The following is a 288,358-nucleotide window of genomic DNA, read 5'->3' as shown; positions in this document are numbered from 1 at the left end:
TCAGTGGATTCTTTCAATATTTATTTTGCCCTCTGGTTCTAGAATATCAGGGCAGTTTTCCTTGAAATATTTCTTAAAACATGATGTCTAGGCTCTCTTTTTGATCATGGCTTTCAGATAGTCCAATAATTTTAAAATTGTCTCTCCTGGATCTATTTTCCAGGTCCATTATTGTTCCAATGAGATATTTCACATTATCTTCTATTTTTCTATTCTTTTTGTTTTGTTTTGTAATTTCTTGGTTTCTCATAAAATCATTAGCTTCCATCTACTTCATTATAATTTTTAAAGAACTATTTTATTCAGTGAGCTTTTGGACCTCCTTTTCCATTTGGCCAATTTTGCTTTTTAAAGCCTTCTTCTCCTCATTGACTTTTTGGACCTCTTTTTCCAACTGAGTTAGCCTATTTTTAAAGGTATTATTTTCTTCAGTATTTTGAGTTTCCGTTAGCAAGCTATTGACTCGCTATTCATGATTTTCTTGCATTACTCTCAGTTCTCTTCCCAATTTTTCCTCCACCTCTCTTACTTGATTTTCAAAACCTTTCTGAGTTTTTTCATGGCCAGAGACCATTGTATATTTATTTTAGAGGTTTCAGATGCAGAAGCCTTGACTTCCTCTGGTGTTATGCATTGTTCTTCTTCATATGAAAGGATGGAATAAAATACCTGTTCACCAAGAAAGTAACCTTCTATAGTCTTATTTCTTTCACCTTTTGGGGGCATTTTCCCAGTCAGTTACTTGGCTTTTTAGTCCTTCATCAAGAGGAGGGTATACTCTGGGGAACTGTAAGTTCTTAGTTCCTCCAAGGTGGCACAATCAAGGGAGATGAGTTTACTCCTCTCCTGACCTGTACACTGGTCTGGGAGCAACCAAAATCTTTTCTGCCAAGAATCTGCGAGTATAATTACCTCTCCACAGTCACCTCCAGCTCCACCCCTCCAGTACTCCTCCTCACCTTAGGGCCACATGCAGGGCTGAGATTCAGTTCAGTTGCTCAATTCCACCAGGGACTTGAGACAGAGGCTCCAAAAATAGATGCTGGTACTGCAGTGGCTCCTCCTGGTGGTCCAGATTGTGTTCCCTTCTCCTGGGTGAAGGAGCTTTCTCACTGACCTTTGAAGTTGCCTTTGCATTTGTGGGTTGAGGAATCTGAGAACTCCTATTGCTGGTGGCACCTCAAAGCCTGTTCCAGGTCCTGTCCCTGCTATGTTGTGCGGCCGATGCTGTGCTCTGCTCCATGCCCTGTGTGATAGACCTTTCCTGCCAGCCTTCCAGGCTGTCTTGGGCTGGAAATCTCTTTCATTCTGTTGTTTTGTGGCTTCTGTTGCTTTAAAATTTCTTTGGAGTCGTTTTTTACAGGTATTTTATGGGCTATGTGGGGGGAACTTCTACAGGTTCATCTTTCTACTCTGCCATCTTCACTTTGCCCCCCAGTGTTTCCACCTTTTCTTTTTTAAGGAGCTGTTCTCTCCAGTGAATTCTTTTTCCATATTTTTTAAATCATTGGCCAATTTTTCTTCTACCTTTATAATTTGCCTTTTTAAATCCTTCTTGAGCTCTTCCAAGAATGCTCTTTGGGCTTGAGACCAGTTCATATTCCCTTCTGAGGTTTCATATGGGAGTACAGTCTCAGTAGTGACCTCTTCAGTATTCATGTTTTGGTCCTTGTCCCCATAGTAAGATTCTATGGTCTTCTCTTTTCTGATTTGCTTTGTGCTCATGATGATTGCCTTTTTCCTCACTTTTAAAGTGGATCTCTGTTTCTTGGGCACAAAGGGCTCTGTCCCACGCTTCTTGTGCTTAGAACTTGAGGCTTTGTGTATGGTAGCCTCTGGTTCTTTCAACTAGAAGCTAGAATGCTGCAGCTTACCTGGTGCTGAGCTGGCTGGTCTGCCAAAGCAGAGGTCAGGTGAAGTTTTTCTGAGTTTCCCCAGAGTTATCCTGGAAATCATTGTGTGAGGTGTCACAGAGGGGGTGGTCTGGCCATAGGGAGTCTCTTCTATTGAGCTAGAACACATGAAGTCTCAGAGTTGGTGAATTACCATCAACATGAGTGTCTCCCCAATTGCCCTGGCTGGGCTCAGGCACGCCTGGGGTCCTGGTGTTGATGCTTATGGGCTCCACCCCCCAGGGCTCAGGACCTCCTCTTGGTTCATTGAGGTGGGGCTGTCTGGGACAGCCCTCATCCTGAACTGGCCTCCTTAAATACCAGCAAGAGAGTTTCTCCTTAACAATTTTCCTGGCCTCTTGAGCTAAGAGACTGTTTACCCCTTTGGCTGATCCCACTATTCCAGGATTTTTCCTGGGGAAATATTCTCTGTTTTTTTCAAGGTCTACAAGGGAAGAGAGAGAGCACTTGCAGATCACTCTGCCATCTTGGCTCTTACAGACATTGAGTCTGCAGACTGATAGCCTCAGGGCTGGCTGCTGCTGTTACCTGGGGTTCTGTGCTTCTCTCTCACTCAGTTCCACTGACTTCCATCCTGGGCTGATATGTTTGAGAATCCACACTGCTGTTGCTGCTTCAGTCTGCCTGGCAGTTCCTGCTCAGCTGTGCTATGGCAGAGTCCACACTGGTACAGACTATGCACTCTGTGTTTCTTCAGCCCCATGAACAGATCCTTCCCATTGAACTTCTGGGCTGTCCTCAGCTGGAAATATGCCACATTCTGTCTCCTAGTGGATTCTGCCACTCTAAAATTTGTTCAGATTCTCTTTTTAGAGGTATCTGAAGGAGCTTGTCATAGAGCTTAGGTGAGTATATGCTCTCCCTTTGCCATCTTGGCTCTACCCCAACTAGTTTCCTAAAAATATCTTTCAAGAAATTATCAAGGAAAGTTGCCCTGATATTCTAGAACCAGAAGGTAAAGTAGAAATTGAAAGAATCCACCAATCAAGAATCTCCTGAAAGAGATCCCAAAATGAAAACTCCCAGGAATATTATAGCCAAATTCCAGAGTTCCCAGGTCAAGGAGAAAACATTGCAAGCATCCAGAAAGAAACAAGTCAAGTACTGTGGAAATACAATCAGGATAACACAAGATTTATCATCTTGTACATTAAGGAATCAGAGGGCTTGAAATATGATATTCTAGAGATTATAGGAGCTAGGATTAAAACCAAGAATCACTTGCCCAGCAAAACTGATTGTAATTAGTTATTGGGGGAAATCAATATTCAATGACATAGAGGAATATCATGTATTCTTGAGGAAAAAACAACCAAAAAGAAAAATTGACATTCAAATATAAGACTAATGAGAAACAGGAAGGAGAAATCATGAGACTTACTAAAGTTCAACTGTTTGCATTCCTACATGGAAAGACAGTATTTGTAACTTTTGAGACTTTTCTCAGTATTTGGGTAGTTGTCGGGATTACACGCACACACACACACTCACACACACACACAGTATAAGTTGAGTTGAATCAGAAGAAATGATATCCATAAAAAAATAAAATTAAATTAAGGGGTGAGAGAGGAAAATATTGGGAGGAGAAAGGGAAAAATGGAATGGGGCAGACTATCACTCATAAAAGAGATAAGAAAAATCTTTTTCAAGGGAGGAGAAAAGGGAGCAGGTGAGAGGAGAAAAGACGCTTACTCTCTTCACATTTGGCTTAAGGAGGAAATAACATGCTCACTCAATTTGGCATGAAAATCTGTCTTACACTACAGGGAAGTATGGAAGAAGGGAACAAATGGGGTAAGGGGGATGATAGAAGGGAGGGCAAATGGCAGAAGGGAGTTACTAGAAGTAAACAGTTTTGAGAAGGGACAAGGTCAAATGAGAGAATAGAAAAAAGGGGGGACAGGATAGGATGGAAGGCAATATAGTTAGTCATACACAACATGACTATTATGGAAGTCTTTTGTAAAACAACACATATATAGTTTCTCAACTAATAGGTACCCACTTTTTTTTCAGTCCTCTGGTACAACAAGAAATGCTTTTACAAATATTTTTTAACATACAGGTATTTTCCCTTTGTCTTTGACTTTTTTCTCCCAATCAAGATATATTCAACTTAGTGATTCGGCATTTACAGTTCCAAAGTCTTTTCTAAAATGGTTAGACTAATATTTAACTTCAGTAACAGTGCATGATTATGATTGTCATAACACAGGTCCTCCAACATTGACCATTTTTGTCTTTGTCATCTTTATCACTCTAATAGATGTGAGGTATAACCTCAGAGTTGTTCTAATTTGCATTTTCCCTCTTATTAGTGATATGAAGCGTTTCATCACATATATTTATTGACAAGTTTGCATTTTTTAAAATTTAATTTAATTTTTTGTTATACTTTAAGTTCTGAACCATTACCCTCCCTCCCTCCCACTCCACACTAGAGAAGGCTACCATTCAACACAGATTTATAAATATACATAAAATCGTACTGAGCATACTTTTATTTAACAGTTCTTTCCCTGGAAGTAGATAACATCTTCCTTCATAGGTCTTTTATAGTTGATTTAAGTATTTCTAGTATTCAAAATAAATTGGTAGTTCACAATTACTCTTCAAACAATATTGCTGTTACTGTATACAACATTCTCTTGGTTCTGGTTATTTCTAGTATTCAAAATAAATTGGTAGTTCACAATTACTCTTCAAACAATATTGCTGTTACTGTATACAACATTCTCTTGGTTCTGGTTATTTCACTTTTCAATATTTCATGAAAGTATTCATTTCTTCTTTTGAAAAGTGCAAGTTCAAATTCTTCACCATTATCTATTCTCTCTCTCTCTCTCTCTCTCCCCCACTCTGCCCAAGTACTTCTCTAAATAATTTTCTTGGCAATGAAAGACATTTCCAATCTGGGGTTTAATACATTAATTATATACCTAAGTTGAATCTTCCTCCTGAAAAAAAAATAATTAAAATTATTTCCGATAATATATACATCAAGTTGTTTAGTCATTTCCAACTCTTCATGATCCCATTTAGGATTTTCTTAGCAAAGATCCTGGAGTAGTTTGCTATTTCCTTCTCTGGATCATTTTACAGATGAGGAAACTGAGGCAAACAAGGTTAAATGACTTGCCCAAGGTCACACAGCTAGTATGTTTTTGAGGCCAAATTTGAACTCAAGTCCTCCTGACTCCAGGCCCAGCACTTGATCAACTATACTCCTTAGTTACTATACATTAACTATACCAATGTACATGAAGAAGCAGTAGGATTTAGGTCAGATATAATGGACAATGATATTCTTTCTAAGCACAATCTAAACTGCAAAAGTTAAAAAGTAACCTGTACTATCCATCACAACCTCCCCAGTCATTCCCTTCTGCTGAACTACTAGGCAAGAATACACTTTGTGCAGGCTTTGTTCGGATGTTTGCTTAGAAGTAGTGTTTGCTATGCCAAAAAAATGTCGGTAACAAATAACAAAATTGTGGTTATATTTAAAGATGATATAAGGAAAGATGGAGTCAGAAACTTCAAAGATACAGATTCAACAAAAAGCAGCCTCTGTCTCACAAATGTAGACATCTTGAAAATGATTCTTCAAAAGCTCCTGATGCTAAAATGACAAACATGCCTTGGTAAGTATTTGTACTTATGTTAAGGCACACAGCCTGGGTGCAGATTGAATCCAGCTCAGACTCTGTCTAGCTGAGATTCAATCTGTCCGGCTTGTCAATATAAGTGTCACACTGCTTAGGCTCCTTGAGAGTCAACTCAATATGGTGAACCCTTAGTAAACTTTGTTTTACTTCGACAGGAGGAAGTCTTGCATTGAATTCATTCAGCAGGACCCAGCATGTTGATATTTTGGGGTCCAGAGCTCTCTAAACCTCATATGGTTCCCCAGACCTCACAATTCCTTGATTGAGAATCACTGCTAATCTCAAGTTCTTCTCCAGCCAAGACTGGAATGTATGTAAGTCTCCCCCTTCTCCCTTTCCAAATACCTTGGAAGCATCTTTTTTGGGTCTAACCTCTCAGGTCCAAGTAGGTTAGACAGCTAAGAAGTTGTCTGTAGTAGAGGTTCTTGGTCCAGTGGCTATGTTGGAAGCCATGGACCTGGGCACAGGGACAGAAATACTGTTTGGAAGTGTATGCCAGATTCTTTCAATTCTCTTGGCACAAGAAAATTGGGAAAACTTCAGGTATCTTTTTGTGGTTGTTTTGCCTTGGTTTTTTCTGTTTGTTTTTCAAGGCTTACTCCTAGATCTTCCTTGATGGAGGAAGGAACTTCTAGCCCCCATGCCTATTATGGGTCACTCCTTTGCAATTCCCAAAAAGTTCACGTTTGGGTTGTCTTTTATAAAATTGGGAAAAATTTAGTTTCTCTAAAGAACTTAAAAAGAAAAAGCTCGTGTTCTTTTGGAACACTGTTTGGCCTCAGTATCACCTAGAGGGCCATGAAGCATTGCCCATTTTTGGGACTTTAAAAGTAAGTACTCTCTTGAAATTAGAATTATACTGCTGCCAAAAAGGGAAATGGATAGAAGTTTCCTACATAATGGCCTTTATTGAGCTCTCTCAGAACCCTATTCTCAGGAAAGATTGTAAGATACCCTTAGCTAGAGTCACCCCTCAAAGGGGCAATAGGGGTCAACCAGACATTTTTGATGCCCTCCTTCTAATGACCTTCAGGGCTTCAGTCCTTTCTACTCCCCTGGCCCCAGGCACAGATCTTGCTGAGGCATCTCCCTCTGTAGCACCTCCCCCTGAGGCCGGTCAGGTCTCAGGCTCCACTCCCATGGCAGTCTCTGTAGCATCTCTCCCTCTGACCCCTTCCCCTCCTCAAGTGCCAACTGACCTTTTCCCTTGCCAGTCAGATCCCTTGGCCTTGCAGCCTAATCCAGTTCAGCCAGCATTCCCCAGTCCCTCCCTCACAAGAAGTGGGACTTCTTATCTTTCTTCCCAAGCCCCTTCAGGGCTTTTTCCCCTGAGGGAAGTGGCTGCCTCTAGTGGGACAATTAGAGAGCAAGTCCCATTCTCCATCTCAGACCCCATTCAGGTCAAAGAGAAACTGAGGAGATACTCAGAAAACTCCACTAAGTTTCCTAAGGGTTTTAGGGACATATCCCTACAATTTGAGCTTTCTTGGGGTGATCTGCATGTCCTCTTCTCTACCTGTTGTACCACTGAGGAGAAAAGCAGAGTCTGGGAATGAGCCCAAAAATTTGGGAATCGTTTGGCTAGCGATGGCCCCATAAAATATCCCCCAGGAGCAGCTGCTGTTCCACTAGTGACTCAGGATGGGATTATCAGAAAAGTGAGGTTAGGGGAAAGCAAGACCACATGGTAACTGGCCTGTTAAAAGGCCTGAGAACTACATTTCAAAAGCAAGTAAATTTTCAAAAAATTAGGGAAATTACTCAGGGAGAAAAGGAAAACTTTGCCCTTCTTCAAGACCAGCTAGTAGAAGCTATTAAAAAGTATACAAATTTGGATCCTGACTCTGTAGAAGGGACAGCAATTCTTAGCATGTATTTTATTAAACAGTATACTCCAGACATTAGAAGGAAACTGCAGAAATTGGCAATAGGACCCCAAACACCTCAGGCCTAATTACTGGAGATGGCCTTGGAGTCTTTAACAACAGAGACATAGTTGCAGCAAAGGAAAGAGAACTTGCTCAATTCTTGTCTGTTGCCATAGCCAGGAGAATACCCCTCCAGGGCGCCCCCTTGGAGGAAGCCCAAGCACTTGGGTAGTGGGGACATCTGCATTCAATGCCACAAGGAGGGTCACTGGTCCAAGGAGTGCCCCTCCAGGGCACTCCCCAGAGGGAGCCCCAGGAACTGTTGCCTGTGGAGCAGTGCCCATATGACCAGGAGGGACATTGGAGGAAGGATTGTCCCCAAGGTTGGAAAAGTGGTAGAGCCGCCCTTCAGTACACTGTCCTCCAGTCTTCTCAAGACTTGGAACAACAAGAAAGCCTGGGTGCTGGCAGCTCTCCCACTTTCTCCACCTCTTTCACTAAGCCCTGGGCAAAAACTGAGGCTAAACGTACAGTTACCCACTTTAACATGGCTAAGTTCTCTACTTTAACCAGTTACTCTGGCCCTACTCGCCCACTGACCCATCAGGTCATAGGCATGGAGAGGATATTAAGGGATATCTCCAGACATACCCCCTTCCCAGCCTAGTTGAGAATCTGTTGTTTAAACGTTCCTTCCTTATGATCTCCTCTTGCCCTATCCCATTGTCAGGAAGGGACCTGATGGTGAAACTGGGGAGTCAATTTTCTCTAGTTAAACCTCCCACCTCCCTTTTCCCTCTATTCACCAGATCTCCTCATGTTCTCTTGAAAGTGTGGGAGACAGTCAGGTCAATTGTTTGGGATCCAGGAATTCCTAGGCTAGCTACTTCTGCCACCCCAGCCATTGTTTGCCTCCCAGAGCCTTCCGTGTTCTCTCATGGCAGTCAATATTTAATTAAGCTCAAGGCCTGGGAGGGACTGCAGCCATTAATTGCTACACAAGGCACTGACTCACCCCCTGTAGAGTGGGACCCCAAGCAGAATAAAGCTTTTGAGACTTTGAAAACTAAATTGACCACCACTTTAGCATTAGCTCTACCCAGTTTAGAAAAATTTTTCATTCGGTATGTTGATGGAAAGAGAGAACAGACTTTGGGAATCTTAACCCATTCCTTAGCACCTGACCCCAGGCCAGCTGATGTTTTTATTTACTCAAAGTATGCTTTCCACATTCTACATGCCCATGGAAAGAAAGGAGATCTCTGACAGCAAAAAACTTCTCTATCAAACATGCCCTTCTATGTTTTGACCTTGTCATAGCCATCTTTAATTTTCTCCAGGGAAGTTGTGTTTTATGCCAGGGAAATTATCTTTAGTTATACTTCTTTTGTGCCTGTTTGGCCTGTGTTTACCTAACCTCCTTGCCAGGTTTGTCTTTTCCAGAGTGCAAGCCATCAACATCCAGATAACTGCTCAGGCTATGTACCCCATTAAGTGAAATAAGGACATTGTGAAGACTTTTCATAATGATATATTGAGAATATTGTGTTTTCTAAATAAAATTTCTTTTCCATAAGGTCTCTCTGGATGCCTGATTTCCAGGAATCCAGGGCTTGTGGGTAGTTAGAGCCCCTCCCCTCTCTTCTCTCTGTAATAGTGCTATGGATTGTAGCTGAAACTTGGCAGTTAATCAAATCTCCCTTTGTTTGATACTCTAAGCTCCCTCTTCTCCCCCTCCCCTTCTTTTTACTTTAGCTATAGAATAGCCACATCTGCAGTTAGTTAGGTATTAAATAAGGAAGTGTATTTGGATAGGTGGATCCTGGGCCCCTGGTTTCTCAGTCTCGTCTAGTTTTTTGCCCTTAGACTGTAAGCCCACCTCCCAGTCAACAGAGAGGTGGGATAGTGGGGGGGAGGGGTGGGATTCTCTGAGTTAGGATATATGGTGGTGCTTTATCCTCTGTAAGCTGTCTCCTTCCATTAGCCCCGTCCTGGTGGAGGAATGCCCCTTTCTCGCGAGAATTGAATAAAACACTTTCTGTTCTTACCTTGAGAAACCTCTTAATTATTTTAAAATTTTGGGCAAGGGTCTTGTAATCCACACACCTTGAACAGGACCCATTGAGGAAGGGACAGCTCTACTCCCCTTGCCAGCAGGAAAGTTTCATAAGCTAAGACCTTCACCCTTTACCCCACAAGAATCTGGGTCCCATCTGTTTGAGGAGGAAAGATGGGGTTCAGACTCTGGGAACCTCCTCAAACTCCCCTTGAATATTCCCACTTAATCTGGTTTTTCATACTCAAATCTGCTACCCTTAACCTAGCCTGGCCCTCGATTGTCTGGTACCTCCCAATGGCCTCCAGCTGTTTCCCACCCTTGATTATATCCCTAGCTACCTCAGTCTCATCAAGATCCTCCTTAGACCCTCCTCCCAGACTACCTCTAGATCATCTTTCCCAAGGTCTTTCTGTATATTAGTTCCATCTCACCTCCATGAAGGTGCTCAGATTGAATCCAGCTCACTGTGCCTAGCTGAGATTCTATCTGGCACACTTGTCAATACAAGCATCACAAATGCTGAGGCTCCTTAACAGTCAACACAACATGGTGAACCTTTAATAAACTTTGTTTAACTTTCGCTGGAAAAAAAAAAAGATGCACAGCCTGGGTCTGTGGTACTCCCACTGACGCTGCTACCTCTGGACTCATGGACCAACTTCAGACCTGGAGGAGTCTAAGTCCAAAGCAAGAGGGTCAGGCTTTCTGGCTCCAACTTTTCTGGTTCATTAAACTCCCATCATTCCTTCCCAATCTTCTTCCTTTTTGACTTCTCTGTAGCCTTTAACATTGTCAATCACCTTCTTCTCCTTGACATTCTCTTCTCCCTAGATTTTCATAACACTCATGGTTCTCTTTCTACCTCTCTAACCAATCCTTCTCAGTTGCTTTTTCTGGATTTTCATCCAGGCCATTCATGGATGTCCCACAGAGCTCAATCCTGGGCCCTCTTCTTCCTCAATACTATTTCACATGGTGATCACATCAGCTCCCAGGGATTCAATTATCATCTCTTTGCTGATATCTATTTATCTATCTAATCTATTTATCTAATTTATTATCTAATCTATTTATCCAGCCCTATCTTATCTGCTGATTTCCAGTCTTGATCTCCAACTATCTACCACACATCTTGAACTGGATGTCTTATAGACATCTTAAATATATATCCAAAACTGAACTCATTATCTTTCCCAAAAAAAACCCTTCCCCTTTTTCTAACTTCCCTGTAACTATTGAGAGTACTAATATCCTTCTAGTTACCCATGCTCCAAATCTAGGTGTCATCCTCAACTCCTCATTTACCAGCCCCCATTCAATGTATTGCTAAGATCTATCCATTTTACCTTCGTAATATCTCTTGCACATACTTCCTCTCTCTTCTGACACTGCTACCACCCTTATCATCTAACACCTGGACTACTGCAGTAGCCTGCTGATTGGTTTCCCTCCCACAATCCTCTTCCCACTCTAAATCTGGCCTCTACTTAGCTATGAAAGTAATCTTCCTAAAGCTCAGGTCTCACTATATCACCCCTCCAGTGGCTCACTATCACCTCCAGGATCAACTATAAAATTCTCTGTCATTCAGAACCTTTTATTACCTGCCCCACTTTTTAGTATTCTTATACCTTACCCACCTGCACCTACATACTTTGTGATTCAGTGATGCTGGTTTCATTGCTTGAGCAAGACTCCATCTCCCCACTTGATGAATTTTCATTGGCTATCCTTCATGCCTGGATCTCTCCCTCTTCATCTCTTACTAGTGGCTTCCCTGACTACCTTCAAATCCTAGAAAAAAATCCCATCTTCTACAAAAGACTTTCCTGATCTCCTTTAATTCAAGTGCCTGCCTTCAGTTGATAAAATTTGCTGTTTATCTTATGTAGCTTATTAGTACACAGGTATTTGCATGTCTCCCCCAATCAACTGTGTACTCCTTAAGAACAAGGACTGCTTTTTTGCCTTCCTTTGAATCCCCAGCACTGAGCATAGTGCCTAACACATTGTAGGTACTTAATAATTGTTTACTATTATTAATTTATTGATTGACCATCTAAAGGAAGTCTCTTAAACAAAGTTTAGTAATAACTCATGTTTGAGGTTTCCCCAAAAGGAGTAACAGGATTCCTTCTAGAAACATACTTAATGTACAAAGTCAATCAGGTATAGGACAGCTATTTATTTCCTCCACTTCAAAAGAAATTTCTAAAACACAAAAGATTCATAATCACAGACTGACAAATACTCAAAACATGAGGCAATTAATCTATCACTCCTATTATACTTTCCTGGAAGATGTTATTCAGTCATTTTTCAATAGTATCCAACTCCTCCTGGTCCCATTTGGGCTTTTCTTGCAAAGATATTGGAATGATTTGCCATTTCCTACTCCAGCTAATTTTACAGATGAAGAAACCAAGGCGAACAGGATTAAGTGGTTCACTCAGGGTCACACAGTTAGTAAATGGCCAGATTTGAACTCAAGAAAATGAGTCTTCCTGATTCCAGGTCTGGTACTCCACCCATTGTACGCTGACAATGACTTTGGCTTCTAAAGATCCACAGGCATTCTACGTATTACAGTGAAAAAACTAGGGTTGAGTTTCCTTCCACAGGACCCTTTAAATAGAATATCTGCACCAGTTTTTTAAACATATCATGACAATTCATTACCAAGGTAACAATTCCAAGTGACATTGAAAAAGATCATTTTCTTCATTTTTCTGACAAAAATACGAAGTTTGTTCATCTATCCCAGCAATTATCCCACCCACAAGAGTTGGCAACTGAGGAGTTCTATATAATATGATATGGAGTGGTGGATTTGGAATCAGGAAATTCTGGGTTCAAATCCTCCTCCAGATGTTTACTAGCTGTGTGACCTAGGTAATCAGAGACTCAGTTTCCTTTTCTCATCGATGAAGGGATTGGACGATGAAGGGACATCTCTTCCAGCTCTGAAGTCTTATGATCTACCCAAAACAAAACTAGGAAGAACCTAAGGGACGCTGTATTATGATGAATTAACTCCCAGTCTGGGTGGACTTGAGCACAAACACTTATAGAAATAGGACTGTCCTTTCTTTCCTCCTTGGTCTCTGTGCCATTGGAAACTGTGGACCACCCCCTTCTCCTCAATACCCTTTTCTCCCTTGTCTTCTGAGACATTTTTATTCTCATAGTTCTCTTGCTACCTCTCTGACAAATCCCACTTTGCTGATACCAGGAGTAGCACAGGGCAGCAACTCTGAAGTTGGAACCACAGAAACTGAGTTCAAACCCCAAATCTGATCACTTCCTACCTGACCTAAGGCAAGTTATTTAACTCCTTTGGGCCTCAGTTTCCTCATTTGTAAAAGGAATGGTCCTAGATGACCACTAAGATTCAGCTCTAGAGCTAATATCCTATGACCCTCTTGTCCATGAACTCTGGATATGCCCCTAAAGTGCTGTCTTACTGCCTTCTCTTCTTTCTACATTCTCTCCAGAGGGGAATGGGCTGCTTCAATAGGTAGAAAATTAATTTCCCATTTTGGGCAGTGCTCAAGGCTGTCATGAGGCTGGATGATGGTTACTCAGGTAAGTGGTGGGGAGAATGGCTGCTTGGGAACAGGTTAACTCAGACAACATCTAAGATCCCTTCCTTCTTTGAGTTTCTAATAGCATCTGTGTAACTTATGGATAATCCAGGTAGAACAAGGTCCAATCTAAAAGTGTTCAGGGGAACAGCTTCAGATCCCAATTCAATTTAGACTCTTTTCCACCTAGAGCCTGCTATAATCCCCTTCCTCTAGATAGCTACTATCCAAGATGAACCTGGGGGTACATAATAATCTTTCATAGGCAGATGGAATCTAACTATAGAATGTTAAGTAGATCCAGTGAAGAATAGATATGATCTAAGGATTCAAACACTTGATATTCAGTCCTATGACTCATCTAATATAAAATACTCTGACAATTTGTCAGGAAAGATACCCTCCAGAGGGCCGTGGTTCTATCTGATCATTCCAAGAGATACTTTAAGGAAAACTTGGTTGGCACTGAAGAATGTTCTTCAGAGTTCAGGGCTGACCTTTAATTAGAGCAACATTCAGCTTATACGTTTTCAGATTTGTTCTACACTGAATGTCCTTAACATGAGTCAGGACAAAGGTTGAAAATTCACTCTTAAAGTAAAGGAAAAAAGAAAAGAAAAAGTGTACCTAGCTTCTCTTTGCTGGAAGAGAAGAGATACAGAATTAGGAACCAAAAGATGAGTGTCATTTCATTTAACACATTTAGGTCAAACAGTGATAGAATAATTCAATGGGTCCAAGAAGAGCACTGAGGAAATTAATATCACCATTTTAACTTCTTTGTGTGTCAGGTCCCTTTCCTCTGCTTCCCTGGTACAGCCTCAGCAGCCACCTCCCAAAACACTTCCCTGGTCGTAGTGAAAATAGACTGTTTATATCAATCCACTCAAGGCATAATATCATGATGTTAGGATGTATAAGTATCATTTTCTTATGTTACTTGCAGGTCAGTAGAGTCACAAAATGTAACAGCTCTAGGTTCAAGTGAACCTAAGCTTACTCCTAGGAGAATCTTGATCTCTAAAATATAGAATCAATTTTTTTCTCATACTTGCTGGCTCATTATACCCACTATAGTCCCAAGGATAATTCCTTAAATAAAGCTTAAATATGACTCATATCTAGGACTTACTCCAAAGGATTAACATGGTCCTTTCTAGAAAAGTAGATATCAACTTTAGGATAGCTATTTCATTTCCTCCACTACAAGAAAAATACAAAAAATGACTCATAAACATTTTAGCAAATACTTAAAACATGAAACACTTTGTGGGACTGGCCAAATAGTTGTTTTGCCTGTACAACCCACATGTTCAGATTTTCTGGCTATCCGAAGCATGGTTCTTTAGTTCCTTCCCCTGCAGAAAATGTGAGAATCATTGTGAGAATCACCTCTGGCTGCTGGTCAGCACCCATAAACTCCCAGACTCTCAAATTCTAGCTGCCAGGCCTGGAAAGGTCTATCTCTCAGTATTGTGGTTCAGTCATCTGTACTCAGCAAAAGAAACACAAAGCAGAAGAGGTAGCCAGGGATTTAAGTTCCCATCTCAGACTTGCCTAGGTAAGCAAATGCACTCATTTCCATGTGCACGTAGCCACACAATTGCTGCTAGGAAAAGGACGAAAGAATAAATTCCCTTACCCCCATCAGGAAATCCAAGGAGGAGCTGAGAGAGTCCTAAGTAACTTGTCAAAAAGAGAGAAACAAAGAGACAGGTGGAGACCTTATCTTCTCCTTAGCTTATTAAGTGGGAAGCAATTCTTGACTAAATTGATAATCATTTTAGCACAGCACCTCCCACCCCCTTCTTCTAGGGGATGATGGGCCAACCATACACCAGAGCCTATGTGATGCAACAGAAGGGGATAGGGTCACACACACACACACACACACACACACACACACACACACACACACACACACACACACACACACACACACACACACAAAAATCCTGGAGGAAAAGTGGGCACCATTAATTAGGGAATGGCTGAATAAATTGTGGTGTACAGATATAATGCAATATTATTGTAAAAAATGATAAACATGAAGGATTCAGTGACACTTAAGAAGACTTTTATTATTGATGCAAAGTAGGAAGAATTTATACAAAAATCTACTCAATAACCACAACAGTATAAAAGAAAGCCACATAGAGAGGCTAGACTATGCAGGGACCAACTCGGATTCCAGATGTTGAAACAAGTCTCCTCTTTCTTGACAGAGAGATAACAGAATGAGGTGTACATTTTCAGACCTGATCCATACAACATTTATTTTGAGGTATGGTGCTATTGGGGAGAAGGGAATATTTAGGGGTGATTTTTTTTTTTTTTAGGATAGCAGAAATAAAACTTTTTTTTTTTTAGGATAGCATACTAGTAAGGGAAAATAAGCATAGAAAATTTTTTTAATCTAAAAATTAGAAAAGACCTTAGAAGTTATCTTCTTCAACCTCTCACACAACAGAGGAATTCCTAACTACCTCCATTTGAACCATTCCAGTAACAGGAAACTCACTAATTTCAGAGTCTACAGGTATCATTTCTGGTTTTTTTGGAGGCAATCATGGTTAAGTTACTTGTCTAGGGTCAATAGTAAGTGTCTAAGGCTGGATTTGTACTCAGGTCCTCCTTACTCCAGAGCCAGTGTTCTATCTACTATGCCACCTAGTTGCCTTTGCCCAAAGCATTTTTAGATATCTCCAATTGTTACAAAATTCTTTCTTTGGAAGGATGTTATAAAAACCTATCATTCCCCACCATCGTTTACTCCTTAGTTTTCATTCTGCTTTCTTGAATTACTCAGAATAAATCTAATCAAATCTTATAGACTATATATTAACTGCTTACTATATTTACAGTTTATATCTGAGACCAGATTTGAACTCTATATACTGTGCTACCTGGTTGCTGAGGTCCTTGCTCACACTAAACTGCCAAGCATTCAAACTATGCTTCAGAGAGCACAGCTCTGATGGGCTAGCCACGTTGTTCGAATGCAAAATGTAAGCTTGCCAAAAAGACTATTTTATGGTGAACTCGCATGGGGCAGGCAATCACCCGGTGGTCAGAAGAAGTGACACAAGGACACTCTCAAGGTCTCTCTAAGACCTTTGGATTTAATTGTGCAACATGGGAGACACTGGCACAGGACTGCTCAGCGTGGTGCGGTCACAGCACCTTCTCTGCTGTGCTCTATGAACAAAGCAGAATTGAAACAGCACAAAGGAAATGTAGTATGCACAAATTTGGAGTAACCACCCCAAATGTTCACATGGATTATCTGTGTTCAATCTGTGGTAGGGCATTCCAAGCTCATATTGGTCTGATCAGCCACAGTTGGACACACTGAAACTTAACTTTATCATGGTGATGTCATTTTGGTCTCTTAGAGAAGAAAGGACAACAACCAACCAACTATATTTAAAACATTATACTTGGGGTAAGTCAAAATTACAAACAATCTCTACCCTCAAGAAATCTTATATTCTTACATTCTCCTGGAAAAGATACAACGTGTAAACAAATAGGTATATACGTTGTAATTTGAGGAAACAGTAGAGCACTAACAATTGGGGAGATCAGAAAGGCTCCCAAGAGGAGGTGAGCTATATCTGACTCCTCTTCTACTTGATAGACCTTCAAATATTGGAAAGTAACTATCATATTTCCCTAAAATGGTCCCTTCTCCAAGCCAAACACCCCTACTTATTGTAACCATTTTTAATATAGTGTGATTTTAAGACTTACCTATCTTAGCGGTTCTTCAGAGACATTTCCTTTTGTCACTGTACCTCTTAAAATATTGTCTCCATCAAATAATCTTCCTTTAGTTTGGAATTATCCTTTAAAACTAAGAATACAAGTATTTGTTTATATACTATCAGTGTACCTCTATTCTGTCCTTTTGGAGAATGGTGTTAGCATGTCTAGTACTCTGTGGGCTGGAGATTAGCTTTTGGATTTAGCAGAAGGCCAAATCTCTGTTCCTTGGAAGTTACTCAGATTATTCATTCCTCCTAATCAATGACCACACCAAATTCAAGATTGATAAGTGTGTTGTGGTCTTTGCCTTAAACCCATTCTTTAGCAGTGATTACAGTTAAAGTGGTGGGGGATTTTCCTTTCTAAGAATCAAGCTCTTTAACTGCCTAAATTATGTTGAAGTATGGGTGGATTTAACAAGGTGGTTAGGGAGCTTATGTAAGCTATTTTATTATATGCGCTTATATCGCTAGGACATTGATCATTATGTTTAAGGTTTATAAGAAATGAAATGAAGAAAAGTTGTGAAGTATGGTTATCTGTATGTCTGATTTTCAGCAGCTCACATTTTCTCTTTTTTGCTTATCTTTCAAAGAAACTCCAGACATTGGAATTTTGTGTCTAGAAAATTAAAAAAAAAACAACAAAAAATGAGTCCATTTGGTCAAATGATTGGTCTTTCCAGAGAGAAAAAGAAGATCAATCCAGCTGATTGTTCCTCTGAATTGAGTCGGTCAACTGGATCAAATCAAGAATGCCATGATTCTAGGCATTGACCTGGGTTTTTGTTGTGCCTCCATTTATCAAGACTTTGTTCAGGCAATGGTGGTATCTTCTTGATTAGCTATGAGCTCTTTTATCTGGTCCTAGGTTGCCCCATTGACATGAAGTCCAAGATTAAATGTGACCAGTATATACACTTGGACTACAAAGGAGAGCAGAGACATAAGGAACACACAAAGAAAAAGAAGTTGAACATAGAGAAGTCAGACATTCATGGACTCAGTTTCAAGGAGAAAAGCCTGCAAAGCTTTATGGCCCCTCCAGAGAAGTCATATGCTCCCAGAAACCACATGGCTCCTTCCAAAGAAATTTTGTGTTCTAGGGAAACCATATATAACCAAGGAATTCCTAGACTGAGAAGAAGATAAAACCAAGTGATAGGGCACAGAATCTGGGAACCCCCTTGAACTCTCTATGAATCTTACCACTTGATCTGGTATTTGCCTGAGGTCATAAGCCTTTCATTATTGCTTTGTTCAATTGCCTTTGGCTATTTCCCATCCTTGATTCTATAGCCCTCCATTGTCTGTTACGTCTGGATTGCCTTGGCTGCTTCTCACCCTAGCCCTTCATTGTCTGTCACCTCCAACTGTATCCCATGTTCCCATCAAAATCCCATTCTCTTGATTCTGACCTCTAGTCATCCCAGTCCCATCAAGATCCTCCTTAGACTCCTCCTCAAAACCCTCCCTAAACCCTTCCACACATCACCCTAGACTACTAGATCATCCCCAGATCCCTTCCACAGTCTTTTTGTATATAAATTCCATCTTGCCTCCATGAAGGCACTCAGATTCAATTTAACTCAGATTTTAACTGCTCTGCTTGTTAATATAAGCATCATAAATGGTGAAGCTTCTTAAGAGTCAACCCAATATGGTGAATCTTTAATAAACTTTGTTTTACTTTGGCTGAAAGAAAGCTTGGGTCTAATTCATTCTAGCAGGACCTGGGGTTTTGGTATTTTGGAGACCTAAGCACCCCAAACCTCAACATTATGGTTCCCTGACCTCAACACAACAACTAGCAAGAGAGCAATGCTTTTGAGAAGCAAACCCAAATGTTGCTCTTCACTGTCACTATGAGTTATGTGGACTGTGAAGGTCTAAGGAAAGAGCTCAACTCTCTAGTGACTCTGACCTTGCTCTCCTTTTGGGAGGGTTTTATCTCAGGGTAATATCATAGAGCCTATGTAAACCAAGAGCTTTCATTCTAGGCCAAAGGTTGCACAACTATGCCTCTATTTGCAGAGAATATTTTAGCAATAATAAGAATAGGCAGCACATATATAGTGCTTTAAGATTTGCAAACTGCTGCAAATATCATTTCATTTTGTCCTCAGCACAATGCTGAAGGTAAGTACCATTATCATCAATTTTACAGATAAAGAAACTGAGAAGATAGCAGAGTAGGACTGACCTGCTCCAGCTTTCCTCCCATAGTCCATAAAATATCTGTAAAAAATGACTCTAAAAAATTCTAGAGCAGCAGAAGCCAAAAAATGACAGAGTAAAACAAATTTCCAGCCCAAGATATCCTGGAAGGCCAACAAGAAGAGTCTATCACACCAGGCTCAGAACAGAGTGCAGCCCAGCCTGGGTCACATGGCAGGGGCATGACTGGAGCAGACTTCAGGGCACAGAATCATGGGTAACAGCTGCAGTTCCCAGATTTCTCAACCACAAATGCCAAAGACAGCTTCAAAGCCACTGTAGCAGCAGCATCCACTTTTGGAGCCCTTTACCTAACGATGCTGGGGGAATTGAGCAGCTGATCTGAATCTCAGTCCTGAGTGGCAGTCCTGGGGTGGGAGGAGCATTGGTGCTGGTGTGGTGGAGCTAGTGGTGGCTGTGGAGAAGGAACCCTACTTCCAGTTCCAGGGCAGAAGAGAGTGCTTGTGGTTGCTCACAGACCAGAGCACAGGCCAGGAAAAGAGTAAACTCCTCTCCCTCAACTGTGCCAACTGGGAGGAACTGAGAACTTACAGGTTCCTAGAGATATCTCAGAGAACAGCAGCACAAAACTTCTGAAGCCTAAGGTAGTATACCCTACCCTTGACAAAGGACTCATGAAAAATGATGCAAGTGCTTACTAAAGGAGACCCAAGGAAATACTGAAGAAAATAACACCTTTGAAAATAGACTAACTTAAATGGCAAAAGAGGTGCAAAAAGCCAATGAGGAGAAGAATGCTTTAAAAAGCAGAATTGGCCAGATGGAACAGGAGGTTCAAAATCTCACTGAAGAAAATAGTTCTTTAAAAATTAGAATGGAGCAGATAGAAGCTAATGACTTTATGAGAAACCAAGAAGGTATAAAACAAAACTAAAAGAATGAAAAAATAGAAGACAATGTGAAATATCTCACTGGAAAAACAACTGATCTGGGAAATAGATCCAGGAAAGATAATTTAAAAATTATTGATCTACCTGAAAACCATGATCAACAAAACAGCCTAGACATCATCTTCCAAGAAATTATCAAGGAAAACTGCCCTGACATTCTAGAACCAGAGGGTAAAACAGAAATGGAAGGAATTCACCGATCACCTCCAGAAAGACATCCCAAAAGGAAAACTCCTAGAAACACTGTAGCCAAATTCCAGAGTTCCTAGGTCAAAGAGAAAATATTACAAGCAGCCAGAAAGAAACAATTCAAGTATTGTGGAAATACAATCAGGATAACACAGGATTTGGCAGCTTCTACACTAAGGGATCGAAGGGCTTGGAATATGATATTCCAGGGGTCAAAGGGGTAGAATTACAACCAAGAATCACCTACCCAGCAAAGTTGAGTGTAATACTTTTGGGGAAAAAATGAAATTTCAATGAAATAGAGGACTTCTAAGCATTCTTGTTGAAAAGAGCAGACCTGAATAGAATATTTGACTTTGAAATACAAGAATCAAGAGAAATATGAAAAGGTAAACAGGAAACAGAAGCCTTAAGGAACTCATTAAAGTTGAACTGTTTACATCTCTACATGGAAAGATGTTATTTGTAAGTCATGAGATCTTTTTCAGTATTAGGGTAGTTAGAGGGAACATATATGTAGGTGTGTATGGATAGGTATGTATGTATGTGTATATTATATATGTGTAGGTATGTATATGTACATGTATGTATGTGTGTGTGCATACACATACACAGAGGGCACAGGGTGAGCTGAATATGAAGGGAGAATAGCTAAAAAAATAAAATTTACTATTGAATGGAATGTACTAGGAGTAAGAAAAAGAAAGAGGTAGAATGTAACAAATCATATCACATAAAGGAGAGAAGAAAGAGCTTTTACAATAGAGGAGGGAGATGAAAGGAAATAAGTGAACCTTACTCTTGTGGAATTTGGCTTAAGGAGGAAATAACACACTCAATTGGATATGGAAATCTATTTTACCCTTCAGGAAGGCAAGGGGGAAGGGAATAGGAGAGGGAAGATAATAGAAGGGACAGCAAATTGGGGAAAGGGATCATCAGAAGCAAACGCTGTTGTGGGAGGATAGGTCAAGGGAGAGAATGGAATAAATGAAGGGCAGGATAGGACAGAGGGAAATGTGTTTAGTCTTTTACAACATAACTATTATGGAAGTGCTTTGCATTGTTGCACGTGTATGACCTATATTGAATTGTTTGTTTTCTCAGTGAGGGTGGTTGGGGAGGAAGGGAAAGAATATGGAACTCAAAACTTTGATAATGAATGTTAAAAACTGTTTTAGCATGCAACTGGAAATTAAGATATACGGGCAGTGGAGAAATCTATGTTGCCTTACAGGAAAATAGAGGGGGAAGGGGGATGGAAGAAGGGTGGGTAATAGAAGGGAGGACAGATTGGAGGAAGGGGTGGATGGGGTGCATGCTGTCCTGGGGTGGGGGATGGGGAGAGATAGGGAGAAAATTTTGAGTTCAAATTCTTGTGGAAGTGAATGTTTAGAACTGAAAAATAAATTATATATTTTTTAAAAAATAAACTGAGGAAGACAGAAGTTAAGTGACTTGCCAGAGACACACGGTTAGCAAGTGCTAAAGTCAGATTGGAGCTCATGGCTTCCTAATTTCAGATTCAGTCTATTCCAAGTCCAAGTCTATTCACTGAGTCACCTAGCTACCAAATCTCTTCTCTCTTGTAAAGTTTTGTTATTGTTCAGTTGTTTCAGTCATGTCCAACTTTTCATGACCCCATTTGGGATTTTCTTGGCAAAGACACTGGAGTGATTTGCCATTTCCTTCTCCAGTTCATTTTAAAGATGAAGAACTGAGGCAAACAAGGTTAAGTGACTTGCCCAGGGTCACAAAGCTTCTAAGTGTCAGTCCAGATTTGAACTCAAAAAGATGAGTCTTCCTGACTCTACGTCTGCCACTCTATCCAGCGCATAAACTAGCTGCCCTCTCTTGTAAAGTACTAACCTTTAAAAATGGGTTTTATTAAGAGACTACTATCTACCAGATCCTTCACCTGGAAGATGAGCATCTACCTGAGAGTCAGTGTGGCTTCAGAAAGGGCCGAGGAACAGTCCATATGGTGCTTGCTGCCTGACAACTCCAGAAGAAATGCGAGGAGCAGAACAGAGGTCTATACACATTTATAGATCTGGCCAAGGCATTTGACACTGTTAGTCCTGAGCGCTTAGGGAAAATTATGTCAAAATTTGGTTGCCTGGAGAAGTTCATCAGTATTGTACATCAGTTTCATGATGGCATGTTTGCCCAGGTTCTGGATAGTGGACAATGCTCTTGTGCCTTCCCAGTCACCAATGGAGTGAAACAGGGCTGTGTGCTTGCTCCCATGCTTTTTATCATGATGTTTTCAGTCATGTTATCAAATGCTTTCAATGAGGATGTGTTGGGGGTGTAAGCTCAGTTCCATGTGGACAGTCTCGGGCGGGTAAAGGTGAGAACTTCTAAACCTTAGAGTTCTCATGAGGCCCCCCAGGGAACAGCAGGGAATTGAGGTGTGAGACTGAGCTATCTCGTGCATTTCCGCCTCTTCCCATGAGAAAAGTGCTGGGAGAGAGCATCCCCGCCCTCGAGATTGGCCCAGATCTGAGCACACCTATTGTTATCTAACAGGCATGGTATTCAGGTGCAAACTATGCGGCTGCAGAGCTTAAGTAGGGTCAGGAAAGCCTGAAGGCGCTCTTAGCGCTGAGGGGCCCTTAGAGGACAGAAGGCCCCTCTTCCTTCTCTCTTCCCTCTCCCCTCTCTCCCCCTCTTCCATTCTCCCATTCTCCCATTTCCATTCTCTTACTGTAAGATCTTTGCCTCCTTGGGAGATTTCCCTCGCTCCCTAAGGAAGAGTTCCCCCTGCACATGTAACCAAGACCCTGAATAAAGCCTAACCCTTGTTCGACTCTGGAAAGTCTCTTCTCTCATACGTTTATCCGGTTTGGCCAGCCGAAGACCTGCGATAGGTAAGGTAAGACTCGGGTAGCCCTCAGGCCTCTAGGCCTGGCAAGGATGAACACAGCATCAAGGTCATCTACCATACTGATGGTAAGTTCTTCAATTTGAAAAGGCTACAAGTCAAGACCAAAGTGGAGGGAGTGTTGGTGCATGATTTTCTGTTTGCAGATGATTGTGCACTCAATGCAGCCTCTGAAGCTGAGATGCAGCAAAATATGGATCAATTAATTCCCTGCTGCCTGTGCTAATTTTGGCCTAATAACTAAAACCAAGAAAACATAGGTACTCCATCAGCCATCACCACACCATACATACTGGGAACCATCAGTTACAACAAATGAAGAAGTTTTGAAAGCTGTGGATAAGTTTAATTACCTTAGTAGTGTACTTTCCAGGGATGTACACATTGACCTTGAGGTTGATGCACGCATTGCCAGAACTAGCTCAGTGTTTGGGAGTCTCTGAAGAAAAGTTTGGAAGAGAAGAGGTATTAGACTAACTACCAGACTGAAGGTCTATAGAGTCATTGTGCTGACCTCATTCTTGTATCCTTGTGAAACATGGACAGTCTACCAGCACCATGCCAGGAAATTGAATTGTTTCCATTTGAACTGTTGTGGGAAGATTCTGAGGATCCCCTGGCAGGATAAGATAGCAGACACTGAAGTCCTTGCTTGAGCTGAACTGCCAAGCATTCAAACTATGCTTCAGAGAGCGCAACTCCAATGGGCTGGCCACGTTGTTCAAATGCAAAATGTATGCTTGACAAAAAGACTATTTTATGGAGAACTTGCATAGGGCAGGTGATCACATGGTGGTCAGAAGAAGTGATACAAGGATACTCTCAAGGTCTCTCTCAAGAACTTTGGATTTGACTGTGCAACATGGGAGACACTGGCACAGGACCACTCAGCATGGCATGCCCACATAAGAAAAGGTGCTGTGCTCTTTGAGCAAAGCAGAATTGAGACAGCACAAAATAAATGCAAGATGTGCAAATTTGGGATATCCATCCCAAATATTCATAAGCACTATCTGTGCCCAACCTGTGGTAGAGCATTCCAAGCTTGTACTAGTCTGATCAGCCACAGTTGGACACACTGAAATTTCACTTTATCATGGTGATGTCATTTTGGTCCTCTTCGAAGATGAAGGACAACAACCATACCTTTCTTGCTCTGCAGTTGGAGTCATTCTTTAAGCACCTCACAAGTTAGGTTGTTGTCCTGCATTCCCAAGAGGACCATGACATCAAGATGATGACATGACTTGCAGTTGACTTTAATTTGAGTGAGGGAGGGCTGTGCAAGGTCACCAACCTCACTTTCTTCTCCTGAGCCACCTGGGTCCAGTAGCCTGATATTCATCAGGACAACTAGAGATGGCCCAGGATGCAATGTGAGACCCTGGCCCTTTTAGGCTGAGGTCTTATCACATTTTCACTTTGAGTGAGATACACCCATTCAATGAACAGGCTTCTTTAAGTAGTTACTCAAGGGATGACCCCTCTAATAAAAAAAAAAAATCAAACTGGGACGGAAAGACCCTCAGATTCCTGGGTGAAAGAGAAACAATTACTATTTAGTAATTACATTCACTCTGTGCTATGTAGTTGGGGACTTGTTGTCCAGTCTATTATAACCTTGCAAGCACCTAAGGACCAAGGAAGGCTTGGAGGTGCTTTTTTAAGCCTGACACTCTCAGGCTTCATTCAGGTCAGACAGTTATGAGTCTGTCTTAGACCCAGACACTTACCTTCCGAAGCATAGGGATGCCTAGAGAATTGAGAAAAGTGCAGGTGCTGGTTTTTTTTTTCAGTTTCCTGAGGCTTACTTCAGGATCCTCCTTCACAGCCTCCATGTCCATGATGGGTCAATGCTTTTCAATTCCCAAAAACGTGCCCTTGAGTTATCTTTTTAAAAATTGTGAAAAGTTCTGTTTCTCTGAAGACCTTAAAAGGAAATGGCTTATGTTCTTTGGGAACACAGCTTGGTCTCAGTATCACCTGGAGGACCAAGAAACATGGTCCGTTTTTGGGTCTTTGCAATACAGTACTCTCATACAGCTGGATTTATAGTGTCACTGAGAAGAGAAATGAATGGAAATACCCTACACAATGGTTTTCATTGAGCTCTCATGGAATTCCATTCTCAGAAAAAGATTGTAAGATGCTCATAGCTAGAGCTATCCCACAAAAGGGGAATGGGAAACAACTCGATATCTTAGATGATCCCCTTCTTGTGGCCCCCATGGCTTCCGCCCCCCTCTTTTCCCCTCCTCTGCCCCCATTTCCTCCTCTGATCCTTTCCCCACCTGCTTCAAAGACCTCTCCCCTGTCCTCTCCTGCTTTCCCTGATCCTTCCCCTGTTTCCCCCCTTTCTCCCTTCCCTCATTTCCCTCGTTCCCCTTCTCTTCTCCTCTAGCCCCTCCCTGCTCATTTCCTGCCTCATTCCCCTTTCTTTCTCCTCTAATACCCCTTGTCCCTTCCTCCCTCCTACCCTCTGTCTCCTCCTCTGACCCCTCCCCTTTGTAAGGACTCACAGTTTATTTTAGACTTTGAATGGACACCCCCTGGGAAATCAAATCCATGTCAACTAACTTGGACAGTGTTGCCCCAAGTTTTTCAGGATAGCCCCCATTTATTTGGCCAAGCCTTGGGAAAAGATTTAAGGGACCTGGAACTAGAAGATAGTAGCTTAATTCTGTATGTGGATGATATTCCCATGTGTAGCCCCACCTAGGAGACGTCTTTGGCTGCTGCCACAGGAGCTCTTAATTTCTTGGGCACCAAGGCTACAGGTTCACTTTGAACAAAGTCCATCTAACAGGTTAAATTGTAAAGTATCTGGCCCATGAACTAACACCAACCTCTCTATCCTTAACCTCAGAGAAGAAAAGGACAATCCTGTCTATCCCCGTTTCAGCTTCTAAAAAACAACTCTGCATTTTTCTAGGCATGGCTGGATTTTGTAGACTCTCCAACCTTAAGTTTGGTCTTATTGCTAAGCCCCTTTATAACTCTACTCAAGGGCCTGACTCACTCCCTCTAGAGTAGGGACCTGACCAGGCTAAAGCTTCTGAGACTGAAAATTAGATTGACCAGCACTCCAGCTTTAGCTCTATCCAACCTGGACAATCCTTTCACTCTACGTCGATGAAAGGAGAGGACAGGCTCTGGGAGTCCTACCCCAGTCCTTAGGACCTGACCCCAGGACAGTCCTCTATTTCTCAAAACAATTAGACTCTAGCTGCTGGATAGGCTTTTATGCCTCCAGGCAGTGGCTACGGCTGCTATTCTAATTGAAGCTTCTAAACTCACACTTGTCCAGGCCCTGGAAGTTCTGACTCCCCACTGAATTCAGAGCATCCTGGAAGCAAAGGGTGGCTGGCTAGTAGCAGACTTATCAAATATCAAACTTTGCTCTTAGATACCCCTGACCTAATTCTTCAGGCATGCCACACACTCAACCCAGCAATGCTCCACCCTGACAGTGATCCACTCAGATGCCCTCTTTCATGATTGTGAGGAGACCTTGGACTGTGTCTATGCCAGTTGATCTGATCTAAAAGATTCGTTTCTCCCTAATCCCAAAGCAGAGAGGTCAAAGCAGAAGGGTCAAGCTTTATTGAACAAGGGGTTAGGAGAGCTGCCTATGCAGTAGTTAGCCTCCACATCACCACCCCAGTACCCTGGGACCTCTGCCCAGAAGACAGAATTAATAGCACTCATCAGGGCCCTAGAGCCAGGGGAAAATAAAAGAGTAAATGTTTATACTGACTCAAAATATGCTTTCCATGTTCTACATGCAATCTAGAAAGAAAGGGGATATCTGACAGCAAACTTCCCCTATCCAACATGCCCAGGAGATTTCATATCTTCTCCAGGTTGTACAAAAGCTAACCAAAATAGCTGTTATATTTTGCTAAGGCCACCAGAAAGGGGAAATGAATCAGGCCATGGGAAATCACCTGGCAGATACTGCAGCAAAGAATGCTGCCCACCAGCTAACTATACTGGCACCTTCACTCCCGTGGCTCCTTGGTTCCTTAGCCTCCAAGAACAGACCCTTGCTAAAGAAAGGGGTTACTCTCTCTCCTTCTCTGGGTGGTTTCAGACACCCTCAGGCCAACTTCTTATCCCAGAGGAAAGCCAGGGGAAGCTCCCTTTTGGTTTACATCAGGCCACACACCTGGGGAAGAATGCCCTTCAGTCTCTGATAAAGCCTATTTTTACTGGCAGTAAGCTGGTAGAAACCATCAGACAAGTCAGTTGGGCTTGCCCAACTTGGGCCCAGGTAAATTCTGAAGGAGCAGTCAGACCTTCCTCTCTTTTAAAATCTGTTCAGAGGAGAGGTGCTTACCCAGGTGAAGACTGGCAGGTAGACTTTACACACATGCCCCCATCAAGGGTTTCAAATTGCTTTTGGTTTTGTGGATGCCTTTATTGACTGAATAGAAGCTTCTCCTTGCAGAACTGAAAAGGCTCAGGAGATATCAAAGTTTCTGTTAAAGAAAATTTTACTTTGCTTTGGCTTACCTAGCTCCTTAAAGAGAGACAATGGCCAGCTTTTATTTCACTGACAAACCAGGCTGTGGCAAAGACACTTAATCATTTACCACCTCCACTCAGCCTGGAATCCAAAATCCTCTGGTAAAGTAGAGGAAATGAATCATACCCTTAAGTGGGTCCTTACTAAACTGTGCATAGAAACAAGACAAGACTGGATTAAAAATCTTCCAATTGGGTGGCTCAGAGTCTGTATCACATCTTGGGAAAATATCAAGCTTAGCTCCTTTGAACTCCTTTATGAGGGAGGCCCTTCCTAACCTCTGATATCCTTATAGACCCAGAACAGCATCTGATCACTCAATTCGCAACTCAGATAGGAGCAGTCAGAAATGCCCTAACAGAATATGCCAATATGCATCTTCCAAAACTTCTTGGCAGTGAAAGAGAGTGTCTTGCTCCAGTACAACCTGGAGATTGGGTCTATTAAAGTCATGGAAAACCCAAAAGGGAAAACAACTAGATGTCAACTGGAATGGACCCTACTGAGTCAAACTGAGTAAAATTCAAGGGTCTCCCCATCTGGGCTCATAATTCTTGAATTAAACCAGTGTCACCTCTTGCTTCCCCCTTACCCCCAGAGATTCCAGAATATGCCAGTGAACCCTTGGAGGACCTCAAGCTACTACGTAGAAAGGTCCTGGCCATTCCCGCGTTCCCCCCCACCCCGAGCAGATAGGTGGATAAAAAGAAGTGAAATTATACACGTCCTTCTTTTATGTTTTGGCCTTGCCATAGTCATCTTTAATTCCCTCCAGAGAAAGTGCCTTTTCTCTCCCTCTTGGAATCATTTACCTCGGAGACAATGAAAACATTAATCCTTTCTGTCCTCTTCCCTGATACCTCAAGCACACCTGACCTCCACAATCGGAAGGATAACTCCTTGGTTAAACTGGAAAATTCATTGGGCCGAGGGGAAGTCCAAGATTGTTGGGTTTGCCACTCACACTCACAGGCCAACTGTCATCTCCCACCATGAGCCATCTTTACAAAAACCCTTCTCCTCAACATGACTTCCTCAGAGATTTTTGCCATCTTATTTATGCTGGTCACTGCTCTATGGGTTACTCTCCATCTCTATACCTTGCTTCTCCAAAGGGGAATATTCCCTTACTTGGGAGACAAGCTCCACAGTCATTGGACAGGTTAGTACCCCTCTTGAAGGAGGGCTTGTAAAGGTTTCTGTTGGTCTTTGACTTGTAGTACTTGTATGGATACAACCAGTGATAAGTGTCTTGGTAACGTTATTTCAACCAGCTGTACCAATTGTACTGAGGGAACACTTCCCACTTGCACCTATGACCACATCCCTCCCCCTACTCTCCCTTCTTAAGCTTTACTTCTAACTTAATTCATAAGGCCACAGCCACTTCTAGTTACAACATTCTTATTAATTTCTTAAAGACATTCCTCTCACCTGAGAGTTTAATGTGCAACCATTCTGATACTTTGGGCATTCATATTCAGAAACTCTTACAAAATGACCCCATTTGTGCCCCCAAAGGCTATACCTTCCTTTGTGGGATCAGTGAACCAAGTGACAAAAATTCTGGGAAAGAGGTGAAATGAAATGTCATATGTCAAGATCCCAGTACTACTGCTTGACACCTTAAAAGAACTTTGGGGTACGCACCTCAGATTTTTAGCTTTTCCATTCTCAGTGCCACACAGCCCAGGGCCTTCACCTTGAAAAGGACAAAGCATGGATTCTGGGGAGACATCTTCTTGTGAGGAATGTTTAAAACTTTTGTTTCCACAGAAATTACGTAATATATGCCTTATGAAATCTACGGGATCCATACATACCAGAGAGTCTTTTGACTTGCAGCAAATGGAGGAAAAGAAATTGATTATAGAAGACACTGTCAACATAGATTAGTGCTAGATTATCTTCTAGCAGAAGAAGAGGGAAAATGGGGAGATAAAAAGGAGAAATTTGTTTTCATAAATTCAGAATGACAATCAGCAGAATGGGAGACATAGCGAAGGGAAGTCAGCTAAGCAGAGTAGAAGTCAAGTCTTGCTTAGAATGCTTATATGTAATAAGTTTATGAATTTTAACTTCTCCTCTGGGAGGGCTAAAGCTTCCTTTCAACAGTCATATGATACGTGTAGCAGGAGGGAAAACATGTTAGAGTGACCTATGTAGCAGGCATATTGGAAAGTTTTACACCCTGTATTATCCAGCCAATGGGAACACAGGGAGGGATTTTGTGGCCCCGACATAGGTTTTTAAGTTTTACTTTTGTTTCTGGAAGATGTCTGTTTTATGAGGCATCTGCCCCTACAGTTGCATTAATAAACTTTTCTTTTATCTTCACCCCTCTCAAGGCTGAATGAGTTATTTCTCACACCCTGGTTCTCTAAAAAGGGAGCAGAGTATGTCATGCTCTAGTGTGGTCACCCACAGTATGAACTCATTCTCTCTAGTCTAAATGAGACAGCTTATAGTCTCTGGGAACCCTAGCAATCTTTGGATTCCCTAGCAAAGGTGGTCCTAGATAACAGAATAACCCTAGACTACCTGCTTGCCTCTAGTGGGGATGTATGTGCTCTAGCAAACACCTCTTGTCGTATGTACAACAACAACTCTGAGCAGGGAGATATGTACTGAAAGTGCGTTGGAAAAGGCTGGTTGGATGCCAGAAATCCATGATCATCTCAGTGCTCTCAAATCATCACTTCCATAGAAATCCTGGCTCCTTTCTCTAATAGCCCCCATCCTTATTCCCTCCTGCTTATACTCTTTCTATGACTGTTTGGTCCTTGTTTGTTTAACTCCTTGCCGTTTTTCTGTCCTGGTTCCAGGCCATCATCTTCCAGATGACTTCTCAGGATATATACCAACCTTCAACTGAGTCCAAAATCTCTAGCCCACTCAAAGTCTGACCCCTTGACTGGGACCCAGCAAGGCAGGGACAGCTCTATGGCCCTTGTCAGCAGGAAGCAATTTCAGAAACCAAGACCTTTGCCCCTTGCCCCCAAAAGATTTTGGATCCCATTTGTTTGAGGGGGGAAATGATGGGGATATAGGACCTGAACCCCCTAAGAGGGGAAGACCCTCAGTCCTTGAACTTTCTCACACATTTCAGCGACCCAGTCTCTTGTATTCCCTGAGGCATCTGGCCCAATCCTTTTAATTGTCCTTTCACTGTGGCCCTACTACTTAACTCCTTTCACTATCTGCACCTGGCTCACCCCAGCTACATGCCACTCCTTGATCCCATCCAGATTTTCCCACAGTCTTTTCTTGTATATAAGTATCAGTCTTGTCTCTATCAAAATCACAAATTTACTAGAAATCTTGCCTGACCAGTTGGTGCATAATAAAACCTCACTACTCTGACTGAAAGAGGGCTTGAGTGGTCAAATTCTTTCAAGGCAGACCCACCCTGTACCTTGCATTTCAGGGTTCCAAGCACCCCAAAACACATCAGAGACACAATTGAGAATCAGGTAAAAATTGGACAGGTAGATGAGCAGCACTGAAAAGGGCTCAGCAAGCCCTCACATCAGAGGTGCTCGTCCTCCCTGAGCACTCCATAGAAAGACACTAGAAAGAGATCAAAGGTAGATGAAAAGAGAAGTAATGAATTCCAGAATTAATGTGGGGCAACTAGGCATTTACCCTGGGTATCAAATTTAGAGGGAGCTCATAACCCTGAGAGTTCTTCAGTTCCTTAGATTGAGCTTTTCCTACAATGCACCTTTCCAGCAACAGAATGTCAATCTCATATGTATCTCCCTATTGCCATAGACAAACTAAGGGCACCTTTTGGATTGCTTGACTTCAAGAGAAGTTTGTGGTACCCCAAGGACAAAAAAACCCCAAACCCCCAGTTTTCCCACTGAGGAGAAAACAGAACAGAAGAGAAAGGGATACAGTGATCTGAGTGACCACAAGCACTCTATTGCCCTGGAACTATGAGGAATGTCTCCTCTTCACTGCTGCAGCAAGCTCTGCTATGTTGTGCTTCTCCTTGCCCCAGGACTGCCACCCAGGGCTGCAACCCAGATCCAAGAATGGGCAATGCAACAAAGTTCTACCTCAGTTCTAGCAAAAAGACCCCTGCAATCTCCTTCTGACCAATTGTACTATCTGTGGGCTGAGAGCTCCAGTGACAAACTTCCTCCGTTCCATTATTTTGCACCACTAGCCCTACGGATCCCTATGCAGCTTACTTACATCAACTAGATGCAGGTAAAACTTTGCAAAAAGACTTCTAATAGGTCAGAGGCTCTCAATATCTACTCAGGAAAATTGATGACCGTAAAAGACTTCTACAGTCCAATTTCTGAAAATTAGAGGGAAGATCAATCGCTTTGACTATAGCTAAATTAGTTTTAAAAAACCAAATTTCCTAATGCAGAGTGAAGAGGAGTAAATCCCTACTGGGGTACTACTCCCTGGATGCCAAGAAGATTGGTTGCCAATAATCATTAGCAGTCATCACAATAGTGATACCTTTCCAAAGGGTGGATTGAGAGGAAGAAGCAGGGAAGGGGAGGGATTGACATTTCCTTCTTTTTCAGGAAAAGCTGAACTAGGGAGTACTAAAGAGCTCTGGGGCCTGGCATGGTTTCAGCTGTTAAAAGGAACTGCTTAGTCAAAGAATAACTGTTGAGAGACTGGTATTTTGTTTTTGGTTTTGTTTGTAATGACAGCCTACTAACAGAAAAACTCAAATAATTAAACTTGCTGCTTAGGAGAAATTATTATGACAAATGTTTACAATTTGCTATACCAACAGATTTTTTTCCAGATCAGTTTCCTCATGTTAGGTTCTCATGTCAGCTTTGGAAATAAGTCTGTACTCCATGGCTAGCTCTCTAATTGAGCGGAACCCATTTCCTCCTGTCTTTGATGGGGACCCTGGAGTAGAGTTGCTACCAGAGAGAAGTCCACCATAGCTAGTGAGTGTTTGGTTATTTAAATTTTAAAACCAGAGGATTCTTGTCCCCATAGGCCTGAAGAGCAGGAATGGAAAAGCTTGGTAGAAAGAACTAGCTAAGACTCTATACTCTTCGAGTGGCTTTGAAATAAAGGCAGGTTAATATAACTCTCAGCAATCAAAGGAAGAAGAGAAAATTCAGTGTGTCAAGAGTAATTTCCAAACTGTATACTAGAACCTAAATCAAGAATGTAGAAGTGATCTTTGCATTCAGAATCTTTTCATTGATTGTGGAGTTAACACCACCCCTAGGCTCACTCCCTGGGTCCCCACTATCAGATTAAGTCCTAGAAGGATGGCTGAGAATCTCAGGAATATAGAAATAACCCTAGGGGAGGCTATCCTCCTAACACTAGAGCTCATTTGCCTCCACTCTTCTGCTTTCCCCTAACAACCATTCAGTATACTCTGTTAATTCTTTATCAATGGCATTTATTCAAAAGGAATAGCAAAAAGTAGTTACAGAGCATTTTCCCCCAAACTGGGGTACATTCTCCCACAAATACATACAGAGACTGTGAGTGGGAAGAGGGGATACCAAGTTGAAATATGGTAGTAGTCAAAGAGGGTGTTCAGTGCAACTTCAAGACCTGAGTGTTCTTTCTTTCTCCATAGTAGAGAGGAAGGGGAAGCAAGAGAAGGAATAAGCATTTATACAGCACCTACTATGTGCCAGGCACTGTACTAAGTGCTTTAATAAATATTATTTAATTTGATGCAACCCTGAGAAGTAGGTGCTATTATTTTAGTCATTCTGTAGTTGAGGGAAACAGGCAAACAGGTTAAGTGACTTAACCAGATAGCTAGTCTGAGACTGAACTCAGGTCTTCCTGACTCCAGGCCCAGAGCTCTACCCCCTGGGCTACATAGCTGCCCAAGTCACTTTAACATTTCTGATTTCTTCATCTTAAATGTGCGGGGTGAGATCAAGTCATCTCTGATGTCCTTTTCAGAACTATGATTCTATATACTTCTATCATTCCAGATGCCTTCTCCCTGTCTTTCTGGGACTACACCAGGGTCTGGGAAGTCTACTGATAAAACAGAGACAGAACCACTTAAATTCCTTGAGAGAAACTTTTACTTTCTCTTACTTACTTCATCTACACAATTTGGGGTTTTCTTGACAAGTATAGTGTAGTGATTTGCCATTTCCTTCTTCAACTCATTTTACAGAAGAGGAAACCAAGGCAAACAGGGTAAAGTGACTTGCTTAGGGTCACACAGATAGTAAGCGTCTGAGGCTGGGTTTAAACTCTGGTGTTCAGATTCCAGGCCTGGCCCTCTATTCACTGTACCACCTAACTGTCCAAGTGACTTACCTTTGGTCACACCATTAACAACAGCTGGGATTTGAATGCAGTTCTAACTTCAAAACCAAAGCCCTTTCCGTTGCACCATGCTCTTCTTTCAAATATGTTCTGACATTGTTGCATCCTGACTAGATTCTGAAGACTTCTTAAGGCTTCTTCTAAAGACTAAAGGTCTGGACTCGAATCCCACTGTAACCTTTACTAGCTATATGGCCTTGGGTAAGTTATTTCAGTTTTCTAATCCTCTAGTTCACCTAGAGAATCAGGGTGCCACAATGGATAGAATACTGAGTTAAAATCTAGCCTCAGACACTGACTATTTGGGCAAGTCACTTAACCTCTGTTTGCCTCAGTTACCTTATCTATAAAATGGAATGATAATGGCCTCCCAGGTTTTTTGTGAGGATCAAATCAGATAATATTTGTAAAGTCCTTAGCACTGTGCTAGGCACATAGTAGGCATCACTTCCCTTATAGGTAAAATGAGGGATTTGGACTTGATATTTGGGGCACTAAGAGTTCATCCTAACTCTAAAAATCCTATATCTCCAACAAGTGGTTGCCCGGCTACCATCCTCCACACAGCTGCCAAGATGATTTTCCTTTAATACAGATGTGGTCACATCATTCTCCCACTCAGTATAACTCCAGTGTCTCACTATTGTCTCTAGGATCAAGTATAAACTCATCTGTTTAGGTTTTAAAGCCTTTACCACCTGCAGCAACTTAGCTCAATAATATTTGTCAGGCACTATGCTCAGCACTTTACAATTATTGTCTAATTTTAAACTTGCAACAACCCTGGTGAGTAGGTGCTATTATCATCCTTGTTTTATAACTGAGGAAACTGAGGCAAACAGAGGTTAAGTAACTTTCATGTATGAAAAGAGAGAAGCCAGTTCAACTGGATGCAAAAAAGCATGGGGGGGAGGGGCAAGGGAGAAGGGACGAACATATAATATACATATGTATGTGCATCTGTCTATGTCTCTGTGTGTGCACACACACAAATGCACACACACAGGTAAATGTTTACAGTCAGTTCTCTCTTTACATTAAGTATACCATTCTGGACATAGACAGGAGAACACAGGCAACAAGCAGGGGCTGAGAACAGACATGTAGTACACAAGAAGACAGATATGCAGAGGCCAGACACACAGGTGGGTAGACCAAGTAGGCAAAAGTCTCCTCTCCCAGCACCCAAGGTCTCAAGTCAAGCCCCTAATCCATAGCCCAACCATTTTTCTGCTTTCACTTGGAAGGTTTGGGGGAGAGTTCTTTTAGGGTTGGGATTTTGGGGTTATTTTTGACTGGGGGGGTTGGGAGACCTTGGAGCACTAAACCCAGGGATAGGAACTGAGAGAAAGAAAGCATGGTAGTACACAATAAAATTAACATACATTTATTTTTTAGAACACAGATTGCCTTTAGGACTCTTTACATAAAGTTGAATTTGCATAATGTGAATTTACATAAAACAAGAACTGTCTGTACATATTTAAATGCATATACACATATATTCACACAAACATACTAGTAATTCTGAAGCTGCTAGGTAGCACAGTGGATAGAGGTCTGGGTCTGGAAGAATTGAGTTTAAATCAGTCAAGTCAGGATGAACTAAGTTCAAATCTGGCCTCAGACACTTACTAGCTGTGTGACCCTGGGCAAGTTATTTAACCTCAGTTTGCCTCAGTTTACTCACCTGTAAAATGGAGATAATAATATGATCTACCTCCCAGGGTTGTTGTGAGGATCAAATGAGATAATTTTTGTAAAACACTTAGCAGTGCCTGGAACATAGTAGATGTTATATAAATGCTTATTGTCTTTCAGAGAGAGAGGAATGGATATACATATATATATATGTACATACATATAGTGACAGAGATAGAGAGAATATGAAGTAAGAGTCAGCCATGTAGCTGGTAAGGCCTGGGGTCTAGTCCCATCTCTCAAACACACTGCCTGTATGACCCTAAGCAAGTCACTGCTCAGTGTTGCAGACAACCGTCTAAGGTTGCATTGGCAGAGGTCGTTCTCACACCTGAGAGTTCCCTAAGCCAGTGAAATCGCAGCTCTAAACCCTACCCTGTACAGGGAGACAGCAAGATTGTCAAATGAGCTCCTGTATGTAAAGTGCTTTGCAAATCTTCTACCACCATGTAAATCTGAGATATTTAAATTGTTTTTCAATGGACATAAAAGTGCAAAAGGAAGAGTTTTTTGTTGCTATTGCTGGCAAATATATAGAATAAAGACAGGAATGTGGACCAGATGAGTGGAGGGCAATAGCCTTGTACGATTCACTCAGCTTTTGTTCTTCCACCCCTTTATTCACACGACGATCTGATTGGATCTCTGAAATTGGGCTTGATAACCTCAGCTTGAAGTCGCTGGGTTTGGAAAGCAAAGTTCACAAAGTGTATTTTGGAGATACAGAATCCCTAAGGCGCTAAATTTAAGTTATAAAGAATTTTCTAACCCTTAGTAAAATGGTTGTCCAGGACTATAGACTCCAAAAGAAGCAGCTGGATAGCCAGAGAGACAGACATTTGTTTTGAACAAATATTTCTCCTTCTGACTAATAAAAATAAACCCATTGTTGAGTACTTATGGACTATCTCTTTGAATGAATGCTAACCCATACAGTCATGCAGAATACGTGTGTAGAGTAGTTTTTCTGAGTGTCCACATGTGAGAAGGGTACACCAGGGGCTACAGACTGATATTACACATAGCTATAGATGGATATAGAGAGAAAAATAGACAGAGATACAAATAGAGAGAGAGAAAGAGAGAGAAAGACAGAGAAATGATGGTGCTGAGATTTGTCCTTGCTGTCATTAACAGGTTTGAATCTAGTCCTTCATGACTTGCTGCAAAGGTCACCCTGTCTTCGGCTGGGTACAGAATGTAGGGGGCCATTCACCCACCCCACCTTGTCCAGTTCATTCCCTGTTTCTCCCCTGCAGTCAGCTCCAGACTGTCACTTCCCATTGATTAACAGCCTGCAAGGGAGTTTTTCTTCTCATAGGAACTGAGATCTTCCATGGCTGCTTATGACAGGTAATTTTCCTCTGTCTCTGGTGTCTTAAATGGTCCTTATTACCCATTCTTTCCCAATTGCCTGTTTGTTGCTCACTGCTTTTTCAGCCTGTGTTTCCACATAATCGTGGAATTGAAGAATCATGAGATGGAAAGGACTTCATGTCATCGCATCTAAACACCTGCTTCTAATACCTGGCTTCTGCATTCTTCCCTTGGGGATTTCCAGGCAAAGTGATTGATGTTTGTCTGGGGTAGAGTTTGGGGAGGAAGCCCGTAGCATAACAAGGTATGCTGGGGCTATGGGGAATTAGGGTGTTAGTGTTAGTAGTAGGAGTGGTGATAGTTGCAGTAACAGTAATTCCCTTGCAACATAACAGTCCTCTTTACTTGGTCATCACAACAGCCCTTTTTCTCATCTATAATCTCATTTTATCCTCCCCAAAGGTCCAAGAGGTAAGACTGGTATGAGTATACCCATTTTAAAATTAATGAAAGTGTTCAATGGCATTTGCATAGCTATTTGTAATTAAAAAAACACTTTGCGTCTTTCACATCTCACAGGAATGAAAAGAATGCTAGGTTTAGCAAAGACCCTGGGTTTGAATTCTGGTTGCCACTAGCTATGTAATCTTTTTTATTTTTAATTTTAATTTTCAGTTCCCAATTCTCTTCCTCCCTTGAGTCCCTCCCCCACTGTTGGGAAGATAAGAAATGCAACACCCATTATACATGGAGAGGTAAGAAAAATTAAGTAAAAGAAATTATGCATTTAGAGTTCACCAGCTCTCTCTCTACATGTGGATAGCAGTTTCTCATCATGAGTCCCTTAGAACTATCTTGATCAGGGTAGCTGTCTTTCACAGCTGGTAAATTGTAAGAGGTAAATTGAACTTGTTTCCATAGAAAATATGTAACATCTGTAATACCAGTGATAATCATTTAATATCATTTTTGAACCCTCAATAAGGGCCAGAGCCTGAATTAATCATCCAGAAGAAGAGCCTGGACTAAACAGCTTCTTTGTTCTCTGAGTTATACCTCTTCCTACAAAGCCAGATGAGGCTGACTTAAGAGTATTCTTTATGAGACTCTTAACCCAAGACACTATCTTGAATAATGGGACTTTTTCTTTAATATTTTATGGACACATACTATGTTATGGCATGTTAATGATAAAGAAACACAAATATCCTGGGTTGTCATTTCAACTGACACTTTGTGAACTCTTTTATCTTATTGTATTTGCCATCTATTAAATTAAAATATCATTTAGCCTGTATGCCTCTTTAGCCAAACTTTCAGGTTAACATCAGAAAGATTGTGCATCAATTAAGGGAATTCCTTTAAAAGAATTTATAGTGCTATAAGAAATGATGAACAGGAAGACTTCAGAGAACACTGGAAGGATTTATATGAACTAATGCCAAGTGAAAGGAGCAGAACCAGATCATTGTGCACAGTAACCACAGTGTATAAGGCATTTTTCTGGTAGACTTAGCCCTTCACAGCAATGCAAAGACCTAAAACATTCCTAAAGGACTTGAGGCAAAATGCCATCCACATTCAGAGAAAGAACTATGGAATTAGGAAGCAGAATGAAGCAGAAAATTTTCTCTTATGTTATATTTTATTTTGTTTCAGTTTTTCTCATGGTTTTTCCCAATCGTTTTATTTCTTCCATGTAACATGACTAATGCGAAAATGAGTTTAATAAGAATGTATGTGTAGAACCCAAATAAGATTGCATGACATCTTGGGGAAGGAGGGAAGGGAGAGAGAAAGGAGAAAAAATCTAAGTGATTATAGAAGTGATTGCACAAAATTGAAAACAAATTTTAAAAATAAAATTTTATAAAAAAAAATTCATATCATGTCATTCTATAAAGAAAATGAGGAATATGACTCACATGAGTTGAGGGGAACCCTGGAGTGTTGGCCAGTGGGAGGCAGGCAGGAAATTCGAATTGGAAACAGCATAAAAAGGTTTGCATTGGTCTAAACAAATGTAGGAACTACCAGATTTCACAACTAAAGTGAGCATGTTTCTCATGGTCATCGTTACAATATTGCTGGTACTGTGTACAATGTCATCCTGGTTCTGTTCACTTTATTTTGTATCAGTTCATATAATTCTTCTCAGGTTTTTCTGAAACCGTCCTGCTTCTCAGTATTTGTATTTCATCACAAATCACATACCACAACTTATTCAACCATCCCCTCAATTTCCAATTTTTTGGCACTACAAAGAGCTACTATAAATATTTTTGCATATACATGTGTCCTTTTCATTTTCTTTGATCTCTGGGTACAGACCTAGTAGTATCAAAGAGTATGCACAGTTTTATAGCCCTTTGGGCATAATCCCAAATTGTTCTCCAGAATGGTTCATGAGATGAGTAGTCTTGAGCAAAATCCTTTAATATCTCTAGGCCTCGATGTCCTTATTTATAAAATGAAAAGTCAGATGATCTCTAAGGTCCCTTCCACCTTTAAATCTACAACCCTATGACTTCATTTCATCCTCACAACAGCTCTGTGAAATAGATAACCTCTCTGGGCCTTAGTTTCCTGCTGGGGATGGAAGCTCAATTCCATGTGGACAGTCTCGGGCGGGTAAAGGTGGGAACTTCTAAATCTTAGAGTTCTCATGAGGCCCCCCACGAAACACCAGGGGATCGAGGAGTGAGACCGAGCAATCTCGTGTATTTCCGCCTCTTCCCGTGAGAAACGTGATGGGAGGAGCATCCCCCTCGAGACTGTCCTGGATCTAGGCACATCTATTGTTATCTAACAGGCACGGTATTCAGGTGCAAACTATGTGGCCGGAGAGCTTAATTAGGATCAGGAAAGCCTGAAAGCTCTCTTAGCTCGGGAGGGGCCCTTACAGGACAGAGGGCTCCGTTTTCCCTCTCTCCCCTCTCCCCTCCCCCTCTCTCCCCACTTACACTTCTGCTTCCAATCTCTTATCGTAAGATCTTTGCCTCCTTGGGAGATTTTCTCTCTCCCTCCTAAGGAAGAATTCTCCCTGCACTTGTAACCAGGACCCTGAATAAAGCTTAACCCTTGTTCGACTCTGGAAAGTCTCTTCTCTCATACGTTTATCCGGTTTGGCCAGCCGAAGACCTGCGATAGAGGTAAGGTAAGACTCGGGTAGCCCTCAGGCCTCTAGGCCTGGCAGTTTCCTCATCTGTAAAATGGGGGCAATACTGCTTGCCTGTCTCCACAGCTTTGCCTAGACTGTCTTCTAAGTCTGGAATGCACCCTCTCCTCAACTGAGTTTGCTAGAATCGAGAACTTCCTATCAATTCTATGCAAAGCCTTTCCAGATCTGCCCAGTAGTTGCCCTCCTTGAATTGTCTTGCATTTATTTTATCGGTAAGCACTTTGCATCCCCCAAGGAAAGGTAAACTCATCAATGTCATTTTTGTCTTTGTATCTTGGCTAATGTAGAACGTCAAAGCTAATGGGCACTTGATAAATGCTTGTTAAATTCAATGTAGTCCAACCTCTTCATTTTTCCAATAAAGAAACTGAGACACAGAACAAAATTTATACTTTTCAGAAGTGGGATTGGAGTTTGATCCCTTCCACTCCAAAGGTCCACCCACAGCTTCTTGCATAGGCCAATGGTCATCTTAATGAGTGTCCCTTAGCCCACTTGGGTCTTGTTTCTGGTGTTCAGTTGTTTTCAGTGGTGTCTGACTCTTCATGACCTGATTTGGGGTTTTCTTGGCAAAGATACTGGTTTGCCATTTCCTTCTCCAGCTTATCTTATAGATGAGGAAACTGAGATAAACAGGGTTAAGTGACTTACCCAAGGTCACACAGCTAGGAAGTGTCTAAGGATAGATTTGAATTATGCATAACATATGGCTAAAGACTGTGGAATAGGTTCAGTAGAGTTGAGGATGTTTGAGGGGTTATCAACATACATGCTGAAATCCCCAAGCATGCTTTTGGGGGTTGAGAAAGAGAAGACTGTGAGTTAGATACTGAACTTCTGTAAAAAGGAAGGGGAAATGACCTTTTGTACACAGAGGTTGGCGGATAAACCTAGCCAAGATCCAGATAGGGCAACGAGGATGAGAACATTTACACAGCACTTTAAGGTCTGCAAAGTTCTGTACGTATGTTATTTCATTCGAACCTGGTACTTTCGTTATTCCCATTTTACAGACAAGAAACTGAGGCTGAGAAAAGTTAAATGACTTGCTCAGGTTCACCCAGCTGAGGCAGAATTTGAATTCAGGTCTTCTTCACTCCAAGTCCAGCACACTCACTACTGTGTCACCTAGCTGACTGCTACAGCTGGATGGCAGGGAATTTCAAAGGGGATTCTGCATTTGTAAATGGGTGTTAACTTTGCAAAAATACTTTTACAGAGATTATGTCACTATGAATTCGACAAATATGTCAAGTAGGGACAGCAGGCAGTGGTGGTACTGTGCCCATATGACAAATGAGGAAAACGAGGTTTATTTAACTCAGTGAGGTTCAATAACTTGCTTGAGATGACACAGGTAGGAAATAAAGTTGGGACCAGAAGTTAAGATCCCTAACTCCCAGCCTGGGGATCCTCCTGAGATCACATTGTGCTTTTGAAATAGATAGTCCAAAGCTAATGATGAAAACTTAAAGCCTTTGAGTTCCTGACCATTCCTCTGGATTCGTCTCCCACTGTTTCCCTTAAGTCCTAACCAAAATCCCACTTTCTATAGGAAGCCTTACTGAACTTTATTGATTGACTAATTGATTGATAGATATTTAGGTTTAAAAAAGTGGGTAAGAAGAGTTTGATGGTAGAATTCACTTTGAGATCATCATTGTATTTCTTTGGCAAAGAAGGAAGGTACAGTAGAAAAATCACCAGACTTGGAATCCTAAGACAGGGTTAGTGCCATCTCTGACATGTACTAGTTGTGTGACCTTAGGCAAATTACTTTACCTCTCTAGGCCTCAGTCTCCTTTTCTTTAAAATAAAGGTATTGGACCAGATGACTTCTAAGGACCCTTCCATCTCTAGCACTATGTGATTCTGAAAGCAGGGGACTTGTCCATCTACCAGCAGGGCCAAGGGCAAGCTGTTGAACCAGATTTTCTAGAAGGTTGGCTTGATTATTCTCTGCAGCTCCATGGAAATTCTCAAGGTAGAGGATTCCTGTCAGAGCCTGGACTAGGAATAAGGAAAATATGAGTTCACATCCTACTTTAGACACTTACTCAGGCAGGAAATTCGAATTGGAAACAGCATAAAAAGGTTTGCATTGGTCTAAACAAACGTAGGAACTACCTGATTTCACACCTGAAGTGAGCATGTTTCTCATGGTCATCGTTACAATATTGCTGGTACTGTGTACAATGTCATCCTGGTTCTGTTCACTTTATCTCTGGTTCACTTCAGAAAAACATTTGCAAGAAATTCCAGCCCTACTGTTTTACGCTTAATGAAGCTTCCTTGGAACACTGGAACCCTATCTACTGCTCACAAAAGCCTCATCTTTCTCTTCTGCCAAAGCTACCCTAGTTGCCATGTGTTCAGCCCGCTTGGAGGCCCCAGTGCCAGGTTTTGCTAAAGTGGTTTTCAGGAGACCCAAGGCCTAAACATATTACAGGACTTTGTCAACTGTTCAAGCAATTCTGCAACCCCAGAAAATCATCAGGAGCCCTTGAGGCATATCATTAGCATTCACTTGTGCATATTCCAATCAGGTATTACAGAATATTGATTTGGTTCTTGAGCAGAACAGAATTTCAATGGAATGTTATTACTGACATTGATCTGAGCTTTCCATTTCAGCTGCTCCAGTCTCCCCAGAAAAGTCCTAAGGCAGGTGGGCCAGTTCACACAGAAGTCTGATCTTTATGTCAGAGGGATATCTTTCAATGCGAGTAGGTTCATCCAATTAGCCTAAGAGATACAAAACAGAGACATGCTCCCCATATTCCTCCTCCTTCCAATTCTCCCTCATCAGCCTCACTTTCCAAGAAAAGAGTATTTTCCTTCTCTCTTCAGACATCCAGACTTAACTAAGAGTAGCCTAAGACCTACCTCCTCTAAGAAACCTTCTCCCTAATTAACTTCAGCCCACAGTGATATTCCGTCTCTGAAGTGCCCTGTATAAGGCACTTTGGACAGTATCAGAATGAATGTAATTCAGTTGTACCAACACAAATTTGAAATAGATACAGGTTAGAACTTCATGCCTACAATCCCAGACGTGATGGTGATTACTCCAGCACACACAGTGCCATTTCTGAATGCTCAGGGATTTAGAGTGAGAAAGGCCTCAGGGGGCTTTTAATCCAACCCCCTTATTTTTCAGATAAGGAACTGAGACCCCGAGAAGTTAAGTAATTAAGTGGCAAAACTGGGATCTGAACCTAGGTCCTTTTTTGCCAAATCCAGACCTCTTTCTAGTTTGTAGCACATCATACTCAGCTCAAATGCCACCTTCTGTGAAAAACCATTCAAAATCTTCCCTATCCAGACCTGGGAGCAAGTCAAGTCACTTCATCTTTGTCTGCCTCAGTTTCCTCAACTGTAAAATGGAGATAATAAATAATAGCACCTTCCTGGCAGAGTTGTTGTAAGGATCAAATATGATAATAATTATAAGGTGTTTAGCACATGGTAGGAGCTTAACAATTGCTTATTTCCCCTTCCCTGTTGCATTCCCAGTGAGTTTATAAGAGCCTATAGAAGTGGTCTATACCATCTTTCACAACACTACCTTGTGTTATAGGAAGGATCAAATGAGATAATATTTGTAAAGTGCTTAGCACAGTGCCTAGCACATAGTAGGCTTAACAAATCTTTATTTCCCCCTTTTCTTCCCAATTAATTTGTAAGTGTCTATAGAAGAGGTCCTTATAATCTCACACTATCTACTTTATACCTTAATACCTTAGTATTTAAGTAAGTAATAATAACACCTTAATACCTTAGTATGTGCTTGGATTGTTGCATGAGTATCAGTCAATAAGCATTTATTATATGCCAACCGCTAGGGATTCAAAAACAAAACTGAAAAGCCCTGGTCTCAAGGAGTTTATTATATAAACTCCTGATGGAGCTGGTCCTATGCCTATTTATATAATGATAGATGGCCAGAATTGGAATGGACTTGAGAGATTATCCAATTCCATACCCTCCATGAACAAATAAGAAAATTGAAGCCCCCCAAAAACTGTGACCTACTCAGGGTCACAAATAGTTTTCAGCAGAGTCATAGGAAAGCCTAGATATCTGGATTCATTGATTTTTCCAGGACACCACCCCACTCTCAAAATTCCATTCTCAAAAATTTGACCAACCAGCAATTGAAACCTTTTCCTTATAGATGTCATGATTGTTAAGTCATTTCTGTTGTGTCCAGCTCTTTGTGACCCCATTTGGAAATTTCTTGGCAAACAAAAATTCTGTATTAGGTTTTCTATTTCTTCTCTAGATCATTTTACAGATGAGGAAATTGAGGTAAATAAGGTTAAATGATTTGTCTTGGGTCACACAGCCAGCAAGTGTCTGTGGTCCCATGAATTCAAGTCCTGACTCCAAGTTCAGCATTCCATCACCTAACTGCCAACTGAATCTTCAAAACATAAACTTAGAGAGGCAAAGAATGAAAAGAACGTTGGCTTTGTAGTCAGGGAACTTGGGTTAACGTCCCTGCTCTGCTTCTTAGTCTATCTGATCTCTTTTAGCTTTAATTTCCTCATTTGTAAAAATGAGGGATTTGGTCTAGATGCTCTCTATGAGCTCTTCAAGCTCTATCTAAATCTATGCTCTTAGGAATGGACAGGACTGAAAATCCAGCCTCTCAGATTTACCACACTTCATCTGCCTGCACTGGCAACGGGAGTTCTCTATACAAATGGTTCTAAACTTTTCTACAGGGAAGAAGCCTTATAGTAAGATCCTCTAAAATTAGTATTTTTAATGCCTAACAAACAATTTGTTTGGCAAAAACAAACAAAAACCTGGGGTGCTTTCAGGTTCCTTGCAATGTAGTGCTCTCCACCATTGAAATCACAGGTTTAGTCCTTAAATCTCTATCCTAGATCTGAAAAGGAAGGAAAATATAAAGGGAGATGCTCCAAAGCCCTTTGCCTCTGAGAAACTGAGACATGGGAAAGACTGTAATTTAGAAAGGCCAAGGTCACCCACTACATCCTGGGCCATTGCCAGTTGTCTTGACGCTGGACTCCGTTTACTGTGGAGGACAGAGTGAGACTGATGACTTTGGCAGCTCTGCCTCACTTAAATCAGACTCAAGTCAAGTCAAAACATTACCCTTGTGATGTCATTGTAATATGATTGGCCCTCTTCAAGGACAAAGGACAGACAACAACAGGGCAAGGCACCAAAATCCACTTTCTATGTATCCCCAACAATGCTTACCTAGAACTGTGCTAGGCCCAACAGGCTCTCAAATAATTCTTGTAGAATTGTGTTGGACTAAGTTGACATGAAATGGAAAATATTTGAGCCTGATTCCTCTGAACTTGCTTCTCTCAGCTGTTCAATGGCCATTAGCACAAGAAGGAAAGCAAAGATGATACAGGTGTCCGTAACCTGCACCATGACCTTACTTACTTCACTTCTCCCCTCCTTGGTGTCCTCATTTATAAAATAAGGGAGAAGGACTAGACTGTTCCTAAGTGTCCTTCTACCTCAGACTCTGTGTGATCTATAAGTAAACATGACCAGGTTTATCAATCAGTAAAAAAACATTTTCACTCCCCCTGGGAACAGAAGTGTGCCAGGAAGACTGTGAACCATCATTGAAGTTGTCAGATGCCTGAGAAAGCAGAATCCCAAGAACTCAGTATCATAGAACTGGAAGGTAGAGTTTCGACCTCTACCTCAACAGAAATTCCTATAAAGTATCCCAGAGAAATAGTCATCCAGCAATTGCACCATGGGGCATATAATTTCTCTTTATACGGGATGTCCCAAAAAATCTTAGTGCAGTTTTAAGCTATTAAAGCTAAAAGCCCTAAGACTTCTCAGATACCTTCTAATGAACAGAACTGCCTTTCTACAATTTCCACCAACTAATTGCCTTGGAGTTGAGCCAAATAAGTCTGGCCTTTTTCCCTCATGATAGCCTGCCAAGCCCTATTGAGGTTGCATTATTTGCAGGATAAGTATCTCTTAGTTCCAACAACTAAGATTCTTAAGGCAAGATCCTCTCTCCATTCTGGTTCCTTTTCTCTGGCTGTGCTCCAGTTTGTACACCAAGGAGGTGACCAGAACTGAATGTCATACTCTAGATGTGGTCTGACCAAGCCAGAGAGGCATTGCCTCATTTACATTACTGCCTCTATTAATTAAGCCTTGGATCCCATTAGCTTTTTTGGACTGCCACATCAAATTTATTGACTCAAATGAGTTTGCAAGTCCCCTTAATTAAAAACTTTTTTAAAAGGATAAAAAGAATTATCCTTTTACCAACGCAGGTTGATAGCTTCCCTCAACTTACAGTCTTGTACATCAAAGTTATCAAAATGAACAATTTGGAAGACTTTTATAAATTGATGATGAATGAAATGAGCAAAATCAGTGAAACAATTTATTCAACAACAACAACATTGTAAAAACAAACAACTTTGAAAGCTTTAAGAACTATGATTAATACAATGACCATTCACGATTCCAGAGGGACAATGATGACACATGCTGGTGCAGAATGAGACATATATACATTTTTGTGTATAACCACTGAGGGAATTTATTTTGCTTAAGTACATATATTTGTTACAAGAAATTTATTTTTTTCTCAATGGGTTGGGTAGTAGGAGAGAGGAAATACAATTGTTAATTTTTTTTAAATGGAGAAAGTAGGGAAGTGCTACAGATAATGAGGTCATTATAATATTAGTTTTACTTAACTTTTTGAAAATTTTATTCCAAGATACTTCTTACAAAGGGAGTAGTGGGGAGAGGAATCCATAAATGTTTGTTGTAATGTGAAAACATAACACATCAAGAAAACTTTTAAAAAAAATTATTCATGGATTGTCAGGTATCTAATCTCCCAGGAAAGCAGTCCATACCAATCAAAGAGGCACTCTGTGGCTTAGGAGGTAAAGCACACCTAGCTGGAAGTGGAATTTCTCTGCAGTTACAAACTGGTCTGAAAATGGCAGATAAGCAGCACAAAATTCACCTCCACATCTGAAACTGGCACTCAATCAACAGACCTGCATACAGTTGGAGGGCACAAGGTGAAGCAGCCCTGTATTGGCCAAGGGTATATAGCTAGCCTTGGTTACAGGCTAGAGTGGTGGAGGAGAGAGAAGTCAATAGGCCCAGAGATGATAAAAGAGGTGAATGCACAGAAAGACTCTTAGATGCCTTCATGTTTCACTGAAAAAGCATTTAGCATGCTCTCCAGAAGGAACTGAAGAAAAAGATGAACTAAAGAGCATGAGAAGACAAATTTACCACCATTGCTCTACACTGAAAGCATCAAAAAAGGGAAATTTTAAACAGCAGAGAAACACTGGATTGTGACATTGAGCACTAGGCATTTTAAAATAATTTGAAATTTTAAAAATTTCTAAGTAGGGAGTTGGACAATATCAAGTATAATAAATTTTCATTCATTTAAAATTCCAACTCGAAAACTCAACTTTTTTTCCAAAACACTAAAATATAATTTGATTTACAAAAATATTTACATACAACTTTTCAGAAAACTGATTTCCTGGTAACCAGAAAATACTTATATACCTAGGGTAGAAGTTCCCAACATTTTTTTTTTTTTGGGTCCCTATTCCTTTTGGCTATAAGTAAAATTTCCTTGAGAAAGGAAATAAATTCTAGATATTACCATGTATATACATGTAGGAAATAAAACAGAAATATACGTTGCACCTGTGATTTCATTGACATTGGGAACTTCCAGATGAAGAAATACCCTCTTACCAGTGCAGGTGGATAGCTTCCCTCAACTTACAGTCTTGGAATGTTGCCTAAAAGGATAGTGCTAGTCTGCATCTGAGGCTGAACTTGAACTCAGGTTCTTCCTGGTTCTGAGGCTCACTCTCTATTATCTACATCACACTTGCCTCTCAAGAAATAAAATAAGGAATTTCAGTAGAATAATATAATAACTTACTAAATATTCACCACATCCTTCAACAAGCTTCTCATGCCACCTGGAGGTTTGCTCCCCTCTCTGCCCAGTTGGGAACCTCTCACCTACAGGAAGGTAGCTGGTGCCTTTCTGTTTATGGAGGATTTATGGAAAGAGATAAATAAGGACCATACGGGATAAGAAGGTATGGACAGGTTGCAACTTGTACAAATGGAAGGAAGGCCTATATCAATAAAATCACAGATCTATCAAGGCAAGAATATATCCCACTTAGATAAATTTAGGACATAGAGAAAAATACTACTCTACACAGTGTCTTGGTTTCCCTCAAGAGGGAATACAGACTGAAAATAAATTCAAAGGAAGTTTTAAAATATATTCACCAACAAAAGATGCCTAAAAGATTATTAAAGACTATCTAAGGACATTCCTACCCTTTGGAATTTGGCATCATAAAGGACATGCCCATCTCTCATCCAAATGCCTGGGACTGTACTTTGTTTCCTCTCTGAGGGGTAAGGGCTGGAGCAGTTGGTGGAGGGATGTTAGGGTGGGGAAGAGAAGGAAGCAGGATAGGGGAAAAAAAAGGTTAGGGGTTCATTTTTACCCATCTCCAAGGCTAATAAACATCTGTGACATCTCTGTGGACTACCACATGCTCAACCTTGGCTGAATATTTGGTCTGTGTCTAAGACATTCACATAGTCTATGTTCAAAGAGAACACGTTTGCATGTAGACCTTTGGGAATCTACATGGGCCCACTGCTTCCTGCATTCAGTGGTCTACTTATTCACGCGACAAATATTTGATGGGCATTTATTATGTGCACAGGGCTTTTGTTTTGTTTTTTGTCAGCATGGAAAGAGTACTGGACAAGGAGTCAGAAGACCCATCTCAGCTCTGCCCTATTCATTGTGTGACCATGGACAAGTCACTGGACCTCAGTATTGTTATCATTAGTAACATGTTGAGCTAGATAATCTGATTTTTAATGCTAAAAATGCCATTTCCAGTTGTGTGATTAATTTCTATCTTAATTGAATCTAGGGGAAACTCGGGACACTAACCTATTTGCCCATCCAACTTGGAGGAAAAATGCATTAAATTAATACCACGTGCTGGGTACTGTGCTAAGCACTTTACAAATATTATCACATCTGATCCTCACAACAACCCTGAAAGGTAGGTGCTGGGTAGGAAAAATGAGACATAGTAGTGAAAAGCCCCTCCCTTCTCAGGCTCAGTTGTTATGCTAAAGAGAGAAAAATATGCCAAGCAGTAGCTAATAAGTGCCATTCATTTCAGTATTTACTCCAAATATTTTTAGAGGAATTCCGTGTCTATTTAGCTCCTCTCCACAGCATCAAACACATTATTTTTAGTGAAGTAAGGAGACAAGAGAAAGGTAGTTAGCAGTTAAAGCATATTTTTGTTCTCTTTGGTGTGTGTTCTCCATTCAACTCCATCCCACTCCCAAACCGAAAAGGAAAACAAAACAGCAATAGAAAAAAGAAATTTGAGTTGTTGGAAGGTTGTTAGATACTGCAGCAGTGACTGGGCCTGGGACTCACTAAATTCCTCCACTTTTTCCCTAATGTGCAGGCATCATTTGAGAAGAAAAAAAAAGGATGCTGTCAGGGGGATGTCAGGCCTGGTACCTGAAGTTTTGTTCAATGTTTAGGGCTTCAGTTCCCCAGTCTGCTTTCATGAGGAAGCTTCCCCAACTTTTCTAAGCACCCATTAGCCACAGTGGATTTCTCAGAGAGAGGTCTTTTGTCTGCATTTGCCCTGATGCCTGAGGATTTAAAATTTACAGTTAAGTGCCAGAGAACGGAGTAGCTTAGGCTTGGGAAATCTACATAGTTGAGTGATCTGGATTCTCATCTTTGATCAGCCCATTCCCTGCCTGTTTGATGAACTAGAAAGGGACATCCCTCAATTTTAAGTGTACTTTCCAATAATTATGCCATGCATTTCCACAGTACTTTATATTTGACAAAGCCCTTTTACTTTTACTATAATCTCATTTGACTTTCATAACAACCCATGTAGGAAATAGGGCTAATGTCATTTACACCTGGCAGAGAAAACTCCACAGAGAACTTGCCTAAACATCACATGCATAGCTAGTAAATTGAAAAAAACCCACTATTTCCATTTAGTTTTTTCTCCTATCCCCTGAATCACTTTATTCTGCTCTATTTTATCAGTGCTTGGGGAATTCTAAAAAACTTCATCTTAAAAATGGAAAATAAGCTCCTTTGTACAGAGGACTTCAATCACAAAGAAGGGTACTTTACTAGATGTGGTTCAGGCTCTGGGTAATTTCTAGTCTCTTTCCCTTCCCCTTCACTGGTATCCAGGTCCACAGAAATTTAGAGGTTCCAAAGAGGCCCCATTCAGGCTACAGTCCTTGCTATAGAAACTAGATTTGAAAACTTACACTTACAGACAGCACTGAGATCCAGGACATCCCAATGTTACGTCTGTGATGTATCAATAGCACATCGAGCAAGATGGAGGGGAATCTACCCTCACGCTCCCCCCCTCCCCCCCAGAAGACCCTGGACACCCAACCAAGCTGAAGATTTATAAGCAATTTAAACATCTGTCCACGGCTATGAACCCTATGTGAATATTGAATTTTTGTGGGACAAGTGACAAAAAAACCTCAAATTATAACTCTCTAAAAACAATCAACACTTATTTGGTAGGTGATAGGTAGGCACTTATCAAGTGATCTTAAGACCACTTTTTGGACTCTTAGCAAGTGACTCTCCACTGTTGTTAGGTCCCTCAGCATATATAAATGGCCACACCCCTGACCTTAAGAATCATTCCATCACTTGGGGAGAGGACCAGTGCTTTCTTTCTATATAAGCAAGGCTGGCATCTTCTACCACAGCTAAAACAAAAGCATCTTTTTCTAGGGGAAAAGCAGCAGACGGCACAGTATTTACTGAATCATATCTTGAATTCTAGCCTTCCCAATTAAATTTATCAGTGATAAACTTTTTTTTTGTTTTACACAAAAGATTTCTTTCCCACATGTGATGTAAATTTAGGATTGAGGGAATGCCAGTTTTGCAATGAGCCCAGAGTGGATTGGCAGGGAGGAAGGGAAGAGCATTTATTAAATACCACCCACGTTGCTGGACATTGTACTAAGCACTTGACAAATATTATCTCATTTGATCTTCATGACTAACCTGGAAAATAGATGCTATTTTACCATTAAGCAAACTGAGGTATATGGAAGTTGTGACTTGTCTGGTCACAGAGCTACTGTCAAAGTCTAGATTTGAACTCAGGTCTTCCCAACACCAGGGTCATGCTGTATACACATTGCCATGTATACCCAAGGGACAGAACAAGCTGATGCCAGACAAGGCAACAGCAGGAAGCCTTAGGGAAAGAAAGAAAGCTTAGATGCTAGTGGTGAAGGGAGGATGAATTCAAATAGAAGCTAGAAAAAGATAATTGTAAATTGACCCACAATGGGATCTTGGCAGAAATGATGGAATGAAGTAGTAGTCCTGGATTTGGAGACAGGTTAAATGGGCTCAAGTCCTGCCAAGTTCTAGCCCCACGGACCTTGCCCAAGTCATCCATCCTATCCTACCTGCCAGGGGAGGAATAATGAAGAGAAAAGGAGATAAAATATGTAAATTGCTTTGCAGATTTAAGTGGCACGTAAATGTCAGCTCAGTTATGGGGTTAATCAGCTCAGAAAGAACAGTTCTGAACTGGACCATGAGCTGGGCTTCATAATGGCTAAGGACTAACCACGGAGTGGTCAACAGGGAAACAGAATGAGGCTGAAGAAAGAAGTCAAATTTACACTAATAACTGGTCAAAATGGAATCTTAACTGCTCTAACAGCAATAATTTGCCCATATATGAATTATTTATGCTCAAGATTCCTTATTCACTGAGGTTCTGGCCAGCAAGACATTTATTTGGAACAAATTTCTAAGTATGAGAACTGGATTTGAAGTTTAAATTCAAATCCAATCTCTGCCACTTAGTATCTTTGTGATCTTGGGGAAAACCTTTGAGGAAATTTACTTGCTCGATTTCAGAAAAACATGAAGACTTACATGAACTGATGCAAAGTGAAATGAACAGAACCAGAACTTTGTGCAGTTAACAGCAACATTGTGAGAAGATCACCTGAGTAACTTAGCTCCTCGCAGCAATCCAAAGATCCAAGACAATTCCAAAGGACTCATGATGGAAAATAATATCCACATCCAGAAAACTGGAGTCTGAATGCAGATCGAAGCTTACTAATTTCACTTTTATCTTTTTTGTCGTTTTATCCTTTTGATCTGTTTCTTCTTTTACGTAAGACTAATATGGAAATGCTTTACAGGATTACATATATACATACACACACATATACATAAACATACACATATATACACATACATACATAAACATACACATATATATACACACATACATATATGTACATAAAACCTATTTAAAATTCTTACCTTTTTAGGGAGAAAATATGGAACTAAAATTTTTTTAAATATCAAAAATTGTCTTTACATGTAACTGAAAAAAAAAAACTTAAAAAAATTAACTTGCCTGAGCCTAAAATTGCTCATCTGTCAAATAAGGGAGTTGAATTTGATGCCACCTAAGGTCCCTTTTAGCTCTCAATCCATGCTAAGGGGCATTATGAGCACACCCCATTCTAAAGAGAAGCAATCTTCAAACAACTCTCTGAAATCTGTCCCACTAAGCAAGGTTTTCTGAGTCATCCCCCAGTAACAGAAATACTACTGACTGATCAGGCATCCATCCTGCCTGCTGTTCAGGTATTTGGAGAAAATATTAAATTCAAGCATTAAGCATTGACTACGTGCACAGTCCATAAAAAAGGCAGCATGGAAGAAGACAGAGGCAGCTTTGCAATCAAGAAGACAGGAAGTCAAGTTGTCTCTCATACATATTGGGTTCACAAACAGGAACAAGCCTTAACCACCTCAGGGCTTCAGATATCTTAGCCAAGTTAAGCTGCTGTGTTGGGTTACATTCTGATTACTGTTCCAGATAATCTTCTGCCCCTACATGCTAGTCACTGGAGATAAAGAACCCTAGCTCAAGTTTACATTTCACTGGAGAATACAACAGATAAAACCATATTGGGTGGAGGGGCGCCCACCCTGGGGAAACCATGGAAGACTTTGGCAGAATCAGCACCTAAGCTGAGCTTTCACATAGACAAGGATTCCAAGCCCGAGGAAGTAAATTCTAGGTATGAGGTACTGCCTCCGAGAAACACACACAGGCAGATGGGTATGTGGTTCCAAATTAGATCCTGGTGGGTCCTAGGGCTTGAGAAAGGTGCAGTATGAAATTCTTTCCTGAAGCAAGTTTCTTCACCTGTGTTGAGACCCTAGGCTCTTCTTTGCATGATTCCATGACATTCAAACATTGCGAATCACTCATCACCAAATTCATTAAGATAAAAATCCTCAGAGGGCCCTAGGGAACATGTTTCTTAGGGATGCAAACTTTCCAGTTTCAGTTTCCTCATCTATAAATGAGTCTAACTTATGCCCTCTAACATCCTGTCTAGCTTGAAATACATGATCCTAAACCAGTAGTAAACCATGTATACCTGTCAAAATTGATCCCTTAGTATCCCAGTTATGTGCCAAGTTATAGAAAATGAATGACAAAGCAAGATCATATCTTCATAAGTTATTTTTGATATTAGAAATCTGCTCATCCTTTCTTTCCACAAAGTCCAATTTTGGTAAGGAACAGATTATTCTTTTTTTTAACCCTGTTAATACCAGCTCATGTAACTTGGAAAGACAAATTTTCAGGCAGAATACTCGGTATAGGGAAAATCATTTTTGTCAAGTCTCTGGTTTCAGATCTTTGAAGATTTCCCCGACCTTCCCTCCACCCCTACTCCCCAGTTCCAGTTCTTACCCAGTGAGGAGCCAATAGCGGGACAATAGGAGAGAAGTGAAGCCAAGTATCCAAATGGGTAAGATGAGGAATGAGTTGTTAGGAAACCTGGGTTCTAGGCCTACCACAGCTAGTTATGTGACCTTAGCCAAGTCTCTGTAGCTCAGTTTGCCAAAAGGGATGTAAGTTAAGGCGACTAGGAATACCAGGTCTGGAGTCAGGAAGACCCAAATTCTAATCTAACCCCAGATAAATCACTTAACCCACTTCCTCGTCTGTAAAATAGCAATGTCATCTACTTCAGTTATTGTGAGGACCAAAGAAGATAAATGCTTAGCACATGATAAGCATTATCTATATAAATATTAGCTGTTAATGCTAACTTAAAAGCACAACACACAGTTGCCACACTTGTAAGATATCATGTCAGTCTGGGCTTCCATAATTACCCTCAACTATTGTCTCGCTTTTGTAAACCTCATAAAAACTGCTTGTCCTCATTTTCAGCTCTCCCCACCTTCTCCTTCAGCATCCAGTGTGGTCTTTCCCCTACACCAAATTTTATCTTCCCATGTACCACGTATCTCAGGTGTCATAATTCTGGTGATGAGAATTTTATTATTCGTCCCTCCCAAGTACAAATTTAAAACATCTAGCATAGCACCCTCTCCAAAGTACTCACTTAATAAATCTGAAGGCCCTTAGGGAAGCCAGCTGGGATTGGACATTTCATCTTTCTAAAGAGAATCTGCAAGAGGCCCTTAACAGTATTCTACCCAAACCTACAACCCTGCCCAAGGAAATTACCAATGAGTCCATTCCTTCCCAATCCATGAAGTGCATTCTTTTCTTGTACAACATCCAGTGTTGTTACAATCCACATGAGTGATCATTTCCCGAGGTCTATTCATATCAGAAATCCTTCAGAAAAAGAAAACTCTAAGTAAAGAACACACTTATCTCTATGTTATGAATTTTGTGCAAAGAGGGCCCACATCCCTTAATTGCTTAAGTACCAAAAATGGTTTTTTAAACCCTATTAAATTACACAATTCTCTACCACAAACCAGCCCTGATTTACAACTGCTTCATAGCAGCTATGGCCTAAGGCACAAGGAGCCAGGCTCAGCTTCTACACCAGTGGTCCTTTCAGCCCATGTGGGGAAGGGTTGGGAGAAGGGAATGGATGGATGACAATCTTCATTAATAGAGATGCTGACACCCACTTATTGATGGGCCATCAATAAGGCTAAGCTCCACAGCCTTAGAAGCAATCTTTCAGCTGCTTGATTAGAATTCCCATTTGCCTGGCCAGTGCTTCTTAAGGACAACTAGACTCATCTCATATACTCCATTCCTCTCCCTCCAGGGAAAGCCTTCTATATGTTCTCTCTCCTATTTGTATGTGAGTTATTTCAGGGTAGATACTGTCTCACTTGGTACCCCCTGGTGCTTAAACCTAGCATGCACTTAAATGCTTTTTCAAAGTTAAATAGTTCATAAAAACGCCAACTTAACAAAGGTAGTTATATTCAGTTAAAACAAGGGTCAAAAATAAAATGTGGAACTGAAAGTGACCTTAGTCATTACAACCTAAGTTCCTTAGTAGTACCTGGGCACAGAAAAAGCAATGTAAAAAAATGCTTTTATCTATTTTACAGGGGAGGAAATGAAGGATTAGAGAGTTAAAGTGACTTGCAGTCAATAAATCTGGGTTTAGAGCACTCATTTTCCAACACCAATGTTATGTCAACAAGTTTTTTTCCCCTGAAAATTCAAATCATTGAGGTTTGAGACACAATTGCCCTCTTCTAATGCCTCTAAATGAAGTACCGAAATCACACAAGCAAACTCTAATCATCCCACCTGATTCATCTGGCAGGGAAGGGAGGGAAATCTCTAATCCTCCGATTATTCCTTGCCATAAATACACTTAACAAAGAAATACTATTCCACTACAACCAAGGCTGCTTTTCCTGGTCACACATACCACTTCATCCCCAACAGGTGAAGGCTTAGATGCTTCACTGGAGCACTGTTACCACCATGTGAAGTAAACAGGACAGAATACTTTATAACAAGGCATGTCCCAGGAAGGTAACTTTGATAAGTTTCTAAGCCTATTTTTCTGAAAAATCCAAAGCAAATGAACCCCAAAATTATCAAATTTCAGGAACAGCCCCCTAAGACGATAGATACTTTGGAATCTTCCAAAGTGAGAAGGGAGGGAGGATCAGGCACAGAAGTATGAAATGCCTTCTATTGTCAAACGCTAAATGTTTTTTCCAGAAACTACTTCTTTCTACAATGCTCCACTCTTAAAGAGATTCATCCTACTATCCCCAACTAGAGGTTATTATGACCAAGAGAATAGTCGAAGTTTTTCATAAGTTTCACCAAACATCTAACAAGAAACACTGTATATTAAGTCTGTATCCCAGACAGTAAAAATAAGGAAAAGGACGAATACGTACAAAAATATAGCATCTGGTTTATGGGGGTAAAGAACCAGAAATTGGGGAATGGCTAAACAAGCTGTGGAGTGTGATTACAATAGGATACTATTCCTCTATAAGAAATGATGAGCAAGATGCTCTCAGAAAAACCTGGAAAGACTTGAATGGGTTGATGCAAAGTGAAATGTACTAGGTACAAAGTAACAGCAATATTTCTAATAATTCAATATTTCTAAGATGTTCTGGCTGTGAATGACTTAGCCATTCTGAGCAACACACAATCCAAGACAACTTTAGGATTTATGAAAAATGCTATCCATCCTCAATGAAAAGAACTGATGGTATTTGAATACAGATTGAAGCATACTTTTTAGCTTTATTTTAAGGTGGTTGTTTTTCTGTTTTCTTTTACAACATAACTATTGTATAACCTTAAAAATACTGTAACTGAAAAAAGCAAACAGATACAAATAGCACTCAGATCAGAGCGGCTCTGCCCAAGGACACTTCCACAAAGAATAGTCAGCTTTTAACTACTTCCCTGCAAATACAATGAGTAGCTGGGCCCTTTGCTACTACTTCTGGACCATGCTATTATTGGTTCCCTTTCACTCTCAACTTTTATTCAGTGAGGATTTATTAAATGTCTAACCCTATGCCTTGACACCATCACATTCTCCATCATTTATAATATAAATCCTAGCTTCCAATAGTTTACTGATCTCTTCCATTTCTCAAATTTTTCTCAATTTTCATTCCTTCTGATTACAGAAGAAGTAACTTCCTCACAAGTAAATTCAACTACTAGCACCTCTGGATGCTATGCTCTCCTATCACCTCTAGGACTATGCCCCAGTATCGCCTCTCATTTGTCTGTAATCTCTACTATTTCAATAATTTTTCCCATATACCTAAAAAACATGCTCAGATCTTCCTAATCCCAAAGAAATCTTCACTTAAAGAATTTTAGCTAACATTTCATCTCTCTCCTCTCCATTTCTAAAATGTTCTCTTAAGTTGATGGATGCCTCCTCTTCAATAACCCATCTCACTCCCACTCCTTACAATCAATTTGCCTTCTCTTCTGCCCGATCAACCCTGTTGCCAAATCCTATGGCCTTCAGCTTTAACTCTACCTCAACATCTCTGAGCACTAGATGACCACATCCCACACTGGCTTCAGAGATCATTCTTAGTTCTCAACATCCCAGCAAACTGGTTTCCTTCACTAGTTCCTGAGAATTTTAAGGACATTTCCCAAATCTGTCTATAGCACGGTGGGGAACCTGCGGCCTTGAAGCCACAGCAGATTGTGAAACTAGATACAAAGGGCTGCACTTGAGGACCTCAAGGCCACAGGTTCTCCACCCCTGGTATGGAAACAGCATTTGCTCCAATGGCTTCAACCAAGAGACCTCTTCAGATAAATCTTCTATCTTTTATCTCCATGTATTTTCAGAGCTTCACTTGGATATTCCACTAGTGACACAAATTCAGGAGATATAAAACTAAACTTATCTTTGTCCAAATTTGCTCATCCAACCTCTTGAGAAGAAGCCTGGTACAATGTTGGCCTTATATTCAAATTCTACTTACCAGCTATAACTACGGGCCAGTCATTTCCATTCATATAAAACAGGGGCAATGTCTACAGTATGTCTTCTGAGGTTCAAATAAAATAAAGTGTTTTACAAACTTGTAGAACACTATCACTTTTCTCGTCTGACACCAATTTGCAACTACAGGTAATCCTGTTCTTTTCCTTCTCATGCCTTATGTCAAAGTTCCTAAGATCTCTACTCCACCATTACCTATCTGCAACCTATTTTCATGACCACTGTGACAATACAAGCCCTCATTACCACTTTCCTAAATTAACAGTTAAGTCTTTCATACTAGGACCTTCCTTATACATCTGGTCATATCAATTTACATTTTCTCCCCTGCCAAATTACTTATTTTACTTGGACAACTTGTATCATCCTAGTCCAACTTAAGCTTCTTGAGAGTATGAACAATTTTTGTTAAAGCACCTAAATAATGCCTTGCATTTCCCAGGAATTTAATGACTTCAGTAACTACCAAGGTAATAATAAAAAAAATAGGTCCAAAGTAGCTATTACTCCCAAACAACTGGGACACAGCAAAACTCATTCCCACCCAAACCCATTCTAAAACAGTTCAGAAAACTAGCCTCTCAGCAATGCATACTCCTATACTGATTCACCTTACTTGTCTCACTCTCCCTTCCTACGTACAAAATCACTGACAAGTCGTACCTTTATGTTACCTCTTCTTTTTCAACTCCCAATCTTCCCTTACAGACCTCAGCACCTCTTGAATAATCAATTTTCTAGGCATAGGTCTGACCACATCATTGTCCTCTTTGCTCAAAAATCTTCAGTGGTTCCTCCTGACTCTAAAATGTCAACTCAACGTAGCATAGCATGCATACAAAGACTGGCAATCTGACCTCAAGCTTCCTTTCCATTACTCCCTTTAACATAACTTGCATTCTAACCAAACTAAACCAATTGTTTACACACTTGCTCTGATTAACCTTCTCCAAGAAGTATCCTTAATTACTTTTAAGGTTTGGTTTTGGTGTACAAATCTCCCTGAATTCTACTTGTGCTCCCTCCTACTTCAACTACTTCTAGGGCATATTACAGTGCCGTGTACAACAGGTTCTGAACGCCCATTTAAATTGAAGCCCTTTTGCTTGGTATTCAAAGTTCCACTATTTGGCACTACTCTCACACCTCTCCAAGTATTCCTCCAATAATTCCACAACTAAACTGTCTTTGTGTCCCTCTCCCAAAGTCCCTTCCTTCATGCAGTTTCCAAAATCCAGACTCTCCACCATTTCAGATAAAGGGAAACAAAATGCCTCTTCTCCATACCCAATACCACAAGAACACAGCATATCCAACCTGTAAAATATCTTTCACTGGCAGTTTAACTCTAGTTAAGTCTGTTATACAACGCTAAACCCAACCAAGAAATATTTTATTCGTTTTCTTTTCTCAGGCAGAGAGCCCCTTGATGAAAATATTTCAGACCCTCTGAAGCCCCCTCCATCTGCCAATTTACCTATACCACCCTTCTGTCTAGATGGTTAGCTACTCCTAAAACCCTCACCTCTTTTCCCTTAAATCCCAAAGCATTTTAAGTCATTACAAACTACAAGTTATGTAGTGCCTTACCCTCATCTATCATCTTTCAATATTTTGAACCTTCATTTTCAATCAGGTGAATGCAAAGCAGCTTAAGGAATTGTCCAATGTAATTTCTATTGGGATCCTGGGATTCAGAATCATCAAATTCTCAGGGGAAGACATTCCAGGAACACTTAAAATTTAATCATATCTTAAAGGTCGGCTAAGATCAGACTCCACCCCCTACACATCCTGAACCAGAAGCAAATTCTACATGGAATTATATGATAAACAAAAATGCCATGAACCAGAGTCAGCAAGGACAGTAGTTCCTTGCTTCTCTGGTCTTTCAGTATAACTTTAATGGCTTCAGAGTTAAACATAGGTGAGCTGGATAAGGGAAGAATTCTATATTACCTGAGACACATTGAAAAATAAGTGTCCTATTCAGCTCTTATATACCCAAATATATTCAATGGGCATATTAAAATAACACACAAGATTGAGGGCCTTCTTTCCATGCCTCAGAGGAGAAGTCTGTTGTACAAGCAGACTTTTATTCATTACAGGTTCTAACACTGGTTGGACCAATGCTCAAGCATCTCAACACAAATGCTATTTTATAACCCAACAGTGAGGCAACACTTGACCCAAAAGATCAATGGATTTGGTAAACATTCAGCACTTAGCACCATATAAGTATGAGAATCAAATATATAAGCACCTGTATGATGCTATTAGAACTTTTTTCAAGGTTTAAAACCACTGACTGGAAGCACCACAGTCCATTGGAGCATTTTATTTGTATGTATGTTTTACACCCCTTAGAAAAAGAATCCCAGGATTTTTCCTCCTGTGTGTTTTCGTCTTGCTTCCTCATGGTCCATGATGCCAGCTGAGGTTGTAAGCACAATAAACCTATTAAAGAGTTAAAACAAAAAGAAACGATTTTTCTAGGTAGAAAAAGGTTTAGCAATATGATTAAACACAAAAATTTATTACACAAATTTCCACCTTAAGCATGGAATTAAACTTGCCTATACTTAGTGTTCAGACGCTCAGTTGTCTGGTATTAGATATTTTGAATTCATAAAATTCCCCCTGAGCTAATGGCCTCAGATGACTGTTTCAAAACCAATTGTGTAATAGCTTGGGGCAGGTAAGGTCCAACCTCAGGTATGAAGACCTCAAGGATAAAAAAAAAATCCCCTCATTCCCACCCCAATAGTTACAACTATTTCTCTGTTGACTGAGAAAATATGATAGTTTTTACATAATAAACACAAGAAATAAGTCATTCATACATCTGGTTATTCAATTCACAAAAAGGTTTATTAGACAGCTTATTTATTAAGATGGCTAGTGTGACACAGATTGAAAAACATCACTCCAGGATTTAAACATTCCCTGTCTATGTGACAATGTTCACGATATCCTTAAAATAAATGCAAATTACCCTGTAGTTTCCATGATTTAGCAATGTTTTTCTAAATTGTTTCACAGAACACTGATGGCTATTAAGCAAAGGTGGGGGAGGTCCAATGAATAAAATTTAATAGCTAATTAATTCTCCCTGGGATTAATATTTAAGTCAAAAATCAATTATGTATAGCTTTTCAATGAAGATATAGGTCTAATTTCCTCTAAAACTTCTGATTTCTCACTTTATCTTGGTAGTAATACAGATAATTCCAATTTCCCCTAAAATGTAATCTATGAGGTCTTAGTACAGATTTAATTTAAAAGGACTTCTTGGCCAAATTAGTTACGGAAAAAAAGCCAAGATGTCAACTTACTACTTTTTGTTCTCAGGGCAGAAAAATGACTGACTAGAACTGAATGATACCTTCTATGAATATAATTCTAAGGTCATTTTCTTTCATATCCAATACCTTTTAAAGATTCAAAAAGATAGTTTTGACACTATATTAGAATCATCACCCAGTCTAACCAATCCAAAGTGAATGTGAATAAGATAGCTTTGAGGCTAAAGTCATTACCTACAACCTAAAGAATGAAAATAAATCCAAAGTAAATGTTTATGAATGTACACAATATAATCAGATCACTTCACAGAAATTCTCAGATTTATAAACTTTATATTGCATAAATAGATCCTTACCCAAACTGACGGGACGGTAGCAGATTATTCTGCCACTTTTCCAGATCTTTCAACTGAACATCAAATCTGGGGCTGATTACACCACACTGTAAAGAATTTTTCAAACAAACAAAAAAATTTTTTTAACAGAAGAACTGCATTCTAAGTATTTACAACCACTTTTAAATAATGCCTGTCAGTTATCAAAACAACAGACTCAAGTGACTGCTTAATATGCTTAAAATATTCATTGCGTTAGGTATGCTGACTCTGTAGGCACCTGGTCCTCCAAAAGCTTATAATATACCCAGAGGAACACAAAAACATTAATTAATAAGATAAAAGTAGTAGACGTTATAAAATCAGATGCCAAATAAGTGGCATAAAAAGTTTTTCATTATGGGCTAGAATGGTATGAGAAGGCCCTATGAAAAAGGAGGAGAATCTAAATGGTCAGGAAGGAAAAGGAATGGAATGAGGGTTGGGGAGGAGAAAAGAGTTAAGTAAAAGACAGATTTGAGGGAGTTTGATTTGTGAGAAGATGGAGAATGGAAATAATGAGGAAAAAGCAGCATCAGGTTAGGCAGAGTTAAGGACCTCAAACAGACATAAAGTTTCTACAAGAAAAGCATTTGGGAAAACTAAACTATGCAGATCTCGCAGCAGCTCCAACATACTAAAAAGAGAACACAAATAACTTTCCTTTATGCTTATTTTAGTTATATATATAAAATTATTTTAGTTATACACCCCTGCAACAAAAATAGCTGAGTTTCTATAAAGATTCAGAGAAGACGTAAAGATTCAGAGAAGACGTAAATCTTTCAATGTATGTAACTGCTAAACTATCAAGATCCAGCCACCACATAAAGTCGGCCAGTTTGCAAAGAACATCTTGTGAATGTATATTAAGAACCTCCTTTGCAGATTCTCTGGAAATAAAAACTTTCCAGACTTCCTCTCTCTTTGATGGTGGGTTAGGCTGAATACAAAATCCCTTCCTTTAAGGAAATGGATCATGGTAATAATAAAACTTAAGTCTAGTCTAGGTATAATTAAATGTGACCAATGACCTCTCCAAGGAAATTCCTTCCTATGTGACCCAATGATACCAATCACTGGGAAGAGAACATATCCCCCCCCCAAGTCCTTGAGGGGTGTGGACAAAGGGGTTTAGCAGTGACTTGTTCTAGAAAATTATATCAATAAACTATTCCTGACAGATGTGTTTAAAGTGTAGAGTACAATATTAATATTTTAACAGATTTTTTCTTCTACAATTTCCACATGTCCATATATAAACCTTGAACTACAACTTAAGTTTCAACCTCCCTGAGCCCCAGTTTCCTAATCTATTAAATGAAGGTCTGTCTAGATGGCCTCTGAGTCCCCTATTACCTCTGGCTCTAGGATCTTATGACAGCTAATAACAGCTAAGCTTGTTTACTTGGCTATTAAATTGCTTTAAGATCCTCATTTATTTTAGTCACTATGTAGACATTTACATCTAATATTGTTTAGCTGGCCAATAAATTCATATTAAGCGACAACTTTGGTTAACTGATCTTTTCCAGAATCACATCTTGTCCAAGATCACTAAATAAATGTTTCTTAACACAGGACACACTGGTCTATTTTTCACCTTTTTTTTTTTTTAAATCTCAAGTTCTGATTACAGATTAGAGAAGGTATGCAAAAAGTTCACATACATCTTATCAGTATATAGCAGTCCATAAATTCTTACCTTGTTTAATCTGCCTGTGAGGTTCACAACAATTTTTCCTGCTCTGTGATCATCAATGATCTCAAATTCGCCAATGTAACCTAGATGGTACAAATCAGTGTACGTTATGCAATGAACAGAAAGTTTACAACTTTTGAGTATTAGGCATATCGATTCAGTGTTCATCAAGCAAAAATATTCTCTCTTTTGTTCTAAAATTTCTATTTCTAATGTACCCTTAACAAAATTTATTCCTAGAACTTAGAATACTTAACAAAATACTCAATTCACTAGTACACCAACCTCCAAAAGAAGGACATCATGATGAATTAGCTTAATTTCTATGGTGTCTGCGGATAGAGCAACCTACCAACCACTACTGTCATTTTACACTGGAAGAAACTTGAGGCCACAGCACTCCTAGCATCATGTCAATGAAAGTTACTCACTCTTATTATATTTATAACTCTATACAAGTTAAAGAAACCGACTTCACAGTATAAATGCTGCCGTTACAAAAGCTCAATATTCCTCAAAATCCAAAGTCTACTCCCAAGGATCACAAAGCACTTCAGCTCTTCTACCTCGCCTCGTGAACCTCCTCTTTTAGCACAGGACACAGGACAGCATCACTCACCATGCTTCATCATCACAGTTAAGAACCGGACGATTACTTTGGAGCACGGCCTAATGAGAACCTGGCGCTTTCCTCGCTTTTCTGCGTTGTTGATGCTTTTGAGCGCATCTGCCAGGACGTTCATGCGCACCATGGTGGCTGTTAGGAAAAGAAAACACAGCTGTATTAGCACTGCCACCATAGCCGAGGAGACGATTTTAACTGTTGTTCCCGCCGACAAAGCCACAGATCAGCCTCCAGCGAGACAAGAGCACGAGAACGATTCAGGTTCAACATCAGGACCAGGGACCGGACCTGGGACTTATCTAGTCTAACTGATGCAGGTTCTCGGCCACTTAATGATCTTAAGTCACCGAGAACAAGGAGGCTGAGTTACCTGCCCAGGGTCATACAGCCCATGCCAGACACAGGCCTTGCTCCACTCCTTCCCAGAGGCAAGCTCTCTGACCTATCATAAGCAATTGCTTAAAAGAGCCTCTTCTTAGACCAGATCTAAACCCAAAGTCAGAAACAATTCCTTCATTCTCACAGTCCAGACCCTGGGATAAGCACCGGGCCACAGACAAAAATTAAGGTCTCCGCCAACAAGAAGCTCACGTTCTACAACAGGAAATAAACCCTAAATAAATACCAAGGAACAGGCCTGACAGTTACAGAGAATCAGGCCCCAAGCGGCACTAGCTCAACCCTGTTAGTGAAGCAGGGCTCTGAGAGACCCGAGCACAAGGGCCCAGTTTGCCGGGACAAGGACGGGCGGGGCGCGCTAAGCCCAAGTCCGCTACAAGGGTCTTCAGCGCCCCTGGCCTTTGTATTTAGGGTATCTCCTGGGAGAGTCCGGGTCGCCACTGAGGTTCGTTATGCAGGGTAAAGAAATGGCCAGACCCAAGCTGGGAGCGGCGAGGGGAGAGGCTACCACACCCCGAGGAATGACTTTCTGGAAGCGGGGGCAGCCTGGCCGAGGCTCAGCACCGCCGACTCCCCCTTCTGCGGCCCCTCGCACCCCGCACCCCCGCTGCTTCCTCCGAGCCCTCACGCACGCACTCCTCCCCCTTCAAACTTGAGCTCCCAGGACAGCAAGCTTTTGCTGGAGTCCCCCTCCCCTGAGCCGTTAACGCCTTCCCGGCTACAACTACCTTGCCCCCATCAGGGTGAGCCTCCTCAGGACGGCCTGCCCCGGGCATGTGTGGCCCCCCAGCTTCCGCTTTTCCTTGAACCCCAGCACTCAGTACGAGGCCCGCCTGGGATGCCCACGAAGAGGTGGCTGGCTATCAGACTCAAGGCACCAGGTGGGAGAGTTTACTGACAGCGAGAAGCGGGCCACACTCACCCCCTTACGCCCCTACAACATCACGCCGAAGGACTCGTGCTCGGCACGGAGAGAGCGACGAAACCGCCCCCAGCACGACTGCAGCGGGGCTCCCACGTGCGCTGACCGCCGGCCGCGGCCCGCGGCAGGGGGCTCCCCTCGTCCAGGCCCGCCCGCTGCCCCGGAGGCCGTGGCCCCAGCTTCGCTCGCCGGCCCGCCGGCTCCGTCCCCACGCCCGAGGAGCGGAGAAGCGGGCGGACCCGCCCGGGCGGAGAGAGGAGGCTCCAGCGGAGGCGGTGGCACCCCCCCAGTCCTCCCGCATCCCTGGGATCCACAGCCGTGATCCAAACCACAGCCAGACTGGGAGCCTCTGAAAGAGCAGGGTCTGGGGCGCCGGCGGAGCCCAGGAGCGCGCGTCCTGGCCGCTGGATGTAGTCGATGTCCCGCGGATGCAGACGGAGAGCGAAAAGAAGGATACTCACCAGCGCTGCAAGATGGCGGAAAGAGGACGGGATGGGTGAGCGCGGAGAGATATGGGAAGCGCGGGAAATCTCGCGACGCTGGGAAGGAGCGCCGAACAGGATGGGGCGTGCCTGCCCGCCCAGAGACTAGAGCAAAACAGAGCCGATGACATCGAACGGAGACTCGGGGAGGCGGGGCCGAAGGGGCGGCCTGGGGGCGGGGCGTTGCTGGCCAGGGGCGGGGCGTTGCTGGCCAGGGGCGGGGCGTTGCTGGCCAGGCGCGGTTCAGTGCCTGCTTTCACTACCCTCCGCATGCTGGCTGAGGCTTTCAAACTCTTCTCCTAAGAACGGAAAGATGTAAAAGTCGTCTGCTTGTTTTTCACGATTTATGGATCGCAACGAAATCTAGACACGTGGATAAACAACCCGTGCCAGCTGAATGTGCAGGAAAACCCCCGATGCCACCCAAAGAATGGTTCTGATGAAACCCGCCCTGGAGGGAGGACGAGGAGCGCCGGGCACTTCCCGCACTGCCCAGCCTTAGCCCGCGCCCGCGGCTCCGGGCGGGCCCAGCCCAGGGCCACTCGCAAGTGTGCTTGGTCTGACGAAGACTTGAAAATGAGGACATTCCGGTTAAATCAGAGAGAACACGTGTATACACAGGTGTTAAACTGCCCTTTCCTAGGGGCCCCACCCCCCGAGTCCAGCGTCCGAGACTGTGGCTGGATCACCCAGGACAGCGGGAGACTTAGGACCGGGCTGCGAAGGGCTTTGCAGGACGGAGGGGTTTAATAATTAATAATAAATAATAAACACAGAAAAATGCACCTGTGTGTATGTATGTGTACATAGACATATAAATACATATGTGTATACCTACATGTGTACATGCATGTGCGTGCAGATGTACACACACACACACACACATATAGGATGATTCATTTTTGGTAGGATATAAACTCCTAAAGATTGGGGGTTGTTATCTGTATCCTCAGTGACTGGTATACAGTAGGTGTTCAACAAATATTTTATGTGATTGATTTACAAAGGATTGGTTGATTTAAAATATAGTAATATGATTCACAAAAAATACTGATTCACATTCAGATTTTCAGAAACACATCCATAACATCAATTTAAGGATAATCATAAAACAAAAACTAAAGAATAGGATTTAAACTGTGCCTTTAAGGTTTGCAAAACTCTTCACATTGGATCCTAAGTCCAGTTTCTCAAAATATTTTTGGTCTTAACCTTTCACAAAAGCATATAGTTATCCCTTCCCCATGTCCAGGGTTAGGGGCATGGCACCCCCAAGAACTGGAAAATCTGAAAAAAAAATTTTTAAGAAGTCTGAATTTTTTCTTTTCCTTTAATGGTGTGTTTACAGTACCTTATTGTAAAATTTGGGTTAAGTATTTGGTCATGGACTTTGTGTCATCTGTAGCTTCCATAAAACTCCCTCAAAATTCCCATTTAATTTCTTTTGCCAGTCCCAGATATATCGAAACCTTGATGGGGAAAGTCACAATGTAGAAGGAATAACTGTATCTGTTTATATTACCCTATATATGTATGTATACATTTCCTGAAATGTATTTGGTGGAACTAATTAGGCTTTAGAAAATTTTTTAAAGAGCATTAAAATTAGACAAAGAAAAAAAAGCCAGAAATACCTGGGCCGTCACAAATAACAGCAATTGGTGAGTAAATCCATTTATTCAAGTGTAACCCAAGTCCCCAAACCCATTGGTGTGGGATTTTGTCCTCATTGGTGGACAGCAAGTTGTTGAGAGTAAGAAAAAGGAAGGATCCAGCCTCTTGTTCCAGCTGAAGAGTTTCTTTAAGTTCTGCAGTTGTTTCTGGTGCTTCAGTGTTCCAGCTTCAGGAGAAGATGGAAGAGGCCAATTTTTAGGTGGCTGAGGGAAAAGACTCTGGTAATGATGTGGTGTGGGGTTGCTGGGAACCTTGAAATGTCAAGGTACAGGGTGGCTTTCACCTAGAATGAATTCATGAACTCAAACCTTCTTCCACTCAAATGACAAGGTTTATTGTAACACCAATAGAAGAAACAGGCAGGGTTCCTAGTGAAATTGAAATTTAGTGGGGGTGAGACTAATGCTGTGAAAGGACAGTGAAAGGATCTGAATGGGATTAAGGAGTGGTAAGTAGTCTGGGGAGGGTCAGGTGCAGCAGAGAAGGAACTGTCAAGTAAGCTGATTAAGTGATCTAGGTGGGCTGGGGTGGGCCAGGTGCCTTGCACGGAGGTAACAGTGATCTGAACTGCTGAAATGTATGGGAAAATTCAGGGACTGGGTCTTTTCCTTTAGGGATCCAGGCTGCATCACCCCATCACACGATATGATTGTTGGTGGTAGTTTCCATCGTGTCCCTGTCCCTAGCTTGCTATAAAAACCTCCTTTTGGGTGAAAATTAGAACTCCCTCTTGGTTGAGCAGATTTAACTCCCTCACAGTGGGAGAGCTCCTTCACTCTGTATTATCTGGTATCTAGTCTCCAAGATATACTTGCTCTAAATTCTATTTTGGTTTGACATGGATAAATGGGTTTCTTGGCTACGTACTAGGTGTGTTCATTGTGGAACTGGTATTCGGTGGGAAAGGAGTCAAGCCTTGGATATAAAGGTTGGGATCCTCCTTCCCTCCAAAATGAAACAGTGATCAAAAGTTAGATTGAACCTGAAAACCATATCCCTTAGATTAATAATATTTAAAGGAGTAGATAATCCTAGCCTGGTACCTCCTCTTTCTCTAAGGAGAAAAGAGTGGCCCTAACTGGCTCTAACCTCCTGTTTTCCCTCCTGGCAGGAAATAAAGACTCCCTTGGAGAAGGGTAAGGGAAGAAGAGGCTAGAGATGTCTATTTTGCCTCCTTTTGAGTCACACAATGAAACCTCCATGTTATATCTGTGTGTGTGTGTGTGTGTGTGTGTGTGTGTAGAACACAGCCCTTACTAAACAAACAAAATAGCAACTAGAAATTAGAGAAGTTATACAGATTAGAATAAATAAAAAAAGATACCCTAGTGAATGAACTCTTCTGATGGGAGCAAGATAAGATCTCAGCTCAAACCAGAAAGAAACACTTATCTCACCCAAAGAGAAATTCTCTCTTCAAAATCTCTAGCTAGGAATCAAGAATCAAGCGTTGAGTAGCACATCTGCAACATTCCAAGTATTTCTTGCTCTCCTTTTCTGTGTCTTCCCTTGAAGAGTCTAGAACCACTGCTATTCCTCAAATAGTGTTGTTTCTGTCAAACAGGTCAGCAGTCTCTCCACTGTCATGTCACATAGACAGCAGTACACAAAACAAACTCTGGGTAGTCTGGAAACCCGGGTTGCTGCTGCGGATTGTTCTTCATTCTCAAAGAGGATCATGACATCAGGAAGGTGATGCCATGACATGCAAGTGAATTAGATTTAAGTGAAGGTGGGCTGTGCAGTCACCAGCCTCACTTTCACCTCCTAGTGGCACTTGAGTTGACAAAAGAAACCAGGGATGTTAAGAGGTGGAGGGTTGGAGGAAGAGCATTCTAGATATGAGGAACATTGGGTATAAAGACACGGGAGACAGCAGAAGGAGTAGGCTGGTATTGCCTGATCTTAAGAGCATATGGAGGGGAACAAAACGTGAATTCTGTATCTGGGTCACTGCTTAAAAACAAAAACTTCAAAACCTTATTCCCAAATGCCCATAAGTTACCATCATATGTCCTTGCCCCTTGGGCAGTTAATTGGGCAGACCCACTTGGGTCAGTTAATTTCTTTAGTTCAAGGTCTTGCCCTGTGACAATTGCCCCTGTAGGCTAGAAGGTAAATCAAACTTTCCCTCAACTCCAAGATAAGTTTCCTCTAATCCAGCAGGACACCATTAGCATCTTGCCACCCTTGTCTCTCCTTTTTCTACTTTGAGAATACCACTAGTAAGTCAATTAATTCAGAGAATACTAATTAAATCAGCTTTCTTTGTAAATGCTAATCAAATTAACTTTGCCAGTTTTGTATCATGAAAATGTACTGAGTTTTAGGATATCTAGTCCCAAAGTTCCCTTTCCTGACTACCACTCACAAACCTCCACAATCCTTAACTTTGAAGTATCTCTATCTGACCATAAGTTCCTGTCTTTCTAGCTCTCCCCTGCACCTCATGCTTCCTTGACTTATTCTTAGTGTTTGTCACAACCTCCAGTCATTCTGCTGACTTTCCCTGCTAACTCCTAACTCACTGAGCCTTCTAAACTTCCCCATTTTTGTGAAGGGCACCACCATTCTTCCAGTTACTCAAGTTCACAACCTAGACATCATCCTTGACTCTTCACTCTCATTGATATTCCTGAAAGTCCCCATGCCAGCCCTCATCCAATCAGTTACCAAGTTCCTTTATGTCCTAGGTCATCACCTCTGCTTTTGCCTCATTCTCCTCCCTTCAAATCTTTCTGTTCTTCAGTGATTCAGTTGTTTGACTCTTCATGATCAAAGATACTGGAGTGGTTTGCCATTTCTTTCTCTAGCTCATTTTACTGATAAAGAACTGAGGCAAACAGAGGTTAAGTGACTTGCCAGGGTCACAAAGCTAGTAAGTGTTTAAGTCCAGATTTGAACTCTGGAAGATGAGACTTCCTGATTTCAGGCCTGGCACTCTATCCACTCTACCTCAATCTACACTGTTCTCAGTCCTTCAAGGTCTTGCCTTATTATCTTCTTGCCCTTCCCTTTCAAATCCCAACCCTGGATTACTCCTATCATCTGCTGCTTCCGCTCTTCTATGTGTGAAAGCCACTGAAGAAAGTCAAACAGTTGCACTGACAGTGTGCACTACAGAAGTTCATTATTCAAGCAGTGCCTCACTACTGACCACCTTTGCTTTTACTCTTTCCATTGAACATTCCCTCCCCTTCTCACTCCATGTTCCCCTTCCCTCACTGAAAAAATTAAGGCCTTCATGCCTCCACTAAGTGTATTTTAGTGTGCCTGTCTTTCCACAACCCCTCTAATACTGACTATTTTTATCTTTTGTAATCTTTTCTGATTTGTTGGATATGAGGTGAAATCTTAGTCATTCTGAGTTGCATTTCTTTTTTTATTAAAATATATTTTGATATCTAGTGTTTTGATAGCACCAACATTTTTTCTAAGGAGCTATATCTCTCTTCTCTCCCAGAGATACACCTTGTATACCAAAGAATGCTTTTTTAAAAATAAAAAGATTAAGAAAAAAATGAACAATATATAAGAGCTTGAAAATATATGCAATGTAAACCAGGAAGAGCAAAAACCGAGAAAGAAAACTACAGACCAATTTCCCTAATGGATGCAAAGATTTTAAATAAAATACTAGCAAGGAGATTATAGCAATAAATCACCATGATCATACACTATGACCAAGTGGGATTTATACCAGAAATGCAGGGCTGATTCAATATTAAGAAGATTACCAGGATAATTGAGCCTATCAATAACAAAAGCAACAAACATTATCTGATTATATATTGATATAATGTAGATGCAGAAAAGGCTTTTGACACGAGTAAGCATAGGACTAAATGGAGCTTTCCTTAAAATAAGTAGTATCTATCTAAAATCATCAGCAAGCATTATCTTAAAAGAAACCAAGAGCATTCCCAGTAAGATCAGGGCTGAAGCATGGATACCCATTATCACCACTCTTATTCAATATTGTATTAGAAATGCTAAGTATAGCAAGCAATGAGAAAAGAAAAAGAAATAGAAAGAATCAACAACAAGGAAACAAAACTATCACTCCTTGCGGACAATATGATGGTATACTGAGAGAATCCTAGAGAATTGGAAAGCGGTTTGCCAGAAATACCAAGATAAAGTGAAAATGGGTACATGTTTAGACATAAAGGGCAATATCATAAGCAAATTAAGGGCACATGGAAAATGTTTACCTCTCAGATTCATGGATAAGGAAAGAATTCATGACCAAACAAGACAGAGAGAAAGAGAGACAGACAAACAGAATTAAGGGATATACAATGGATAATTTTAATTATATTAAGTTAAAAAGATTTTGTACAAAAAAACCAATGCAGCCAAGAGTAGAAGAGGAAAAATTTTTTACAGCAGATTTCTCCCATAAAGGCCTCCTTTCTCATATTATGTATATATATATATATATATATATATATATATATATATATATATATATATATATATAGAGAGAGAGAGAGAGAGAGAGAGAGAGAGAGAGAGAGAGAGAGAGAGAGAGAGAACTGAGTCAAATTTATAAAAATAAGCACCATTTCCCACAGGCAGCTTGCAGAAGAAGAAATCAAAGCTTTCCATAGTCATGTTAAAAAATGCTCTAAATCATTATAGAGAAATGCAAACTAAAACAACTCTGAGGTACCACCACACACCTATCAGATTGGCTAATAGACAGAAAGGAAAATGATAAATGCTGAAAGGGATGTGGAAAAATAGGGACATTCATGCATTGTTGGTGGAGTTGTGAACTGATCCAACCATTCTGGAGAGCTATTTGGAACTATGCCTAAAGGGCTTTGACCAAACAATGCTGTTTCTGTTGTTTGTCCTTTGTTCTCAAAGAGGACCACAACATTAGGAAGGTGATGCCATGACTTGCAAGTGAATTCGATTTAAATGAGGCCAGACTGTGCAAAGTGACCAGGTTCACTTTCTCTATGGAAGCCATGAGAGAAAGTTAGCACTTCTCTTGATAAAGATGGAAGAGGTCCTAGTGGCCTTTACAACACATTCAACCAACTCTGTGGCAGTGGGCAGAACCAGATCATTGTACACAGTACACACATTGTACATAGTAAGAACAGTATTGTAACGATCATCAGCTATGAAAGACTTGGCTACTCTGATCAATATAATGACCCAAGCCAATTCTGAAAGATTTATGATGAAAAATTCTATCTGCCTCCAGAGAAATATCTGACCAAGTCTGAATGCAGATTGAAGCATAATTTTTTCACTTTATTTTTCTTGGTTTTTTTTTTGCAACATGGTGAATATGAAAATGTTTTGCATGATTTCATATGTAAAATTGACATCACATTTCTTGCCTTCACAATGGATGAGGGAGAAAATTTGGAACTGAAAATTTAAAAAGCTGAATTAATAAATAATTCAGAAAATGTTTTGGAACAAAAAAAATACATGCAATGTTTCAAAATCCATGACCACCCACTTCTTTTTTGAAAAAAATTTTTATTTTATTTTCAGTGCTCCACAATTACTTCCATATAACCTAGAATTCTTTTTCCCTTCCTCTTCCTCCTTCGCCCTCATGTTCCCCCTCCCTCCCTGAGACAGCATACAATTCTATATAGGTTCTACACATACATTTCCACTAAATACACCCTCATCTTAGTCGTGTTGCACAGGAGAATTAAAATGAATAGGAGAAATCATAAAACAAAACAAAATGTAACACAAAAGAAAATGATCTGCTACAATCTATGATTGAATTCCATAGTTCTTTCTTTGGATGTGGAAGGCATTTTCCCTTAAAAGACCATTGGGAATTTTTTAAGTCCTTGCATGGCAATGAAGTTCTAAGTCTACCAGAAAAAATCCTCGCACACTGTGGTTGTTGCTGTGTACAAAGTTCTCCTGGTTCTGCTCCTTTCACTCAGCATCAGTTCATATAAGTCTTTCCAGGCCTCTCTGAAATCTTCCTGTTCATCATTTCTTGTAGCACAATAATATTCCCTTACATTCATATACCACAATTTATTCAGCCATTCCCTAATTGATGGGCACCCCCTTGATTTCCAGTTCTTGACCACCACAAAGAGAGCTGCAAACCAGTCCAGTATCTTTACCAAGAAAACCCCAAATGAAGTCACAAAGAGTTGGATGTGACAATAATATTCCTCAATCAATGGATATCTATTGTTTTACTTCTTTACTATTACAAAAAGTGCTGCTTCATTTTAATATATATTATAGTGTGTGTATGTATATATGTATGTATATGTAAAATATGGTAATCTTCTTATCAATGACCTCTTTGGGCTAGTAGTGGAATCTTTGGTTTAAAAAGGATATGATGAACATTTTAGTCATTTTATTTGCATAATTCCAAATTGCTTTCCAAAAATGGGTACACTAATTCACAGTTCTACCAAAAATTCAGGAGCAAGCCTCTCTTCCTATAACCCCTCCAATATTGTCTCCTCTCACCTTCTGCCATCTTGGTCGTTGCTGGCTGTGAAGTGAAACCTCAGGTTTGGTTTCTCATTTCTTATATTACTAGCGATTTGGAGCATTTTTTCATATGGTAATTCACAGTTTGCCATTCTTTTGAGAAGTTTATTCATATCCTTTGAAAGTCAAATTTTCTTTTTAGCTCTGGTCTTTTCATCAAGAATGCTTGAAAGTCCTCTATTTCATTGAAAGACCAATTTTTCCCCTGAAGTATTATACTCAGTTTTGCTGGGTAGGTGATTCTTGGTTTTAGTCCTAGTTCCTTTGACTTCTGGAATATCCTATTCCATGCCCTTTGATCCCTTAATGTAGAAGCTGCTAGATCTTGTGTTATCCTGATTGTATTTCCACAATACTTGAATTGTTTCTTTCTAGCTGCTTGCAATATTTTCTCCTTGACCTGGGAATTCTGGAATTTGGCCACAATATTCCTAGGAGTTTCTCTTTTTGGATCTTTTTCAGGTGGTGATCGGTGGATTCTTTCAATATTTATTTTGCCCTCTGGTTCTAGAATATCAGGGCAGATTTCCTTGATAATTTCATGAAAGATGATGTCTAGGCTCTTTTTTTGATCATGGCTTTCAGGTAGGCCCATAATTTTAAAATTGTCTCTCCTGGATCTATTTTCCAGGTCAGTTGTTTTTCCAATGAGATATTTCACATTATCTTCCATTTTTTCATTCTTTTGGTTTTGTTTTGTGATTTCTTGGTTTCTCATAAAGTCATTGGCCTCCATCTGTTCCATTCTAATTCTGAAATAACTATTTTCTTCAGGGAGCTTTTGAATCTCCTTTTCCATTTGGCTAATTCTGCTTTTGAAAGCATTCTTCTCCTCACTGGCTTCTTGAACCTCCTTTGCCAATTGAGTTAGCCTATTTTTCAGGGTGTTATTTTCTTCCGTATTTTTTTGGGTCTCCTTTAGCAGGGAGCTGATCTGTTGTTCATACTTTGCTTGCAAGTCTTTTATTGCTCTTCCCAGTTTTTCCTCCACCTCTCTAACATAATTTTGAAAATTTTTTGAGCTCTTTATGACCTTTTCCCAGAACTGATCCCATTGAGTGGGCTGGGATGTAGAAGCACTGACTTCCGTGTCTTCCCCTGATGGTGAGCACCGCTCTTCCTCATCAGAAGGGAGGGGAGGAGAAACATACTCACCAAGAAAGTAACCCTCTATAGTCTTGGTTTTTTTCCCTTTTCTGGGCATTTTCTCAGCCAGTGACTTGAGCTCTGAATATTCTCCTCACACCCACCTTGCCTCCTGATCCTCCCAGCCAGGGTTTGGGGTCTGAGACTCAAATGCTGCTTCCCAGCCTCAGGGCTTTTGGCGGGGGCAGGGCTGCTATTCAGTGTGAGATTATGTTCAGGTGCTCAGGTGGAGGCAGGGCCGCCTCACGGGCTCAGTTCCCTCAGGGGGTTTATGCAGAGACCTTCAACAATGGATCTGGGCTCCTGCCTGCTTGGGGAGCCCCGGTCTGCTCCCGCCTCCGCTGTTGCCTCCCGAGGGGGCCTGAGTATGGGGGCACCCCACTCCCCTCTCGATCCACCAAAGAGACCTTCTCACCGACCCCCGTCACCTGTGGGTGGAGGGACCCGCGCGGCCGCTGGAGATCCCGTCCCTGAAGCCTGCTCAGATCTTCTCCTCTCAGTGCCGGGGCTGGGGCAGGGCTGGGCTGGGCTCTGTGTCCGCAGCGCGACGGACCTTTTGCAAGAGGTTTGCAGGTCCCTCTGGAACAGAAATCTTATCCGCTCCGCTATTATGTGGCTTCTCCTGCTCCCGAGTTTATTGGCAGCTCTTTACTACAGATATTTCATGGGCTGTGGGTTCGGAGCTAGCATATTTGTGTGTTTCTACTCTGCCACCTTGGCTCCGCCCCCTAATAAACATTTATTAAGTGACAACTCTGTGCCAGTACTGTTCACTGCCCTAAAGGAGCTTACAATCTAATGGGGGAAGTAGGGTGATGAGAGGAGAAGGAACTTGATGTAGGGTCTCAGAAATAAGACCTGAATCAGAGAAACTGGCTGTAAATATTTTCCTTCAATTGTTTCCTTTCTAATTTTAGTTGCATTGGTTTGGTTGTACAAAAATTTAAGTTAATAGGTAATCAAAATGGTTTTATCTTTTGTCATCCTTTCCATTCCTTGTTTGGTCAGAAAGCCTTCCCCTGTCCAGATATCTGAAAGGTAATTTGTGCCTTGCTCCTTTATGAAAAGACTATGTGTCTGTTTGGAGCTCACCTGGGTGTGTTGTGGGAATTGTTGGCTTGTGTCGATTCCATGTCATTCAGCTTGACCAGTCCTTTTCTCCTTAACTTCATCTTCTCTTTATCCATTGGCTCCTTTTCTGCCTTCATTACAAACCCAGATCTCCCCTATTTTTAATTAACGGCAGTCACGGCTCAAGCTAACTTTTTCACAAACTCAGAAAAAAACTTGGATCCTTTTTTGCTTTCACCTGATATTTCACTCAGTTTTCAACTCCCTGCAAACTACTTTTCTGTTTCCACCAGTTGAATGAAACTGCTCCCTCTAAGATCACTAAAGATAAATCTTCACTCAGATATCCTTTCTAACCTCTGCAACTTCTCGCTGCTCACTGTTCTCTCTTGAATATTCTCCCCTTCTTGGCCCAGGACTTTATACTTGGCCCTCTCTTTTTCTCTCTATATTGTGATCTCATCAGCTCCCATGGTTTCACTCATCTTTCTATGAAGCTGAATAGATCTCATCTCTTCCTGAGCTCCAGGCTTGTCATCACCAGTCTGTTAGATATCTTCACCTGGATGTTCCATACGTGTTTACAATCAACTTGTCCAAATTGAATTGAACCCATTCCCCCTTAATGTTCCCTTTTCTGTGCAGGGCCCTGTTCTTCTAGTTCATTGGTTTCCAAATCTATTTGGCCAACTACCCTTTAAAAAAAAAAAATTACTCAACACCCTCTTGGAAATCTACTTTTAATGTTTTTTTTTAAAAAATTGCTTTTGAAAAAAAAATATTTTTTAAAAAACAAGCATCTTAAATTCACTAATTTATTGAAAATTTGTGGGTTTCTTCTTGCATTGACATTGAAGACCCAGTATTGCATCATGTCATCTTATGTCATACTGGAAACAAGTGATCACACAAACATATGCCAATGCATGCTGGATTTTCCAACAACGCATGACATGCTTGCCTGCCAACATTTGCCTTAAGATCTGTCAGCAGACTATCACTGATTGGTTATAACTTGTGTGTTTATTTGGAAAATAATGTAATCACCTCAACTTTTAACTGTTACACAACAGATAAAACATGTAAGGAATGGTTTTTCTAAATTTTCTTATCCTTTCTTTCCATATGCTTCCACAGCCCCCTTATTTTTATTCAATGACCCCCAACTGCACCTGAGGCTACTAATAGCCCCCCGGATCATTCCAGTGCCCAGCAAGGGAAGGTATTGCCCACTTTGGGAACCTACAACTCAAGCTTACAACCTAGAAGTCATCTTTGACTCTACTCTGACATTTCCCAACCTTCTCTCCCATTCATTCATCAATTACCAAATTTCTTTTCTTTCTTCAAAATCTCTCTTAAAAACATTGGTATCCCTCAATCACCTCAACTACTGCAGTATTCTCCCAATTGGTCTCTTCGCCTCCTCTCTCTGTTCCATTCTCAACAATTGTCAAGGGGCATTCTCGACACTCGACACTCAAATTAACCATGTCACCCTATTATTTAGAAACCTTTTCTGGCTCCTTCCTTATTGAGCTTGAAAAGGCCAATGTCCCCCACTGTATCCTGGTCATTTCCAGTTCTCCTGATTCAAATCTGGCCAATAAACTCAGATGGCTCAAGAGGAGAAAGTGAGGCTGGTGACTTTGTGCAGCCCTCCCTCACTTAAATCCAATTCACTTGCATGTCATGGTATGACCTCCATGATGTCATTCATGGTCCTCTTTGAAAATGAAGGACAAACAGCAACCTCTGTGAGTAGAAAAGGAGCTGCCCACTAGGGGCCAAACTTCCAGTTGGGGGAGACTTCTTTTCTTTCTTCTCTGCCCAAAGCGAATATAAATTTTAATCTCTGAAACTTTATTTTCTTGTTTTCATTTTTTTTTTTTTAAAGACCAGCCTTAATCCTATTTCACTTTAGTCTGGGATCAAGCCCTACTCTATCACTGTTTGGGTCCTGATTGGCTCAGAATGAATGTAAATGACAGTTGTTTATATTTTACCCAGAAACCTTGAGGGTCTTCCCCTCCCAGATCTAATTAAAGAGGCCATTCTTTGCCTCATTTTTATCACTGAATGGGTGTTAAGACCTTAGCTTGAAAAAGCCAAGGTCCCCCACTGTATCCAGGGCCATTTCCAGTTGTCCTGATCCATATCTGACCACTGGATCCAGATGGCTCCAGAGGAGAAAGTGAGGCTGGTGCCTTTGTACAGCCCTCCCTCACTTAAATCCAATTCATTTGCATGACATGGCATCACCTCCCTGATGCCATGGTCCTCTTCAAAAACAAAAGACAAAACCCAGCAAACTCCTTAGTTTGGCATTTACAGCCTAGTGCCAGAAATAAGTACTTACCTCCCCAGACTTCTTTCACATTACTCCCCTTTCACACTTGTGTTCCAAATAAATCAGCCCACCTGGCTCAAACTATCACTGTCCCTCTCAAGGACCATGTCATGGGGACCACCGCAAAACCCAGAACCTCTTTGCTATACAAGTTGGCTTGTATAAGGTCTCAGACATACCCTTTACAGTAAGCACCTGTAATGTTATAGCAAACTCAAGGTAACTCATTAACACAATGATTTAAGTTTGATTATATAATGTCGTGGTGGAGTTTTAAAAAGATGCTAGAATATAAGTGAAGAGTTTAACTTCTTTATTCTTTCCCCGTCTCTTCCTACATAAAACACAGTAGAAGGAATAATACAGAATTAAAACAGCAGAGGTCATCAGTACAACACACAAAACCAGCTATGAAGACAGGCTTATTTACAAGAGGAAATAAATGCAGTATTTTCTAGGTGGTTTGCATACCAGACAACATTCATAAAACTAATCATGCTATATGGGCTCCTTGGCTACAGTAGAATTCTGAAAATAAGTTTACTGTTAGAACATAAGTTATCACAGCCCAGTTTTTATAATTTCAGTGCAATTAAATTCACAAAACTACATTATAGTTAATAAGATTTTAAATATTGTTTCTAAACATTCCATGACATTTCTCACAGTGGGGCAGGGTGTTGGTGGAGAAGAAGTGCTGCAAGCTTAGGAGGTTTCTTCATTCAAATTCAAAGTTACCTCAATTTCTGGCTATGAAGCTGGATATAATTTGAGTATCTGGTCAATTCAAAACATACCAACAGGGAGAGACTTTCTAGCATACTTTTACCAATAGCCCTTGTGTTCTCTATGAAGTGGTCAAAGAAAAGGACACAGGGAATCACTTGTTTTTATACTAAACTTATGGTGACAGCAGTGTCAACTACTAACCTGAGTCATGTAAGTGTGAGAATTTAAAACAGTGTCTCATGAGATCTATTATCTACTAGAGTAGGGCTTGACTAATTTAAAGTTAAGTTTTACTGTTTGGCTTTAGAGCTAAGAGTGAATGCTATTGGCCATAATTCTGTTTCTACGCTAGTTCGTCCTTTGCCCTCTCCCCCAGGCCAGGGATTTAGATAATTCTAACAGTGGGACTCTGTCTAGGAGTTACTATAAGGAAGCTTCTCAACAAGTGTGAGGGCACAAGAGTGACTGACAACAGTGGGCTAGATTGCTATTTGGCAGAAATGATCCAATTTCTGCACATTGTAAAGGTGTTCCATAGGGGAAAACATTAAGCAAACCATCTTTTCAGTAATTCTGTGGGCATCTCCATGATAATGAATAGGAATGGAAAGTTAATGCAAATTGGTCTCTTGTCTGAAGTGATAAAATTGGTCGCTATATCCATGGAGCCAACTTTTCAAAGCAGGGTATAAAACCTACTTTCTACACCCACAGACCACCACTATTTCTCTAGGAGGAAAAGTTTAACCTGAGATTTTCCACTCTAAGATGAACTATTACTCAAGTTACTGTCAGCATTCTAAAGGATTAAAGTGAATTATACTTGTAAATTACTAAGCTACCATATTAGAGGGTTGTTTTAGTTCCCTAAAAATGCCAGTTCAGTTAACCTTGGGTAATGAAATAAGAACAAGTCCAGAGGTGACCATTTCACAGGCAGCTATTTTCCATGTTATCAATATTAATCAGTGAAGATATATTCTGTTGAACTTTATACAAAGACACTATGCATAGGGTCTTTCAACTGGCTAGTCTCAAATTCTTATTAAGAGCCAATCAGAAGTTAAATGAGAAAGCAAAAATGTGCTTCTGAAACATTTTAGGACACATACTTTGTAGAAACTGTTCCCAAGGACACTGTCACATTTATCATACTGAATGAAAGACAGGCGTCATTCATTTTTCTTCTCCTTTTGTTTGAGGAGCTTGTTTATCTCCCTTTTGGCCATTCCAATGTACTTTGAAATGATTCCATGCTGGTTTAGTCCAGGAAGGAGCAGTAAGAAGGTTACTAAAAGCAAAAAGAAATTAAGTTAAGGAACATGTATCAAATAATTTGCTTCATATTATGGTTATATATACTTGTTTTATCTCTCTCCTAGTATTTACAGAGTTCCTGAAGGAAAAGAACTAGTTCATATTTTTCTCTATATCTTAAAGAACCTTGCACATAGCAGGCATTATTTATTTTTATTATTTTGTTTACTTTCAGCGTTCTACAATCACTACCATATAACTTCAGATTTTTTCCCCTCCTTCCCTGAGACAGCAAACAATTCTACATAGATTCTACGTGTACATTCCCACTAAATACACGCTCACCTTAGTCATGTTGTATAGAATTAAAATGAATGGGAGAAACCAAAAACAAAACAAAATGTAATACAAAAGAAAATGATCTGCTACATTCTGCGACTGAATTCCACAGTTCTATATCTCGATGTGGAAGGCATTTTGTCTTAAAAGACCATTGGGAATTTTTTAAGTCCTTGCACTGCAATGAAGTTCTAAGTCTACCAGAAAAAATTCTCACACACTGCGATTGCTGCTGTGTACAGACTTCTCCTGGTTCTGCTCCTTTCCCTCAGCATCAGGTCACATAAGTCTTTCCAGGCCTGTCTGAAGTCTTCCTGTTCATCATTTCTTCCAGCACAAGAGTTCTCCATTACATTCATACACCACAATTTATTCAGCCATTCCCCAACTGATGGCCATGCCCTTGACGTCCACTTTTGGCCACCACAAAGAGAGCTGCATAGCAGGCATTATACAAACATCTTTTTCTTTTAAACTTCTTCTGTTTAAAAAGTTGATTTTCCTTGAGTATAACAAATAACCTTTTTAACAATACATGGTCAGTTAAGCCAAACAAATTCCTATACTGGTCGTATCCAAAAAGTATATGTCTCATTTTGCATGCATCCCTGAGTCCATTCATTACCTCTATCAAAAGAACATATACATATATATATATATTCTTTATATATATTTTTAAAACTAACAATTGAGTTGGACTCTACTGGTCTCACTTTCCATTTATAGTTAACCAATTCAACTCTTCACTGTCCTTTACTCGTGAATTCCATTTCTCTGTCCTATCAATGTTAACAATTTAACCAAACCCCAGACCTAGAACAACTCCCATCATTTACCTCCTGAACTACTTCTACTCATGCTGCTGAACTGGAAGAAATCACACAACTAATTTGATTAGATTCACTATGAATTTGCTGCCCTCAAAGCAACATGACAATCCTTATCATTTCTTCCTAAATGAATTCTTTAAGCCACTCCCCACAAAGTCTGTTTAAAGCTATTTTCTTCTTTTAAATTTTCCACCCACCATCGCCTCTCAGTCAAGGATTTTGCCTCACTCTCCTGGAAAAATAAAAAAATGACATCATTTCAAGCATGTCTTTTCTGCATCTCAAAACCCCTTAACATCATTCCTCATTCACTTCTCTGTTACATCTATCTCTGAATAGGGGATCTATCTTCTTACAGTCACTGTCATCTACATGTACCTTGACTTCACCATTCTTCAGCAGTTTGTGCCCATAATCATCCTCCTTTACAATCTTCAATTTCTTTATTCCTTCTCTGATGCCTACCAGATACCCAAGCCTCCTCCATCCTAAAAAACCCTCAACAGACCCTACCCCCTCAAGCTACTGTCCTCTTGTGTTTCACAAACTCATTAAAAAAGCTGTTTACACTTACTGCTTCCATTTCCTCTCCTTGTTTACTTCTCTTCTCTTGGCAATCTGACTTCACAGGTCAACAGAAACTATTCCCCCAAAGTCACCAGCATTTGACACTGTTGATCATCACTTAGACACATTTTCCTCTTGGAGTTTTTATGAGATTGTTCTCACTTCTTTCTTTTCCTACCTGTCTGACCATACCCTTTCTGGTTTATCGTACATATCACAACTTCTAAATAAGAATCTACTAGGCTCTGTTTGGGGCCCCTTTTCTCTTTCTGCTACACTCTATCAATTAAGTAAATTCACAAATTCCCATGGGTTTAATGCAGCTTACTCTCAATCTGGGTCTGTCTCCTGAGCTCCAAAAGTAAATCTCCAGCTGACTATAGGATATTCAGATGGGATATCCAGTCAGCACTTCACAATTGACATACTCAAAACAAAATTCATTCTTGATGCACACCTCTCTCTCAAACTTCCCTATTTCAGTCAATTAGTATACCCTCTTTCATATCACTCAGGATCCTATCCTTGGCATTATCTTTGATTCCTCATAGTCATTGATCCTCCATAGCCATTTAGTTGCTAATTCTTGTTTCTATTTCCACACACTCTCTCTCTCTCAAACAATCCATTACCTATGCTCACACTACCCCACTACTTTGATACAGGCTCCCAGCACCTCTTACCTGAATTTCTGTAACTCATTCCTAATTGGTCTCCCTGCTCCAAGTTTCTCTTCTGTCCAACCTAACTCCCACAGAGGTACCAAAGTGAATTTCCTAAAGTGTAGGTCTGACCATTTACCCCTCTACTTAAATTCCAGTCACCTCTAGGATCAAATATTATGAAATCCTCTGTTTGGCATTTAAAGCTCTTTACAACCTGATCCCTTTCTACCTTTCTAGTTTTCGTGTGACATGACTCCCTTGTATACTCTCTGTACTTCAGACATTTTGGCATCTTGCTGCTCTGCATACATAATATTCTACCTCCCACTTTTATGCCTTGGAACTGGCTGTCGTCTATGCCTAGAATGATATTCCTCTTCACCTCCATGTCTTAAGAATTCTGTTTTCTTAAGAGGATTCTGGGAAGATGGTGGAGTAGGTGAGAGATTTCTAAGCTCTCAAGATTTTCTCCCACAAAAGAGATAAAATAGCACCTTAGGGCAAATGAAGTGCCGACAAAAATAAATAAGAACAGCAAAAGGTTCTTCCTGGCATAATTGGAGAAGATTCAAAGAAAAATTCCAGGAAGAGGTTTGGTTCCCGAGTGAAGCATAAACACCTCCAGGCCAGGGTCCTGTTAAAACAATCACATTAACAAGTGACAAGCTGCTTAAATAATAAGCAGGAAGCCCTGGGGATAGCTGGGTTGGAAGGCTGCCTCAGTCCCAGCCCCAGGAACCCCTGGCTAGTGATGGGAGTTGGAGGTTTGAGCCCAGGAAGATAAGGGAACCTCTGCTGACAAAACACCAGACCCAGTGGTGCTGTGGACAGTGGCTGAAACAAGAAGAAACCAGCACATGCCCAGTGAGTGCAGAAGCAGTGGGGCAGGAATGCACTTACAGGAGGTTGGATGTTTGGCTTTAATTCCAGGTTAGAATAGATTATAAAAATTAAGTTATTACTACAAAAAATGCATAGGCAAAGGAGAAAGAATCAAACCACAAAAAGTTATTATGGGAAAATAGAAGACCAGGGTTCATCTTCAGAGGAGGATATTCAAGCAAAGAAACCCTCTTTTACCCCAAAGAGTAACATCAAATGGTCACCTGCCCAAGAAGAAATCATAGAACTTAAAAAAGCTTTTAAAAATCAAATGAGAGAGATGGAGGAAAAACTAAAAAAAAATCAAGAAAAACAAGATTATGAAAAGAAAGTCAACCAATAAGAAAAGGAGATCCAGAATCTTAAGGAAGAAAATGACACCTTAAAAATTAAAGTGAGCAAGGTGAAGCCAGCGAAGTTATAAGAGATCAAGAAGTAATTTAACAGGAGGCGGAGCCAAGATGGTAGCACAGAAAGACGTACATACTCTAGCTCTTCCCCCACAGCCCACAAAATACCTGTAAAGAAAGACTCTCAACAAATTCCAGAGCAGCAGAAGCCACAGAATGACAGAGGGGAGGAGATTTTCAGCCCAGGGTGACCTGGAAGGCTGGACACGGATGTGAGCACAGCCCAACCTGGGCCGGACAGTGTGGGAGGAGGAGGCCTCTGGAGCAGAATTCCCAGCAAGAGCAGCAGAGGTTCACAGATCCCTCAACCCACAGGCAACAAAGACACTTCAAAGGTCAGTGAGAGGGCTTTTTCACCTCTGTGACAAGGGAGCAAGGTCCTCCCCTAGCCCTGATCTTAGGTGGTTGTGGCAGCAGCAGTGGGTGGTGGTGGCCAGGGGAAGGCAGCAGCCAGCTTCCACTGTTTGAAGCCTCAGCTTAAAACCCCTGGGGGAACTGAGCAGCTGATCTGACTCTCAGACAGAAGCCTGGTCAGGGAGTAAACTCCTCTCCCCTGACTGTGCCACCTTGGAGGAACTGAGATCTTACAGGTCCCCAAGAGTATATCCTACTCTTGACAAGGACCCAAAAGTCAAGTAACTGGTTGTGAAGATGCCCCAAAAAGGGAAACAAAAATAAGACTACAGAAGTGTACTTTCTTGGTGAACAAGTATTCTCTCCCATCTTTTTGGATGAGGAAGAACAATGTTAACTATTAGGGGAAGACATATAAGTCAAGGCTTCTGCATCCAAAACTTTCAAAATAAATATGCGATAGTCTCAGGCCATGGAGAAGCTCAAAAAGGATTTTGAAAATCAAGGAAGAGAGGTGGAGGAAAAACTGGGAAGAGAAATGAGAGAGATTCAAGAAAATCATGAAAAACGAGTCAACAGCTTGCTAAAGAAGACCCCCAAAAATGCTGAAGGAAACAACACCTTGAAAAATAGGCTAACTCAATTGGCAAAAGAGGTCCAAAAAGCCAATAAGGAAAAGAATGCTTTAAAAAGCAGATTTAGTCAAATGGAAAAGAAGGTTCAAAAGCTCACTGAAGAAAACAGTTCTTTAAAAATTAGGGTGGAATAGATGGAAACTAATGAGAAACCAAGAAATTACAAGACAAAATCAAAAGAATGAAAAAATAGAAGATAATGTGAAATATCTCACTGGAAAAACAACTGACCTGGAAAATAGATCCAGGAGAGGCAACTTAAAAATTATGGGCCTACCTGAAAGTCATGATCAAAAAAAAGAGCCTAGACATCATCTTTCATGAAATTATCAAGGAAAACTGCCCTGACATTCTAGAACCAGAGGGCAAAATAAGTATTCAAGGAATCCACTGATCACCTCCTGAAAGAGATCCAAAAAGAGAAACTCCTAGGAATATTGTAGCCAAATTCCAGAGTTGCCAGGCCAAGGAGAAAATATTGCAAAAGCAGCTAGAAAGAAACAATTTGAGCATTGTGGAAATACAATCAGGACAACACAAGATCTAGCAGCTTCCACATTAAAGGATTGAAGGGCTTGGAATATGATATTCCAGAAGTCAAAGGAACTAGGATTAAAACCAAGAATTACCCACCCAGCAAAACTGAGTATAATACTTCAGGGGAAAAATTGGTCTTTCAATGAGATAGAGGACTTTCAAGCATTCTTGATGAAAAGACCAGAGCTGAAAAGAAAATTTGACTTTCAAACACAAGAATCAAGAGAAGTATGAAAAGGTAAACAGGAAATAGAAATCACAAGGGACTTACTAAAGTTGAACTGTTTATATTCCTACATGGAAAGATAATGTTTGTAACTTCTGAAACTTTTCTCAGTACTGGGTAGTTGCAGGGATCACACACACACACACACACACACACACACACACACACACACGGGGAGAGGGGGAGGGAGAGAGGGAGAGAGAGAGAGAGAGAGAGAGAGAGAGAGAGAGAGAGAGAGAGAGAGAGAGAGCGAGCGAGCACAGGGTGAGTTGAATAGGAAGGGATCATATTTAAAAGAATAAAATTAAAGGGTGAGAGAGGAATACTTTGGGAGTTGAAAGGGAGAAATGGAATGGTGCAAATTATCTCTCACAGAAGAAGCAAGAAAAAGCTTTTCCAATGGAGGGGAAAAGGCTCGAGATGAGAGTGAAAAAGTGAAGCTTACTCTCATCACATTTGGCTCAAGGAAGGAATAACATGCACATTCAAGTTGGTATGAAAATCTATCTTACGCTACAGGAAATTAGGGGAGAAGGGGATAAGGGGGGGGGATGATGGAAGGGAGGGCAAATGGGAAGAGGGAGCAATTAGAAGTAAACACTCTTGGGGAGGGACAAGGTCAAAAGAGAGAATAGGAGAAATGGGGGGCAGGATACGATGGAGGGAAATATAGTCAGTCTTACACAACATGACTACTGTGGAAGTCATTTGTAAAACTACACATATATAGCCTATACTGAATTGCTTGTCTTCTCAGTGGGGATGGGTGGGGAGGAAGGAAGAGAAGTTGGAACTCAAAATTTTAGGAACAAATGTTGAGAATTGTTTTTGCATACAACTGGGAAATAAGAAATATAGGTAATGGGGTACAGAAATTTATCTTGCCCTACAGGACAGGAGAGAAGATGGGGACAAGGGAAGGGAGGGTTGTTAGAAAGGAGGGCACATTGGTGGAAGGAGCAATCAGAATGCTTTGGGAGGGGAGGTGAGAGATGGGGAGAAAATTTGGAACTCAGAATTTGGTGGAAATGAATGTTGAAAACTTAAATAAATAAATTTAAAATAAAATTCCCACCCCCTCCCTAAAAAAAATTAAAAGGTGATTGCACATGAAACTGCAAAATCTTTGATGTACAACTTGCTATTACCTTTAAATACATAATAAAATTATCATGTAAATTTTTTTCCCTTTTCTTCCCTTCTCTTCCTCCTCCCTTCCCCATCCCTAAAAAAAAAAAAAAAATTAAACAAAATGTAAAGAATGAAAACATAAATGAGAAAGTGAAACATCTTATAAGAAAAACAACTGATCTGGGGGATAAATCAAGAAGAGAAAACATAAGAATAATCGAACTACCTCAAAATTACGATCAAAAAAATAATTTTGATATAATAATATCAGAAACAATTAAAGAAAATTGTCCTGAAGCATTAGAATGGGGGAGGGTGTGGGGGGGCCAAGAGGAGAAAGGTGAAATAGAAAAAATGCACCAAAAAGCACTTGAAAGAAATCCTATGAGGAAAACTCATAGGAATATTATAGTTAAATTCTGAAACCCCCAGGCTTAAGGATAAAATATTAAAAGCAACAAGAAAAAATCAATTTAAATATGATGGTGCCACAATTTGAATCACGTAAGACCTAGTAGTGGTGATCCCAGGTCTTGGAACACTATATATTGAAGAGCAAAACAACCGGGGCTCTGGCCAAAGATATCATACCCAGCAAAGTTAAGCATAATTCTGAATGAAGAAAAAAAGGACAATTTGATCAACTGTCAGACTTTTAAGACTTTGTTAAAAACCAAACCAAACCAAACCTGAACTTAATAGAAGATCTGACATATCAAGAGCCAAGAGAAACTAAAGACTGATCACAAGGGATTCAATAAGGACAGACCATTTACTTTTCATAGATGTAAAATGTATATATGTCTAAGAATATCATTAGTAACTGAACAGTTCATAAGAAATACTGGGGTAGACTTGAGTATGATAGGACTTTAAAAAGCAAACCCATTTAGGAATAGCTAAAAAGAGTAATTATACTATACAAATGAGGTGCAAGAGGAAGAATAGATACAAAGGAATTAGATGGGGGAGGAGGGCTGGTAGTGCTGGTAACCAACTTTCATTGTCTAGAAGAGTATAAAAGTCTTCTAAATTTAGAAAAAATAAAATGGTAAGGGGATAGGGAGGGGGGACAGGACAAAGGAGGGATCTCTAGAGGGGAGAGTAAGGAAATAGGCTTACAGGGTGCTACAGGAGGGCATTTAAATTTATGAGAATGTGAGGAAAGGGAAGGGATCCTTGGAGGGGGAGTAGGCTAAGTAACAGAAGGGCAAGGAAATAGGTAGAAATAAAGTAGAGGAGTCAGGAGGGACAGGAAAAGAGATATGCACAAACATAAAAACAAAGATTAATTTGTTAGGGCAAGTATATATCTATCTATACATGTATAAATATAACATATTTATATAGTGATCTATCTGTACTTAACTGGAGCCCTGGGGTGGGGAGGAGGGTGAAAAAAGAACAAAATGAAAAGTGCACAGCAGAGAACAAAAGAAAACTTACAAGGTAGCAAAGAAAAGGAGGACAGCTATCAACAACAACGTATTTACCATCTTACCAAAAAAAAAAAAAATCCCAATGGTGGATCTCAAGGCAAAATGCCTTCCACACTCAGAGAGAGAAATATGGAAGTCATTTACATAATGTAGCAGATCATGTTTGCGTATGTGTATGTGTTTGTGTATCATGTTCTGATTTGTTATACGATTTCTTTCATTTATCTTAGTCTGACTACATAGCATGACTATAGTGAAAATATACTCAATAGGAAAGTATATGTAGAATCTATACAGAATTGTATGCAGTCGTGGGGAGGGAGGGGGGTAGTGGGGGGGATAAAATTGCAATTGTATGGCAGTGATTGTTAAACATTAAAAAAAAAAAAAAACAAAACCCAATGTATTTACCATACAGACTTTCTTGAAATGAAAATTTATCATTAAATAATTTGAATCCTCTCTTATGCTCTGCTACATACAACATGCTTTTTTTCCTTTTGTTTTTAAGTTCCAATGTTGAAGTTCTTTAAACAATAAAAGCACTTAATACTTCAAAAAAAAGAAAAAAAGGGGGTGGGCAGGTAGGTGGCACAGTGAATAGAGCACCAGCCCTGGAGATCAGAGGACCTGAGTTCAAATCCGACCTCAGACACTTGACACTTACTAGCTGTGTGACCTTGGCTAAGTCACTCAACCCCAAATGCCTCGCCTTTCCTGCTCCAAAAAAAAAAAAAAAAAAAAAAAAAATTCATTTCCTTCCTTCAGAATTCTCTCTGCATGAAACATTTCAATCCCCCTGTTAGTGTCTGTGACAAAAAAAATTTACCCTTGTATTTATTTATATGCAATTATATATGTGCACATTTTTTCCCCTCCTTGTAGAATATTAGCTCTTTGGGGCCAAGGACTTTTTGGTTCATTTTCTAAAAAGGCTTACCAATAAGGTAGGTGAGGAAAAGATTGTGGACTTGCTGTCCAATCCAAGCAACGGCAGCAAGGGAAACAATCATGGTCATGAAGTACTAAAAAATAAAAATGAAAAAGAATTCCTTGTTTATAGAGGTAGGATACCTAAAAACTAAGCTTTTTAGAATTTTGTTATTACCACAAAGCAAATACAAATTATCTATGTTTAAATGTTCTCTTCTTACTCTTTATTCAGACCTTCCAATGTAAACCAAATCACAAGATATCCCTTCCACATTGAGACTTACCCCCTTACAATTTTGATTTATTGCAGGTTAGCCTAAGAAATTAAATGGGAATTTCTGGGGAATTTTGTGGAAGTCACAGACGACACAGGAAGGTCAGCACATGATACAGAAAGTTTCAAAAATCAGAAATGCATAAAATATATATATAGTATTGTACAATATCAACCCAAATTTTATAATAAGGTACTGTAAACATCCCATAAGAGAAAAGGAAAAGAATTCAGACCTCTCTTGTACAAAGGAAAAGCCAAAAAACTTTACATGGATTTTCTAGATCTTGGGGATGTCAGTGCCCCTAATCCTGTGAAAAGGACAACTGTGTTAGTCTGGAAGTTAACCACTGCTACCCAAAAGACTCTCCCTATAATTATATTATGTAAAAGTGAAGCAATACAAGGGGGATACTTTTTCTAAATACAGTACAGATATTTTACTTGTGTTAGCAAAAAAAAAATTAGGAACAAAAACATTCTTATCTAAAAGAGGAAACATTACCCAAAAACAAACAAGTACAGATAATGTAACTTCCTGACTTGCATGGCGCAACTATTACTAACAAAAACCCCCCATATTTCTTAGCCTACAAATATCATGCTACTTTGAAGACAGATTAGAAGACATACTAGACAAATGTGTCAAAAACAAGTACCATTTTAGGTTTTTCTTCCTTCAGTGTGAAGAGGCGTCTCCACCAGCCAACAGTTCTGCGCCGTGTCTTCACTAGATTGCTGCAAATTTCATGGAATCTTTGCTGCTGCTCAGTTGTCCTAGTGAAATAACCACCTCACTTTTAATGTGAGCAAACTTCTATTTTATATAGAACAAGAAGTCATACGTACACTTTTGTCATCTTACATTTTAAGATTATTTCTACTAAAGTAAAATTTGACAAAGAACCACATCAAAGCAAAATATTTTATCCTATACATGTAGAAGGTCTCATACAATTATGTAGCTCCAGAACCATATTTTGTAAACCTCATTAATTCAAAGAGCCACCTAACTACTCTACAGTCTATAGGGTTTAATAAAATTCATTACTATATAAGAAGATCTTGAAGAGTCACAGGCTGCCCATGTAAAGAGAGATATGTGGCTTACCAGCCTCAGTCTAAGTTCCTATGGAAGGAAGAAAGGGTTAGAAAGTTCTAATCAATGGGAAAAAGGTCTATATTCAATGTAATGTCACCTTTAAAATAAACTAACTCTTGGATATCCTATTTAAACTGAACCATCTTTATTTCTGCATTTTAAACTTTCATGGAACCCTACATTAAAGACTAAAATTTATTAACATTCCTAAAGCCTAGACCAGACTATGTTACAAATCTATTCAAAATCTTCAGTGATTTCCCTATTGCCTCTAGGATAAAATACAAAAACTTCAGTCTATTTTTTCCTTCCAACATCCTATTATTCCCCTTTTCAAGCAGTCTATTTTAAGCTGCTTCCTATAAATGGCAAACCATTACTCTGGAATGTACTCCTGCCTCACTTATGCCTTGCAGAACCCTAACTGCCTTGAAAGCATGGCTACATGACACCTATGTCTAGTCTTTTAAGGAATCAAGAGCCTTTTGCTTTAATTCTGAGTAGGCATTCAGTTAAAATCACCAAGTATACAGCTATTGATGTTTCTGGTCTGGAGAGGCACGGTACTGTTTTACATATGCCATTCAAATAAACACTAATTTTGATAACAGTTGATTTTAATACAAAAATTATTTTTCAGCATCAGTATCATAATGACATATTTACCCACCCAAATCACATTTATCTTCTAATGATTTTTTATTTAAAAATATTATACTTTTGTTAAACATCAGAAAACTGAACTTTATGGATAGAATGTTCCACTTGTAGTATGGAAGTCTTGGGTTCAAATCTAATTTCAGGAACTTACTATCTATATGATCCTGGGTAAATCACCTACTCTCCCTAAGCCTGTTTCTTGATTTATAAAATGAGAGGGTCTCTTTTAACTCTAAATCTATGATATTTATTATCATAATTATCAACACTCTAACTGAATGACCTAAGGTAAATTATTGGTATAAGCAGTTTCTACTCTATGAAAATCAGACCATACTGTGTACATCCTTAGTTGCCGAAGACCACGCCACCAGAGAAATGATGACATGACTTGCAGTTGACTTTGATTTGAGTGAGGGAGGACTGTGCAGGTCACCAGCCTTACTTCTCCTCCAGAGCCACCTGAATCCAGTGACCAGATATTCATCAGGATACAATTCCCCACTAAAAGCTATATATATCCAAAATACTATTTATATATTATGCTTTATATGTCAGATTCTGAGTCAACAGTGATTAAGCTCCCAAGCCATGAAGCTATTCCCTTTATTAGGTATGTTTGAAAATGAAATTTAATCAAATTGCATTTACTTAACTTCTTATTGGTTCTGTTAACTGAGAAAATTTGCTTTTTTTTTTTATCATTGTCCTTGGCAGATAAGAAAAATGTTACTAATAATTAAGTAGATCATGGTCCTTTTCTCTCCTGCCTCAACCACCCAATGGGTGGTGATTCCTCTGCAGAAATATTATTAAGCCTAGGGGTCCTTTATGATCAGTGCTGTGCATTTTTAAAAGTGTGATAGTAAGGGAAAATTTCATGAATCAGTTGCTTTTATTTTTTTTTTAGCATTCTCTCTATCCTCAACCTAAAGATGACAAGTCTACATATTCAGTTAAAAAAAATTTCTTTAATCACTTACCAGGTTTAATAAAATTAAAATTTAACAAAACCCAATTTAATTAATACAACAACAACAACAACAGTGCTTTGTGGTTTTTTTTTTTGGGGGGTGTCAATCTATTCATTAATCACCAAGCATTTATTAAGTGTCTACTATGTGCTAGGAAATGGGGATACAATGACAAACATGAAACAGTCCCTGCCCTCTTCAGGAGTTTCACACATAGAAGTATACGTAAAATAGATAAAAGATCATTTTGAGAAGGGCATAGATGTGGGTATGAAGTTCATGAAAAGGGGGAAAGATGAACCCAGAACTAGGAAACAGCAAATGCCCAAACTGAATCAAATCTTACACTTAGGTTTGTTAACCAGAAATCACAACTTCAGATATAAGAGGTTAAAACAATCAAATTGAGAAATAGAAAATGGAGGAAGTGTAAAAAAGATCTGGGAGTTTTAGTGAACTGAAAGCTTAAAGTAAGTCAAACAATATGGCATCCAAATAATCTGATTTTAGGCTGCCTTAAGAGACACAGGACCCAGAATGAGGAAGGAGGCAGTCCAACTATACTCTTGTCATAGTCAGATCACTAGACTACTCAGGTCAATTCTGAGCATCACATTTTAAGAAGGATATAATGCTTTAAGAAGGCACATTCAAAGGAGAGAGGATAAAATGGCTAAGTAAGGAGCTGTAAGCTCACGCTATATTAGAAGGAAAAGAAAATGGACATATTTAGCCAAGAGATTTGAGAGTAGATATAACAGCTATTTTCTAGTATTTGGAAAGCTGCCTTATAGAATGTTTCAAGGAAGAGATCTAAGAAAAATGATTAAATTTACAAAACTGCAGATTTTAACCCAAGATAATGAAATTTCCCAACAATAAGAGCCATTTAAAAGTCTTAAGGGCTGGGCAGTATTATGAGACAGTGAGACCCCCTTATTAGAGGTCCTTAATCAAAGTAAGGATGACCATGGGTTGGATATTTTTATACTTAGCTGATGTCTCAAAGTCTTTTCTAACTTTGAGATGAAATGAGTTTTATATTTGGAGTTTTGTATTTCAAGAGGTTTTTTTCCCAGGGTTTTCTCTTATTTAGAGAAAAATCTGTATAGATTTAGAAATCAAATTTTAGGAATGATAGCTATAAAATTTGTCCACCCTAATTCTATTTCACCACTTCTCACAAAATGTAAGTGTATTTCAATGTAGTAAAAAGAAATGCCAAAAGGATATAAAATGTCTTGTTTTTTGGGTTATATAAAATAGCATTGTTTCTCTAGTTTACATAATAAAAAGTGTATATGTAGTGCATAGACATGGACATTTATATGAAACTGCTATGCCAGCCATTCTGGAAAACAATTTGGAAGTATGCCCAAAAAGTTGAACTGTGCATACCCCTAGGCCCACAGACACCACTGTTAGGTCTTTACTCCCAAAGAGACCAAAGAAAGAAGAAAAGGACCCATAAATACAAAAATATTTATAGGAATTCTTTTTGTGGTGGCAAAGAACTACAAACAATATCCATAACTGCAGGTGGAAACCAGTTGGGGAATGGTTTATTATAATATATAAACGTAATGGAATGATGAAGGGGACAATTCCAAAGGATGACTTGTACGAGCTGATGCTGAGTGAAGTAAGTAGAACCAAGAGAATTATTTGTACAGAAAACAACAGTGTAAAGACAAACAACCTTAAAAGACTACAATGTAACAACCATGAGGCAAAAGCACTAAGGATGAAACATGCTACCACCTCCTGACAAAGAGGTGATGGATTCAAGTATATAATGAGATGTGCTGTTTTAGACATGGAATAGGTTTTACTTGTTTACGTATATTTGTTACAAGGATTTTTCTTGAGGAAAAGAGAGGGAAGAAAAAGAGTAGGTAGAAGAAAAAAAAGATTTGTTCACTGAAAATGAGAAACAAAAATGAAAAAATGCTAAGAAAGAAAATCTGAAACAAACTGAACCATTATGTTGAAAACTTTATCTCATATTTGACATGTTTACTAATTTGTTAGGGATTTGGTTAGAAGTTTACATGAAGATTAAAAAAAAAATCTTTTATATGAAATGAAAGAAAAAGACCCATAGACTTTCAATGAGTATAGTCACAACTTCATATTATATTCATGTCAAGGACAGAAACACAGATTTGGAAAATAGCTGCCATCTAGTCCAAAGGACAAATAGAAACCCTGAGAAGTGACTGGAGTCACATGGCTATAGTTAGTAACAAAGGTGGTTTTTTTTTTTTTTACATTATTTTTCAAAATTGTTTTCAGTTTTCTACAATCACTTCCATAAGTCTTAGATTTTCTGTCCCTCCCTCCCCAAGACACAAAAATTAGTTCTTGAATCCAAGTTCTTTGACTCCCAATTTAGAGCTCATTTTACTTACTACAGTAACCTGCTTTTATTAACAGCATTTATTTGTAAATTTTTATAGTTCAAATTTTAGGGTGAAAAATCAGATTGTTTTTCAGGATTTATTTTCAAATATACTACAGGAATTACATAGTAACTTCAATTCTCACCAGGTTAAAAAAAAAGAACACATTCACAACAAACAATATATTTTCAGTGGAGATAACACTTCTTTTAAGGACTAATTCAGTCAGTTTCGACTAATTCCTTAATATCTTTAATTTACTTGTATTTCTCAAAAGCAATTCTCTCCACCAGCCAGAAGTCTTTCCTGCTATAAGATACTAAACTATTTTCCCTCTATTTTCCTGATGCATATTAAACTGTGAATCCTGGACATATAAGCTGGCAATTAAATTAGGCATCCTAATATACCAACAAACTTCTCTTAGAGTTACTAAAGTATTACTTAACTTACCATTTATTGGAGCCAAATATTCGAGGAGCAAGGATGGGTACAAGGTAGTCAGCCAGACACAGAAACATAACGAAACAGGAAACACCAGAAAGAACAGATGGATCTAGGTAGTAGATCAAACTATTAAAGAAAAAAGAAAACAAGATTTAAGTGTCAGATTACTACTCAGTTTATCCCATAATATCAATAAAAACAACAAAAATATAAAAACCATTCACTGCAAGCAAAGCACTGAGCTAGGTGAAGGAGCAGATATACAGTTGTAACAAGGTAATTAAGCATGATTCCAATACCTCACAGTCCTTAAAAGTCTAGTAGATGAGTTTAGCACCAATAAAGTTATAAAACACATTACACGTTAAATGCAATAGAGCATTATAAAGCAAAGTTGACGTAAGTAATGAAATGTGAGGAAGCTGACCTAAGAAAACACATTCTTTACAGATTACGCATTACCAAGGATTTAGGGCACGGCATCAAATGAAAGGCTTAAATAAAAGAGTGCAAGTAAACACTTATGGCAAATATCAAAGTAGCAGCTTCAAAGCTCACTTACAGGAATACCAAAGAAACAACACCAACCACTGCAGGCGGAAACCAGGCCCTTTCCCACCGAAGGAGTTTATCAGTTATTAGCGTCACTTCTCCCCATCCTTGTAACTGTTCTTCCAGGCTGGCAGTTTCTGCAGCCTGCATAAAGAAATACTTTAAACAGTTATTACAATATTTTTAACAGTAGTCCTGGCTATCTGAAAGCTAAATTCTTTTATGGTGCTACAATGTTCATAACACATTCTCAGCTGAAACTAGCCAATAATTCTAATTTTTAAAAAAGTTACAGGGGTCACCTAAAAGTCAGTGATAGACCCCCTCCCCCAACATGCCAAAATATTTATAGCAGAACTTTTTTGTACAAGCACAGAGTGGAAAATAAATTCTATTTCCATCAACTGGAACTGACTAAACAAGTTGTGGCACATCAATGTGAGGAAATAATACTGTGCCAAAAGAAATAATGAAAATGCTATCAATAAATAAAAGCATGAGAAGACTTACAAACTCTAAGTAAAGGAAATAATAAGCAGAATGGTATAAAGTAAACAATGACTGCAACCAATGTTCATGAGAAAAACAAGAAAACAAGCAAACCTAACTACTGTAAAATGATAACGACCAAGCTTAGACCCAAAGACAGAAGACACCTAGGTGTGGTACACTGCATATGATGTCAGACATTTCTGATGTATTGATTAGTTTTGTTGAACTGCTTTTTCTTCTTTGTTATAAGAGGTCACTCTCTAGGGGGAAGATGGTAAAAGGATGGACTGGGAAATATAGGTGATATAAAGAAAAAAGACATCAAAACATTAATAAAGTCATTAGGTTGAAAGGTTAAATTTTTATTTAGTGTAACCTTATCAAAGGATTATTAATTCTAGGTTCAGGCCCCAGTAGTTTTCAAAACAAAAATCACCATTTTAGTAAACGCATAAAATAAGGTTAATAAAAGGGATTTACATCTTTCTTGGACTAAGAGGGTCTCTTAAGATGTCTTTCAATTTTTTAAGATTTTCCAGACAACCTTCAATTTTCAAAATAACTTTCTTGTAACAAGAGACCACTAGATTTTAACATCACTTGAAACAGAGATATATTGCATTAACATATAAAAGAGATGAAGCCTGATTTCATCAAATTGGGATGTTCCATCTTAAACTCAATACAACTCTCCTTGTAGCTTGTGGGAGAATTTGAGGAACTCAAATTGTCTCAAAGTGAAGCTCTTGAATAAGCAAAAAACAGAAGAAGTAGCAGGGTCAACATAAGAAAAATGAATAATACAGCTAAAAAATTGTTTGCAGTCTAAAAACTAATGTGAAATCCAGTTGTTTCTAAAAATCCCTTAGAATTAATCATATGAGAAATACTCTAGTATTTCTTTATCTTAAAACATGCAAGTCATTGTACTTTATAGAGATTCATTTTCCTCACCTGCAAAATGAAGGGGCCAATGCGATGCTCTCTAAGAAGCTCCCTTCTACCTCTAGATCTTAAAACTGCTACCTTCCTAACATTCTACCAGGCCTTATCTATTTCATGACCTCCATGAGATGACTATGCCAAACTCCAAACTTTTCATTTAAATGAACCGAGCTTCCAGGGCACACGGAGGAAAGAACACCCAGGTTTTCTAAGCCATCAGCGCCAGATCTGAGCATTTCTCATTTCTAAAGAGGTGTTGGCCCGGATAATCTCGAAGACCCTTTTCCAGCTCCGAGAGCCCGGGAATGTCTGACACCCAAATCCCAGTCAAATGACAAGCATTCCGCCGCTCTTCCAAAAATCACGCGTTAAGTAATCTGCTGTCACCGGTCCATTCCAGCTTTCCCCACCCATTCTGGGCAGCAAGAAGCCTTCACCTTCAGATGAACTCATTCGAAAACAAGGAAAATTCTACTTCTGCCCAGCACCTCGATGTTTTCGCCGGAAGGGAGCGGAAGCGGGGGAGGAGAACACTGAGGATTAGGGTAAAGGGCCTGACCAAGCTCCAGCACAGCAGGGTCAAGTTGGATTCGCTTCTTCGTCTTGCTCACATCCATCTATCCATCCACCTCTTCTTCCGACGACTAGACCAAGGCCTTCGGCCCGTCCTGCCCCCCCCTGCCCCCCTCCCTCCTCCCCCGCGCAGGCTCCACTCAGGAAGGATCGTTAGGCAGCCAAACCCCTCGAGGCCCAAACAACGGTACTTAAGCATTAGCAGCGGAGCCGGGAGGACAGGGATGAAGACCCTACTTCGGCTCGCGAGCCTCGACCTGGGGCGGCCAGGCTACCAGATTGGCCGCGGCACCTAAGTAACCCAGGGGAAGCAGGTCTGAGACCTGTGTTGGCTACGGGCTTCCGGGCTACTCACCAGCAGGTTGGTGCTGCGATTGTCCCCCTCGGCCATGGTCGCTGTAGCACCTCTCAGGATAACCGGCCACCGCCTCGGGATCTGTACATACAAAATAACAACGCTACGCCAACAACCTTGCGCAGGATCCTTAACAGAGAAGGCCTTTCTCCTCAAGTCCTTTTATAGGCCGGTTCCCTTTCCCGACAGGTCTTGCGAGCCTGTCTTCTCATTGGTAGAATTCAGGCGAAGCTGAAGTTCATACCAACCAACCACGAATCGGTGCATGTTTTCAAAACGAGGCTGAGAAAGATATAAAGAAAGGCCTGGGTTGAGGGGCGGGGAGATGTGTGGGTTGGCCAATCAACCCTTGGATCCCTTCTAAGCCCTCCCTCTCCTCCCCTCCCCATTACAGGTTCGGAAGCGGTTCAACTGTCACAGGTACGGAAGAGATTCGAGCGCGTCTGCGCGTGCGCGTGGAGCGCGACGCAGGCGCAGAATTTTCTCTTCCTAGGACCATCTTCTCGGTAAAATGACGAGGCGCTCCAGCTGGCAGCAGCTCTTAGCAGACGGGAGCTTTCCCATTATATTTCATCCCCATTTTGTAGAAGTCCACGAATGAAAACAGAATGGCCATACGTTTAGGGAGGGGAGGGCCTGGTGTTTGAGTTTTATGCGGCTGGGGCAGCTGAGTAGTCCCAATCGGGAGGACCCGAGATCACCAGCGGTGTGGTCCTGGGCAAACCACGTTACCGTGCTGACCCCCGCCCGCCGCCCACTGTGATGCGCACAAGCGAGCTTGTGCCAGCGTTTCCTGGGCTTGGTCCGGAGCCACCCCTCCCCCCGCCGCGTTCTGGGGTCACTCGGCCCGCACAGCCGTCTCCAGCGGCGCCAAAGGCCTGACTGGACAGAGATCTAAAAGCAGCGGGGTCACTTAGGCAGCGGCCTTGGAGTTGGAAAGGGCTTTGTAAACGTTGCATCCTCGTTACCACAGGCTAGGTGCAAAGCCGGTGTGTGAACCCGTCTCCCCGATTGCACGCCCAGTGCTGCATCCGCTGGGCCACATGGCTGCCCCTTCCATTTTTATTTTAGAAACTGCCTAGCAACAGTCGGCATGCCCTTTAAAACTGGACAGCTAAAGCGTGAACTTCTTGTGGCTTTACATCAGAATCTCCCAAAGACTCAACTGTTGCTTTACTTCTGAAGGCAAGATGAGTCATATACGGTATGGTGGTTACAGATCACTCCAAGCAGGACTGGTATTCAATGTTAAAGAAACGCTGAAGAGCTCTTTTGTTTTTTGAAGGGTAAGGAGTGAAAGGAAAAGTTTAGATGATAAAATATCTTTGAGGGATGGGAAGAACTCAAGACTGACTGAAGTATTGAAGTTGAATAGGTAAGGTGGAATACCCTCAACTAGTTAAATTCCTCAAAAAAGGTCTTGAGGATAAAGGGGAATAATTTATGTGAAAAATACTGTCTCCCACAGAATTGCAGGAACATATTTTTATTTTGAAAATCCAGCCCTAAGGAAAAAAAAATGCTTTAGGTCAGGTGGTAAAGTACCTATGGTAAGATAATAGAATTTTTAGGTACTATATGGAATATGATCTGTATTGTAGAACTTTCCTGTGCACTTGTTCCATATTCACAGCCTAACAGTTATATAGGTAAGGTTGTCTGAGTTTTCCACTAAGTTTTCCCCACCTTTACCACTGAAGTTTCCCATGAGCAGTTTTGGAATTTTTTTAAGGAAAGGGGAAAAAAAACCCTACAGAGTTAACAGTGTTAATAATGTTCCAATTATAAACAGAAAAAAATGGATTAGATCTTCAGTTCTCTAAATGTTTCACTTATAAACATTCATACTTATAGATTCTTTCCCCACTCCTTTTTTCAGCTTTTGTAATATAAACAGATGAGAGGTTGTATTCATTTTTTACTTTGAAAAGTACCAAATCATAACAGGATAAACACACCTACCAGCAGACTTTACAAATTAAACTGATAAGCTCATCCAACTTTTGAGCAAATTTATAATTATCTTTATTTTGACACTAGTATGGTTGGATTTAAAAAAAAAACATTCTCCAAATGAAGCAATTGGAACCATGGCTCCAAACCACAACGTCCCTGTATTTGATTTAAAGGTTTTTCAATTTTGCAACCATACTGAAATTTTTTTGAAGTGATAATTCTTTTATCCAGTTTGGATACAACATGTACTTTGAAACATTTTAAGAATTAAGAAAACTTTGTTGGGGGTAATAAACAAATTGTACACATCATAGAGCTGTAGGAAGTTCGATGAAGACTTTAATATTTAGGTTAGGGCTAGAAGTATTTTTAGTAGTCTGCTTTGATCAATAAATTCAGAATTTAACATTAGCCCAGTTGAGTTTAAACCTTTATTTCTTGAAAAAGGTATTTTATACAATCTTTGCCATGTTGATGCAATGTATGCACAAAGTTTGCTTGTAAATTTTTTTTTCAAAAGATGCATTATAAACATTTTTAGGAAGCTGGTGTGTGTGATACACTCACAAAATTACATCCATTGGGGAGGCAATACAATCTTTGTACAGAGCAGCCACTTCCTTTTATACATTTCTGTTAGGAAAAAGGAAGATTCATTTTAAATTATTTGCCCTCACAATAATGGTAAATGGAGAAATTATTCATGTCACATACTGTGATTACCACTAAAAGTGGTAGAGAAAAGAAAAGTGTTTCACACCAGAAAATAGTAATGGACAAGGGGTATAACTTCTTGAGCTGAACAAAACATCTGAGGTTTGAATGTTGTAAAAATATGCTTATATTTAAATCAGCTTGTTTTTTTAAAAAATAAAAACAAAGCATCTTTCCACAACTCTGAATTTCTGAGCAACATGCAATTCTTTACTATTTACCACTTTTGAAAATACATCTAACAACTGCATTACATTTTTACATTATTAGTACAACAGTTTTTCCTTAATAAACCCACACAATTGAGTATGGAAAACCAATTGATCTACAGTCTGCTTGTTTTACAATCTACCCTTTTAAATGAGAGATTCTCTTGGCCAGGGCCAAGTGTCCTGCACTTTTTGTTAATGAAGTTGAAATGTTGCTATTCCCAATACAGGTTATAAGGAGCAGGAAAAGTGCAACAAAACCCACACAACTTCATAGTATGGTAAATTTCTTTTCCATCATATCAAAAAAAATTTTTTTTTTTTTACCATATCTAGATAAGCTACCCTATTTTGTTCTAACTAGAAACATCAAAGCATAAGCCAGTCTTTCACTGAATGTTATATTAGCAATATCCTAACTCTAAAGTCTAAGGAAAATAAAATATCCTAATTCACTTTTATTGATATGTAAGCCAAGTGAGAAATGGAAGGTCACTGATTTTGACATTCATCTAATTTCACATAAAAAAAAATTCAAGGGTGATAATAGTAAATAATTTGCCATTTTCTTTTGAATGAGCAGTTCAGTTAGGCTTAAAGAAATTGGCTGAATCATAGTTTATGTGTCCTAAAAGGAGGGAAGAACTGCCAAGAGCACAGAAAAGGAACCAGCTCCTTTTGTTTGGGTGCTACTCAAATAAGCAACCTTCAAAAGTAATTGCTGAGAACAGAAGAGGGAAGATTTTTCAGGATTAAAGTATTGCCTGTAACTTAAGAGGGGACTTAAGATTGCACTTAATACTCTAATATTTGGCTGTACTCACACTGCCCTGATCAGAAATTTTAAATGGCTCTTTCCTTAACATTTTACAGATTAGACCAACCAAACACTGGAGAAAACTCCTACAATGCAGGTCACAACACTGGAAAACCATTTAGAGTATAACAAGAAGGTGAAGAGAGAGGGTTAATTGGAGTGCTAGATGACTTTATCTTAAATTTCAGCCTTAAACTTTGGCATCTGGAACCTAATAAAGAATTTAAGACGGATTGTGATAGTAGATTCAAAGTTCTACCTAAACTCTCAGTCTCACACAGAAAGGAAAACTATGAGACTCTTGATACTGTCATCCAAATAACCTAACCATCAAGAAAGCTGCATAAGAACTAATCATGAACACAATGGGACAAATATATTAAATAGACCAGTGAAACTGCTATAGGTACTTCACAAACTAGTACACCTCCAGAGCTTTTTCAGGCAAACATTTCTCAAACCAAAACAAAACAAAAAAACAAAGATGGCCAGGCAATTCCAATGACTTGAACAACATTCATAACAGAGAATAGCTAAGCTTTGAGAGAAAAGAAAAATAACTACTTGGAGGTTGTCATCAACCTGAATCATTAAAAAGAAACCCAAACCACCTTGTTTTCCATAGCTATTTTGTCTATTACTAAGTATAATAATGACTTCATAGCTGCTTAATCTTTGTCTTATTATGAACATGAAACCTACAGCTCTAGTTGATCTGCTACAATGCCACTATCTCTTTAAACTGTGCATGTCTTGAAGATACTGGTGAATATTCTTATAGCAATCTAAAGCTGCAAAGCCATTTATAAATTCCATGAAGAAATCAAACCAAATGCAGTAAATGTCAATATATATTTGAAGTCACAGTTTAATGTTTCTGAAAACAAAACATTTCTTGTTTTTATGGTGTTACCTCAAATGTTGAAGGGACCATTTTGTTAGAGGTCATACATGGATAATTTACTAGAATGTGTATGGATGCCAGCTCTCATAGTAAAGTTGTTTCACTGTGTTAGCTGGGATAAAGCGCCAAGGCACCTGTGAAGTCTGATACTTCTTGGAATTTTCTGTTAACCTTCCTTAATAAAGAGGAAACCATTTCCAAATACTACACGTGGGGGCCGATTTGGACTTGTATGCTTTAAAAAAAGCAGGGATGCTTTTTCATTCTGATAATATAAAGAAAAAGCAGCTTCATTTTTGGATACTAGGAGGTACATGTGAGATGAAATACTCACAGCTTCTAGAAAACAGCAGCATGCAAAATGCATTATGGCATTACTATTCCAGCGTGTTGTTTTATTAAAATAAAGTTCACTATAAACAAAGTAAAAAATTGTGATAGGATCTTTTGTTAGGCACATGGATATTGAAATGCCATCTTTCTTGCAATACATGGCAAAGTGTTAAGAAGGCATCTATAATGAAATGCATTATCTCATGGGAATCAAATCAGAGTAATGAAACAATCAAAATACAAAAAGCTAATAAGTATGTTGAATTTTCCTTAACACTTCAAGTTTGTGAAAACTGGAAAGTGAACTCTGTCCAGAAATTTACCAAGAGTTTGAAAAGTCAGATTTTAATCTTGTTTTGCTTTTTGTAATCACTTGATTCGAAAATTCCTATTCTGGCCAGGATTCTCATTTACTGATCAAGACAAGTGTTAAAATGCAGTGCTAAATTTAAGGAAACCTTGATCATGAGTTTACTCATGTGTTACTGAATAGTAAACTATCAAAGTCATGCTATAAAGTAAAATACTTCACACACAACTTTAATAATTTAACAAAATATTGGTTGTTCCTGTTACTAATGTTACATGGAAAAAGTCCTAATATATCACATGAACTTTTAATTTTGCCAATTAAAAATATCAAATGAAGAAACTGAATTAAAAAAACATATCACTCTACCTCCACCAGAACATCACTTTATTGTTTATCTGTCATCAACAATGTAAAACTCTACTGGATATTCTATCCTGGTTTTTGAAAAAGGTAAAAGATTACATTGGATTGGCTACTCTTTTATGAAAGAAACTACAGCAATCAAGGTAGAATGAGCTTTGTGGGAAAATTTTGAATGACTTACCCCTCCCACCCCCCCATATTTACTCTGCAAGAGCAGAGAGAAGTGTACATTAACTACAGCAATTAAGGTAGAAGGAGCTTTGTGGGAAAATTTTGAATGACTTACCCCTCCCACCCCTGTATGCTTATTCTGCAATAGCAGAGAGAAGTGTACATTAAATCAATCGCCTGTTAGATTAATTACTTTTAAATGCACAGTGACAATTTGGGAAACTGTACATGATAGAATCACAGAAATGACTTAAATAACCAGAATTACATTTTGTATGTGATCATTCAACCTTTAAGTAATCCTTGAATTTTCAATGTTTTCAGTGCTTTTGGAGAAATTTCCATTCATCAAAAAGAATCTAGGTTAACAGTATTGAGACTGAAGTACGTGAAATACAAGGATTGAAATAAAAGTTTATTTGAAATATGGCTAATCTACTAGACTAGGCAAAAGGGGAAAGAAGAGGATGGTAGGGGAGAAGGGGGGGTGGGTCGGTAAAGGAGGAGCAAGGAAAAGGCAGGGAAAGGGGGAAACCCAGACTTTTTCTTCATTTCAGAAGTTCTTCCATTGCAGTGTATCTGTTATACAGCTCTCTGCTTTCAGTCCATTTCTGAAGTTCATATTGCGTAGCCTTTTTTTTTCTTTTTTTGAACTTACTGGTAACCCAACCAGTACTCTGCCACACAACAAGTGTAACACAAGAATCTGAATGCATCAAATCTTCCTTTGCTGTGATTTCTTCATGGCCCAGTTTTCTGTTTCTCTTTGAACGGGCTTTGGTATTTCCTGGATTGTACACACAGGGTCAGGTGGAATGGAGTTCCATATCACTCTGTACTCTGTAGCATTCGGATTTCTTTCTGCAGCTAACCTCCTGACACGTTTGCAGCTACTCCGTAGCAGAAAGACAATCGTGGTGTTCAGGCGGTGAACTTTCACCCTTGACCCTGGGGTTGCAGACCATTGTGTTTAGTGTATCCCTGAGTGCAGCTATCTTGCAGGATTCACTTCCTAGTGCACCGAGATTTCCTAGGTTTCCTCAGATTAAGCCCCAGTATGCATCACCACCGACTGTGGTGTGGCTATGGATGCCTGAGGCCGAGTTGATTCTGGTAGATGTCTGACCTCGCTTAACCAGACTGATCTGCAGTCTTCCCATTCATACCCAGGCTGTCCAACCTTCATACAGCTGAGCCAAGTTATCTAGATTAGTTGCTTCCTTAATCACATAGTCAACCTGTAAAAAAAGCAAAGCAAAAAGTTTAAAATGATAACAATTTTTAAATTATGTAAACTGGTTTGGGAATAGAGATGAAAAGTTGATTGTGATTCCCAAGTGAAGCAGCAGTTTAGAGGACTTAGCTAAAACTTGCAAGAGCAACTGGTATATTTAAAACTCCTCAGGGAAAGTGAATTTTAAGAGGAATCCTCACACTAAGCAACAGGTTGAAAATCTTGAATATTTGTTGTTAAAGGTATGCTTCTGGTACATTACATTTAGAGTCAGAACCTAGGTCTAATCCACAAGCCTGCAATCTACTACCTATATAATATTGGATAAGTCCCTTAACTTTTCTGGGTCTCAGGTTCCTTATCTATAGAATGAGAGGGTTGGACTAATGATCTTTAAGGGCCTTCTAATTTTAAACTTAAGAACTTATGAATGTAAAGTAAATAGGGCAAGGTCCACATATAAACCATGTGGAAAAAGTATAAAGAGTTTTCTTATTTATAATGTAAAATTCCTTAAGTTATAAATCACTGATATTATGGGATGCTGCTATAGCATTACTCCTCTCATAGTCAAAGATATCTCTAAAAAGCTAAGTACACACACAATATCCTCTCCAAGTTACTTAATTTTTTTCAACTGTAAAAATGACACATTAACTATTCCAAGAGAAAACTTAAAAGAAACCCACTTGTTCACATTACAACTAGTAGACAATCTCAAGGTATGGAAGAGGAAACATCCTTTTGCCATTTGACAAGTTGCAGAAAAGCAGTCACCTGTACAAGAGGTGAGATAGATAGATATTCCCCAATGTCTTAGGCAATGTGTAAAGCACAATCTGTTAAGACAATGGAAGGCTTTTAATAATAGGTAGAAATCCCTTGATCCTGAAAACTATTCATTACCCTTTAAACATTTTAAGAATTCTGCCTTTCTGAATCAAGGAACACCCCCCCAATTTCTAATTTTTAAGTCTAGACCTTTAAGTATGAGTATATAAGTAATAAGGGTCTTTGGTCAGTATGACTCCCATTACATTTTCGACAAGCATTCATCCATCATTTACTATCTATCAGGCACTGCGTTAAATACCTGTGGATTAAAGACACTGTGGATCCAAAGACAGAATGGGAGTGGGGGTGGGTAGAAGAAGAGAGGGAAGATGATGGACCAGGAAAGGACTTCATAGAAGATGGGCTTTTAGTTGAGACCTCAGGGAAGCCAGGAGGTGGACGTGAGGAAAGAGGCACATTTTAGGCATGAGGGGACAGCCAGTGAATTGGTACGTAGTCAGAAAATGGAGAAGGAGGTTAGCGCTACTGGTTCAGAGTATGTGGAGAGAAGTAAATTATAAGACAAATAGAAAGGTGGGAAGAAATTATATATTGTGATGAGCTTTAAAAGCTAAATTAAGGATTTTGATTTTATATTTGATACTGGAGGTAACAGGGAGGTTAGCAGAATTTGCTGAGTAGCAGAGTGACATAGTCAGTTCTGTTTGAGGAAGACTACTTTGGCAGCTGAGTGAAAGATGGACTACAAGGGGAAAGACTTCAGGCAGGAAGATCAACAAGAATGCTAGTGGAAAAGTTGAGGTATGAAGCATTGAGACCTCGATTTCAGGGTAAAGACTGCTAAAATGAATAATGTAAAAATTATCTTTGAAATAATGAATTTTGTCAACAGTTCCTCCCTTATTCTCTATTTTTATTAAAAATGGAATCCTAACATGCTGTATTTAAAATTTTAATAAGCATAATCCTATAATGCTTTGTGACATGTGTTTCAAGATAACCATTCTTGGACATGGGTCCTGCAAGCAATAAGATGATGGACCAGACATTTTCTCTGATCCCCAAATCTCAAAAACCAAAGTTATGCCTCAAAAATAAAGCAATTTCAGCTGTCTCTATGATCTAGGACAATTAGAATCCAAACGAATGGTTTAAAAAAAAAAAAAGACGAAACCCAGGAATTGATAATCACTGACCTTGAGGTCACTCAACACCCTTCCCCCACTTCCCATTCTAGTGGCACTGAGGTTGCTATAGGAGATACATGGGCTTACATCAAAACCCACTCTTCTATCCCATAGCTCCCAGACCCCAACCCCCTTTTCAGTGCTATACTGATCCTGGCCTAGAAGTCTATTTGGGATTGATGACAACCAACCTGGCCACAAACCACAAACAAAAAACCACACAGGCGCTACAATCCAGAAGCAACAGTGCTGCAAAGCTCTGAACTGCCTGTAGCAGGGAAAGCTGGCTTTGAACTGATAGTGCCAGGCCAAAAAAGTGAGACAAAGTGGGACAGAGTACTACTATGCTTGGAGGTGAAGGTGGAGGTTCTGTGCAGCACTCCATCAAGCCTGAAGGCAAGAGCACAGTACTCAGCTGGGGGCTAGTTCTGACCATGCAAAAGTCAAGAGTAGAGACCTAGTTGGAGAACCCTGAATTGCCCAATGTGGGAAGAGACTTTGAGGCCCACCCCTTAAGGAAACCACAATGTGGGAGAGTCAGGAAGTGAGTCCTAAGGAAAATAAGGGGGGAAGATGGAAAGTACCAAAGATATTCAGGAAGAAGAAAACTTATAAGACCTGAACATAACATATAAATCAACAGGAAAAAAGGTAACAAAAGAAGGAAGTATGACCTCCAGATTTAGTAAACAAGTTCAAAGGTACTTCAGAGATCATCTCCAATCCCCTCATTTTATAAATGAGGAAACTGAGTCCCCAAAAATTGTGCTTCATTAAATGACTTCATTTAGGAACAGAAATAGTAGCAGAGCCAGCATTCAACCCTAAGTCTTCCCTCCAAATTCAGCCCTCTTTCCATTACACCATACTGCTGTCTTCCTACAACCCTGCCAAGGACTTTCACTAAATAATAACTAATCCCTTAAGAATACTGTTCTAGGATCCTAGATATAGAGCTGGAAGTAAATCTTAGAATATCTAGTTTTATAGATACAGAACCTGAGGCCCCAAGGAGGGTAGATGACTTGCCCAAAGTCACATTACATAGTAAGATCAGAGGTAGAATTAGAATCCAGGTCTGCTGACTGAAAAATCACTGTTCTCTCTTTAGTACCATGCTGCCTCTATGTTTGAACTACTGGTTTTAGAATAGAAACAAATCTGAGAAAAATAAGTATACAGAATATCACAAGTTTGTGGCAAGTTGATAAAGTACAACATATGATAATCCTATTCAGCAACCTACTGTGCAACATATAATCACAGTGCCACTGGTCTCAGCTTCTAAATCCACATACTGCTACTTTTAAAAGACCAACAAAGAAAGGTTGAAACACTTCATAGGCATAACAAGTGATCTGCTAGCAATATGAATTTCTGTCTAGTGGAATTAGGTAGCAAATGGATACGATTGCTTCAAAGTATCAAAACCATTCTAGGTATTCAAGAAAGTCTTTTCTGAAATGCTAAAAAAATAAGAGGGGGGGAAGAGAGCGACATAAAGTGTCATAACATATATAGTTACAGATGAGAAGGTGGGAAGATATTCAGAAGAGATTTACAATGAAACATTTTTGCCTTTTTCATCATTGTGAGGCAAACAATTAAAAATCATGTTAATTTAGAACATTAACTTTACGTGTCAACTGCTTTTAGACCTTTGATACTAAGTTCTGTGACTTAAACAGGTGCTCAATAAATACTTCTTGGACTGGAGACAAAAAATTGTCAATATAACAATTTTTAGTTCCACATTTTTGCTTATTTTTAAGTATCACCTGTTCAGCAACAGACATCCTTCTGTTAGGATCAACATCTCGGCCTTCTAACTTGGCTTTGACCCTCTTCCAAACACTCACTGCATATGAGTTTCTTTCTTGCACAGCTAAAAAAAGAAATGAAAATGCAAATATTCAAACCACCATTTTTAAAATATAGAGAATTAAAGTACAACAAAAGGCAACATTATTGTAACTAATTACCTTTTCCAGTTTTAGGATCTCTGACTGCTTTTTTAGGACTACAAGCAACACTCTTGCCTGTTCCTGGGACTGTGCTTGGTGGAGTATCTGCTGATGTAGCAAGATTTTTCTGAATCGCCTTTCTTGCATTCTGTGACATAACTTCAGGCTGAGTCTTCTGGCCAGTGTTGCTTCGTACTGCTGTAAAAATAAGAGTTAATACTATTATTTAAAAGGAGGGAACAAAATCTTCAGCTGACTAAGAAACTAAGAAATTTGGCCTTAATGTCTTTCCACTCCCTATCATTAATACAATTTTATCCTAAACTTTAAAAAGTTTATTTGGCGTGAATTATTTTCATACTTAATTTCACACTATTTTGAAAACTGGTTTGGTTGCCTATTTTGGAAGAATCCTTTTCCTAAGAGTTGCTAACTAGGAGTATCACACATTATACCATGCAAACTTGCCACATTACTTAATATTTAGAAAACATATTCACACAAGTTCTTAATTTGAAATATCTGATTTCAGCCTTACCTGCAGCGAAGGTTGGCTGATAGGTAGCAGATGATGTTGGACTTGAACATTCATTTGCTGCATCTGTGACTAGGGGTGATGCAAAACTCACTAGATTATTGTAGATGCTGAAAAATAAAAATAAAAATGCATTCAGAAAAGCTATTTTTAGAGTATGAATTAAATGTGGAAAATTCAAAAATTATTTAGAAGATATTTTGATGCAGGTAAAATGCTTTACTTTGAATTTAAAGAGGACCAGATAAATTATTTGAGGTTTGCTTACAGTTTTATTTTGATCAGTGACTGAGAAACCACTCTTACCTCTGACTTTGTGTTTTCAGATCTTTCAAGGTGGGAGTTATTTCTTGAAGCATTTCAACATGCTCCTGACTTCGAACTTGACCCATAGCCTGCACTAATGTAAACAACACTGTCTGAATGTTGTCTTGCCATGACTTGTACTCCCCTAAGAACTGCCTGACACTGTTTTCATAAGGAATATCATCACCATCTGCCAGTGCAGCTTCTTCATCCTGGAATGAAAAAATTAAGAAATATTCCTATCTTGCTATTGAAGAATCTTTTTCTTATACATCTTAATAAAAAGTAATGGATCTTTTAAAGTTTTATTTTTAGCAAAAGAAAAAAAGGTCAATCTAGGAAGTTAACCTTTAACAACCTAGGAGATGGCTTAAAAGTTATTTCTATCAGAGAATAAAAAAAATTTGCTTAAAATGCAGTAATTTAGTGATATAAACTCAATTCAAGTGCAGCGAGGTAGCACAGAGGATAAAGTGCTAGGACTAGAGTCAGGAAGACTCATCTTCCTGAATTCAAATTTAGCCTCAAACACTTACTAGGTGTGGAACCCTGGGCAAGTCACTTAAACCTTGTTCACCTCAGTTTCCTCATCTGTAGAAGGAGTTGGATAAAGAAATGGCAAACCACCACAGTACTTTTGCCAAGAAAACCTCAAATTGCATCATGATCAATCACAGATAACTGAAAATGACTGAAAAACAACAAACACTATTCAATTTCCACTGGCAATCTAACAGATACCTTTTTTAATATCCTAAATGACATTTATTTAAAAAAAAATTTTAAGTTCCAAATTCTCTTCAGCCCCTCCTTCACCACTGAGAAGGCAAGCAATATGATACCCATTATACATATGAAATCATGCAAAACATATTTCCATATGGGCATGCTGCCCTCCCCGCAGAGGGCAAGAAAAAAACAAAGTCAAAAAAACCCTTTCAATTTGCACTCAGAATTCATCAGTTTTCTTTTTGAATGTGGATAATATCCTAAATGAGAAAATAAAAATTTCTAAATAAATTTCTCCCAAATATTTTCAGTTCTATCTCTGTCATTAGCTGTGTAACCCAGATTAATAAGTGGGGGAGTCATAACTTCTCTGGGATTTAATTTCCTCATTTTACTAGTGCAGGGGTCAACAAATCATGGCCCCTAGGCCCAAATCCAAAAAAGCTATATTAAAAAAATGCAAAACCATCCTGGCTATTCAAAAACAGGCTAGGTTTAACCCACTGCGGCACCCTTAAGGGTAGGTGTTTATTACACCTAGCAGGCACTCAATAATTAGCTGATGAATGGAAGAGTTAAACTAGATCATCTCTGAGCTTTCTGACCCCATTAGTCTTCTAGAATCTGTGTTATAGTACTTACTTTCTTAGTATTATAGTATTCTTCCATGCCACAAAAGGAGAAAAAAAATTAAGCCTTAAAGTCTTCAAAAAAAATGAATTTAACACTTCATACAAAAAGAAACATCTCTGCAATGAGGTTTATTTGAAATTATTTAAAATATGGAATGGGTTTTGTTTTAAAACACAAAAGCTCCAATATCATGTCTTCAGTCTTACCTTGGCCATTGCTTTTAGTAGATGCTTGACATCTCCAAGTTGCCTGTTGTGACCAGTGAGAACTGTCTTAATGTTATCAACCAAGTTCTGAATTGTTTCACAGACAGTTTCTATCTGTTGCTCTTTCTCTGTCTGAACTACCCTTTGAGTAGACATGTCCTGACTCAGTTGTTTGTGTGCTGACAAAAGCCACTCAGAGCTGCCAATAGTATGTTCAAGATTAGTACCCTAAAAAAAAAAAAATTCTTTTAAGAATTAATTGAAATAAAAAATGCCATTGATCATCATAATTAAAACACAATTTTAACTAATTGCACTATGTTGGTTACATTCTCCAAATGCTACCACAGATTATGATTATCTAACTACACATTAGGTAGCCCACTAAAAGAGTGCCTAAATTTCACCACTGTATACCTCTTACTGTCAGACTTTGTCATATTCAAATTTTCCACTTGGTGTATGAAAAAAACAAATCTATGTAAAGGAATACATAATTTACAACAGACCTATCTGGAAATAGCAAAACTTGTGGCTCCAACAATTAGTCAATTAACTTGGGAATATAGTTTTTATAAAGTCCATTGTTTCTTTCCTTTCTTAAACTCCAAGACTTACCACTCTTTGTAGCAAACGAAGCTCTAACTCAGAAACCGAACTGTTAAACTGTGATGCAAATGAACACATTTGCTGACATCGTTTGATAAGTTCAAATAATGAAGCATCCAGGTTTAAGGCTTCTGCAGTTCTAGTTCGTAAACTTTCAAAATGAATAATATTGCTGCAGAGGAAAGTTACCTACGAAGAAAAAATAAAGTGAATATAAATAAACAAGATTTAAAACAAAAGTCTGAATTACTTTGCAAAAAGTTACTCTCAATTTCACCTTTTAAAAGAATCTCACTTCCAAAGGAGAAATACTACAGAAATATTTAGCTGTGTAAGTAGAAGCTATTGAGAGAAGTATGGGCAACTAGGTGACACAGTAGATAGACAGAGCACCAGGCCTGGAGCCAGGATGACCTGAATTAAAATCTGACTCTGCACACTTACTACCTGTGTGACTTAGTGGGCAAGTCACTTAACCTAGATCGTCTCAGTTTCTTCATCTGAAAAAGAGCTGGAAAAGGAAATGGCAAACCACTTTAGTATCTCTGCCAAGAAAACACCAAATGGGGTCACCAAAAATTGGACGCCACTGAAACCAATTGAACAGAACTGAGAAAAGTATTCTAGTCAATAACCATCAGCTCACTACAATTTCTTTAACATTCTCATTAAACAGGAAAACTTAGAATTGGTGATCATTCCAAATAATCTTTAGGTTATAAATAATCTTTTGAAATAAAAGGTCATTTCTTACAGCAAAAATTCACAAAATCACAGATTTATGGGTAGAAAGGGTCCCTAAAAGTCATCTAGTTCATACCCCTTGCTTTATAAATGAGCATATTGAGGCCAGAGAGAAAGCACCCTTCTTCAAGGTGGTCTGAATTCTGATCTTCCATTAATTGTAAAATCTTCTATTTCTATTTTTAACGCTCTAATACTTTTGCCTTGTCTTGTCTTCAATCCACAGTCTACTACTATAACCTTACTGGTCCAAATGCTAGCTGGTGCAGTTTGATTCATGATAAATCCTGGTCAGACAAGACTAGATTTTATAACCAATTAGGGAAGAGAGAAAGTCTACTTCTCCAAATGCCCACAGAAGCTCAAGTGTAGCAGGAGGAAGGTCCCCTTGCTTGAAGTGCAGATATCTTCTATGCAGGCTGCTATTTATACAGATAAAATTCACCATCAAACAAAATTTCTGCCTTTGTATTCAATTAGACTATAGTTTTGCCTGCTGTTGAATATACTCCGTAAAGACTATCAAGAGGAACATTGAGATAAGAGGTGGAGCTGACCTTCCTGACTTAAAAAAAAATTGTGTATATATAGCCATAACCATCAAAATTACCTGGTACTATATAAAATAGGAGAAAAAAAAAGAAAGCACGCATGAGAGCAAAAATATGCACACAATGGAAGAGAATACAAATTCCAGAAACTGAATCAAAAAAATCCCTATATGGAATAGAGCACAATTTCATGCACCATCTTTTTTCTTTTCTACTTTGTATATGGAAATGCTCATTGTATTTGGTGTTTTAAGTTCAAAATTTCTTTAAAAAAATAAAGCATTTAAAAATAAATTTTAAAAAAGAAGAAACCTATGAAGACAAGCATTTGATAATCCTACAGTAAATAAAAACAGGGGAAAAGGATTTATTTCATAGAGGTATGGTAGGTCAAAACTGAAAACGAATCAAATGCCAAAAAAAGGAACTGGAAAGAAAATTAGAAGAAAATGGAATCTATCTCACTCATTGAAGGGAAATATTTTCATTTGCTGAACAAATTCAAATAAATTATAGTAGAAAAACAAAGTAGACAACTTTAATTACATAAAATAAAACATTCTGTACAATCAAGCAGTTTATTCAAGGTAAGAGGAGCGAGAAATTTAGGGAAAATCCAGACCAGAAATATAAAAGAAAAACACATGGGTGAGGTTAGTACTTCAGAGTTTTTGTTCATTATCTTTTGCTTACTTATCTTTTAGAAACTAAATGCCCCATCTAAACTCTGAAGTACTAACCTCATCCACATAACGCTGACAAAGACCAACAAGAAAACGTCAAATCAAAGATGGTAGGCATTTCAGACAAAAACGAACACTCATGTTAGAGGTTAATTCTGGCTGAACAATTTGGCAAGATACTGCAAGAGTTATTTTTAAAAATCATTCCCTTTAATTCAGTAATTCTGCAACCTGAAATAGACCCTTCCACTTATAAAGAAAAAAAAAAAGTTCTCTGATCAAAGTTGCTTAATATCAACTTAAATATCTAACAGTTGGAGAACAGGCAAATTGTGGCATATTAATGTCAGCCTACCTACAAATGAAATTAAGACTATCAAATATGAGAAATATAAAGAAATATAGAATGATCTGTGAAATACAGCAAAGCAAAGAAAGCAGATGGTAAACACTTTAGCATATTCGCGTGCGCGCGTGCGTGTGTGTGTTTTTCTTCCACTAAAGTCTCTTGAGAGCACAGAATGGGAGCTTGGTTACTTTTTTTTTTTTTGGCCTTTCTTTGTATCCCACTGCTTAGTATGGTGCTTAATCGGTGATTGGGGTGTTGTCATTCTAGTATTAAATAAAATGGCTCTATTAAAGAAAAAGAATACTCCCAATATCGCAAAAGTTTGCGTTTATTTACTAAATATGCAATATATTTGTGATTACTGGTTGTAACCTGATAAAGAATTAATTAAAATTGTACCTACCTCTAATAAGAACCTTAGGAAGGGAATGGCTCGAATCTACTGACTTTTTAGCAGAGTGGGGCACATACTACGTTGTTAAGTTTTGATGGTGTATTACTACAACCTAAATGTTTACTAGCTTCACTTTCTGATGACTGGGGCAGATGGGCACATAACAGAGACAGGGGCAGGACAGGACAATAACCCAAAAAGATTTTTGTGTTATGTGTCAAATATGAAGCTTCTCAAATATCACAGTGGAATACAGACAAAATGCAATTCAATATACCTGACTTGCTCTTTGGCTTTCTTTAAGGACAAGATTCCTTCTTTCAGCAATTGTTGCTTCAAAATCTTGTAAGACTGGGGCCAATGCAGGATTGGCCCCACCTGCCCATTTCAAACGCTGTTCAATACTTGCTTCAAGTGCTGCTAGTTTCTCCTGGAAATTTAAAAAAAAAAAAAAGCCGATTCTCTTTAAATGACCAGTATAATTATGCAATTCCAATAGTGCCAATATTGTGCACCCTACAGAACATATAAAAAAAGATTTATTTATCAACCAACATTTATTATATACATCTGTGTGGACTATTGTACTAGGTGCTTAGGATGATAAAAAGTTTAGATTGGGAGTCCTAACCAGTCGATGAACTCTGAAATATACTCTCCAAAATATTTCTGATAATAGTTTCAACTGGGTTTTTTTAATTCATATGCATTTTATTTTATGCATTTAAAAATACTATTCTGAGAAGGGGTCTACAGATTTTGCAAAATTGCCAAAGGCATATGTCATTTTTTAAAAAAAATTTCTTTTTGGCTTTTTTGTTTTTTGGAGAGGAGAGGCAATTGAGGTTAAGTGACTTGCCCAAAGTCACACAGCTAGTAAGTGTCAAGTGTCTGAGGCTCGATTTGAACTCAGGTCCTCCTGATTCATTACACCACCTAGTGTCCCCCAAACTCCCCCTTTTTTTGGTGTCATGGCACAAAAGAGGTTAAGAATCCCTAATCCAAATAAAGTGTCCCTGGCCTCACAGGAAGGTAGTATGAGGAACTGACAGGCAAAGACTACTGTAATACATATGTAACATAGCTAGATGTATACATAATAATTGTGATTCTGATAGAACGAATGGTAGATTAGAGAAGGAAAGAAAAGAACATAATCAAGAAGACTTGATAAGAGACTACTGACAATGGTCTAAGAAGGTGGTAATAAGGACCCACAGTAGAACAGTAGTGGCAATGGGAAAAAATGCAAGAGATATTGCAAAAGAAAAATAAAAACTCTAATATTAATTAGATAAGGAATAAAAGATAAATCTCATATGGCTGGCAAACTTGCAAAAACTGAGGAAAGATGGTATCACTAAAAGAAACAGTGAAGGAAGGTCAATATAGTTACTACATTGGCTCACAAGACAGTATTTATTTGCTCTTAAATCACTGCATTAAAATTCTTATTTAAAAATAGTTGAGTTAACCACTCTCAATTTCCTTATCTATAAAACTTGGGAAATAAGTGTCCAAACCTCATGTACAATTTAAAAATAAACCATACAAAACAAATGCTTGGAATTCAAAGAAAATTTCATTAAAAACAATTTTGTTCTAGCAATTTCAATAGTTCAACAATACAGTGGAAAAATATAATTATCTGTTATATTTACTTGGTAAATAAGATATACTTACTGATATGCTTCACCATGGAGCATCTACTCATTTAACCATGGATGATATTACTATTTTTAGATGACCGGAAGAAAACATATGAAGGTTGGCACAACATACCTGCACTGCTGCAATTGAAGTTTCAATCTGACTCAGTGTATGGAGTTTCTTTTTCATGCTGGTTAAAATAGCGGAACGAGGTGGAGGTGTAACTGACATGGCTTGTGGTCGACTAATAAGGAGATCTTCATGCTGCCACTATTTCCGGGAAGGAAAAAAGGGAATTTAAAATTAACTGGCAATCCTTGTAAAAACTGTTTTAAACAATGTTCACGGTAGCATTAAGTATGTATGCGATACAATGATTCAAAATGATTCAATGATTCATGCATCTATGATTCAATATATCTTAGATGCATGAATACCGAGACGCAAATTGAGGAAAAGGCAGAATCCGTGACAGGTTTTGAATCCATGAGGCTCAAAATATAGCACTGACAATGCCCGAATGGCTAAACTAAAACTTCTAAACAAGTGAGCCATCTTATGAGAAAAAAAATGAATACTGATAATGTACAATAATAGGACCTAAGGAAACAAATTATGACAAGATTCATAACATTTTCTTTTGAACTGTTCGCTTAAACTTTGTACCATTTATTTTGGGAAAGATTAGTCCAAATTACTAATGGCAGAAGGAAATGATAAATTTTTCTGAAGTATTGTTTATGTGAATCTTTAAAATTTAATGTGATTTACCTGAAACATGGCAATATGAAGTTGTACTCTCTGGAGGCTTGTCTTACAAGATGAAATACTGGTTTCTAGTCTTCGAACTAAGTCATGTTTCTTCCAAGCAGTGTCATATGAACTGGCTAGTACTGTTGCCCTGTTCATGACCAGCTGAGAAAACTTTCCAACTTGGATGTTATGTTCCACTGCTTTCTTACACAAATCATCAACTGAAACTTTACTTTCAGCACCGAAGTCTTTTGCTTCTACTTGAGCAATTATATCTACACCTAAAGCACTGATGAAACTGCAAAGGGTAAGACCCAAGGCCTGATTTGGGAGTCCAATTAATAACTGTCTCACAAAGTCTGCTGTAAATGCCTTTATTGGCTTTGCCATTTGGTCTTCACTAAAACAAGAGTTTCTAAAAAGTGTTTTTACATTGACAATCTGTACAGGTCCATTTACTGTATTCTGGTCTTCAAGTGAACTTGACCCTAAAAAAGAAAAATATTCCACTGAATTTAAGAAAGTTGGATGTCAGGGATAATACAGTGGCCAAAAAAAAAAAAAAATCAACAACAAATAAAATAGGATGGCTGGTCATATAAAATACTAAATGAAACTTTATTAGGACACAACCATGTTTAACAATATTTTACAAATATGAAATATTTACCTGACAACGTTTTTGAAAAAGTACCACAGAGTCTGAAGAATTCTTTAATTGTCTGCAATCGTTTTAAAAAGAAAATTTCTTCTAGCACTTGACGGTGATTATCGTCATCAAAAAAATTAACTTGTGTACTCCTGGCTTCCCTTATAATGTCAATCTTACGCCAAGCTATGGGTATTTCCATCTTATTTAACTGTCAATTAAAAAACATATACATATATTTCATTCCATTTTCCCTGCATATTCATTCACTCAAATGTTTGCTACATATATAGATATGTATTTCTAAAATAATAAAACACTTACCTTTTCAATTAATAAGCCAAAAGCAGTTTCAACTTGGGCAAACATTCCATCAAAAGCAACTAAAAGCATCTGACCAGCTGACATTTTGGGGGTTTCATCAACTGAACCATTTCTTGGTTGAATCAATTCACCATACTGAGCATGCAGTATCCTGATTAAAAGACAGGGAAATTAAAAACAGCTCAAGGACCTTTACTGTAATATTCACTTGATCCAAAGCAGAGACTGATAAAATTTCATCAAAGGACTTATTTCACCTATACCTCAACAATTAGAGAAGAAACCATTCTATAAGTACACACAGGATAGAAGGTAGGCTCCTTGAGAATAGAGATTATTTCATCTTTGTGTTTATATCTTCAATCCCTAGAACAGCTCCTGACATATATTAGATGCTCACTAAATGCGTGTTTGATAATGACTTTTTTTAGGCTAAAAAAAGACAGACTGGATTCTGCTATCTCACTAACTGACTTCACTGATAAAATAGGAGTGGAGCATGCTAACTGCATTGAGTTTTACAGACGCAAAGTCTGAAGAGACCTTAGAGAATAGCTAGTTCAGCTTGTACCTAAACAGCCTAATTATTAGTCATCTTGCCTTCGTGGGGAAACTGTTAGTGAGAAGGAATCTACTTCCTCCAGACTACCTTTTATGTAGTATAGCTATTTGTTTCTCATGTGATTGCTAACTACTGATTTGATACACCATTTGTACAAAAAGCAAAGCCAATGAAGTAAATGATATCATTTTAAAAGAACCTATAACAAGCCTATTGTTAACTAATTAAATATTCAAAGTTAACATTTCAAAGTAAAATGTCTTTTATACATGCTATTTGGTTGGGGGGAACATCTGTTAGAGATCTAGAAGTTCAATTTTACTCTAAATTTACCAGTTTATCTTCGTCCAAGAGACAAATACCAGATTTAATAAGCATAAATTTGAGGGCACACTCTGACCTCAAATCCTTTCTTCCTCCGGCTAAAACTAGTGGGAAAAGACACAATTTATTTTGTTTTTTGGTATTAAGTTGTTAGGGTAGGGAGGCCTAAAGTCTCCTTTAAGATGAGTAGAAAAGAAATAATATTCTTTTGCTCTGGTAATTCAAGCAAGATACAAAGCAATCAATGCTGGTATTAGAAGATTGTTCTGAAACCTAGAACAGCAGATGTACACAAAAGACCTGGAATCTCAAAAGTAATAATGTAAAAAGCAATATGAATTAAGAAATGATACTACAAAGCAGCAAACTATTTGGTACTGGTTTAAAAAACTGAAAATTAGATCAGTGGAACTGACTGGACAGGAAAAGAATCAGAAACAAACCAATAATCAAATGTTCAATAAATTCAAAACATAAAATACTTTGTGAAAGAAATACCTATGTCATAAGAATTGGACAACAATTTGGCACAAATATAGCTAATATCTTACACCATATGTGACAGTAAGATAAAAATGGATGTGTGACTTGAGTATTAAAGGTCAAAACATTAAAAAAAAAATGGTATCCAGTACCTTTTAGGGTTTTTTTTCTTTCTCCTCACCCTCCATTCTTTCATCCACACACATATGACCTATGTCTGGCCAAGACAACTGCCTGAATAGGGAGGGAAATTACCCATATCACATACATCTATTCCAATAAAACCTTGCAAATTGCATCTGACTGAATAATGATCAAGCAGTCTAGCCCAGAACTGCAAAAGAAGGAAGGCGGAAGCCTGAGCACAATAGGAAAGGCAGCCTGCTAGAGCAGGACAGAGTCCTAGAATTCCCAAGAACATGAACAGCCTTCAAGGTTCTGTGTCTGGAGGCAACAAGGGAAAACTCCCTTCAAAAAAGCCCCAAAGGGAGAAGAAGAAAGCTCCAGAGTGGGAACTTGGAAGTGCCAGGGACTAGCAGTGGTGATGTTCAGACCAAGATCCCCCAGTCAGGGATTTCAAGGTCCTATATACTGAGATAGTAGGAGAAGGACTAAAAGATTCAGCACTGTGAAACTTCAAGATCTGGGTGGCTGAACTCTGTACCCAAAAAAATATAGCAAGGGCCAAAACTTGGCCCTGGCACAAAGCCCTAATTTAGGAATTAAAAATGGAGACATAGGTAAGTCAAAGAAAATACTGACCAGTATAAAAAAACATGGCAAATTCAGAGGTCCATAAAATTCAGCTTAGGAAAAGAAAGGATCTCTATAACAATTCTAAGCAGAGGCTCAAAGGGAAAAAAAAAGTTTCTACAAGGATTACCTGAATACCTGGAAGAAATGAAGCAAGATCAAGAAATCATAAATGAAAGCTGTCTAGACCAATTAGAACCAGAGAGCAAAGTAGTGTGGAAAAAAAAAAGGTCTATTTATCATCACCAGAAAGAAATCTTCAAAAGGAAAAGTTGCAAGAATAAATATCATAGCCCAAATCCAGAATTCTCACATCAAAAGAAAAAATAAAATCCAAAAAACATCACAAACATGAAGTATCACAAATACTAAGGGACTAAAATCAGAATGATATGAGACATGAAAGTTTCTACTACAATAAGAGGAGATACTGGTATGATATTCCAAAAGGTGATAGGCATTTACAATAAAAAATAATTCAACTTATCAAGCTGAGTGTAATTCTACAAGGAAAAAAGGGGGATGGGAAGAAGAGGGACTTTTAATGGAATATATAACTTTTAAGTATTTCAGATGAAAAGATCAGAGCTAAGTAAGAATTCTGAAATACAAACATAAGAGCAATTTGGAAGAGGATGTATGGTGATGTAGTACTAATAATTCAATAGAGGGAGAAGAAATGTGTTCCTTTCAGAACTTCAATGTCTTCAAAGGTATAGAGGAAAATAAATAAGAACTGATTTTGTTCTGAGGATTTTAAGACTGCTGTTCAATTATTATGACAGATTGACCTCAGAGATGAGAAAGCTCACCCTCCTCTTCTTTTTTTGCAGAGATGGCAGAATACGGGTATGAAACATTAGCTATGTTGTCAACTTGAGTGCTGTATTAGGCTTTACATTTGAGAGCACTTAATCCCTGTTCCCACCTTTATTTTTTACTCTTTGTTATTATCACAATGAGTGGCTCTTTAAACAGGGAAATGAGAATGGACATATTTGGAAATGAAAGGGATATATAAAAGAAAGAAAAAGACTTAATTGGCTAGATGGTACTTAATACTTGTTGAATGAGAGTGTGCTTTTCTTCCTTTCTTCCAGTTTTCAACTCTTTAACAAAGCCCAGTTTCATTGGTCACCTGATGGCAGACATCCAAATTGTAGTCACCATGCCCAGGGATGAATGAATTAGCCTCAACAGAGCTAGTCTTGAAAACCCCAACGTAAAAAAACACCACATCATTCATATGTGTGCACACATAATTTTTATGTTATGTGCATGTGTAATACAAACATGCTAATAGATACATATGTAAAAATCTAAATAGTCCTCTCGAAAGATACAGAAACATTAAAGGTCATTAAAAAATTATCAAGACTACTATATCTGAATTGAGATGAGAAAAAAATGAATTAATATGAGAGCAAGTGATCTCATCTTAGTCAAAGTTCTGTTACAGCAAATCTCTCATATATTTTTTAATGTTAATTATTTTACTTATTCTGACCAATCATACAACAGCTGATCTTGTATTTAGTTTTGAATGTTCTTAAATCTCTATATGAAGGAATACACAATACATTTATTATAAATAGTAGGACCTATACATAATATAAAATTGAAATTTTCCAGGTAGCTTTTATACTTCTAAATCAATAATGAAAGATAAAAGAAACATTCTTTTTTTTATCTACATTTTCTCTCAAGCACAAGAGAAGGAATTACTGGAGAGTCACATTTACCTTGCAACATCTATATAATGAGCATGTGTTTCTTCTTCTAACCCCATGGCTGCATTTCTTAAATAGGCTTGAAGAGATTCAACTAAAGTCTGTAAAGGAACTCCATCAGTTGTTTGTTCAATAAGAGTGTCCAGTTCATGAAGCATACTTTCTAATGTATATTCTCCTTTCATTAAACACCGAAGTGCTTCTGGAAATATTATTTGCCGAAAGTTGGAGTTCAGTTCCTACAAATATACAACAAATGTCATTTAGTAACACTTTTGCATTATTTCAAGTTACATCCCACTTAATCAGTGTTTTCCAAAATGGGGGCTATGACATACATATCAAGGAATACATAATCAACCAAACAGAGGACAGGAAAATGGGTCATGGCCCACCCTCTTCAGAATTGACTATTTCCAACTCAACAATACTAAAACTCTCCCTTCACTCATTCTAGCTCAACATTCCCCAACTCTATACTCTGACTGTTGGCTTCCCATGGCTGCTATGTGGGCAAAATTCCATCTCCTCCTCGGAGCATCCCCAAACTCAGACCTTCAGATCATGTGACAGCTCACTGGGGAGACAGTAGCTGAGGAATCTTCCTCTCAACCCCTTTTCATTTTTTTAGGGGGAAAGAGTGAAGAGCTCAGGCTGAGCAGGCACAAATGGGTTAGGATCAACAATGAAGATATAATTACCTTATGTCTCCTTTCAAATTCACCCCTCTTATAAATTCCCCTATTTCAAAGTTCCACCAATTTCCCACTTCCTCAACTTCCTTGTTATCCTGACTCTATGCACAAATGAAACTGTCTTCTTAAAGTTACCAATGATCTCTTAACTGCCAAGTTTGAAGACCTTTTCTCAACCCTCATCCTTCTGATATTTCTGCAGAACATGACATTGATCAACACCCTCTACTAGATACTCTCTAAAACATTGTTAAGTATGTCACCTATTAAAAACTCTCATTTACACACTTTAAAAAAAAAAACTTGGAAAAAGAATTTTTTTAACTTGTTAAAAATCTTCCCAGCTAAGAGTTTCAGTGAGTTTTGAACTTATTTGTTAAAAACGCAAAAATACAGTTATATTCTGATTAGTTTGAAAAAACTGACTAGACATCAGGGAAGACAGAACTATAATAGCTGAATTTCAACAAAAATCTTTGCATAATGAGTAGGTGGGAATGAAAAATGAATATAGTTTAATAAGCCCAGTAAATGATATACTTCTTTCATTTGGAGCTATGTATCTTTGTGAGGTGTCTATTTTCGCACTGACAACCAATAAAATCCAAATACAGAAATAAAGTGAACTTAAAATTAGATGTTTCAATCACTGGACCCCAAAATGTTAAACTAAGGTTTTTAAAAATAAAGAAGCATAATTCAATTACAATCCTCATTAAAAAATTAATATTTTCAAAATTTATATCATCTTTATCTCACATTTTAAAAATATCTTTGTGTGTAAAATTTGTGAATAAGTAGATATGCACATATGGGGGGGGTACATTAAAAAACTTTTTATTGACAAGGGCAGCGTGATCAAATAGATTCAGGGACTACTACACTAGCTAACCAGAGAATAAAGGAGAAACTAGTTTTCTACAATAATGCAGCAGTAATTACTAATAGGGCAGAAACTCATAGTGCTTGGTTTCAAATTCAAGATAAAAGTTTTAAAACAGTATCTTTCTAAATCTTACTGTCAAAATGCAATCATTACTAAATGTTTACTTGAATTTTTACTATAAACAGATGTCCAAATAGGGATTCTTACGTTGCTTTCCCAGATGATTTTAATAGATGAAAGGAGACAATACAGATAAATGGCTTTATAAACTTTAAAGTGGCTATGTAAATCTGAGCTAAGAAATATGCTCAGTCTTTAAAGTTTAAGTTTATATGACTTAAGGTAAATAAAGATGTCTCTTCACTAGACACACATACAGACTATAACATGGAATTAAAATTTACATGAAGATGAAATTTTAACTGATTTATGAAAATCCTCACCCTCACTGTAGTTCAGATAGCCACAGTTGTATTATACTGGAAAAAAACAGTAGGTTGAGAGTCAGAAAGCTGGATTTTAGGCCCAGCTCTCACACCTTCTATTATAAAATAAGGATAATACTTGTACTGTTTTCCCACAGGTAGTGTGTGGTGTGAGTGTGTGAGATGAAAGGAGAAACCATATGTAAACTATGTTTTCTTTTCTAAGGCACTACTATAAATATAAATTATTGCTATATTAATGATAATATTACATTAACGATTGTAATAAACAATTATCCTTTTCTAAAAGGTTCATTTGACAGCATAGTTAAACAAAACAAAACAAAACATGGAAGAGAAAGCAGTGGAAATTGATGTAAAATAAAGACATTTTTTACCTGAAGTGAAGTATATACTCCATTAGCTAAGTGAACCGCCTCAGATGCTTCCATTGGATTAGGAATATCTAAGTCCTGTGGGACCAGATGGCACTGCTTCAATAATTGAACAAGACATGTAACATTTCCACTCATACTACATAGCTCCTCTAAGAACCAGGCTCCATCCCGTGAAGTGAGATCAACAAGCTGTTCTCCAGCACTAGATGCAGCACCTTCCATCATTAGATTACGCCTAAAAGATATTCATATAATGAGAAAAAATGTACATTGACTTTACAAATTAATTATCAACATTAGATAACTAAAGTCAGTTATGTGAAGCATTATGTGAAGAAGTCACATTTAGAGTAGACAATCTAATCATTCAAATTCAGTTTGGGGCAGCTTATAAAGATACAAAATTTCTACCATCAGTTTTTTGATAAATTATTACACATCTAAAAATCCTAAAAAATTTTCAACTTTCAGGAAATGGAAAGGAAAAAGAAACCATTAAAAAGGCAACACACGGGCGTATGTCTTCCTTTAGGCTCCCAATTTAGGATCAACGAGTCTATAAAAGGATTTCAGAACTTGTGGAAAGGTTCAGAGAGCACATATGTCCAGGTTATCTCCTGCACCACTGAAGAGAGGAAAGCTATGGGGTTCACCGGCCCCACCCTTGTAAATTTCCTCTCGGTGAGCTAGAATGATTAGCAGAGCCCCTATCCACAGCAGCACAGGTGAAATGGTAGGTAGGAACCTGTAGGAGTGCTCCCAAGACATATTCTGATTGCTGCCCACATTAAAATGTGACACAGAGTGTTTCAGACCTTTTTCTGGTAATATTACCGAAAATGTCAGGAACTACAATTGAAATTAGTAGGCACAAAACCCAACCTGGTGCCAATGTGTCAAGCACAGACATGAGAATCAGTTAATTTCTGTTCATAAAGCATAAAAAATTATTAAATACCTATACTGTGCAAAACACTGAATAAAAAGATGAATAAAATAGTTCTTGCCCCTTTGGAGTTTACAATCTAATAGTCTCTTAACATAGAGCATGGTTCCATAAACAAATCTAACTAACCTTGTAAGGGTGCAAAGGGCAGAAATAATAACACTAGCTAGGCTCAAAGACCCTTCTTCTCCATTTTCATGTAGAAAAACTTTAATACAACGTTCAATTTCTTTCAATTGTTCTTCACAAACTGGCACAGTAACCGCTTCTTGCTTCAATCTTTCTACTTGTCTGATAAGTCGGTTATTTATATCTGCAGCATAACGCTGGAGAGTCATTTCTGTGGCAGTTATGAATTGGCATACTGTTGGAGGTGGTTGGGGAGCATACTGCATTTCATACCTGTAAAAAAAAAATCACAAGACAGATAATATTTGAGTCTGTGGCATAACTGTATTACTCAGGAAAAGCAGTATTATTTTTTATAAAAAAATTAAAAATACAAGAACAATAAAAGCATGACAAAGTGACTTAAAATTTTCCATGTCAACATTCTATAGTTTTTTGATTAAATGATTTTTTTTTTTTTTTTTTACTAAGAATATGTGCAAAAACACCCAAGAATTTTTCCTCATCACAACTTTGGGAAGTTGCCTGTAACTTACTTTCTGTATAATTCCTGACAGCGTTCAATTGTTGTATTACAGATAAGTTCTTCCATCCAAGTCTTCCACTGTTCAATTCGATGTTTCTGAAATATTGCTTTTGGGTACTGAAGAGCTACAGTTGCATAGTGATGCAGCTGCTCAAGACATCCTCTCAATACTGAGCGCCTCTGCTGCAGAAGTGCACCAACCTCTCCCTCCAGCTGTTCACACTGGCTGATCAAATGAGCCTGACCAGCATTCTGGAGAAAAGCTGTTGCTGGGACATAGCTTGGAGGACCTGTCAAACAAAATGGAAAACATAATACAATGGTAGCAATAACTTTGGAAATAGTACAATGCAGACCATCAAGGAAAATGTATGATTATCATACAACATCTATATGTTACACTGATAGCATACCAAGGTCCATTTGTGTGCTAATCTCTTGAAGAAGACTTGCAAGTTGTGTTGCTTCTAAATTATTAAACGCAGCCTGATAATGTGTTATCCACTGTTCAAATTCATTCAGTTTCACCTGGATTGCTTCCTGAACAGCTCTCTGCTGAGTCTGCAGTTGTGTATGTTCAGAATACCTGAAATAAAGAAATCAAAGAAAAAATATTTCTCTAAGTTAATATATTAGATGAACAATAGTAAATTGCTGAAAAGATGACATTTAAAAAGTTTTGTGATTTGTGCCTAAGTTGCTTTAATCATTTAAAATGAGATCTGTGTTAAAACACAGGATCAAAAACTTAAGAGCTGGAAGGGACCTGAGATTTTCTAGTTAGACGTTTCGTCGATTCCAGTGGTTTTCAACTTTTTGGTCTGAAGACCTTTTTTAAAAATCAAAGACTCCAAAGAGCTTTTGCATATATGGGTTATATCTATTCATATTTATCAAATTAAATATAAAAACTGATGAATTATTAGAATATTTATCAATTCAACGGTATTGTTTTTACAAATTTTTGCAAATCTCTTCAATATCTAGCTTATGACAAATCAGCTGGATCCTTAAATCTGCTTCTGTATTCTATCTGTTGCAATGTGTTGTTTCAGTAGAAGCAAAGATGAAAATACAGCCTCACATACATATGTAGTTGAAAAAGGGAGGAGTATTTTAATAGGCAAATAATGTTTTAGTATTGTTAAAGTAGTTTTGACTTCATGGACCCCATGAAAGGGTTGCATCTCAGGGACTCCCAGTTATCTAGACCAACTTCCTCATTTTATAATTAAGAAAAATATGGACTACAGAAGTTAAGTCATTTGAGGTACTAAGTAGCAGAGTAGGGATTTGGACCCAAGTTCTCTGGCAGTGATTCTAGTACTCTTTTGTCTATACCAAATATGAAAAATAATCATTGGTTCATAGATGACAAATTTAGAGCTGAACGGAACACTTGAGGTTATGTAGTCCAATTCTTTCATTTTAAAGATGTGAAAATTGAGAGCTAGAAAGATTTCCCAGTCCAAGGTCACATGGGTATTAAAAAGTACACACATAAACCAATATTCAACAATTCTTTTATACCTGTGCTGCAGAGTGTGAGAAGGATGATCAGGTCCTTCAGCTCCTTCCAGGAATTCAATCTCCTCAAGGAGTTTGCCTTGTAATTTTTCAACATCTGTCAGTTGTTCTTGCAAGTTCAGATATTCTTCTAAACTGCTATCTAGCTTGGGAAGCACAACCAGCATTTCATCCCTATTCTTAAACCAGTTTACCTATAAAAAATTATAGTTATTAGGAAGCCTTGCAGTTAGTTCTCTCAGACAGTTTAGCACCATTAACTCAATAATTAAACAAATGAAGGTAAATACAATGCATGGCCCTTGACAAAATACTGGGAGTTTTTTTTTTTTTTAAGGGACGTGATGAAAATTAAAAGACCTGATTCACTAGCATAGTGCTTTTAGAAGGAAAACCAGTATTTCCTAAAAAAGAACCCAACTGGACAAAATTCTGTGTAATATCAATGATTTCAACATTGAATCTGTAGGTGAACAGTTACATCTAAGTGGCAGTGGTGGTTCAAGTCATTGACATACTTTTAACTATATATTCAAACAGAATACACTATTTCACCTTGATTTCAGCTACTCTGGAAGAGAAAAGACTTCGTGTAATGTCTCTCTCCATCTCTCTTTTACTTTGTTTGTTTTCAGCTTGTTGGCCACCACCACCATAGACAGCTCCAGCAAATCCTGCTTCTCCCCCAGCTGTCCAGTCCACCAGGGGATCATATACAAATGCTTCCAGTAACGTAAGCAAAGTCTCTCTTCCACGTCGCATGATGTGCAGAACCTGTTTAATAAATAACTTTATATCAGATTTGTGGTTACTTTCCTTACAAAAAGAAAATCTTGTTTTGCAGGCAAGAACAACAGATACACTTGCTTACTTTGTTAAAGTGTACCCAAAAAAGGGGGAAAGCATACCTGCTCACAAGAAAGCCTGAAAACTCCTTCTACTCCAGTGACACCCAGGGCTGTTTCGATGTTGTGTGTCATGCGGAAAGGTACCTTTTCAGGAACTCTAAGGCTTTTACCTAAACAAGATATTTTTGTTCTTATTTTAGACCTTCTACTCATTTCAGGTGAAGCCATCTTATAAATATACAAAAATCAATTCTATTTTACCTTTTTCAAAGCAAACATTATAATCTATGTGAACAACTTCTCCTGTAGTCATGTCTATAAGAACATTATCCAGATGTCTATCTCCAAGGCCGATTATGTATCCAACCATAGACATGACTGCGGTAGATCTTGCATAGGACTTAAAAATAAAAAGATTTTATACATCACTAGCAATTTTTCAAACATGAAAATAATGCTTTGAAACCAATATCAAAACCACACCCCACTCTCTCATAGATGGTCCATCTGTCTAACTGGTTTACTTTCCTTTCTAATTTTTTTTGGTGTGCTTCCCCCCACCCCACCCAAGTCTCACTTAAAACTACTTTATGTTTATTCCTTATATCCCTAATTAAGTTCTACAATTAGGGCTATAAACATGCATTTAAATTTAGGTCTTTATTGTGCTACCCTCAACCATCAAACCCCTAAGCTTGAATTTAAACAAACCATACCTGTGTAACTCTCCACCATTCATCAGGGGTAGTACAAGATGACCATAGCTCCTTAGCCAGAAGATTTGGTGGCGTTGCCTCCATTAGCTCTTCTAACACAGCTTTCATCACGTTAAGAGGCCAATCACGACGAGAGACATCAAGACTAAGCCCAACTGCTTTTAAGGCAGGTCCAATTTTACTGTAATAAAGTTCACTTGGCCGGGGCACTATTCCAGGATTTTGAGGAGTTTGGTAAGAATCTTGAGCCTATTAAAAAAAAAAACCCAACAAAAACTGCAATTTTATTTCCAACAAAAGCCTGAATTGCTAGTACTGTCAGACAGCTGATAGGTCCATTAGCTTCACTGAAATGCCTTTTTTCTCCTTTCATTTAAGTCTTTGTTACAAGCAAGTGTCCTCTGGGTATGAAAGGGATAGAAACATGATGTAAGACAAAAAAGCATTAATTATTTTTAAAAAAAAAAGAACTCCAAAAATTTTTTAAAACTTACTTAAAATAGTTAATCATTATACTTTTGCAAATAAAAGCCACTAATAAGGAAATGATAAATGAGAGGCAGCAAGGGATAGTCAGAAGAATGCTGGATTCAGTGACCTTAGAAGAGGCCTGAGTTTGAACTGTATCTCACAACTCCAGCTACGTGACTTCAGGCAAATCACTTTAAACTCTCCAAATTTTGATTTCCTTCATCTACAAAATGGAGATAATGCCTAGAGAGACTATTCACATTATTACAGTGATAGTCAAATAAGAAAAATCTATAAAATATTATAGAACTTTTAAAATGTCAGCTAGTACTATTACTGAGTTTTAACTGATGATGATTTACAACACTTTTTAAAACTAAGAACTTAGAGAAGAAACCACAAGTTTAAACTAAACAATTGTTAAAAACAAAAGAAAGCCCCAATTTTTTCTATATTAATGAAACTGTTTGCCTGTCCAACTCCTCTTGGATTAGTTTTTGATGTACCAAATAACTTTTGTCTTCCTTATGGCCCTATATCCTCTTTAATTCTGGCATTACTTCTTCAGTAGAGATATCATTTGTGTACCATTACTTTTTCTTTCAGTTTTAATTTGTGTCAGGATTCTATTTGCCTCTCTTTTATTTAAAAAAAAAAAATGATTAACTTGACCACAATTTCATATTCAAAAGAAGGTTTTCCCAACAAATCAAACTTGTGAATTTAATTTAATAGAAAACATGGATAGGGACTGGGAACTTGCAAGTGAGGAAGCTCCTTCTACCAATGTAGACTGGGACATTCACTGTGATTTATAGTCCTACAGCATTTTCCAGAGTAGGGGTGTCAAACACTTGGCCCACCACATTCCCAAGTGCAGCTGAACTGGATTAAAATATAATTAAGAAATATTTAACAAACCAAATAACAATTTAATACATAATATCACATCTGAAAAGTAAGTCAATATACATTCTCTGCAGGGATTCCTACGTACAGATTAGTGGTCCCCTTTCCTATTTGAGACAGAGCATTGAGAGAAAAGTGATTTGCCTAGGTTCACACAGCTAACTGTGTCAGAAGTGGGTTTGAACTGAGAGCTTCCTGGCAGCATGAAGTAGTGAATACAAAACGTACAATATTCAAAACATTCAACATTTAAAACACTGATACACAAACATCTTTGTATTCCTTTTTATATTTTTAACATCATATCATCAATGACTCAATATACAGTAGGTGGTCTCAATTTTTTTTTTACGTTTTAAGGGAAGTTTAACCAAAAATCACATTTCCATTAAACTACACCTTCACTTTTTCAAATGTATTCTCACATCCTACTAACTGGTATGTGCCCAGCACCTCATAGGAGGCATCTCAATAGGAACTTAAACGTTTGTTAAGTTATTGGACAAGAAAAAAGTATCTTCTGAAAAAATGTCACTAGCCCTTATATACACCTGTGTGTATGTCAAAAGACAGAGATATATAAATATGCATTTTGAGCTCACAAAACAACAAAAGCACCTACCTTTTGTGCTTGTAAGGCAGCTTCTCGCTGTTGCCATCGTTTGTAAAGACCAAACAGAGGTGTCGCTCCATCCACCCACTGGATTAGGCCTGACCTGGTTCCTAGTGGTGTCACAGAATAATGTCTAGCGTGGAAACGAGGTGTCTCTTGACGATTAATTGTAGCAAACATAGTATTCACAATAGACAAGAACTGCATAATTCTCTCATCTAGGTGCAAGTCTTCCAGTCCTACAATTAAAAATAAAATATAGCATATTCAGAATATCAGGCTAAATAAAAAGGGAGATACTGGGGTGCTTGGGGAAGCAAAAATTTTCAAGAGACAACTCTATGTATCTTTATTAATTCTTAACACCAGAGACAGAGCCACAGTTATAATAATTTGTTGGATAATTCTACTTGCAGTGCCAGGAATGAAGTGATTGAAAATAACCAAACTATTAACCATGCTCTAAATTTTCTACTTCTACAACCTTCTGGGGAAAAGAACCCAAGTAATGACAGTATCTGAATTTCCTGGGGTCATAGGCTACAACCCTTACCATTTCCTTCTGAAATTAGTCAGTCCTAGCTAATAATGGATGCCCTAAATTTTTAAGGATGAATTATAAGTCGTTACAAATTATATAAAAAGAAACTAATAGTAAGGCAACACATCTGATGTTTATTTTAAAAGATATGTGCACTTCTTAGCCAACATGTTTGAAGCACTAGTTTTAAATGTGAAAGGATTTGAGGATTTAGAATCTTACCTTTGAAAAGATAAGGGTAGTTCTTCCCATCTGAACCTAGAAAGAGAAGTTTCTTTGGTTTCGTTTTAGTAGGCAAGATTGTGATGGTACCACCAACACTGTGAATTGTAACTGTATCTCTGGCGGACACTTCTCCAGGAAGGGCAATTTCAGTGTTAGTCATGGCAGCCAACCAAGGACTAATTTCTTCAAGACGTAAGATGTAACTAGCACGTTTCTGCGCTCTTTGCTGTAAACTTAGCATCACCTATATTCAAAATTAAAAATCAACAACAAAAATTTCTAAAGTTCAATGTATTAGTATGCTTACTTATTCCAATTTACTTTGGCATAAAAGCTTCAATTCTAAGAGGCATTTTAAAAAATCCCTTATTCTAAGGGAAAATGAAGTAGCAGATGCTAGGCTTCTATTTCACAAGTTTCATTTGTAACGCTATTTCTTTTAAAAACATCTTACAAATACATAGGGGAAATGGCAGATAAATATGAATACATTTTATTTTAATATACCATCTTTCCTAACTTAATCATTCTGATTTCCACAATTTATAAAAGGAATCTAAAAGTCCAATATTAGTTTTATTTTCTATGCTAATAAAGTGCTATCAGGTTGTTTGCCTTTTGGTTATCATAAACATTAAATAAATTAACTAAAGAAAGTAAGTTAATTATATTGACAAAGGATCAAACACTCTCCTTTTATTTTGGCAAAAGGCAAAAAATATTGAGCTTGGGCATTTTATATTTAACAATCTATTTAGAGTGTTACTAGCTCACCATCTTTTGGGTTATCTGCCAAAATAGACCAGTAAGTAGCACAGGGTAAACACTTAATAATTTATGTTGCAGGTGCTAACATCAACAAAGGAAACCTCAGTTTTGTCAAAACAAAACAAAAAAAACCCAAATCTACAACAACCTATAATGGACAGTCTTACACAGCTTTTGCCAAAGCTGATCACATCTCCACAGGAGGGTGAGTCAAGGAACTTTGAAAAACAAAACAAAACATACATCAACTTTAAAGAAAAGTTTCTTTTTTTTTTCTTTTTGTTTTTGTATTTCTTTGCAGGTAGTCTTATGGCAGTACCTCTTTAAAAGGGATCCAGCTGCTTCCTGGCTTTGCAGGATTCGATGGATTCTTTAATTTTTCTAGGGCATTTTCAATTGCATCACCATAGTTGTCCTGAAACCATTTTTCATGGGGGGTTTCTGCAGGAGCTGCTGTGATGCTCCGTACGTGCTCCAAAGCAAATACAATGGGTTTCATCAAAGCAGTGTGCTTCTCACGCATGATAGCAATTTTTTCCTCTCTAACAAAAAGTAAATTTTATTTTTGGCACTTTGAAGTATATGATGTAATTATTTACACACACACACAATTTCTAGATTTATGAATCACAAATAGGAGACAACTAAAAATAATGAGCAATGAAACTTGTTTAGAAATAAAACACTAAACACTAGAAATATATATATCTATAAACTCATGACCTTCTGGTAAATTCTTCTAGAGTAGGAGAAAAAAAAATTCTACTGCATAAAGATTACACAATGGCTTGGCTGCTAGTATTTTCTAAGTATTTCACCTACATTGGTGCTGTATGGTTTTATAATTAATGTAAACTGATGATACTACTGCCTTTCAATTAGTTTATCTTTTTTTCCAAACCCACCTCCCAGATCTGTCTGACTCTTCATTCATAACTGTCTCCCTGCCCATGGCAACTGCCTTCAAATTTATTTTTTGGACTAAAGTGTCTTGAAAAAAAATCACATTTTAAATAAGATACTATATATTATTGCGGAAAGATTACATACAAAAATATTTTGTGTATTTCTTTAAATAATTTTTTATACAAAGAATTTACTATTAAGTAACACCTGATGCTACAGAACCACTGAAAAACGAAACCAATATTGTCAAGTGAGAAGGGCTCTACTTAAATATTACCAGATAACAAAATAAGCTAAATTGCAATATAGAAAGCAGATTTTAAAGCAAAAATAGAGGAATATCCATTCCTTCTGAAATTTTTCCTGATTAATCATACTTGCGTAAGGTGTTGTTGTTTTGGACTCTCTTCACTTCATCCTCTAGTTGCTGAATCCTTCTTAGGACATACATGTGTTGCTGCAGCAGAACTCCTAACCAAAGCTCATCCCAAAGAACGGTAACTCTGCGAAGCTCTGCTACCAGCATTTGGACCTATATGAACACCACAATGTGCTTATTTTTAGAATACGTATGGCATAATTCTTAAAGTCTTAAAGTTTTATTCCTCAAGCATGATTTCCAGAACACTATTAAAGGTATATTTTAGTCCTGAGAAAAATATACTTCAATTTGAAAACAAAATCCTTTACCTGCAATACCATTGTTGGGTTTGCTGAAGATAGTTTATCTACAATTTTGCTGTAACAATCTTGCATCATAGCTTGGTCTTCATTTAAGCCATTTTTAGGCTCATCCTTATTACTCTCTTGAGAAGCTGGGGGACTTCCTCCCTCACATTCAGCACCCAATAATTCTTCACCTTGAATATTGCCCAGCAAGGTAGGTATTGCGGAGGGAAGTTTGTTCCCTACAATGAAGACAACATATAAATTATCAAATCATTAAAAACAAGAGTCAAGGTAACTCATTTCAAGTCAATTTCTTTTCTTTGTATTACCTAGGATCTAAAAACTAATGTGCTACAAACATTAGAAAAATCTGTATTAAAAGCCAAGTAAAGAAAAATAATAAAATGGCACTATAGATAACTCTAATAAATACACAGACTACATAATGGAATGTTCACACAACACAAAATACTAGTAAATAAAAATTATTATCAATAGGACATTGTGGATTTAAGTAGCTTTGCTTAAGGGGAAAGCATTCTAATATTTCATACCTGAAGACTGGGATTCGGTACTAAGTGAAATAGTACCCACTATTGCAGGATACAATATAAGGTGAGGGGAATCTTGAGCCACTCGACACAGTAAGTTACAAATACTTTGGCGAACATATACTTCAGGGTGGTTTAAACGGGAGAAAAGCTGTGGAATAATACCTTTGGAAAAAGAGGAAGAAGCAAGCTTGAATAAACTGCTTACACTGCATTAAGTCCACACTTTTTTCTGGGGGGGTGGGGGTGGGGGGAAAGAAAAGAACCTGAAACATCCAACCCACCAGAACTATCAGCAAAACAGTCAGTTTTCTGGGAGGCAGCATAGGACAACAAAGAGAAAGCTGAATTTAGAATCACAGTTCAAATCCCAGCACTGCCACCTGATGTGGGGCAAGTCACTACACCTTCAAAACTTCATTCCTAAAATGAAGGCTTCTGACTTAGCAGATACCATGTACTAAGCCTCCAAGCTCCCGCTCTGTGATCTTTTTACAGGGAAACATCCTCAGTAACTGTGAGGAGTTTTTTGTTTTTAAATCTTACTCCTCAACCCTCCTCCCCTCAACTCTAGATGTAAGGATCCTTCAAATTCCTCAAAGGCAGGAAAAAACAGCAGATGAACTTTAATTATTCTCAACTTTACAGAAATTACTACACATAACCATTGCTGAACCCTCTCGGTGAATTTACATATTAAATAAACCAAGAAAAATAACCATTTCATATTATTTAAATACTTTAATCCAGGAGATGCTCATCAGTTTGGGAACAGCTCAACAAGTTGTGGCATATGAGTGTGATGGAGTACTACTGTGCTGTAAGATATTATGAGGGGGTGACTTCAGAAAAAAAACAACATGGTAAGACCTGGATGAACTGATGCAAAGTGAAGTGGGAGGAATCAGAAGATCATTGTACACAGTAACTGTAATATTGTAATGATGACTAACTGTGAGAGACTTGGCTGCTCTGATCAATACAATGATTCAAGACAATTCCAAAGAACTCATGATTAAAAAATGCTATCCACCCCCAGGGAAAGAACTGACAACCTCTGAGTGCAAACTGAAGTATAATTTTCTTTTTCTCTTTTGGCAGTATGGCTAATATGGAAATATGTTTTGCATAATTTCACATGTATAATTGATGAACTGTTTGCCTTTTCAGTGGGTGGGAGAGAATATGGAACTCAAAAATGTAAAGAGAAAAGAATGCTAAAAATAAATAAAATTTGAAAATGAAAATTTTTTAAAAGGCAAAAAAGGGGAGGAAAGCAACTTGAAAGTAAACTCCCTCCCTCCAAGATTTTAATGAAATCATTATATAAATTAGTCAGTCACTGAAGTATACAGAAAATTTCACATTACTGAATACAATGATTGAACGGTGAGCCAGTAGGAGACAAATACAATTTTTAAAAGTTTTTGTTAACTTCTGAGTAATACTTCTACGATAATTTCTTATTGGACACTTTAAGAACTGTGTTAGGAAAGAGGATAGAGATGCCCTTGGAATTAGGAAGCTTAAGTTTTATGTTCTCCCTGAGACATAAACTTGCTGTGTAACTGAGGACAAGTCACTTAAACTCTCAGGGACCCTTAAGTGCCAAGACTTATAACTGCTTGAAGTTATTGACCTGCACTGGTAAAGTGGGTTGCTTATAAGAAAACAGGCAATTTCCTATACTGGTGAAATCACAAGATTCCATAAAAAAAAGAAAATAAAAAAACTAAATTGTCAGGGAAAAACTTAATATAACCTATTTTTTTTAAAAGGCCTATTTTTTATCAAAATTTAAGCCAGGAGATATTATCACTGTGGTAAAAGTATCTAATTTATTGCCAAACTAAGTCAACATCCCTACATGGAAAAGTTCAAACCAATGTTTGACAAACTTCAACAAAAACATTCTGATCATGTATGTGCTCATACATGTATGCGCTCATATAGCTATTGTACTAATAATTGTAAACATTCTAAAACTGACCAAAAAAAGTAGGAATAAAAAAATCAAGATTAAAAACAAAATTATTTGGTTCTAGAATCAATAGTGAGCTACTGGAGTTTGCTGAGTAGGTGAATGACATGGTCACATAAGCACTTTAGGAAAATCACTTTGTTAGCTGCATAGTAAATAGATTAAAAAGGAAGAGACCTGGGGCAGAGAGAATAATTAGAAAGCTATTCTAATAATCCAGGCAACAGATAATAAAGTTCTAATAGTGGTGGTTGTGAGAGTGAAGTGAGAAAGGCACTTATTTGAGAGAAGCTGTAGAGGTAGAAATGTAACATTGAGCAACTGACTGAATATGTGAGGTTCGGGAGAATAAAGGGTCAAAGATGACAGCCTTTAAATGTGACCAAAGGTGAGCCTGAAAGGCTCTATGTCCAGAAGCAGCAAAAGAACTTCCAAGAAAGTCCCAAGCTGGCTCAAATCCCAAAGCGGTATACTGACTTAGGAATGCAACAGGAACAACAGTGACAGGTGCTGCACTTTAAGACCAGGACAGCCTAACTATGCAGAGATTCCTAACACTAAAAAGAGCCCTGAAGATCCAGTTCTTTGAACTTGGGGGAGATGGACAACAGGGCAAGAACCAAGTTGACCGATGGTAAAAACAAGCAGAGCTCAATACCACACCCCTAAAACAACAGGGGCAGAGTCTGGTCCCTGCACGAAGTCTGAATTCAGAATCAAAACTGGAGAGATGAGTAAATTGAAGAAGACACAAAATATGATAAAAATCACTGTAAATTTAGAGATGATTCAAATTCCAGACTAGAAAGAAAAAGTAACTCTGTAATAAGGATTAAATGAAAACAAATAAATTAATAAATCTGGGGAAAAAATAAGGACTAAATACCTAGAAAAAAGTAAAACTAGAGAAAAAATTAAATACAAGCTCTTAAGGAAAAAACTGGAAGAAGATTAAGTAGCTCAGAAGAGAACGTGATGAAATTTTATCCAATAGTGGTCTCACTAAAATCTAAAATAGATCAAACAGAAATCAATGACTACACGACAGCAAGAAATATTAGAACATAATCAAAAGACTGGATAGGAGAAAATGTAAGATATTGCTTATCAAAAAAAAGGCAATTTAAAAATCATTGGACTCCTTGAAAACCATGATAAAATCAAAAATGAAAACTCCCCAATTTGTTCGAACCAGAGGGCAGAATAAAGATAAAAGGAATCCATCTATCACCACCAGAAAGAAACCCTTAACAGGAAAAATTCCAGGAATGTCACAGCATAAATCCAGAGCTCTTATAGCAAAGAAAAATACAGCAAGCATCTAGAAAGAAGCAGTTCAAGTACCAAGGGACCACAGAAGACTTGACAATTTTAATGATAAACAAGAGACCTTGGAATACAATATTCCAAAAGGCAAGACAGATCTATAACCAAGCATAATTTGCTTGGTAAGTATAATCCAACAGGGGAAAATATGGCTCTTTAGAGGAAGTTGAAGCACTTCTGATGAAAAAACCAGAGCTGAGCCAGAACTCTGAAATGCAAACACAAGAGCAGTTGAAAGGAGTTATATAATAATGTAGTATAGAGGGCAGAGGAAGTTTAGCAATAATAATGTGCCTCCTTTTCCAAAAATCAAGAAGGCCACTCAAACATTTTTTTGAAATATATAGAAAAAGACAAAGAAGCACAGAAAAGCACAACAGTTTTGAAAGTAAAAGGTGGAATTTATTCTTTCATAAAGCAAGCAGAATGAAATGAAGATTCATTGTCTCCCATACAATCCTCTGCCTATGTTCTGCTTGTGTGTGTGGAAATGTTCATTTTTTGGTGCTTACATACAGAATTTCAAAAGTTATATTAAAAAAAGGTCTGATACACATGGCAAGCTACCAACACCTGCCCCTATCCTATAATATGGCAAAATACTGTCCAATCCAAATGAAAAGGGGAAAGGTAGAATCTATACCTTCCTGAGGTGCCGCCTCTAGTCATGAAGTATTCTGGGGAGGTTAAAGGAGCTGTGATCCTGTTGGGGGAACACAGCAGAGAATTTTCCCAATGGCATGTGTACAGGTTCTATTGTGGGTGTCCTGATAGTAGTTTGGTTGTAATTTCCCCAAGGGACAGAGAAGGTAGGATTTTTCTGTCCTTCAATATAGTTCACCATATATATATACACACTCAGGCCATGGGAAACCGCTGGTTTAGACAGTGTAATCTCTGTTCACAGAGAGCCTATAATTACTGGGAGCTTCATTTTAAGTCACTCAAGTTTCACTGTACTGACTGTGATTCTGATCAGATAAACATAAATCAATAGCACTTTTTCTTAAACAAGTCATCTATATATTTGACTGAAGAATCCGAGTCTGGGGAAGGAGGGAGGTGTTAGTGATTTTGTTCATGGCAGCATAGCTGGCACCTGTGAAGCAGGATTATTACACGAGCCTCTCCTGTCTCTATTCAGTACTTTTTTCATTATATCATGTAGCCTGTTAGTAAACAGACATTATTTATAGTATGAAAGATGACACAGGATGAGGCATAATGCAGACTCCAATGTTTAAATACAATTAGGCTTTCATTGTTTTTCAGTCATTTTTCAGATGTGTCCATCTCTTCATGACCCCATTCAGGATTTCCTAGGCAAAAATAATGGAGCAGTTTGCCACTTCCATTTCCAGCTCATTTTACAGATGAGGAAACTGAAGCAAGCACAGTGACTTGCCCAGGGTCACACAGCTACTAAGTGTCTGAAGCCAGATTTGAACCCATGAAGATGAGTCTTCCTGACTCCAGGCCAGACTCTATCTACTGTACCACATAGCTGCTTAGTTTCCTATATATTCCACTCAAAGTATTGTTTTAAACAAAGCTTCACTTCAAATGTTACCTCTCCATGGAGCAGTGGGTGTTGTTTCCAAGCCATGTTCCAGATACTGTCTAAGTTCTCCAGCATGTTTAACAAGCAATCTCAATAACCTTAATGTTGCCATTACGATAACATCATCAGTACTCTGTTCAGATCTATTACTTAAATGTAATCTGGGATCATCTTCATCTAGAGGAATCTAAAAATCAACAAAATGGGAGGGGAAAAAGGAACAGGGAGAGAGCTAGTTAAAAAACAAACAAACAAACAAAAAACTTATAGTTATCCCTTCCATATAGGGGAGGTTAGAGGCATGGTAACCCAGTAATCTAGAAAATCCACATAAAAATTATTAGCCCTTCCTTAGTACCAGAGAAGTCTGAATTATTGTGGTATTAAAAGATAAAATATATTGATATCATATACTATTTACGCATGTCTGAGTTTCTAAACTTTTTCTGTGTTGTCTGCTGCCCTTTGTGTGCCTGTGGCCTCTGTAAAACTCACTCAAAATTCCCATTTTATTTTTTATGCTGACTCACAATTATCAAAACTGCTATGGGGAAAATTGCGATGCAGAAGGGATAACTTAATACTGTTCCGGTACACCAGGAAAAACAACTCTCACATATTTGTTTTTCAAAAACGCATCATTATACTTCATACCTGTCCAGCATTGAGTTTAAGGAAAGTAAAATATGCACTACAGGACAGTTTGTAGAGGCTAAAGATTCTATCTACAACTTTTCGCCACACTTTAATTAGTCCCTCTGTTGCATTTTCATCAAGATCTGAAAGCCACGGGCAGCTTGCCAATAACTGGCGCCAGATGACATCAACCATATCATCTTCTTCATTATCTTCACTCTCAGTTATTTGAAGTGTCATATCTTCATCCTGAATGAAAAGTAGGAAAAAACACTATTTTCAACTCAAAAAGTGAAAATTAAATGTATATCTTAAAAATATTCATGTATATTTGTGCAGATATAAATAACACACAAAAATATTTTAAGTCAGCAAACCTAGTTTTCAATCCTGCTGACACTTTTGAGCTACATACAATTGAGTATGGTACATAACTTCATGCCTTAATTGCTTAGATATCAAGTGGCTACACCATGGGACTGTTACTGTATGGAAACCACCTGATAAACTTTAATGTGTTTTTTTTAATCTTTGAGTCTGTGTGTGTGTACACGTGTGTGCATGTGCACAGGTGCATTTGCATGAGAGACATATATCCTAATCAAAAGTTGGCCAACAGGTGAAATTTTTTCAGCCACAGTAACTGAAATTATTTACTGAAACATAGAGGGTGTTGCAATATCTTTCAGTGGAGAAAGCATCCATTGCACTGAAATAAAAGCTCTTGGCCATTTCCTAAGGGAAGGACCTGATCTCCCTGGTTATTAGAACCTTTCCCTTCTGTGCAACATTAATGGAATGGGAAGGTCTTTCCTGCCCATTATAGGCCTATATGACCTGCTTTGAGCTTGGGCTTTGAGCTTTGAGCTGACTGCTGTGATGGAACCTGAGTCACATGGAGCCCATGACGGGATGAGCTTGCCGAATGGGTGAAACAGTAAGTGAGAGTGAGGCAGAGCAGCTAGCTTGAGTAAGAGAGGAAGAAATTTTGCCTAGGGGAACTTCTTTGTGGGGAGGCCTAACAGAGGGAAGGTTTGGGGAGTTAGATGCTCCCTGGATTGGTGATGCCTATATTAACACTGCCAGATACCTTAATAGAAGGGATCCAGAAATAAGATGGGACTTGGTAAGTGCTTATTGATTTAGTCAGTGCTTTCTTTGCTCTCCCAAAAGGTTCTAAATAATAAATAGGACCAGTTTGCTTTCACTTGGCAGGGCCGACAGTATATTTTTACATGCTTGCCACAAGGATATCTGTACAACCCCATTATTTGTCATGGGATTGTGGTTGAACATTTGGATGAATTAGAACTACCTGGTACACAGCTTACCTTCTACATAATACAGGGAAAAAATGTAAAAGAAGTGGAGAAGAGTTTGATGCTTTTAACTGAGCATATGAAGGGCAAAAGGTGTGAAGTTAACCCTGCAAGGATTCAAGGATCAGCTCAAGCAGTAAAATTTGGGGATATACAACAAAATAAGGAGCTGCAAGAGATTCTCTGGCAAGTCTGACAAAAGATTCAGGATTTTCCTATCCCTACCAATAAGAAAGAGGCCCCAAATTTATAGAATTATTTGGATATTGGTTACATCCCACAGTGAATCAAGGCAAATTTTGAAACTCATATAAAATTACTAGAAAAAAATATATTTTATTCGGGACTTGAGTAGAGTAAAACTTTTGGAAGAAGCCAATACTGCTATACAGTTGGCCCTAGATTTATGGCCTATGCAAAGTGGCCCAGTGGAATTAAAAGTGACTCTACAGGATGAATATGCAAACTGGAGTTTATGGCAAAAACAACAAAACCAAAATGTAATCTTAGGATTTTGGTCTAGGGAACTCTTCCTTCATCTGGAATTCAATATACCCCTTTTGAAAAGCAGTTGTTAGCTGCATAACGGGACTTGGTAGAGACTGAACAATTGATTCTGAGCCATAAAATAATGTTAAGGCCTGGAATCCCAATTATGACCTGGGTAATGGGTACTCTAGCTTCCCACAGATTTGGACATGCACAAAAGGCTTGCATAATTAAATGAAAATGGTACATTCAAAACAGATCTAAAACAGGCAGAAGTGGAGTTTCTGCTTTCCATGAATCTATAGCAAACACAGATTATGAAGAAAATGATTCAAAGCAAAAGACGGTACATTCCTTGATAGAATGATGGATATGATGGATTAACCAAAGAACAAAAGAAAAATGCATGGCTTACTGATGGGACAGCAAAATACTTGGGCCATAAAAGACATTGGAAAGTGGCAGTCTATAACCCATATACTAGGTGGGCTTTGGAAAGTACAGGTGGAAGTAGTCAATATGCTGAATTTATGTTAGTATATCAAGCTATTAAAATGGAACAGGGATAGTGTCAAATATTTACTGATTCATGGGTGGTAGCTAATGGGTTAGCTACATGGATGCCCATCTGGAAAAATGAAAATTGGGAAATTCAAGGTAAACAAGTCTAGGACAAAGAATTATGGGAAGATATATGGGACATGTCTTGGGTTACTAATTTGTCAGTTTTCATGCCCACGTGGCCCTCACCACACCAGAATGTGAGTACAATGCACAACCTGACTGACTAGCAAAGATTGCTACTCAATCAATCCCTACTCTGAAACCAATTTATGATCCGTTACCAGTAAAATGGGTCCATCAAACAATCGGCCATTTATGGGTCCAGGTCACACTGGTGGGCACAAGACTGAGGTTTTACTATCTCACATTCATTGTTAAAAGTGGTAGCAGAAGAATGCCATATATGCCAACTGAGAAAAGGAACTCGAGTAGTAACTGGAAGATAGCAAGGGGAAAAGTCCCAGCACAAATGTGGCAAATAGATTACATTGGACCCTACCCCAAGATAAAGGATATAAATTTATATGTACTTGTATTGACACCTATTTAGATATATTAATGGTTTGTCCTTATAAGAATGTGACCCAGAAAAACACCTGTAAAACTCTAGATATCATAAGTTTATATTATGGAACCTCAAAGCAGATTCAAAGTGATAATAGGTCACATTTCAAAGGTAATGAAATGAAGATATATTGTATGTTACACAATATAGAATGGATATATCATATTCTACGATAAGCATCTGGCTTAATTGAAAAAAAAAAAGTGAATGGATTATTGAAAGAACAGTTAAGGAAATTAAATTCAATGTAATGTTAATGGAATGAGAAGATCCTTCCTGCCCAGACCTGCTTTGAGCTTTGGCTCAGCTGACTGCTGTGATGGAGCCTGAGTCACATGGAGCCCATGGTAGGAGGAGCTTACTGAAAGGATGGAACAGGAAGTGAGAGTAAGGCAGAGCTGGGAGACAGTAAGGCAGGGCTAAGGCAGAGCCGTTACAGGGAGAATTTTCCCTAATGGAACTTATTTGTGGGGAGGCCTAACAAAGGGAAGGCTTGGGGAATTAGGGGCTCCCTGGATTGGTGATGTGTATAAACTTCTTTGTTACCATGGTGGAAGTGGCCTTCTGGCATCTGAAGAAATATCTTGGTTTTGTCTTTGAGGAAGAGAGTTTGTTACATTTTGTGATTCAACCCTGGAAATAAGCTTGCATCTTCACAGCAGATGCTGTGGGTATGGAATTGGTGATATATTCCTCCCTTTTGCACTTACTTGTCCATTTAAATGTTGCTGCAGACTCCCTAGTAAAACATAAAATCCTTGAATGAAAGAACTGTTTTTGTTTTGTGCTTGAATCGCAGTGATTAGCAGAGCGCTCACCAAACAGCAGGTGGTTAAGAAATGTTTTCTGAATTTTATGTATGACTACTTCATATGTAGTAATTTATATAAGGAATTGTTGATAATATGGGGGAAATTTTGTTTGTACTTTCTACGTTTAAAAGGTGTAACACTTTATGGAACTTAAAGTGCTATAAATACAATATATGACAAATAATCCTACCCTTAGTAAAACACTACATTACAGACCAAGGTGAGAACTTTGCTTTTCAAAAAGTCTATTCACTAATAACCAGGGAAATGGTAATATATAAATGCAGCAAAGAATAAAGGAAATTTAAGAAAAATCCTGCTGACTCACTAAAGTACCACGTGCAAGAACTGAAAAACCAGATGCCATCAATTCAGATTAAAAATGACCGCTGCTAAGGCATGACTCTTTGTATAATACTGTGAATTTACCCCACACCAATTACAGTACTAATACTTCTGATACCATGAAATCTGAAGTAATGCCAAAACTGTATCCATATTCCTTAGGGTAAAGAATGTGTGATGAAATAGAATTAAAAATAAATAAAATAGTATTCAAACTAATTATAGACTGTTGCAAAGCATCTAACCCTTCTCATTTTGCAAATAAAGAAACTGAGGCACAAAGATATGTCATACAATTAGTTGGTCAGAACCAAGATCAGAATCCTGGATTTCTGACCCCACAAATTCAAGTGTTTTTCCCTTCTACCAAACTGTCACAAACTGAATGCCTTAACAAATCTCTTGAAGAAAAAAGAAGTTAAAGTAACTTTGTCACTATTGCAATTTAATAGGGACATGTATACTCTAAAACCAATTTTGCTGTTCAGTCATTTCCAAGTCTCCATGACCCCATTTGGGGTTTTCCTGGCAAAGATACTGGAGTGGTTTGCCATTTCCTTCTCCAGCTCATTTTACCGATGAGTAAACTGGGGCAAACAGGATTAAGTGACTTGCCCAGGGTCACATGAAACTGACTTAATTCAACCTTAATGAATATGACTTTGAGCCAACAATACTTTTAGATTCCTCAGATGCTGTGTGCAGCCTCTTAAAACAAACAGTATCTTGCTATTTTAAAAAACAAAAATTTTCAGTCAAAATATCAATTATATAATTCCAAAATGTTTTAGTAAGAGCCATCTGCAACAAATTTCCTTAAAAGGAAATGAAGCAATAATAACTCTAGTTTTATTAGAAGTGATCCCTAAAAATTTTTTTTTTTACTTGCCTGAATTCCAGCTGGTCGGCATACAGCCTGACCAAGAATACCATATATTTTCTCTCTGTCTTCTTCAGCTATGTTTTCTGGAAGTAGATTCTGAACCTCCGACTTCTCTCTAGATAGTAGACGGACACCTTCTCCTTGACTGTAAAAATTAATACAATATTATCCCACCTACTCCAAATTTAATAATGATATGCTTAAATCTCTAACTTGGAATATACTTTAAACTCTTCAATGAATTTCATCTGAATTAAATATCTGAAATGTACATACCTAGCATTATCGACCACCTTTCTGCCCCATCTGTATGCCCAACTAGCCAGTGCTGCCCAAGATTTGGCAACTTCTGGTGCTTGGACTGAAGAGAGGTGATACAACTGCCCCAATATGAAGTCAGGTTCTCCAACTCCAATATTTACTGTCAAGATTGAGAAAAAACAGCAAGTGTTATATACTCATAAAAGTTGCTTTTGTTAACGTTTATATAACAGCTGTCAGATTTGTTAAAACAATGTGGTTTTGGATAAGTACAATACAGTAATGCTGTACAAAACAAAAGCAGAATGAATTCTACATAGAAGCATTTTAATACAAAAGTGCCTATTTGTTAGCAAAACAAAGCAATATAAATCACTACACACAATTTAAAAATACTTATTTACTAGTCACAATAATCTTTAAAAAACTGAAATCGTACCAATTCAACAGCAAATATTTTAAAAATTAAACTTATTTTAAATAATTTTAATGATAATATTTAACTTAAATAACAACTTTAAATAAAAACTTAAAAAATTTCATTTTAAAAATTAAAAGTGAATTATACCTGTAGATTCACTCTCAATCCGGGGATATTCCTCTTCTATTGCATTGACAGATGGAAGTGCAATCAATGTATGTATGTTTTTAGATAAAGTAGAAAGACCTGTGAAACTTTGTTGCTGTTGGGCTCTGTATACATGTTTCAACTGCCCTGAAATTTCTTTCCATTCTGCCTGGATCCATTTAGCCAGGGTCAGAATTGATTTAGCTACTGCATATTCCGCTTTGGCAGACTTGCAAAAGGCTATGGCACAAGAACTCAACATTTCCATCGCATGTGTTGACTGACCTGAGTAAGACAACAAACTACAATTTAAAAGAATCCTTTAAAAGTGAATATCCACATCCATTTTGGGCTGAAAACACTAGATACCAGGATGGTAATGATCATTAGATGCCAAAAAGAAGAGAGGGGAAAAGCAACAAGTTTTTCAGCTTATTTTACAAATCATTCTACTTTTGATCTAAAACAGCATTCTAAGGTAGAATACTACCAGACCACAAAATATACTAACACAGTCAACGAAGCTGGATACTCTTAGAAAATAAGATGGAGATGTCCAGTGGATTTCCCAAACAAAGAGACCTTAGAATATAAGAGTCATTAGGGAAAATCTTGTCTTAATCCTTTAAAATCTTGAGACTTCTTAAAATGTAAAACACCCCAATAAAAACATTTCATCTTAAAAAAAAACAAAACAAAAAAACAGACAAAACCCCAAAGTTGCTTCTTTTCAGGCAACAGTTTTATGTTCTAGCTAGAAACAATTTGAAGTTTTCTATCTTCAGAATACTTCATACCTGCCTTCCTTCTCTATCCCATTTCCCAAAATAATGTGTTAAATTTAAGAACTATAATTATACAATGATAGTAAAATGAAGCAAATAAGGGGGGGAAAAAGGAATTGTATAGAGCTAAGAAGTTAAACCTTTGAGGAAGATCTTTGAAGAGGGTATAAGACTTCAGTAAAATTACTAATAATATATAAGGTTGATTTCTAGTGTTTACAAAGGATATCCATTTCATGGTTCCAGTGACCTATATAATCTTAATAAATAATTTATAACTTCCTTGTTATAAAGAAACAGTAAAATATGTATGCTCAGTGACAAATAACGGGGCAGAGAAACATTTCTATTCCATACAGCAAAAAAGACCAGAAAAACTACTAAGATAAAATAAATTATCATTACATTAAATGGAACATCAGAAAACAATTTCTACAGGGATAGGGGCTGACATTATTTCATTGATACAGGGAACTCTCAGAAGAGGAAACTCTACCAATGCAGTTTGATACTTTCTCTACAACCTATAGTCTCAGAAGGTTGCCTGGAGCAGTGGTGTCAAACTCAAATAGAAACAGATCCCTGGGGACTACATATTGACTCAGAAAACCACAAATTAACATTATCCATGTTGTATTTCATTTTCCTTTACTCTGTTAAATATTTATTGTTAAATATTACATTTTACTCATGAGTTTTTTGTTCTGACCTAGAGCACTAAGAGGTTAAAGAACTTGGCCAGTCACAAAAGCCATTATGTAGAAGGAGCGGGCTTTGACCCTGACTTCTTGGATCTAAGTCCAGGTCTCAATCCAGTACAAGATGCTGCCTCTTACAAGCTTTATATCAGGCTAGCCATTTAACTCAATTTTTTTTCTATTACTTTAACATTAAGTCTATTAATATAAACATTATACTAACCTGCTGTATATAACAGTTTGGTTTTTTCTATATCAAGTTCAGGTCCCCATTTTTCATCTACCTGGCCTTGTGTTGACAATTTTTTAAAATACTGGACTAAATCTTGGGCAGTAGTAGTTTTTCCCAACTGGACTTCACTACATTGTGCAAGCAATCTTGTGGCCAAAGCTACATTTCCCCGTTTTCTGGCAAATTTTGCTGCTGTTAGACCCAGTTCCATAAGGTGACTTCTAATTGGAACAGTTTGTTCTGGAAAGAGGAAAACAAACATTTGTTAATGCTAAACAGTATGACATCCAGTCAGGCATAGGATCAAATTGCATCCACTTCCGTTATTATAACATCTGAGGCTCTGCCAACAAAAACCTTCACATGGAAAAGTATCATACTGGCCTAAACACAGCACACTTTTGCTATTCCTTCTCCTCCTCCTTTCACTACTCTTCTTCTCCTTTATGACTTATACAAAATCTGATTTTTATAGAGTAGTCATATTTTAAAATCATACCTTGGAAATGTACAGAATTTCAGTATAATTCGGTTATATATGTAAAAGTATCACCCTTTTTAAATAGGTGGCTTAACAGTTCATAGCTAAAAAAAGCAAAAAACAAAAAAACCCCCATCTTTTGGATATGACAGATGGAAATGAAAAGAGAAAATAATATTCACAACATTTATATAGGCTGCACAATGCCTTCCTCATACTCTTATAGGGCAGTATGGTTTCATAAACATTGCTACAGTCCTATGACTTGCCCATGCCCACATAGCTAATAATACTAGAGTTGGGATTTAAGTCTTTTGACTCAACATGCAGGACTCTTTCCTTTATATACTGTGCGAAAGGAAAAAAAAAACAACAACAAAACTTACTTGAATTTCAAGAAATGTAAAAATAAACTTTGCACACTCAATACACGATTACTGGACATATTTACTCTCTAATGTATAGCCACATGTTTATTTTTCTTTAAAAAAATTTCATTTTAGGAATCAACTTGCAGTAAGTTCAATATGATAACTGTTGAATATATCTGGTTCAAAGGTAGGCTAGGAGACAGAAGGCTGGAAGTAAGGGGAAGGTAAATGAATAGGTAAAATTTTTTATTCTCTTTTTGCCTTTTTCCCTTGGGGTCTATTTATTTTTATTCATTCATCTTGAGAGAATTGTTCAAGATGGGAAGATATAGGCTGAGAGAAAAAGAATGTTTCCAAGGAGTTCATTTGTGCTAAAAGTTTAGTTATTATCAGTGTTTGTAATCTAAACCTAAATTTCTCACATTCTGCCTATATTTCAGCACTCTAATGGATATTTCAATGGTTAATTCATTAATACTCAACTGTGTTGCAATATCAATAAAGAAGCACTGGCATTTAACTCTGGAAATCATATTTTCACAACTATTTAAAGGAAAAAATAATTTTAAAAGCATTTTTCTTCACTACAGACAGGTATTATCCATAAACAGTTTTGTAAAAATACATGCTGTTCCAAAGAAACTAATAAGGACTATGAACACTAATTCTGTATTCATATAAATATTTACTTTGAAAGTAGTATGCATACCTTTAATTTTTTCAAGTAACTGACTCTGATACACAGTGTATCTTAGTGCGTGCATCCAAGGTCTTACATCATGCTGCTTACATGAACGCAAAGCTTCACTAAAAAGTGGGATTAAACAATCCTGCAAAAAAAAAAAATTACATAAACTAGAATATCATAAAAAATTGTTAGAAGTTGATTACTTTGGGGTAATGAGCTTAGGGAGTCAGAGAATGACACAACTGACTAAACAAAATTATCCCAGGTACTGACCTCAAATGAATTCTAAGGATTCATTAATAAGGTCAGTAAGTAAATTCTCCTTATACAAGGAGGTTCTGCCTATTTTTTGGTGTATTCAGTATTTCACTAAGTCTCTTCTCATACGGTTAACTCAAACCTGAATGTTTTTAATGTGCATGTGCTTAAAAAAAAAAAAACAACCAACCTTTAAATTAAAAGCCGTAGTCGTACTCGTTAACTCTGGTCAAAGCTAAGAGAATATAAACATTTACCTATCATAAAAAACACAAAACTGTATACAAAATCTTTTTAAAAAGGCAATTAAAAAAAAAAAAACTGATTTCTCTCCCACTCACTCTCCATTCATGAGCACAGCCAGTTAAAACAACATAGATAAATGATATCAATAATTTCTCAACCAAAATGAAACTAGATACAAAAAAATACTGAGTTAATGGCCCTAAGATATAAAGTGAAAAATTCAGACATTATTAATGATGAAGGGGATTTTCTCTCTAAGGAACTGATTAGAAAACTAGTCTAATTGTGACTATTACTTCATAAAAGTTTTGTAGAGTGAGATAAAAATATACCTCTGTTGAAAGCCTATTTGACACAGTATTCTCCAAAGCAGATGAACAATATAGCTGTAGAGTGCTTAAAACTGGCAAAGACTGTGACACAGTTAGAGTAGAGAGCCTGAGGGGTCCAATAGCTATACGTGATGTTTGCTTCAAATATTTTACAACATTTCTGGAAAAAAAAAAAAAAAGGTTGCCATTACTTAAACATAACTTTTCAATCTGTGATTCAAAGCTAAATTATTTAAAAGTATGACACTACTGCTCTCTAAATAAGATGGAAACAACTTATTTTTCAATCATAAAATGACACTGAGATGCTATAATTTGTGCTTTTTAATTATTTTAACCTTTTGCTCCTTTGAAACCACAATTCATCAGGTCATGAGCATTCCTATACATGAACTATACAAAGAAAGGCTAATGTAATTATATAATTAGAATATTCCCAACCCATTTTAAAAGCAACAAAGTCCTACCAACTAAATGATAAATTAAAATATATCTAAATTGTTTCTTAAACTTACTCAGTTATAGATTGCCACTTCTGTTCCTGTTCTATATGATTCACAGCAGTTGCCAAACAAACAGAACTTCTTAATAACTGAACTTCAATGGATTTCTGAAGTTCCCTCGGATCTGGACTTAACATATTAGGAAGGAGCTTTTTCATATCTACAAAATTAAATGCATCTCATAAAAAATGGTATTTCACACTTTTATATCCTAATAAATGTCAATGAATTTAGACAAGTTAAAAAATACCAACCACAGCAATCTTATTACTGATAAGTGCAGTTTTCTTTTATAACTAAGGAAAATATTATTAATGCTGCTTCACTGTTATTAGAAAATAAAAAATTTTCAGTCCAACAACTGAAATGTATTCTTAAGGACTAAGAAATCAGTCACTGTACTACAATACTATGAATATTTCCCAGAAATACTGCTTGATTTTTTCTTATAAGTCAAAGGGGTGCAAATGAAAAATTCTTGATCTGAGACATATTTAAACTTTGTGCCCAAATATTATTTAAATAGGGTCTTACCCACTGTGTGTGTATAGGAAAGTGAAACAGATTGTAACAAAATTGTTTAAAGTTATACTGTATCAAACAAAATAAGAACCCAAGGTTTTAAAAATCTTTTTACAAAGACGCTTCATCTGAATAAATAAAATGACAATAGTGCATTAAAAATTTTAAAGAAATTTAAATTTTAAAAATATCACCACCTCCCCTAAAAAATTAGACCCATTCTTTTACCAGCAGAGGGAGCTCCAAGTGAGGAATTTTCTCTACTAAGACTTAAAACAGGTTCTGCAGCTTAGGTCTTTTGACCACTTAACACTGGGCAATGCTTTGGTCTCCTGGAATTTATATCTACATATAAATATACATACAGATAAATAATACCTATACCTAAATCTATCTTGGATGTCACTCTTACTAGAACTATTTTATACAAAGATGTTTTCAGGGCCAACCACTTTTCTTCCTATGCCAGTTGTATTAAAATTTTATTCATGTAAAACTTTTTCAATTTCGCATAATCAAGTGTTTTCTAGCATAATCAAAAATGTTTTCTACTCATCTCTATCCTTTAGTTATGAATTCATTCCACAGTCATAGCTATTATTTTTAGGTTATGGATTAATTTTGAGCATATTACAGTATATACTGTAAGATGCTAGCATAAACCTAACTTTTGCAAGACTGCTTTCCAATGTTACCAGCAATTCTTGTCAAAAGTTCTTTCCTTAGTAATTGTTTTCCCAGGTAATGTCTTTGACTTTCTCTATCCTGGATTGAGCTCAACTATTGCTGATTCTTTCTTGCTTAGTCTGTTCAACAGATCGACTTTTTTACTTTTCAACCATTATTAAGTGGTTTTTATGACTATTTTATAATGTAGTATGAACTCTTGAAATCCTAATTCTCCTTTATCCTTTCTTTTAAAAACCATTTTCCTTGATAATCTAGATTTTTTTTTGTTTTTTTTTATTCTATCTAGCTCTGAATTGTGACTAGGCTAGCACTGAAAATTAATTTCTGTAGCATTACCATTTTTATTCTATTGTTATATTCCAGACACAAACTCTGGATATCCTTTCAATTAATTAAGTTGTTCTTTATTTTCTTTTAAAGAGAATTTTATATCAATAGGTACCCAAGTGTGCTTTGGTGGACTGAGTCCCAAACACAGCATGTACTGTGAATGGGATGTGCCTTTCTATTATAACTTTCTGGGTTCTGCTATTACTATAGAGAAATGCTACTTATTTTGTAATGTGCCAATAGCTATTATTTCAAGGAAGGAAGGTTGTCAGCATTTTATTAAGTACTGGCAACGTTGTAGGCACCGTTTTAAGTGCTTTACAAATATTATCTCATTTGGTCTTCACAACAACCCCAGGAGGTATGTACTATTATCTATTATCCTCATTTTATATTTGAGGTAACTGAGTCAGACAGAGTATAAGTGGCTTGTCCAGGGTCACAGAGCTATTAAGTATATAAGGCCACATTTGAACTCAGGTCTTCCTCATTCCAGGTCCAGCACTCTTGCCACTGCTGCAACCTACCTGATTTTTGTGTTATCAAGCTGCAAAGGGCACTGAATTGTTATTTTATCCAAGAATTGAGAAAAAGCCTTCCTGGCTCCAGGCTCAACGCCCTACCCAATAGGCTACCCAGCTGGTTTCAATTAGAATCTATGTTGATTCCCATAGGGTTTCTGAAGTAAATCCATTAGACTTTCTCCTACTGCTAGCATTTCTAGAAGTATGTCAGCTAGCAGCAGAGAAGAAAGATTGCCAGGCTTGGAGTCTGGAAGAACTTAACTCAAAATCTGCTTCACACATTTACTAACTCTGTGATTCTGAGCAAGAGATTTAATTTATATTTGCTCTCTAGCTGCTATCATCATCATCATTACAGAATATGGGAAAGGAGGATTTTTGCTTTCCCTTTTCATTAATTAGGAAAACTTCTACTATTGGCCTTTATATACAATACAAGCTTTTGGTTTTAGATAGTTTTTTAAAAAAATAATATCAAAAAAGAAATATATCTATAAGAATATGAAAGAATGTTTCAAATAACTCATACCAACAGAAATACAAATCTGCATTAAAAACAAAATAACTGAGATTTCATCTCACATAAAAAGATTAATGAACTGCCAGTGAATTGTGAATTGGTGCAACCATTGTAGAAAGAAATTTGGAGTCATGTGAAGAAAGTGACTAGACTGTCTATACCCAGAAATTCCACTGTTAGGTATATACCTTAAGGAAGTAAATGTTAAAGAGAAAAGCCCCATACATACCAAAATATTTATAGTCGCGCTTTTTGTAGTAGCAAAGAACTGGAAACAAAGGAGATTCCTATCAATTGGGGAAAAGCTAAACAAGTTGTGGTACATGAATGTGATGAAGTATTACTGAACTGTAAGACATGATGATTATGAATACAGAGAAGCATAGGACGACTTAAAAATACCAAGTGAAGTAAGCAGAACCAGGGAAACAATATACAGCAACACAATGAAAAGAACAACAATTCAAATCAAATGGCATGAAATTAAATGATCAAACTTGGCTTTAAAGAAGAGATATGAGAAATTATATCTCTTTCCCTTCTTTGAAAGGTGGGGAGGCTATGGGGGTGGAGCACTACAGATGTCAGACTTTTTTAAAATGTTGGTTAGTTTTATAGAACTATTTTTATCCAGTCACTTATTTATTCTTTCTTATAAGGGTTGGTTTTTTGGAAGGGGATGGGAAAGAGATATATTGGGAAATGTAGGTGATATAAATGCCAATAAAAAGTTATTTTTAAAAATTCAGACATTTTACAAAAGCAAACACTACTATTTTTTATATAAATCTATTTTAAAAGTGACTCTACATTTGACTAAATTCAATTTACATACAGTAATTGCTTAAATTTTTTTTAAAATTGGTACTGACTCAAATGTTTGGACAAATCCAATCATGGTTCCGTTTCCGGATCTGTCAACATATGATCACTCAAATAATGCATTTACAGATATGAAGTCTAAAAATAATTTTACTTTCATACCTATTTTTTCTTTTGATCCTCCAGTAAGCAGGTTAATGTTTTCTCCTGGTAATAATTCTAACTGTTCAGTACATTCAATAAATTCTCCAGATTCAAAGCTGCTTAGTGACCTGTAATTAAATTATTAGCTATTTTCAAAATGTTGTAATGTATCCTTATCCACAATTTGCTGGAGGAGACATTTTTATGAATATGATAAACTTGTTACAATCAAAAGAAAGGATTTAAAAGTAGATTATATTTGCAGATAATTACAACAGTCCCATCCTTTATGCATATTTTCCTTTGGTACATACATCAAGCTGAGTGACTTATGGACAATTAACTCCTAGAAAAAGAACTGTTTTTAACTCCCAGGTTGCCATGGACTTATTTCTTTATTAAGGAAAAGACACCTACAGTCTCATTAAGAAATAATGTAAATAGTTTTCAAAAATGGGCAAAAAGCTGTTTTTTAGCCACAAAGCAGCCTGTAAGTTTATTCAAAGAAATGAAATTTACACTCTATATTTATCTCCTTATTTGCTTTTATGGCTATAATTTCCAAATTGAATATTATTGATGACACGTGTTCTGGTAATTAATATAAATTAATATGGTTACTGTTTTGTTCCCTTGCTTTGCACTCTCTTCTTTACTTCCTTCTCCTCATCCCTTTAACAGAAGTATTCAATTAAAACCAGGAAAAAACCAACCATATTTTTTTGCTAACATTCTGTTCAAAGGAATTTGTTAAGATTGTTGAATACAGCATTATTTACAAAGATGCATTATTTTAAAACATAAAAACTGGTCATTATCACACCCTTCAGGTACTGTGTTAAACTTCACAATTAATTATAGAAAAAAATCTTACTTTATGTAGTTGAAGTCAGCTTTTAAGTTGAGGGAAGTACTACTTGTGCTTTTTTTCAAGTCATGGACAGCATTCTGCCATTCCTGTACAGCAGCCCAATCAGCAATTGAGATATAGCACTCACAGGCTTTATTACCCAAGTAATTTATAACCTCAGGGGAAGAATCACTAGGTTTAGCCAGGACAGTTTTTCTAGCTTCACCTATAAATTATAAAATAAAAAAAAAATTAAGCTCAGGATAAATCTAAACATTTCAGACTAAATATTTCAAACCATTAATAAAAATAATTTGAAACATTTATATAGCTGTTCAACAGTCATTGAATAAAATAAATGTTTGATGCCAAATTGAATCTTATAAATACAATGAATTTATGTAACTTACCATTCAGAGAATGCTTTGGACTGGCATTGTTACTATTTGAGTTGGCCAACTTCAAGATAGATTTATCAAATCCGGTTATGCTGCAATCTACACCTGTCATGGCACACAAGTGCTCCTGGTATTCAATGGTTGCCTTCTCAAACCTTAAATACAAATTCAAACAGTTTTTATGCAGTACCAGTATTCCAATGAAGAGTATCTATAACTATTTATGTTATTTCTTCCCAATAGCTTGCCCACAAGGCACTTGATGTTTCTGGAATTAAACCAATTTATGGTCATAAAATTATACATCCTCGAACTAGAATGGACTTCAGAGGTCATTTAGTTTAGCTTCTTCACTGTACAGATGAGGAAACTAAGGCCCATGGAAGCTAAGCTTTTTGTATCTAGTGATGATTGTAAAGCAAGATATGGTGTTTACTCTCTACATAAAGTTAATTTTGTTCTCTGTGTATGCTCCCTACTACCACACATAAACATCTTGAAAATGTACATCAGTGGTGTCAAACTCAAATAGAAGAAGTTCTCTGTGGGTGGACCACTGACTTAGAAAATCACACATGAACATTATCTATGTTGCACTACTGTATTTTTAATTTTTCTTAAAGAGTTACACATTTCCCAACTACACTTGCATCTGGTTTGGGCTGCTTTGCTTTTCATTTGTGATTTTGAAATTGCTGATGTATATCACTATTCACAAGGGGAACAAAAATAAGCATAAATCAATTCCTACTACTAGGCAAAACTCATGCTGCATTCACAGATGGAAGGTCAGTATTCTCACCTTCACATATTGGAAGTGAAAAGAACATCTGAAAATTTAAAACACTCCTGACACCTTTATATGTAAAATGTAGAACTAACCTAAGGAAAAGCCTAATCCCCAAGTGTCCCGACAAATATGAGGTAGTTCTCTTTTTAAAAAGGTTTTTGTTGCACCTTCTGTAGTAGCAAAGAACAAAAGAGGTGCCCATCAACTGCAGAAATGGTAAAAAACTATAATATATGAATAATATTATTGTGCCAGAAATGGTAAATAGGAAGAATTTGGAGAAACATGGGAAAATATAACCAATACAGAATGAAATAAACAGAACCAGGAAAACAATACACATAATGACTATAAAATGGAAAACAAAATAAAAACAAAAACAATACTGGGCAATTATAATGACCAAGCATATATTCAAAGAAGAGTTAGAGGATTAAGGTTGAAGAATCTTGCACATATTGTCAGGCACAATTTATGAGTTAGCTTGGTTGTGACAAATTTTTCCTCTAATTTTTCATGTTTTACAAGGGACAGCCTGGTGGAAAAATGTTAAAAAAAAAAAAAAAAAGGGTATATTTGGAAACGAAGGATCACAGGTTCTAGAGATCATTAGGTCCAACTCTTCATATTACAGACAAGGAAACAAACAGAAAATGAGTGGGTCCTAAAGTCACAGAACTAGCAAGTGCCTAAGGTGAAAACTGAACCTAATTTTCTTCACTCTAATTTAGATCCAGTGCCCTATTTATTATAATCAATACAAATATGGCTAAAAAAGCCTTTGTCTGTGCTAGTGCCAAAACAAACCTTTTAAAAATCAGGGTAATTTAAGCAAGAATGAGAAATGAAAAATTCCAAAATACAAAATAACCAAGTCTCAGGCCATATCTCAACATGCAAGTTATTACTAGCAAGGTAAAAATAAAAAGTAGAGAATGACAAAAAAAAAAAATCCCCAAACCCAAAAAACAACATTTCTATCATCTTAAAAAAACAAAACAAGAGCAAAACACATTTTTACAAGCAGTAACGTATAGCTCCAAGAAAAAACAAGGTAAGAAAATATTTTTGAATATAATGACATGATAATATACCAATATAAATGTCAAGTTTGACAAAACAGTATTTTCCACACGTTGTCATCAGATTCCAGATAAAATAAGTGGTTTTCTCTTATACTTCAGACCAAATATGTACCTTTTAGAAGGGTTTGAGGGAAAAGTATGGATTCCATTTAGATCAGTACAGTATCAAGAAACTATAAGAATAAAAATATTACAAAAATTTATAAACATCTAAAAATGTCTTAATTTTGTCTTTTGAAAGAATAGAAAACACCAGATTTTGATTCAGAAGATCCCTTTATTCCTCCTTGTAGCATAACCTCTGCATGTAATTAGCAACCTTTCCCATAACAAACACTGGACAAGTACTTATGTAGGAAAATGAATGTACCTCCCAGCTCCTTTCCTAGGTTTGGCATAAGTGACCTTGCCTCTCTGACCTTCCCTTTCCTGTAAAAAGGTTTTATCAATAAAACCTGAGATCACAAACACTTCGCAGCAGGAGGAAATAGATGAAGGTCTTTGATCAATTCTGGCATATAATTCAAGTGTAAGGTATTATTGCATTGTTACAGGTGTCTTACCTTAACCATAGGAAGCAGGATAATCTCTATGACTACTGTTTGAGATGTCTTTGAGCTCTTTAACCAAAGAATCATTCGGACAACCTATGCCAAGAAGTCTCCTTAAGTTTGAGACAGTCATGTTAACAGAAGCTGTGTTCACATCTGAACCCTTCTCAGAAGGCTAGATTCATTGGCAGAGCCCTATAGAATCCCAAATTCCTTGCATAGCTGGCTGTTACAGTAGAGACTATGCTGGACCTGGGGTGGAGGGTGGGGAAAGTTGGACCAGGAATATTGGAGCACAAATTCTACTTTAGGCATTAGTGAGACAGCTGAGTAACCCCTGGGAAAATCCCATAACCTCTCTTGGATGGTTTTCTCATCTGTGAAATGAAGGGACTGGAATTTACGGCTTTTAAAAATCCTTTCCAGTTTTAGATCTCTGAGGAATCTAAGTAGGACTTTTTTTTTAGTTCTAGCCCATAAACAGGTCTTTGTGGGCAGCTAAATAGTGCAGTGGACAGAGCAGTGGGCTAGAAATCAGGAAGACTCATCTTTCTGAGTTCAAATCCAGCCTCAGATACCTCCTAGTTGGGCAAGTCACTTCACTCTATTTGCCTCGGTTTCCTCATCTGTAAAATGAGATGAAGAAGGAAATGGCAAACCAATCCAGTATCTCTGCCAAGAAAACCCTAAACGTTGTCACAAAGAGTTGGACATGTTGGAACAAGAATTTCATAAATGCCATTTCCCAAGCACTTGTTAGGCTTTGTAGATATCCGGTTTCCCTCCTCAAAAGGAGCTTACACTCTATTGGGAAAAAAAGCACATATACATTTGTGTGTGTCTGTGTTTTTACAAGACCAATGACTTTATTAGCAGAGGGAGCTCCCAATGAAGATCACCATCTTGTTTATTAAAACTTTCATTTTTTAGAGATGTTCGGGATACTAAGAAGTTAAGTGACTTGCCCAGGGTCTTTCTGACTCCAAGATGAGCTTGTTAGCCACTCTACTGCATTGCCCCTTCCAACATCTATACAAAGTAATCACATTAAGGACTGAAGGACCAAGAAAGGTCTCATGTAGAATGCAGAGTTTGAGCTGAGCTATGAAATAAAGTACGTATCTTAAGAGGAAGAGAAAAGAGGAAGAGCATTCCAGGCATGAGAGACAGCCTGGGAAAAGGCACAGAAAGGGGAGACAACAAATGAACTGTTTTGAGTGAAGGACAGCAAGGCCAGTTTGGCTGAATCATGGTGATTAAGCTTTAATCTGAGCATGTCACTATTCTCCTACTTAATAAACTCAGGCAGCTACTGCTTGCCACCAGGATAAAACAGCTTTTACAACCTATTTTTCCAGGCTAACTGGTCATTCCTCCTCAAGGACACTGTGGGATCCAATCCAATCAGCCTTCTCCTGTTATCACATGCGTCACTCCCTCTGGCCTCTACACTTCTGTACTGGCAGCTCTTCAAATCAGCAACAACTTCCTTCATACTTCAGCCCCAAACTTCTCTCCAAGACCTCTTGTGACTCTTTTCAACTGCTAGTGCCATCATTCAGCACTATCTTGTATACTTAGATATGCACTTGGCTCTCCATCAAACCATCTGCACAGAGTTGGGATTCCTGTCATGATGGGATCTGTGCCTCTATTTCTTAACACACTTAAACACTTGCTGATCAATGGATTTACCACAGAGGAAGTGAAGGGTAGAAGATGGCACCATGAAAAGTGGAATGGAGTCAGGCTCTGAGTAGCTTCAAAAGCCATGTCAAGAATCTGGTATTTGATCCTACAGGTAACAGTCTTCTGGAGGAAACATATCTGGAGCAAGGCTTAGGAAAATCTGTGGTGACTGTGGAGGATGGATTAAAAAGGGAGAACTGGAGGCAATCTATCTTCTGTGCTATTAGGGGGCATCCAAGCTCTAGTTACTCTGTCAGACATGTACAACAACACTAAAGAAATGATAATGATTTATAAGGTCTAAGCAATCCTATACATTCAGAGAAGGAAATGAGAGCTGGAGCACATTTTGCCAGAGAACAGCCCAGATGTCAAAACTTAAGACCCTGCTAACTTTGGTCACTAGTATGGAAAAATTCATCTAGTCACCACAAATGGTTTTCTTATGTTTTGCCTCATATTCATGGAGAATGGTCCAAAAAACCATACCTTCAGAATTTTTATGTAAGAGTATAACATGGCACCATTTCAGTGTGCCAAACTGAAAATAGGTTGCTTTTAGCTAGATCATAAAGTTTAAATGCAAGTTAACCAAATTATCCATCTCTCTCTCCCCATCTCTTTACCTTCCTTCTGCCTGTTGTGCCACTGAGTTGATCCAGACAAGATTCTTTCCAACAACTGAAGAAGACCACACAGCTAGTCCTTGTATAGCTTCAGGGCAATGGAGCTCACATAGTGCTTCTACCACCATCATAATTGTTACTTCCAATTCATTTCCCTAGAAACAATATTCATAAGAATTAAAGTTTATACTACTATCAGTTTACTTAAAATGGAATATGTATTTCAAAATAATTCAATATTCATGAACATACATAATACATTAAGAGATTTTGTTAAGATTTCAAAATTATATAAAATATGCATAACTATTAGTAAGATTCTGTATTTTTAAAAGTTGGCTAAACTGAATTTAATTTTAAGGCAATTAAAAAAAATTATTAAAGGGCTGATGAGACATGACACAGAAGTTTAATACATAGAATATGTGAAGCTATTTAGGATATTAGAACTCCATAAAATAAATGTAACTATTGTGAAATGAAAAAGAACAAGCATGGCCCCAAGGAGGAGATTTAAGAAAACACCTCCAACTCCATTCCTTTGCAGAAGTAGGAGGCACACTGGTACACTGAATATATTTTCAGACTTTTTTATTTGGTAGTTGATTGACTTTGCTGAATTTTTTTCCTCTTCTTCCCCCTTTGCATTTTTTTCCCTTAAAAATATTCTTTGCAAAATGCCTTCCACACTCAGAGAAAGAAATATGGAAGTCACTCACAAAATGTAGCAGATCATGTTTGTGTATGTGTATGTGTTTGTGTATCATGTTCTGATTTGTTATATGATTTCTTTCATTTATTTTAGTCTGACTACATAGCATGACTATAGTGAAAATATACTCAATAGGAAAGTATATGTAGAATCTATACAGAATTGTATGCAATCGTGGGGAGGGGGGGGGGATAAAATCTCAATTGTATGGCAGTGATTGTTAAACATTAAAAAATAAAAAAAAATATTCTTTGCTATATCTGGGAGGGGGAGAGAGGATACTGGGAGAAATGATGGTGATGAAAAATACAAAAGACGTCAAAAAAAATTAACTTAAACTTTGTAAACATCTTTGAGAAATCCTTTTCTAAAAAAATAAGACATATTCATAATATTCAATGCTGAAGCAATAGTTCTAAAAACTAATGGAAAAGAATTTTTCATATTTCACTAGTAAAATAAATCCCATACATTAAAGAGCTAGCCCTGGGTATTCAAATAAGAGCCAAGTCATTAATTATGGAAAGTCTTTACCTGAGAGATATTATTGGCCTTCATTTCAGTAAGCAAATCGAAGCCATGTCTTACAGTCACAGCAGGCTGACCTGCCAACAGTCCAACTCTCATGATGGAAAGTCTAATCCGAGTTAGCCAGTCTTGACAAGTTTGGCGATTTGTATAGAAAAATGTTCTAATGACCTTCGGAATAAAAGGTGAAAGGCTTAAGTTTATTAAAATTAAAAATTAAATTTAAATGCCATACAGTCCAATTGAAATAGCTTTTATTTCATATAAATGTTAAGCAATATAATGAAATGCTGCCATATAAATGATAATGTATCAATAATCTCAGACACTAACCTTAGGAGGTGAAGTAAGTGCATTAGCACATCCTTCGTATGCATTATACATTAGTTTTTCCAGATTTTCTAAGTATTGCAGAAGAAGAACAAGTCTAAGCTGGTTACTGCTGTGTCCTTCATCATTGTCTGCAGTTGTCCATTGGCTAACATCTTGATCGGGGTTTAATGTGTGGGCTGCAAGACTTCTAATGATTCCTATAAACATGTGACAACATTCCAAATAAATAAATTTAATTTTGATTATAAAATCAAATGTCACAGAAAGTGAGTAGTGAATACTACATGTACAGCACTAAAACGAATCCTTCATTGAGAAATTAGAACATTATAATAATTTCTCATTGTTTCAGGCTGACATTTAATCTATTAAAGCACACAATACAATTTCTTCTAAGTTGTCTGATAAAATGATTACCATTATACCTGTGCTTTAATAAAAAAGTATTAAATTTATCTATTTCATTATCTACAACACTAATTTTGTAACGGGCAAAAAAACACTAGCATAATAAAATTATATTTTACAAATTCATAAACTTTTAAAATCACCTTCAATTGTCTGGAACGTATCTTGTGCTCTCCCTAGGGGAGTTCTTAACTTAGAAAGAACAGTGAACTGGGCTGCTTCCCAGATAGCCCACTGCCAAAGAACTGCATCTGTTTTTAGAAGGTTTCGTGGAATAGTTGACTGGTCACGCTTATCTAACCTCTGGCAACTGTAGAACAATCTCTCTAACCAATTGTCCTTCCTGAAAAACAGAGTTTTTATGTTTAATTTGATACACATATAACACCTACTATTTATATATACCTGCCAGCCTCTGTGCAAAGAACCAGGGATATAATAAGAACAATTCCTACCCTCCGGAACTTTCATTTATTGGCTGCTTAAATTATTAGGGTAAATGACTCTTCTCTTCTACCATCCTTACTTCGCCAGAACAGAACCTTTAAAACACTAGGGTCATAACAGTTCAGCACTTTTTAGGAAGTAACACCTTTCTAGCATTATTTTTAGATCCATGCATTCTTAGCTCTTTGGTTATTCCAGATCTGAATAGCTCTTCTGGTTGCTACTGATTACTGCAAGCAGAAAAGAATGCAATTTTTACGTAGTTACTCTTCAAAACTGAGGTTGGGGGTAAAAATATTTAAGTATAGTTTGTAGTCTTTTCCCCAGGTTTGTCAGTAAATAAAATTTCTTACCCAGTTCTATGAGAATTCCCATACAAAATAAAACTAATGACATCAGAGAAATCTTGTGGATGGAACGTATTACTTGGAGCTTTGCTCATATGACTTCTTATAGCTAAAGAAATTTCTTGTATTTCTGTGTGGTTGCTATTGCTGCAGGAGGAAAAAAATGTGCTATGTTAAATAGTTAATTAAAAATCATAATTTATTTCTAAGTTTCAAAGAGTAAATGGAACAACTGTTTCAAAAATAGAAATCTTAAAAACAGATTCTAAGATATACGATTCTCAACGAGCTCTAAAATCAATCTTATATTTAACAAATGTTATGTGAAAACGTCTATCAGGAGAATTATTCAGTAGTTTATAAAATCTACAAATAATTTTTCTAACTGGATCAATTGTCTTTCTTGTCACTGAGCAGACTAAGTGCTCAACACATAACACAGAACTATATTCAGAAGATTTTCTCCTTTTTTCTATAAAATTTTAAGACTGCAGTGAAAGCACAGTGGAAATTTTTAATGGAGTTTGTTTTGCTGCCTCAAATAATGCTCTTACATTTATTAAAAAATCTTTTTACCTCAGGACAACATCTAAAGGAATAGATTTTAATAGCTTTCCAAAGGCTTGTCGAATACGAGTTCCACTGTGGACAAGCTGGACACGACATACATCAACGCACCTACATTTTAAAAAAGGAAAACATGAAATTATCACTTGTGCACTTTATTTGGAGTGGTGGGAATAAGGGAGCAAAATCATGTAATTTTTAAATATATACCTTTGTAAAAGGTCATCAGGCAAGGAAGATGATAGGGCATGTAGGCTACTACATGCTTGAAGACAGATATTCACATCTTCAAGAAGGGCTATAATAACATAAAAAGGATACTTTAAAGACAATTTTAGATGGCTTTATATCGCATTGTCAGGATTCTTGGGGTCAAAGACCAATCTAGTATAATTCAGAAGACTACTTATTATATGCAAGTAACTATGCTTTAATGGAAAAGACTTTTAAAAGACAAACGCATTTAGCAAAATCAACTTAAATGCTTAAGAGATTACCTACAAAATTATTTTAATGGAAAATACCTAAGGAACATGAATGTTATGAATAAACAGAATTTAAATATAACTTAATAATCTTTATATGCAAGAATTTCCAAGTGAGAGAATAAAATATAAAAACAGAGTTGTTAGGCTATCTTTGCTAATTTCTGTTATCAGGGATGCTTAATTCTGTGAGGTTTGAGTAGAAGTGAAAATCTTACTGTTTGCTAGAAGTCCTTTGCAAAACTTATGGAAAGATGGAAGAGAGAATAAAGGTGCATATGTTTCAGACTTTTTCATTAGAACAGCAACTTCCAAAGCCCAAGTCATTAGCAGTTTCCTAAAACAAATTTATACATTAGCAAATATAAAAATAAATGTCCATACACATAATTATTGCTACATTAGATTTACTTCTAAAAAAGTGACTTTGATTGTTTCAAATATTTCAACTACTTATAAAATGATGTTTACCATAAAAGAAATCATTTTGCCTTAATGGTTAAAAATTTCTTAAAAGCCTCAAAAAATTAGGGTTAGATTTTGGCCAAAGATAACTAAAGCCTCCAGGGTCTATGTTCTTGAATTAGATTCTTCACAGAATTCTTTGGAAAGGAATCAATAAATGCTTCAAAATAAGGGAAGAGAGTAAGCATTTATATACTGTCTATTATGTGTCAGCCACCGTGCTAAGTGCTTCACCAATATTATCTCATTTGAATCCTTACATTAATCCTGAAAAGTCTGGTGCTATTATTAATCTCCCTACCTCTACCCCCCATTTTACAGTTGAGGAAACTGAAGCACTCAGAGAGTAATGCATAGGGCCACACAACTGGTCATGTGTTTGAGGCCGAATCTGAATTTAGGTATAGCACTCTATCCACTAGGCCAGCTAGCCTCAATGTACCTAGTATTTTAAAAGTGTGAGCTATTATAATGTACCATTCTTACTCTAAGAGATGACGGTCAAAGAACAAAATTAGGAACAAAGTCATAACGTCAAAATGTTGCCAAGTTACCTGGTATCCTGATTAAGGTTATCTTTCTTTAGTAATATTCCCAAGAGGTTTAGTATGATTGAGAAATGCTTCTTTGTAGCAGTTGTTACTGTACTAATTACTGCTCCATCAAATAATGATGGTGATGAAGAACTAAGACTACTGGATATAAAGTGATCATGCCTGGGAAAAATACAAAAGTTTGAATTATTTAAAAAAAAATCTTCATAAAGTTAGTCATTCCCATATCAAATCAGCATCAATTTTTTAAAATCTGCTAAATTTATTTTCAAAGTGACAGTCTTACCTGGTACAATGTGAATACAAGGTGTAGAGAACTGCATACTGAATAGCAGGGAAATGGACAGCTAGGTCACCATGCACAATCATTAGATTCTTACTCAGTAGTGCAAAGACTGTTGGAGATAGCGCCCACATCTAATCACAAAAAATATGTTGGGTTGCTATTTTTTAAGAAGAACAAATCCTTAGAAACCATCTAAGTACAAATGAAAACATACGTCTAACACTAAAATAAATACAATTACTGAGTTAAACATGTAATTCAGAAATCTCAAGGCATAGAGCAATCTACCCTTTTATGTTACATGAATGTCACTACACTCTTAACTACAGTTGGTTTAAGCAAGGTATCTTGCTGTATTATTCCTCTTTGTGTTCCTTTTCTATCAGAATGTCATTTACTCATTTGCATGCCTTAGTTTTTTAAAGCTATTCCATACACATAATTTCCATATTGAGATAGTCTCAATGGTTAAGAGTTTGAGGGAAGATAAAGAATGTAGTCTCTAAGTAGGAGGTGACAAACTTGTAGCTTGCAGTGCCACTGGAACAAGATTAAAAGTCACTGGGAAATATTAAAATAAAAATACAATAAAACAGCATTATATTTTAAACTAAAGTCGATAAAAGGCACACAGGGATATATCTTAACGTAAAGATTAGTGGCCAACATTTCTATGCGAATTTGACATCACTAGTCCAACCTAAGACAGCACTGCTGTGAAACAGAAAAAAGATTCAGTGTAGTATGGTGGAAAGAACATTAGCTTAGAAGTCAGAGGACGCAGGTTCAAATTCTAGTTCTGATGCTTATTATCTGTGTGACCTTTGGCTAGTTATTTAACTTACCTGGGCCTCAGTTTTTTCTTCTCTAAAATGAGGGGTACCTTAAGGTGATCCCTTTCCAGGCCTACATCTATGATCCTATCAGGTAAGGGGTGGTGGTAAAGGAGTAAACAAGATAACTTGTTTATGAATATAACAGGAAGCAGTCAAGGACATGCACTCAAGTCCCAGTCCAAATCACTGCTACTTCTTTTCTCAAGTATAAACTCTTCGTAACTAACCAAGGTACTGCTAAGGTTTTCAAAACCAAGGGAAGATGTGTGCGCAAAGAACAAAAGGTATAAGAAACATAAAACCCACAAGGATTTAAACCTTGCAACTGTACTTTTTAATAATATATTATTTAGGGGTAAAATTAAAACTTTACAAAGAAATCGAAGAAATATGTCTTGAACTTTGACTTCATCCTCTCTGCCACTAAAGAGAAGCTACATATAGACTGCTGAGCCCAGATCCAGGACTGGCTGACCAACTAGTGCTCTTTGCCACCCACTGTTATCTGAGATTTCTTATTTCTCTCCCTATTCCTATACTAATCAATAACCAGTCATTTGGAAGAAAAATATCCCAAGATACCTCACTATCAGGCCCACTCATGCTCTTTCCCAGGGCACTCCCTCCACTAGTGCCCATGTAAAACTCTCATTCCACAGTATACAAACTCTTCTTCAAATGAGATGTATTCCTTCTCTTAGCTCTCCACCGGTACTGAACTCCCCTTCTAAACACACTGCATCCTTGCCTATTCTTTTCAGCACTGACTGGACCTTCTCTCACAATCAACTGTCCTGGAGGGGGAGCTGGAAAACTATCACTTCCAAACTCCCTCATTATCACTAATCCCACTCAATCAAAATTTTCTACCCAATACAAATTATGTTGGCTGCAGTACACCAAACCCCAAGCTAATCTTCCTCTTCTCTCAAGGAATACAGTAACTGGCTCATCATTGTCTTCTCCTCTCAAACTCTTACCTCATACTAGGGTACTTTAATATCCATAAAGATGCTTCCTCAAACTCCTTAAGTTCCCCATCCCTTAGTCTTTTTTAACCTCAGGACCCACTGCTTTATTCCACCTGGCCACACACTAGATCTCATCATTACCCACAAGTGTTCCACTTCCTTAATTAGAAACTCTGCCTTTATCTGACCATAGCTTCCTGTCATTCCACTTCTTCTAAACTCTGCCTCCAAACATCAGTACTTTTAGAAGTTTCCCTTTTGTCCCTCTTCCATCTCAAGCCAATGGTTAAGTCATTTCAATCTACACTGTTTTGTGCTTTTTAATCCTCATGCCTTGCTCTATTTCATTCTTCTCTTTAAAAAGGTCAACCCTGGATTACTCTTCTCATCTGCTCCTCCTTACATGTTGATGAGCACAAATGAGGAAGCCTCACAACCTGAGTTACCAATTCATGTTATCAAATCTCCACTGGGTTCTCAATGCAGCAAAAGTCCGCTGATTCCTTTCTGAGATCATATCTCATTTCACAAAGTTAAGCTACTCTAAAACTTCTCTTTTCTCTCCAAACCTCCTACACCTTTCATTATTACCAAGTTGAGGAGCTCCCTTGGTTCTTTATGAGAAAACTGAGGCCATCCAAATTGAGTTCACTCTTCCTCCATTCTCTTCAAAACAAAACTCCTTGATAGTAAACTTGTTCCTTTTTCCTAAGTCTTGGTCCTTTCCCTTGCTAAGGACAACCCGTTTATCTACACTTGCATCCCTTCATGCCTCATCTCTAAAAGACTGTACCCTCAATGTTCCTCCTTGCCCCCCAAAATATTTGATCTATTCTTTTCCTACCCTATTGCTTTCACATATGTTCAAGCCCCCCTCATGTTTAAAAAACCTTTGCTAGACTCTACCATCCCCTCAAGCTAAAGTTCTAGATAACTCTTCCCTTTCCAAGCCCAACTTCTTGAAAAAATTGTTATACTCACTGCCTCCATATCCTTTCCTCTCACTAATTTGGAAGTCCTGTGTAATTTGACTTTCAACATCATCACACACAAAAAAATTACTCTCTAGAGTTCCCAGTGATCTCTCAATTGCCAAATCTTAATGGTCATTTTTCTTCTCCCTCCCACCTGCTGCATTTGACCCTGCTGAATACTCTCTTCCTCCTGAATGCTCTCTCCTCTCTGGGTTTTATGACACCTCTGTTCTGGCACCTTTCAGTATGACCACTCCTCAGTCTCCTTTGCTGGCTCATCATCCATATCATATCCCCTAACTGTGGGTGTACGCCAGTGTTGAGTCCTAGGCTCTCTTTTCTTTTCTCCTCCCCCTACATTCTTTCCTTTGGTAAACTCATCAGCTCCCTTGAATTTATCTGTCACTTCTATGCAGATGACTCATAGATCTATGCATCTAGCCCCATATCACCAGTTGCTTATCAGTCATTTCAAACTGGGTGTTATAGAAACACATCAAACTCAGTATGTCCAAAACTGAACTCATTGTTGTTCCCCAGATTCCTCTCCCATCCCACCCTCCCCTCTTCCAAATTTTCCCATTTCTGTTGAAGTCACCACCATACTTCCCATCTCCCAGGCTGGTAACCTTGGCACTATCCCTGATTCTTCCTTCTCCCCTACCTTTCACATCCAATCTTGCTTTTTCTACCTCCACAGCATCTCTTCCACCAATCCCTCTCTCTCTACTCAAACAGCCATTTTAGTTCAGGCTCTCATCAAATCTCACCTAGATTATCACAACAGCTTCCTAGTAGTTCTCCCTGCCTCATGTCTTTCCCCACAAATGCCAATGTGATTTTCCTGAAGTAAAGATCTAATCATGTGTCTCTCCTACTCAATCAACTCCAATGACTTCCTACTGCTCCAAGTGTAAATTAAATTCCTCTACTTGGTTTTTAAAGTACTGAAAAAGCTAAGAATGATTTTTAAATTTTTAAAGCATAAAGTTCATTGTCCAGTAACTGTTTCTATCCAAAATACATGTACTGATGGACTAATTCAATGGATGTTCATCCAAAAGGACAACTGACATTTTTCATTAGCAAGGTATCTACTACGTAGTCTGCTGGATCTAATAAAAGAGTAGGCATATACCTTAATGATAGTGATCACAATTAGCACATCCTCAAACAGGAATATCTGATGCCCTTCACCATCAAGTTATAAGGATTACCTCTTCTTTTTGGCCACTGCACTAACATCTTCCATGGCAGTTGGCACACAGATTTTCCTGATTTTCAACTTCCTTGATATTACCTGAGGACTCTTGAATATTTTGTTTGAGAAGTACTCTATTGAATCAAAAGTTTCTGTATAAGCAATAAAACAGCAGAACTTTGTATTCTTTGCACCTTCCAAAACTGTGATCACATCTTATGCTTTAAAAAGATTTATTTATTAAAGCTTGCCTGTTATCTTCTCATACCTGCACTACTCTTGACGTGCATATAGATTATTAGCACAGACTTTTATAAAAACAAATATTACTGATATTTGGGTCAGTAATATTCTCTTAAGCCTTTTACAGTACTAATAATGACTAGGATTCTTTGCAACTGTGAAGTATCTTTACTATTTTGAGTTATTTTGAGAATTAACTCCTCAACGCACTCAAAATTGTGTTACTTGTAAGGTTCAGATTTTTCCCATGTATCCTTGGTCTGTAACTGCTAACTTCATTTTATTCCCATTTTTACATTCTCATATGTAAGGATTAGAGACTGAAACATTAGGGTCCGATATAACGGTATTTTGGTGATCAATGAAGATAGTTTGGCTTAGAAATGGTGATAGATGGGAGGCAACTGCTTGGTCCTTTTGCATTCTCATCGTAGTAGCAGCTTTATATTGGCAAAACTTCCATAGGAAATCATGATAGTCCAGTTCAATGTTTGTTTCTTTTTCCATTTTTCAAGATTAATAATTTGTTTAAATAGGCAGGGTGGGACCTATTGTAATGTTGCATTGTATAATCTCATCTTTATTTCTTCTAATCTGGTGTTAGCACAAGGGTCAAAAATCAACAAATTTATGGTCTGAGTGCATATAAACCATTCAGAAACAAATCCTATGTACTAACCATGTTTTTTATCATTAATATAAGCAATTTTCATATTTTGGGATGGTGTTCAGTGTTCTCCTTAGTGTACCTCAGAATAACTTCCATGAATAAAGTATTTACAATATAGAGACATTAGGTTTCTGAGTTAGCCTAAAAAAGAAAGCTCTTGGTCTTTTTTTTCCTTATCCTGTACCATATTTACCTTCTCTTAAAGAGAAGGGAATAAGCATTTATAGAGTGCCTACTATGTCTCAGGTACAATTTACTTAAATAAAACTTAAACACTTAAAGGATTTTATAAATGTTATCTCACTTGATTCTCACAACAAACCTGGGAGGTAAATGCTATAATTATGCTCATTTTTAGCTGAGGAAACTTAAGTGAATTGCCCACATTTATGCAGCTAGTATTTGAGGCTATATTTGAAATTAGGTCTTCCTGACTCCAGGCACAGCAATCTATCCAGTACACTACGTAACTGCCTCTAAAATAACACATCCGGGGTCACAAAAGTATTCAATCAATAATTCATAAACATATATTAAGTGATTACTATGTGCCAGGTACTTTGTTAGTACTGGGGATACAAAAAGGGCAAAAGACAAATCTAAGCCTTCAAGGAGTTTCTAATTTGTTAAGTATTAAATGGCAAGTTAGGTTTAGAACCCAGATCTTCAAATTCCAAATTCATTTCTTCTTCCATTATACCATGCAGGTTAGCTCACAAGTGTACTAAAGTTATTGACTTTAATTAAAGGCTCTTACTAAGATATTAGAAGAAAAGCCTTTTTTTTGTCTTTTGATTTTCTGCAACTGAAGTTGGTATAGAAACTATTTTCATAAACATCCATTTAAATACTGGTACTCTAAATCTTGAGATTTTTGACCAGTGACTAACAAATTTACACACTACTGAAAGCATATGGCTGTATTATAATTATTCTCACCACATATTGAATTAGCAGACATAAGGAACTAAATATAGGGAAGACTTACAAGAATTCCTAAAGATGTAAATAAAGGAAGGGATAGAATTAGTTTCATCATGAATGCAAAGGCAACAAGAAATTGACATCTCACTTGGTAAATGTTCATTCTAAGTACAGGCAAAAAGTCTACCATAAACTACTAACATCTATTAATAAACTTAAATTTTCCTAAAAGGATACAATTTTTCCTACCAGTGAATGAATAAATACCTGACTATTGAGGGAAGAAAATGAAACTGTTAAAAAAAAAAAAGACTTCATACTTACTTTTCAAAGTTTAAAAAATAAAAAAAAATTAAAAACATATTTAGATATTCAACGATGATAAATCTGAGATAAGTAGAAAAACTGAAAAGACATTTTCTATTGTTTTGTTGTTCAGCTGCTTCAGTCATGTCTGACACTCCAAGACCATGGTTTTCTTGGAAGAGATCTTGGGGTACTTTGCCATTTCCTTTTCCAGTTCATTTTACAGATGAGGAAACCGAAACAGATAGGCTTAAGTCATTTGCCCAGGGTCACACAGCTAGTAAGTGTCTGTGGCCAAATCTGAAGTTGGGAAGATGAGTCTTCCTAACTTCAGGCCTGGCACTCTGTCCATTGCACTATCTAGCTTCCTCCCAAAGTTGTTGCAGTTCATTTGTGTCTGATTCTTCGTGACCCCATGGAACATCACAGGCCAATATTGTCCATGGGATTTTCTTGGCAAGGATATTAGAGTGGTTTGCCTTTCCTTCCCCAGTGTATGCCTCGAGCATACAGAGGTTAAGTGACTTGCCCAGGGTCACACAGTTAGTTAGTGTTTGAGGCTGGATTTGAACTCAGGTCTTCTTGACTTTAGGCCCAGTGTGCTATCCAATGAGTCACCTAGCTGCCCCAGGTATTTTTTTAAAAGAATAACTTGAATATCCCTATAATATCCATAATAATGGCAACTGTTAAGTTGCCTTATTTTGTGTACACTCATTTAACTGTCATTAAAAACATATTTCTAATAAAAGTGAGATAGATGTACTACTCAGCAACAATTAGAAAGTATATTTATGCCAATCTGACTCCTTGAAAGGAACATTTAGACTTTCTCAGAATAGTAATTTTGAAATCACAATGACGTGACTCTAGCCACACATAGCTGATATTTTAGAAATAAGTAGGAAGGATGGACCAAAAAAAGTACTAAAAAAGACTTACCCCAATCAGTGAGTTTTTGGCATTTCCAATTGTGGTTAATGCACTGAGGTCAAATATAACTACAAATTTTGCATTGTCTACATTGAATACGTGGTTCTTAAAAGCATCATGTTGGATTTCAGAACAGGCTTCAGGAAGTTGTAGATTATGCAGGAGATTGTTCAGTGCACAGGTCATTTCTCCCAAAATTAACCTGTAGGCAGTCTCCAAAACAGGAATATTCTTCAGGCTGAGTACAGCTTGATATACGGCATGAGCTACAGCAACAACCTTGAAAATTTAAGAAAACATCTCAAAAAGAGGTAATTTTTTCTATTTCAGCTCATTTCTGACATATTTCCAAGCTCCAAATGTTCAGCATATGCTTTGAAAGCTGTCAAGGATCACACAAATGTAAGGTATTAAGTAATTAATTTGAAGAAACTATAATAAATTTTCTAAAAGCACTGTAAGTAAAGTAAACTTCTAAAGAAAAATGCTTGGAAGGAGCATTCCCTGTGTTTAGTTTTTGTAGGGTTTTTTTGATTTATAATTTAGGTATATCAAGAAGTTAAGAAACTGAAAATTGATTCCTTACAAAAACAAGTCCTATTCACAAATTTCATTTTACAACTATAAAACCATAGATGTCAAATGTATGTTTAGAGCCCAACCAAAAGTTTTTAACAACTGGCTTAAATCTTTATGACGATGAAATGGTGGGCATTTAAAATTTTAAATTAAATTTTAAAAATATTGCTGCCACATGAAAATCTAATCTCCTTCAACCTATACCAGTCTGGTTCTATAATAGTCTATTTATTCAAAAAATTCATTCAGTCCTAAAATTCAGAGAACAACTATTAATTAGATCATTGAGCAGGTATTTATGTCCTCTATGATGTAAGGTAAAAATGTTTATAGATCCCCCTTTCCTCACAAATCAGTTTTGTATGTACTTATCACTCACCTCTTTTTCTTTATGGTAACGCAGAAGTAGTAGTTTAGATGCTGGTATAAACAGTTTTTCTACAAATGATGATGGTAATTTTGTATTTATCTGTTCAACAATCTAAAAGCATAAGATAACAATATTTGTTTCATCTATATTTTTTAAATCCTAAATCCCATGAACTAATTTTAAAACTTTGCAGGCCATTTTAATTTAAAATAATAACCTTAAATAAGATTAACCTACTGAATTCTATAAAGCTAATATAAAAGCCATCTGTTCAGAGAAGAAAATTAAACTAACCTGTTTTTAAAATGTTACACAAAAGTGAAAGTGGAAAAGAAGCAAAACATAATGGGGAGTCCTCAAAATGACAAAGTACTTCTATGGTCTTGTACGATGCCTAGAAACACTTGGGAGATTGATTTTTGTAAGGAAAGTTTTGATACTGTAAATAACTTAAAAATATTTGAGAACTTCTAGCAATAAAATGAAAGAAAATACTGAACTGGGAAAAGCACATTATACTATAAAAATACATGAAAAATTCCCTTAATATAAAAAAGTCTAAAAGTAAATTTTAAAATAATACCCCCTGAGAGTTTCCAACCTGCCTTTTAAATTCAAAGACCTGAATAAATCACAAATCAATAAATTAAAAGGCAACAAAAACCTAGAATGTAGTACTTACCAATGTGAGCAAATTCAAGACTGAGATGATATAATCTGTACCACAAGTCTGACAGTTCTCCAACTGATCCAATCCATATGTGATGACCATGTCACAATGTATAGTCATGCTAGGGTCTAAGCTACCAAGTAAAACACCAACACACTCATTGGCAGCTGTCAAAACTGCCTCAGAAAAAAATACTTGGTTCGCTGCTGTAACACATCTCATTACTCTGTACAGTACCTGCAAATGGGGAAAAGTAATTAGTTTTTAAAAAAGGTATTATATTTTATTATTAAAAAATAATCACCTTTGTTAGGATGATAGGATCAAAGAACCAGACGAAGAAAGGACCTCCAACCCAAACATCTTACAGTCAGGAAACTGAGGTCCAGGGAGTAACCTACCAAGTGACTTGTCAGTGTTCTTTTCACTGTCCTTGTCAGAATTTATTTACAAATGAAAACATAAGAGTATTTTACATTAATGAAACAACAAGAATGTTCAATACACTAACACACTAAAATGGTCTTAAGCCAGGAAACTCTAGAGATTTAACTTAACAAGAACTGGATTTTATTTTAATACATACTTGTTGTTGTAAATAAAGTTAATAAAAAAGAGATTTTAAGAAAAGAATGACAAACTGTCTAAATATGATGAATAGTAAAGTAACATTATTGCTCTTACTAATTTCTCTTTTAAACTGTGGACTGTCACCTTTCAGAAGTTAAGAAAAGACTGACCAATACTAAGTTAATAGGTGCCAGGATGAATATATTTTCCAACATTTTAAATAACTTTTCAAGAAGGATTATTATTACTTGTATACTAAATTTCCAATGAATACAAATCAGGGAAAAGAAAGTAGACTAAAGTTAGAATATAATAATCTGTAACAAAACTTTTTAATAACCATTGGTCATCATAAGAAAGCAATTAAAAAGCCTAAACAGGAATAAAAGGATGAAAAGTCTAAATTAAAATCTGTTATAAGTTACATAACTGGAAAGTTATTAGTAAGACCGATTTATTTTATGTTTTAGTGAGCTGTTTAACTGCCTACATATTGGCTTTTGTTGATGTTCATCTTTTCTTTTTAAGTAGTATCAATGACATCATGGGGTAACTTGTTTGTGAATTGGATTAAAATGCGGCAGAGCTGTACAAAGTTGTCAGCCTTTCTTCTCCAGAGTCACTGAAGTCCAGTGGCAAGACAAAAATCAAGATGACAGCAATGGCCCAGGATACACTGGATGACCTTTAGTGTTTTCAACGTCTAACCAAGCTCTAAGTGCTCTATAGTGCCTGCTTCACCTTCACGGATGTTGGAACAAACTGGTTTTATCTACCCACTCCACCAGAGGAAAGCTTCATATGCTTCGGGTAGACATCTCTTAACTCACAGACTGGTTTGAGGTCTGTCCAATACTCTCAGTTTGATTTAGTTCATCAACTGAGATGGTTTTATGGTAGTGTGGCTGCTGTGCATGCCACCACTTCTTGGAACTTCTAAAGAATAACCACAGCTATAACAAAGACTGGAACAATGATACAAGAATATGAAATATAGAGGTTTGGTTCAATGTGCTTATCTCATCTGTCTGAATAAGAACACTACCTAACCCACTCTTGTCATTAAATAAGGATCATCTATAGAGAAAGATCTGATTTATCTAGCATCATAGAATACACCATTAAATAGCTATTTTTGTCCTGAAGATTTCTATCTTTTTACCCAGAAATAACATGAATCCATTTATAATAAATACAAATCATTCTAAAATGTTACATATTTCCCTGCCTTTCTAAACAGAATATAATCTTAACTTTATTATTATAAACATGTTATACTATGCTGTAATATAGTGATACTCTCAATGGTTGTTGAGATGTGAGAGCTGTTTTGTCTCTATAAAAATGGGCTCTAACTTGCTATACTTAATAGGTTCCTCTAACTTTTTGTAGCTTTATATCTCTTTGTTGTCAGCATGTCTACCTCTTGAAGTAATCCTTTCCTCCTTCCTAATTTGCTTCTTCTAGTAATTTTACTACAAAACTAAGAAAACAGATAATCAAGTTTGTTAGAACAGCTAAAATTAAAAGTTACTAGGGCTTAAAGAACCGAGAAGTTCTCTTTTTTTCTTAATGATATATAAAAGGCACTTTATAAAAACTTACATCTGTTACATATGCTTCAGTAATTGGAGGACCTCTGATTGGGCTGAAGCGTTCCCCAATACTTCTTACCACAGTGCTGAATACCCGAAGAAGTGCTGCTAATTTTGGTAATGATACTGATGGAGGAGGAATATCTTCATCTACTGACTCTCCAGAGGCTACATGGCTGAGGTCCTAGACAGGATATAGAACATTCATTTATAAAAATATGTAAATAAATAGGTCTCACTAAGAAAAAAAAGATTAAAAAAATTCTAGTTTCAAAAGTAAACATTTGGGACAGACAACAACAACAAAATAGAGAAATGGATCTCTTCTTTCACGTTAATGTTAATTAAATCCAGTTGATAAAGGAAATAATTTCTACTCTAGCAGCGAGGCAGAAAGATCACTGTACCTGGAGTGATAGGAAAGGAATCCTTCTCTGAATCTAAGTTCTACCACTTACTCAACTGGCAACTTTGGCCAAGAAACTTCAATTCTCCATGCGCCAGTTTTCTCATTTACAAAATATTAAGACATGACTAGCTACTATGTATGTGGTATATAGTGTGTATATATATGTACTACATATGTAGACCTATGTACTAGGTCTCTTAGAATTCAAAAGGTTTCTGATTTACTTACTTAACAAGTACTTTTGCTGTTACTTCCTATACACCATTTTGGTAAATAAATCCCTGTCCTTAAGGAATCTACAAAGTGGGGTAGAAAGAACACTCAAAAATTAGGCAATACATTAAAATTAAGTTACAAAATAACACAAGAATTCTATACTGCTTTGTATTGAGATAAGTGATATGGATAATAGATACCATAAATTTGAAGCAGAAAATTTTTCACTAGACTAACCTGGAAAGGCAACATAGAAGTAAGTCTTAAAAGAAAACTTAAGGCTTTAATCCTAGGTAAAAATGTTGAGAAGCCTACACTCAGATGTGACAAATGTCTTGAGGAAAAGCTATGAGGTGCAAATGTGCATGTTTTTAATAGAACTGCAAACAAGCCAATCTACTGTGAGCTGAGAGTTACGTTAGAGGAATAGTGGGAAATGGGATGAAAAAAACTGATTATGGTAATTTTATGAAAAATCTTGACATCCAAGGTAAAGACTAAATTATGCTGTAGGTACTTAAGTCCCTGCTATAAACTAGGCAATATGCTAGATACTGAGGATACAAGAATAAAAAATTTAACAATCCCTACTCAAAAAAAACTTACATTCTAAAGAGGAAGACAAATATAAATATGGATGTGTATAGCATAAATAAATGTAAGTATAAACAAAGTGGTTAAACACTAGGTAGTCAAGAAAGAAGGGTACTAGTAATTGTGGGAGGAAATGAAGGATGAAGACAAGTTTCAGAGGCAAATGAAACTTGACGTTAAAGTTAATGTTAAATGATGTTTGTGTGTTAAAGAGAAGGTCTTCACAAGGCAGGTCATTCCAGACAGGGGAGGTCACCAGTCTAAAGTCATGGAGACTGGTATCATGAAGATGGTATGTTATGTAATGAACTGAGGGAGCCAATATGGCTGTATCACAGAATGTGGTAGAGGGAATCTATGTATAATGAGATTATATAGATAATTTGGGTCCAGGTTTTTCAGTACTTTAAAAACCAAGTAGAGGAATTTAATTTACACTTGGAGCAGTAGGAAGTCATTGGAGTTGATTGAGTAGGAGAGACACATGATTAGATCTTTACTTCAGGAAAATCACATTGGCATTTGTGGGGAAAGACATGAGGCAGGGAGAACTACTAGGAAGCTGTTGTGATAATCTAGGTGAGATTTGATGAGAGCCTGAACTAAAATGGCTGTTTGAGTAGAGAGAGAGGGATTGGTGGAAGAGATGCTGTGGAGGTAGAAAAAGCAAGATTGGATGTGAAAGGTAGGGGAGAAGGAAGAATCAGGGATAGTGCCAAGGTTACCAGCCTGGGAGATGGGAAGTATGGTGGTGACTTCAACAGAAATGGGAAAATTTGGAAGAGGGGAGGGTGGGATGGGAGAGGAATCTGGGGAACAACAATGAGTTCAGTTTTGGACATACTGAGTTTGATGTGTTTCTATAACACCCAGTTTGAAATGACTGATAAGCAACTGGTGATATGGGGCTAGATGCATAGATCTATGAGTCATCTGCATAGAAGTGACAGATAAATTCAAGGGAGCTGATGAGTTTACCAAAGGAAAGAATGTAGGGGGAGGAGAAAAGAAAAGAGAGCCTAGGACTCAACACTGGCGTACACCCACAGTTAGGGGATATGATATGGATGATGAGCCAGCAAAGGAGACTGAGGAGTGGTCATACTGAAAGGTGCCAGAACAGAGGTGTCATAAAACTCAGAGAGGAGAGAGCATTCAGGAGGAAGAGAGTATTCAGCAGGGTCAAATGCAGCAGGTGGGAGGGAGAAGAAAAATGACCATTAAGATTTGGCAATTGAGAGAGAGGTAAAGCCATGCCAAGAAGTTGTCTGAGTTCTCTCCAATTTCCCTTGGAAACAACAAATCAAGCCTCAAAATGGATTCTGGAATGACAGAACCCACAAAAAGACAGAGGGAAACAAGTTTCCAGCTTAAGACAACGTAGAAGCATTTGAGGAGAAGCCTTTCTAACTTGGGTAAAAAGAGAGCACAGCCCAGGGCAGACTCTGAGGTTTCTGAGCAAGCCAGCAGGAGCTTCTTAACCATAGCACAAATCAGCAATCTAGGTCCCAATGTTTGGGTTCAGCAGGCCAACTATGAGGCCTCTAGCCCCAGCACATTAGTCAAATTGCCAGACACAGAATCCTGGTACAACTAGGCTGGGCCACCCCAGCACAGTGGGCAAGCTGCCAGCACCTGAGGCCCTGCATGGAAAGCCAGTTACCAGGCCCCTGGCCTCCAGTACAAGAAACTTGAGACAGTACCCCCTGTGCAGAGCTCAACTTCAAAAAATGAGCAAAAAACTAAAAAGAGCCCTCACCATGTAAAACTACTATGGCAACAGGGAAATTCAAAAAACAAACTCAGAAGAGGACAATATCAAAATTTCTACAGGTGAAGCCTCAAAGGGGAATACTGAACTGGCCTAAAGCCCAAAATGTCCTCTTAGAAAAGCTCAAAAAGGATATTAAAAATCAAGTAAGAGAGAAGAAAAGTTGGGAAAAGAAATGAGAGTTATGCAGGAGAATTATGAAAAAAGAGTCAACAGCTAGGAAAATAAAGCACAAAAATTCGTTGAGGTACATAGCTCCTTAAAAAATAGAATTAGCCAAATGTGGGGGAAAAAATTCATTGAAGAAAGCAAATCCTTAAAAAGCAGAATTGGCCAAATGGCAAAGAAAGTACAAAAACTAATTGAAGAAAATAATTCCTTAAAAACTAGAATTGGGCAAGTGGAAGCTAAAGATTCTATGAGATATCAAAAATCTGTCAAGCAAAATTGAAAGAATTTAAAAAAAGAAGAAAATGTAAAATGTCTGACTGGCAAAACATGTGACCTGTAAAATAGATGCAGGAAAAATAATAATTACTGGACAAAGTGATCAAAAACAAAGTCTGGACAGCATCTTTCAAGAAATTATCATGGAAAACTGTCCTGATATCCTAGAACCAGAGGGTAAGTCTCTGAAAGAATTCACTGATTACCTCCTAAAAGGGATGCCAAAATGAAAACTCCAAGGAATATTGTAGCCAAATTCCAGAACTATACAATAAACTTCTGGAGAAAACTGAATGGGGAGAGAAAGCAATGTAACTTTTCCCCTAGCAGTACATGCACCTACACAAAAAATGAACACTGTTAGGGCATAAAAACCTTACAATCAAATGCAAAATGGCACAAATATTAAATGCATCCATTTCAGATTATGATTCAATAAAAATGACATATAATAAAGAGCCATGTTAAGATAGACTTAAAATTAATTGAAAATTGTAATGGTAAGGGAATTTGAAGATCTTCCTCATCCCTTAATAGGCCCATGTGCTGGGCTCTACGCTTTAGCCCAGCCCACAACCTAAGTTACTTGGAGCCAATGATGGAAGGAGTTTGTCAAATGGGTGGAGCAGGAGTCCAGAGAGACAGAGAGAGAGGGGAAGAGGGGAGGGAGGGGGAGAGATACAGAGAGGGAGAAAGGGAGAGAGAGTGAGCAGAGCAGCTAGCACGAGGGAGAGAGGGAATGATTTTACCTAAGGGAGCTTGTTTGTGGGCAGGCCTGATGGAGTGAATGTTTGGGGACGGTGGTGCTCCCTGCAATGATAACGTGTATAGATTTCTTTGTTACTGTAATGGATTTAGCTTTCCTGGTTTTGTCTTTGAGGAAAAGAGTTTATACTTTCCAAATTTACCCTGGAAATACATGCGTTTATCCACAGAAGCTGCTGTATCACACTGGCATTTCGGAAACTAAATAATCTTGAGCTAAAAAAATGAGTGGGGCCCACCAAATCATAGAAACAATCAGTAATATCATCAAAAAAAAATGACAAAATTTATGGGATATAGTTATATTTCTTAAATTTTTAAAATTTTTCCTGACATAAAAAAAAAAAAATTTCCTATTCACATGCTTACCTCAGCATAAGCCTCCATATCCTCTAGAAACTGACCAAGAAGAGTAGTAGAAAATGCAAGATCAGCTACCCAAAATGGTTCCAGACTCTGTAACCATCCTAGGGAAGGTATAAAACAATACATTTTAAAAATATATTTTACTTGATTTTAACCGATCCTAGTTTTTAAATGAACCATCCTTCAAAAGTATTTAACTTCATTTTAGATCAAAGAAGTAAAACATAGAAATAATTTTAAATATATTATACTCAGAAATGTATATATGAAGTCAAACTTCAAATAATATTTATTCACCAATGTAATCAATTTGAAAGGTTCATGTTTTTTTTTTTTTAAAGCACTTGCCTATTCTCCTTAAATCTATCCTAATTTCTTGATAGAAGTGTTCTTGGTAACCAACCAACTAATGACAAATGACTTGGATCTTCCTCCACTTCTGAAATTTATTAAGTTACCAATTGTCATCTATTTCAAAGGAGTGTCAAAATTCAAGTTAAGTCAGATAATGAGACCATTACAGAAAAAAAACCCACAAGCACTGATGTTACTTTCCTTTGAAAAAGTTACTGATTCCCCATAATGATCTCATTATTTCTACAAAGTAAACAGAATACTATTATTTATATTCAAGAAAATCAAGTACTTCCATAGAGCACGTATTCTTCTTAAGCCATAATATTTAATCTTTACAGGCTAAAAAAACTCTTAAAAGTTATAGACTACAATACTTACCTGACACCTGCTGAGTCAGAGAAGGTTTCTGAGTATGATCTATGTGCCATCCAACTAATATATCAACCGTATCCTTGAGGGAGAGAAAAGGGTTTTAATCAATCTAATGTTTCCATGGATTTACTATTTTTCTCTCATTTTCAGTATACTTAAAAGTAAAAGACCATCTACTCCACCTACTCTTTCTTGCCATTATAAAAAACTAAAAAGAATTAAGGGAAATTGTTGTTTTTGATAAGCTATCAGTGAGATGATTTGGGGAGACAGACAAATTGGACCTGTAATTTCCTACACATAAGAAATTCCCTAATATAAAAATCCTCTCCTACAATGTTGATTGATCTGCTACAAGAAGTTAAATGATTTTACCAAGATCACATAATTAGCATATGTCAGAGGCAGTATTTTAATTCTGATCTTTCTGATTCTAAGCCAGAACTATATCCTCTATGTCACACTATCTTTCAATGAGGTGATCTTTTTGAAAGACCAGTCCACAGACAGCCTTTTATGAACCACTCATCAATCTTTGAAAAGAGAGGAACCCACAAACTCACCCTAAAATTTGTGCTGAAAATATGAGGGTAACATCGAGCCACCAAAAGTATGCACTTCACACATTTGCAGAGTAATTCTGGTGTATCCACATTTTCTAGAATGGACTGTAGGCTGGTCATTACAAGCTTAAAAATAAAAATAACAAAAAATAACAAAGTATAAATTCCCAACATAATTGAAATAAAAAGATTAGAAACTAGTTAACTGTGCAACAAAGTTAGTCACTATACTTAGATCAGATTCCACGATGGTCCTTTTAAATGAATTGTATTCTGAAAATGTCTTTCCCCTAAAGGATTAAAATGAAGGAAAAAAAATCCAACATAATCTTTGGAATCCATCAGTAATATCCTAATATAGTACTATGACTACTGAGGCTTAAGAAGATGCACTAAATAAAGAAAAGCCCATATCTGACAATACATCATATATAAGACATATTTACTCAGTGACATTTTACACAACGACTACTTCCCAGCCAAACGTATCTGAAGGACATAAGCAGTCTCCTTTAAGTTTTAAAGCACGTTAGTTTTTTTCATATTTGTCATATTTTGCTTTAAAGTGACTGAGAGTATTTAAGAACTTTCAGAATACTGAAAAACTGCCATTAATCATCACTTCATTTCAGAAGAATTTAGCAATAGGTCACCTTACCCTTAAAAATAATGTATAATTATTTTTCCAAAAGTCATTCAGGAACAAGCTCATTTAATATATTTATATACAGGAGTAAAACAAAACTATTATACATTCACTGTTCTAATTGATTCATATCACTTGACTGTTCTAGGTATTTTCCCAACTACTTTAAAAAGGGCATACCATCCCTGGTTAAATGATGTAATGTTCAATTTTCATACACCCTGATGAATTTCTCATTCCGAGTAAATCAACCAAAGTATTTAAATATAAGTGAGTAATTAAAAAAAAAAAAGATGAAATAGACACTCCTCTCAAGAAGCTTACAACCTAACTGGAGGAAGGAGAGAAGAGTTAATTATACAACTAAGAAACAAGGGAGTGTGACAAGCACAAAGGGCAGGTTCAGGTCAAGTTCTATAAGGAGGGGAGGAAGAGGAGAACTGGAGAAGAGAGAATGCCAAGGGTAGATCTGTCGATAAGATGGCACTCAAGTTAGATCCTGAAAGAAAAAAGAAAACTAAACTAGGGTAGAGAAATTAACTTCAGACACACAAGATGGGATGAAAAATGACAAGTGTTTTTTTACAAGTAGCTGAAAAGTAGTAGTTTGACTTGACAGCACCCAAAGATCTCCAAAAGGAGACAAGAATGAGAAAGTTAGCAAAAGAACCACATTACATCATGGGATTTGAATGCCAAGATCAAAAGTATCACAGAATCTTGGAGTTGGAGACCATCTAACCTAAACCGTACCTGAACTCTGGAAAAAAATCTGACCAGTAATTTGTCTAATATTTGTATGAGACATACAGTGAAAGGGAAGTCACTAATGCCCCAGGCAGGCCATTACAAAAACCGATAGCTCTGACAGAAATCCTTTCATTACATTACGCCTAAATTTGCTTCTCTGCAATCTTCAACCACTGCCACCGGCTCTGTCCTCTGGGGCCATGTAGAACCAGTCTATTCCTTCTTCCTCCTGAGATCTCCTCAAATACTTAAGACATTTATCATATCCCCTATCAGTCTTCCCTCTACTAGATTAAATACTAGCATACTTTCAAGATATTTCACTATTCTGACTGACTTCTTCCGGATACTATCCAGATTAATGCCCTCAAGTGTCAGCAACTGGGAGTCAATGAATGTTACTAAGTACAGGAGTAACATTACTAAGATTTCTCTGCATGTTTTATGAAAAGTGGACTGGAGAGAAACTATAGTCTCTCCACAGAATGGTAGCAAGACACCATACAGAAGAGTCCAGGTATGATGAAATAAAAGCTTCTATTAGGGTGGCTGAATATCAAGGATGGAAGAGAAATTCTCAATGCAGAACTCAGCAGGTTTGGTAACTGAATGGCTATAGAAGATGAGAGAAAAAGATGATAAATGCCTAATATTAAGATGCAAAAGACTAAAAATGTTGAACTGTTTACTTAATATATAAATGAAAATGTTATCTGTATTCTTAAAACTGACATCATTACTAAGGTAGTTTGAAAGAAAGGATGGGGTTGAGTTGTTTATGATGGGGTGATTCTAAAAAACAAAATTGGGTAGGAAAAAGGTAAAAGAGCAATTATATTATAAAAATGGGGTATGAAAGGAAAAACTAATACAGAGGAAACAGGTGGGGGTAGAGGGCTGGTGATGCTGGAACATTACTCTCATCTGGGTTGAAGGGGTGTAGAAGCCGTCTGAACATGTAGAGAGTGAGAAAATTGAGGGACAGGGTCAGGGAGGGATTTTTGGAGGGGTATGTGGATTGGGATTCGGAGGGCAGGGGAGAGTATGGAGAATGATTCTTGGAGGGCTGGGAGAGATAAGGAGTGGGAAGAAAAGATAAGGTAATAGGGATAGAGTAAAAAGAGAGGCTAAGAAAGAAAACAGTGAGTAAAAGTTAGATTGAAGGAAATTCACAAATAGTAATTATAACTATGAATGTGAATGGGATGTTTACAGCAGCTCTCTTTTTGGTGGCAAAGAACTCAAAGTTGCAGGGATACCCATCAATTGGTGAATGACTGAACAGATTGTGGTATATGGCTGTGTCAGAATACTACTGTGCTATAAAAAATGAGTAAGGCATGGAAAGACACATGAAATGGTGAAGAACAAAGTGAGCAGAACCAAAAGAACACTGCATACGGTGACAGCAACATTGTATTAAAACGACTTTGAGTGAATGAGTCATTTTGAATATTTGTGTATTGTGAAATACACAGAAAGAACTGATAAACAGATGTATGTACAGAATAATTTTATACTCACCCACCTCATCTGTGCATAATGGTAGTCATCTCTAGGGTGGAGGTGGGGGGAAGGGGAGAAAAAAACCCTTTGTTGTATGTTTAGAAGGGAATAGCAAGTTGCACATGGTGGATTTGCAATTTCACATATAATTATCTTTTCTTATTGTACTGTTATGGAAATGCTTGTTTTATTCCATAAATTAAAAGAAAAAAAGAAAATATTTATTGTCACATTTCCAAACTGGTACTTCTCACTTGGACAAGGCTGAACTGATAATGTAAGTTGAACAAATTTTAAGACTAGCCACAATTTTCCATTCAATTCTAACTAGCCTACATAAAAGACTCAATTGATGACTTTCATACCAAATTAAATACTAAAAATTTCTTGGTTTAATCTTGTCAATTTACTAATGGTTATGTTATTTATCACTGTTTTGAGGGTGATTTTTTTCATGTTGTTGTCTTAAATGTAAATAAGCACTGAACTTTATATTGAATTTAAGTTGTATAATTATATACACACATATGTATGAATATGTCGACTATCAGTTGTATAAAAATGAAAGGTAAACTGTTCATACTTAGTGCAAAAAAAGTCAGGGAAGCCCAACTTTTCTCATAACTTGAAAAATATATAAGACTAATGATTACAGCATTAGACTAGCTCCTCAGTCAGGAATCTTGGGATTAAATAAAATTGTATTGGCACTTAAAAAAAAAATCCAACTATAAATTATTAGTTAACTTGATTTAGGGTTACTACGGATATCCTGCTTCCTATCTTTCTATTCCAATTGTAAAGAATACCTGAGAAACCAAAAACTCACTTAACCTGGAGAATGAGCCATATGTGAACAAACTGGAGGTATTTAACCTGGAGCATATTGAAAGGTGAGGGATTTGGTAGTCCACATAAGATTTGTAGAAAGAATACATCTTGGCTCAATTTAAGATGTTTTGTTATTATTTGTTGTTCAGTCATTTCAGTAATGTCCAACTCTTTGTGATCCCATTTGGGGTTTTCTTGACAAAGATACTGGAGTGGTTTGCCATTTCCTTTTCCAGATGAGGAAACTGGGGCAAAGAGGGTTAAGTTATTTGCCCAGGGTCACACAGCTAGTAAGAGTCTGAGGCCAGCTTTGAACTCACTATGATGAATCTTTCTGACTCTAGGCCAGGTGCTCTATCCACTGTACCACTTAGTGGCCCTTAAATTTAAGAGAAAACTTCCTAACAATTAGGACTTTCCAAAAGTGAAATGGATTACCCAGGTGGGTCTTCAAACAAGGGGTTAGGTGACCACTTTTTGGAGATGGTTTACAAAAAATTCCTCTTCCAGTACCAGTTAGACTAGATAATCATAGGTATTGGACTCCATGATTCTGAGAATTATTATCAAGTAATCCAGAGGAAGTGGAAAGATCTTCAAGACTTATGTTTTGCTAGTTAGATGATGCTAGCTAGGGATGCTGTAGAGAAGATGTTTTTTCATACATAGGTTGGACTAGACAATCTGAGGTCCATTCCAACTCTTGAGATTCTCTGATTTCACAGTTATAGGTACCTTGAAGACTACTGCAGCACAGTGTTGCAACAGAGTAGCCAGTGAAAGGGACTGAGGTGTGGGAAGGAAATGAGGAAGTAAGAATAGATTACTCTTTCTAAAAGTTTGGCAATGAAGGAGAATGTCATAAGATGACAGTAACAACAGAGACATCTTTTAACAAAAAGCAAAAGAGCATGAAGGAAAAAGAGACAGCACAGAAAAGACTGAAGGTATGTGAAACATGGAATGGATGTTTCTGAAAAATGTGATATTTGGAAGAAGTAAGGTCCTAGTGGAGTTGGGAACGCATGGGATAGCATATAGGTAGAGAAAGGTTATCTTTGACAAAGAGAAAATCGACGTTTCTCTAGACTGAAGAGCACAGTCTGAGTGAAGACATGGACTTCTAAGAGAAAAACCTGAGAAAAGTAACAGAATGAGTTTCTTTAAGAGTTGGAAGGAAGCTCAGAGACTACCTAGTCCAACCTTTGCCAGAACAAGAACCCCTTTACAATCTCACAATGTCTTTCAATCTTTTCTTGAAGACGTAAAATAAGGGAGAACCTACTACCTCCCAAGGTACCATATTCCAATATGAATAGCTCTGTTAGGTCATTTTGCCTTTTGGGTCAGATGGCCTCAAAATCTTCTCAAGAAGCTGGGGGCTTAAGAAAATGAGTAGCTTTGAGTCATAGTGGAGAATGTGATACAAGCATAAGAAAGTAATATTAGAATTGCCATATAGTAATTAAAGCCTAGTTGAAGTGTTTATTTGGCTATTCAGGAATAAGAGGAGATGAAAGGTAGAAGTTACCCAAGCTTAGGTTAAGAACTAGCAAAACACGAAGAATGAATAGTCAAGGAAACAGCAAGTAGTTCAAATGTGGATAATGTTATTGAAATGGCTAACCACAAATTGAACAGGAAAGGAAATGAGATGAGAATAGGGTCTTAAACAATGCCATCGGAGTCAAATTCAAAAACAAAAAGCAAGAGAGAAATAAAAGTACAGATTCTATATAAATGTCTGTATAAAAGTGACACATTTAGTGAACACTCTTCTAATTTTTTTAATCTTTACTTCCAAGTATGTGTTAAGTACAATTTTCCATTCAAGTATCATTCATTTAATAAGTAGTTATTCTACCTAATATGTAATGTGCTGATATAGAGAGATAATTTTTAAAAATTTACTTTTCAGTCTTACCTGCATTACAGATGAAAAAGCCTTCTTTTCTCCTACAGTCTCTAGTGCTTTGTAGGTGGCACATAAGTAAAGAAGTTTAACTTCATCTTTTGCAGATGAGCTAAATTTGCTAAAAATCCATTTGAAGATTTTCTCAGCCTCATAGCTTAGGGAAGCACAAAGAAGGCCAAGAGAGTAAGCTCCCTCCTGTCTCAGTTCTTGAAGTAATTTGCTACTGTAATGATACCAAAAGAAAAAAGTTAGCTTCCATTTTGAAAGGTAATGGTCTTTTAAATAAGAAAATTTTAAACAAAAGTAATCAAAGGGTTAAAATCTAATTAATATTAAAGGCAGCCATACTATATTCCCTCTACAACAGGAAAAGAATTCAGTATTTCACTTTCCTCTATTTTTTTTTGAAACTGACAAAGAGTAGAAGTTATTTAATGCTAGTCTTTGACTTCAAGTTTCAAATTCCATCTTTAAATAGAAATGAGCTATGCAAGTCATCTAAACCTGAAAACCTGCCAAATATATATGTCTATGTGGCAGAACACTCTGGAAAACAAAAGAACACAAAATGCTGAACAATAAGTGAAAGAGAGTGGCTAAACAGTAAAGTTTAACTGAAGAATAACAGTACTGATTTAATGAACCTGCTAATAATGAGGTAACGAGTATAAAAAGCATTGGACTACAAATCAGGAGACCAAAATTTCATTCCCACCTCTACCACTAACTTGATGTGTCATTTCACCATTCTGGGTCTCAGTTTCTTCCTCTGCTAAAGAAGGTAGCTGGATCAGATTACCTCTAAAGGTCCCTTGGAGTTCTAACATTCTAATGTTATTATGATCTCATGAGCTGGAGTTTAAAGCAAAAATTCATTAAGGGTCACTCAATAAAGCAAGGAATTTTAGGGCAAAGGTGAAGTTAGTGGTCCACTGTGACTAGTCTGACACTCTTTGTTAAAAAATTTGTTGAATCTCTGTAGCTGTGAGTGTGCCAATGGGTGAATGATGATGAATTACAATGATGAATGCCCTCACCACTTTTGGAGAAACAGGGTAAACAAAGCTTAAGGAAGGAGGCTTAAATTAAAAGAACCTAGTAACATTATCATTCTGGATAAATTTTCTAAATTTGTTAATTTGAGTATATAGCTAGAAGGGATATCACTGACCTGAAGGCTTCACTCAGTCTAGGTTCAGAGTTATAAATTAACACCTAGTCCCTGCCCTACCTCAATTCTTCTTTGAAAGTATCACATATTGGTATTTGCTCTAAATAATCTATTTCAGCTAGCATTTATTTATATACAGATAACATTGTCTATATTAAAGTAACTTCCAACTTATTCCACCTTACCTCTCATTAAGCACATCATGTATAGCTGCCAAGATATTATCGAGCTGCTTAACTAGTGCCTGAAAAAGGAAGAAAATACAGAAAAATCTCATATTTCTATTAATTTGTTTTCATTTCTATTACCTTTGAGAGCTCTTGAGTAGTGTCTGTGGAAATTGGCCCAAGAAAATGCATTTTTTAAAAAAGAAAACACATACAATTAAAATGGTTCACCTCTGCATAGACTTATCTGGCCTATCACAGCCACCACATATATACACATACGATCCTACCCCAATACTAGCACTGCACTAAGTGCTGCATCAAACAGATCAAATGCATCAGAAATTAGCACTCTGATATTTCCAAGAGAAAATTCTTTCTTCTGTCCTCTCCACCCACTCCCACTTAAGAAAAAAATTTATTATGTAAACAAATAAAGATTTTGTTTCCATATCTTGTTTAAATAGAAATGAACAGACTGACCATCTTATTTTCTGGTTGCTGAATGAATTCTTTCAATTGCTTTACAGTAGCCAGTCTTCGGTCTCTGTCATCTTCCCGGGTAATCCTCCGTAGAAGATTTGACAGTCGAGACTCATCAGAGTAAGACAACGATCGCTCTATAAATATAAAATTGTATTTCCCATAAGAGTATGTAGCAGCATCAACTTTAGCCCAACATGTTCTTTCAAATTACAAAGAAAAGCAGTTGTGAGCACACAATTTCTTTTTAGAAAACCTTTCTAAGAGAAAGGGTTTATTAAGTTTCTTCCAATTTCTTCCTAAACACTATCCAATTTTCAGTAGACTGGTAGGCAAGAAACCCCAACAAGTGTCAGGGATAATGGGCAAAGCTTAATATTTCAGTAGCTAAGAGGATGTTTCTTTATATATTTCTCAATTTCTCATCTCAGTACAATTATTGTTTGCTACTGGGAGTGCCATTTTCACCAATAATTGTTATTACTTAGCCAAATAACTCCTGAATCTCTGTTTTTCTGCCTATTTTTAACAACTAAAAAATGAATCACAACAGCTGAAAAATGGAGAATATTTCAAACCAGGTTTCTTCATTTTTAAAAGAAAATATGTAGCATACATGCTGATAATATAACAATGTACTTAAAAAAATATCTTGTGACTTCAAATCAAAGAGGAAATAAAATCAGCTTAGTTACATTACACTAGACCAAGGATTTTCAAAGGATGAAAATATAACAGATTTTGATAAGTTATGAAATATATGGAACTAAACTACCATTCTTAAAATTGTGAGGTGAATTTCTCACATCAAGTACTGTGTTATGATAAAAAAAAAAGTGTGAGTAATAAATAGATCAACAAAACTGAAAAGAAAGATTATTTACATGAACAAAAAAGTTAGCATATTTCAGAAGAGTATGCTACATATAGTAAAAAATCTGGACTTTATGTTCAGGTATGTGAGTGCAGAGACTGAGAAGTGGTCTCTAAACTCTACTTTGCCTACTATAAGATTAAGATAAAACAGTGCATTGTAAATGCATCCACTCAGCAAACATGACAAGCAGTAAAGTTTACTTCGCAAGTATAGGATAAGCCTCATCTGGGCAGAAAATAAGATTGAATTTCTGGACTTTATCACATAAGTAATGCGGAGCTCACTACTCCTCTAAATAAACTCTCCTCTCCAGTTAAACTCTATTCCATTCCTAGCACATATCTTTCATTTTATAACCAATGTGGAATAGTGGATACATTGCTAAATGGTTGTCAGGAAGAACTGGGTTCAAACCCTACCCCTGAAACTTTATAAGCAAAAAACAGAGCCTTAGGTTCTTCTCAGAGCCTTAGTTTCTTCATCTATAAAATGGGAATAATAGCTACTCTACCTACCTTGTAGATTTGTCAACAAGGTCTAAAAAGAAAACATAAATAAAACTGCTAACTTTTAGAGTACTACATAAATTAATAATGATGGTGATGTTAATGATGATGGTAGTAATGAAAGTAATAATTATAATAATTCGTAACCCTAAGGCTTTACTCATACTACCTGGAATGCCCTAATTTCTTTCCACCTATCCAAATTCCACTTTCCTTCAAGGCCCAGCTCAAATTTTGCCTTCCTCCACTATCTGTAGACTATTCCACCCCATGGTAATTTCTTCCTCTCCTGATGTAAGAATTCACTAATTTCACAAATGGGACTTGACTTTCGTTAGCATGAATATTCTTTTTAAATAAAAAAAAAAAAACATGAATATCACATTATAGGCACAGAATGAGAAAATACCTGATAAGTCATAACTTCAGTAATACATATTTAAAATGAAATTTGCATTTTATTAGTCAAAACATCTACATAATAACAAATAGTAACAGACATACAATACAATTTATTCTCTCAATAGAAAAACAACCCACCATACTGAGTTATTTAAGGAAATGGCTGCTTTGCAGATTTCAGAGATCAGAAGTTTGACTGAAATCAATTTAATCAATTAGCTTCAGATTTCAATCTAATTCCTTTTCCTATTAGTTTTGGTATTGGAATTTCAGTGTAGTAAGTGCAGAAAATTCACCTTAACAAAAATAGAAGAGAATCATCTAGTACTTTGTAACTATATAAAATAATTCTATGCAACCCAGAATGGCCATTATGGTCCATACTCAGTCAGGTACTTTTTAAGTAAAAATTAGTTTTAAAGAAATGCTACATGAACGCTCTATTCTATTACGCTTAATAAAGATAAAACTGATGATGCCTTGTTCACGTGGATTTACATTCTCCCTTTTGCTAACTCTAGATCCCCTCCTTTCCCAGTGGTCCAGAGTCAGAAGGACTGGTTGACACCAGTGCTATCAAACTCAACAGAAACTAAACCTTATCTGCAGATCCCTGCAGTTCCATATTGACTTAGAAAAATACCTGCTAATAACATTACCTATGTTCCACTGAATTTTTATTTCATTGTAGTCCAGTTCAGCCTACACTTGGTTTGCCACCTCTGGTCCATACCATTCTTTCAGCAATTAATTATGTATTACCTCATAACACAGCTTATGCAGGTTTTAAAATTTTTTATAGAATTGTTAAGCCATATATCCATGAGTATATAAAAAACTACTTGAGACCAGGAATTATACCTGTATTCCTTCTTAAAAGCTTTCTTTTTAAAACAAAATTTGATTTTATAATACTCAAAAGATTATTTAAAAAACATTCATATTTTCTAAAATTAATATGTTAATAATTTTCGAAGTACTTCCTCTCAAATAATGTTACTCTTATTAAGAACTAATTATTTTAAGGCAGAAATAACTTTCTTTAGTAGCTGTATACTAATACATAAAGGAAAATGTCACCTCGCCACTTTTTATGTTTTTTATTCTTTGAGGAACTAAAGAGAAAAGGAAAATAGTTCTGCACACCATATGTTATTTTCCAAGTGTTCAGGACTCTTACCCTGTGATTTCCTCATGTCTTTTGTGGCTAAAGCACGATTTCCATGCTGAATACTGGTGAAATCAGGGTTGGTCACATTGTTAACTCTCAGCTCTTGCCCCAACGACTTCCGACCATAAGTATTTTCCCCAGATCCTCCATTGACATTGTAGCCACCTACAGACAGTGAATGTAAGTATACTTTATCAAGTAACTCAATGTGAATTCACAATACTCCTTTCTAACCATAATTAAGAAACGTACTTACCTTTTTCGTCATTCTGTATGTCAGTATGGACTCTGATATCATCGTGCCTTGGACGAGACACCACAGCTGAATTTGAAGGTTGTAGTCCATACGAGGCAGAACTGCCTCGATCTCTGGATGAAGAGTATTTTAAATTATCTGGGTCGGCTGATGCACTATCAGTTCTGTTAAGAAAACACACACATACACAGATGTACACAATTAAAAGGGTTTCATTTAGTAATGTAATAGCCAGGCATACTTAATAATTGAAAAGGTTTAAGGTTAAGATCTCCAGGTTAAGATTTGAATCTTCTAAGTGCCAACCGTCTTATTAGTCAGTAGCAGGCACTCAAAAGTTAGCTCTTAATAAAAATGTCACTCATCTGATCTCTATTAGAGATATTGTAGTATCTATCTTAAAAAACCACTAGAAATTTGAATGTGACTCCCAGAAGCCTTTTCACCTGTCTTCTGATATAAAGAATGATTTATTATTTTTCCCAATTAGAAAATATTGGGAAGAACCAAAAGAAATATTTTGAATCTTCCAAGTCACAAATTTAGAAACTGACAACAAAGAAGTCAGAAGAGGAAGGTGCTATCACCACTTTAATTGCTAAAGAACTATAATACCTGAATTCAGGGAAAGGTATTTCCAAGTTACTGAATTCATATCACACATCAATTAAACTGCATAAGAGTTAAGTTGAAAGGTCATATGCTGTAAAATAAGGGAGAATGCACAACTCTAGCATCTGGGAAAAGGAGTTCACAAAGCAAATATGTAAAATGCCATAGTATATTTATATAGTATAATATTCAACAGTTCATTGTAAAATCTGCCATCAAAAATGTATCAAATGACATATAAAGAAAATCAAGAAAAAAAGGTTTCAGTATGAAAAAAATTATAATTGCTACCTTTGAGTTGAGTCTTTTTTTATTCTTAACCTTATTAAAAACCTTTTTATAAGTGAAATTGACACTTGGGCCCTAGTAAACAACTGTAATTAAAACAGCTTAGTATAATAATCAATGTAAAAAAATCAAATAGTTTAAGAACATATAACACAATATATATTTATGTACATATGCATAATACAAATATAAATACCAAGAACCTCAAAATTTCTTTTCTACAGGTATAAACAGAAAAATCTGAATTTTGTTATACTTGCTACTGCTAAAATATCTTCTTCAAATCATTGTGAATAAATTTGTTATTGGGAGGAATGAAAATTTTAATTCCACCTATTCTTTAGCCTTAGGGAGGAAATATATATATATATGCATATATATATATTTCCATATATTTATTCATTTTAGTTTCCCTTCAGGAAGGGAGGAAAATACTAAACCTCAAATCTGGACAAATTCTATCACTATATTCTACTTAATGCTATTACTTTACCCTGTGAAATGTTAAACATGTTAAATGCGATGTCTGCCAAAAAGTTCAGTCAAACTTTAGTGATAAAAAATTGGCTGAGTCAAACTAGGACTAAAAGCCCTCACATAAATCAAAAGTCCAATAATCTAAAATTCATTAACTGTAATGACTAAAATATAAGCAAGATTGTACTCTAAACTTTGACAAGCTTTTTTTCCTCCTTCAGATATTAGAATATAATTGTTAGTAAGCTTCAAATATAAATCATAATACCTCCAAATTGTCATAGAAAAATAAGAGTTAAGAAACTGCTTTTACCTGACTTCTAACAATTGACTCTGTGAAGTTACTTGCCAAATATGTCATAAACCAATGCTAATTTAAATACTTCTGTTATGTCATTATAATACTTCTCTTAAGTCACTAAATGGAACATGAGGACCTTGAAAAACTTACCATAAAAACTTACAGTATGACTGAAAATAACATTTTATTTGAAACGTATCCACAGTAAAAAACCAATCATTACTTTTTTTGAATGGGTATAAAATTAGATAACTCAGCTAATAAAATGTTTGTTGAATATTTAAGTGCCTTCAAGGAAACTTAATTTGAATGTTTTTATTTCTTGGTGCTTAATTACTTTTATAAGTTAAGTACATATTTTTATTTACAAGAAGGTATTGTGGAAAAAGCAGTAATAAGATTTTGTTATAGTTCAAGCTTAGCATGACCAAAAACCACAAATATGAGCTTGGGCAAGTCGGTTACCTCTGGGCTTCTTCAATTTACTCATTTATGAATTGGGTAAGTTGCAGCAAATTATGTTTAAAGTCCCTTTAAGTCTATAACTCTACAACTATATATAACTGATATACTGAAAACTTTGTCATGTACTATAGAAGTACATTCACATAGGGATTCTCAAAACCCCTTAAAGAATTAAACTCAGAAGTATAAACACACACATTTTTGTATGTAGACATAAATTAATCAATATTCATGCAACTAATTTTTTCACCCATTTTTATTTTTTTGCTCACTTTAACCGTTTCTGACAGAAATTTTGGATCATTGGTCAGTTATTAGGACTATAAGAAAAACAAAGAAATATTTTACTACAAGTTCCTAGTTACTTAAGAAATACAAGCTTAACAATTCCATAGGCAATGAATACTGAGAATTTCAGAATGAGGGCCTTCAGAAATACAACATTAAAATAAAATACTGCTTACAGGACTGAAGATCAAGACTTGGGTTATTAGTATATTCTAGTCTACCAAGGAGAACAAAAATGGTGATCTGATCATGGAGTTAGCATTCATACAAAACTCTTAAGAGTTTTCTTCAAATATCTAAGCCATCCCTTTTTTTAATTTTAAAGAAAAGTAACTGGACAAGCTATGCTACCAAGAAAAGCTTCCCCAATCAAAGAGAAACTCAAAAGAAAATAATTAAATGATAATAATAAGGTGATCACCAGGGCTGAATAAAATATACAGCTGCAGACTCAAAGTGATAGTCCAAAAGTGTTATGAGAGTTCAAAAGACAGACAAGCTGAAACCTGCTAGACCGAGCATTCTTCATTTCATTGGGAAAAGAAAGTCAGCTGATAGAGGCTATAGAGCCTAGAAGGGATCCCGAAGTACTCCAGGCCCTTTTATTACTTTAAAAACAGTATGGAGGGGAGTTAGAAAGGTTGAGTGTCCCCCTAAAAAACCAAACTGAAATTAAAGCTTGATGTACATGCCACAGTGAGAGGTAAGTTTCTAAATCTCATACCTCAAAAATCGCATACTGTAAAATATGGAGCCTTTGTGATGTTTTGCATCAAGTCAATCTGTAAGACAGTAGTTACAATATTAGTGAAGATAGTGGGTTAAAAACATTTGTTGCTCAAAAAATTAATGTACATATGCAGCAAATAGGGTTGGGGTTAATTGGTTTTGGCTTAATATTAAACCTGTGGGGACTAACAAATGCTGTGAAGCAGAAACAACAGAAAACACCAAAAAAACCCTGATTATATAAAAATTAAGAAAACATAAAAAAGTCAACTATAACATACATTAAATGGCAATACAATTATACTTCATTTTAGATAGATTTAATACACAAATGAGACTAGATAAGGTTGGGATGTGATTAATTTTTAATAACCTAAAACCTTAGACACAAAGATATTTTAGGCAATATTTACTAATGGTACTATTATATATTTTAGCTGTTAAATTATTATAAATGCTAAAGGACAAAGGGAACAAGTAAAATGTAAGCTCCATGAGGGACTGTTTTTCATTTCCATTAATATGTCTTGCACCATCTAGCATAGTGCTTTATTTGGGATAGGAACTTAATAAATAAATATAATTAATTTCTAGAAGTTAATGTGTGGAAAGACAGGAGATTTTTCCAGAGAAGATATTCCTATGCTTCAGAATGAAGAAGAGAAAAAACCAGAGATCAAAGATTTAGTCAAGTCCCAAAAGAGTTCTGTAGCATTCCCAAAATACTTAATGCTGCCAATGGGACATGAGGCTAATTACTAGCTCAATGGAAGTTTTTAGCTCAGGCTTTAGGGGACATTTTCCCCCATGGGAATACATTTCTTAAATGGACATCAACTGGAAAATAAAAATTTCTTTATAAAAAATTTTCTTTACAGAGAATTCTTATTGGAATATAGAGATTAGTCTACAAATTAAGAACTTAAATGATCTGTTAAAAAGAGGGGTTCAGAATATATAAATATATAAAGGGCTTCTGGCGTAATTTAACTTTTTAGTCAATGGAAAATAATGACATTCAATTCAGTGTAACAAAACTCAAACTCTACCATGCTGAGATCTCAAATTTCAGTTTAGACTAGCCCTGTAATACTAAAGATATTAAAAGAAACGCAGCATGGTATAGTGGATGGAGAGACCTAGTATTTGGCAAATAAGAGGAGCTTCAAAATGCTTGTTCAAAGAACTATACATATGGTATAACAGAAAGAATGCTGAACTTAAATAATCAGGAAGATCTGAGCTCAAATACCACATTTACCACTTATAAACTCTATGACCCTCAGAGGAAAATAATTTAAACCTTTTCATCCTTATTTTCTCTATTTACAAGACAGGGATAATAAAAGAAGGTACCTCAAAAGGAGCAGGGGAAGAGATTACGTACATGTGCAAAAGGCACTTATGTGAACTATATAAATGTCAGCTATTATTATTATTAGAACGTGCCATACAAATGTGCCACATAAATGTCAATTATTATTATTAAAATTAATGATTAAATACTACTGCCCAATTTGATAAAAGCTTTTTTGTATTCCTTTCTCCACACCCCCATAATGACAACAGGTTTCCAGATTCATTCAAGCTTTTCAGAAATAACACTTTTGTAAGACAACTTAATAGGTAGAAAAATGTCAAAAATTAAATATAGATAGCCTAGACCTCTGGCTACACAATGAAGAACTCTGGTCAAAGCCAATCAAACAAATACTTATTAAATACATACTATGTGCGATGTACTGAATAAGGCTCTAGGGATATAAAGACAAAAGGGAAACTATTCATTGTACCCAAGGAATTTTACAATCTAGCCAGTGGTTATAAGATGGACATTTGTAGATACATAAAAAATAGATGCAATGGCAGGGCAGGAGAAGGGGGAAGAGGAGGGAGGTACCAGCAGCTGGAGGGAACAGGAAGGCTTCATGTTAAAAGTGGAACCTGAGCTTTGCCTTAAAGGAAATTAAGGAATCTGAGAGGCAGAGGTGACATTGTGATTAAGTAGTGTGGCACAGTGGATCAAGCAGAGAATGATTTGGAACCATCTCTGACAATCAGTTGTGTGACCACCCCAAGTCTCTGGGAGTCATTTCTTTATCTGTAATAAGGGGTCAATGCCTGAAGGTACCTTTTCTCTGGGCTTCAGCTCCTTCATGAAACAGCCACACAAATACAAACTCTGAGAATCAGAAGGGATCTCAATGACCATTTAGGTCAAACTATACACAAAAGGAATCCCTATTATATTCCACAAGTTGTCATCCAGCCTCTGCTAAAAGGCCTTCAAGGAGGGGGAAACTGAGCACCTTTTAAGGGGATTCATTCCACTCTGAGCTCTAATTGTTAGGAATTTTTTCCTTGGCATCAAGCCTAAATTCAATTCACCTCTTTATAACCTCTACCAGGTTCAGCCCTCTAAGGCCAAAAAGAATAAGTCTAATCACTCCTCCATGCGACAGCCTTCATAAACAAGCCCAGTTTCCTTCAAACGATCTTCATACACCTCCAACTCAAGGCCTCTCACAATCCTGAGTGTCCTGCTCTAAACACTCTCTGACTTACTAATATCCTTCTTAAGCTGTAGAGTCCAGAACTGAAAACAAAACTCAAAATAAAGTCTGAAGAGGTAAGAGTACAATAGAATTATCATTATTTTTTTCCTGGGAAGTTATGCCCCTCTTAATGCAACTCGATTTGGAACTATGCCCAGAAAATTACCATATCCTTTGACCCAATTATATGAGTACTGCTAGGCCTATACCCCAAAGTAATCAAGGAGAAGGACACACACACACTCTCTCTCTCTCTCTCTCACACACACTTTTATAGCAGCTCTTTTCATGGTAACCAAAAATGGTAATAAAGGGGGTGTAAAGGGGGTTACCTATGAGGAAATGGCTAAAAACAAATTGTACTATTTGACTATAATGAATTATTTTTGTGCCCAAAGAAATTATGAGATAGAAAATTTCAGAGGAAAGTGGAATCATTAGGAACTGACACAGAGTAAAGTGAGTATTAACTAGGAGAACAATTTATATAATTAGACAATAATATAGGAAAAACACCTCTCCGAAAGACCAGAACTCTGATCAACACTGGTATACAAGTTCAAAGAATGAAGATGAAACACTTCATTCCCCTCCTAATGGAGAGGTTAAAATGTATAAACAAACATAAATTTTTAGAGATGCTAATGTCTAAATGTTAATGTGTGAATTTGTTTTGACAGACAATGTAGGCATTGAGGGGTTGGGATTTTTTTGTTTTTAAAATTTGCTCAATCAGATATCATTTGTTGGATCCTAAGGTGGGATCCTTAGAGAGGTCCCACTGAGGAGGGAGGGAATAAAGAAGGAAGGCAAAGACAGACAGATAAACACTAGACCTATATTATAAAGGGTTTTAAGTGCCAAGATAGAGAATTTTACTTTATTCTAGACGCAACAGGAACCCACTGAAAGTATTTGAGAGAGTGACATAGTCAGGTTAGTCCTTTAGGAAACTTCTTTTGGCAGCTACGTAAAGGGTGGATTGGAGAGAGAAGGAACTAGAAGCTAAGAGTTCAAATAGGAAGCTGTTGCAATGGTACAGATGATCATGACGAGGATCTGAATTAGGAAGCTGGCCATATGAGTAGTAAAAATAAAAAGTGAGATGTTGCAGATAACTAAAATCTTAGAAAGACAAGACTTAGCAACTATATTTGTTGTAACTGTTGTGTTTTTTTTAAAAGGGGGGAGAGAAAATAAATGCATGTTTATTGAAAATAAGTCTCCCGACCAAAATAAAAAGACTGCATTAGCTTTTTCCCCTGCAATATCCTTCAATGAGTTTCCAACTTTCCTGAATTCCTAAATACCCACATTTTTGTGCCACACAATTACTAGCTAATTATAGATTATTTTGTACTGTGCAGTGTTTAATCATGTGTTAGTGCCTCTGACATTAAATTTTATGCTCCTTGACAGAAAAGATCTTGTTGAACTTTTACATCATTCCATAATACCCAGTACTGTCTTTATATCTCCCGTACTAACATAGGGTCTGGCACATAGTAGGGGCTTAATGCTTATTGATTGATTGGCAGGTCTGAGACATGAGTGTGCAATAAAAACTGACTAGTGCATGAGTTACAATTGTTAAAAACAATTTATAAAAGATAAATCAGTGTGTAATTTAACCAAAACCTAAAAATGTAATGGCCAACATTTTGTACAATATCTTAGATTCAGCTTTCATTATATAATTCTGCACATATTCTTGTGAACATAGGGAAGAAAACCTAAAATACAGATGACACACTCACTACTATGCAGAATGCATACTGATTTTTAATTACCTGTAGTGCCAACAGTTTATTTAAAGTAAGGAAGGTCAAGGTAGGTGAATAATGTTAAGTTACTAAAAGGAAACGATTTTTGCTACATAAAATTCAAGAGCTTCTGCATAAACAAAATCAATTAAGACATAATTAAAAGTATTACAACATTTACATCAAACATTGCCAATAAAAGTCTGCTATGGGATTAACACAAATATATACCACCAAGAGCTATTTTCCAATAGGTATGAACAAAGTTTTAAAAAGAAATGCAACTAGTCAATAAACATTTATTAAGCACCCACTATAGGCCACGCACTGTGCTAAAACACTGGGAATACAAAAAAAGGAAAACAACAGTTCCTAACCCTCAAGGAGCTCAAAATCTAATGGGAAAGACAAGCAAATATATGTATGTGTATACGCACACACATACGCACAAGCTATACAAAGTTTAAATAGGAAATAATTAAAAGAAAGAAAACATTGGAATTAAGAGAGATTGGGAAAAGCTTTCTAGAGAAGATGGGAGAGGGGCGTTCAATAAAGAGGCAGGGTTTAAATCACTGATGTCAACTGGCATCAATAGTTTTTTTAAGTAAATGATTATGTCTTATTTTTCATTCTTATCATAATTAGCAATTTTAAATAAAAAATGAACATTCAGCACTGCCTTTAGAGTAATCTGTTTTCCAATGCAACTAGAGATTTTGAGTATCTGACTTCAGTAGACAGGCATAAATTAAGCTAGAACAGAAAGAAAATGAATTTAGCCATGCTGTACAAAGAAACAAAATGTTACACCTATCACCTCCCCTCCCTCCTTTTTAAGAGTAACAGATAAACTGTTACCTATATTTACAAATCCTGACCTTTTGACACAATTAAAATTTTACTCAGAATTAATAACAGAGATAGTCACATCAATGAGTAATATCTTCCTTCTATTCAAGTTCCTATATAATTCGTGGTAGCAAATTTTTTGCAGCAAAGATCCACACTTGTCCCTGTTCACATTTTAAACAATGGCTTGGATATAGCACAGATGGAATGCTTATAAAATCTAATTAATGACCCAAAGACCAAAAAGATAGCTGAAACTAGTTCAAGAAGTTCAAGGGCAGTGTGATCAGTCACAGAATTTTAGAATCAGACATGCACTTTACAAATATGAAAAACTGACAACTGGGGGGGTGGATGGGTTGGAAAGAAGAGTGTAGAAACAGGAGGGGCAGCTAGGGAGCAATGGTAAAAACAGAAAAAAAAACAGGCAAGGGGCTCCATGAGAATCTAAATTAGGATGGTGGCCATGTGAGTGAAGAAAAGGGAAGAAGGGGACAGGTTCATCACACATTATCAAAGTAGAATCAACAAGATTTGGCAAGTGATTTGATATGAGGGAAGAGCAGAGGGAAGAATAAAGAATGATTATGAGGTTGCAAGTTTGACTGTAAGGATAGTCCTTGATAGAAGTATAGGATTAGGAAGAAGAGAAGTTTGAGGGAAAAGCTGAATTCTGTTCTGGACATGTTAAGTTTAGGATGCTTTACAGGACACCTATTCATTTACAGATGTCCAATAGGCAGTTGGTGATAAGGAAGTGGCATTCAGGAGAGATGGGAAGAAATCACGTACACAGAAATGAAGGATAAACTCAAGGGAGCTGGTGAGATCACAAAAAGGATTCAGGAAAAAGTCTTGGCTACACCCTACATAGGTGATGGGGCAATACTGATATTTCTACAAAGGACACTGAGGAAAGATCAGCCAAGTAGGAAGAGAATCAGGAGAGAACAGTACGTCTAGGAGAAAGGATAGTCAATCAATCAACAAGCACTTATGTGCCAGGTATTGTGCTAGAAGCAAGGGTGTATGTAATATGTTGCAGAGAGGTCCAGAAAGATAAGAAATGAGAAAAGGCTCTAAGTCTTTGGTAGGAACAAGTTCCTCCCTTCCTTCGAGTCCTAGGGTCAAGTGCTACCTCCTCTTAGAAGCCTTCCCTTCATCCCTAAGTGAAAATGACTTTTCTGAACTCTAACTTCTCAGAGTACTTGTTTTGGACCTTTGTTTTGCACTTACTTGTCACTTTGCTTCATCAGTTATTTGCATGTACAGCAATTCACGAATTAGACAAGTAATCATGTAAAGTGCTTCCTTAGTATTATCCACAAAAACACATACTTTGAGAGGAAAGGAATCTCAGTTCTCAGAGGTCATATATTAAAACCTCCTTATTTTACAAAAGGAAAATGAGGCCCAGGGAGGATAAGTGACTTGCCAATGTCAAACAGGCAAGAGCAAGAGACAGAATTTGAAATCAGGTCCTGAGACTCCAGAATCGGTGCTCTTCCATTCGGCGATGCTATTCCACTATTTCTACTATTAGCTTGAGAAAGAATACTGAGGTCTGAAGGCAGACCACAGCAGCTTCACAGGAAAGAAAATGGAGACAAGTCTAAGTTTTTTCCAGATTTGTTTTGGGGAAAAGGAGGTGACAGACATGTGGGCATGTTTGTAAAGGGTAGAAGCAGGCAGAGAAGGAGAACCTAAAAATTACAAGGGCAAAGTGAAGAGTTAATCAAAAAAGCAAGCTCCTAGAAGACATGAAGGGATGGGATCAAAGGCATAAGGAAAGTAGTTGGAATTTGCAAGGTTAATACCTAATATCTTCCTTTCCTGTGTAAATTTTGAGAATGGTAATTGTTATTTATAAAATCTGGTGGGTAATATATTAACCTGAGAACTAGAAAAATAAATATGGCCTTATAAAGAGTCTGAATATTCACTCACCCAAATGGTCACTTCTGGCACCTATGGAAAATAAAAAATTTTCCTTGGCTATTTTTAACCCAGACAAACTCAACAGTCTTGAAAGAGACACTGATTCAGCTCCTATTACAATTTCTTATCTCCCATCCTCCCAACCCCTTTGTCAGCAGGTTCTGGAAGCATTCTAGAAGCATCCCATCCAGCTTGGGAAATGGCCAAGACTGAAATCTCCCAGGTTGAGTAAGGAAGATAAATCTTGAAAAGTCCAAAGAAATTGTCCTCCAGACTTTCAGGAAAATCCCAAAATGCAGAAATGGAGGAAATATCATTAAAAGCAATTAAATGCTGAAGGGATTCTAAATAAAAGCCTTTTTAAAAAAGCATACACTATGACCAGGAAAAAATATACTATTCATTATTAAATAGAATATTTTAGGACCTATTGAATTTTCTGCTTCTATTTTATATCTTTCTACAAAAAAATCATTTAGTAGCACTGTAGAAAAAATGTATATATTTTTCCAAATAGCAAAATACATTTGCCAAACAACCCATAGACTGCCATATTTCTGAGATGTTTTAATAGTTGAAAGCACATGAAAAGGTATCCCGTACAAGTCAAATGATAACAAAGGCAGTATGATAGACATACTGAAAAGAATGCTACATTTGTCAAAAAATCCTGGGTTCCAAATCCTGGCTCTAGTTGTTTAACTTTGGTCCAAGATATTTCACCATTTTGAGCCCCAGTTTCCTCATCTGTAAAATGAGGTTGAGGGGGGAGACTAGATCAGGGGTGAGAAATCTGCAGCCTCAAGGTCAAGGATTTGTTCTCTAAAACTTGGACTCAGTCAAAAGGCTGCACCCAAGGAGCTAGAAGGCCACATGCAGCCTCGAGGACTGTTAGAGTCCTTCCAGCTTTAGATTTATTACAAAATTACTGTAATCAATTATAAATAATTAACTCATTAAAATAAATTACCAAAAAAAAGGGAGAGGGAGGGAAAAACACTGGTCTTTATGAACCACATCACAACATCAGCATTTAAAATAGATAAGGATACTAATATATAAGCTTCATTTTTTTAACTTGTCAAGAAAAGTGATGGTCTGTTTTCTGGCATGCCTAGCAAAGTATACTACAAGAAACAAAAAGATACTATGCAGTTTGATCAGCTCTAAATGTTGAAGAGATCTATAGAAGATATTATGTAGAAGCAAATGAGCACAGCAAACTAGTGTTTGATAAATCCAAAGATTCCTGCTACTGGGGAAAAAACTCACTATTACACAAAAACAGGTGGGAAAACTGGAACAGAGTCTGGCAGAAATAAGGCATGGACCAGCATCTTAAACTTAAAAGTTCAGAATAGACACATGATATAGACATAAAAGGTGATATAAGCAAATCAGAGGAACATGGAAAAAAATTATGTCAATTCTATAGCTAAGGGAAGAGTTCGTTATCAAACAAGAGATACAATCACAGGAGGTAAAATGAATAATTTGATTACATTATATTAAATTAAAAAGGGTTTGTACAAACAAAACCAAAAATTAGCAGAAAATGGGGAGGGGATTTTTTATGAGCTTCTTTCATACAAATCCTACACAAATATAGAAAAAAATAAGCCAAATTTACAAAAATAGATGTAAAGTAGCAATGTTATATATGCTGTAAGCAAATGACCAAACCACTAAAAATCTTAAATCTAGCCAAGGATTACTGGCACTAAAAGCATAATATTCTAGCTATATTAACACATATACATCCTATACTTTATACATCTTAGCAGCTATACTAAAGGAAATATACAAAAAATGTTTACTTTCATATTGTATAATGGAGCAAATATGATCCATAACCAAAAATAAAATCCAGTAAAATCTACTGAAGTCGTATACTCATCATTCCTCTCACACATAGAAATGAGTTTTTTTGACAGGTTACTTTTAATTAAAGTTTTTCCTGGCAAGAAAATTCAGCCTTCTTGAGAAGTGGCTTTTTTTAAGAAAAAGGGACTATTACCCATAAAATTACTTGGAAAACAAAAGAAAAAAGAAAACAAAGTCTATTACCATAGAGAAGTTAAAATAAGCAATAGGAGGAAACTCTTCACAAAGTTTTTAACATTGGTTAGAGCTTTATTACATTAGTCTAATTAAAGGGTTAAAAATTAAGAGGACCATTGCCTGACCTGGCCTGACAAAGCCAAGCTAGACCAAACTCATTTCTTTTGACAGGATAACTGAGCTAGTAATTTTAATTGCTCAAGAAAAGTGATTGTAATACTAGCAGTGTATTATAGTATAGTGTATTATAATACAATATAGTGTGCTATAATAGACAAAAAGGTAATGTGAAATTTGATCAGATCTAATGTTAATGAGATCTATGGTACATAATATATAGAAATAAGTGGAAGGATGTTATGGATACAGTTTACCTAGATTTTGGCAAACTTTCGATAAAGTATCTCAAACTATGTTAGGAAGATGGAAAACTGTAGACTACATTATAATTACAATTATATTACAAACATAATTCAGGACTTGGTTGGGTGGCTGGACTCAAAATTGAGTAGCTGTCAATGGTAAGGTTATTCAGTGTCAATGTTGGGGTCAACAGAGGAGTACCTCAGGATTCTATGTTGCCATTGTGCTGTTTAACATTTTTATCAATGACTTGGATAAAGTAATAGATGATAAGCTCATCAAATGTGCAGATGAAATCAAGGATCTAACATGATCTTGACTGGCAAAGAACACTGGGAAGAATTTAATAAGATGAAATTCAAACACGGATAAAGTCTCATACTTGGATTACACCCTGCCCCCAAATCAAATTCAAAAGTATAAAGCAGGGATAGATAGCAGTTGTTCTAAAAAAACAAAAAAACTGGAGGATTTTGTGGACTAAATGCTCCACAGTGGCTTCCTTGGGTCAATAACACGATGTGATATCCAAAAAACCTAATGTGATCTTGGGCTGCATTAGGAGAGGCACAGCTTCTAGGAATAAGTAAATACCCCAATACATTCCATCCTCATCAGACCTCATCTAGAGTAGTATATTCAATTCTGGGTACCAAGGTTTAAGAAGGGCACTGTTTTGAAGAAGGGTTAAGAATCTCATGGTCTAAAAAAAAATCTCACACTTATTTCATTTCCATGTTTACATATGCAATGAAAGATACAAATTTTAATAATTTATAATTGCTTCATTAAATACTAACCTGACTATATAAATAATACTGTTTGCATTTATACTGTAATAGTGATAAAACTTTACCCAGGAAAAAGATAGCAACTTCATTCAACTGAGGAAACCCTGTTTTTGAGGGTTATCTTGATTTGGGTAAAATTAAGTTTAGCCAAGATCATCTTCGGCTGAGTACTGGATCTCCAGTACTCCACCCCAAGTCCTAAATAGTTCAACGTCAACATCTAAGATAGCATTTCCCGAAATAATATGGCCACAGAGCTATTTGAAGCATGAAATTTATAAATTCTAATGGCAAGAGGATAGGCATGTATAACAGCTTTAGGAAAAACATGCAGAAATGGAAAAAAATAGGGGTAAAAGAGATAAAGAATATTAAGTCCATTTTCATACTGAACATTGGTTTATAATAAACATTTTATACAAACATAATTCTACCTTTCATTATTTTAGGGGGAAAAAATCTCACTTATACAAAAAATTTCAGTATGTAACATACATTTACAATGTATCATCATCGGTAAAATGAAAGTACAACTAGATGGCTCTAAGGTCCCTTCCAGCTTTATATTTCTGATCCTATGACTACTTTTCAACAATCAACTGTTTCCATAGTTAAAGGGGATGTTCACAGCCCCCAAGTTTCTCGTAAAATACTTTGAACTAAAGTAACATTGTCTTATTAAAGTCTGCTTCTGTCTGCTATGAACAGAAACAAACTAGCATAGCCCCTTTAGTACCTTACTAGTATGAACATCAAGTTCAGTTGACACTAAATCTACAAATGGAGTTAGGTTTCAGAACTCAGAGTTCATGAACTTAAGGCGAAAAAGCAGTTAGGATCCTAACAGTCAAAATTATTTTTCTATGGGGGTTGCAATCTAACTCATCATGAATTAGCAATATAGTGCTGAATGGGGAGGGGGGAGGAAAGAGGGGAAGAACCCTGGCACTACATTGCATGTACTGGAATGTTGCATGCAGGAACCTATTAGTCAAAAAAGTATGCATTTACTATGTGCCTGCCTTGTGCTAAGTGCTGGGGATAAAAGGAATAGCAAAAAAAAATTTTTTTTACACAACACACACACACATAGACACACACACACACACACACACACACACACACACAGAGTCCCTGCTCTTAAGGAGCTCACATTCTAATGAGGGAAAAAACATGAAAAAAAGTGCACACAGAAGACAGATACAGTGTAAATGGAACATAATCTCAGAGAGAATCAAACAGTGGTCAGGAACAAATCAACTTAGAAAGAATCACTTTACAAAACTTTTGCAAAAAAGGCATGCCCTGTTGATCCTGATGACTTAGAACAAGTCACTTCACTTCCCCAGGTCTGCTCATTCCTCAACAGTAAAATGATAGATTACTAAATCCTACGACATTCTATAAATTTTGAGTGATGCATGAGCATGCTTGAAACCAATCACCATGAATAAATTGAAGTCAGTAGATGATGTTCAAAAGAGACAAATGAAGAGGAATTCAACTTAAAAGGAGAAAAATTGTACTAAGACAATAATAGCTACAATTAATATAGGGCTTTACAATTCATGAAACTGATGTCCTCTCATTTGATCCTCACAACAATCATGTCAGGTAGAATATCTTTATTTTATAGATTAACCGAGGCTCATAGAAATGAAGTGACTCTCCAGGGTCACCCAGATGCTAAGTGTCCAAGGGAAGATTTGAACTCTGGTTCTCTTAATTCCAGGGCAAATTTTCTATCTACTGTTCCATGTAACATGGGATGGAACATGACTTGCTTTGTAAACATTAAGATTCAGGGGTCAGCCAAGATCCCTAAGTTAGTAATATAATGCCATCGTCAAAAAAGAAAATGTAATACTAGGCTGTATAGGATGTGAGAACTATGAGAGACGTTTCCCCTTAACTCAGTATTAGGATGTTTTAAGAGAATCATTAGAAGAGAAGCATTAATACAATTATGAAAAACCTACAAACTATCTAAATGAAAGCAACAAAAATAATTAAAGGCTTGGGAAGTAGCTTGTAAAAAAAAGTCAGAAAATTCATCTGATATAGAAAGAAACTGGAGATGAGCCAACAGTCTACAACTCTATCAAAGTATTAGCATGTAAAAATGAAGTGATTTCTGTGTTCCCACTGATGTGATCATAAAAAACAACTAACTTCTATTGGAGGGATTTATTTTTAATTAGAAAGGCGTTCTTTAAAATAAGAGTCTTATGAGACACTAACATATAAAAAGATTTTGTGGGTTTGCTTTTTCTGAGGATTAACATCCTTAACCAAGAGTTTCAAGAACTATATTTCACACAATATATTTTCAATACCAACTGAGATATATGCAATAAATAACTGCTAATCTCAACCCAGATAAAAATTGTAAATGCGATAATCTCCCCTATATCATGCACCTTGTAGTAAAAAAATGTAGAAATGACTTTCCCTCTTCATTATTTCCAATCGAGTCTGTATATAGCTTGTTTGTACATGGGTTGTTTGCATGTTGTCTCCCCAATTAGACTGTGAGCTCCTAGAAGGCATGGTCTATCTTTTGCCTTTGTTTCTAACATACTGTAGGCTCTTAATAAATGTTTATTGACTATGAATTGAAAGCTCAGGCTAAGTACTGGCACAGCTAGATTCCTTTCAAAATAAAAATTTGCAGGTCTCCTGATTCAAAAGTGAAATTATTTCTTCTAAACAAATTATGAAAGTTCTCAAGTCTGTGCCTCTAAATAAAAACCAACGAAATTCAAACGCAATAGTTTTTAACATAAACTGACTTTTAAATTTTAAAACATTTCAATTTAACAAACATTTAGTAAAGATCTCAGGACAAGGCACAGTGGATAAAAAGAAAAAAAGAAGCAAACAAAATAATCACTTGCCCCAGAAGAACTTTTATTTTGCCTTCAAGAATAAAATCAGGCAGACAAATAAAAACAAAGCAATTTTAAGGTTGTCAGAGTCTAATAACTGGGGGTTATCAGAAATGGACTTTGGGAGGTGTCACTTGATCATCAGATTTCTACCCTAATTGGTAGAGAATTCATACAGGTTTTCTCCAACTGCAGAGGTGGGCAAAGGGAAGAAAGGGGAAGGGGTTGGGGTGGGGAAAGGTGAAAAAGAAGGAGAAAGAGAGAGGAGGAGGGAGAGAACTTGAACTCTGATAAACATTTTGATGTAACTTGCTCAGTGATAAACCATCTCTACCAACTGGGCCAATTACCTTGATAAAAGGATACTACAATTGGTCCTACCATCAAGACAATGAGGTCTAACTCTGGTATGCAAATTAAATTCTGGGAAGTCTAATGCTGGCCTCTGAATTCAAATATAAACACCAACACTAATTCATGTTCACCTTGAATAAATCACTTAACTTATGAGAACAACCCTTCTTAAATGTTTATTAGAGTTTCCATGAATAAGAACAAAGAAAATAAAGCAAGGCTATGCTTAATGATAATGTGCTTCCCATGGAGATTAGTTTACAATGCAGCATGACAGTAGGTTTGCTCAGCCACAAGGAACATATCCTGTCAATATGGATGAAGTACCTCATGTGTCCATGAACTGACTCAAGAGTACCATACCACAGACTAACTGGCAAACAGGAACTGATCGGAATTGCCTTTTCAAAAGTCTGAACCAAGGAAAGCGCAACAGGATGTTACCACCAGAAAAGAAACCAAAAGAAATGGCAAAGGACAGAAAGATCAAATTTATCTTGAGGTTCCGAAGAGCAACCAGGAATCTTGCACTCAGAGAATCAAAGAAGCTCCACAGGCATAAACAGTAAGCTTCACTTAAATGCAAGTTCAAATTCCATTCAGCTAACCAGATTCTGCCATTACTTCTGAAAAAGACTTGCTGCCTCAGAATAACTGTCTTAAACTGCAAACACATAATACTCTCACAAAGGTACTAGTGTTTTGTTTAAAACAAAAAAACCACAACAAACCCATTTGGCAACCTTGTAAATAAAAAAACTAGTCTGCACTCCATAGATATCTATAAAGGTATTAAAGGCAAATCAACTTATGTTCTACTTCCTAACAGGATCACAGTTTTTCTGATACTGTAGAATGTCAAGATTATCTAGACGCAAGGTTTTAAAAAGAGCATGTTTCCACATCTTAAAAAAGAAAAACTTAACATTTCAGAGTAAGGTTAAATTTTACATTCAGAAAAATAAAGTACTGTCTGCCAAAGATGCCACATGAACACTGATGTGCCATGACAAATTTCATAACTATATAAATGATATTGCTTCATACCTGTCAGAATTAGTCATGTGACTTCAACATGTGGCTGCAACTCGTAGGCTCCTCCATTTACTTAGAGCTACAAACTATGGATGTATTTTCTAAAAGCTCGAGGACCACTTGTTAAAGTGCTTTGGTGCCTAAAATGAGGCTGAGCTCCCTTATGGTACACTCAAATAGCAAGAGACAAATAAGACTTCCAAATTAAGGTCCATCTACTGCACAACTAAAAAATCCAGTTTTAAAAAAAATTCAGATAATCAATATTTTCATGAGATCTAAAACCAAAAGAAAAAAGTCAATGGCAATTATGTAAAATATTTGATGACTTCTATGGCAATCATCTAACAAATCAAAGGAGTTAAGATAGACCTATGGATTTTAAACGAGTAACTGTTAAAAATGTTATCAATATCCTTCACATTTTTAAAAAATTGTTTTTAATAGTGACTAAATAAAATCTTAGGCAAATGTGAATTATGAAATGATATAAAAATAGAAAAAGTTGTACTGTTATATTTTCCCCCAAATAATTTCAAGATGGTGTTTTTAAAAAATCTTGTAGCAAAAACATATCTCACATTTCATGGTTTCCAAACAATACTGAAATTAAATGCAGCCTTTTTTCAAGCTGAAAAACATCTACATGATATGTATACACTTCCATTTGTTTTTGTCACCTCCTGGAAAACCATGCTAGTTTGTTTTCCTTTAGTGAATTAATGTGCAGCACACATAAAAAATCCACTAAATCCCCTATCTAGACAACTTTGATAGATAACATTGATTTACCTTAATCCAGTGATCCTATGAGTCCCTCTATACTTGATCTTAAACTGCAATCATTCCACTGTCTATTAGAAAAACTTCTTAGGCCTTCAAAACTGTAGGAATGTCAGGTGCCAAAAAGTTACTCACAAGTGCCCTATGATTCAAATGACATAGGGACTATACTCATGGAGAAGACGTTTCCTTCCAAAATACAGTGGCTAAAACCCCAATATCTCCAAGTGACAAGACAGTCTCATCTGCACCAACACGGGGAAAGATTTCCTCTCTAGATTCAATCTTAAATCAAACCTGAAAGAGTCAGGTCCTTCAAGTGTGCAGGCAGGCGTGGTGGGCCTTCCCTCAGGACCAACTGCCCAGATCAGGAGGGACCTCACTGGTAAAGAACAGGGTGACTTTAAAGGAACTTCCGGACACCCACTCCCAGGGTACCAGGGGAGGGGACCCAAGCCCGGGTCGGTGAGGTTGGACTCGGGCCCACTCTGCCACGGGAAGCCTTAACCCCATTTCCCACATAAAGGTTCCTGGTTAACAAGGTCTTCTGGCTCCCGCGGGCAGGGACCTGGCAGTACCCCCAGACTGCCATCCTCCCCCCCACCCCCAATGACTCAGGCGTTGCTCCCGCACCCCAACTTCCAACCCCATCACCCGCATTTGACTGCCCCCCTTCGCCTGGGGCCCAAGGCCCGGCGCCCAGGGCCGCGCCTTGCTCTCAGGCCCTCGGCCCAGCCCGTCACCCTCCCAGCCCCGGGCAGAGGAGGCAGAGCTTAGGCCTCACCTCCCTCCGGCCTGCTCCGAGCCCGGACGTCCCGGGAGGGGACCCCGGAGGCTGCAGAAGCCGCGCCCCGACCCCTGAGGGGGAAGGGAGTGGGGTGGAGTGGCCTAGGCCGCGCCTTCCAGCCCCGAGGCTGCCCGGCTCCGCTCCCCGCAGCCAGAAGCTCCGCGGGCAGGGGCCCCGGGAGGGAGCGAGCCCGGTGGCCCCTAGGCCTCAGGCCCAGGGCCCGGGGTAAAGAGGCGAGCCCGGGCTGGGCACCCACCTGGGTTGCCAGTCATTCCAGCTCCGTGGATACTTGGTGCCGCCGCCGCCGCTGCTCAGCCGAGACCCCGGGGCTCTGCGGCTCATTACCTTCCCCGACACGACATGGCCAAGCGCCGCCGCCCGAATCTAGAGTCTCTCGAAGCAGCCGCCCACCCGGCAGCCGACCCAGCGCCCCGGCCTCGGCACGGAGAGGGCGAGGGGAAGCAGCAGGAGCAGGAGGTGGAGGAGGAGGCGGCGGCTGAGGGAGAGCGAGGGGGGGCAGCAGGGCGGCCGTTCCGGGTTCCGCCGGAGCCCGCAGCGCAGGAGGCAGGCACAGGGCGAGGAGGCGGAGGCGGAGGCGGCGACTTCCAGAGCCGTGCGCGCCGCGGACTGGGAGAAGGAGGAGAGAAAGGAGGAGAGAAAGGAGGAGGAGGAGGAGGCGGCTCGCACAGCGCGACCCACGGCCACAGCTTCCCCGCCTCCCGCGCCGCTCGGGCTCCGCCCGCCGCACGGCATGCTGGGAGGGCGGCGCTGGCGCCGGGGCTGTGGAGAGGGGCGGGGAGCGGGGTGGAGGGGGCGGTGGGAGAGGGGTGCGCGGCCTCCCTCGTGGATGGGGGACCGTGGGGCGCTGGGGTCGCAGCCTCTGATCGCGGGGGTTCCCACGCTCCCATCTCCTCCCCCAACTTCGGCTTCCCGCTGCGCCCGCTCCAGCACTGGGCAATCCCTGCCCCCCCCACCCCCGCTATACCCGCCCGCAGGGAATCATGGGAGAGGGGATTCCCTTCCCCCCCCCACCTCCGTCTCAAGCACTCTCCGCCCCCTGTCCCTCCCCCCGCCCCAGGTCAGTAGACGAATACCTGAGCTTGTCCTAGGATAAGCTGCGCCGAAGAGGGGCTAGCCAGCCACCCGTGCAGTCCTTGTCCTCTAAAACCACCCCAGGCACGGACTCCTACCTCTTACTCCCTCTGCTCTGGCCCGCTGAGAGGCTCCTACCTGATCCTCTCATCTGCCCCAGTGGAAGGGACAGGAAAGCCTGAAGAGCCTCTCCTGGCAGCGCACCTAGGACCCTTCGTCCACCCCCCACCTCCTGTGGCCCCAAGAGAAGGAGCACCTCCGTGGCCCATTCCCCCCCATTCAGTGAAGGCTCGGCCACCCGCTCAGTTCTTTTGGAGCCTGTCGGACCTGTCTGGTGTTTTTGTGAACGGGACACTCAGAATCTTGCATTCCTCCCATTTCCACCAGAGCATCTTAGATCTGAATTTCAGCTCTTCCCCTGTGACCTTGAGCAAGACACTTAACTTTTCTGGGCTCCGCTTTCCTCGTTAGTAAAATAAGGAGGTCGGACAAAACGATCCCTTCAAGTCCCTGCCAACTCTAAATCTCATGACTGCGGGCGAGGATCGTATTTCGTGCCCTTTGTAAAGTACCCATCTCCCTCTGACCACGTCGGTGCTGCTGGATCCTGTAGGTAGAAGATGCAACTCTTCCAGAAGACCGCAAAATCCCCTTTTATTACTTGCATCTGGGGGACCCTGGTTTTGCTTCCTTTTGTGAACAAATGTCTAGTTTCATGACTATTTATTGATTTTAACTATCCATACTCATAGGTGTGGTCCTCAGAATGTTACCGCAGTGACCAGATTCTGTTGGCTCTGGAGATTTGGAATTCCAAGTCACAATCCCAGGATCCCCTTATCCTTTTTTAGTTATAGAAGAGAGAAGAAAGAATGGACAGCAGCCATGTCTAGCTGTCCTACTGTAGCATAGTCTCCATTTCCTTTTATACTTTCTGCATGTAGACCAGAATAGGATGAGTAATTAGCTCTCAAATAAGCCCCAATCAGAGACTGAGAACTGGAAGGACCATTTAGTTCATCCTCATCAGTGTCTAACCGTCCTAATCATGGAGCCATAGAGCTAGAGCTAGATCAAAACCATCTGATTTTTACACATGAGTAAAATGAGGTACAGGTTATGTAATTTACCTAAGGTCACACATATAAGCAAGTATCAAAGGTAAGATTTGAACCCAGCTCCCTCTGACTCTAGAACCAGTACTCTTTCCACTGTAGAGGTTAAGTGATTTGTCTGAGGTCATACATTAAGTGAATGTGTGACAGCAAGAAACTTCATTTAGGGATTTTGGAGGATTTTGCCTAGCTATGCAAAGTTGTGGTATTTTATGAAGTCTTTTTGCTGGTCTCTTCAAATACTGCGATTATTGATAGTTGAATCTGCAGAACTTTTGAGTAAGATGTCTCCCTTCAGTCTGTAGATCTCTTAGAAAAGGGACAAACAATGTTGAATGTTATCAGTATTCTTCTCAGACCTACTGTAGGTACAAGTCAATGTGAGGGAAGCTCTCTTCATTCTACTCTGCTTTTGTCTTTATTTATTGTGCATAAAACAAATTCTCCACTCCTTTCCTGGTTTAAATCTGAAATTTTATTCCAAATTTACTTTTTTAGCAATCAATAACTGGGAGATGCTGCATTTTTTTTTTTTAAGGAAAGGAGATTTCCTTGTAAAAATCCGAAAGCATGTGAGGGTGATTTTAAAACATATGCCTAAAATAAATTTCACATCCTTGAAACGTTCTGACAGATATGAAAGCTGTCATTCTTTCTCCAGCTCCCAGGAAGAAAACTCTTTGGGCAGTTTAGACTTCTTCAATAGAGGTTATCTTTATAGCAAGTTTCAGATCCTCTTAAGGAGGAATTTGGCCCAGAAATTTTTGTGACACACTTTAAATCTCCGATTAAGATGCCACAGTTTGAGCCTTAGTATGGGTTTGTATGAAGGAGGGTACCTGGTGTGTTTCCCAAGGACCAGAGAAACCACATAAAAGAAAAAGATGAAAAAGTTAATTTGTAGCTTTTCATTTCTTACAATGAAGGTAGAAGCTGGAGGGGGCAAATAAAAGGGGAAAGAAAGATTTGGTTGTTTTTGAAAAAATATTGATTACTTGTTCTTAACATTCTTTAAAAAAATTTGAGTTCCAAATTTTCTCCCTCCTAACTCTTCCCTATCCTCTGAGAAGGCAAACAATATGATATCAATTATATATGTACAATCATGAAAACATTTCTATATCAGCCATATTTCAAAATAAAAAGCAAGAAAAATAAAGTGAGAAAACTCTACTTCAATTTGCACTTAGAGTTCATTCAGTTCTTTCTCTGGAGGTGGACAGTATTCTTTATCATGAGTCCTTTGGAATTGTCTTGAATTACTCGAGATTATTGATTAGAGTAGTATTGATTACTTGAATAATAATCAGAGTAGCTAAATCTTTCACAGTTGATCCTCATTACAACATTGCTGTTACTGTGTGCAATGATCTACTGGTTCTGCTCACTTTGCTCTGTATCTGTTCATATAGGTCTTCTCATATTTTTTCAAAATTATCTCCTCATTATTTCTCTTTTTTAAAATTTACTTTAGTTGTCAACATTCACTTTTATAAGATTTTGGGTTCTAAAATTTTTCCCCTCTCTCCACTCTTCCCTCCTTAAGATGGCTTGCAATCTGATATAGGCTATACACCTACAATCATATTAAACATATTTCCACATTAGTCATGTTGTGAAACAAGAATCAGAACAAAAGGGAAAAACCATGAGAAAGAAAAAAAAAGAGAAATTAATGTACTTCAATCTGCATTCAGATTCCATAGTTTTTTTCTCTGGGTGGGGAATAGCATTTTCCATCATGAGTCTTTTGGAATTGTTTTAGATCATTGCATTGCTGAGAAGAGCTCAGTCCATCAAGGTTGGTCATCCATAATGTTGCTGCTACTGTATACAATGTTCTCCTGATTCTGCTCACTTTACTCAGCCTCAGTTCATATAAGTCTTTCCAAGTTTTTCTGAAATCCATCTGTTCATCATTTCTTATGGAACAATAGTATTCCATTACATTCATATACCACAACTTGTTCAGTCATTCTCCAATAATGAGCATCCTCTCAATTTCCAATTCTTGGCCACCACAGAAAGAGCTACTATAAATATTTTTGTAACGAAAGTCCTTTCCCCATCTTTATGATCTCCTTGGCATATAGACCTGGAAGTGATATTGCTGTCAAAGGATATGCACAGTTTTTATAGTCCTTTGGGCAACATTCCAAATTGCTTTCCAGAATGTTTGGATCAGTTTACAACTCCATCAACAATGAATTAGTGTTCCAATTTTCCCACATCTTCTTCAACATTTATTCTTTACCTGTTTTGCCATGTTAGCCAGTGTCATAGGTGTGATGTGCTACCTAAGAGTTGCTTTAATTTGCATTTCTCCAATTAATAGTGATCTAGAGCATTTTCTGTCCTATTACTATAGATAGCTTTAATTTCTTCCTCTGAAAAGTGCCTGTTCATATCCTTTGACATTTATCAATTGGGGAATGACTTGTATTCTTATAAATTTGACTCAGTTCTCTGTATATTTTAGAAATGAGGCCTATATCAGAGACACTGCTGTAAAAATTGTTTCCCAGCTTTCTGCTTGCCTTCTAATCTTGATTGCCTTGGCTTTCTTTGTGCAAAAACTTTTTAATTTAATGTAATCAAAATTATTCATTTTCCAAGTCAGCTGGTTTTCCAGTGAGATATTTCACATTTTCATCTTTTTAAAAATTCTTTTGACTTTTTAAAAATTGTTTCTTGATGTCTCATGGAATTCATTATTCTTAATTTCTTATTTGGTCATAAATTCTTCTGTTTCCCATAGATCTGACAGGTATCCCTCATTATTTATTATAGCACATTACACTCATATACCACAACTTATTTGACCATTCTCCAGTTGATGAACATCCCCTCAATTTCCATTCCTTTATCACCACTAAAAGATGCTATAAATATTTTTGTACATAGAGGTCCTTCTCCCTATTTTTTTATCTTTTGAGGAGATAGACATATTTGCCATTTGGGCATAGTTCTAAACTGTTTTCCAGAATGGTTGGACCAGTTCACAACACCATTAATAGCTCATTTGTGTACCTATTTCCCCTCATCTCTTCCAACATTTGTCATTTCTAATAGGTGTGAGGTGTTTGTTTTAATCTGCCTTGTTCTAATCAATAATAATTTAGAGCATTTTTCATATAATGATAAATAACTTTGAGTTCTTCTTCTGAAAATTGCTTGTTCATGTCCTTGGTCAATTTATCAATTGGGGAATGGCTTTTATTTTTATAGATTTGACCCAGTTTCCTATATACTTAAGAAAAGAGGACTTTATCAGAGAAACTTGCTAAAAATTTATTTTGATATTTTTTCATTATCTATGAGAGGGATTCTTAAACTTTTTCCATTCCAGATCCCTTTTCAGTCTTGTCAGCATTTGTGGACATTATATGGCCTAAGGGCATGTGCAATGCAAAGTGTGCATGCTTTGTGTTGAGAACCAAGGCTACAGTAAAGATGTTTGATGCAGCACTTGCAAGAACTGCCAGAAACACCTCATCAGATTCATTACGTGTTTGATTTTGAATTAATTTTTGGTCATTGCATGTTCAGAAATATTTTACTGTTGCCAAATTTTTCAAGATCAGATATTTTTGACTCACAGTTTATGAAGCACTGATCTATGAACCTTTTAGGAAAATGTAGTTTCCTTGATTATTTCTTTTAATTAGGTCTATTTAGGCTTTTGTTTTGTCTAAGATTATAATTGCTACCACTGTCTTTTTTTTTAACTTCAGCTGCAACATAATAGATCTGATCCATCTCCTTACTTTAACTCTGTGTGTGTCTTTGTGCTTTAAGTGTGTCTCCTGAAGATAGCACATTACTTAGCTAAATTTTCCCAACATTTTCCTTAATACAATTTCAAAATTACAACTCAAGTCAAATTTTGGAGTGACCAAGCCAACAAAAAGTTAGTGTGAAATATTTTTCTAGCCCTAAGAAAACTTAAGAGGTAGGCAGAAGAGATCTATAACACCAAGGAGAGGTCTGGTGGAAGTCTATTCTTTCTGGCTGCTTGAAACATTTTCTCTTTGACCTGGGAACTCTGGAATTTGTCTATGATATTCTTGGGAGTTTTCATTTTGGGACCTCTTTCATGAGGTGATTGATGGCTTCTTTTGATTTTTATTTTACCCTTTGGATCTAAAATAATGAGACAATTTTCCTTGGTAATTTCTTGAAATATGATGTCTAGATTCTTTTTTGGATCTTGGCTTTCAGGTAGCCCAATAATACTTAAATTGTTTCTCCTTAATCTATTTTCCAATGAGATATTTCACATTTTCATCTTTTTAAAAATTCTTTTGACTTTTAAAAAATTGTTTCTTGATATCTCATGGAGCCATTAGTTTCCACTTGTCTAATTCTAATTTTAAGGAATTATTTTCTTCAATGAGATTTTGTATCTCTTTTTCCATTTGACCTATTCTTTTTTTTAAGGAGTTTTTTCCTCAGCAAATTTCTTTTTTTTAAAATTTAATTAATTTATTTGTTTTCAATTTTTAACAATCACTTCCATAAGTTTTAAATTTTCTCCCCATCCTTCTCCATTCCCTCCCTAAGATGGCATGCAATCTTATATAGGTTCTACACTTACATTCTTATTAAACACATATTCACATTAGTCATATTGCATAGAAGAATTAAAATGAATGGGAAAAACCATGAGAAAAATTAAACCAAACCAAAACATAACACAAGACAAAACAATCTACTTCATTCTGTGTCCCGATTCGATAGTTCTTTCTCTGGATGTGGATGGCATTTTGCCTCAAAGGTCCTTTGGAAATGTTTTAGGTTCTTGCATTGCTGTGAAGTGCTAAGTGTGTTAGAGACAGTCCTTGCATACTGTATCTGTTATTATGTATAATATTCTCCTGGTTCTACTCATTTCACTCAGCATCAGTTCGTATAAGTCTTTCCAGGTTTTTCTGAAGTCTAATTGTTCATCATTTCTTATAGTGCAATAGTGTTCCATTACATTCATTTACCACAACTTGTTCAACCATTCCCCAACTGATGAGGATCCCCTTGATTTCCAGTTCTTGGCAACCACAAAGAGAGCTGCTATAAATATTTTTGTACATGTGGTCCCTTTTCCCATTTTTATGATCTCTTTAGGATACAGCTCTAGAAGTGATATTGCTGGATCAAAGGGTATGCACATTTTTGTAGCCCTTTGGGCATAGTTCCAAATTGCCCTCCAGAATGGTTGGATCAGTTCACAGCTCCACCAACAATGAATGAGTGTTCCAACTCTTCTACATCTTCTCCAACATTTATCATCTTCCTGTTTTGTCATGTTAGCCAATCTGATAGGTATGATGTGTACCTCAGAATTGTTTTGATTTGCATCTCTCTAATAAATAGTGATTTAGAGCATTTTATTTGTATAACTATAAAGAGCTTTAATTTCTTCCTTTCTTCAGTAAATTTCTGAAGCTCTTTTTTACCATTGGGCCAATTCTGTTTTTTAAGGAATGATTTTCTTCAGTATTTTCCATGCTTTTTTTTTTTTTACCAAGCTATTAATTCTCTTTTCATAATTATCTTGCACTTTTATGATTTCTTTTTCCAATTTTTGCTTTACCACTCTATCTCTTTAACTCTTCAAGGAATTATTTTTTTTTAAAATCTTATTCATTCATTTAATTAATTTATTTTTAATTTTCAACATTTACTTCCATAAATTTCAAATATTCTCCCCCTACTTCTTTCCCTTCCCCTCTCCCCTAGAAGGCTTGCAATATGATATAGGCTTTACATATACATTCCTATTAAACATTTTCACATTAGTCATGTTGGATAGAAGAATTAGACTGAGTGGGAGGAACCAGGAGAATGAAAGAAAACATAACAACACAAAACAAAAAAGGAAAATAGTCTGCTTTTCTCTGCATTCAGACTCCATAGCTTTTTCTCTGGATGTGGATGGCATTTTCCATTATGAGTCCTTTGGAATTGTTTTAGCTCCTTGCATTGCTAAGAAGGGCTAAGTCTATCAATGCCAGTCATCGCACACTGTGGCTGTTACTGTGTACAGTGTTTTCCTGGTTCTGTTCACTTCACTAAGCATCAATTCATGTGACTCTTTCCAGGTTTTTTGAAGTCCACCTGTTCATCATTTCTTATGGAACAATAATATTCCATACCATTCATATACCACAACTTGTTCAGCCATCCCCCAATTGATAGGCATCCCCTCAATTTCCAGTTTTTGGTCACCACAAAAAGAGCTGCTATAAATATTTTTGTACATGAGGGTCCTTTCCCCATCTTCATGATCTCTTTGGGATACAAGCCCTAGAAGAGGTATTGCTGAATCAAAAAGTATACATACTTTTATAGCCCTTTGGGCATAGTTCCAAATTGCTTCCAGAATGGGTGGATTAGCTCACATGTCCACCAACAATGAGTCAATGTTCCAACTTTCCCACATCTTCTCCAACATTTATCACTTTTGTGCTTTGTCATGTTAGCCAATGTGATAGATGTGATGTAGTAGATCAGAGTTATTTTGATTTGCATCTCTCCAATCAATAGTGTTTTAGAGCATTTTTCATATGTCTATAGACAGCTTTAATTTCTTCCTCTGAAAACTGCCTGTTCATATCCTTTGATCATTTATCAGTTGGGGAATGACTTATAAATTTCACTCAGTTCTCTCTATATTTTAGAAATGAAGCCTATGTCAAAGATACTAGTTATAAAAATTCTTTCCCAGTTTTCTGCTACTCTCCTAATCTTGGTTGCATTGGCTTTGTTTGTGCACAACCTTTTAAATATAATGTGATCAAAATTATTCATTTTGATTTTATAATGTTCTCTATCTCTTGTTTGGTCATAAATTCATCCATTCTCTGTAAATCTCACAGATAAACTCTTCATTGTTCCCCAAATTTGTTTATAGTATAAGCTTTTATGTCTAAATTGTGTACCCATTTAGACTTTATTTTGGCTTACAGTGTCAGATGTTGGTCTATACCAGTTTCTGCCATGCTATTTTCCTGTTTTCCCAGCAATTTTTGTCAAACAGTGAGTTCTTATCCCAGAAGCTAGGGTCTTTGGATTTATCAAACAGTAGTTTGCTATAATCATTGACTACTGTGTCTTGAATACCTAATCTATTTCACTGATCTACCCTTCTATTTCTTAGCCAGTACGAAGTAGTTTTGATGATTGCTGCTTTATAATACAACTTAAGATCTGATTTGACTAGGCCACCTTCCCTAACATTTCTTTTCACTAATTCCCTTGATACTCTGGAACTTTTATTCTTCCAGATGAATTTTGATATTATTTTTCTTGCTCTGTAAATTTTTTTGGCAGTTTAATTGGTGTGGCACTGAATAAGTAAATTAATTTATGTAGAATTGTCATTTTTATTATATTAGCTCAGCCTGCCCACAAGCAACTGATCTTCTCCCAGTGATTTAAACCTCACTTTATTTGTGTGAAAAATGTTTTGTAATGGTGCTAATATAATTTCTGGGTTTGTTTTGCAGATAGACTCCCAAACATTTTATTATGTCTACAGTAATTTTAAATGGAATTTCTCTTTTTATCTCTTGCTGTTGGGCTTTGTTTGTAATATGTAGAAAAGCAAATGATTTACATGGGCTTATTTTATATATTTTATATAGGATATTTTATATCCTTGCCAAAGTTGTTTATTATTTCAAGTAGTTTTTTACTTGATTCTTTAGGATTCTCTAAGTATATCATCATATTATCTTCAAAGAGTGATAACTTAGTTTCTTCTTTGCCTATTTTAATTCCTTCAATTTTTTCTTCCCTTATTGCTAAAGCTAACATTTCTAGTACCATATTGAATAACAGAGGTGATAATGGACACCTCTGTTTCACCTCTGATCTTATTATAAATGTATCTAGCTTATCCCTATTACCTATAATTCTTGCTGATGGTTTTAGATAGATGCTACTTATCATTTTAAGCAAGGCTCCATTTATTCCTATGTTCTCTAATGTTTTTAATAGGAAAGGATATTATATTTTGCCAAAAGTTTTTTCTGCATCTATTGAGATAATCATATGGTTTTTGCTGGTTTTGTTGCTGATATGATCAATTATGCTGACAGTTTACCTAATATTGAGCCAGTCCTGCATTCCTGGTATAAATTCTACCTGATCAAAGTGTTATTCTCTCTTCAAGGAATTCTTGTTGGACTTGTGTCCAATTAGCATTTTTCTCTGAGGCTTTGGGTGTAGAGGTTTTCACATTGTCATCTTCTTCTGAGTTTGTGTCTTGGTCTTCCCTATTACTATAGTAGTTTTTAATAGTCAAATTCATTTCTTGTTGTTTGGTCATTTTTTTCCAGTCTGTTTTTGACTTTGAACTTTATGTTAAAGTTGGGCTCTGCCCACCTGAGGTAGGGAAGCACCACCCCAAGCTTTAGGCTTTTTCATGCTTCTGTTTTCAGATCTGGTCCTGGAGGTCTACAAGTTTTTGGTACTTCCAAGGTGGCGTACAGTGGAAAGAGGTGTGGCCACTTTTCACCTGGTCTGTGCTCTGGTCTTTGCCTAGGAAGGGCCCCTGTTCTTCTGTTGTTACAAGCACTAGCTCTCTTTTTTGCCTTGGAATTGTGACCAGGGCCCCTGCTCTGTTATGACCATCCAGAAGTGTCTCTCTATCCCTGAAACTGTGACCCAGAACTTGTTATGAGGAATAGAGTTGCCAATCTGTGCCAGCTGTACTCAGTGCCACCTCATGAACCCTGTAATTTCTTTCTGAGCAGTTGTCTGACCCCCTTAATGCCTCCAGGCTGTGAGCTCCTGAAAGTCACTGCTGCTACTACTGATGCTACTGCTATCCCAGCTGTCTCCCAGGCTCACAGCTGGCTATCACTCTGCATGCTTTTTGGACCAGTGCTCACCCCAATGTCCCAGAGCTCTCCTGTGGACCACCAGAGTTGTCTTAGATTGGAAAATTGCTTTATTCTGAGTTTTTGTTGGTTCTGTCACTCCAACATTCAATTTTAGTTATTATTTTAAAGTTCTTTGGAGGGGAATGTTAGATGAGTTTGATTGGATTGTTGCTTCTAATTTGCCATCTTGGCTCTATCTCCAAAGATTTAATTCTGCTTAATGTTTTGTTCTAAAGAAGCAAAGGAAGAATTTGAACAAATAGCATTATACCTTGGATTTGCCTGTCTTTTCTCTGTTGGAGCTAGCTATTTATTTTTGTTTTGGTTCTAAGAAGCATGTCAGAGACAGAGTGCATCTTTTGTACTTCATAGAAAAATATTGATGGTTTTTTTCTCTTGCAGTATCATCATTCAACAATTTCAAGTGACTCCTCTCATGCAGCTTACAGAATCTGAGTTGGAAGGAACCTCAAGGGCTATCAGATCTCATCTATACCTAAACAAGAAACTCTTTCTACAAAGTTGTTGTTATTGTTCTTCCTTAGTTGTCAAAGAAGATCCATGACATCACGGGATAGGACTTGACTCCAGTGTGATTTGGGTGTAAGTGAGACAGAGTTGCACAAAGTCATCAATCTCACCCTTCCAAAGTCATCAAAGTCCAGTGGCAAGGAGTCATCCAACCTCTGCCTAAAAATCTCTAGTTAAGGGGGACCTCACTGTTTTGGGAGGCATCTGGTTTTTTGGTTCCTCTTCTGGACAGCTAGGAAAACTAACTCTGACTCTACAAAACTTCCAGCTATTATTTCTAGTTTTGCTTTTTAATCCCAAAGCTGAATGTGCTTTTCCATTTAACTTCCTTTTCAGTCTTTCAGGTACTTAAAGATAGTTATCATGTCCCCTCTAAGTCTTCTCTTCTCCATGTTAAACATTCCCAGTTCCTTCAATCGATACTTGTAAGGTCTTTTACCTCCACTGGACATTGGCCAGTTTATGATGATATTTCCAGTAATGGAAGTCAACTTACTGGTCTATGTTTGGTAGCTTCTGTTATTTTCCATGGTCCAATGGAAAGAGCATTATATATGGAATAAAAATACATAGGTTCAAATCATGGATCTGATGTAGTCTGCATGTGTGACCTTGTTCAGGTCACTTACGCTTGTAATCTCAGTTTACTCATCAACAATATGGGGTGTTGGACTAGATTGCTTCTAAGTCTCCTTTCTATAATATGACATCCCAATATGAACACAATGCTCAAGATGTGGTCTAACATGGGTAGAGTACAATGTAGGACTCTCACTGCCTTATTTCTGGACACTATACCCACTTGAACCCAGGACCTCCAGGGCAGCTAGGTGGTACAATGAATAGACTGTGGGACCTGCAGTTCCAAAGGCCTGAATTCAAATCCAGGTGTATGAGTTTCCTCATCTGTAAAATGAACTGCAGAAGCAAATGCCAAACCACTCCAGCATCTTTGAAGAAAATGCCAACTGGGATCATAAAGAATTACATGTGACTGAAAGACTGAACATACCCACTCAGTACAAATTAAGATTGTGCATTATCCTCCAGCTTTTTTGGTGCCATATCATGCTATTGATTTATAATAAATTTGTAGCCTATTAAAGCTCCCTGGTTTTTTTCTCATATCTCATAGTTATAAAATGAATTTTCTGAATGTTAAATATGTGACTTTACTTTGATCCCAGTTAAACTTTATTAGATTCAGGCCAGATTTCTAGCCTGTGAAGATATTTTAGGAACCTGTCATCTAATATGTTTGTTATCCCTTCTAATTTTGTGTCATCAGCAACTTTGATAAGTTTACCATCTGTGCTCTTATCCAAGTTGTTAATTAAAATGTCAAATAACATAGAACCAAGCCCAGATCCCTAGGGCACTCCTTTGGAGACCTCCTTCCAAATTGATTGGAAACTATTAATGATTCTCCTTTGTGTTTAGTCATGTAGCCAGTTCTGAACTTACCTAAATGTACTATCATCCAACCTAGAGACTTTAATAAAATGTTCTGTAAATTATATCTATAGCATTAACCAAATCTCCATGTTTAGTAACTGTCAAAAAAGGAAATGAGTTTAATTTGGCCTATCTGAATTGAGTTGAATTTAATGACTCATTGATGAAGTTATGGTAGTTCTTTGTGAATCTTTTTCTAGATGTTTATTAACAATCTATTTAATAGTGCATTGTAGATCTGATCAACACAATATCCAGCCAGTGATTCCAGAGGACTCAGGATGTGCTACCCATCTCCTGATAAAGAGGTGAATAACTCAGAGTACAAAATGAGATGTGTATTTTTAAAATATAGACAACATGGACATTTGATATGACTATATATATTTATTAAAAAGCATTGTTTTTCTCACGTAATGGTAAGAAGGGTTAAGATAGAAAGAAAATAGATTTTTGTTACATGACAAAAATAGAATTAAGAAATTTTAAATTAAAAAATATATAGTAGAGTTTTTCTAATAATGGAAGTCAATCTCCCTGTAGTTTCCATTGTTTTTCATGACACAGTGAAAAGAACATTGCTTGGAGTCAGGAGATGTAGATTCAAGTTCTGGTTTTGTTATTTATGACCTGTTTGACTTTGTGCAAGTCATTTAACATCTCTGGGTCTTAGTTTCCTTATTTGTAAAAAGAAGGGTTGGACTACTTGGTCTCTAAAGTCCCTTCTGGAGTCATCATCCTTATTTTTTTCTTTCAAAAATGAGGCATCTCTCCTCCTCCAATTCTATGTTACTTGTCTCACTTTCCAAGTTCTTTCAGAGATGACTGACAATGACTCCCCAATAACATTTACTGGTTCTTTCCATTCCCTGGCATTTAATTCAACTGGGCCTGGTGATTTGAATACGCTCAGGCCAGTTAGGTGCTCTCTTACTATCTCCGTACTTATCTTGACTATCAGCTTGTTAGTAGTAATTTTTATTCTGTCTTTTCCACTCCAAAAATCATTCTCTTTGGAAAAAAAAATGCAAGTAAAGGTTGAAGTATTCTGCCTTATTTCCAGTATCAGTTATATCATTTTACCCACCCTGGAGGAATGGTGCTATCTCAGCTTTGATATTCCTCTTTTTCCTAATGTGATGTAATCAGCCCTCCCTCACTCAAAACAAAGTTAAGTGCAAATCATGTCATCATTTCTCTGACGGCATGGTCTTCTTCAACAACAAAGGATGAAGCACAATGTGATGTAATATAATAATTTTCCTAATATAATATAAAAACCACCCTTTTCTTGTCCTTAGCTTTTCTCACCTTCAAGACGATATGAAAACATTAATGATTCCTCTTTGGATGTAGTCATTTGGTCAGTTTTGAATTTGCCTAATGGTACTAACCCAAGACTTATTCTGAACTTTAGTGCTCTTAACACCATTATGAACAGAACTTTAGTGAATTCAATCCTATCTAACAGCAGTGCATGAAATAGCTTTTATGATTCAAATCCTGACAAATATTTTAAGGCATTTTGTTTTCATCTTATATTGCTCTCCAAATGGCAGTAGCTTCTATCATAGGATCATAGATTTAGAGCTGGAAGAAACACTTTCCCTCACAAAGAACCTTGCCTCTTATTTTACTGAAAAAATATTTGAAGCCATTCTGTGCACTCGCTATTCTCCAGTTCTCTTCATCTCAAAACCCCTTGGTGACATCTCTCATTCTCTCTTCTCCTTTCTCCTGGTCTCTTTCAATGAGGTGACCTTTTTCTTTTCCAAGACCAACCCCTCTACATGTATGCTTGAGGTCATTTCCTCCCTTCTTCTCTAACAGATTACATCTTTAATATCTCTCTCTACATAGAATTTTCAGTCTCTCCCTATCAACTGGTCCCTTCTTTCCTGCCTTCAAACATGCCCAAAGCACCGTCATTCTTAAAAACAAAGATTAAACATCTTCACTAGACTCTACCAACCGCTCAGGGTGTTGTCTTATATCTTTGCTTCCTTTATCAGCCAAACTCCTTGAAAAAAAGTTGTTTACTCAACTTTTGCAATCTGGCTTTCAAACTGATAACCTGAAACTATTCTCTCCAAAGTTATCAAAATTACCAGACCTGATTGTCTTCTTGCAGTGTTAATCCTTCTTGACCTGTCTGCTGTATTGACACCATTGAATACCTTCTTCTTCTAGATCCTCTTTCTTCTCTAGGTTTTGGTGATACTACTATGTCCTGGATTGCCTGACCATTCCTTCCCAGTTTTCTTGGGTGGGTTCATCATGCACCTTACCAGTGGATATTACTCAAGGTTTTGTCATGGGTCCTCTCAGACCTTCTATACTTTATTGGTAACCTCATCAGCTTGGGTTTGGGGTGTGCTAGAACCAACTCAAAAGAGTTGATTGTTAAATTTTCAATGTGAGCATTTACACCTTGGAAATTGAAAAAATCTACAAGTCAGGGTTTGATTTATTTTTTTTGACTGTCTACACTTAAGAAAGTGATGGATAAAATGTTAACTATATGAATTAAACATTAAAAGTTTGTTGTCTATGCAGTATACCACCCCCACCCCTGCAAGAGCCCAGTGTTCAACATTTCCCAGCAACATCTCTAGGTTTAACTGACATCTCTCTGCAGATGATTCCCATATCTACATATCCAGCCCCAGTCATTGTGCTAAGCTGAAGTCCTGTATCATTAATTACCTATTGGATATTTCAAACTACATGTCCCAACTACATATCTTAAATTCAAGAAGTCTAAAATTGAAATTATTATTTTTTCTCCAAAGCTTTTCCTTCTTTCAAACTTTCCTATTTCTGTCAAAGGCACCACCATTCTCCAGGGGTCTCAGGTTCTTAATCTTGGCATTATCCTCTACCCTTGACTCTCTGTTACTCACATATCTAGTCAGTTGAGAAATCATACTTTATCTATAGAACATCTCTCATATCCAACCTCTTCTATTCACTCTCACAACAACCACCTTAGTTCCAACCCTTATTGCCTCTCACCTACATTATTGTTGAAACCTCCTGATTGGTCTTCCTGCCTTAAGTATCTCCTCACTCCAGTCCATCCTAAATGTTGCTGCCAAAGTAGTACTTCTTAAGCATAGATCTGACAATGTTCTTTCCCCTACTCAGCTAACTCCAATGGATTCTATTGCCATTAGGATAAAGTAGAAACTCTTCAGTTTATCTTTTAAATCCCTGCACAATCTGGCTACAACCTACCTTTCTGGCCTCACTAGACATTATTCCTCATCCTCGTTACCAACTCTGAGGTCCAGCCAAATTAGTATTCCTCTGTCATGAAATACTATCTCCCACCTCTTTGCCTTTGTGCTGGTCATCTTCCACAGCTGAAATTCACTCCCTCCTTGTCTTGGCCTAAAAGTCCCTCTTCTTAAGATGCAACTCGGGCATCTTTGTATTAAGCCTTTCCTGAATTCCTTCCCTGCCCCAACCGCTGCCCCCACCAACTTTTCATGCCCTTCTCTTACGTAGCTTAAAAAGGCCAAGATCTCTCATTGCATGTGGGGTAATAACCAGTCTTTCTGACCTATGTCTTGTCTTTGGACTCAGATGACTGGAGGAGAGAGTGAGGCTTCTGACTTTGCACAGCCCTGCCTCATTTAAATCCAATTCACTTGCAAGTCAAGACAATACCCTCCTGATGTCATTGGTCTTCTCAAAGAAGGAAGGAGTAACAACAATTTAACTAACTATCTGTGTGTTTATATTATATGTATGTATATGCATTTACAAACTTGATATTTGTGCTATATAAATTTTTATATGGACTTGTCTTCCCCATTGGAATATGTGCTTCTTTTGAGCCAGGGTAATTTTCATTTTTACTTTTATTCTCCAATACCTAGTACAAACAAAATACTTAATCAATCCTGGTTGATTGATTGACTGATTGGTCATAGAAGATAGCTAGTCCAACCCTCTCATTTTATAAACAAGAAATAGAAGTTCAGAGCTCTTAATGACTTGGTCAAGGTAGAATAAATACTAAGCAGCAGAGCCAGGATTTGAATCTGGGTCTCTAACTCCCAAGCCAGTACTTTCTACTGCATTATACTGATTATGCATAAAGTTTCTCTGCTCATTTCCCAACTCCACAGCCTTTTAAAGGATCTTTTAATAATTCTAAACTTTTGGAACTACTGAAAAGCCTACAGGGATTAGAATACTGTGTATTCCCTTCTTTACCTGGGAGGCCCTTCCGTTCTGGACCTAGGCGTGATGTTAGACTGAGTTCAGTCTTGGAGAAGCCTGTCTCTAATAAGAGGAATTAATTTCCTTCCCCAACCCCCACAGTCTGTAGCTTATTAAATTTTTACCCTGGTGCCCTATGGACAAAAAATTTTAAGTGTAAGTTTAGGCTCAAATCCAGGGTTTCCCTAAAAAGAGGGAATAGAAAATTATTCAAAGAGCAGTCCAAACTGGGTATGGGACAGTTAATTTATTCCTATGTATAAAATAGATGCTAAACATAAAAGACACATTAGTACAACAGTTTAAACAAGGGATTCAGTAACTTATGAAAGCTACAAACTGCTGAGAGGTTGATACTTAAATTTTATCAGACTATAGTTTATAGGATTCCCAACTAGGTATTTTACATTTCACTGGGACTCTATGTTGTCCAAATAGCTTCAGGGACATAACTCTTACATGATCAGAATTAGACCAATCTTCTAGTTAGTGGCTGTTTTCTTGCTTCCAACTACTTCCAACCCAGTGAGACTTAATGCCTCTGGATCTCTGGAACTCACAAGATCACCTCCCAAACTAGACATATTTTTTAAAAGATAGGTACTTGTTTACCCTCTATCAAGAGAGAACAAACTCAAAAGAGGCAACAAGGTTCAGGTTTGCCTAAGCAGGAGAGGTGCTGTTAGGTGTCATGTGCTTGAGGCCTGGTTGGTCATTGAAGCAAACTATTCCTTACAGGAAGTAGCTTGAAACAGTCTTGGCAGGAGGGTTTCAGAAAAACCTGAAAAAACTTATATGAACAGATGCAAAGTGAAATGAGTAGAGCCAGGAGAGCATGGTACACATATATTGGCGATATTGTAATGCTGATCAACTGTGAAAGACTTTAGCTATTCTGGTGAAGACAATGATCCAAGACAATTCCAAAGGACTCATGATGAAAAATGCTAACCAACATTCAGAGAGAGAACTTATATATTCTGAGTGCAGACTGAAGCATGCTATTTTCAATTTCAAAAAGTTTTTTTGGGGGCATGTTGTGTTTCGTATTATGGCTAAAATGGAAATACATTTTGCATGACTTCACATGTATAATGAGTATTATATTTTCAATGAGATTTCTCAATAGGAGGGGCAAGGACTGGAGGGAGGGGTAGAATTTCTATTTACTTTTTTGTTTTTTAACTCAAAGTTACTAAAAATCAATGTTAGGGGCATGTTAGGTAATGTAGTGGATAGAGCACTGGCCCTGGAGTTAGGAGGACCTGAGTTCAAATCTGACCTTTGATACTTACTAGCTGTGTGACCCTGGCATGTTACTTAATCCTGATTGCCTCAAAAATAAATAACTTTTTTTTTTTTTAAAGAAAATAGCAGTCCTGACACAAAAGGGAAAGAAGGTGGGAGTGCTCTTTTTAAAGCTCAGTGGAGTGAACAACTCCACTGAGTCATCAGTTCTTCCAGGTCTGCAACCAATGAGAGGTCTTCTTTTCAAAAGGTGATGAGACACACATGGCCTGGAATAGGCCCCAAAGCTCCCAAATGGTCATCTGAAACAAGAATGGGGACTCTGTGCATGTTCATTATACTACCTTAACTTACATTTACTTAGGCTTTACATTTACCCAGAATTTTACATTCATTGGCTTTGTTTTCAAAGGATTTTATATTCATTATTTCTTTATCTTATTTGATCTTTACAATAACCCTGTGAGGTAGCACCTTCCTTCTGCAAATGAAGAAACTGAGACATAAAGTGATTTGCTCAGGAGCACATACCTAGGAAATAGGATTTGAACCTGTTTTCCTGACTCCAATTCCAGTGAGTTGTCCACTATGCCATACATGCTCTTCGTGAAAGACCTTCCCTGAATTAGATTGCAGGTAACATTTCATAGAGAAAGAGGAGAAAAGTTCAAATGGTAAGGAATGGAGGGACCCCAGGTTCTTACTGGAAGTCATCCATCCAGGCTAGTTCTATATCTTTGTTTCTCCCAATGAAAAAAAAGTCACAAATATCATTTGTAAAATAGTATAGTACTATCTTTTCTTAAAAGTAAGTTGATAGTTCTTAAAGTTTAGCTCTTACATAGTTATGTCCAATTCTTTGTGACATTTGGGGTTTTCTTGGCAAAGATTAGTATCTTTGTTTTGCCATTTCTTTCTTCATCTCATTTTACAGATGAAGAAATTGAAGCAAATAGAGTGATTTGCTCATGGTCACACAGCTAGTAAGTGTCTGAGGACAGATTTAAACTCAGGAAATTGAGTCTTCCTAACTCCAGGCCAGTCCTGGCGTTGTATCCACTGCACTACCTCCCTACCTACTTCCCCCTCTCCCCAAGTTTAGGGTCATGGACTTTTGTGTCTAGAAAGACCTTTAGAGGTCACAAACCTAACTCCTTCATTTTATAGAGCAAGAGAATGGGCTGGAAATTAAGCCTGCAATTCTATAGATTAAAGGAATAAGATGGAAATTAGGCCTACAAGTTTCCTAACTCATAAATCAAGGCTTTTCCTGCTATACAATGCCTAATCCAGAGCTCCTCAATACAGGCATGCTTCATTTGAGTATGCTTTGCTTTATTGTGTCTTGTAGATATTGTGTTTTTTATAAGTTGAAGGTTTGTGGCAACCCTGCATGGAGCAAGTCTATTGCCACCATTTTCCAAAAGCTTATGCTCACATTGTGTCTCTATATAACATTTTGGTAATTCCTTTTTTCCCAATTTATTTATTTATTTTTAATGGCTTTTTTAAAACTTGAATTATTTTATTTGTTTTCAGTGTTTGACAATCACTTCCTTATATCTTAGAATTTTTTCCACTCACTCCCCTCTCCCTCCTCACTCCCTCCCTGAGATAGCATACAATCTTATAGAGGGTCTACACATACATTCCTATTAAATACATGTTGTATAGAAGAATTAAAATGAATGGGAGAAACCATAAAACAAAATAAAACAAAACATAATACAAAAGAAAATGGTCTGTTTCTATCTGCAATTCAATTCCATATTTCTTTCTCTGGATGTGGAAGGCATTTTACCTCACGAGTCCATTGGAAATTTTTTAAGTCCATGCATTTCAATGAAGTACTAAGTCTACCAGAAAAATTCCTTGTACACTGTGATTGTTGCTGTGTACAAAGTTCTCCTGATTCTGCTTCTTTCACTCAGCATCAGTTCATATAAGTCTTTCCATGCTTCTCTGAAGTCTTCCTGTTCATCGTTTCTCATAGGACTAAAGTATTCCATTACATTCATATACCACAACTTGTTCAACCATTTCCCAGTTGATGGGCATTCCCTTGATTTCCAGATTTTGACCACAACAAAGAGAGCTGCTATAAGTATTTTTGTGCATGTAGGACCCTTCCCCATTTCTATGATCTCTTTGAGATAGAGTCCCAGAAGCAATATTGCTGGGTCAAAGGGTAAGCACATTTTTTGTAGCCCTTTGGGCATAGTTTCAAATTGATCTCCAGAATGGTTGGATCAGTTCACAGCTCCACCAACAATGAATTAGCATTCCAACTCTCCCACATCTTCTCCAACATTTATCATCTTCCTGTTTTGTCATGTTAGCCAATCTGATAGGTATGATGTAGTACCTCAGAGTTGTTTGGTTTGCATCTCTGTAATCAATAGTGATTTAGAGCATTTTTTCACATGATTATAAATAGATTTAATTTCTTCCTCTGAAAATTCTCTGTTCATATCCTTTGACCATTTATCAGTTGGGGAATGATTTGTATTCTTGTACATTTGACTCAGTTTTCTCTGTATTTTAGAAATGAGGCCTTTATCACAGATACTAGTTGCAAAAATTCTTTCCCACTTTTCTGCTTCCCTCCTAACGTTGGTTGCATTGTGTTCGTTTGTGTAAAAAAGTTACAATTTAATGTAATCAAAATTATCCATTTTGCACTTCATAATGTTATTTATCTCTTGCTGGGTCATAAATTTCTCCGTTCTCTGTAAATTTGACAAATACATTATTACTTGCTCCCCCAGTTTGTTTATAGTATCAATCTTTATACCTAGATCATGTAGCCATTTGGACTTTATTCTTGTATACAGTGTCAGGCATTGATCTATGCCCAGTTTCCACCACATTGTTATCCAGTTTTCACAGTAATTTTTGTCAAACAATAAGTTCTTACCCCAGAAACTGGGGTCCTTGGGTTTATCAAACAGGAGATTGGTATATTCATTAACTACTGTGTCTTGAGTACCGAACCTATTCCAGTGGTCTACCCCTCTGTTTCTTAACCAGTACCAAGTGGTTTTGATGACTGCTGCTTAATGATACAATTTGAGATGTGGTAGGGCTAGGCCACTTTCCCTAGCATTACTTTTCATTAGTTGTCTTGATATTCTGGAACTTTTGTTCTTCTAGATGAATTTTGATGTTATTTTCTCTAGCTCTATAAATAATTATGTGGTAGTTTGATTGGTATGGCACTGAATAAGTAAATTACTTTAGGTAGGATTGTCATTTTTATTATATTAGCTTGGCCTACTCATGAGCAACTAAGGTTTTCCACTTACTTAGATTTGACTTTATTTGTGTGAAAAGTGTTTTGTAATTGTGTTCTTATAGTCCCTGGGTTTGTTTTGGCAGGTAGACTCCCAGATGTTTTATAGTGTATACTGTAGCTTTAAACAGAATTTCTCTTTCTATCTCTTGCTATTGGACTTTGTTAGTAATATATAGAAATGCAGATGATTTATGTGGGTTTATTTTGTAACCTGCAACTTTGCCAAAATTGTTTATTATTTCAAGTAATTTTTTATTTGGTTTTCTGGGATTCTCTAAGTATATCATCATATTATCTGCAAAGAGTGATAGCTTAGTTTCTTCTTTGCCTCTTCTAATTGCTTCAATTTCTTTTTCTTCTCTTATTGCTACAGTTAGCATTTCTAATACCATATTGAATAATAGTGGTGATAATGGACATCCTTATTTCACCCCAATCTTATTGCAAATGCATCTAGCTTGTCCCCATTGCATATAATACTTGCTGATTGTTTTAGGTAGATACTACTTATTATTTTAAGGAAAGTTCCATTTATTCCTATACTTTCCAGTGTTTTCAATAGGAATGGGTGTTGTATTTTGTCAAAAGCTTTTTCTGCATCTATTGAGATAATCATGTGGTTTCTGTTAGTTTTCTTGTTGATAAGATCAATAATGCTAATAGTTTTTTTAATATTGAACCAGCCCTGCATTCCTGATATAAATCCTACCTGATCATAATGTATTATTCTCATGATAAGTTGCTGTATTCTTTTTGCTAATATCTTATTTAAAAATTTTGCATCCATATTCATTAGAGAAATTGGCCTATAATTTTCTTTCTCTGTTTTGACCCTTCCTGGTTTAGGTATCAGAACCATATTTGTATCATAAAAAGAATTTGGTAGGACTCCTTCTTCGGCAATTTTCCCAAATAGTCTATATAGTATTGGAATTAACTGTTCTTTAAATGTTTGATAGAATTCACTTGTAAATCCATCTGGCCCTTGAGATTTTTTCCAGGGAGTTCATTGATGGCTTGTTCAATTTTCTTTTCTGAGATGGGGTTATTTAAGTACTTAGCTTTCTCTTCTGTTAATCTGGGCAATTTATATTTTTTTAAAATAATCATCCATCTCATTTAGATTGCCGAATTTCTGGGCATACAGTTGGGCAAAATAATTTCTAATTATTGTTTTAATTTCCTCCTCATTGGAGGTTAGTTCACTGTTATCATTTTTGATATTGGCAATTTGGTTTTCTTCTTTCTTTTTTTAATCAAATTGACCAAAGGTTTATCAATTTTATTGATTTTTTCATAAAACCACCTCTTAGTTTTATTTATTAGTTCAATAGTTTTCTTAATTTCAGTTTTATTAACCTCTCCTTTGGTTTTCAGTATTTCTAATTTGATATTTACTTCGGGATTTTCAATTTGTTCTTTTTCTAGCTTTTTCAGCTGCATACCGAATTCATTGATCTCCTCTTTTTTTGTTTTATTCAGGTAGGCATTCAAAGATATAAAACTTCCCCTAAGAACTGCTTTTGTAGTATCCCATAACATTTCATACATTGTCTCATTATTGTCATTCTCTTGAATGAAGTTGTTGATTGTTTCTATAAGTTATTGTTTAACCCATTCATTCTTTAGGATTAGATTGTTTAGTTTCCAATTCGTTTTTGATTTATATTTCCATGGCCTTTGATCACATATAATTTTTATTTCATTGTGATCTGAGAAGGATGCATTGACTATCTCTGTCTTTCTGCACTGGACTGTGAAGTTTTTAATGGCCTAGTACATAGTCAGTTTTTGTATATTTGCCATGTACTGCTGAGAAAAAGGTATGTTCCTTTCTATCCCCATTCAATTTTCTCTAGAGATCTATCATATCTACCTTATCCATAGTTTCATTCACCTCCTTAACTTCTTTCTTTTTTATTTTGAGGTTAGATTTATCAAGTTCAGAGAGGGGGAGGTTGAGGTCCCCCACTAGTATAGTTTTGTTGCCCTTCCTGTAACTCCCTTAACTTGTCCTCTAAGAATTTGGATGCTATACCACTTGGTGCATATATGTTTAGTAATGATATTGCTTTGTTTTCTATGGTGCCATTTAGCAGGATTTAGTTACCTTCCTTATCTCTTTTGATTAGATCTATTTCTGCTTTTACTTTGTCTGAGATTAGGATTGCTACCCTTGCTTTGTTTACATCAGTTGAAGCACAAAATATTCTGCTCTAACCTTTTACCTTTACCCTGTGTGTATGCCCCCATTTCAAATGTGTTTCTTGTAAACAACATATTGTTGGATTATGGTTTTTAATCCATTCTGCTATCTGTCTCCGTTTTATGGGAGAGTTCATTCCATTCATATTCACAGTTAGGATTACTATCTGTGTCTTTCCCTCCATCTCCATTCCCCTTGTATATGCTATTAGTTTTCCCTTCTCCCTTCCCCTCCACAACAGCATTTTAATTTTTGATGACTGCCTCCCTCAATCTTCCCTCCCTTCTTTTAAGCCCCCCCTCACTTTTAATCCCCTTTTCCCTTACCACTTCTTCCTTCCCTTTTAGCTTCCCCTCCCTTTTCTTTCCCTCTTCCCCTATAGAACTAGTTGTATTTCTATACTTAGCTGAGTTTATTGTACCCTCCTTGAATCCAATCAAATGAGAGTACCTCTCAAACAATGCTCATCTCCCTCCCCTCATTCCCTCTACTGTAATATATTTTTGTGCCTCTTTCTGTGATAGAATTTATTTTTTCTGCCTCCTCCTTTTCACATCTCCCATTACGATCCCTCTGCACCCTTAAATCACATTTGTTATCATCATATCATTTAATTTATTCCTACTCCCTTTATCTATGTACATCCCTTTTATTTTTCATAATAAATACATAATTCTCAAGATTAGCAAGTATTGTCTTTCCTTATAGGGATATAAACAATTTGCTGAAATATTGAGTGTCAAGCTTTCTCCCCCCTCCCCACCCTGTTTATCTTTTTATGCCTCTCTTGAGACCTATGTTTGAAGATCGAATTTTCTATTCAGTTCTGGCCTTTTCATCAGGAAGGTCTGGAAATTCCTTATTTCATTAAACATCCATCTCCTTGCCTGAAATATCATGCTCAACTTTGCTGGGTAATTAATCCTTGGTTGTAGTCCCAGCTCCTTTGCCTTACAGAATATCGTATTCCAATTCCTTTGATCTTTTAATGTAGAAACTGCAAAGTCCTGTATGATTTTGACTGTAGTTCCTTGATATTTGAATTGTTTCTTTCTGGCTGCCTGCAGTATTTTCTCTTTCACTTGATAGTTCTGGAATTTGGCAACGATATTCCTTCATGTTTTTAGTTTAGGGTCCCTTTCGAGAGGTGAATGGTGGATTCTTTCAATGACTATTTTGGTCTCTGGATCTGGGACTTCTAGGTAATTTTCCTTGATGATTTCTTAGATATTGTCCAGGCTCTTTTTTTTCATCATGGCTTTTTGGTAGACCAATAATCCTTAGATTTTCTCTCCTGGATCTATTTTCTAAGTCAACTGTTTTTCCAATTAGAAATTTTACATTTTCTTCTATCTTTTCATTCTTTAGATTCTGTTTGACTGATTCTTGATGTCTCATAGATTCATTAGCTTCCACTTGCCCAATTCTAATTTTTATCAAATTGTTTTGGTAATTCTTGCAATATTTCAAACTTTTGCATTATTATTATATATGTTATGATGATCTGTGATCAGTGACCTTTGATGCTATTGCAGTTGTTTTGGGGCACCACAAACTACCTGCATATAAGACTGCAAACTTAATCATTAAATGTTTTATGTGTTCTGACTACTCCACCAACCAGTTGTTCCCCATTTCTTTCCCTCATCTGTTAGACCTCCCTATTCCCTGAGACACAACAATATTGAAATTAGGCAAATTAATAACTCTAAAATGGCCTCTAAGTGTTCAAGTGAAAGGAAAAATCAAGTAAACTTCATTATTTCCTTATCTTAAGAAATTTCCACAGCCACCCCAACCTTCAGCAACCACCAGCCTGATCAGTCAGCAGTCATCAACATCATGGCAAGACCTTCCATCTACAAAAAGATTGACTTACTGAAGACTCAGATGATGGTTAGCATTTTTTAGCAGTAAAGTATTTTTCAATTAAGTTATATACATTGTTTTTTTTTAGGCCTAATACTATTGCATACTTAATAAACTACAGTATATTGTAAACAGAACTTTTATATACACTGAGAGACCAAACAATGTGTGTGACTTACTTTATTAAGATATTTGCTTTACTGTGGTGGTCTGGAACTGAACCCACAATATTTCCAAAGTATCCCTGTATTCTAATCAGGGGATTGAAATATTAACTATAACTAGTCCACTAACAATAAAAACAGAGTAGGTGTCCTTCAATTAGAAAGTGACAAACCAAAATGTTATATGTGAATGTCATAGAATATTATTGTGCTATGAGAAACAGCAAATATGAAAAATTAAAAGAAGTATGGAAAGATTTATATGAGCTGATATAGACAGAAGTAAGCAAAATCAGGAAAAAATATAATAACCATAATAATGTGAGAAGAAAGAACAAAAAAATGGAACCGAATATAATAAAATTATAAGGTCCAAGCTTGATCCCAGAGAAGAATTTTGAAAAATGTATTGCCCTCCTTTCATTGTAGAGATAGAGGACTATGGATGTAGAATACTGCTTCAAGTGTCAGACATGGTAGGTGCGTTGGTTAGTTTTACTGAACTTTTTTTTCCTTTTTGTTTTTAAAATACTTGTTCCATAGTAGGTCTCTTTGGGTAGAGATACATTTAGAAATGAATACGATGTAAAAATATTAAAAATACCAATGAAATAGAATAAATTTATGAAGAAATAATAACCATTCTTCCTTAATTTATCTGGTTTTAAAGTTTTATTTTCTTAAAGCAGAATGTGTCTATACCTGAACCAAATGAGTTAATATTTGTAAAAAAAATGCTTAGCGCAATGCCTGGCACATAGTAGGCACTATATAAATGCTTATTCCCTCCCCTCCCCTTTGTATCATATGAATATGGAATATGCAAAAAACAATCGTCTATTTCTAGTAGCACAGGGAAACAGTCAGGCATATTCTCTTTTTGCTTTGTTTTTCCTCTAGAAGTGATTTGAAGGTTGAGTTTTTTTTAATGTGGTATTTGGACTGTGTAAAATGTCCTCATGCACCCCTACCTTCATTCTCATCTTCCCTACTGTGACTTGGAATAAGCTTCTCAGAAAAATCATATCTTGAAGTGACTTTTGAATGAGGAGAGGCAGATGGCTAAGCATCGCCATCACCTCATGTGTAAATGAGATATGAATGTGAAAAAGCATTCTTAGGAAACATTTTCTTAGGAAAAGAGCATCATTAAAAAATATTTACTGAGTACTCAGTGTAAGCTGCTGAGCTTGGTAATGAGGTGATAATCACAGGACACAAGACATACTCTTTGACCTCTTAGTATTAAAATGTTCATTGAAATGAGAGAAAATAAAAAAGAGTAATCAAGCTCAGTTTCTTTTTTTTTCCTTTTTCAAGCTCAATTTCAAAGGTCTGGTCATAATACTTTTTTTTTTTTTAATGTTCAGTAGGACGTTTCAAATTAGGTATGAAAAAATTGAGTTTTTGAAAGTTTTCTTTAGAAATACATAATGTCTATAGACTATCTTTTAGAGACAAATAGGTTTTTAGCATTAGTTTATTTTATCATTCTGATGATCCCCAAATTTCTTGCTTATTTTCCTAAAACTTTATTTTCACCATGGTATCTCCCACACCTATCCTTTGCATACCACTCAAGAAACTATAAAGAATTCCAATTGCCTATCAAGTCAAGTCCAAATTCATCATAGTTTTCAAGAATCTAACTTTATATTCTATGATGATAATTGTATAAAACTCAAATAGTTCTTGTGTCACTCCTAAGATCCTTCTCTTGTCTTAGTCATCTCATAACTCCTTTACATAATACTTCCCTATCTTTTCCTTTATTTCAAACTAATGAATTCTTGACTTCCTTCAAGGATCAGCTCTAGAACCTTCTTCATGAACACCTTTCCCTATTGAACCCCTCCCCACCCATGCTCACCAATGCTGGTGTAATTCCTCCTTTAACTACCTTGTTTTCATTCTATATTTATCATGATAATACTTATATACAGTGTCCCCCAAATTTTAGTTCAGTTAAGCATTCAGTTTAAGCTTTAAGCTTTCTAGCTCAAAACTGCACCAAGACTTTTGAGATACCCTGTATCTGCACATGTTGGCTTCTCTGTTAGAATATAAATTCCTAGAGGGCAAGGATTATTTCCTACTTGTCTTTGTATTGCTGGAGCTAAGCACAGGGCATGGCATGCTGTGGATCCTTTGATTTTGACTTCAGAATTTTATTTAACACCACTGTATCTATTGGTGGGAGGTACTACTGTGCTGACACTTACTGTGGTTAGCCATGTATAAATAATGCCTCATGCTTTTGTTCACAGCCAGGAATTAGAAGGGTCAAGCTGTGAAACATGTTGCCTATTTCACTGAAAGTGTTTATGGCAAGAATTTTGCATTTCTATATGAGGGTCCTGGGAATAGGGCCTTTTCATTTTTTAAAATAATTAGTGAGATAATGCTAGGCTTACTTAAATTCTCTGAGCTGTGATTTCCTCATCTATAAAATGTGGATAATAATAACTGTAATGCCAAGTTCCCAAGGTAGTCCTAAGGATCAAATGAGATAATGCATGAAAAGCAAGACAGTGGGAGGAAGCAGAGGCTTGCCCAGGAACAAAGTCCCAATCCAAGAACTGAGACTGGAGAAATGAGTAAACAGAAGGAAAATCTAAACACAGTGAAGAAATACTGTGAGACTGAGAAGTAACCTGAGAGAGCAACTCCACAATAAATACAAGTAGATGCTCAGAAGGAAGAATGACTTGGTCACAAGGACTCTAGGAGTGGCTAGGAGAAGTGATGTAAGAGGAAAATAATAAAATTAAAGCTCTTGAGTAAAAAAGTGGAAAGAGAATAAATATATTAGAAGGGATATAATGTTATCCAAGTAGAAGATTCCTGAAAAACCATGATGGAACCAATAGAACTCAATATTTCCATGAGACAGCAAGAAATATTATAATAAAGTCAAAAAACCATAAAGATTAGAATGTGTAAGATATGTTTTATCAAAACAACTCTTCTAAAAGTAGTTCAAGATGAAATAGTTTAAGAATCATCAGAATCTCTGAAAAGTATGTCAAACAAGCAAATAAAACCCCCTGAATGTCAAGAAATCACAAGATAAAACTTCTTAGATGTATTACAACCATAGAGTAAAGGGAAAATAGAAAAAATTCACTGGTAAATTCTTAAAAGCAATCTCAAATTGAGAGTACTCAGGAATGTCATAGTCAAAACCCAGAGTTCTCAGGTCAAACAAAAAATATTGTAAGTGGCTAGAAACAGAGTTCAAGTACCAAGGAATCACAATCAGAATCATACAAAATTATGATACAAACACCATTAACAGAAAAGTAAAGAAGAAAATCTCAGAATACAGGCAAAATAAAAAGACTTAGAAAGAATAATTACTTAACTCTGAAAAAGTAAGTATATTTTATGAGAGAGAAATAGACCATTAATATATTAGAATAGTGCTATAAACTTAAATTGAAACAGGGTCACTAACCACTACATAAGATCCCTGCAGGCTGTTTATTGACTTAGAAAATCACCTATTAACACTCTCTATTTGCTAGTGTATTTTTCTTCATTTTGTTAAATATTTCCCAATTACATTTTAATCTGGTTCTTTCACACTCATATTGGTCTCAAAAGATTCATGGATAATACTTCTGGAATAGAGGACTTACAAAGTATTTCTGATGAAAAGACCAGAGCTTGGTAGAATCTTTGAAATGAAAATACAGGAGATGAGAGAACCCTAGAAAAGTAAATGTCGTTTTGTTGTTTTCTGACTTTCTGTGATCCTGTGGACTGTATTGTCCAGGGGTTTTCTTAGTGAAGATAGTGGAGTAGTTTACTATTTCCTTCTTTAGGGGATTAAGGCAAACAGGTTAAGTGACTTGCTCAGGGTCACACAGCTAGTAAGTGTCTGAGACTGAATTTGAACTCATCCCTTCCTGACTCCAGGTCCAGCACTCTATCCAATGAGCTAACCGCCTCCACAGAAAAATAAATACATTCGAACAAATGGTTAAATGATAAAGTGCTTACATTCTGTCGAAGGAAAAGAAACAAGTGTTTCTTCAGAATCCTATGTCTTCAAGGGTCACAGAGGAAGTTAAAACACTACTTGGTTTTAAGATGGGAAAGAAGAGGGAGAGGGAAAAGGAAAATACTTGGAAAGAAATAAGGAAAAAGGAGGAGAAACTTACCATTTCTTAGCATGAGAAGAGTGTAGGAACATGGAGAAAGGGTTAAGGATACAGGCATTTCATGAAACTTATTCTTGTCTGAGCAAGATAAAGGAGAGTTGAATGCATCTATGTGAAGGGTCTTGCATAGAAATACGTTAAATTCAACTGGAAAACAGACAAAGAAAGAAAAAGGGGAAAGAGATTAAAAGGGAAGGCTAGAGTACAGGAGAGAGTAGTCAAAAAACAAAATAAACTTCAACTTTGGTGAGTAGATCACAAAAGGGGGACTAAAAGGAGAAAAAAAGATATAAGAACCAATGATTGGGTCTGGGTTTGGTGAAGAAGCAATTGGCAAAAGTTGAAAAGAGGTTAATTTAAGTGTGACGTAGATAAAAGCTTCATAACGACTAGAGCTGTTAAAAAATGGAAAGGGTTACCTAGAGATATGGTGTATTCCCTCTCTGCATAGGTCTTTAAGAAGAGGATCGATGACCACTTGTCAAGAATCTTACAGTGGAGATTCATTTCATGTAAAGTTTCAACTATTTCAATTGGATGTTGAGGTCCCTTCCAACTATCAAATTCTGTGATTTCATGGAAGAGTGAAAGGATTGCTTTGCTCCAGTGAGGGCCCACTTGAGGTAAGATTATTTGTAGTGGATTCTGTCAGCATTATTGCATAAGTTCTTCCAGCTCCATTCAATATAGCTTGTGATTAGAAATGGAAGAGATAGACTGAGGGAGCAATCCAGGGTTTGGGTTTGGGAAGGCATGATCAGAAAAAAGACAATGAAGTTTTGAAGGAGGATTTAAGAGTAGAGTGTAGCATGGAGTGGAGCTGGTTAAATAGAGGATCAGGATTGGGGAGGAAAGAGAGTAATGTTAGAGCAGGAGTAATGGACTGACAAAGTACTGAGACATAGAGGGATAAGAGGTCACAATGAAGATAGAGCATAGGTTTAAGAGAAATAAGGCATAGGGAGAAAAGAATTCATAAGAGGTTATGACCAGACCAGAAGAATGTCAGAATTTTTTTTATCATGGAAGTGGAACACTTATGAGTGATGGCAAGATCTAGGTTATAACCATACCTGTGTATGGCTGGGATAGTTTGGAGAAGTAGCTCATGGGATTTGAGGAGACTGAGAAACTGGAAAGTTAGAATGTTTGAGGGAGCAACCAAACCAAAGGCTTGGGCTAAAAGCACAACCTGTCTGTTTCAATATAATTTCCTCTACTACATCCTTCCTTCTCCCTAACAAAAAGATCATGTATATACTGTGTTCCCTCCATTTCCTTCATTGAATCATAGCTATAGGAGATAGAGCGATAAACATAGAGTTTGGGAGGCCTGCGTTCAAAACCCATCAGACACTTATTATCTGTGCAACCATGAGCAAGTCATTTTCTCTAAGCCTGTTCCTCATCTTTAAAATGGGGAATTACTTCATAGGGCTGTGGTGAGGCCCAAATGGACAACATATGCGGAGAATTTTGCAAACTTTAAGGCACTATATAAATATCAGTTATTATTGTTACTTCAAGTAACTCTTCAGGCAGTCTTTTATCAACATAGGAATGCATATTTTTAATTCCCCTTGCCCTTCTCTTTTCTCTTCCCAATCTTATCCAGTTATCACAGAAAAAATTCCCCTTCCATTTTTCTTCTTCTATCTCTCATTATTCTATTTGGTGCCATCATAGCTATAAACATAAGATTAATGCTATTGAAACAACTGTCCCAAGGAAGAGGAAGCCCATAAATTTTAAAGTGAAATTAGATTAATTAAAAAATTCTTTCAGAAAAAAAGAGGGGGAAGGAAGGAGACCTATCAGATCTCAAATATACTCCTAACCTGAAAATCCTATTGTATAAGGCATTCTTTTATTGTATCAAGATGGTTATGTTGCCTAACAACACTAAAGTTCAACATTAGCCTAATTGTGAGGAAACAGGTATTATAGTATTGGTAGTAATGTGCCTTAGTACCAGCTTGAAACCAGAACAATTTTGGTATCAGAACAATATGATAAAAAGAATTTGGTTCTGATTAAGAAACAGGGAGGTTGATTAGTGGAACAAATTAAGTCCACAACATAGAAAAAACATGAGCACAATAGCTTAGCATTTGATAAACCTGAAGATCTCAATTGTTAGAGCAAGAGTTTCTATTCAATAAAAACTGTTGGGAAAACTGCAAAACAATCTGACAGAAACTAGATATAGACCAACATCTTACACCATATATCAAGACAAGCTCCAAATGGGTATGTGTACTTGTTAAGGACTATTAACGGGTCCCCTGTCTTTTTGAGCTGCCACATTTTCCAGAAACATTGGACCTGGACCATGTAAGAGGCCCTAAATTTGTTAGCAAAAAAGGATAAAGTCACTCTGAGGTGACATCATTTGTTGTTGCACCCCAAGTTGAATTTCCTGTGTGTTCTTGGGAGGCAAGACAGACACCAGCCAGTCTGCTCCAGACTGGGAGTCCTTTGTGGACCTTATATTTGTAGCCATCTTATATTTGTAGCCCAGCAGTTCCTAAGGGAAAAGATTGAGGCTTTTGCCATCATTTTGCTCCTCTCCATGGGTAGTAGTCTTATCTTTTTTCTAACCTTTGTTTCACTATTCCCCTTCTCATGTCACAACCCTTCCTAGTGTCTCTTCCTCCCTTTGATGTGCTATTATAAAATTATAAACTTCCATACAGACTGGGAACCCTCTGGGTTCAACATGCATATTCATTTCTCTTTTAATAAACCTGGTTTTCATGTAAGTCTTGTGACATTGTGATTGCCTGTTGACATGTTAGACAGAAAGAGTGACATTATAAACAAATTAGAGGAACAAGGAAGAAATTACCTGTCAGATCTATGGCTAGGGGAAGAGTTCATAACCAAACAAGAGATAGAGAGGATCACAGAAGGCAAAGTTTTGATTATATACAATTAAAACGATTTTGCACAAATAAAACCAATGCAGACAAAATTAGAAGAGAAGTAAGTGAGGGGGAGAATCATTAATGTTTGAAAAGAGTTGTATATATATTATCTCATTTGATCTTCACAGCACCTCAGTGATATGTTGTTGCTAATATTATCCCTATTTTACAGATGAAGCTAAGGCGGGGCGAGTGATATGCCTAGGGTCACATACCTAGTAATTACCTGAAGCAATATTTTAACTTTAGTGTTTCTACTTCTAAGTCTAGTGTTCTAACCACTGGGCTAACTAACTGCTGCATATAGGGCCTAGTGAAAGGGCAGTGAGACAAGAGAGAGGGTTGTGGATTATAGATCAAAGATAGACCTGATTGGTTGTGGCAGAATTTGGAGTAAGGGCTAACAGTGAGAAAAGAGAAATGTACCTTAAATAGTCCTGCCTATCATCATCTCACTATTTACACACTCCCCATTGGGAAGTTCATATAAACTCTTCTAGTTTGTCTAAAAATGCTTTCATGTGGCAACTTTTCAATATAACAATGGGCTTGATTATCTCTATTTTTCTCCAAAATATCCCTAACCTCCTGTTATCCTGGGGATTTTCCACAATCCCAGTGAATTATCTATGGGTTCCATCAGTATAATTTAAGTCCCCAAATTAAGTAGTCAAATTGTTTGGAAAATCAAGGACTAGTTGATTTTGAAGGTCCCTTCCAACCCGAAAATTCTATTGTGTAAGATATTCTTTTATTGTATCAAGATGATTATGTTGCCTAACAACACTAACATTCAATATTAGCCTAGTTGTCAGGAACCAGGTATTATGGTGTTGGTAATGATATGCATTAGTATCAGCTTGAAACCCAAACAATTTTGGGACCCTAGCAATCTGATAATAATAAAGGCAGCTAGATACAGTGGATAGAGTGCCAAGCCAGGAATCAGGAAGACTTGAGTCCAAATCTAGACTCAAACATACCACCTTTGTTAACCTTGGCAAGTCACCTGACCTCTCAGCTGTAAAACAAGGATAATAATAGTACCTACCTCCCAGGGTTGTGGTAAGGATTAAATGAGATAATGTAAAGTGTTTAGCTTTACCAATATTAACTTTATGTGCCTGCCACACATTAAGTGCTATATAAATGTTAGCTATTATTATAATTATTATTAATTAGACAAGAAGGATAGGAAATGGACCTGTGATTTCATTAGTATAGGTACTTCTGAATGAGGAACCTCCTTTCTACCAATGTAGGTTGGCACCTTCCCAGGGGGATGCACAACCAGCTTTTGAGAACTGATTGCTACATTTTCAGTGTGAATATTTATTCCTCAGAAAATACTACAAATCGGAGCTTGATTTATTGTTTGTTGATTTTCTAGACTTCAGAAGTGATAGAGAAATGTGAAAAATATGTTAGACTTAAAAATGCACCATGTGTGTATTTTTTTTTCAGAGAGCTGGTTTTTTAACATTTGCCAGCACACCACTGTCTGAAATCTATAGTCCAAGACAGGGCTTCTGAAACTTTTTCTACTTGAGACCCTCTTTTCACGTTTAGGTAGTATCTGTTTACATTGCATGGCTGTAAGGCATAGGCAGTGCAAAGTGTGCATGCTTTGTGTTCAGAACCAAAGTTGCAGTGAAGTTGCATGATACAACACCAGCAAGCACTGCCAGAAACATCTTGGATTCATTATGTGTTTGATTTTGAATTAATTTTTGATCATTGAATGTTCAGAAACCTTTTACTGTTGCCAAATTTTTCAAGATCCCATATGAGGTTGAGATCCACAGTTTAAGAAGCACTGGAGAGTTGTCCAGAGCAATGGAGAGATTGTCACTTGCAGCTAGTATGTATCAGAAATAGGATTTAAACTCAGGTCCTCCTAATTCTACCCATTATACTATGCTGCCTTTCACAGTAGACAAGTCACAAAACTAATCACTTCCTTTGGCCCTGCCCCTCTCCTGGGATTATAGCCTAAGGATGCTTTTGGGGGGTAGTCTCAGAGTCAGAATGACCAATTCATAGCAAGTTCCAAAAGCAGCCATATTTGGAGATTTTCCTGGAATAAAATTGCACATAGGGGCAAAAAAAAAAAAAAATCAGTCAAAGTTGTGCTAAATTTATGAAATTCAGTGAATGATTCTCTTATTTATTACTTTCTTTTATTTATTCTTTTACAAACTCTAGGCAGAGCTTAGAAGAACCTGAACTACAGTAGGTGGGGTATTTATTTGCTGCAATTAGAGCAACTTCCTAACTCTTCCACCAGACTGGTGGGGGCAAGCTCTGTTTTTTTTTTTTAAATTCCTTAGAGACAGAGAGCAAAACCTTCATCTTGTGAAGGTTTCCACATTGTTAAGGAATAGGTAGTTAGTTTGGAGAACCAGGACAATCCAGTGGTTATAGAATTTGTACTTCTATGGCTTTTGATACCACTCTTTCAGCCTCTATTAAAATCTGATTTGTAATTTAGTTATTTCTGTGTGCAATTTATTGACGTTCTACATTATAAATATATGCTATGGCTCAATGGCAACCAAGTGGTACAATGAATAAACCCGTGGGCCTGGAGTCAGGAAGACCTGAATTTAAATCCAGCCTCAGACATTTCCTAGCTTTGTTATCCTTAGCAAGTCACTTCACTTCAATCTGCCTCAATTTCCTTAACAGTAAAATGAGGATAATAATAGCACTTGCTTTGCAAAATTGTGGTGAGGATCAAATGAGATAATTTTTGTAGGATGTTTACCACAGAACCTGGCACATAGTAGGCACTTAATAAATGCTTATTTCCCTTCCCCCTCTGCATCAGGTTCAGTTCTAAGAACATTGCTCACATAATGAAGAATTTCTATGGCTCTTGTTCATACCCCACCATCTCTAAGAACATCCGAATTTCACTTGTTTCTAGCTCTCTCCCAAGAACCCTGAGCTCTCAAGTAAGCATCAGACTTCAGATATATTGTTGTTTGTCCTTCATTCTCCAAGAGGACCAATGACATCACAAGGGTGATGTTTTGTCTTGTGAATGAATTGGATTTAAGTGAGGTAGAACTGTGCAAAGTCATCAACCTCACTCTCTTCCAGAGTCTTCTGAGTCCAGTGGCAAGACTTAAGTGAAGATGACTGGCAATGGCCCTGGATGTAGTGGGAGACTTTGGTCTTTTTAATCTAAAGTCTTTCCTAGGTCTCAGTTTGTTTGAGGCAACTCCCATTCAGTGATTTAAAAGCTAGGTGAGAATTGAGATAAAATATGTCCCAGTTTGCCTTCACAGAAGAATCACTCTGGGAGGGGAAAGCCCTCAGAACAGAAAACGATTACTATTTAATACTCACTCTGAGACATCAAAACACAAACAGTGATCAAGAGAGGCTTGGGCTAGGACCTATTATTGACCAATCAATAAAAACCAGACTGATTTGGGTTTAAAGGTATGGTCAAGTAGCTCCATTTGAATCACAATGGGCTTTTTCAAAGCCTGTTTTTTCAGAGCTATATTTCAAGAAATCATAAATGAAAACTACATGAAATAAAAGGGTTAATTGTCCCAGTTTTTTTGACAAAAAAAAAAGAATAAATAGGGAAGAAAAAATCTAGACCTCAAATTCCAAGATACTTTGCAAAATATAAGTTATCAAAATTATATTTCTTTGAACAGTACACCCATATGGAAGAAGAATAAGAAGGAGAAAAAGAAGGAGGAGGAGGAGAAGGAGAAGGGGAAGAAGAAGAGGAGGAAGAAGAAGAAGCAATAGTAGCATTGCCCAACTTGAACTGGCCAGTTGGGTGCTTGAGGGAAGCTACCCAGATTGCTGTTCCTCCCTTGTTCTTGAAGAGGACCAGTGACATCATGGGATAATGTCTTGACTTTTGAGTGAATTGTATTTAAGTAAGGCAGAGCTGTGCAAAATCATCAGCCTCACTCTCTCCTCCAGCATCATTGGAGTCCAGTGGCAAGACTTAAGTCAAGATGACTAGTGATGGCAGTGGGAGACCACGTCAGAGGTATTAACATAGAACAAGTTTATTACACATTCAGACAAGAAATCAGTCAATCAACATTTATTAAACAATTACTATCTGCTGGGTACTGTGCTAAGCACAGGAGATACAAATGACAATATGTTATACATATGAAAGAATAAAGAAAGGGATCATAACTAAGTCCATTAACCAGATAACGTTTCCCTCCGGTGAGCTCTATCTCCTGCAAACATCTCTGTAGTTGCTTTAACTTCGAATATCACACTGGGATTGAAGCCCCTTCCCATTTGGGAAAAAAACAAACAACTCAGGGAATTCTAGGGAATCCAGTAGCCCACAACTCTTGTCATGCTAACCGCTTTTCTCCCTTTCATACTCCACTGCTTCAAGATTCGGGTGACATTCTCTCTGCATCTTAACATGGCTGTGGATTCTCTCTCCTATAGCGGCTTGGAAGTTACATTTCTTCTCTCACCTGTTGCTATTGCCACTATCACTATCACTGCAATCTTTGCCACAGTCCCTGTTGCTCCTAACAGCTTCTTCCCCTTTCTCAGGAATGTGCTGTAACTTCTAAAGTGAGATAGGGTTGTCATACTGCCAGACTAGTTAAGTATAGCTATAATTTTTGTTTTTGTCAGGTCCACAGCCCCACCCAGCAGGCACATGAGATGACCCTTCAGGTTGCTATGAGAGCCTCCTAACTCATCTCACCTGATGGTTTTCAGCTTTTATGCCTAGTTCAGTTAGATGAGTTAGGCCGACCAAATTCTGTTCACCTCTAGCATACCTCTGGATGAATGCAATATGTCTTCTACACAGCTAGCTCCTCCAACTCAGCTTTTTTTGTGTGTCTCAGAAAAAATATCAGTATCACCCTTTTTACTCACTTTTTCATCCCTCATTTCCTGCACCTCCCAATCCCTCCTCCAAATTGGCCTAGTCTTAAAATTTACCTCAAGGCTCTGAGAAGTTTCAAGTTATGGACAACCTTGACATTAGCTAAGAGTCACATAAGCTTCTTGAGGACAGGGGCATGGTCCTACTTGCCAATGTAGCCTCAAAAGCTTTAGCACAGGAGAATTTGGACAAGGAAGGGGGTGATTAGCACTCCCCAGTAGTGCAGAAGGATTCAGAACAATTTCACAATTAAGAGGTCCTTGATGATTATGGAGTAAGCAGTTTCAGGAATGTTTGATTTGGTCTGACTGAGCAAGTCAGTTTTCCTCTCTGAATCTTAGTTTCCTTATTTGTCAACTGAGGAAGTTGGACTAGTGACTCCCTATTATCTCTGTCTCTAAAGTACTTGATCTCATGAAATCAATGTGGGCCATAATCATCAGAGAAGGCTTCATGGAAGAGGCAGAAGTTTGAAGTTAGGAATGAACACTGGGATAGTGGGAGAGGGGAGTGAGATGAAGAGAAGAAAGTTATGTACCAGAGCCAAGGAGTGCCATTCTTCTGTTCTGCTTCAAACAGCCCCTATATTCTCTTTCTTTTATTTTTTCTCCCTGACCCTCTTTTTAGAAACAATGATACAAACAAATCCACAAGCATTTGTTAAGCTCCTACATTACTAAATCCTGAGACTGCAAAGATAACAGTGAAAATGTCCCTACCTTCAAAGGGTTCTCATTTTATCAGGGGAGGCAAAATGCTGAAAATAGGCCAACAGAAAATATATCAGGAACAGAAACAAGACTGTGATTTCAGTGGATTAAGGAAGACTCAGTTGAGGGAACTCACTACAACACAAAGTTTGTACTTTTTCTTTTTTTTTTAATTCATTTTGAACTTAAATACATAATAACAGCAAAAAAGAACATTTCATTGGACACAGCACTACAAAAAAAAGAGAATTCACTATAAAACATGAATATACATTTCACAGTTTACTTAAAAAAATCCTATATAATAAGTATTACACATAGTTTTCAAAGCTACTCTTCCTATGCTTCATTCTAAATTTTCTTTTATTTTCTGCTGTGTAATTTTTATATTTTTTTCCTCAGGCCTCTCCACCCCTCCCTAGAGGGGTGAACGCAAATTAGACACAAATGTGTATGTGTGTATATATATGTAGAACCATACTATACATACTTCTATTTATCAATTCTTTTTCTGAAGTTGGATAGCATCTTCCTTCATAGGTCCTTTGTGGTTGATCTGAGTATTTACAAACACTTGAAATGACTTAGTCACTTAAAGTTGTTCTTAAAACAATATTGTCATTACTGTAGTCAACACTGACTCATTTCAGTCTTCATTATTTCATGAAATTTATACTTTTTCTGCAACTAAAGTCTTAGAGTTACCTTGAACACTGAAAATTTCAGTGATTTGCCCAGGGTCCTACAGGTATGTCAGAAGATGTACTTGAACTTTCATCTTTATGACTCCAAGGCCAGTTTGCTATCCACTGTGCCTCACTGACTTACATATGTACAAGATAGATACAAGGTGATTTGAGAAAGGGCATTGGTAGCTGGCAGCGAGGGCTTAGGAAAGGATTCATGTGGAAAGTGACTCGAGCTGAGTCCTGAAGGAGACAGAGATGAGTAGGGAGTGCATTTCAAACGTAGTTGACAGCCAAGACAAATACCCAGAAATTGAAAATATAGTGTCTTGTTCTATAGAGTGTGTGAGGCAGAATAATATATAATAAATAGGGAAATGTAGGTTCATGTTGTTAAGGGCTTTAAATGCCAAACAGAGTAGTTTATATTTGCTTCTAGTGGTAATAGGGAGTCAGTCAAGTTCATTGAGATGTTTGTTGAAGTATACAAAGAGAGGATCAGGTAGAAATCAGTGGCCTCCATGGTCCATTTCCCTGATCCTGAAGTGACAACTCCATTGAATATAGCCAAACCAGAGCCTTAACCTCCTGTATCCTGAGGTATGTGCTTCAGGTTCCCCTGATATCACCTGGGACACTGTTCCATCATTTAATTGGTCCAAACTGCCCTACCTCCATTCTCCAAGAGGAGGTTTTCATACTTCAAAGGAGTTCTGGTTAGCTGGAAAAATACCTTTGTGATACCTTTGTGATATCTCCTGAGTTAGTCTTATGGAAGACAACTCAGGGAGAGGCAGGCAGTGATTCTGTTTTCTGTGACAGATTTTATCCTGATTCTTCTGCTGTCCCAATCGTGACCTCTGTTTTTAGCTTTGATTACTAGTGTGGAACTTTGATGATGACAGTAATAACAATAATAATTCACTTCTGTAGTGCTTTAAAAATATAAAATAAAACTGGGCCTTCCTATCTTCCCAGCCTGGAAATGCAAGGGCTCCTTCACAAGTTAGCCAAATTGCTACTGATCAGCTCAGGACCTTTGACTTACTCTATTTCTGATTTAGGCTACTTCACCCCTCCTTAGGCAACCTGGTCAATCACCACTCCCAAGCAGAGGGAGGACTGACTTTGCAGAACTTAATGGAGATACCCAAATGACCACGGCAGCTCAAAATTCAAGAGTCAAGACATCTGCCAGCCTCAGCCTTTCCAGGAGCTGGCATCAGAGACAATTGTCACCATGAAAGTGCAGTTTTTTAAGATTTGCAAAATACTTTCGTCCCAACAACACAAAGCAGGAAGTGCAAATACTGTTCTTCCTATTTTATAGATGAGAAGACAGAGACAGACTGAGAGAGATAGAGAGACAGACAGAGACAGAGAGAGACAGAGAGGGAGGCAGAGGCTTAAGTAGAGACTTGCTTATAATGACATAACTATTAAGCAACTACGCAAACTGGGCCTCATATCCCGGGACTCCCAGCTCCAAAACCCTTCCCATTAAACTGTTCTGTTTCAGTACCCTGCTAATAAGGAAGGAAATGATGAAGAGGGGGTGCTTAAAACCTTGGCTGCTTATTTTTTCCCTTTTCAAAACATGATTTTCATCTGAAAATCTTTTTTTTTTTTTATCCTTGACCTTTCAGGCTATTTAATGGATTTAATTTCTGTTATTTAGTTTCTGCTCTGATTTTTTTTTAATGCTTCTCACAGATGCTAAGATGTAGGTAGAAGCTGGCACTACATGTCCTAGAGGAGGTTAAAAGAGGAAGCTACATCTCCTAGGAAAATCACCACCCCTAGTTTCAATCATTAGTCAAAATTACACTAATTTTGAAAGCAGACAATAAATTGGCTTAAATTCTATGTAAAAAGAAAGAAAATTCAGGCATAAAAAATTCAAATGGCTTAAGGTGGGGCACTGAAGTCTAAAAGCTGGAACAACTCACAACTAGCTCCTGATGAATCATTCCTCTCACAATATATTATAGATGTGAAGGATTGATCTTAGAGTGGCAGAGCAGACAGCTACCTAAGGGGTGCAAAGGTAGGAGGCTGGAATTGCTGCTTACCCTAAAACCTCTATGCCCACTCCCTTGCTATATAATAGAAAACATGTTTGATTTGGAGTTAAAGGTCCTGGGTTCAAGTTCTAGCTCTGATATTTGTTATTGATTTAACGTTGGGACCTCAGTTTCCTCATTTATAAACCAAGGAAGTTGGGTTAAATGATCTCTTTGAGCTCTAAATCTGTGATCCACTTCATTGACCTGCAATTTGGTGCCTAAATTTCCTACCAGTATTTGTAGCTTGATGTGGTGGAAAGAGCACTGGTTTTAAAGCCTGAACTTCATTTGAGTCCCGTATTTACAAGCTATGGGACTACAGGCATGTCAATCAATTGATGGGACTGATTTTCCTCATCTACAAAATGAATCTGTTGGATTAGATGATTTTGTGAGCCCATTTAGTTTTGACAGTCTATAACTCTAGCGTAACAGATTTGAACCCAAATTCTGGGACAATTCTGGGGAAACATGTTTACTTCTGAATGACTTGTTGGCTTTGTGATGATAAACTGAAAATCTTGTATGACCCCTTGGTACTTCAGCCCTTGATAGCTGAAGGAGACAGAGGCTGTGTCAAAGTCAAAGTTGTGTCAGATAACTTGGAGGTGTGGTTCACTAAGTCAGATGGAATAACTCATTTAGTATATTTTTTAAAAGAGTGACCCTCATCTTCTGTTTCTCACTTTTTCATCAATCCTGTAGTTGATATCATTTAACTCAAGTACTTCTGGTGAAGGGCTGGGAAGGGGTTGTCAGGCAACATTAAGATGGCTCCCATATGACAGATAGAGCTGGAACTCAACTAGGTGAGCTTAAACCTGCAAAACTTCTGGTTTCCTATTCTGATTTTGCCTGATCACAGGTGACCAAGCATTGGTCCTGAGATGGGTATTTACAGCCTTGGAAGCCACCTTGTGAGACTGAGAGGTTTGGAGATTATGGATTCTCTGTTGGTACAGAACATTCCCTCTCTACATCCACTACCTGGAGGATGAATCCAACCTCTGGACTGGTTTTCCAGAGTGCATAAACTTGGAGAGAATTGTTTAAATGGTGCAGAATCAAGGTGAAATGTAAAATGCCTAGTCAGCAATCTCAGCAATTGCTCCATGTTCTGATATTTAAGTCTCAACCATCTGGGAGAGCATATTAGTATCTTAGTAAATTATTAGTAGTAATTTTATTAGTAGTAAATTACTGCATCTTGTTTTAAGTTTGTCAATCAATGAACACTATAAATACCTGTTTGTTTGTTTTTAGCATTTCTTTTGGGTGAAGGAAGTAAATAGCTGTCCTATACATGACTTATACCTGGAGTACCTTTCAACTCCCACATTTGAGGATGTTTTCTATTCTTTCTTCTGACCTTGTCCCTCCCCAAAAGTGTTTGCTTCTGATCACTCCCTCTTCCCTCTTTGCCCTCCTTTCTATCATTCCCCTACCCCACTTGTCCCCTTCTCCCCTACTTTCCTGTAGTGAAAGACAGATTTTCATACCAAATTGAGTGAGCATGTTATTCCCTCCTTAAGCCAAATGTGAAGAGAGTAAGCTTCACTTTTTCCCTCTCACCTCCCTTTTCTCCTCCATTGAAAAAGCTTTTTCTTGCCTGTTTTATGAGAGATAATTTGCCCCCATTCCATTTCTCCCTTTCTCCTCCCAATATATTCCTCTCTCACCTCTTAATTTTATTTTTTTAGATATCATCCCTTCTGATTCAACTCAGTCTGTGGTGTGTGTGTGTGTGTGTGTGTGTGTGTGTGTGTATAATACTTCCACCTATCCATATACTGAGAAAAGTCTCAAGAGTTACAAATATTATCTTTCCATGTAGGAATGTAAACAATTCAACTTTAGAAAGTCCTTCATGATTTTTCTTTCCTGTTTACCTTTTCATGCTTCTCTTGATTCTTGTGTTTGAAAGTCAAATTTTCTATTCAGTTCTGGTCTTTTCATCAAGAATGCTTGAAAGTCCTCTGTATCATTGAATGACCATTTTTTCCCCTGAGGTATTATACTCAGTTTTGCTGGGTAGGTGATTCTTGGTTTTTATCCCAGTCCTTTTGACTTCTGGAATATCATATTCCAAGCCCTTCAATCCCTTAATGTAGTAGCTGCTAGATCCTATGTTATCCTGTGTATTTCCACAATACTCTAATTGTTTCTTTCTGACTGCTAGCAATGTTTTCTCCTTCACCTGGTAACTCTGGAATTTGGCTATTCCTAGGAGTTTCTCTTTTTGATCTCTTTCAGGAAGTGATCAGTGGATTCTTTCAATATTTATTTTGCCCTCTGGTTCTAGAATCTCAGGGCACTTTTCCTTGATAATTTCATGAAAGATGATGTCTAGGCTCTTTTTTTGATCATGGCTTTCAGGTAGTCCCATAATTTTAAAATTGTCTGGATCTATTTTCCAGGTCTGTTGTTTTTCCTATGAGATATTGCACATTATCTTCCATTTTTTTCATTCTCTTGGTTTTGTTTTGTAATTTCTTGGTTTCTCATAAAGTCATTAGCTTCCATCTACTCCATTCTCATTTTTAAAGAACTATGTTTTTTAGTGAACTTTTGAACCTTCTTTTCCATTTAGCTAATTATGTTTTTTAAAGCATTCTTCTTCTCATTGGTTTTTTGGACCTCTTTTTTCCAATTGAGTTGGTCTATTTTTCAAGGTGTTATTTTCTTAAGCATTTTTTTGGGTCTCTTTTAGCAAGCTGTTGACTTTCTTTTCAAATGCTTTCATGGCCTGAGCCCATGTCATATTTATTTTGGAGGCACTGGATGCAGAAGCTTTGACTTCCTCTGACATTATGCATTGTTCTTCCTCATCTGAAAGAATGGAAGGAGATACCTGTTCACCAAGAAAGTAACCTTCTATCGTCTTGTTTTTTTCCTCTTTTTTGGGTATTTTTCCAACCAGTTACTTGACTTTTGAGTCCTTTGTCAAGAATAGGGTATACTCTGGGGACCTGAAAGTTCTCAGTTCTTCCAAGGTGGCACAATCAAGGGAGAGGAGGTCACTCCTCTTCTGGCCTACACATTGGTCTGGGAGCAACCAAAACCTTTTTGGCCCAGAATCTGTGAGTAGTAGAATTTCCTCTTCACAACCACCTCCAGCTCTGCCACATCAGCTTAGCATTCTTCCTCACCTCAGGACCATGCTCAGGGCTGAGATTCAAATCAGCTGGTTGATTCCCTCAGGATCTTTAGGGTGAGCACTCCTCAAATGGATGCTGCAGCTGCCGACACCACTACTGCTGCTGCTGCCACCTGGGGCTGGGGCTGACAGTGGACTCTACTCTCTTCTTGCCCAGTTGGATAAGCCCTCTTACTGACCTTTGGAGTTTTCTTTGGTGCTTGTGGGTTGAGGGGTCTGGGAACCTCCACTGTTGCTGGCGATTCCACCCCTGAGGCCTGTTCCAGTCTTGTTCCTCCCGGTGCCTCACAGCTAAGGCTGGGCTGCACGCTGCTCCATGCAATAGACCTTTTCTGTTGGCCTTCCAGGTTGCCTTTGGCTGGAAATCTCTTTCACTCTGTCGTTCTATGGCTTCTGCTGCTCTAGAATTTATTGAGAATCATTTTTTACAGGTATTTTATGGGCTATGGGGGAAGAGTTAGAGTGTGTGCATCTTTCTACTCTGCCATCTTCAAGAAATTTTTTTTAAAAGAGAAAAAAATAAAGAAAATGTCAGCAAAATCAATCAATATGTTGAAAAATCCTGTGTTATACTTAAGCTGAGGATCTTTGCCTCTGCAAAGGAGCAGAGGGGAGTGTGTTTTCATATCTCTTCTTTGGGACCAAGCCCATTCTTTATGATTTCATAAAATTTTGTTTCAATTATTTTGTAATTGTTGGTCTTTCTATTTATGTTGTAATAATCACTGTGTATATGAAGAGCCATAGTATATAAGAAAAACCAGGAAAATATTTTATGTTTTCCTAGTTCTGCTTATTTTATTTACTTGCAATCCTTTGCTACCACAAAAAGTGCTGCCATAATTATTTCAGTGTATATGGGGTTAAAAAAAAATATTTCCCTCTTTGGCACAATGATATGTGCCTAGACTGGGGATCTCAAGGTCAAAGAGCATGGATATTTTAGTCACTTTCTTAGTATTTCACATTAGTATTTCTTAACATTTAACATTTTGCAACTTCACCAACAATGTAATAGCATGCCTTTTCAACACTGATTATTCCAAACTTTTGTGATACTTACTAGTTGCTGCTGTTATGTGTGTGTTGAAATCTCAGGTTTGCTTTAATTTCTATATTTCTATTAGTGATTTGTGGCATTCATTTGTTAATTTGTTAGCAGTTTACAATTCTTATTTTTGAGAGCTCTTCATATTCTTTGACCAGTCATTCCATTGTTAATTTCAACCTTGAATCACTCACACTATCTGTCTTCTCTGTTCCTAATCCTGAGTCACTATTAACTGCTGGAAGAGGTCACAAAAACTTGTGGATTGAGAAATTCCGTGTCCTCTAACCTAAATTGAACTCTCACTACTCCAGTCTTTTTGTTAACTTCTGATTGATTCTCTATTATACTTCCTATAATGGATGTTCTAAACCATGGCTTCACTTTTCAGTCCTCTAACTCTACCCAACCTACTTCCCTCTCAGTAGATGATCTTGCTTCTTACTTCACTGAGAATTTGTCCTGAGTTCCTTCATTGATCCTCCTCCCTGTATCAACAACCCTCTTCATTTTCACTCATCTTTTCCTTCTTTGCTCTGTTCTCAGGGTGAGACAGTCCTTCTTGCCCCCACAAACCTCTTGACATGTACTTCTCCCAGCCCCTTTGGTAGTTTGACAATTGTTCTTTTTCTTTCTTCTCTTTCTTTCTCCTAGCTACTAGCTTCTTTCCCATTCCCTATAAATGTTCTCAGAACTTTGAATTCTAAAACAACAACCAAAAATTAAATTAATCACTTGACCCCTCAAGCTATCATCCTATATCATTCTTCTCTTTTATTGTTAAATTCCCAGAAAGAGTAATTTATACTTGCTAGTAGGTTCACTTTTCTCCTATGCTGGCACCGTATTGAAACCCTCTCTACCTCCCACCTTTCCTATTACCATTGAGGCCAAGACTGACTTCCAAGTTCCTCAGGCTCTCAACTTAGAGTCATCTTGGATTCCTCACTCTCTCACCTCTGGTATCTAATCTGTTCTCACAATCTGTTCACCTTTGCAGCCTGTCTCCAATATGCCCCTTTCTCTCCTCTGGCACTGCCACTACTCTCTTATCAACTTATGCCTGAACTATTGCAATAGTCTGCTGGACTACTTCAGCCTGCTTCAAGACTCTCCTCCCTCCAATCCATCCTCCTTTTAGCCATCAAAGTGATTTTCCTAAAGTTCAGTTCCAACCATATCACTCACCCACACCCCCTTCCTCCAACTCAATAAACTCTAGTATTTGTTTATTGCCTGTAAGATCAAATACAAAATCTGTTTGGCATTCAAAACTTTCCTAACTTGGCCCTCTTCCCACCTTTCCAGTGTTCTCCTGCTTTATTCTCCTCCACCTAATCCTTTGATCCTGGGACATTGGTTTCCTTGTTGTTCCTTGAACAAGATGCTTCATCTCTCAGCTCTGGGAATTTTCTTTGACAGAACCCCCATGCCTGGAATGCTCTCTTTCCTCATTTCCATTTATTGACTTCCCTGGCTTCCTTTAAGTCCCAACAAAGCCATTCCCCTGACTACTTTTTAAAGAGATCTATTTACTGAATGGGCATCACTTCCTTCTAAATGAGTACCTGAATAGACCTCAGCCTAAAAGACCAAGGTCTTTATGAGAGACCATTGCATCCTGGGCCATCTCCAGTCATCCTGTGAATATCTAGTCACTGAATCCAGATGGCTCTAGAGGAGAAAATGAGTCTGGTGACCTTGCACAGCCCTCCCTCACTCAAAACAAAGTCAAGTGCAAATCATGTCACCATTTCTCTGATCTCATGGTCCTTTTCAAAAACGAAGGATGGACACAACAACAAAATCCCATCTTCTACAGGAAGGATTTCCTAAAATCTTTTTAATTCTGAGGACTCCACTTTCAATTACTTTTTATTTTTCCTCCCTGTAGCTTGTTTGTACATCTTTGTTTGCTGTTTCCCTCCAATAGATTGTGAGCTCCTTTAGGGATGGGACTGTCTTTTGCCTCTTTATGTATTCTCAGGGTTTAGCACAATATCTGTACATAGTAGGAGCTTAATAAATATTTGCTGATGAGCTGACCAACACTTCTCCCTCTAAGGTCATTAGTGACCTCTCAGTTGCTAAATCTCAAGCCTTTTGTCAAGCTCTTTACCCCTTGAACTTTTTGCAATATTGAGTACTAATGACTACCACTTCCTCCTTCCCTGGCTTTATGGCATAATCTGGAGGACCTGGATTAAATTCCCATCTCTGACAACTGTGAGACCATGAGCAAGTCACTTAACTAACTTCTTGTGCCTTAGTTTCCTCATCTGTAAAATGAATGAGTTAGACTAGATAATTTCCAACTTTAAATACTATGCTCCTATGAATTATTTCCTGTACACACATAACTTTTTTTTTTGGTAAATGGTATTTTATTTTTTCCTGTTGCATGTAAAGATAGCCTTCAACATTCATTTTTTATAAGATTTTGAATTCCAAATTTTTTCTCCCTCCCTTCTTTCCATCCTTCCTCCTCAAGGCAGCAAGAAATCTGAGATAGGTTATGCATATGCAATCATGATAAACATATTTCCACATTAGTCTTGTAGTGAAAGGACAGTCAGAAGAAAAGGAAAAAACCACTAGAAAGAAAAAACAAAAAAAGTAAAAATCGTGTACTTTGATCTGCATTCGGACTCTATAGTTCTTTCTAAGAATGTGCATAACATTTTCTATCACAAGTCCTTTGGAATAGTCTTGGATCTGTGTGTTGCTCAGAAGAGCTCAGCTGATCATCGCACAATGTCGCTGTTACTGTATACAATGTTTTCCTGATTCTGCTCACTTCACAGCATCAATTCGCGGAAGTTTTTCCAGGTTTTTCCTGAAATCTGCCTGTTCATCATTTTTTATCACACAATAGTATTCCATTACATTCATACACCACAACTTGTTCACCCATTCCCCAGTTGACAGGCATTTCCTCAATTTCCAATTCTTCACTACCAGCAAAAGAACTGTTATAAATATTTTCATACATGTTGGTCCTTTTTCCCTTTTTATGGTCTCTTTGGTGTATAGACCTAGAAGTGCGCTGGATCAAAGGGTATGTACAGCTTGATTGCCAGTTCAGCACAGTTCCAAATTGCTCTCCAGAATGGTTGGATCAGTTCACAACTCCACCAACAATGCATTTGTGTCCCAATTTTCCCACATCCCCTCCAACATTTATCATTTTCCTTTTTCTGTCATATTAGTCAATCTGACAAGTGTGTGGTGGTTACTCAGAGTTGTATGAATTTGCATTTCTCTAATCAATAGTGATTTAGAGCATTTTTATATGACTATAGATATCTTTCTTTCTCTGAAAACTACCTGTTCATATCCTTTGACCATTTACCTATTGGGAAGTGATTTGTATTTTTATAAATTTGACTCAGTTCTCTATATATTTCAGAAATGAGGCCTTTATCAGAAACACTTGCTATAAAAATTGTTTCCCATCTTTCTTTTTTCCTTCTAATCTTGATTGTGTAGGTTTTGTTTATACAAAAACTTTTTAATTAATTGTAATCAAAATGATCCATTTTGTATTTCATAATGTTCTCTATTCCTTGTTTGGTCACAACACAGGTAAACTATTCCTTGATCTCCTAATTTGCTTATGATATCATCCTTTATGTCTAAATCATGTACCCATTTTGACCTTATCTTGGTATAGGGCATGAGAGTGGAGGTCTATGCCTAGTTTCTGCCATACTATTTTCCAGTTTTTGATAAATATGCCAAATAGTGAGTTCTTATTCCAGAAGCTGGGGTTTTTGGGTGTATCAGATGGTCAATTACATTTACTACCTTGTCTTCTCAAACTAATCTATTCCACTGATCCACCACTCTATTTCTTAGCCAATACTACATAGTGTTGATGATTGCTACTTTATAATAATAGTTTTTAATCTGGTACAGCTAGGCCACCTTCCTTTGCATTTTTAAAATAATTTCCTTGATATTCTTGACCTTTTGTTCTTCCAGAGGAATTTTGCTATTATTTTCTTATTTCTATAAAACAAATCTTTGGTTGTTTGATAGGGCACTCCATAAGTAAATTTAGGTAGAATTGCCATTTTTATTATATTAGTTCAACCTACCCATGAGCAATTGATATTTTTCCACTTGTTTAGATCTGACTTTATTTGTATGAGAAATGCTTTGTAATTGTGTTCACACTGTTCCTGGGTTTATCTTGGCAAGTAGGCTCCCAAATATTTTACATTGTCTACAGTTATTTTGAATGGAATTTTTCCTTCTAATTCTCTTTATATCTCTTCTTGCTGTGCTTCATTGGTAATATATAGAAATGCTGATGATTTATGTGGGTTTATTTTATATGCTTCAACTTTGCTAAAGTTGTTAAATTCAACTAGTTTTTTTGGTAGATTCTCTAGGATTCTCTAAGTGTACCATCATATCATCTGCAAAAATGGATAGTTTTGTTTCCTCATTGCCAATTCTAAATCCTTCAATTTGATAATGGGCATCCTTCTTTCACCCCCTATCTTATTGGGAAGGTTTTCAGCTTATCCCCATTATAGATAATGCTTTCTGATCATTTTAGATATATACTACTTATCATTTTAAGAAAAACTTCATTTATTCCTATGCTCCCCCTAGTGTTTTTAATAGGAATGGGTGTTATATTTTGTCAAAAGTTTTTCTGCACCTATTGAGATAATCATATGATTTCCATTGGTTTTGTTATTGATGTGGTTAATTAGGCTAATTTTCCTAACATTGAACCAATCCTACTTTCCTGGCATAAATCTTACCTGATCATAGTGTATTATCCTGGTGATAAATTGCTGTAATCTCTCTGCTAATATTTTGTTTAAAATTTTTGTATCTATATGTATTAGAGAATTGGTCTATAATTTTCTTTCTCTGTTTTGACTCTTCCTGGTTTAGGTACAGCACCATATTTGTAACATAAAAAGATTTTGGTAGGACTCCATCTATTTTTTCCAAATAGTTCATACAGTTTTGGAATCAATTGTTCTTTAAATATTTGTTAGAATTCACTTGTAAATCCATTTGGCCCTGGATTTTTTTTTAGGGAGCATATTGATGACTTGTTCAATTTCTCTTTTCTAAACTGGGATTAAGTATTTTATTTCCTCCTCAGTTAAGCTGTGCAATTTATATTTTTGTAAATATTCATACATCTCACTTAGATTGTCAGATTTATTGGCACACAGCTGGGTAAAATAGCTCCTAGTTGTTGCTTTAATTTCCTTTTCATTGATGGTGAATTTGCCCTTCTAGTTTTTGTTGGTGGTGATTTGGTTTTCTTTTTTTTTAACCAAAGGTTTTTCTATTTTATTGATTTTTTCATAAAACTAAACCTTAGTTTTGTTTATTAGTTCAATAGTTTTCTTAACTTCAATTTTATTAATCTTTCCTTTGATCTTCAGAATTTCTAACTTGGTATTTAATTGGAGATAATCATATGGTTTCTGCTGGTTTTGTTATTGATATGATCAATCATGCTCATAGTTTTCCTAATACTGAACCAGCCTTGTAGTCCTGGAATAATACTACCTGGTCATAGTTGATTATTCTTGTGATAACTGCTGTAATCTTTTTGCTAAAATTTTATTTAAAATTTTTGCAGCTATATTCATTAGGGAAATTGGTCCATAATTTTCTTTCTCTATTTTGACTCTTCATGGCTTAGGTGTCAGTACCATATTTGTATCGTAAAAAGAATTTGGTAGAATTCCTTTGCCTATTTTTCCAAATAAATAATATAGTATTAGAATGAATTGTTCTTGTCTGACAGAATTTACTTGCAATCCATCTGGCCCTGCAGATGTTTTCCTAGGGAGTTCACTGATGGCTTGTTCAATTTCTTTTACTGAAATGGAGTTATTTAAGTATTTTACTTCTTCTGTTAATCTTTTTGTAAATATTTTTGTAAATCTTCTGTTAATATTTTTGTAAATATTCATCCATTTCACTAAGATTGTCAAATTTATTGGCACACAGTTGGTCAAAATAGTTACTAATCACTGTTTTAATTTTCTCTTCATTAGTAGTGAATTCACCCTTTTCATCTTTGACACTGATAATTTGGTTTTCTTCTTTCTTTTTCAAATCAAATTAACCAAATTTTTATCTCTATTATGAGTTTTTTTCATAAAACAAGCTCTTAGTTTTATTTATCAGTTCAATAGTTTTCTATTTCAATTTTAGTAATCTATTCTTTAATTTTCAGAATTTCTAATTTGGTATTTAATTGGGAATTTTTAATTTGTTCTTTTCTAGCTTTTTTCGTTCAATGCCCAATTTGTTGGTCTCTTTATTTTATTCATGTAAATATTTAGAGATATAAAACCTCCCCTAAGACCTATTTTTGCTGCATCCCATAAGTTTTGGTGTATTTTCTCAATATTTTCGTTTTCTTGGATAAAATTATTGATTGTTTCTATGATTTGTTTTTTGACCTCATTCTATAGGATTAGATTATTTAGTTTCCAATTGATTTTTGGTCTATCTTCCCATGGCCCTTTATTACATATAATTTTTATTGCATCATGATCTGAAAAAGATGCATTTAATATTTCTGCCTTTCTTCATTGGATTGTGAGGTTTTTATGTCCTAATATATGGTTATTTTTTTTTTTTGTGTAGGTGCCATGTACTGCTAAGAAAAAGCAGTATTTCTTTTTATCCCCTTTCAGTTTTCTCTAGAAGTTTATCATATCCAACTTTTCTAAAATTCTATTCATCTCAGTTTCTTTATTGTTTATTTTGTGATTAGATTTATCTAGTTCAGAGTAGGGAGGTTGAGGTCCCCCCACTAGAATAGTTTTGCTGTCTATTTCTTCCTGTAATTCCCTTAACTTCTCTTCTAAGAATTTGGATACTGTACCAGTTGGTGTGTATATGTTTGGTGTTGAAATTACTTCATTATCTATGGTGCCTTTTAGCAGGATATAATTTTCTTCTTTATCTCTTTTTATTAGATCTGTTTTTGCTTTTGCTTTGTCTGAGATCAGGATTGCTACCCCCATTTTTTTTTTACTTCAGCTGAGGCATAATATATTCTACTCCAGCCCTTTACCTTTACCCTATAATAACATATTGTAGGATTATGATTTTTAATCCATTCTGATATCTGGTTCTGTTTTATGGGAGAGTTCATCCCATTTCTATTCACAGTTATGATTACTATTTGTGTCTTTCTCTCCATCCTATTCTCCCACTCATTTATGCTTTTCTTTCTCCTTTCTCCCTTTCCCTCTTCGTTAGAGTTTTGCCTTTGACTCCCTCCATCCTCAGTCTGCCCTACCTTCAATCAGTCCCCTCCCTTTTCTTTTCCTTTTCCCTTACTACTTCTTCCCTCTCTTCTATCCCTCCCACCCTTCTCTTTCCCCTTTCCCCACCAACTGCCAAAAGGCAAGTTAGATTTCTATACCTAACTGAGTATGTCATTCCCTCCTTAAGCCAAATCCAATGAGAGTAAAATTCACAGTGCTCATCACCTTCCCTTCTTTCCCTCTATTATAATAAGTCTTTGTGTCTCTTCATGTGGTGTAATTTGCTCTTTTATGACTCCTCCTTTTCTCTTTTCCCATTACAATATTTTTTTCAGTACTTAATTAGGCTTTTTATTTACACATTAAAATCAACTTAAGCCCACTCCCCTCTGTCTATGTATTTCCATTCTGTATGATGTAATAAAGATATAATTCTCAAGAGTTGTATCATCTTCCCATATAGGGATGCAAACAGTTTGTCCTTATTGAATAACTTGTTTTCTTTCCTCTTTCCTGTTTAAATTTTTACGTCTCTCTTGAGTCTTTTATTTGAAGATCAAATTTTCCATTGAGCTCTAGTCTTTTCATCAAGAACATCTGGAAGTCCCCTCTTTCATTGAATATCCATCTCTTCCCCTGAAATATTATGCTCAGTTTCTCTGAGTAGTTGATCCTTGGTTGTAATCCAAGCTCCTTTGCCTTATGGAATATCATATTCCAACTCCTCTGATCTTTTAATGTAGAAGCTGCAAAGGTCTTGCATAATCTTGACTGTGGTTCCATGATATTTGAGCTGTTTCTTTTTGACTGCTTGCAGAATTTTCTCCTTAATCTGATAATTCTAGAATTTGGCTACAATATTCATTGGCATTTTCAATTCGGGATCTCTTTTAGGAGGTAATCTGTGGATTCTTTTGATGACTATTTTACCCTCTGGTTCTCAGACCTCAAGGCAGTTTTCCTTGATAATTTCTTGAAAGATGCTGTCTAAGCTCTTTTTGTCATCATGGTTCTCACATAGACAAATAACTCTTAAATTATCTCTCCTACATTTATTTTCCAGATCAGTTGTTTTTCCAATGAGGTATTTTGCATTTTCTTCTTTTTTTCATTCTGATTTTGTCTGACTGATTCTTGAGGTCTCAGAGTCATTAGCTTCCAGTTGTCCAATTCTAATTTTGAAAGAATTACTTTCCTCAGTTAACTTTTGTACCTTACTTCCACTTGGCCAATTCTGCTTTTTAAGGAGTTGCTTTCTTCAGTGTACTTCTCTTCCTTTTGTTAATTGTCTCTCTTATTGGACTTTTAAAATCCTTCTTGAGCTCTTCCAAGAAGACTTTTTGGAGTTGAGACCAGTTCATATTCCCCTTTGAGGTTTTGAGTATATTGATCATGTTGTCCTCTCCTGAATTTAGGTTTTGATCTTCCCTGTCACCAAGAAAGTGATTTATTTGATTCTTCTTGCTCATGTTGTTTGCCTTTTTCTTTTGGCTTTTAAATTTGATCTCTGCTCCTGGGGTCCAGGGGACACTGTCCCAGGCTTTTTGTGCTGGGGGCTAGTTTATGGCTACTGGTTTTCTGTGCTGGGGCCTCAGCTTATAGTTGGATGCTTCAGTGTTCTCATATTTTACCAAGTGCTGATTTGGAGCTGGTGTGTGCCTGGTTGGTACTTGCCTGCTGCTCCACTCTGGGGCTCAGGATCTCCTGCTGGTCTGCTGAGGTGGGGCTTGTCGCTGGTTTGCTGGGATACAACCCATTGTGTACAGGTCCCCTTCAGATATAGGAAGGGGGAGCTTTCCCATTAATCCCCCTAGCCTTCTGAGCTAGAGGTAAAAGGCTGCTGTACCTTGTCTTTCTGCTAGCTCCACTAATCCAGGATTTTTCTTGGGGCAATATTCTCTGGGTTTTCAAGGTCAACAAGGAAGGGTGAGAGGAACTTACTGTTTACCCTGCCATCTTGGCTCCTGAAAGTTTAAAAAAGTGACTTTCAAACATTCAGTCTGTGGACTGATAGCCTCAGGAGTAGATGTTGTTGCAGCTACAGACCCTGTGCAGGACTGAGCTTCCCTCTCACTCATTTCTGACAGATCCTCCCTATCTTAGGCTGAAAGGTCTGGAAATTGCCACTGCTGCCAGTGATTCAGTTCCCCAGGGTCTGCTCTGATTTAGCTATGGTTGAGCCTATGCTGGTACAGCCCACGCTCTAGACTGTGTTCCTTTCCCAGTTTAGCACAACAAATCCCTCTTGTTCACCCTCAAGACTGTCCTGTACTGGAAATCTGCCACGCTCCATCTCCTTGTGTATTCTGCAGCTCTAGAATTTGTTTATATTCACCCCTTATAGGTATTTGAAGGAGTTTGTGGAAGAGCTCAGGTGATTCTCTGCTTTCACTCTGCCATCTTGACTCCACCTCCTCAGCTCTGGTCTTTTCACCAAGAAAGTTTGAAAGTCCCTGGTTTCACTGAATGTTCATCTTTTGCCCTGAAAGATCATGCTCAATTCTGGTGGGTAGTTGATTCTTGGTTGTAATTCAAGTTCCTTTGCCTTTTGGAAAATCATATTACAAGCCCTCTAATATTTTAACGTAGAAGCTGCTACATACTAGGTAATCCTGACTGGCTCCTTGACATTTGAGTTGTTTCTTTTTAGCTGATTGCAGTATTTTGTCCTTGACCTGGTAATTCTGGAATTTGGCTACAATATTCCCTGGTGTTTTCATTTTGGGATCTCATTCAGGATGTGATTGGTGAATTCTTTTAATGACTATTTTACCCTCTGGTTCTAGGATTTCAGGGCAGTTTTCCTTGATAATTTCTTGGAAGATACTGTCCAGGCTCTTTTTTGATCATGGCTTTCAGGTAGTCCAATAATTCTTAAATAATCTCTCCTGGATCTATTTTTCTAGGTCAGTTGTTTTTCCAATGAGATATTTTAAATTTTCTTCTATTTTTTCATTTTTAAAATTTTATTTGAATGATTCTTGATGTCTCATAGAGTCAATAGCTTCCTCTTGCCCAATTCTAATTTTTAAGGAATTATTTTCTTCAGTTAACTTTTGTATCTCCTTTTCCATTTGGCTTTTAAAGGAGTTGTTTTCTTCAGTGTATTTTTTTCCATTTGGTCAATTCTATTTTTAAGGCCCTTTTTAGACTTGAGACCAATTCATATTCCCCTTTGGGGCTTCAAATGTCAGTATTTTGACATTGTTGCCCTCTTCTGAGTTTGTTTTTTGATTTTCCCCATCACCATAGTAGCTTTCTATGGTCATGGTCCTTTGTTTTTTTGCTCATTTGAAATTAAGCTCTGTTCCTGAGGTACTGAGGACACTGTCCCATGCTTCTTGTATTCAGTGCTAAGGGTCTGATCCCTGGCTTTCTGTGCTAACTCCTCTGGGGCTGGTGATTTTCCCACTGTACTAGGGTGGCCTGGCTTAGTCACTTCTGCTATGCTAGGGCTGGAGACCTCAAAGCTGGGTTGCACTACGGGAAAGTGGTTGCTGATCTGTGCTGTGGTTAAGAGGTCCCTGTTGCCTTGCCCAGACACTGCATGTTCTGGGCTTCATTCACCTTTTAACCATGTAAGACAGACCTTTTCTGATGTCCTTCTAAGTTATCTTGGGCTGAAAAATTGTTTCACACCATCTTTTTGTATGTTCTCTCACTACAGAATTCTCTTAGAGACTTGATTTAACATTGTTTCTGAGGGAAGCTGGGGAGAGCTCAGTCAGCTTCCTGGCCTTTCTGTACCACTGCATGCATGATTTTTATATGCCCAGTCCCATAACTCCCCATAACTCCAACAGTCTGCTGTAGAAGGCTTACATGTACCTCAAATCCAATATATTCAAATACTCACGATCTTCCCTCTATATCTTTCTTTTCTTTCTATTTTTCTATTTCTGTTTATGACACCACCACTTTCATGTCACCTACTCTGAGACCCTCAGTGTTAGCTTCAATTTTTCCTTCTCCCTCACTCAACTATCTCCACAACACCTCCTATATTGGTTGCCTTTTTTCTACTCACATCAGCACAACCTTAATGAAATCTCTCTTTTTATCTGACCTGGGCTATCAGAGTAACATTATGATTTATTTCTCTGGAGATTGTTCTCTTCATGCCTTCCTTCACATGGTTACCAAAATAATTGCTTTGAAGCACTGATCTGATCCCATCAGTCTCCTGCTCAAAAAACTTTCAGTGGCTCTCCATTACCTTTAGAACAAAATACAAATCATGTCATTTAAGTCCTTTACCATCAGTTTTCATTTTACCTTTCTAGGTTTTTTTCACTCTATTCCTCTGAATACATTCAATGTTCCAACCAAACTATATTACTGTCCATTCCCCCAAGTCAACATGTTTCTTGACTTCATGCATTCAAACAGGGTGGTCCCCATGCTTAGAATGAATTCCCTCCTATTTTTGCCTTTCAAAATCTTTCTCTTCATTTTAACTCAGCTTTGCTCAGATGCCTTTTTGAATGCTCCATCTTAAACTGTTCTCTACCTTCTTGAGTTTTCCTAGAGCAGGGCTTCTTAAACTTTTTTCCACTTGAGACCCGTTTTTTAAGTTTGAGCAGCTTTTGTTGACATTGCATGGCCTGAGGGCATGCACATTGCAAAGTGCACATGCTTTGTGTTCAGAACCAAGGCTGCAGCGATGGACAAGTGCTGCCAGAAGCACCACAGAGTAACTACACATTTGATTTTTAATTAACTTTTGGTCATTGTGCATTCAGAAACTTTTACTGTTGCCACATTTGAACTCAGAAAGATAATCTTCCTTGCTGTGGGACTGGCACTCTAAGGCATTGCACCATCTAGTTACCCACAGTATAGTGCCACTGAGCTACACATGATATAAACTACTATTTGGTTCCAATACAAGCTACTTTTTATTATACTTACCTAGATACGTGTTATATCTTTGTGCCACCCTCTCCCAGTAGAATTAAGATTGGTAAGAGTAGACATTTTAAAAAAATCATTCATCTAGAACACAGTAAGTACTTAATAAATGTTGAATTACATTAGACTTCTCTAGTTTCCCCCACCCTGGTATTATTTTTGAACAGTCTCTCTCCTTCATTCCTTTCTTCCTTTCTCATATTTAATCATTTGCCACATTGTATTGATATTACCTCTGTAAGATCTTTTGAAGTCACCCAGTCCTCCATAATCCCACTACCATCACCTTACTATAATTTCTCATTACAGTTCAGTTGGACTGTTGCAATGACATGTCTTGCTTACACTTTGTTTCTGTCTCCAGTCCATCCTTTATATTGATGACAGAATATTCTTTCTTCAGCAAAGATTTGGTCTTAACACTGAGTCAATCAGTCAGTTAGCATTTTGCTAAATCCCTTGGCTCAGAAATCTTCACTAGCTCTCTACTTCCTGTCAAGTAAAGGTCAAAAGCCTACTTTTAGGCAGGGCCCTCTGCAATGTGCCAAACCATCTCTCCATGATTCATGTATTAATCTCCTTCATATTTTCCACTCTCCAGCCATGATAGATAGCTCTGCCCGCGCAACTATCAATAATATAGAATATTCTCACACTTCTTTGTCTTCACTGAAGATTTTTTTTTGATACTTGAAATACCCTTCCTCCCTTTCTCTGCCTGTTGAATATGTCTTAAAGGTCATCTCCTTTAAGAAGTCTTTTCTGATTTCCCCATCTGTAATGTCAATATGATATGCATAGCAGCTGCTACGAATATGCATGTGTATTTCCAGGGCAAATTCGCGAAATATAATAAACTCTCTTCCTCAAAAGCAAAATCAAAATATTTATTTGGGACATCATTAGAATACCAGGAGGTAAAATTTAACAGGGTACTTATCACTAATTCAGGGAGTGCTAACATCTTAAACCCTCTTTCTGTCAGGCCTCCCCACAAAAACAAGTTCCTCTAGACAAATTCATCCCTTTTCCCACTCACAGCTTGCTTCTCTGTCTCTGCTCCTTGGGTCGACTATTCCAACTCACAGCTTGCTTCTCTCTCTCTGCTCTGCCTGCTCTCACTCTCTGCTCATGCTCTCTCTCTCTCATCCTTGAGCAAACTCTTCCCAGTCTGACACTTAAAGATTCACAAAATGTTACATGAAAATTAAGATTCTTAAGACCTTAGAGGTGGAAGTGATCTTATAGTGACCCCTTCTCTCCTCTCACACACCTACCAAACTTAAACTTTCATCACTTCCCACCTGGACTTAAATCCAATTCATTCACAAGTTAAGATTTCACCGAGTGATGTCATTGTTCCTCTTTGAAAACAAAGGATGAAAAACAACAACAGCATGGAACTCACTCAGTCTTTCTTTCCATCCCAACTCCTGCCCTCATGCTAAGGAACTTCAACATAAATGTTGATAGTCCCTCAAATACCCCAACCTCCTCGTTCTTCAATATACTAAATTCCTATGACCTACTATTCCATTCCAACTTCCATTCCATTTATTCAGGAAGAACTTGGAGTTGGTTTACTACCTGGAACTAAAGAATGATGATTGATGTATGAGGTAGCCTGGCATAGTGGAGTTCAAATCTTGCCTCAGATTCTAGCAATGTGCAAGTCACTTAACCTGTGAGTACCTCAGCTTCTTCATGAAAATGTGAGGGTTGGACTAGATGAGTTCTAGGGTTCCTTCCAGCCATAAATCTATGATGTCAACCTAGAAGAAAAGCTCTGACCTGGACCTGGTTAACATTTTTATCATTCATGTGGATGAAGTCTTATTAAAACTGGAAAACGTGACTAAGACTTGAATGACAGAATTGGGATCCAGTGCAATCTCAGGCCAGAAATGATGAATTGTAATCAAGATGAAATTCAATAGGGCTAAATTTAAGTCTCATACTTAGATTATAGATTGAAAAGCCATTCATGTGAAAAAAATAAAGTCTAGGAATCTTAGGGTACTGAAAAGTTAATAAGAATTAGCAGTATGATGTTTCAGACAAAACAGCTAATTAGATCCTAGGTTATATTCACAGGAAAGTGTCCAGAACAAAGGAGATGATGTACTATTTTACGCTGTTCTACTTAGACCACATTTAGAGAACTGTATCCCACACTGAGCCCTGCATTTTATTTCTAAAATAATTTTATTGATACCTTTTTTAAAATAATGCCTCCATTTATCAAAGTATCCCACCCTCCTCTCTTTTCTAGTCATCCCTTATGTAATGGAATAAGAGGGAAAATGTTCAATAAAATAAACCAAAATATTGAAAAAGTCTGAAACTATATGCAGTAGTCTATATCTGTAGTCTTTCACCTCTAGAAAAAGGGGCATGGTACTTTTCTCATATCTCTTCTCCTAGGCTAGACTTGGTGATTACAATTTCACAGCATTCAATTTTAATTTTATTGTTATCATTGTTCTTTTCATTTACATTGTTGTATTCTCTGTGTATATATTTTTTACTGGTTCTGCTTATTTCATTTATTTCTCACTTTACATGTCTTCTCCTGTTTCTCTGTATTCATCATATTCATTATTTCTTTTTTATTATTAAATTTATTTTTAATTTATGGGACAAAACAAACATTTCCATAACATAGTACAATAAAATAGATTATTGAGCATGAAACTGCAAATCTATTATGCACAATTTGCTATTCCTTTCAAATATACAACAAAATCATTGTGTAAATTTCTTTTTTTCTCTCCTCCCCCCAACCCTGATGTCTACCATTAGACAAAAATAGGTATAAATATATACAAAATTATTCTACATGTACTTCTATTTATCAGTTCTTTCTCTGGATGCAGATAGCATCATTCTTCATATGCCCTTTATGGTTAATTTGGGCAATTGTAATAGTGAAAATAATGTATTTGTTCAGTCGTTCTTAAAACAATATTTCTGTTACTGTACACAATGTTCTTTCGGTTCTGCTCATTTAGTTCTTTATTATTTTGTGCAAGTCTTTCCATGTTTTTCTAAAATCATTGAGTTCATCATTTCTTATAGCACAGTAGAATTCCCTTGCAATCGTATAATAATTATAAATATAAATCACATTTCTTACAGTACAATGATATTCCATTACATTCATGCACTACAGTTTATTTAACTATTCTCCAATCTACTTTGTTTCTAATTTTTTTCTACTACAAAAAGTGCTGCTATATATATTTTAGTGTACACATATGGAGTCTTTCATTTTATCATTGTGGAACGTGTGCTCTAAGGAAGGAGCCTTATTCCAGGGGATTCCTCACAGTAGGACCTCTGAGTTAAAGGTATTTTTAGAGACATTCTTAGTCTCTTTCTTAGAAGAATTCCAAATGATTTTCTAGAATGGTTGGACAAATTCACAGCTTCACCAACAGTATGCATTGATATGTTACTGGAGATAGGGAATATGAGGAAGACTTTTATATAGTTTGTACAGTTGGAATGACATGGCAAATAATAAATAAATAAATTTATAAATTTATTTACAAATAAATCTCTCTCAGTTTTAGATATAATGGTAAGCATTATCTGAATCTGGCCAGGAGAATGGTCAGGCAGTGAGGGACAGCTCCAGAAGAACTCCCTTTTCTCTCTTATCCTTACCGATCCACATGAGCCTCTAAGTGACTCATCCAGGGATGGTCTGAACAAAAAGAACTATACTAATTAAATAAACTCAAGCCTCAGTCCAGCGATGCCTGAAGAGTCTCCCACTGATAACCAATGTGTACGGTCTTTATAGGACTTCTTTCCTGCTGCTTGACTGTGAATTGTCTATTCAAAAAAAGTTCTTTTTGCTGCCATATTGCGATTTGCTCGGTAGGAATTCCCAACTGGAACCCAGGCCTTCTGAAGAAAAAACTTTATTTTAGAAGGCAAACTGAAAAGCTGAGCTTGTCCAAAAGAGGGCAGCTTAGATGACGAGAGGACTGGTTAAATGAGTTGGAATGCTTAGCCTGGAGAAGACTTTAAGTAATATGTGAGGGATATAGAATATGATAGCTCTCTTCTAATTCCATTTGACAAGCATTTTATTAAATGCCTATTGTCTATGGAATACTGTGCTAAGCAATGAAGGAATATATAAAATTTAGATAATACAGAGTTCTTGCCCTCATGGACCTTAAAGGCTAACAAAAAGGCTATATGAAAGAAGAATTAAACTTTTTTCTACTTGATCCTAGAGGGGCAGAACTAGGAACGATGGTTAGAAGTTATAAGGACAACTTAAGCTCTCTCTCTCTGTGTCTCTCTCTCCCTCTCCTGTTTTCTCTTCCTTCTCTCTCTTCTTTTTCTTTTCTCTCTCTCTCTGTCTCTCCCAGTGTGGGTCTCTTTCTCTGTCTCTGAACCAATAGGCTGGGCTGTTCTGGAAAATAGTGAACTTTCTGTCACTGGAGGTGTTCAAAACAGAGGCTGGAAATTGAAACTTTCAGTAGGGGTTCAACTAGGTTGAAGTTAATCTGAAAAACATTTTTCAAGTGTCTATGAGGTATAAGGTGCTGGGCTTACAAAGACAAAAAGAAACAGATCTTGCCCTCAAGGAACTTAAAGAGAATACAGTCTCTACAGAGGTAAATAAATACAAAGATGACAAAGTAAAACAAAATAATTTCCAGAGGAATACAATATTAACAACTGGAAAGTTCAGAAAGGCTGCATTCAGGAGATGGCATCTAAGCTCTGCTTTCAGTGAAGTTAAGGATTCTAAGAGGTCTAAGTGAGGAAGGAGTGCATTTCAGAAATGGGGTACCACCTGTACAAAGGCATATAAGATGGGAACAGCAGCAGGCAATTTTGACTGGAAGAAAGGAGAAATCAGAAATAGTCCTAGAAAGGTAGGTGGTAGCCTGATTGTGGAGGACTCTAATGCCACGCAGAATATTTTGTATTTTATCCTGGAGGCAATAGGGAGCCACTGGGAAATTTTTGAGTAAAAGAGTGACTAGGATCTGGCATTAGTATTATGAATCATCAGTATGATGTAGGAACTAGGAAATTTGTGCAACACTTTATCCAGAAAGACAGGGTGAATAAAAGGACTCTCCTAAATTCTGACTATAATGGATTAACTATTGCCTGAACTCAGCTAGCTGCATCACCAGCATCTGCACAGCTATAATACTTTCCTTACAGTTCTGATATCTGATGCCTTTCCATTTAGGCTAATATTGTAAGAAATAAGATGGGCAGCTAGGTGGCACAATGGATAGAACGCTGGGCCTAGAACTCAGTAAGACCTGAATTTAAACCTAATCTCAGACACTTGTTAGCTGCGTGATGCTAGGCAGGTCATTAACCCCTGTTTGCCTCCATTTCCTCATCTGTAAAATGAATTGGAGAAGAAATAGGCAACCCACTCCAGTATTTTTGCCAAGAAAACCTCAAATGGGGACATGAAGAATCGAACATGACTGAAGAACAACAAATAGGAAATAAATCCACAGATAGAGTCAGCTAGCTCATTGTCTTTCCTTTCACAATACTAGTGATAATAATAATAACGCACATTTACATAAAACTTTGTAGTTTGCAAAGTGTTTTCCTCCAAACAACTCTTGGAGGCAAGTAGTACAAGTATTAAGTTTATTATTACCATTTAACAGACTGGGGAATTGAAACTCAGTGAGATTGTGAAGGGCCCATACCTCTACTAATGTGAGGGAAAGAACTTGGCCTAAAAGTCAGGTTTTTCAACCCTAAATTCCACTATGATTGATTGTCATCATATTACAGGATATGCTTCATGCAAGGCATTTTGAGAGAAATTTAGAGGTCACCACTTCTCTGGTTCCAGACATCCAGATCAGCAGTGAATATAATAAATAGATCTGCCCTCTGAGTAAGCAGCAGACCAATAAAGGATGTAGAAACAGTTCTCCAGTCACACTCGAGCAAATTTCCCAAATTGGTCATTTGGTGTAATGCAGTCATTTTAATTGGACATTGTCATAAGATCAATGTTTCCTGCTATGAAAATAATCTGTGTGGTTTTACCTGGGCCTTTAGAAGCAGCAGGAGACCATTATCCAGTGACAGTCTTCTATCCTATTACTATTATGACCTCAATGCACAAATAAAATCAAGGAGAATGTATATGTCAATGTTGGTGGTTACTTTGGATTACCAGGAAAAGGCAGTATTTGAATATCTTTTCAGAAACCCTTCAGGAATGGTTAGTGTTCCCAGGTTTCCAATATTATTTCTTTGGATTGTTTTGCTTTGCTTGTTTCCCATATAGCATTAGTTTGTCACAGAAATATTTGAAACCTGGGGAAAAGTTTAGCTTATAAGACAAAATTTCCATTGTCATTCAGAAAAGTATCTTCCCAATAAAGAAATGGGACATCATAGAATGATAGTAAGAAAAGCTCAACTGGGGAGTAAAGACATCTGACTGGGAGAGAGGGCAGGATTTAAACTCAGGGTACCTGTGTTTGAGCCCTGGCTCTGTCACTTATTATCTTTGTGACAGTAAAGGGAAATGGGGAAGTTACTTAATCTCTCTGGGCCTCAGTTTACCCTTGTCTGTAAAGTAGGAGTGGGAGTGTATTGCTAAGGCAATATTCACAGCACTGGTGGTGACTATGAATATGCCAGCATAGTTCTCAGTTGCAAAATATAAAAGACTCTCCATATAGAAGGCAGAAGAAAAACATTTATTTAAACACCAGAAGCCAAATCCCAGAACCAGAAAGCAAAATCCATCATGGCGACCAAGAAGTTAATAAACATGATCACAGCAGAGGGCAAAGCCATTCTCAAACCACTCCTTCCTCAGCCAGGGCTTTCTTACTATCAACTGTCACACTGTGTCAGTTGGCCTGTGTTCTATCCCCTTTGACCTGACCCCACTGACTCATTTCTTCCCAGTTCCTCTCTACCCTTCCTGTTCTGCCTCTTCAGCAAGTTCCTCCCATGACATGTGACCCAGGCTTCCAGGAGATTTAAGCAGATCATACAGGCCTATTTATTAATGAGAAAGATCTTTCCATTTAAATTACTATTACATTTGGACCCAAGATCTTTCATATTCATTATATAGTTTGGTGGGGCAACTGGCATTACAAGCACCCCATCATTCCTCCTCAACAAATGGGGCCCAAAATCTTGGGGTAAGGGGCAAAGGTCTCTTTTTCCACAATTATCTCCTGCTGAGATTGGACATAGAGCTATCCCTGCCCCAACAGGTTTCATTTGAGGGATCATTTCTTTAGCTGGCATTTGGAGTTTGGTCAATTTCACGTCCAGAGATGACACATCACTGTCATGGATAGGAGGTGACATCCAGCTTAAGTGATCAGGCATCTGCAGGTGGAGGGTACGAAGCCTATAGGAAATAAATCTAGCAAATACGTTTAACAAATGACAAGACAAAAAAACAAATAAACAAACAAAACAAGGAAACAATAACCAGAAGCAGGGTAGATATAGGGTCAGCTGTAGTTCTGGAGTCCATAAACCCACCATCACAGCCTTATTCACAGTAGAATATATGAGTCAAGGGCACAATTTGGCAATCATGCTCTCCTGAATAAGCAACAATTTATGGTATTATCTTTCCCATGTGCTATAATTTCCACAGTCTTTGGAACATCGTCTGGCTTCTGTTTTACCCAGACTTTAGCTCCAGATTTTTTTCTATCGGTAGAACCTAATCCTTCTGTTCTTTGTTCACAGCAACAACCACAGTATGCGAGGAATTTTTCTGGTAGACTTAGCCCTTCACAGCAATGCAAGGACCTAAAAAATTCCCAATGGACTCTTGAGGCAAAATAACTTCCACATCCAGAGAAAGAACTATCGAATTGAATTGCAGAATAAAGCAGACTATTTTCTCTTGTACCATGTTTTGTTTTATTTTTCATGGTTTCTCCCATTCATTTTAATTCTTCTATGCAACATGACTAAATACTAATGTATTTAATAAGAACGTATGTGTAGAACCTGTATAAGATTGCACACCATCTCGGGGAGGGAGGGGGAAAGGAAAGGGAGAAAAATCTAAAATTTATGAAAATGATTGTAGAAAACTGAAAACAAATAAATTAATTAAAAAATAAAAATTGTCTGCTTCACCCAACCCTGGCCTGTTTACTGCTTCAGGTGGGGTTCTCACTCTGTAGTCAAAACATAAAAAAATGTACAAAAACTTTTGCAAAGATGATTCCACTTATCATTAGTATATGAAATGTGCACACATGCATGGATAACACAAAATCCAGTAGACCTGAAAGATGAATAGCTCTTGTTGTGAGAGAACTCAGCAGGTATTGCATACAAATAGAAGTTCTGAGGCTTCTTTTGTCAAGGCTGGCAAATGAAGGCCAGTTTACCAAAGTGGGAGCTGGATACGTGTTTTTATGGAGTCATTGCAGTGAAGAGGACGGCCATGAAGCTGGTGTAGGTTTTGCAATGAAAACTAATCTAATCAACAAATTTGTATGCCTACCAAAAGGAATAAACTATAGGCTCATGACAACGTGATTGCCACTTGCAGGAAAGCACCACACCATCTTCATCAGTGCCTATGCTCCCACCATAATGAACCTTGATGACATCAAAGAAAAACTTTTTGAAGCTCTGGAGATCCTCATCATCAATGTCCTGAAAGAGGACAAGTCTGTAATCCTGGGTGACTTTAATACTAGAGTAGGTACAATCAGACATGGCAGGGAGTCCTTGAGAGGAATGGAGTCAGAAACAGCCACAGAAATGGTCACGTACTACCGAAGACTTGTATATCTCATGATCTTCTCATCCCCAACTCTGTCTTCTGTTTACCTAAATGAAATAAAACTTCCCAGATAAACCCTCACAGCAACCTGGCATTTAATAGACTATGTCATTACAAGGGGAAAAGAGACAAGATGTGAGAATGATGAAGGCAATGTGTGGTGAAGAGTGCTGGACTGCTTATAGACTTATCCCCTTCAAACTAAATATTCACATTCAACAAAAGTGGTAGCCCTAAGGCAAGATGCCTACCAGAAGACTTAATGTCAACACATTAGAGGTCTTCCTCAAGTCAGAACAGTTTGTTGTTCACTTAGAGGGAAAGCTGAGCCAACACATGGTTGGTAACAATGGAGCAGAAAAGGAGTGGACAACTTTCAGAGATTTGGTGTACAGCACTACGTTTGCTCATCTGGGTCAGAACACTCACAAACATCAAAATTGGTTTGACAAAAATGATGGGAAAATTCAGAAGCTACTAAATAAACTCACCAGCAGGATAGCATCTCTAAGAAGACAGAGTTTAATTTAATCAAAAGTAAAGTGCAAGAGAAGTTTAAAAGATGTAGGATTCTTGGCTCAGTAAGAAGGCAGATGAAATTCAGTTTTATGCTGATAGTCACAATTCAAAGCACTTTTATAATGCCTTGAAGGCTATATTTATGGGCCAAGAAACTATGATGCATCTTAACTACTCAGTGCTCAGTGATAAGAACATGATCCTGCAGAGATGGGCTAAACACTTCCATAATGTTCTCAACAGACATTATCAATCAATGCTGAAATCACTGACCTCAGGTGGAAGTCAATCTGTAGTCAAACTTCCAATTGAAGAAGAAGTTTTGAATGTCATTAGGCTCCTCTCTTGTGGCAAAGCACCTGGTGCTCATTCTATTCCAGCTGAAATTTACAATGGGAGGATCCATTGCTCATACAAAAGCTGACTGAAATTTTCTGGGTTATATAGCAAGGGGAGGTTATCTCCAGGAGTTCAAGGATGCTTCCATTGTCCATTTCTATAAAGGTAAAGGAAATAGATTGTCCTGTGACAATCATGGCTGGGGGTGCGGGGTGGGGGGGAGTCTTTTCTTAGTCATTGCTGGCAAGATTCTTGCCAGAGTCCTCCTTAATAGGCTGATCCTTCACCTGGAAGATAGTCACATACTTGAGAGCCAGTGTGGCTTCTGAAAAGACTGAGGAAGAATTAATATGGTGTTTGCTGCCTGACAACTGCAGGAGAAGTGCCAGGAGCAGAACAGAGGTCTGTACACAATGTTTGTTGATCTGACCAAGGCCTTTGATACTCACAGTTGTAAGGGCTTGTGGAAAATTATGGCAAAATTTGGTTGCCTGGAGTTTATCAGTATTATACATCAGTTTCATGACAGCATGCTTGCCCAGGTTCTGGATAATAGATACTTTTGTGCTTTCCCAGTTACTGATAGAATGAAGCAGGGCAGTAAGCTTGCTTCCATGCTCTTTAATATAATGTTTCCAGCAATGTTGTCACATGCCTTTAATGAGGACAAAAACAGCATCAGCTGCCACACTGCTTGTAAATTATTTAACCTGAAAAGGCTACAAGCCAAGACTCAAGTGGAGGGAGAGTTGAAGCACGATTTTTTTTGCAGATGATTTTTGTGTTTGTCCTTAGGTGTTGAAGAGGACCATGACATCAAGATGATAATATGTCTTGCAGTTGACTTTGATTTGAGTGAAGGAGGTCTCTGCAAGGTCACCAATATCACTTTCTTTTCCTGAGCCATCAGGGTCCAGTGGCCTGTACAGATTATTGTACACTCAATGCAGCCTCTGAAATTGAGATGCAACAAAGTATAGATCAGTTCTCTGCTGCTTGTACTAATTTTGACCTAATGATCAACATCAAGAAAACAGAGGTTCTTCACCAGCCAGCATCACACTATTCATACACAGAACCATTGATTATAGCAAACAAAGAAATATTGAATGTTATGGACTAATTCACTTACCTTGGCAGCATACTTTCCAGGGCCGTCCACACAGGTGATGCAGCTGATGCACACATTGCCAGGGCTGGTGCAGTGTTTGGGAGGTTCCGAAGGCAAGTGTGGGACAAAAGAGGTTTTTAGAGTGCTTACCAAACTGAAGGTCTACAAAGTCATTGTGCTAAATTCTTTGTTGTATGCCTGTGAAACCTGGTGTACTGGTGAAACCAGGAGGCTGAATCACTTCCATTTGAATTATCTTAGAAAGATTCAGAAGATTATTTGGCAAGATAAGGTACTGGACATTGAGGTACTTTCTTGAGCTAAACTGCTAAGCATTCAAACTCTACGGTAGAGAGTGTAATTCCGATGTGCTGGCCATGTTGTTCAAATGCCAAATATATGTTTGCCTAAAAGACTATTTTATGAAGAACTTACACAAGGCAAGAGCTCTATTAAAAGTCAGAAGAAGCAATAGAAGGACATCCTCAAGTTCTCTCTGAAGAACTTTGGAATCAATTTTTAGACTTGTGAGACACTGGCAATGGATTGCCTAGCATGGTTGTTGCTGTTGTGTGTTTGTCCTTTGTTCTCGAAGAAGACCATGACATCAGGGAGATAACAACATGACTTGCAGTTGACTTTGATTTGAGTGAGAGAGCTGTGCAAGGTCACCAGTCTCACTTTCTTCTCCAGAGTCATCTGGGTTCAGTGGTCTGATATTCATCAGGATGACTGGAGATAGCCCAGGATGCATTGGGAGACCTTTGCCATTTTAGGCTAAGTTCTTATCACATTCTCACTTTGAGTGACATATGACCATTCAATGGATAGGCCTCTTTAAGTAGTTACTCAAGGGATGGCCCCTTTAAAAAAATCAAACTGGGAGGGGAAGACCCTCAGGGTTCCTGGGTAAAAGAGAAACAGTAACTATTTTAGTATTTACATTCACTCTGTGCTAGGTGGTAGGGACCTGTTGTCCAATCTATGAGCTCCAGAGTAACTTGGGTTTAAGTCTTTGTCTTTGATGAAGAAATCTAGCCAGTAAATCCAAGGGAAAAAAGGCAGCTTTTGGCCATGGAAGTGTACCTTCCCCTGGGTAGAGCACCCCAGACCAGGATGTAGAGGAAAGGAGAATCGAGGAGAAGAGGGGAGAGGAAAAGAGAAGAGGAGGAGCTGCTACTCACTCACAGGTTGTGTTTGTCCTTTGTTCTTGAAGAGGACATGGCATCAAGATGGTATGCCCACATCAAAGAAGATACTGCTCTAGGAATGAGGCAGAATTGTAATAGCTTAAAAGAAATGTGCGATGCACAAATTTAGAGACATCTCTACTCCAAATGTTCATGGGGACTATTTGTGCCCCACTTGTGGCAGAGTCTTTGGAGCTCATGCTGGTCTGGTCTGTTGAAGTCAGAAACACTGTACCTCGACTCCCACATAGTGATGTCATTTTGGTCCTCTTCAAAAATGAAGGACAACAACCAACCAATTATTACTGTATGTGCATATCCAGTGTGTAGCACAAGTTCTAGTACGTACATGGTATTTCAAAAATGTTTCTCATTCTCGAAGAAAACAAGTAATATGCCAGGCATTATACTAAGTATTAACAAATGATTGCCTCATTTGATCCTTACAACAATCCTAGGAGGTAAGTGCTATTATTGACCCCATTTTGCAGTTGAGGAAACTGAAGCAGACAGTAGCTAAATGACTTGTCGAGAGTCACGTAGCTAGTTAGCTAGTGTCTAAGGCCAGATTTGATCTCAGGCCTTCTTGACTCCTGGTCCAGTGTTTTATTTACTCTGCTGTGTTGTTAACCTCTCTACATTCACCAGCTGGAAGATGAGCCCAGTTCCTGGACTGGTTTCTCAGAATGCTTGACCCTGGAAGGGATTGTTTGGACAACACTGAGTCAAGGTGAAATGTGAAATTCCAGAGATAAAGGATGTAGTATGTAGGAATTTGCTATAAATAGTGCAGAGAGATTTCCAAGTCAGGAGAAGCTTAGTGTCTTTTAACAGCCTTACTGTAATGGTTTCTAGTTTGGTTGATCTTAAATTTATAGGAAATTATAATAGTGGAAAGCTAGTAGAGTAACAGTGCTGCTGTTGTTGAGTTGTTTCAGTCATGTCTAACTCTTCATTACCCCATTTGGGGTTTCTTGGCAAAGATACTGGAGTGATTTGCCATTTTCTTCTTCAGATCATTTTACAGATGAGGAACCTGAGGCAAACAATGTTAAGTGACTTGCCCAAAGTCACCCAGTTAGTGAGTGTCTGAGGTCAAATTTGAACTCAGAAAGATGAGTCTTCTTGACTCCAGACCCAGTACTCTATACACTGTGCTCCCTACCTTTGTTTTTCCAGAATCTGCAAAAAATGGGTGGGGATTTTGGACGTGGTTAGTTTTTCAATGCGGATGTTCTCTTCCCTATGCCAACTGAACCCAATCATGTAGTGATTTTTAAAAAATGTTTACAGATGAAAATGAACACAGGCGAAAACTGTGGTAGTTCTGACTGTAGAATATGACATTCCTCTTATCTGTGTTTATTTCCAAGAAATCAGAGATGTATGGTTTATTCTCACTGGTTATGCTCAGGTTCAATACCTCCCTTCTAGGTTTTTCTCAGTGTGGTTACCAAGGAGATCCTTTTCAGACATATATTTTCTATGGATGCCAATTCCTCACACATTTTCCCATTACCATGGTGATTATCAGCCACTCACATTCTAACTCCTAAAGGGAGTATTGAATGTATGACAAACTTTGATTAAGCCTTTAGTATGTGTCAAGCACTGAACTTAAATATACACATTTGAGAAAGTCTTCACCCTCACGAGGCTTAAATTTTAATGAGGGAGCTCACACAAATAGAGGAATTATAGAGTCAAGGAAAAGAGTTATGCTGTAAGAAGTTACAATGATAAGTGAGTAGTAGCTAGGTGGTACCATGGACAGAGAGCTGGGCTTGGAGTCAGGAAGACTCTTCCTGAGTTCAAAATTGACATCAGATACTTACTATCTGTGTGACCTTGAGCAAATCATTTAACCCTGATTGCCTCAGTTTCCTCCTGTGTAAAATGAGCTGAAGAAGGAAATGGCAAGCCACTCCAGAATCTTTGCTAAGAAAATCTCCAAATGGGGTCACAAAGGGTCAGATATAACTGAAAACAACTGAACAGAAAGAACAATAGAGCTAGTTGAGAAAATGGCAATGTTGATTTGATTTTGGTTGACAGAGAAGGAGTTAGAAGGTTAGGGCTCAGAACACTTACAGTTGTGGAAAATAACCTGGGTGAAGATGAGTCTGTGTGGTGGGGGAAGGGTGACTTAGTCAAAAGGCATAACTCCTCCAGAGCCTGTGGAACACATGTTTCTAAGAAGCTCACCCCCACAATGCTGAGAGGTCTGTGGCTTCTCCTTTTTTTTATGTACACAACACCTGCACCAACTGCTGCTCTGCTCAGTTATTTCTCACTTCTGAAGCTTTCTTATGTTAGCTGCATTTTTCCAGCAAAAGGCTATGGCATATGCTACCTTTGATTAAATTCTCTTGCTAGATTTGTTTTAATATGTCAACAAGATTAAAGTCAATTAAGAAGAATGAGGGTTTCCAAAGTCCTTTCAAAAGGGTTTATCCTCTATGTCTGTTCTTATCAAAATAGAAATATACCTCAACAGTAGGATTGATCTATACCCCAGAATCTCAGTTTCCTCATCTATAAAATGGAGATAATAATATTTAAACCACCTACATCACATGTGGTAGTTGTGAAGCAATGATTTTGTTCAACTTAAAATTCTGAATAAACATGAATCATTTCTAATTTTAAAAATTATGCCTCCAAGTCTAATTATAAATGCAACATCAATATTAGTAACGATGATAATTTAATTCAAAAGTCATGTATTTGTACGTGGTCCTGCGCTAAGTGATATCAGGGGTAGATAATGAAAGAGTAAGACATAGTCCCCATCCTTGAGGGGCTTACATTCTAATTGTACAGACAGATATGGAGCCGGGAAAACCCAGACTTGAATTCTGTCTCAGATATGTTAACTATGTAATCCTGGGCAAGATATTTAATATTTCTGTGTCTCAGTTTCCTCATATCTGTAAAATCAATGTAGCTTTTTATTTTCCAGCTTTAAATCTACAATTGAATAATAATAATAGTGACTGATATGACACTTTGAAATTTACTTTTTTATCTGAAAAAAATTTAGTTTTTCTAATTACATATAATTTTTTAAACATTTGTTTTTTAAAAATTTTGAGTTCCAATTCTCTTCTCCTCTCCCTCCCCTCCTCCATCATTGTGAAGGCAAGTAATTTGATGTAATACACACGCAATCATGTAAAACATATTTCCATGTAAGTCATGTTGTGAGAGAAAACATAGACCAAAAAACTCCAAGAATAATTTTAAAAGTAAAAAAAATAATGCTTCAATCTGCATTCAGTCTTCATCAGCTTTTTCTTTGAAAGTGGATAGCATTTTTCATCATGAGTCCTTTGGAATTGCCTTAGATCATCCTATTGTTAAAAATAATTGTCATTCAAGTTGATAACATGAAATATTGATATTACTGTGTACAGTGTTCTCTTGGTTCTGCTCACTTCACTTTGCATCAGTTCATGTAAGTCTTTCCAGGTTTTTCTGAAATCATCCTGCTGTTCATTTCTCACATGAGTGTTCTATCACAATTATATACCCCAACTTGTTCAGCCACTTCCCAATCGATGAGCATCCCCACAATTTCTAATTCTTTGCCACCACAAAAAGAACCGCTATGAAGGTTTTTGTACATATAGATCCTTTTTCTTTTTTTTCTTTTTTAAAAATCTCTTTGGGTTATAGACCTAGTAGTGCTATTGCTCAGTCAAACAGTCACTTTGAAATTTGTAAATTCGCTGCATATTTTGTTTAATTTAAGCTTCCCAACAACCCTGTGAGGTAGATGGTACAGGCACTATCATCCCAATTTTATGGATAAGGAAACTGATACCCAAAATCGTTAAGTGATTTGACTCTGGTCATATAACTAGTATGTAACTGAACTGAGTTCTTCTTGACTCTCCTACTCCCTTCACTATTTAATACTTCTGGTACTAAGTAAAATAAACAACATGGCAAAAACAAATCACAAGGGAGTGTATAGCTAAGTGACAAAGAACTGGTAGAAACAAAAGCATTACAGGAATTCAGAAGGAATGTGATAGTAATATGGCAGGGTGGTATACAGACATGGATTTTAACTCTCATTCTTACCTAGTAACTGTGTGTGAGCCAAGCCAAGTTCACTTCATCCCTCTCTAGGCTTCAGTTTCCTAATCCATACAATGGGAATAATTACATGTACACTAATTGCTTCACAGTGCTTTACTAAGGATCAAAATAAAGAACACATAGAAAATTCTGGGTAATGCTAATGAGCTATAGAAATGTGAGTTGCTAAACTCAATGAGAGTAATGGTGATGGTGATGATATCTGGCTCTAATCCTTATCCTTATTTACCAAATTGTATTATACTGAGATAGTGCACTTCAGAGGACGGCATTGAACAAATTTCTAACAAATAGCTGCAAGTCTAACTATGGCCTACTGATGGTTGGAGATGAACCCTCTTAAAGGTTCAAGGGTCAAAGGCCTTAGATGTGGTGACATGTTGGGATTGTTGTATTCCCATAACTCTAAATTGCAAGGGGCTTTCAGCAATAAGTCATGTTGGGTTGACTAACTAGGGAAAACCTCAGATTTCCCATGATGGGAAAGTCCTACTGGGTCTACTAGGGAGGCCTTCAGCAGGCTGGTATCTCCCCTGATGATCTCACAACTTTCCTGTGACTGCCCAAGATTTTTCTCATCTTAATGATGTGGGATTCATTCCACTTTGTATCTGCCTGGTTTTAGCTTCGCAGGAACAAGAAGTCCCTCCAAGATAAGCTCTTCACTTCTAAATTCCCCAGCCATACTGATAACTCAAGCCCTGAGTGACATCACCCTCCTCAACCTCCTCTCTTCTCTGATTAGAGGGTTAAAGGGTAGAGTATCAAACTCCTTCCAATGCTTTTCTTTATAGTGGTCAGAAACTGGACTTTCCTCTTACTCAATTTTTAATCTGCTGCTCTCCCTGGTTTCAACTCCACAGAACAAAATATCCTCATGCTGGATACCCCCTATTTTCCCATCATTTGTTGACTGAGTGGTGAACCAATTGGCATCAAGAATGCCACGAGCAAGAGTAGCTATATACATCCTCGGTGGAAGAAGTGCTGTCATAGAATCTGATGTTGGCAAAACTATAAAGTAGGCTGAAATGTGTCTCCAGTGCCCTATAATTTCATAGATCTGTAAAATGTTAGACTTGGAAGGGACCTTGCAGACTGCAATATCTTCAAGTTGCAAAGGAGCTCAGAGATAACTTACACCAACCTCTATGTAAAACAGAAAACCTTCCTGGGTCATCCATCTTCTGTTTAAATGTCTCCCTGGACAAGGAACTTTTTTCTCTTCTCTCTTTCCATCCTTATCCTTACCTCATCCCATCTCTAGCCTGCTCTGATTGTTTGGAAGTTTTTTGTTCTGTTAAAGTGAAATCTTATTTCCTTATACCTTCTATTTATTGTTCTGAGTTCTGTTCTCTGAGGTCAAGCAGAATACATCTCCTTCTTCTTATACATAATAATGGCTCAACATTTTGAAGACAAGGCATCATGTTCCTCCTAATAATAGTGTCTTCTCTGGGCTAAATTTCCATCCTGGCTACAAAATGCCACCATATGCTCTGCACTCAGAGTACTGGCTCTTATAAGGGGCAAATAAGAGACTTCTCAGAATTTGGGCCAGTGGGGAATGAGGAAAGATAAAGAAAGGAGAAATATAACATGAACTGATGAAATGAGCTTTGACCATCCAAATAGAACATTGATGGACTCAGAGAAATAACAGAAGCATATTTTTTCTTTCTCCTTTCCTTTTTCCTTCTCCTCCTTCCCTTCCCTTTTCCTGTTTCTCTGTCTCTCTATCTCTGTTTCTCTCTCTTTCTCTGTTTCTCTCTCTCTCTCTTTCTCTCTCTCTCTCTCTCTCTCTCTCTTTTTCTCTCTCTCTCCTCGCCTCGCTCTCTTTTTCTTTCTTTCTTGACATGGTTCATGTGGGAATTTGTTTTGCAAGCCTATATGTATTTGTAGTGGACTTTGTTTTTCTTGCCTTTTCAACGAGTTCATGACAGGGAGAGGGACAGGAGAAAATTTGGAACGGAAAATAAAATAAAGTTCAATAACAAAAAGTAATATAGAACATAAAAAAAAATGAATCCAAATGATCCTCAAATTTCCAAGTTCAAAGGACAGGATCAAAGAGGCTGCATGGCA

The 288,358-nt window shown here is 37.5% G+C and overlaps 3 protein-coding genes, 1 long non-coding RNA gene and 1 pseudogene across 11 annotated transcripts; 2 read left to right on the top strand and 3 right to left on the bottom strand.

The window, feature by feature from the left end:
- Window positions 1-60,364: 60,364 nt before the first annotated feature.
- On the bottom strand, window positions 60,365-82,403 carry RPS15A (ribosomal protein S15a). Of its 3 annotated transcripts, none has more exons than XM_072598031.1 (5): window positions 82,383-82,403; window positions 64,043-64,213; window positions 63,427-63,506; window positions 61,704-61,789; window positions 60,365-60,499 (listed from the first exon to the last, which is right to left on the bottom strand). In XM_072598031.1, the coding sequence occupies exons 2-5, from the start codon at window positions 64,173-64,175 to the stop codon at window positions 60,406-60,408; spliced, it is 393 nt and encodes a 130-aa protein (XP_072454132.1). In that variant the 5' UTR covers window positions 64,176-64,213; window positions 82,383-82,403; the 3' UTR covers window positions 60,365-60,405. The 3 variants fall into 3 exon arrangements, with proteins under 3 accessions (XP_072454132.1, XP_072454133.1, XP_072454131.1); XM_072598032.1 differs by lacking the exon at window positions 82,383-82,403 and adding an exon at window positions 65,831-66,004 and having other exon boundaries at window positions 64,043-64,180; XM_072598030.1 differs by lacking the exon at window positions 82,383-82,403 and adding an exon at window positions 65,370-65,671 and having other exon boundaries at window positions 64,043-64,180.
- Window positions 72,493-72,609, top strand: LOC140497944 (U6atac minor spliceosomal RNA; annotated as a pseudogene).
- On the bottom strand, window positions 78,892-99,020 carry ARL6IP1 (ARL6 interacting reticulophagy regulator 1). 2 transcript variants are annotated; one of them, XM_072598028.1, is made up of 7 exons: window positions 98,702-99,020; window positions 98,310-98,591; window positions 95,955-96,088; window positions 95,399-95,518; window positions 90,467-90,584; window positions 89,541-89,625; window positions 78,892-80,619 (listed from the first exon to the last, which is right to left on the bottom strand). In XM_072598028.1, exons 2-7 carry the CDS (start codon window positions 98,343-98,345, stop codon window positions 80,501-80,503), a joined length of 612 nt encoding a protein of 203 aa, XP_072454129.1. In that variant the 5' UTR covers window positions 98,346-98,591; window positions 98,702-99,020; the 3' UTR covers window positions 78,892-80,500. The 2 variants fall into 2 exon arrangements, with proteins under 2 accessions (XP_072454129.1, XP_072454130.1); XM_072598029.1 differs by lacking the exon at window positions 98,702-99,020 and having other exon boundaries at window positions 98,310-98,604.
- Window positions 99,011-110,407, top strand: LOC140497270 (uncharacterized). Of its 2 annotated transcripts, none has more exons than XR_011964592.1 (2): window positions 99,011-99,595; window positions 110,131-110,407. It is a non-coding gene; the product is annotated as an uncharacterized lncRNA (long non-coding RNA). The 2 variants fall into 2 exon arrangements; XR_011964591.1 differs by having other exon boundaries at window positions 99,011-99,684.
- On the bottom strand, window positions 104,484-212,650 carry SMG1 (SMG1 nonsense mediated mRNA decay associated PI3K related kinase). Of its 4 annotated transcripts, XM_072598025.1 has the most exons (65): window positions 212,532-212,650; window positions 196,101-196,158; window positions 192,946-193,109; window positions 192,699-192,854; window positions 189,734-189,870; window positions 189,269-189,327; window positions 187,922-188,135; window positions 182,265-182,390; window positions 181,708-181,780; window positions 180,976-181,073; window positions 176,415-176,588; window positions 174,252-174,476; window positions 173,579-173,680; window positions 172,630-172,899; window positions 165,563-165,693; window positions 165,277-165,438; window positions 164,476-164,594; window positions 163,983-164,070; window positions 163,782-163,883; window positions 163,212-163,352; window positions 162,555-162,754; window positions 162,004-162,200; window positions 161,677-161,841; window positions 160,431-160,585; window positions 155,702-155,844; window positions 155,316-155,517; window positions 154,460-154,569; window positions 153,705-153,743; window positions 150,902-151,049; window positions 150,387-150,546; window positions 149,572-149,692; window positions 148,002-148,250; window positions 146,296-146,580; window positions 145,743-145,887; window positions 145,473-145,611; window positions 140,508-140,738; window positions 139,863-140,040; window positions 134,989-135,150; window positions 134,456-134,673; window positions 134,143-134,297; window positions 133,179-133,401; window positions 132,089-132,335; window positions 131,335-131,564; window positions 129,333-129,581; window positions 128,878-129,016; window positions 128,677-128,786; window positions 128,324-128,542; window positions 127,772-127,962; window positions 126,655-126,827; window positions 126,252-126,531; window positions 125,716-125,988; window positions 124,641-124,875; window positions 122,249-122,475; window positions 118,385-118,535; window positions 118,082-118,271; window positions 117,430-117,899; window positions 116,791-116,928; window positions 115,286-115,438; window positions 112,297-112,476; window positions 111,679-111,906; window positions 110,111-110,322; window positions 109,808-109,914; window positions 109,288-109,467; window positions 109,084-109,190; window positions 104,484-105,327 (listed from the first exon to the last, which is right to left on the bottom strand). In XM_072598025.1, exons 2-65 carry the CDS (start codon window positions 196,112-196,114, stop codon window positions 105,250-105,252), a joined length of 10,947 nt encoding a protein of 3,648 aa, XP_072454126.1. In that variant the 5' UTR covers window positions 196,115-196,158; window positions 212,532-212,650; the 3' UTR covers window positions 104,484-105,249. The 4 variants fall into 4 exon arrangements, with proteins under 4 accessions (XP_072454126.1, XP_072454124.1, XP_072454125.1 ...); XM_072598023.1 differs by lacking the exon at window positions 196,101-196,158 and having other exon boundaries at window positions 212,532-212,643; XM_072598024.1 differs by lacking the exons at window positions 153,705-153,743; window positions 196,101-196,158 and having other exon boundaries at window positions 212,532-212,643.
- Between the last annotated feature and the right edge of the window lie 75,708 nt (window positions 212,651-288,358).

The sequence above is a fragment of the Notamacropus eugenii genome, chromosome 3 (assembly GCF_028372415.1).
Source record: "Notamacropus eugenii isolate mMacEug1 chromosome 3, mMacEug1.pri_v2, whole genome shotgun sequence".
NCBI classification, from domain to species: domain Eukaryota; kingdom Metazoa; phylum Chordata; class Mammalia; order Diprotodontia; family Macropodidae; genus Notamacropus; species Notamacropus eugenii.
This window is presented reverse-complemented; position numbering and strand designations above follow the sequence as displayed.

Excerpts from the sequence above, each read along its gene's own strand:
- RPS15A (XM_072598031.1), bottom strand. The coding sequence starts at position 64,175 with ATGGTGCGCATGAACGTCCTGGCAGATGCGCTCAAAAGCATCAACAAC. Across the intron at positions 61,790-63,426 it reads TCACAGGCAGATTAAACAAG|TGTGGTGTAATCAGCCCCAG; the intron begins GTAAGAATTTAT and ends AATTCTTTACAG. Across the intron at positions 60,500-61,703 it reads CTACCGTCCCGTCAGTTTGG|GTTTATTGTGCTTACAACCT; the intron begins GTAAGGATCTAT and ends ACTCTTTAATAG.
- SMG1 (XM_072598023.1), bottom strand. The coding sequence starts at position 212,617 with ATGAGCCGCAGAGCCCCGGGGTCTCGGCTGAGCAGCGGCGGCGGCGGC. Across the intron at positions 181,781-182,264 it reads TTTTCAGCACAAATTTTAGG|GATACGGTTGATATATTAGT; the intron begins GTGAGTTTGTGG and ends CTCTCCCTCAAG. Across the intron at positions 133,402-134,142 it reads AACAACAACACCTTACGCAA|AGAGGAAAAAATTGCTATCA; the intron begins GTATGATTAATC and ends ACTTTTTGTTAG.
- ARL6IP1 (XM_072598028.1), bottom strand. The coding sequence starts at position 98,345 with ATGGCCGAGGGGGACAATCGCAGCACCAACCTGCTG. Across the intron at positions 96,089-98,309 it reads ATCGCAGCACCAACCTGCTG|GCTGCAGAAACTGCCAGCCT; the intron begins GTGAGTAGCCCG and ends TTCTTTATGCAG. Across the intron at positions 95,519-95,954 it reads GTTGTTTCTTTGGTATTCCT|TTTGATCTACTACCTAGATC; the intron begins GTAAGTGAGCTT and ends TTTCTTTAATAG.